The sequence below is a fragment of the Trachurus japonicus genome, chromosome 24, assembly GCF_045865225.1.
Source record: "Trachurus japonicus isolate A0001 chromosome 24, Traja_1.0".
In the NCBI taxonomy this organism is placed as follows: Eukaryota; Metazoa; Chordata; class Actinopteri; order Carangiformes; family Carangidae; genus Trachurus; species Trachurus japonicus.
In genome coordinates this window covers 12,196,192-12,484,549 of record NC_140930.1, presented here as the reverse complement: position 1 = coordinate 12,484,549, position 288,358 = coordinate 12,196,192, and the positions used below count along the sequence as shown (strand labels likewise).

At 42.9% G+C, this 288,358-nt stretch overlaps 10 protein-coding genes and 1 long non-coding RNA gene across 13 annotated transcripts; 6 read left to right on the top strand and 5 right to left on the bottom strand.

Annotated features, from left to right (window-relative positions):
- The first annotated feature begins 28,645 nt into the window (after positions 1 to 28,645).
- Positions 28,646 to 31,307, top strand: LOC146961440 (uncharacterized). Its single transcript, XM_085770799.1, has 9 exons — positions 28,646 to 28,678; positions 28,821 to 28,854; positions 28,958 to 29,005; positions 29,249 to 29,278; positions 29,384 to 29,410; positions 29,564 to 29,735; positions 30,127 to 30,236; positions 30,393 to 30,567; positions 31,170 to 31,307. Exons 1-9 carry the CDS (start codon positions 28,667 to 28,669, stop codon positions 31,288 to 31,290), a joined length of 729 nt encoding a protein of 242 aa, XP_085626925.1. The 5' UTR covers positions 28,646 to 28,666; the 3' UTR covers positions 31,291 to 31,307.
- Positions 31,308 to 42,811: 11,504 nt separating this feature from the next.
- On the top strand, positions 42,812 to 102,425 carry LOC146961439 (glutamate receptor ionotropic, kainate 2-like). Of its 2 annotated transcripts, none has more exons than XM_085770052.1 (16): positions 42,812 to 43,277; positions 61,075 to 61,242; positions 61,967 to 62,224; positions 64,772 to 64,953; positions 66,455 to 66,508; positions 68,009 to 68,182; positions 82,989 to 83,132; positions 83,985 to 84,092; positions 84,238 to 84,351; positions 84,460 to 84,666; positions 86,148 to 86,371; positions 90,111 to 90,229; positions 91,201 to 91,418; positions 92,067 to 92,292; positions 96,057 to 96,307; positions 99,188 to 102,425. In XM_085770052.1, the coding sequence occupies exons 1-16, from the start codon at positions 43,154 to 43,156 to the stop codon at positions 99,350 to 99,352; spliced, it is 2,736 nt and encodes a 911-aa protein (XP_085626178.1). In that variant the 5' UTR covers positions 42,812 to 43,153; the 3' UTR covers positions 99,353 to 102,425. The 2 variants fall into 2 exon arrangements, with proteins under 2 accessions (XP_085626178.1, XP_085626177.1); XM_085770051.1 differs by having other exon boundaries at positions 61,967 to 62,230.
- Positions 102,426 to 113,444: 11,019 nt separating this feature from the next.
- On the bottom strand, positions 113,445 to 131,482 carry lin28b (lin-28 homolog B (C. elegans)). Its single transcript, XM_085770916.1, has 4 exons — positions 131,161 to 131,482; positions 129,820 to 130,019; positions 118,394 to 118,581; positions 113,445 to 115,076 (listed from the first exon to the last, which is right to left on the bottom strand). The coding sequence occupies exons 1-4, from the start codon at positions 131,168 to 131,170 to the stop codon at positions 114,764 to 114,766; spliced, it is 711 nt and encodes a 236-aa protein (XP_085627042.1). The 5' UTR covers positions 131,171 to 131,482; the 3' UTR covers positions 113,445 to 114,763.
- A 10,428-nt stretch (positions 131,483 to 141,910) lies between these two features.
- Positions 141,911 to 159,119, bottom strand: prep (prolyl endopeptidase). Of its 2 annotated transcripts, XM_085771116.1 has the most exons (17): positions 158,906 to 159,119; positions 156,643 to 156,748; positions 155,856 to 155,935; positions 150,365 to 150,482; positions 149,950 to 150,024; positions 148,991 to 149,124; positions 148,675 to 148,805; positions 148,191 to 148,400; positions 147,845 to 147,966; positions 147,618 to 147,723; positions 146,978 to 147,169; positions 146,684 to 146,881; positions 146,194 to 146,297; positions 145,085 to 145,316; positions 144,642 to 144,773; positions 144,349 to 144,505; positions 141,911 to 142,979 (listed from the first exon to the last, which is right to left on the bottom strand). In XM_085771116.1, exons 2-17 carry the CDS (start codon positions 156,697 to 156,699, stop codon positions 142,685 to 142,687), a joined length of 2,343 nt encoding a protein of 780 aa, XP_085627242.1. In that variant the 5' UTR covers positions 156,700 to 156,748; positions 158,906 to 159,119; the 3' UTR covers positions 141,911 to 142,684. The 2 variants fall into 2 exon arrangements, with proteins under 2 accessions (XP_085627242.1, XP_085627243.1); XM_085771117.1 differs by lacking the exons at positions 155,856 to 155,935; positions 156,643 to 156,748; positions 158,906 to 159,119 and having other exon boundaries at positions 150,365 to 150,569.
- A 3,942-nt stretch (positions 159,120 to 163,061) lies between these two features.
- Positions 163,062 to 172,802, top strand: prdm1c (PR domain containing 1c, with ZNF domain). The gene is made up of 7 exons (XM_085771115.1): positions 163,062 to 163,318; positions 164,793 to 165,050; positions 166,466 to 166,585; positions 167,630 to 167,882; positions 170,048 to 171,051; positions 171,172 to 171,300; positions 171,816 to 172,802. Exons 1-7 carry the CDS (start codon positions 163,292 to 163,294, stop codon positions 172,371 to 172,373), a joined length of 2,349 nt encoding a protein of 782 aa, XP_085627241.1. The 5' UTR covers positions 163,062 to 163,291; the 3' UTR covers positions 172,374 to 172,802.
- On the bottom strand, positions 171,895 to 182,273 carry LOC146961434 (uncharacterized). Its single transcript, XR_015035239.1, has 3 exons — positions 180,826 to 182,273; positions 175,717 to 175,976; positions 171,895 to 172,101 (listed from the first exon to the last, which is right to left on the bottom strand). It is a non-coding gene; the product is annotated as an uncharacterized LOC146961434 (long non-coding RNA).
- On the top strand, positions 173,583 to 179,215 carry xkr5a (XK related 5a). The gene is made up of 7 exons (XM_085771118.1): positions 173,583 to 173,947; positions 175,043 to 175,226; positions 175,416 to 175,600; positions 175,723 to 175,935; positions 176,289 to 176,458; positions 176,646 to 176,757; positions 177,028 to 179,215. The coding sequence occupies exons 1-7, from the start codon at positions 173,815 to 173,817 to the stop codon at positions 177,972 to 177,974; spliced, it is 1,944 nt and encodes a 647-aa protein (XP_085627244.1). The 5' UTR covers positions 173,583 to 173,814; the 3' UTR covers positions 177,975 to 179,215.
- On the top strand, positions 180,038 to 187,630 carry tram2 (translocation associated membrane protein 2). The gene is made up of 11 exons (XM_085771119.1): positions 180,038 to 180,276; positions 182,481 to 182,544; positions 182,818 to 182,927; positions 184,007 to 184,123; positions 184,243 to 184,301; positions 184,906 to 184,990; positions 185,144 to 185,214; positions 185,469 to 185,573; positions 185,816 to 185,959; positions 186,394 to 186,551; positions 186,782 to 187,630. Exons 1-11 carry the CDS (start codon positions 180,157 to 180,159, stop codon positions 186,856 to 186,858), a joined length of 1,110 nt encoding a protein of 369 aa, XP_085627245.1. The 5' UTR covers positions 180,038 to 180,156; the 3' UTR covers positions 186,859 to 187,630.
- A 704-nt stretch (positions 187,631 to 188,334) lies between these two features.
- efhc1 (EF-hand domain (C-terminal) containing 1) lies at positions 188,335 to 191,716 on the bottom strand. The gene is made up of 10 exons (XM_085771113.1): positions 191,511 to 191,716; positions 190,951 to 191,169; positions 190,578 to 190,865; positions 190,320 to 190,469; positions 189,959 to 190,145; positions 189,616 to 189,842; positions 189,352 to 189,492; positions 188,969 to 189,182; positions 188,591 to 188,731; positions 188,335 to 188,431 (listed from the first exon to the last, which is right to left on the bottom strand). Exons 1-10 carry the CDS (start codon positions 191,574 to 191,576, stop codon positions 188,403 to 188,405), a joined length of 1,662 nt encoding a protein of 553 aa, XP_085627239.1. The 5' UTR covers positions 191,577 to 191,716; the 3' UTR covers positions 188,335 to 188,402.
- Positions 191,717 to 192,311: 595 nt separating this feature from the next.
- eva1aa (eva-1 homolog A, regulator of programmed cell death a) lies at positions 192,312 to 264,418 on the bottom strand. Its single transcript, XM_085771348.1, has 8 exons — positions 264,080 to 264,418; positions 243,796 to 244,019; positions 241,935 to 242,058; positions 240,112 to 240,264; positions 231,508 to 231,651; positions 198,930 to 199,064; positions 195,851 to 196,060; positions 192,312 to 194,405 (listed from the first exon to the last, which is right to left on the bottom strand). Exons 1-8 carry the CDS (start codon positions 264,186 to 264,188, stop codon positions 194,026 to 194,028), a joined length of 1,479 nt encoding a protein of 492 aa, XP_085627474.1. The 5' UTR covers positions 264,189 to 264,418; the 3' UTR covers positions 192,312 to 194,025.
- Positions 264,419 to 265,589: 1,171 nt separating this feature from the next.
- On the top strand, positions 265,590 to 268,399 carry mrpl19 (mitochondrial ribosomal protein L19). Its single transcript, XM_085771352.1, has 6 exons — positions 265,590 to 265,723; positions 265,934 to 266,048; positions 266,144 to 266,262; positions 266,547 to 266,681; positions 267,106 to 267,287; positions 267,833 to 268,399. Exons 1-6 carry the CDS (start codon positions 265,645 to 265,647, stop codon positions 268,052 to 268,054), a joined length of 852 nt encoding a protein of 283 aa, XP_085627478.1. The 5' UTR covers positions 265,590 to 265,644; the 3' UTR covers positions 268,055 to 268,399.
- Positions 268,400 to 288,358: the final 19,959 nt, after the last annotated feature.

Sequence of the window (288,358 nt, the reverse complement as noted above, 5' to 3'; positions counted from 1 at the left end):
CCTCGTTCAACTGTGATGTGATGCAGCAACGTGTCTCTGCGTCAACACTACATGAAGATCTGCAATACATGTGTGCAGATTTTTTTTTTTTTCACCACTACTTGACATACTTGTGTTACTGTAGATGGCAGTTAGATCAATTTTCAGCCTGATAAATACTATTTTCATTCAGTGTGTTGACATGAAAAGGGGGTGGGAAAGAAAAACATCTCTGCGATGTGCTTTGGATAGTTTTGACAGCTTTATGTTCACTTAAAGCTTTTTAAATAATCACCACAAGCCATTTCTCATTCTCGTACGGATCTAAATGGCTGCATATTTCGCTTGATTGAATTTGTAAAAAATAAACCCAAGTAAAAGCAGGAGATCAAGACATGCAAGTGCTCAGTTAAGGAAGATAGAGATATTCCCTATTCTTCATTTGTTATTTCACAGCGGCTTCTCCTTCTTCTTTTTTCTCTCTGTTGGAGAGTGGAGAGAGATTAGGTTTTATTGTCCGTCTGACAGCCATGCAAATGTTAAAGCGCAGGAATGTTCCACAAACCGGAGCAGATGGACACAACCAGCCCATCCCTCTCACTCTCAAGGAACATGACATCACCACATATGGTCGCGGCGACTGATCTGTCGTCAGTGAGTGATGGCAGGCAGAGGGGAGGGGGAGTGGGGAAGTGGGGAAGGGATATGCACAAGAGCGGAGGCAAAGCACTGGCGTTATGTTTTCCATGGTGAAATAGGATGAACATGTCAGTGGCCAGACTGTTTTTAAATAGATTGCCTGTGAGTTTGTATGTGTGTGTCTGTGTGTATGTCTTCAGTTCTTTTATATTCTACTTCCCATGAAGATTTTTTTTTAACATGCATTTCTCTTTGCATGTTTTGTTTCTCTTTCTCAGAGAAGACGTTGTTTGAACCCAGTTATCCTGCAGAGAACAAAACATAAAGAAGCCAAAAGGCATTTCACGCTATGTACTTGAACTCCAGTGTTAAATTATTTATGACTGGAATAAGTTTGTGGAAACAACTGAAATTGCTCCTCATTATGTCATAGAACAAACAACAGAGCTGCCTCTGCATCGAGCCTCACGGCGCAGACTGTACGGTACAGACAAGAAGCTGTCAGTCCTGCTGTGTTTACATTCAGCGTACTAAACAGATGACTGAGAGTGATATATAGTTAACACCTTTAAGCAGCAGAAAAAATAATTAGTCATGATTTAGACGTTGCCGCAGAGGCCAGCGTGTCACTGCAGTCATATATCAGACGTGGCGGCGACTCTCTAAAACCGTAAGATTAAAAAAGCAAAAAAGCAAAATGCAAATGCTGACTCAAAATAGGTGAGCTGCCGAGAGAGAGAGAGAAAGTGAGGGATGATGTTGGAGGGAGAAGAAATGGGATGGATACGCAGCTCCAGACACAGAACAGGAGCTGGGAGCTTGTCTTGTCCTGCTGTGTGTCTGGCAGATTGCTATGGAGCCTGTCATTGCAGCCAGTGGGGTGTCCAGCCACTACATGGCATTCAGCAGGAGAGCAGAATAAATCACTGGAACACACACACGCCACATACACACACAGCTTACTATTCGCTTGACAAAGCCAAGACTGCCCTCTAGTCACACCTATGCTTCGCACAGCTATGGTATGAGCATTATTCTGTTCATTCAACTGATTTTTTACAAAAAGGTGAGCAAGGTACAGTAGCAACCAAAAACAAAAGTGTGAGAATCAGCTATAATAAAAGCCCGACAGTAGACCATCACTCTCAATCTAATGGAAAAATAGAGATGACAGCACATTCGGCACTCTATTGTCCTTTTAGAGACACTTATACATTTATGTGTATAGGTTTCCTCAGCAGAGGCGACCGTCAGGGCTTTAGGACCAGGACTAGACAAAGTAGAAAGTTCAATGTGGCAATATGACTGATTGTTTTAATCAGTTCCTTAATCAATCTGGTAGATTCTGATGTAACATGTCAATTTCACAACACTTAAAATTGAGTTTTCTATAGATTTCATAACAGCAGCAGCTCCTCCAGTCACACAGCATAGATGAGGAATCAGCTGTAAACTTAAATGTCCTTTTAAATTCCTGTTGCTTTATACTTTGTAAGACATACTCTCCTTGTGTGATAGTAAAAATGGTGACAAACATAATATTTATGTCCCTTTGTCCTTGCAGAGCAATCTATGAGTCATTACCTGTGAAACGGCTTTGTTCCAGCTCATAAAGAATGAACTGTCCTGCAGATCAGGTGTCACCAATGTCCGTCAAGGTTAATGCAAAACTGACATCAACACTGTGAGAGTGGGACGACAAGTTTTTATGAGAAATTTTGAAATAATGAACCTATACAGTACATGGACTGTTTGGGGGATTTTGTTGTCATTTTAATTCTGGTATTAAGTCATAATAATGCCACTTTTTCATCAAGGCAGTGAGACAAGACTGTTTTCATCAAACAGCAGTTTTGCTTTCGTCCAATTGCACATGTTTCAATGAAAAATAAATAAATAAAAACAAAACATACTGTATATAATTTAAGTGACAGTCTCATCATCCACGTTAGCATTTAATTTCCATACCATATGCAGATCACAAGACAAATTATACCTCTGGGTGTTTTCAGCCTTTTTAGTGACGTTCGGTTTTAAAAGATCAAACTACCTTCTCCAAGGCACTTTTTAATAATATGTACTACATGGCAGAAGAACTAGTTAACAAGCCATGGAGATGTGTGGTCCCCGAGTTCACATGGTCTATTTTGCAGACAGTCTCAGAGTGCACAGAGATGTCAGTGTCACCTCGTTTCATCCTGGAATGCAGCACAGAAAGGCATGAAAACCCTACAATTGGGCCAGAAAATAACAGACTGCGCTCCTGGAAAGACGGGCTCATTGGTTTGGATTGAGGAAAAGTCATGATGAGGAAGAGGAGACAACCATGTATTTACATGAGACACCCACTCAGGCCTCCGTAATCAATCTTCCAATCTCTCAGGGTGAAGACTCAGCCAAGAATCAGTGCGTGGGATGGAAGTCGTAGTAAACAGCGTGAGCCTTCGCCAGCAGCCTATTTAAAACCTTTATTTATCCACAGAACTGCAAATCTTTTCCTGCAGTGTCACACTAAACATAAAGCTTATGCACATGCTGGCATTTTTGGAAAATATGTTTGCCATCTTACCCACAGGCAGATAACACAATTTCCATTTCATCTCAGTGTCCACACAGAGAAAATACATAGGTTCAGGGTGTGTTTAGCTTTTAGATTGGAGGCAGATACTCCCTATGAACAGCACCAAAAACAACTACAAATCCCCAAAACTGTCTTATTAAAATGATTTATTTTGTTAGTTAGCAAACTATGCGCCGACACCAACACATGCTCGAGGCTTTTCGACAGTGTTGTGTGTGCAGAACTGGCATCTTCACTGTGAGGAGGACTTCAGCAGACGCTGTTGTTGGACCAGCTGTTGTTGATCAGGAAACGGCTCCAGCGCGAAAACCATTTCCCAAAACCATAATGTCTCTTTTTCCATCCACACTCTTGGATGTTGGATGTGTCCTGGACATCTCTGCGCTGAAGTGAAGCTAATATTGATATTATCTCATTTATAATTCAGCAAATCAGCATATTTTTCAAATCATATAATAAAGGGTTCTTTAACACCTGAACCCTCAGCACAGCTTTGACAGCAAGACAGAGCTGATGATGTCTACAGTTTTGAGGGATTAGTTTGACATTTTGGCAAATCTGTTTCAATTTTGCATGAATCTAGCACAAAAACCAAAGTGAGGGAATGCAATTGGTGTGTTTTCAAGAGGGGTTTATATTGAGGACAATTTCTTGACCAGACAGTCTATTTTTTTTACGCCAAGCTAACTGGTTGTAGCTGTAGCCGCTTATTTTATGGGAGTTAGCCAGCAAGCTGAGCACTTATTGGTCTTCAACACTGTCGTCCCAGACATAAGTGATACAAGTCTTCTACTCTACCTTTAATTTAGCCCATGTGACTTTAGGTTAGTCAGTAGTGACAGGTGTAACTGAAGAAAGTGAGTCAATGGACGCTCACACATAAATGACAGAAACAATGGTTGTGGTATACCAACAGCACACTGTAATCTCATGCCAATTGTAGGGCATTTTCTGTTCTTCAAATAATTACACTTTTTGCTTGTTACTTAAAGCAGAAGTAAGCCATCCGGTCGTTTTGGCTAATGCTGCGTTCCATGCAGGCTTTTGAAACCGTAAATTACAGCTTCAAGTCACGACTTACGACTTTGTAGCGTTCCAGGCAACCCATTCGTGTTTTTCCGACCTGCTTTACCTGTGAAAGTCACTATAACGGCCACTCGTAACTTCCGACCCGAGAACTCGTACCAGATCGAACTGGTACGACTTCACAGGTCGGAAATACACGAGTTACGGGTTGCCTTGAACGCACCATAACGTCTTGTCAGCCGATGGAGTTAGCAGCCCCCGCCCTCGTCATGGTTCTATTGGTCCTCGTCCCTACGTCACCACATTCATGCGCATCCCTTGGCTGCACACACAGCCCTTCATGCTGTTCTCTCTCCTCATTGGATAAAACTTGTAGGATACGAGAAAGGTTTTCTCCTCGGCTTACAGCAGAGCAGAGTGACTGACAGACCCATGTTTCGGTCCAAACACTCTATGTAAGTGATTGCTGTCGGAAAATATAACTATTTAAGACTTATATTAACACAAAAATATCACTTACTTCTGCTTTAAGGTTAAGGGTCAGTTGCTAGAGAAATTACATGGCATGCAGAAAAGAAAGAAATAAACATAGTCAACCACTGTATTTAAAGATGGCCATAGCCTCTGTGACATCAACCAAATAAAAGGTTTCCGAGTGGGCCGCTGCACCGTTGCCATCTTGGCAGTGAGGTGGGCAAAGAGGTGGCTTTTGTTGAGCTGAGTCTCCAGTGGTTGTGGGTTTGTGGCAACGTACGTACGCTCTCATCCCTCAAATCCACATTCCATCAATCATCAAACAACTGGAAATCTTAATGCAATTCTAATTTTTTAAAAAAGAGAAGGAAACTGGCTGTACAGACCAACACTGTTTGTGTACCAGGTTGTAAAAGTGTTTATTTCTCCTGTGTTTATGTTTTTTATCAAGGCTCAAGTGGCCGCTCAGGAAACTACAATCTTTGTCATTCCCATGTTTTCAGCCCTGGAGGGAGCTGCTTGGTCATAATCCTCTCCATCTATTATTTTCCACAGATTCTCTCCTCTTTCACACTTGTTGAATGAGAGGAAAAACATGTTCTGTCATTTCATTAAAACCCTTATTTTTAACCTGTGCAAAAAAAAAAAAAAAATTAAAGCACTCTTGAGGATGTATCCATTGATTCTCCTGACATCTTGAAATAATCCTGAGGCTTGGTCAGAGATATAACTGGAGGGGGAGACAGCAGCCTGCCTCTTCACTCATCTCCATCTCTCTGACAGGCTGATGTAAACTCATCACTGCCGATGAAGAATAACAGGGATTCGCACGCTGCTGTGGAGCCACACTGTCAGAAACCAACTAAGTAGAGCACAATTAAGTAGTTGCAGTTATCGACTATCTTCCACCACCATCACTCATATCTGGGACATATAGAGAGAACAGGAACCAACACTATATCAAACTCGTCACCAAGCAAAGACCTCTACAAAGCAAAGGATTAAAGGATGGAGGAAAGGTGTGTGAGTCAGAGAAGGTAGTGGTCGTTTAAAAAGACCAGTCATGAACACTTAAGGGGGAATGAGTTCTCTGTTGCAATTACCAAGCAGATCTCAGTGTGACTCACCAGAGCTTAGCTTTGCTGGTGCAGTAATGGATAACATGAGGGAAAACATGAGTGCTCATGTGTAAAAACTGAGTGTTGTCCATGCGGATAAGGGAGGCTGATGGCTGAGGAAGTGGAATAGGTCGATGGAGTCACTAATAATTGCTTATTTCTTGGTTGTGGTTTATGCGGTTTCATTTTCTCTTCTCTTAATTTTCTGTGTCTCTGCTGTCACCCCCCCACCCACCCACTCTCACTCTCACTCTCCCCCCATGCCTCCTTCTTTCTTTCCCTAATTTCAGCTAGCGGCAGCTCAGTAGACCAGAGTGAGTGCATGTTTTTACATAATCTCAAAGCCTAAGCAACAGATCTGCTGGTTGATTCGGGGCGCTGCATGCCAAACAGTTACAGCCAAATTTATGACTTGGCACCATTAGCATAGCTGACAATCTGATACTTGTTGTCCAATACATCCAGCGTCCAAATCCTTTTCCCCCTTTCACAGTTGGCCAAATTGTTGTGAAAAATGCATTTACAGCTTGATTTGGCCGGTAGGGGACAGGGAGGTTGCCATATGAGCCCCAGTGAATTTCAATAACCTAAATGGAAGTATGTAAAGGTACGACCAAGAAATTATTCGCCAGCCTTCAGAAATCTGTCCCAGCTTAAACTAATGATGGTGGCTGATCCAGGCAAGCACAGCCAAATAACTTTGATGGTTGCATTTGGGTTTGGATTCTTATAAACTTGAGCAGAAATACTAGAAGTAGTGTTGCGTCTGGAGCATCAAAATCAAAATTTGGCATCTAAATCCTTGGTGAAATTCTTAGTCCCGTCTTTTCTTTTCCTAATTTGGATGATCATTTTGATAATTATACTCTTTATTTTGAGAAAAATCTCACAGCTCTGTTTTGAAGCCAAAATTAACTAGCTAGCTTATGACATTGCTCATGTTTCTTAAATGTATTTAAAGAACTTGCGTTGTTGCCTGCTGAAATTCAGTATTAGTGCCGGTATCAGAAATTCAAGGCAACACCAAGCTGCACCTGGAATTGACCATCCAGATGCATTGATGGAAATTAGGCCATTTGTTAAGTGATGCATACATGTTCTCATGAGTAAACATGAATCATAATATACGACAATTTGTGATTTTTTAAAAGCTGAGTTTACATCATGGATAAACATCAGGGTCATTTTTTTTAGTTTGAGCTTTAGAAGCGAACTTGTACTTTCTCTCTGTGCTTTGGCAGTTTCGTGACCTTTGCGTCTTTTCGCCTCATTTAGCATCATTTACACAAGGAAGTGATTATTGCCCATGAGCTGACACAGAAAAGGCCACCTCATGAATAAAATAAACTCAAGTTCGAGCCACTTGCTCAACTTTTCCAGCCTTTCCAGCCTAAAACTTCTGTTGTCTCATATTTTCTGGGAAGGTTACTTCTTTTTATGAGTCATTTTTACATTTTGAGATGCATACGAGTAGTTTGATTATAGGCTGCTTAAAGATATGCATTTTTCTTTGAGGAGAAATCACTTTATAAATACTCCTACATTTTCATGTTGGCTTATGTTTCTATACCACACACACAAGTAAAAGCTCAGTTGTTGAATCCAATATTTACTTTCATATTCCTAAAATTTCAAAGATTATTTAAATAATAATAATTTAAAAAATCACAATATTTTCTCAATTTGCCAAAGACTCATTTGTGTATGTCTACTTCATCACAAACATCAGCCCTCCTGGTCTGGTTCCAGATGGAGCGCCACCAGCCAAGAAAGGTGTTCGCTACAAACCCAGCTGTGTAAATTGTTAATTTTGAATCAGTAAACAAAAACCTGAGTCGTCCTCTGAGGCAAATATGATAATTGTTTGCGGATTATGGAGATCTGGCTGGCAACTCGGCGAAGGCTGTGAGTAAACGGGAAGAAAGCTCAGCTCAAACAAATGCAGTCACTCAGCCAATGGAGCAGTAAGGCTGATGGCACACACTGGCATGGTCCACAGGGGGATATCCAGCCTGTGAGCCTGGGAGGGTTGGTCCAATCATTAAAACACACATCAACATCTAGAAATAACTGCATCCTGTGTGCACACTAAAAGCTAAAAACAATTTGAAAGCATGTGATTAAAGTGCACACGTGATTTGTGTTTTCCATCAGACACAGGCAGTAGGCTATCTGTTGTGTTTTATATCCAATGACTGACCACAGAGGATTTATAACAAATGCCAAGTGCTAGGTCACACACTTAAGACAGTGTGTGAGGGGGAATGGATGCAAATTGCATGATTTTAGCAGCTAAAATAATTAGCACTGCATTGTATCTATCTAAAAGATAGCTTCATTATTTGTCTGCTTGGTTAGCATCATCAAACTAACCTATGTTGGGCTGGTAGTTCTAACAGCAAAAGCACCTGTGTCCACACTGACCACGGCTTCATTGAAAATACTGTATATTTAGGCTAGGCTAATACCTTAGCTGTTAGCATTAGTCAGTTTGAAATTAAATGGAGGGATGGAAATCCAAGCTTTTCTTTCCTCCCTATACCCATATCCCCCCCCTTTTTTTTAAAAAAAAAGGAGAAAAAAAGTGTAGGCCTACGATTGAACCCCTACTTGTATCGTTATAAGAGTAGGTTCAATCTTCTCACGTGACTTTCTGCAAATAGGGTTTCCAAAAATGAGAAACAAATATGTATTATTCAGATGCAAGATTTGAATTTAAATGATAATTTATTAACCTTGAGGAAAGTTTTGTGTTGGCTAGTTTTAAAGGGCTGTTTAGCATTTATGAAAACAGATGATAGCTGGCTGATTTGACTGAAGCAGGGCTGGTCACCTCCCTGTGACATCAGCCTGTGAGAAAGGTACAATTATATTAAAAAAATACCACAGGGAAAACTAAAATCAACAGAGAAAGCATCAGTCTGTTATTGGCCGCATTGATGCAGACTGTGTCATTTTCAGCATGACTAACATCTTCCAGCTCGGCACCTATTGACCTTTAAAGTGGTTGTCGTGAGTTGTTGCTCTTTACAGAATTGCCTATCAGATCCTTTTCTTTTCAACAATAGCGATAATTCTGTTCAGTGGTGAGATAATCTAATCTCTCCACCACGGAGAGCCACATATCCCTGCGAACCTTTACATCAAAGCCTGTCGGGGACTCCTCAACATGGTGTCCCTTGATCGCCTTTTCTCCCACAAAAACAAAATGCCCCCAAAGAGTGTGTGAACTGGCCACTCTGGGACAAATGGAAAAGAGACTTTAATGCCTTGAGCGATGCAAGTAGAGTTCCTTGACACTCTTGTCATTGATACACAGCCGCTTTTGCTGTCTTCGCTCTCTATGTGAGGCAGTGGTCTTCAAGGATGGGTGGTCCGTCTGGGGCTGAAATCGGACGTGTGTGTAGGGGTGTGTGAGCTCCCTTTGTGTCAGGGGAGAGGGGCCTTTGTTCTCTTAACCAGGGAGGTGGGACCAGCAGATTAAGCCTTTAGAAGTGCAACCGACCACCATGAGGGCACGCCACAAGGGAGAATGTGTTTGTATGTTGGTGGGAGTGTGTGTGTGTCTATATATATGTATATATATAATATATATGACGCAAGGTGCGTATGCCTGCACACATGCACAGTGTGTGTGTTGTGGAATATGAGTGAAAGTGTTAAAAAGAGAGAAGTGAGGGAAGAAATTGACTCGGAGACTGAGAGAAAAAGTCAGAGCGGGCATTTGTACCCATTTGCATGCGAATTAGCATGAGTTAGTGAGAATCTGATGCAGGTCAGCAGGTCAATAGTTCTTATCCATCTGTCCTTCTGATGGCATGCCTCCCAGGTCAGTTTGATTCCTCTGTGAGGGAGCTAATCTCACCCCAGTGCTCAGTGAGCCTCTACAGCGTCCTCTGATCTGCTCCTTCAAACCCCCACTGCTGCCCCCCCTGCATATATACACACACACACACACACACAACAAAATGGGTCTGAGCTGTGAAGAAGGGGGAGTCACACACACATACACACACACAAACAGATGGATCGTTGCCTTAAAGTACTAGTTTCTATCCAAATTATTCACATATAAAGCTTTAGAATGGAAAGACTAATTAAAAAATAAGTCAGACATTTTTCTATGTTACTATTTATTAAACAATATTGATTCACTTTGAAGACCAATATGATGATGGCCCCCAAATAAAGACAAGACCAAAAAAACTGCTGCTATTGGTGACAGGGAAGCAAACTTTTCCTCCGCCTCTTTCTTGTTGTCTTAATGATCGCTCATTCCTGTTGTTCTCTGTGGTGAATTTCATCTTTTACAGACACCAAGCAGGTTATAACATATGCTAAGAGTTATTTTTAAATACTGTCTGACCCATGTCTGCAGAGAGCAAAGCTTTTGGGAATAGGACAAGCGCACCATCTGTGATGTAGTCCTCCATCGGTCCTCTGTCTATCTCATGAACAGCCCTCCTCCTCCTTATCCACCTCCTCCACCTCCTCCTCTTCTTACTCTCCAGCTCTTGTTCCTTGTCTCTCTCCCGCTCTCTCCTTCTTCACTTCTCTTCCTTCCCAGCGTTTTCTCCGTCTGTCATGACGGCTGTCTGCACAAACAAACACACGAGGGTCCACGGCAAGCCAGACGGCGTGATGTGGGATTGTTTGCTTTGGTTGCTCCCGTGCGGGAGAAAGTTTTCTTAAGAGGCACACAGAGGTCTGGAGCAGAACAGAGAGACCACAAAACAAATATTTACCCTCCTGCCTCCAGTGCCTGGGCCCTTTCCTCCCTTCCTCGGGCTGAGGAACAAGAGGATGGGCCCACTTCTGGTTCTGAAGGAGAAGGAGGAAATTTGGCCCACAGATACTGAGAGACTTGACTCTCAACTTACTCACTGTGATTGGTTCTCAGATCACTAATTGATACCATTAATGCCAAACTCAGTGTGGAATAGCTGGCTCCAGCAATTGCACAATCCCTTGTATGTGAAAGACAAAACAACAGAGCTGTATCACTTTGGCTGCAGCCCATAACCCTTCGCTTCTCCCCTGGTGATTCCACTGACAACTCGGCCGGTCCTGCTCTTACAATCTCTCCTCTCTCTATGTCTCCCTTCTACGATCAAACACAAATCAACAGATATCACTGTCCCTCCAATGCAGCCATTAAGCTCAGCCTCTATCTGAATTTAAAGCGCCTCTCCCGTCGCTCCACTGCCTGTAAATATGCACATGTTTGACTGAGGGGTCAGCGAGGAAGACAGGAACTGGGCAGAAATGCGTACTTCCTGGAGGAGACGGCTCAGCGGCGCCTGGTTGTGGCGGTGATGGTTGTGGTGGTGGGGGTGTTTCTGTGCCAATCATGCGTCAGCACTGAGACATTCATCGGATGCACGCCGTCACACATCAGAGATGAACAATAAAGCAGGGGAGGTGAGCGAGAGGGCGCTCACAGGAAGTGGATGATTTCACTTGTTGAGGTGTGAGGCCTGTGATAGACAGATATGCAGGTGTTAATATCCTGCAGAAAGGAAATAGTTGCATGCTTTACTGACTTCCACTGAGCACGGGGCCGTCCTCAGGTTGGGATCTCAAGGAATGATATATAGTCTTTGCCTGGAATTCCTAATGCTCGCTTCTTCTTTTCTCTCTCTCACTACACAACTACACATTAGACAAAAACACTGGAGCAGTGACATGTAATTGTCAGTTGAAGTCTGAAATAAATATTTTATGCCGTGTGCATGCACAGAATCCCCCCACCAATACATCTGTTTAAACACTCCTTTGTTGATGTTTAACAATGTTCAGCACATGAGACGCTGAGAAACAGGAAGATCACCAGTGGAGCTGTAGCGCCCTCTGGTGGTACACACGTAATTATCTTTATTGCCATAACTCTCTGTGGACTGGCACACTGGAGGAAGATTTAATTCATAGTCTTAATGTAATTTTGGTTTTCCCACTTTGAATTCACTTTTGCAAACCAACATTTTATGAATGATGAACTGTCAATGGAAGAATAAGCTATGGATACAGTTACATATATACTCTGATATTGATATCAGGCTAAGTGATATTCAAAGCTGCATCTTATTTCCCTAACATATTCTTTTATGATATGATTCCTTTTTGAATGCTTGAAACTTTTACCCTGTCGATGTCCATGCTCTTTAGAAAATCCACTGATTCCATGTCATCTAACCAGCATGTGGGAAGAAAGAGCAAACCTGAGCACTTTGGGGACCCTCATATAAACATGAAAAAAACATGCAGAGGACTCTTAAGTCTAGAGGTAGTGTCCCTACGGCCTGTAGTGTTTTGAAGCTCATACGCTGTTAAAGCATTGTCTATGACTCAATTCCTGCAGGGGACCATTAATGTGAATCATCCTGCTCAATCTCTCATCACCTTTCTTTTTGTCTCTCTACTCTGAACTCTCAAATCTATATACAAAAAAAATCTTTAAACAAAATGGAGTTGTCCAGTCGGAATTGACATTGTCATAGTAATAGATAGAGGCAGTAGCTAATGTAACGTTGATTTCTACACCTTTACCTGAAATAACCTGAGTTGGATTCCTCTGGGCGCCATGGGGGCGTTTGATGCAGGAGTGGGAGGATTTGTCCCTCAAGCACAGAACCAGGTTCAGGTCTTTGCGTCCTCGGGCCCTGCTGCTGATTTGTCCTTTGATAAGACGCTGAATCCCTTTAGCTGTACAGGATGGGGTGGGGATAGGGGGGGCAGTCTGTTCTTTAATTAATCCTGACCTCTGATCACTCAGGAGGACGACAAACAAGAGGAGAACTTCCTGACGTCGATCAATAAAGAACCTTAAGGTAAAAGAGAGTAGTGCAGTGTGGGAGGTAGAAGCCATTTCTACCACTAGGTGTCAGCTCTGTTTTACTGTAAAACTGTAGCTGAACAGGCGAGGGTTGAGGTATTTCTGCTTTAGTAAAGAATAAAGATGCTTCACAATGTTGTAATACACCTTAAATTAAATAACAGGAATTTTAACTGTGCAGAAAATACAGCAAACAGTGGCAGTAAGAATGATCCTGTTAGAATGATCAGCATTTATAAAAGCTTCTTCAAATATGGTCAGAGCTTCATCTAAGTTACAATGATAAACAAACACAATATATTTAAAAAGAATAACACACAAATCCTTGTGTTGAGAAGTTAGCGAATGTTGGCACTACTAGACTGGAGGTGCAGGTTAGAGCTACTTTGACTTACAAAAACAAGAATGTGCTAATGTGAACCAGGCCTCGGTATAGAGAGGGGGAGAGATCTCATCTCAGAAGATCAAGAACTGTTGATTTGCATAAAGCTGAAGAGGTTACACAGTCAAAGAGTTTCTCAAAGAGTTTAGATATTGATCCGCTGCACATACAGTCGGACAAACTGTCTATATATGCAGATGATATAGTTCGCCGGATGCTCTCCCTCGAAGTGGGCGCCAAGTGAGGACGACTCCAACGGCTTAAAGGAACCATGGGAGCTGCAAAATCTCTTGACACCATGGAAGAATCTCCTGAAGAAGAAGAACCGGATGAAACAGTGGTTGGGTTGTCTGGGGTGAACATGCAGCATAATATAAGATGTAATAAGAAAGTTAGACATGAAAACATCAGCTCAAAGGTGGAGCACAGTTGATGGAGCACTGTGATTTGGGGATTTTCCACCTCCAACTCTACATCATCAAGGGGAAGATGGACCTCTAAGTTTAACAATGTGTCTTCCAGAGTAATATCAGTATGATTGCCTGCGTGCTCAGGCTCAGAAGAAGTTGGATAATGGTGCAGGACAATGACCCGAAACATCAAAGTGAATCTACCACAGACCGACTTCAAACAAAGAAAATCCACCTGTTGGAGTCGAGGCCCAGACCATAACCCCAGAGAGATGTTGATGAATGACCTCAAGAGAGGTTTTCACACCAGACGGCCTTAGAATAAGGCTGAACTTGTGCAGCGCTGTAAGAAAGAGCAGGCCAAAACTTCCTTCTGAACATTGTGCAGCACTGATCAGCATCTAATGGAAGAGTTTGTTTGAGGTTATTGAATCCACAGTTATTAAATCCAAGGGTTATACAGTAAGTCCATAACTTTTTTTTTCTTTTCCATTGGCTGTGTGAATTGCTGATGTGTTATTATCCTAACCACATTGTGTTTGCCTACACTTGTGACTCAGATGATGATTGATCGCGCCTTATGAATAATTTAAGAAAAACAAAACAACTAATACCAAAGGGTTTGTCTAATTTTTCTTGACAATTTACGTATATACTGTAGAAAAAATACAGGTTGTAGTCAGCAGCAGAAGAATTTCACTTTCCTTTAGTCAGTAATCATTTTCATTGAATAGACAGGTAATCAGTGCAGACAACACTTATTAAGAACTGATTAACAACACTGTCTATCAACCAACGGTTTCACAATCTCTCTCATATGAATAATGAAAAAAAATGCTGTTGTAAACATATTACATCCTCAATGTTATGAGGTGATGATAAGAGCAAGATAGAAGACAGGAATTAGGATAAACATAGTGGTACTCATCAAGGTTCTAATAAACGAACAGGTGGTGCCATTTTTATATCCATGTCGTGTTTTGTTTTTTTAATCAGAGCTCTTTCAAACGTTTCTGTCATGTTGACATTTGGTGGAGATAATATAATAAAAAGTGACATATATGTTGGATATGTGATGTCTGAGCAGCTTTTCCCTGTGAAACCGATTAATTATGCAGGCCTTTAACTGAGTACAACACAGAATGTGTTCAAATGCCACAATCACACTCTCATTCATTATTCAGGAAAAAAAGAAAAATGCCCTCATTTACTACATGCTTCCTGTTGTCGGGTACAAGACGTCTGGGTGTTCTGTCGTAGACTTCCCCCATCTCCCGGGGAGTCAGCGCCCGTCAGACCGTTTTTAGGCAAAGAGGCCGCTAAGGAAGGGCTGTCAGCGGAAATGGATGCTTCCAGAGCTCATTAAAGGCCTGTCTGCGGCACGCCAGGCTCTGGAAGACAGAGCCGGAGATAGAACGCAACATCACAAAGGAATTCCATCCATCATGTTCCTCCATGACATTAATATCTGTCACACACCTCTGACAATGCAATACTGCACCCCTGGAGTGAGACATCTTTCTATCATTGAGTTGCAGTGCATGCCAAGCAGGGTGCTCAAGTGTGCGTGCGGGTGTTGGTGTGCATGTGTCCCTGTGTACTTACACGTTTGTTTGAAGGAGAAAGGGAGGATTTATAGATGTATTACTTCTTCTGCCTTGTTCATATTATAAAACATTGACTGTGATATTGCTGCAAGTGTGTGTGCTTTTTCCCAGCAGAATAGTTTCAGTAGTATTCTGCACAAAGGCAGTGCTTTCAAAGCACAAACCACTCCAGGCTGTTGAACCAAATCTGGAATTTGGAGCACTACTCCAGGATATTTACAATGAAATGATTCATAATGCGCAATATCAGGGTGGAACAGCAATATTAAGGTGAAAGCCCTGCACTCAGCACATTATGGATTTAAATGTGAGTCCTTGCTGTAGGACGTGCCAACCCCATGTCCTGTCCCTTCACTCAGCTCTATGTGATGGAGCAGAAATGTCCCCAAAATCATTTTGTAAATTCTTTCTCACTGGCAGGCTCTTGATTCCCAGAGGAGAAATTCACTTCTGCGTGACTTTCCAACTCTGCTGCCTCCTCCTCTAACCGATTCTATGTCTTGCTCAAGGACACATCAACAGCAGAGATTTGAATCAGAGACAGAGGGCTCAGGGCTGCGCCGCCTCAGCTGTCGGGGCCCGACCCACGGCAGGACTGTGTTGGCCTAACATGCTGCTGCACCCCACTCCACTCACCTGTGTCTGGATGGTGATACAGGCGACAGACTGCTGCACAGCATGGACGATGTTCAGGTGAGTCAAAGGTCACAGCTTAGAATTACAAGGTTATACGGTGTGAGATGCCATTTTCTAGTTCCACATTTTTTTCAGCCTATTCAAAGATTTTGGGATCAGTTTATGAAGTAAAGGTTAAAGGGATAGTTCAACATTTTTGGCAAATTGGCCCATTGGCAGCTCACGGCTCGAACCTACTGCTATGACAATGGGCCAATTTGCCAAAATGTTGAACTATCCCTTTAAATCCTGAACCACCTATAAGTAAAGTCTGGATCTTGGGACCATTGAGCAAAAGGGAAAATATACCAGATATCACAATTCAAATATGTGAAAAATTAACAATTTCATACCAAGCATCCAGCTAAAACCAACAAACATGCAAAAACACTGACAACTTTTTCTCATTTAGACAGTAGTTAGAAAATGCAGTGAACACATCGCACTAAAATAGATCTGAAATAAAACTTGAAAAGAAAGAAACAGATTGGAAATTGCTGACAGTCCTCTTCATTGTCTCCTCGTGTTTCCCGCGCTGTTGGAGTTGAGGTCAGTGAACTCGGAGCGGCTCCCTCAGGGCTGGACTCCGAAGCAGCTGAAGCCTGAACGCAAATGGCCCACAGCTACGCAAACTGTCTTAGGAGACATGATTCCAGACATGTTCTTTGATGAGAAGCTGCTGATAAAAGGACTGCATGCACAAATGTTGCCTATGTCGACTGAAATCCCCCAGCCTAAAAAAAAAGGAATGCAAAAACATTTATGTCTTGGGGGGGATGCTGCAACGCTGCAAGTACATTAAATCTGCAGTCTGGATCATCAGTGTTAGTAGTGCCATGTGGCTTGCTCCGAGAGGTCAAAGGTTTTAAATTGGTCACAAGACATTTGACTATTAAAGTTACATGCAACTTTTTTCTTCTACCATTTCTGATTCATCACAGGTTAAGTTTCATGCTCTTTCCTGACAAGGTTTTTGAGTTTATATTGGGTGTATGTATTGCTTCTAACAAGCAGATGGGTGACATCATCACTGGAGTAGGAGAGGGTCAAAAATCGTCTGAAATCTTTCTCTTTAAATCAGCCTCCTGGCCACAAGGTGCAGTCAAGACACATGATTTTGTAGACAAACTTTTTGACATTCATATACTCATACCCAGCTGCCCTTTGCCTCCAATACAAAATGAAGAGGTTTTTCTTTCATTGAAGGAATGTGAGGGGTTAATAGAGCCCTTTCTCCCATACATGTGCATGTATTCCTATGTAACAGTAAAAACTCAGCAGGTAAAATCATCACCTGACTTAGTGTTACGGTGCAAAACATCAGCAGATAGTGAAATGTCGGCAGTTTGGCAATAATTCAGTTTTTGTAGTAAAAATCTTTGTAACTTTGTTTTGAAAAGTGCTATATAAATAAAATTAGTATTATATATTGTTGTTATGTTACACTGAAAAGTCCCACCAGCAAAAAGACACATGTACAGGATGCACAGCTGCAGCATGAAGGATGGCATCAGTAGGATGGCTGCTCTTGATCTTGTTGATTATCATTTTATAATTCTAAGTTTACCACTGAAACATGCGTCAGGCGTTGGTGTGTATGGTATATGACCTATAAAGACCTATATAGACCTTGGCACAGGCCTGCTCCACCACCCTGAGCAGGTCTGTAAGTTTCACTTTAACTTCATAGGTCACATACCAGACAAACCAGACACACAGGTACAGTACAGTATAGATGTCCTCACACACCTGACCTGTCCTATCTATCCAGCCATGTGTCTGTAAGGAGATGTATTATCATCAAATATGTACATCCTCTGGATATATGAAGATAATGGCGTCAAATTATCTGTATAAAGAAATAATTTAGGCCAAATGCTGGAAATTTGAGGTCTGCTTTTTGAAAAATTTCAAATCCCTTGTGAAAACACACCTTCAGTCATGAAAATGAACTGTTTTGGTGCTTGAAATAGGATATGAATACAGTAATAGATAAGTGTAGAAAACAAGTCTAAAATGAAATTTTGTAAGATTGCTTTTTGAGCACAAATGTTGTCATTCTGCCATTCTGTTTTCACCAAATGTCTCAAATGTGAGATAAAAGAAGCTGAATATTGACTTCACATTACATATAAAGCTCATAGAGTGCACATGCAGACCTCAGGATGTTTAAATGACTTGATGAACCCCGGTACCTTTCTGATCATGTGCCCCCCCACCTAACGGCTGTGGCCCTAAACAACCGCATAGAGTGTTTATGCCAGGGGCCGGCCCTGTGCATGGGTTTGATTCCCATGTTGACAGAGATCACTCCCCAGCAGCGTCCCCATGGCACTATTACTATAAACAATTTCTTCAGTTGGTACAGTTACATGGTTTTCTTTTTTCTTTTAAGATGAACATTCTTTTTTATTTATTATACGTGCCAAATTAACAAAGCAAGCTGCTAAAGAAAAAAAACGTTTTTAGCAGCATTTCATTCTTCTCTCATTCGCCCCTCAGGGCACAACCATCACAAATTGTTTGCCATTTAACCTGCACAATAGATTCTCATCTCTGGCTTACCCATATTTGTGCATTAATTAACCCCACATGAATTTTGTTTTACAAAGTACTTTTATGAGTGTGAAGCAGCCGTGCACCCGGCCTTCACTGTTCATCTTTTCTGTGAACATGAGAAAGTAGAGACAAGTAGCCAACTCGTACAAAAAGACTGGATTTCCTGTCCTGGTTTTTAGTAACCAGCTGCCACTTTAAAATAACTCAAATTTGTATTTAAATACGGTACCTGAGTGTTTTTATTCAACACACAGCCAATTTCTGAATGTAATAATTTAACTGCTGCTGATTTCAAGCTGCATTTTGTGCGTAGAAGGTGCCACCATTGACATTTCAATCTAACAACAGGTCAGTGAATTAAACATTGATTGTGGGCAAACAAATAGCCTGTGAAAGCCCTGCTTTCTTCCTGACAGTAGCATCTAATGTAGTATATGAGCCTCTTAGCCTTTAACTCTTCAGGTACTGTAATACTCCCCAGATCGAATTCAACCACTGGGGATGCATCTGAAATTCATATTATGGGATCATTAGATACTTTATTCCCCTGTGGCAAGCATCATGTCTCTTTCATGTCTGAACCCTTCCCTTCTCTCGTTCTCTCTCTCTCCCCCTCTCTCCCTCTCTGTATCATAACCAGACTCAGCAGTTTTGAGACGAATAATCAGCCAGTAAAACTGTAAATCAAGCTGCCATGGATGGCTTTTCAATTGCACACTGGTTAACCCCAAAGCAAGCCCACCATGAGTTATGGCACTAACTGATCACACTGTATCTTCTCCTCTTGTTGTAGTGCTGTATGTTGATTGCTTGCATCCATTAAGATTTCCATCCCTTTTTTCTTACAAATCATTTTCAGATACAGTATGTCTTGTGTCAACACCTTGTTGAAGGACATTTTCACATAGATTGATTGAATGCCTGTCTCAGAGGCTTAAGCGATGTTTTCACCTTTTTAAGAACTTGGGATATATGTTTTTTTTTATATACATTGTGGACACCTCCCTCTCTACCTCCCCATCTCTCACCCACCCTCCCCCCATAGCCCCTCAGATTGCTGCAGCATCACAGGGCTGACTGCCTCTGACAGGACTCTCCTTGGACCTCTCCTCCGGGCCATTTGTCAGCAGGCAATCCCCGCACAACGGAGTACAGATTGGCAGTTGACTGTAAAGCCGTTCAACGTGAACAAGCATAGGCACTGTAGGGGCTGCGAATGAGAAATAATACAGAGGCAAGCTGAATAAACATGATCCTCCAGCGTAATGACTCAGTTCAGAGCACTTCCTTGACAACAGAAGCCTGTCGGGTAAAAATGAAAACACATGCATAAATATTCTCCCTGGTTAATATTTTATCAGTTACATACCACGTGAAACATCACAAAGTGATGAACCAGCATCCATGCGAGCAGTGACCATATGTTGTTCCACATTTCTTTTTCACTGTCTGTGAGTTGAGAGTGAGGCGCAGCTTGTTTGTTACAAGTCTCTTCTTCCAAGGTGATTAATCATAATTTCAGACTTAACACTGAAGTGAAAAGAAAAAACACCTCAATTCTCCTGAGTGTTGTTTTGTTTGCTGTTCAGCACCCGTAAAACTCCTGCAGCAAAAGAGGGTTTCATTAAAACACCCATTTTGCAGCAGGATGCTGAAAATCACAGCTGGTGTAAAAGCAGAGGTGACTGGTGTTTTTAAAGGAGAATGGAGATACAGTGGTTCTAATTAGACCACTGGCTATCTCAGCGGACCTCCTGTCACTGTCTGTGCCCAAACCCTCTCTTTAATTACTCACAGAGAGAAGAGGATGTCAAGTGAAAATAGCAAGTAGGCTCCATGTAAGATATGCTGCATGATTTCTGCTGTGGGGCAGCAGAGATCCAGACTAAAGCACAGCACTGGGGAGGAGTCTCAGACACGCAATCCATCACTGAGAGCTGGATGCAACTTTGAAAGAATAATTATAGTGTTAGCATAAACATATTTTTGAAAACAAGTTAGTTTTATTGGAATTCATTTCATGTTTTACTTTTTTTTTTTTTTCCCCAACACTGCTCTGTACAATGCTGTCTGCTCAGCTGGTTCAGACATTCATTGTTCCCAGAGGATAAAACCTAATGATTTTTCTGATCCCTCTTCTGATTTTACCTCTTGCCCCCCCATGCGGCTGACATTTGTGCTTTTGAGTGAAATGTCTCAACAACTGTTGGATGGATCACTATGACATTTGGTTTAGATTCACGTCCGCCTCAGGATATATTGTTAAAACATCCCTGACTTTTTATCTAGTGGAATCATGAGGTTTTTTTTGTTTTGTTTTTAGGACAAAACCTGCAAATCCATCAATTATATTATGCTACATGCTAAATTTTAATGCATCTTATAGTTTATACTATGTAACGTAATTTCTATGTGGCTACATGGCTGTACAGTCTCAGTCTGTAACACAGATCAGCCATGGCTTCAGACTTACTCTACCTTATAATCACAGTTTTTAAAAGCTCACACACTCACATCTAATGTGTCTATACTCAGTCATCAATGAATTGCAGTTATTATTTTGCATCTCCGTGCTGCACAGCTCCATATGTGTGTGTTGCTGTGGCAGGTTCTGCAGCCTTTGCTGGATAACTAGCATGGAGATTTTCCAGGCTGACACCTGACTTGAGAAACCTTGAGTTCTGACACACCTGTGACACATCACGATTACCCACAAGCCCCAGAATTGTAGATATACGTGTGTCAGTGGTACATATTCCTCCACAGGGGGGTAAAAAAAAAAAAAAAACAGAAAGAAAGAAACCGAGAGAGACAGATGAACTAACACAAAGTTGATGTTTTCACAGTGGAAAAAAAACAAAACACTGCATTCTCCAGCTTGGTGGTGGGTCGCACACCTCCACAGTTACCATGGTAACAGTCATCCCCGTGGAGAAGGGTTCTGGCTCAATCCCGGAGGCCAGTGTTTGATTGAATGGTTGTCAGGATGCAAGACGAATGATGACGTATAAGAGCACTATACTGATAGACGCACTTCACACAGAGGCGCAGTTAAGAGCAATAAAAGCTTTGTGTGTGTAAGTGCAAGCGTGTGTGCATGCGTGTGTGTGTATACAGCATGTTTTAAAGAGCGGGTCACCGGGGGGTCTAGAAGGATTTTTTGCTGGCCTGAGAAAAATATCAATGAGTCCTCACACACTCTTCCACTCCTCATCCTGAAAATACACACATGCATATTTAATGGCATGAATTCTCCAGGAATATATGTGTGCATCAATAAAATGACCCACCACTATACCTACACGTAATAGATATTTACTGCTGTCTCCATTTGCATGTGCAGCGAACATAATGCATTTTAACAATAATGTGCAAAGGATTACAAAACACCATTCTCCAAATTGGAAAACGATTGCTGCCGTTTCTGCTAACAATCTGAATCAAACCCCCATCTTGCCGACCCCCTTGCTTGCACACGCTAATAAGCAACAGCAATAAATAAGCAACAACATATCAGCGGATGAACATTTTGTGCAACCTCAAGATGTGCCAGACACAGGGAGCTGCATTTAAAAGGCGCATTATCAAATTGTGTGCCTCATAAGTGCCCTGTCTTTCTTGCCTTTATGCAATGTGAAGTTCATTTCCAGTGATAATTAAACCCTTAGCACATTTTCATCTTCTTACCTCTACTTTACATAATTATCCTCGGGCCACTTTCTACTGCATGGAATTTTAACAGCTGGATAGTGAAGACAAAGCTTCTCTCAAAGGATGTAATGTGTATGCAAAGAAAATAGACTTACCAGTTCTTGGCTATCACCACTGGCACATCTGACCGGATATGGGCACGGGGATTTTTCATCACGCCACTTTGATCTTTAGCTTTAAATTCAATTTGCTGATTATAATAACATTTAAACATGATGCCGTGAATACGATGCAGCGTTCTCTCTCTCTTTCTTTAAAAATATCAGCTGTTATTAGGTCATGATGATTCTGGCTAACATCCAGGAACACTGTCACAAACAATTACAAGTGAAACCGCTCATGGGAAAACAAACCAGTTTAAATCAACACATATATACCAACCCTCATCACAAATGTACCCTTTGTGCTATCAGGAAGTGACTGCAGCAATAGTGGCCGCCAATTGCATAAGTGGTTCGCTAATGCTATGGTTAAGTTTATGACCCCTTAAACAACCCGTTTCATTAGAGGTGAGTGCCGAGCATGGAAAGGTCAAAGATGTGTTTTATAACATGTATCTCTTTGTGCATAGTGTGTGTAAGCAACATTTCATGTACAAGCTATTATGAATGGCCTTGTACCTCTCTGCTGCTTTTAGCAGGAAAGGCGCTACGATGTTCTGCAACAGATATAGATATATACTGAGGTGTGATGTGTATGTCTGTGTCTGCTTTTAGTTTTATTCTAATGGGGAGCTGACTGAGGTTTAGACCTCTGCAGTGAATACATTTGTCAAAGGGTGGCTGGGGCTGGTTAGTTTTCTAAGCAGTTAGTTCAGGGTTAGAAGTTGGGTTGACGCTTTAAATGAGAAATTTGAATAGGTAGATTGTACAGATTAAACGCAGCAGGTAAGGCACATGAAGCAGAAAGCGTTTATTACACAATTAGTCTATGACCTTACACCTTTTTATATTCCACACATGTATGGTGCATGCTGTATTACGGGGTTACAATGGAGTTGAGTGGAACTGTTGGTGTGTATAAATTACATTTAAAGCAGCTATAATCCTTATATTCACATAAATATGAAAGATGATGCTCAAAAGAAAAACACGTCTAATTCATACTCTGCAGTTTCCTTAAGCAAACTTTCAACTTAATGTTTTGGTTATTGACCCGCAACTTTAAAGGGGAACTATGCAAGTCCGGTCCTATGTCGCTGTTTTGGTCACTTCAGTTTTGGAGTACATACTTTCACTGTCATAAAAACTTGCCACTAATCACTAAGTTGGAAGCTGCTAGGTAAAAGGCAGAGAGCCTCCATTCTCCCAGTAACAAGTCATTTAACCATCACAATTACTTTGAAGCTGTTTTATTAAGGTGCAAATTTTGCATCGTTCCTCTTTAATGTTGTGGTGCTTTGCTCTTTTTAGCGCTTTTTTCTGCTGCAACAGGCAGCTATTTTCAGCAAAAAAAACTTAAAACCCATTGCTCGCTGCCTGCTCAGCACCAAGACAGAGTTAGCAACTGGCCAGGCATAGGGGAGCATTGAGCAGCTAAAGACCCAGATATTTCCCTCAGGAGTTGGTGGAAAGCAAAGCAGATCTGAAAGGAGGCTGAATGTTGGACTTGAATCCACTAGGTGACCTGAAGCACGACTGCAAATGAATGCTAATGTTGCCCCCATGTCTGCTGGATGTGTGAAAAGGCACCTTTTTACTAAGAAACTTGTCCCCTTAAAAAGAGTTAATGTTCTCAACTATGTCACAATTACTTGTTTTCACATTTAATCACGGTATTAAACGCCGCAATTAGTTATTTGTAAAGATTCCGACATACTGTCACTTTCCAAAAAAGATTATGTAGGAACCATATCGGCAGATGTGTGCCAAAGTAAAGGTAAATGCACAGATACTGGTCCATCTACCTAACATAACACTGAATTGGTAGGAATTTAAATGTTAGCGTGTCATTTGTAATTTAAAAAATGATTAAAATAAACTTTAACATTTGGTATAGATGACACTGCAACACTATAGGATTCTGGTGCAGTTGCAGTTGCTGTTGCCGGTACCGCTGGTCCCTTTGTCATTGCCGGTACTGGTGTCAACGCGACCCCTACTCAGGTTGCATTCATCCTTTAACCATCTTAATGAGTTTAGAAACATTATTTTAAGGTAGAATAATTACATAGTGTTGCTTTAATAGATACTTAAATAGCTTGTGTAAATAATTAGTGATGTAAGTATATATTTTACACAATCATAGTGTAGTGTGAAATTAATGAATGCATCGTGATAATCGTAACACCAAGATTATTTCTCTGACAATAATCGTACCAAGAAAATCTATAATCGTGACATCCCTATTCTCAACTCATCTCCACTTCCCCCAAGTGAATAAAGGAATAGACGTCAGTGAGTACAAGTTTGAATTTCAAGCATTTGTTTACAACTTATTTGTTTTCATCACCCATCTTTATCTGATTAATCTACAAACTTTTCTTTAAGAAAATTCATTCCAACTACTTGACAGCATGACAGTGGGCTCCCCATAGTGTGATATGACTGAACTAACCCCAACACTTCATTTATAAATGAACAACCTTTTAAACCATCAATACAGGCATCTGTATCAACTACCTGAATGAACAGCCTGATTGATTTAGTGACAATTAAGCATAGAAAGTGAGATTTTAGATTATCTAGTGAAGACTTACTTAAAAGCTACCGTAGGATGAACAAGTGGCAGAGTTTAACGCAGCCCACGCACTGCAGGCAAACACACATCGGGAAGAGAACAAAACCAAATGAGTTTCTTTTCCCTCAATTACTTACAATTATCTCAGTCATTAGGATCAAGATGAAGATTGTTTCTTGTCAATGCCCTTGTACAAATCAGTGTTGACTACTAAGGTATACACTCATTCATCACCCAACCTCCGCTGATCGCTACATCACGTTCACCATCACACTGCTCGGCCGCGTTACTGTAATTGGCCCCGAGCATCAAGAGTTGTATGATGATGGCGGAGGGCATCTACCTCTTTGTCTAGATGTATAAAATAAATACAGTGAGTGGAAAGTGAGTGTCGGGGGGCGCCACCCCAAAAAAAAGTGTTTTCCCAGAGCTCTCTGTGTGTAAATGGGGCTGATGGTCAACAGAGAGTCTGCAGTCAGCTCCCTCGCCACAGGAGGACGGAGGCTCCAGTGATTTCCATGGAGACAGAGACAGAGAGAGAGAGAGAGGGTGGAGAGAATAGGGGAAGAGGTGTGTGTATGTAGAGGGGAGGTGGGGGGATGATAAATGAGTCTACACCATGCTGTCATTTGTACTTTGGCATCCAGTCCAAAGCACAATTTAGTGTAAAATATTACGCCAGCCCCTTCAGATGACAAAGTTTAATGCTGATGTATGAACAGACAGAGACTATCCCCAGCTGCTATTGAACAGAAGGAGGTAGCCATTCTTCTCAAAGGGCAATTAATTAGCGCACACACGACCACTGCAGGCGATGGACACTGAAAAAAGGGGCAGCTCTATACTTGGCTCCTGTATGTGTAACAACAACAAGTCCATGTAGTGATCAGAGATGGGAAAAAAAAAACACAGGCGAGATGGTGGGAACATGAGGAGTTACTGTTTGACACGATGCATCACATAATAATCATGTTCATCCTTTTTTTTTTTTTTTTTAAATTATTATTATTTTACTTTGTTTTCTCAGTACTTTGACATGTGAAGCCTTTTAATTGATTTTGCACATTTCTTCCTCCTTTTACATTTTTTTTTTACAGCTGAACTTTTTGTTTGTTTTTACATTTAGAATACAGAAAACAAGATACTTTGACCTTTTCTGCAATGCCTACAGACATGTGTTGGTCATTTGCTATTTTTTTTGTGAGTGAGTTTTGTAGGGCAACATTTAAAAAACAAACAAACCCTGCACTAATCAGTATTTGTACAGGATATCAACAAGGGGATTAAATGAGCCACTTAAATGTGAAAGGTGACTCTCATCCACGAGGAATGATAACTTGATTATTCAGTTTCTCTTCAACTATGTGGAGTTTGATAGTGTCCAAAAATGACAGTTTGGCTTTTACATCTGCAGCAGATGTTTGATGTTTTGGTTGGCTATATCCATATTGAGACACTCAAGTTTGAAAACCCACTCTTTAACACCTGGTATTCACACTATTTCTTAAATGACCCAATACGGTAATGCCACACCTACAGCGCCACACATAATGGATCTCAGCTGTCATGGTTACCACAATAAACACAACAACTGTACAGCTGTACAAATCATCAACATGGCTTTGACATCATTACATTTTGGCACAAAAACTAGGCTACTTCATTAGGCTTAGGGGTGAAATTCCCTTTGGGGAGTGTACCTAACTCAGGCATATGGACTGTTTGCACTTTCACTTGGACCTGCTTCACTTCCCTGAGTAGATCTATTCAAAGTGTGAATTTCCTGGCATTGACCGTGTGACTATGTGTGTTTAGCATTTCTTTCTTTGTTATGGCATATTTTTGATTGTAGATTGTAGTAGATCTGATAGCGAGTGATGGACATCATGGCTGCCATTTTTTTTAAAGCAGATATCAGTGGAATGTTTTTGTTAATATAAGTCCTAAATAGTCCTATTTTCCGTCAGCAATCACTTACATGAAGTATTTCAGCCTAAACACGAGTCTCTCCGTCACTCTGCTCTGCTGTAACCCGAGGAGAAAATTTTCCTTGTGGGATACAAGTGTTATCCAATGAGGGGAGAGAACGGCATGAAGGGCTGTGTGTGCAGCCAAGGGATGCGCGTGAATGTGGTGACGTAGCACGAGGACCAATTGATGCCTGACAAGGGCGGGGGCTGCTAACTCATGGTGCGTTCCTTCCTGTGAAGTCATACCAGTTCGATCTGGTACGAGTTCACGGGTCGGAAGTTACGAGTGGCCGTTATAGGGAACTTTCACAGACAACAGGACGGTAAAAACACGAGCTACGGGTTACCTGGAACGCTACCAAGTCGTAGTTGTGACTTGAAGCTGTAACTTACGGTTTCAAAAGCCTGCCTTGAACACAGCATTAGCCGAAACGGCCGTGCCGATGATATCTGCTTTAAGTTACATAATACAAATAATGAATAATATCAAAAAGCTGCATGTATCCAATAATGTTGCTGAACAGTTATATAGTTGAATGGTTTTTGTAAAAGAAGGTATGAAGTATAATAAGTATCTTTATAAAGATACTGTAGTTAGAGGTGGAACCAGGAAGAGAACGTAAGAATTACTAGAAATCCTGAGGGTTAGGAAAAAAGGAGACCGCACACTAGTTAAGAGCTCCCGTGACAGTTTAATGTCACTCACATGTGACGTTTCAGGTGTTAGCCCTTCATCAGACATGAGGACAATAGTTAACACACCTACTTAAATATCCTATTACCTCGCTTTGAAATTCTTTTTCCTGGTATTGACGGTATGTTTCTTTCAGTCAAAGAGCTGGACTGACTGGTTTGAAATGAATCCGGGCTTGTCCATGGCCATTGTCAAGGTTCAGAAAGTAGAACGCAGATTGATCTTTGCAAAACAAATTCAGTTAACTACCTCAAACCAAAAAATTCTTCATGCACCCAAATGGGCATCAGAGTGTTCTGTTCGTACAGTGACAAATCATCCTCCTTATATAACAGCACAACACCTAAACAGCTTCTAAAATAATTACTGATGCAGAGTGCAGGTGCTATGTACTAACTCCTATCAGCCACTTGCACTCGGATCATCCTTTTATAATTGCACCGATAGCATGACAGATGCTTTTAACTGCCAAGAGGAAGCCAAATTTATGTCTGGATTATGGCATTCACTGCAGCTGTGCAGTTTCAGCTGTCACCCACCGTTCTGTAAAGGACAAGAAGGTGCTAACTGCTCCAGTTATAAACATTCATTATCATCATAGCTTCGGTTAAGGAGATGGAAATGTTCACCAAGTTTCAGTCTACGTCTGTCTATCTATCTGTCTATCTTGTTCAGAGACACCTTAACAGAAACATTTCTCAGAGTGTGAGGCCTCTAACCTACTTTTGCCATTTCATGGACATTTTCTACACGGCCACACCCTTTCTTGAGCTTGTTTTATGGTAAATGAGCTTAAATGTTGTAATTGGAGAATTTTGAAATAGACTCCTACCTCTTAAACTTATTGTTTACCAACACCCCCTTGGTGTGATAGAAGAATAGAGGAGGTCCATATCTTATCTCCATCAATTATCTACCTGTTAAAAACAATGAAGTTTAAGTTTCCTGACTCATTCTGTCCTTGAACTGCAGTTGATTTTGAATGGCAGATTGTGTTGTTGTTTGTCTGGGTGTGACAGTAACTGAATATCTTGGTTGTGTTATGGGATGGCTCTATATAAAGGGGAAGATAGAGCCTAGAAGAGGTTCACACAAGCAAAGTGTTCTTCTGAGAGCTTCTGTGGGTGAGTCTCTGACATTATGTCTCCTCCTCTGACCTTGATATTTCTCGACACTTATGTAAGAACACTTTTATTACACAATGTAATGTGCTCTGATATAATATAATTTATACTACAATTATGTACTGTATAGTTGCAGGAAATTGTATATTTAAATGTACTTTTTACGTTCATACACCCCTTTTTAGGTTCCACTTTTGTCTGCAAACATGATTAAATTGGTAACGTATGACCTTTTGTGTTATATTTTCAGTTTTTCACATAAATATGTGCATTTTGCTATTGTTTACATTCGTTAGGTCATGTGTGCAGGTGGTCATATTCTGCAGGCTCAATATTTGAAATTTCTATTTTCCTTTGTAGTTCACGGTTGCCCTCATTGCAGGACTGGCTTTTGGTAGGTTCATCTGCAATGTCCTCGATCATTTACATGATATTGATGACACTGCAATCTGTCAGCACTGTGCGCCATGTAACATTGTTGTGATTACCTCTACCAGAAAGCCACAGCCAGCCGGCCATCACTGGTAAATCATCTCTTGGACTGAGTAAGTGTCTTCACTGTGTTTGGATAAAAATGGATAGTGTGTTAAAATTCACACCCAGCATGTAGTATACATTACCATGTGTGTGGAAACATCAAGGAAACTGGTTTGCAGCAGGGCAGTTCTCAGACTGTTATGGAAACTAAATTAATGTTAATATTGAATCAGATCCTGTGGCACTTTAGCAGCTGTGTTTATTGAAGTTGCAACATGTTAGTAAAGTAAGAATTTCCATTTTTCACACAGAACCACTGCCATTCCTTCCAGTGAAGCCATGTAAGAGATTTCATCTCTGACATTTATAGTATTAACTAAGTTACACAGCGATTCACCTTGTGCAGGTCTAATTTTTCTCTCTTTTTCTTTTTTGACTCGATTCAGATTGGCCCTACTATCCCACCCACATTCGTAAGAAAATTACACTATTACTTTACTCTTTATTTTTGTACGTTTACAGTGACACTCATCCAGATGAAATTGTAACATGTGTAATTACAGAAAGGTTTTTACATACTGTATCCTGATGCCATAATTTATCTCTGTTTACATACCATGACCCAGAATGCTGGACAGAATGGTTTGACAGAGATAACCCAAGTGGGACTGGAGACTGGGAAGTCCTCTACAATCTTCGCAAAGAGAACCCGGGGAAAATCTGTCCTAAACCACAAGGTATTCAGGTTGAAACTACATCTGGGCTCAGTGTGGCTGCAGCAGGGGAAGTGATTTTTAAGTAAGTATTGTATAGATAGTTTGACTGTGTATTATGCAAATTCATACTGTACTCTAATGAATGTGTTGTATTAATGTTGTCACTGGTGAGACCCGAAAAGTCATATATATATATATATATATATATATATATATATATATATATATGCTGTTATCACTCAATAGTTTAAAAGTAGCCTACAGTATATGGCTGTTTATACTGTATATAGGTATATACATATAGTATATGTGTGTTTCATGTGTTTGCTAACATGCTCTCAGAAATCATGGTACCACGGTAAGTGTGGGGAAATTAAAATTTAAGGCATTTGACTCGAATCATAATCTGTAATAGATGCATTAAAGTGGTTACATCCATTAGACTAAGTATTCCCCTGTGTTTGTGTTGTCAGAAGTGACACAACTACGGGATTCGTCTGCAGAAACCAGGACCAACCTGACAAGATGTGTAATGATTACCGTGTTCGTTTCAGCTGCCATCCCCCTTTCTGTGGCGGAGGAGGTACTTTGTTAGCACATGCAGTGTTAAGCTGCTCATGCAAAGTGGATTTCCTCTTCTCTTTCATTGTCTCTGTGCACAAGCATTCATCTACAATCGTGCTTTTGCCACTGCAGTTTCCTCCAAGTAATACTGTCTCTCGTTTACTGCCTTCTGCAGTGTGCTGGACCGGCTGGTTTGACCGCGACAATCCCAGTGGAACAGGCGACTGGGAGACTTTGGCAGACCTGAAAAAGCAGTACCCCGGCAAAATCTGTGAAACCCCTCTGTACATCGAAGCTGTCACCACTGACACGATGACCCCAGCCATCGCAACAGGGGAGGACTTCCTTTCGTAAGTTCTCTTATAGATAAAGAACATGAAAGTTTACATGCAGCCATTTACCTTCCAATCAATCATGACTTCTCAACATTAATACTTCTTTTCCAAAGTTTCCAAGTCATCAAGATAAACTGCCCGGAGCTACTGCTTCAACAGAGAATGGGAACTTTGTAGATGCACATTTACATTAGATAAGATGAAATTTTAATGAGCCCCATGAGGAAACTGGGTAATAGGCACATAATGTCTGAAACTTTTAAACCTTGCTGTGCCTTACTTTATTCTGGTGCTAACTGTCTTTACTGAGAAAATACGGTCTGTGTGTTCCGAGGATGAAGAAACGAATGAATGCACCAACTTCTTGGTATTTCTTATTCGTGAGGAATTCTGTCCTATTTAATCAAGATTATTTTATCATCAAAATAATATTGGTATCCATAGGTTTCTCTTCAATCCAGCCTGGCAGTGCTAGCCTTTACAGACTAGATGATGACAATTAAATTATTTTTTGATAAAATACTGATTGTTTACTACAATGTGATCATTTTGAAACTAGAACAGATATGTTGGTGTATATATTTATGATTTATTAACCACTTAGAATAATTTTTCAGCTACAATCCAACTCAAGGATTTGTTTGCCGCAACAAAGACCAGAGCGACTACTATTGCCGTGACTACAAAGTTCGGTTTGGATGTCCGTGTGATTGTCTTCCGGAAAAGGAGAAGAGATAGAAAAGGACGAGAAGGAAGAGAAGAAGCCCTAATTCTTATCTTTTTGATTTTTTGTCTGATCTTTCTTCTCTTTTATTACTGCTCCTGATTAAATAAATAGGGTTGGGTTGTTTTTTTTACCTCGGAAATTTTGACTTGTCATAGTTGGAAAGTTACTTATAACAGCAACAACAGCTCTGTTGTATTCAAGTCCCCCAATGTCATACGCAAGGGTGACACCAGGACCCTGAAACTAAATCAGCTACATGCAAGCCATCGTTAATTCTATTATTTACATCTATGCTTCTCCTACCATGAAATGTCAAATTATCTGCAGTAGAAAAGGGTCTGTTGGGTTCTTTATCAGTTGATCTTTTCTTTCTAGTGATTATTGAAATCATTATCTTGTATGACGACTGTAGAAAACAAATCACCAGCATTAAAAATACTGATAAACAGCAAATCTCTTTTCTCATTATGTTCCACTCTACACAGCTTATTAGGACGGCACTAATGGGCTCACAGGCTTACATTAAGTTATGATTTGGTGTGAGTAATGCAGACATATGTCTTCTCAACAGATGGTGGGAAATGATACGATATACAGACAGTAGGAGGTGCTGGGTAGCAGCGCTGTTCAACAGCAATGCGGGAAATGTGGAAAAGTCAGTGAATCTCAAATTTGAGCCAAAAAAAAAAAGACATGCATGACAACACTAACAAGCAAAGGTATAGCAGGTGCAGTGTCTCATGCTTTGTCTCCACTTTCTCAACCAGCATTCTTCTTCTTTTTATAGCAGTGATAGCTTTGAGTGCAGGTCTGGTGTCCTTACAACCTCACTCACTTCTCTATGACCTAAATCGCGCCTCTGCCATGTTTCCCTCAAAGTCAAATGCTCCTGATGTGAGCCTGCACCCACACAATCTCCTGCAAACCCTTGAAATTACACACACATGCAGGCACACACAGTCACACACACACACACACACACACACACACACACACACACACACACACACACACACAGACATAGGGATGGGAGCAGGGAGATACAAGGTGATTCCTGCTGCACCTCAGCACCATCAACGTTTCCTCAGGAGATGAACACTTGTGATAGGTGCTGGAAAGAAACTGCAGTGCATTGCCCAGAATGTAGAATGAGGGGCGAAAGCTTTTCTTCTGTCTGTTTATGGGGAAAACCTTGTCCTCTTTCAGTGTTATCGCTAATGCTTGCACTGCATCATTTCCCTGCCCTTATGCCCATATACACTTTGCTGCTATTAAGCTTCCAATATGCATGTAACACTTTGTGGAAGTGGGCAAAATATGAAGAGACAGACGGGAAAGAGGGAGGGAGGGAGGGAGGGAGGGAGGAAGGGAGTTAACTGGATGCAATCTGCTAAACTTTCCCTCTTTACTTTTTTTTCATGATAAAACTGAAGAGGAGAAATTCTGCCAGTGGTGGTGAAGTAAAATGAAATCTGCACCACTGAAGTACAACAGAAGTGTTGAAGCTTCAGAGCATTATGGCGTTCCATTCTCTTCCATTAATCTCCCAATATTCCATGGCTGTGAAGGCCTATTTATAGACCAGGGGATGATTAAGTGGTGAGGCACTGTGCCACAAAGGGAACCAAGCTCATTTTCTTTTTCCCATCCTCTCTCTTCTTTACTCATGCTCTACCTACTTCTCTTTCTTTCTTTCTTTCTTTCTTTCCCTCCCTCCCTCCCTCCCTCCCTCGGCATCTTTATTTTCTTTTTCACTGTCCTCTCTCTCTCTCTCTCTCTCCCCCCGTCTCTCCCTTCTTTATAAGTATATACATTATATTATGTACTCAGCCCTCCCCTGCATAGTTTAGTTGTCAGTGGAATTATGTTGGACTCGAGGGGGTGAGGATAAGTCCCTCAATTTCATTTTTTTCTATTAAGTGTTTGACAAAAGGGTTTATGGAAGTGCTAATTGTTATGAGGCTGCAGAGGGAAGAGTGACAGCCTTAATAAGGGAGCATGAAGCCCCGTCGAGCATATTTTCATCACTAAATCAAGTTGGATCAAGATTGAGGGGTGTCCATTAGCTGTAAATAGAGGAGAAAAACAAGCATGAGATCCAACTTATACCTGCTATATAGTAAGATGTCCTTGTGTAGAAGTGGAGCACGGCACAAGAGGAAGGGTTAAGCTCATTTTCGTGTGTACAGACATGATTAATGGTGGAGGAGAGGAGAGGAGAGAAAAGGAAAGGAGACGAGAGGAAAGGAGTGGAGAGAGACTGACCTCGCTCGAGACCGTCCTCATTTCATCACCCACAGAAGACAGAGAGGGCATAAATGAGATCAAACTCTTCTTAATGTCTCCTCGCTGACGCTCTATCTGCTGGTTCACATCCATATTTTTCCCTGGGTTTTGACGGAGGCTTAGGTGGCAGCATTTTTCCCGCAAGGGTGGATTTTGTGCAGGGCTCAGCGCTGATGCCGAGCACCTCTATAACAAGTATTTGTCTATTAAAACCACCCTGGGGATTTGTGCAAGGAGGAGAAACAACAGCGAGTAATCTAAGACCTGACACTTGAATATGTCGAAGTGACCATTTTGTCAGTCAGAGAGGCAGAGAGGCGTCTGCATGTGTTTGTTGGTGAGATGCTCAGAATTCAGAATGCAGTAGTTTGTGTGTTACATAATGAATTCTGTTGTGTATAAGCAAAAAGAAAAGAGACGTATGTCTTTCTGTTACTGACATTAATAGTTAGGCGATGAAAGTCGCTACATTTCCTGCAATTGAACACATCTTGTGTGTCCTTAAATCTATCACAGTTTTTACGCAACCACATAACAACCAGAGCTTGTATTTAAAGACAAATTCGTCACACTTTTTAGCATTGCTGTTTATCTGTCCAATATATTTTGGTGCTGCTGCAGTCTTGGCAACCCATGAAAGCACTTGAGCTGTAGAAGGCACAGTCCATGTACCTTGAGTTATTTTTAATAAATCCCCAACCAGGCAATTTGATAATTCTCAAATCCATGCGTCAAATGCCATTTAATCTAAAGACACAAATTTATCACATTTATGATGGTATAAATTTGATTCATGCTGAATTACGTGTAAATGAATAGCTCAGCCTCCGTCACTACAGTGTCTGGATAGTGAAACACCAACTTTAAATCCCCCTTACCAAAGCAATATGAGCCTGAAAAGCTATTAGAGCATGACTCCTGAGAGATGAACAAGACAAAAGCGTTATGCCTGTACCTTTCCGGAAGGTGAGAACAATACCAGGCTATTTTCACTCTGAAAAGCCATATTAGTCGTGCCAGCTTTTGCCTGCCGGCAACTCCTGTGTGATAGCTGTCTGGGACATTTTGTTTCCAGTCACAGTAGCTGATCCCTTGATTGAAAACATTGAATGCTGAGAGGTTGTTATCCCTGTTTGGAGTTTCTGATCCTGGATGTCTGAGGCGACTGCCGGGCCCTCTCATCCCCAGCTGCAACAGTTGATCCCTGGATCTTCGTGGAAAGAGAGTGGATTGCATTACTAAGATGGAAGCCCAGAAATGTCAGGGATGTTTGCCTGTCACAACCCGTCACTGAGAGGAAAAAAATCAGGTGTATAACTGCATGTGAAGCAGATTTTTCTAATGGAAAAAAGTTGATACGTTCCCTCCCAAACTTCCCTGTTTTTGAGACTGTGATCGCAAGTCCTTGTAGTGGTACAGTGTATATTACACACCTGAAATGTTGCCCTGTGTTTTCCTGTTATCACTTACTGTGAAGGCCAAATTTTTACATTGTATGATGACATGTGATGGTGGCGGTCACTTTTACAGGTGGTTTCTGTGTCTTTTGTCACTGGTTTGAATGGTGAGAATTCACCAACACACTGATGAGTTATTGCTATAGGCAACCATTCACAAAGCCCCAGATGTAAACAAATCACCCATTCTTGTCCATTCTCTTATACGCTTCAATGTCTTTGTCCAAAAGGGCCTTCCTCCTACTCATATTCACGGACGCCAAAGATGGAGACGTCTTTGCAGGGAACAAAGTTTATTGGCAGCTATCCTGTAACAGTTTGTGAAGTCTTGTGAGCTCCTCTCTTGTTTTTCCAGTCTCCCTCTCTGCAGGCGAGTTCTTGACACTGACTATTCCAATGGGGAAAGTCACTTTTAGCAAGCACTGCCAAGATCTTTATTTGAGGGCCAAAATATGTAGGCAGACTGATGCATCTGTCCACATTCTGTCTACTCCTTTCTTTCAGACTTTCTCTGCGGCTTTCTCAGTCTCTCTCTGTCTCTATCTCTCTCTTTCACACGCACACACACACACACACACACACACACACACACACACACACACACACACACACACACACACACACACACACACACACTCGCATACATGCAAACACACACACACAGGGGGCTGTTTCTTCATCATTCACACTGAGAAATGCCCTGTAAGGATGTCCTTATCCTGCAAACCAGACTCTGCTGGATGCTCTGTAATAACAACTCCAGCCGTCCACCATCCAATCAGCCTCGCTCTCTGCTGTGTATGTATGAGCAAGTGTGAGTGTGTTTGTGTGCGTGTGTGTTTGTGTTGGTTGGTGTTTGTGAATATGTATGATTTGATCTGAAACCACAAAGCACAGAAGGCATTTATTTTCCTGACAAGAACAAAGAAATAAACAACTCATACAAAATAAATAAAGGAGGGAAAAAAACATTTATTTATTTATTTATGCTCACTTGTGTCTGATTGCAATTTGGGGTTATTCTTAGAAAATCTCAGCATTGTATGTTTCCCTTATAGATAATGCCACTGATACTGAGAAAATACAAATTTAAAAAAAAAATCATCTCTTTAAATTATTGACTATTTAGAACATAGTGGGCTTACAGAGGGGCAGAAGCTGCAGGAGAAGTTTGGGAAGTTTCTATGGACATTCAGACTTTTCCCAGGAAACTGGGTCAAATTTGACACATTTTGGAACAGTTGAGAATCCATTGTCACTACAGTATAGGGATTTCCTTTACAGTAGTGTTTAAATAATGACAGAGAAGGCATAATAATAAACACCATCATTTGTAAATGTTGGATACACAGTCTGTTGGCTTCTATTTTTGAACTTTTGTGCAGATGGATATGGGCCCTGTAGGACTACGAAACATTATGCTTTATTGCCCTGTTCATTCTTGTCTGAAATTATGATGCTATCTTTCACTAAAACTAATTAAAAATTATGGATCCAGAGAGTGAAAGAGATTTAATTTAAGATATATAGTGTGAGTAAAATCTGAACAGGAGCCAATTTAAAGGTCCCACAAAACCATGGTCGGTGCTCACAGGTGTTCCCCTCACTCTGCCTGATTAGACCCCATCTCATGCTACATGGGCGTGTAAAGAATGTGCCTGACACTTTTATTGGTTTGAGAGGTTTGGTGAGCTCCTGTAATTCCACCGTAGCTCCACCTATCTTCGACATGAGTAGAGCTCTAATCAGACAGAATAAGTGAAAACCTGTGTGGGCGTGCAGAGGTTTTACTCAATGGTGAATAGACGGCACACAGCAGACATTTTGACTTAGTCATGGCAGGAAAAGCACCAGGGGGAACTAATAGCATTAGCGATGGCTCAATTCCATCAAATGTCCCAGTAAGATATGACGGCAAACCAGCATGGACAGTAGCAGGGAACTGAAACTGCTGGTGCAAATGGAATACAGTTGTTATTGATTACAGGTGCACTTCTCCCACTGTGACGCACCAAAAATGTGTGCTGTGAAAAAGATCCATTCGGTATCATTAGAGACCTAAGTTACAAGTATCCAAGGGGGCGGAAGGGTCACAATTGTCAAGGTAATCACCAGTATTGATTTTGATTATCATGATACATTGCAACACAGATGCCCTAACATGATGCATTTATATCACAATAAAGATGCCCTTTGACACAGATGCCACACTGAATTTATGAATGTATGAAAACCAATGCATGATTCAAAACTTGACACGATGCAAGAAATGAGGCATATCAATCTGTGCTGAACAGCCCCACAAAATAGTCCTCCATTATCGAAAATTGTGGTTATTATTTCAATTTCAATCAAATCATTTCTGGCAGCGTTACATCATATCCTGTGATCAGCAGAAAGTGTGGCACTGCTGAATGGATCTTTGTAAAAGTGGTATATCTTGTAGTCTTTAAATGGGTCAGGCTAAATTTGTTTTTGTTTTTTTCAGGTACAATGGGGTCACATGTTCTGTTCACAGGTCATCAGAGATTATGACCTTCATTCTAATGAGCTTCTGTTGTTAGTAAGCTATGTAGGCTTCAGCAAGCGGCTCCTTGGAATAATTATTATTTTTCAAAACCTGAATAATGGTAATAACCAAATATACAAAGTAACATCCACACAAAAGCCTCCCCAGAATTATCTCGAGCATGACATGTACTGTATAAGTAGGCTACTTTTGGCCCTTTTGATTAAATGTTCCTCATTAATTAATGTGCTGTGTTGTTGTTCATGTTGATTTCATTATCGATAGGCTATATATCGTTCATATCCTCCATTTTCAACGTTTAAATAGTCTGAGTTGAGATGGAAAAAGGTTACAATCGTAACAAATCTTTGCCCCGCCTACCAGTGATCTGATTGGACAATGCTCCGGGATACCTGTCCTCATCGGCCTGCCCTACCCACACTTCCTATATACTCCATCCGAAACGTAAACATGTAGGCAGCCACCGGCAGCCACGGACCTGAGTTGGACCCTGGTTGAACCTACGTCACTGCAGTGCACAACGGTGGTATCGGTGAGCAACCTTTTGGACCGATGGTCCATTCATATCTTGATGGGATAATTTGTTACAAAAGTCTTATTTATGTGCAAAGTGCTGTAGCATTAAAAATCCAAGAAAGCCTCATACGTCCCAACAAACAAAGCTAACCTAGCTAACGTCAAATGAACTAGCAAACATTTAGTGCATTAGACCGACCTTTTAGCTGAAACTGAACATATTTTCCCTGGTAAATATTCAAGTTTATTTCACATTATTTGTGCTGTGATGCCTTATTCTTGAAGCAATCATTGCATTGTGTTGCCTGTGTAAATTTAAACTGTAGGCTACACTGTCTCAGTTGCCAGATTAGGCTACTTGTTGCACCTTGTCACCTTGATAGCCTCCACTCCACTTATAGCTACTGTATCATATAAAGTTTATTTGCCATTTGTACATTTGTTAAGGTAGGCTACAGAGGAATTCTTGTGCAGAGGACAAGCATAAAAGAGTAATGATAACTTTAACAAGTGCACACAATTATAGATGAAAACAGTAAAGAGTAAAGACAATAAAAACAGTAAATAAAAATAACTATAAAACAGATACTTTACAGTGCACCTACAGTAAGGATATTGCACATTTCCCATTCTTATTGTCCATGAACAGAGGTAGGTAGGTCAAGAGGACTAATGGTATTTTGCTTTTGCCATTAGTGTCACTATTGCAGGAAAGAAATTGTTGTAAAAGTGTGCCTTACGTGTGATGATAAAACATGCTTTTACAACAGTTTCTTCCCTTTTGTATGATTTTCAACTCATAATGAGCAGGTGTGCATTTTGTTTGATAATAATGCACAGTATTAGTTTTTCTGTAATGCTAACTATGGGACTTCTGTACTACCGTAACAAGGCAAATTGGTTGTTACTGTAATGATGTTGCACGGTATCTTGGTGCTGCCGTGGTAATTGGGGATGTGGTCACAGTTAAAGTTGATGCATGAACACAGGACTGGTACTGTAGAATCTACCGTAGTACTCAACCATCATGGGACTGACTAAATTGCCATGCCATTTTTGGAAAAGTATTACCGTGGTAGATAGTAGTTACAGATGGCTGTCACATTACAAAGTCAGAGTGCTGCACCAGAAGTAAATCTGCCTGACTGCAGTTGCTGGAGGGGGGGTTGGGGGGGCTTTGCGGGCATCCGTCAGCACTAACTGGAAGTGACAGTGTGCAGAGAGGTCCTAATTACTGTCTCACTTGACTAATTGTCGTCTCTGAAGAATGTATTCCCACTTAGGTCCTAGGGATCTCATTGATAGCACAGCTCAAGTCATATAGGCCAATGCTGACTTCGGCATGCTGTTATGTTCAAAGGCACTGCTGAAGCAGAGCCCTAAGTGGGAAATGTAAATACACTGAACTCAAAACTGCCATGATTGCAGGCTCAAGTGAGGCACACGGTATGGTGCATTTGCAGGAATGAATGCTGTGAAACTGCAGCTTGGGTAGAGGAATGGGTTTATGCTCCTGTACCCCATATATATGTATATTGCATATTCTCTGTGTATTTTATTTTGTAGAGGTTCCTCTTCAACTTCCCAAAGTGTTAAGACATCCTCAGCTGCAGTCATCCTGACATAATAGGCAGATGAAGTGAGAACATTGTTGACTTTCTGGAGCCAAGCGTGTTAAAATAAACTTGTAGCATTCAGAATAATGCGGTGGAGATGAGCCTTTAGTACAGGGCGACTGAAGTGAATGAATGTCTTCTTTTTCAGGGTCTTACCATTCAAAGTGCATCAGCTTCTCGTTTCCATGGTTTCCTTCCCTGTGCCAATGCTATCTTTCCACCAGTCTGCCTGTGCGAGAGAGTGTGTGAGGGAGGGAGGGGTGAGAGAAAGAGAGAGAGAGAGGGAGAGAGAGAATGACAGAAGGCTTTTAGCAGTGGTTATCTCTCCTTTGCATAAAGTCCCCTTTGCATTACCCAGTGCATGAATGGCATCTGAATAAACACACCAGCCAGCTCATATGGAAGCCTCCATGGGTTACAAGCGAGTGGGTGTGTATAAACTCATCTAATTTGTGGTCTCCTTCAAAAAACGACACGGTTTGATCAGGGATGAAAAGAGAGAGAGGGAGAGAGAGAGAGTACATCTCCCAAATGGCACAGGGGTATTTTCCCCATTAGCCACGACAAGCTAAAGGAGCAGGAGTCACTTTAACACCATAATGAGGCAATTTGCCATACCCATCGCTCCCTGTTTTCTAACTGGTTTACACACACCATTATCCCATCCTGACTGGCTTAATACTGGGAAGTGAAAAGTTTGTTAAACACTGTGGCTTCTTATTGGCAATCAATGTATTAACATGTAAAACAATTAACCAGGTCTAATTTCAAAGTTAATTCTCACACATAGGCGACAATTTTATTTAGATTTATATTAGAAAATCAAGTCTGAATCATTTGTGGCAGCCTTAATTCTATTTAGCTAATTCAATCCTGAGTGCATTGGGTGTAGTAGGAGCACCTGACTGCTCACCACACAGTGCAGTGCCTCAACACCGGGCCAGAGGGCGCTGTGACTTTAAGAGGGGGGGAAAAAAGCAACGTGCAGTGCGAGTTTGGTGTCTTCTCCCTGAGCTCAATAAGCATTCCTTTCAAGCTGTGTGAAGCTCTGCTGACTTCTACGGAAACCCTGAATTTCTCCATAATTATGCTAATGGTCCAGATGGTAGCATGATGAGTGCCATTCTCTTTGATATTCTCACACTGCAGAGTGCTGGTGTGCAGACCCACGCAAACGTGACACACGCTCAAAGTCAACGTTCACACCACCTACTTGATCCCATGGTGATTGAGTCTTTCTTTAGCCGATACAAGCGCACCCTCTTCACTATTAAATGCATTAGCTTTTATTTGTGAAGGGGATTTGACAGATCCGGTTGTGTATAATGGAGTAGCACTCCATGGAAATATAGGTGGGTGAGAGTGTCAGTATCTTCATGCTTATCCACACATTCGCCTATAATTTCTCTATTCTGCAGTATAATAGCTATATAAAAAGCAATGCCACAGATAATAAAATACTAACCACGGCAATGTCACCTTAAGGATACATTTTATATACACTAAAGTCCATACGTTGACTTTATTTTGGAGTACTTCAGCACCTCACGCCCATGCATACTACGCACACAGGCCAGCCATTCACACTTGAGTCACACAGTGACAGTGTTCATCCAAGCTCTGGATGCTGGTGGAGCCGATCAAAGAGCTCCTTTCACAGCCCCCGTTGGGATTACATAGCCCTGTACCTGCAGCTCCAGCTGATGCGCTGGCCCATGAAGAGCCTCACGATGGAGGCGGACTTTGATAAGATGCATGCACAGTGTTCAATCAATGGCATGTAGCCCCGTGCAAGAGCTGCAGATATCCATCTTCTCGGTGCCACACATCCTGTTAAGGGATATACCCTCATTGGAGCCTGTTAATCTGATAGAAACACGATAGTGGCCCTATACTTGACAATCTAGAGAGAGATACATTTCCTACGTCTTTCCCCCGTGAAGTTCAACCAGCATTGGGAGCCATCGCGTGTATGCAACACACACACACACACATACATACACACACACACCTTGGATGGCTCACACGCGAATAGTCGGTTGCTGGAAGGCTTTCAAGTCTAAAGTGGAGTTATTTGCATAGGTTAAATATTCGTGCCTTTCAGCAGCTCCTGTCGATATAGCCTAACGGATTTGCTGTTCTGCCAATTTTAATTCCTTTCATCCCACTCCTCCCACATTTCTGGAATGATGGTGTAAATTGTTGAAAGGTTGTGGCCTGAAATCTCGTAAAAAGAGGTTCAGAAAGGGAAGTTATGAATGGCAAAAACAGTGGACCTTCATATCATAGTCTGTTTGAGTGAAGTGATATCCTGCAGGCTTCAGTTTAGCCTATACATTACTTCCATGCAGAGGTTGGCCAGCTGTTTTTCTTTTCTTTTCTCTTCTTACACAGTGAGATTGTGAACAGTTTGATGGATATCACCTCAGAGCTGAGTCATGGATTGTGGGTGTGTTGATCTTTATGACATAAGATGATCACATCGGATCAATAAGTTTACAATAACCATTATTTTTGGACTGCTCAGACAGACTTGTGAATGTGCCAGGCAGCATACTGTATATTGGATTTACTGTAGTGCTCGGTTCGCCCTCAAGTTGCTGTTGATGTGAGTAAAAGATCTCATATTTACCGACACGATTTCAAATGCATGCTTTGAGCTCGGAGCCAATTGAGTTTGTAGAAGGAAGAGAAAAAAAACGCATTTTGAATAAGGTGGTAGCCTATGAAATAAACTTTCCCGTTCCTCCCTCCCCCTTTCTCCCCCTCCATCTCTCTTCCACCCCTCTCTCGATTCCACACCTCCCTCTTTTTTCCCCCCTCTTTCACCTCGTCCTCTCTCTCTCTACCTGTAACCCCCCTCCACACACCCCCCCTCTCTCTCTCTCCCCCCCCCCCCACCACCACTCGCTATCTCCCTGTCTCTCTCTGGTGCGCGTTCACAACACTAACCTTGGCTCGACGTCAGAGCCTGTGCAGCAGTGCAGTATAATGGGAGCGCAAGCAACCCAGAGCGCCTCATAGGGGGCTGCATATCGCTGCTGTATCCTCTGCTTGGCGCTCTCTAGCTCCTCTCCAAACCCCCTCTCTCTCTCCAGTACATCACCTATATCAGCCCATGCTCGGGCTCCCCCTCCTCCTCCTCCTCCTCCACCTCCTCCTCCTCCACCACCACCACCACCTCCTCCTCCCCACTGGATCCATACCCTTCGACATGGATGTCCCGCCGTCCCTCGACCCGGAGGATTGTTGTTTCTTGGCGCAGTGAAGGAGGAGAAGGAGAAGAGGAAGGAATCATGCCGGGACTGCTAATGGATTTAGGGAAAGCGCAAGTGACCATGCCGTGATCTTGCGCATCCAGGGCCGCCGTCACCCTGCCTTGCCCAACGACCGTAGAAGAATTACGGGGGGAATCGAACCCGCGCACCGGGGGGATTAAAACCACTGTGCATTTTTTTTTAAAAACAACATGAAGATTACCTCCCATCATCTGATGATAACCAGTCTCGTTTTCAGGTCCAACCTCAGGCTGATCCCGCTTCTGCTGCTGTTTCTTGGTTACACTCGCGGGATGCCACACGTTTTAAGATTTGGTAAGATTCTTCCTTGTTTATAGCACGATAACCATCTGTAAGCGACATCCAATCACACGGACTGCTTATTTAACAGTCCACAGTGAAATGACATTGACGGGATGCCAGATAATAATAATACAAAAAAAATACCCCGCTGTATCGAGACATTCGTGTCCCACTCTTGCCTCCTCTTGTACAGTTGGCGAAAGATTTTCACCTGCACTCTTTCAATCGCGGTTGTTTTTCAACAGTTAACAGTTGTAATCTCACCACACTTTGCTTTTTTGCCTTATGCATCGCATCGTGAGAGGGTTGGATGATGTTTTCCTACAGGCAGTGTTACAGTAACTTTTGCAAAAAAAGAAAACTGGAGCTAACTCGTAGATGATGAAGGCGTATTCCTATGCAACAGTTCACGGATATGTGCAGCTGATGAAACTGGAGGAAAAAAAAACCACACACACATCAGTGCTGGACTCACATCCCCACGGTCCTCTTGTATCTCCACGGCCTTTTAAACTGCTGACACCCCCAACATGTCCTCTGCAGTAAATGTTTACATGTAAACATTACTCCCCAGAGTGCAGATCAATCCCTCTGATCTATCACAAGGGGCCGATCAATACACTGGCCAGTACTTTTTTTTTTTTAAATCCTTAATCTCACTGATCTTCTCTCCAGCATGCATCCCTCTGTTTTATTTATATCGCTTGTTTATACAGTTATTGGCATTGATTAAAAGGATAGTTCCTGTTTTGAAGTGGTGATTGGCTGAGTCATGTTGAAAGCCAAATGTGACCACAGAACTGTTCAAAGCACCAACAGAGAATCATCAGTCATACTGATAAGTAGCCTGAAGTTGATTAGCCACTTCTCCTCAAGAACTAGGCGACAGAATATCGCTTGGCGGAAGATCTGTATAATTAATGTTGATAGCTCTTCAACAGTTGTCACTACAGCGCATTGTCGCTGATTCACAGCTTTAAAAACTGTGCTATTAATACAAACATTTGTCTGTCCTAAAAAAAAGAAAAAAGAAAGAAAGACTAAACCACGGCCTCCTGTGGTTTCATCTGTTGCTTAATCAGATCCGTGGCTGCGTTGTTGCATATCTCTGTTGCATGTGCACAGAGAGGCATCTTGGAGTGACAGGGCACGGGAGCCCCCCCCAGACCCCACCCCCCCTCCTGACAGCGGATGTCATCAAGTGTTGACAACACATCCTTATACAGTCCCCCCCTCCTAATTCCCCCGAGGGTCCTGTTTAAGAGTCAGGCCGCGTCCGCAAGAGCCGCCGCTATGGCAACGGGGATGTGCTTTTCTTCCTGCTGCATCCTTCTCAGCCCGATGAGAGATTTCCCGTCTCACACGTTGTCTGACAGACGCCGGGCGTCTATTCACTAATCCTAGGGGGGGGACGGCGACGTCCCAGCGTAATAGTATTTGACACCAAAGTTTCCAAGCCGGCAAATAATGACAAAATTCCTGGGAGCGAGAGAGAGAGAGTGTGTGGAGCAGTGATTGATAAAATATTTGAAGTTCGCCGTGTTTGACACCGTAGAGTGAAATCTGGCCGTGGATGTCACGCTGACTTGTGTATTTGTGTGTTATATTGGTGGGGAAAGGTGATGACAAAAATTGGCTTTTGTCGCCTGACACGTTGGATCAGCGCGGTAGACACACACACGCGAGATAAGAGCTGATTCGTGTCACTGAAATCTTTCGCTCCACTTGCCTTCTTCATAAAGTCTGTTGTGTGTTCTGGTGGCAGTGATAGACCGGAGTAGCTGAGAAGTCGAGTCGCTGTCCGTTGTGCTGATCCGGCTCCGTGTTCAGGACCACGGACAGCGACCTGGTCTCCTGGCGGCGCAGCCCGAGCCTGTTGCTTGACCCCCCCACTCAAAAAAAAAAAAAAAAAAAAAGGCTGATGTGTGTGTTAGAAAAGCTTAAATCCAAGGTTTTTGTGCAGCCTTATTTATTTGTCAGTCAAGCAGCATCCACTTCACATTTTCCTTTGTAAGACTTCCCCATGTCCTGCAGTGTAATTCATTCTCTTTAGAAAAGATGACATACTTATCTGTCTGTTTGTAAAGCTTGTAACGGGGCTGAGTTTCAAAAAGACAGAGATAGATTTTTTTATCAAGAAAGTAAGATGTAGCTGTGTCAGTGTGTGTGTGCATGTGCTTTTTGAGACTGGAGAAAAAGCAAAATTGCCCTGAGAAGTCACTGGAGCCCATTGGTCCTTCCCCCCGGTGCATTTCCTGTCCTGCAGGATGTGCTTGTTCAGCAGATAATCCCAGCTGCTCCTGCAAGAGGCTGGCTAAATGAGGAGGTCAGCTCCCCTGGGTCTGTCTGTTCCTTTCCTGCCCCACTTCCATTCTGCCCAGACAAGCGGCTCACATTGTACAACCACTGTTCTCCTGTCAGACTGAGACCTTTACATGCACACACACGCACACTGTTACACCAAAGCATACTCAGCCCTTTGTATTCACAGCATTGGTCTCCCCATGTAGAGCGATAAGTGTCAGAGTAGTAAAAAAAAAGAAAAAAAGAGGAAAAACAATAAGTGCCCAAGCCACCAGCTGCAGGCAAACATACGGGGCTAATTCCCAGACTGAACTGAGTTATTGTATTCAGTGTTGCTCATTTATAAATCACACAGGTAATTCATTTACTTAGATACTGAAATGGAAGCCCTTACAAGGTGTAATAAAATACGCTTGGGAGAAGATCCTCTTTTTTATAACTAGTTCCCACATACCTCTTGAGAGTGTTTAATGAGACTTTGTAGCTAAGGGTCTCAGAGACCCATGACAAAGTGGGTACTATTTCAGATGCAATATAAGTTTTCTTTCCTCTTCCACCTGTACAGTATGTAGGCCGTAAAACATCCATTTCAACATGTAATGAAAACTTCTCTGGCATGAAAAAAATAACTAAAGGAGATATTGAATTTGCAAGTGAACATTTTTTTCTCTTAATATTGTAAGCTTCTGTTTTTATGAGGAAAATCTGAAGAGACTGTAGAAAAATCTGACCTTCTTGCCGAAATGATGTGAAATTTCAGCGCAGTAGCATTTAAAGGTGCTGCTGTTGTAAAAGTTGAACTTTCTCGGTGCCTGTGAGGTGGAAAATGCAGGGCTGTGTTAAAGTGGAGAGCATCACGTGACGGGTATAAGCTGAAAAATGAGAGGAGCTCATTTGACTGAAATTCCATGGAAATAGCGCCGTGTGCTCATGATCTGTTTCAGCCCTCCCCACAAACAAGCGTTCAGTCACTCAAGCAGTGAGTCATCACATCTGCCATTTCATTAGGAGCTGATAGACTTCTACTTAAAGACGCGTGTCTCACTCATAGATGGAGGAAATTAAAGAGAACCCAAATCAGCAAAGAAGTTGAGATAGTGCACAGTGTTTTATTCCTGATGTCCATGGTTGGTCTGCGGCTGTGAAGGTTGAGTGATAACGTTATCACCGCGCCATCTTCAAGCAACATTGGCAGTTGCAGTACGTCCCCGGGCTGTCAACTGCTGCTGAAAGCATTGTTGACTCAGATATGTGCTCATTTTGTTTATTTCCAGCTTATGTTTATATTTTCCCACTTCAGCCATGTTTGGGAATATTATGACTAAAGCACAACATTGTTTTTCATTTTGGAAAGGAGATCAAGTCTTTTTTCTTTTTTTTTTTTCCAGTCCTCTGGCAAAAGACACAATCCCCTCTGGTGGAAGCTAAGTTTATCTAGCTACTTCCACAATGCTGTGCCAGGATAAAGGTCCTTTATTGCGTTTCTAATATTTAACACTCTTTTTATCCCCTCAACTATTGTGGCGGAATTTCAAGGTTGTCAAGAACAAGCAAGGGTAGAGGGAGCAAATTCAGGGGGAGTTTGTAGCTAATTGACTTTATTTGCTTTTTGCTCTCCTCCAGGCTGAATTATCAGCATGCTGGAGTTTAGCTTGGGTTTGCAGGAATTATGGATAACACCCTGTGCCCTGGCCCACTGCCAGCATGTTCACGGCAAACACATTTAAATAGGCACAAAGCTGCTTAAAATATTCATGTGTCACTTGGCCCCACCATAGCTTATAGAAATATGAAACTATCTCTTCTCTGCTGGCAAATGATTTCCATGGTTTAAAAATACCCACCGTGGGTTTCAAGAACAAAGAGGAGATCTGTCGTACATTAGCATGCAGCACCACACATGGGCTTGAAGCAGGGAAATATCTAGATGGATTTCTAAAACATGTTTACAGTCCTGACTCTTTGAAGGTCTTGCTGTCATGCCTCAGTTACAAAAGGCTCAATGGTGATTAATTCAGGGTACAGATTTCTTGGCATTTCGAAATGGAAAATATCTGTGAGGTATGAAATTAGTTTTCCTGTTGTGTTTAGAATCGAGTCAATTTTTTGAGATTTCCCAGCTACTATTTGAGAAAGATTATTTACATTGACGCCGGCTTTACATGATTGACTTTGTACGCAGTGTAACCAGTACTTCATCTGACATATGGACTATTTTTTTTCTTTTCTTTTTTTTTTTACGACTCATACCAAAACACATCTGTCCTCTTTCTCCACTCCTGCCTTGCGGAGGGTTTGAGTTCAGTATTGGCTTTCATTATTCACAGGCTTTCACTCTTTGTCATTGTCACTCAGGGATTCCTTGGGCTCCAGGAGGGTTAGGGGTTATGTGTGCAATTGTTCTGAGAAACTGTCCCTTGAGAAGGACCCTGCTGCATGTCTAGCTGCCTGGTTGTCTGGCTCTGAGCTGACGGAAGGTCAGAGCTCAAACTGCTCGTAAGGAGTAGATATATTTATGTATGTGTATTTTTTTTGTGTGTGTGCATCTTTTAGCACATGTGGATCCGTCCTTCTCACAATCCCACCAGGGGAGATTGAGGAAAATTTGAAGCCACTGAGCAGTGTAAGAAAAACAAGAGTGTTTGTTAGAGAGAGGGGGAGAGGAGGAGGGAGGGGGGGTGAGTCTGTGTGAGGTGTGACTGAGAAGAAAAACAGTGAGTGTTGAAGCCAGCAGATACCGAGTAAAGATAGATTAGTTTGCCTCAGAGCAGTCCACTCTCAGCCCACTCTCAGTTGTGGTCTTTTATTACTGTTTTTGTGATGGCTTCTGTGAAGAGACTCAGGAAGGACAGTCGAGTACACCGTGGAAATGTAGTGGGAGTCCAGGAGTCATGCACTGCAGCTCCGAATAAATGTCAGCGGTATAGTGTTAGCATGCTGAAAATTTGCCCGGCTCTATAGATTTGCATGAAACAGCTCCTAGAGGAAAGAGAAATGGTTAAAAAAAACATGAGTAATACAAATATCCTTGTATGTTCCACTGGGAACTAAACCCAAATATGTATTTTTATTAGACTCTAATGAATCTATCTATTAGGCCGCATTACGTACTTGACTGTCTTCTCTTCCACTAGACCGTAAGATGGTGGGAATCAATAAGAATCAATATGTTTGTATTGCTAAGAGGAATTGTGAAAAAAAAGACAGAAACTGGCAGCATAGCAAGCAACCAGTGCCAAGTCCCAGATGCCCCAGTCTGTGTGTATCTATCACAGGTTACCATCTGTGAGAATGCAAACACGTATACAAAAGGAAAAAAAAGGAAAAACAACAAATGTGTACTATAAGACGGATGTGTGGGAGTGGATTAATCATGCGTGTCGCTGTGAATTAATGACGACTTAAAACAGCCACAGGCCGCAGCGACTTCTTCAGGATGTGCTTCTCAGACGTTATCACATTTCTTGTTTCTCCCTTTCGATTTGTCTGTCACATTTCCGAACTCGGCCGTACGTGTTCAATTACTCTCTGTGTGATATATGTATGTTGTTAACTGGCTGCGCTTTAAGTGGTTTGAAAAATCGACCTTCCGCTTTGCTGCAGTGTTTGCGCCACGCTCTGCGTTGTACGTGGGAGTTACATGTGAGAGACCTTTAACTTTGCAGGAGCTCAACTGTGGTAATTACCTGATTGGTTAATAGAGGCAAACAAACCTAGTTTGTCAGTGGTTTATTATGGAAGCTGCAGATGTAGCTGATTGGGAGCTAGAGTAAATGTTTAATGTGTGTTTTAATTTGTAGGAGGTCTGCTGATTGCCTTTTGTTGCATGCGTTTGTTGCTAAAGGGCTCAGTTGTAAATATGCATTCCTAATTCCCCCCCCATAGTTATATATGAATTTAAAACTGTGTCTTAATGTGCCCTATAAACCGAGGCAATTACATGTGAATTCCGAGCACGCAGACCAAGTAAACATATTTGAGGGCACATACACTGTAAGTGAAAGCATTGACGTCCAAACTACATGGGATTCAAAAGTCAATCGATTACAGAAAGCCCTCCGGCTGTGTTGGCTATGATGTGAGGCACCGATCAGGTTAGGATGTGGTGATTCACCTTCATCCCCATGCCAGTTGAATAAAGGAGTGAGAAGAGGAGGAGGAGGAGGAAAAGGAAAAGGAGGGGAGCGACTGGCTGAAAGAGAGGAAGCAGAATTCAGGCTCCCATTGACAGCACAGCCCGTCGGATGTAAAAACGTTTCTCTGTTTGAACCAAGGACACTTGGGGAAATGGGCTCTGGGGGAGGACGTATTGAGACAGGCTTACTTAAAATCATGTTCTTTGAATCAGCATGACACTCACATTTTCCACGATCCAGCAGGGCTATGCAAAACGTCCTCCTCCAATGTTGAATTTCATATTTCTATACTCCCCTTTTCTGTTTGCTCAGATGTTTTTCTTTTTTTTCCCTCAAAGTGATTGTGAGGCATTCTCTAATCGCCCTCTCAATCTTATTTATTTTCGAGATGCTCGCAAAAAAAAGGAGAGGTGAAAGTGTTGGAAAGAAGCTGGCGCATTTGTGTCTAAGGTGTGTTAAAGTGAGCAAAAGATAACAGATGGAAGATGCCATTAGTTAAAGAAATCAGAAAAAAAGATCTGCCTCCTTCTGGGAAACATTCAGACAAAAGCTTCAGTTGAAAAAAAAAAAAAAAAAAGCTACTTCTTTTTGGCTGCAGTAGCCTTGTCAGGGTGCTGTTGTTAAGTCGCCCACACTCAGAACGACACACTTCCCCCATTTGTTTGATATGACCCAGCAATCCTCCCTTTATACACACACTCTCTCTCACACAAACACACACACACACACACTCAAAGCATTACAGTGGACTGGAACAGACTTAGATTGATTTCCCATCTTGCACAATCTGTTTTAAGAATTTTAGGAGACATAATGAAGCCAATCGCCTCTTTTTTTCCCCTTGCATAGCTTCTGGTGAGATATAGCCCACAGCCGGCCAGTGCTTTTTGAACATGACAAAAGACTCTGCATTTCCTACTCAACAGGGTGTGAATGAATGTGAGAAATGGAGAAATAAACAGTCAAACTGCGGATCAGAGAGAAAGAGAGAGAGAGAGATTAAGACAGGGCTCTTGATTTCCTTTTCCACCGGTCTCTCTTCTTTTGTCTTTTTACATTAATCCTCAATAGATATTTTGTTATTTATAAGGGGAAAAAAATGAGCTTGCATATTTGAGGAACTTCATTATTCAGGGATTTTTTTTTATTTTTTATTTTTTAAATCATTATGCCTCTGGCTATTTTCCTCACTAAAGTCAGCGTGCAGGTCTTTTTTTTCCATTTCTCTCTCTCTCTCTGTCTCTGTTTCTCTGCTGCCATGCAATTGCTTGTGTGTGTGTGTGTGTGTGTGTGTGTGTGTTTGCCGAACAAGCAGGAAAAGAATGACACACCTTTGCAGCAAAGAGTAGCATATTGACTTGTACCTGTAGCTCTGATTATCCGCTAGCTTGTGTACAGCAGTGGCTCATGGGAGGCTGATGAACCCAAACCAGGAGCTGACATTTTCCTGCCCTGTGGCTGAGGGGAGGGGGGAGGGGGGAGGGGAGGGGAGGGGAGGGGGGGAGGAGGAGGATGCAGGTGTCCGTTCAGGTCTAATGGGCCATCCATTCAGTCGTTTAATTGAGTGTCTTTTATCTGCCTCCAGTGACCTCTTTTATTCTCCTTTTCTCCCTCTTCGTTTCCTTTGCTCATCTGTTTTTTTCATGCCCCACCCCTCCCTCTCCCTCTCTCTCTCTCTCTTCCTCTCACTCTTTCCTCTTCCTCCTCTCCTTCCCTCGCTCCCTCCTTCCACACGCTCCCCATTTTTCGGTCGCCCAACTGCACATCCGTCTGCCATCTGCGTAAATACCTACAGCTTACTGCGACTTTAGACATCATGCCCGTCACCTGTTGTTTTCTAAACACATCTGACGGGCTGTGAGGAGGCAGTGTGACGGCGAGGTGCACTTTCAGCATCGAATCAATACCCCCGAATCCAGAAAATAGAGTCCTCTGCCCATTTTTATTTCCTCCCTGTTCTCCATCTCCCACCACCACCCCCCCACACCCTCCTTTGTCCTTCTCTGTCCTTCGTCTCTGTGTCGTCTTTGTCTTCCTTTGGCTCTCAGCTTGTCTCCTGGACCTTCCCCTCTACTTTGTTCTCTCGCCCTATCATCAAGCCTTCACTTCCCCTCGTCCCATGGTCTCAGTGTCCGTGCACACAAAGGCACGATTCCTCATTTGACATACACATTCCAGGCCTCTGTTTCCTATTGTACCTTTGAATTTCAAAGCAGCGAACAACCTTTCAGTCTCAGATTTCCATTGAACTTCCCCCAGACTTTGGAATAGCGCACAGCACTGCAGCTATCAACATGACGTGCTTTATAACATATAGGGAGCAAGGCAGGGTCTGTACAATACCCATTTGTCTCAAGGCTTAAATCTGCTTCTTATATGCCCTCCTCTATAGTCTCCATATTCTTTTCATGGCAGGAAAAGGCTTTAATGAGACAATATAGACACTATATAGATGCTGCAGTGAAAGAACACGAGTTAAATGTCTTGCAAACCACTAGCAATGACTCTCCCAGTCACTGTAATTAAATTTTTGTGTGTTAGCACGTTATTGCCCAATCTAATATATAATTATAATTTACTGCATAGTTTCTTTTTTTGCATATTTAAGTCAGGGTTTACAGTACCATCTCGTCTGTCATTTCCTATGTGAAGATTAAAAATTATAATAATCAGATTAACAAAATCCAGTAGAATATCTCCCTCTCTCCCTCCCTCTCCCTCTCCCTCTCTCTCCCTCTCTCTTTCCATCACTGTGCAGAAAAAACCCAGCTGTGAACATTAAAGAGCCGCCTCCTGAATTAATTCTTGACCTTTGGCTCTGACAGGAGATAACATCTGCCCTTCTACAAGAAAGAAAGTCTAATTTTACAGCCATTTTGTCCAAACTTACAATGGGGAGAGTGTAATACAGGGCCATTTTGATGAGGAGGAGAACGGTGAGAATTAGAATGAGAGCAGAGGAGCGAGTAAAGAGGTCTCATATAATTTGCAGCGACCTAATTGCAACATTATAAATTGAACTTCTTTTTAGCTCGGCACCAAGGTCGGCCCCACATGATATATGTTAGAATACGTATGAGACGCTGTGCTGCGAGCTTATCCTGCTCTCGCTCTCTTTTCGGGGAAGGAGTGGTGGTTTCATGAAATGTAAATGTTGGGAGATGGCACGTCAGTGAGATGAAAGTCTTAGCATCCCACCTTTTGGCAAGTGTGATGAGAAATCCCACTGCTTAACTTCGAGCGAGTTTGTTTTAAGACTTGAAGATTACTGTTAGTCAAGTTCTCAGCCATGTTTATTTTGGTGAGCGATACAGCCGGAGGGCTGGAGAGTCCAGGGACGCTGCAGACACCCAGTCCATCCTGCCTCATAGTTCTCAGCTGCGGCGCCATAACTTGTAATAACGCCGATAAAACGCTTTTTATCACAATGGGGGGAAGTGATTATAAACCAGAAGATGCACATGCACAGCCGCAATGTTCTCAAGGCTGGACTCCTGCCTCTCTTAGCCTGCAGTGGATAATTAGCATCTCTCACACGTGCTTAGGCTTGATTAAAACTCAGTTTACAGTGAGCAGCGCTGTGAGGTCGCCATCTGTCACCTGCCGAGGCCACCATAGACGTACTCTAGTCACAGGGAGCGAGGAAGATGGTATGTGTGTGTGTGTGTAGGCTATGTGTGTGCATATCTGTGTGTGTGTGGCTGTTTGATAAAAGGGAGAAAAGATGGGGCATAGAAAGAGAAATGGCAGAGATGGGTGAGGCATGAAGCATTAGGAAGCGTTCTGTTCAGTAAGCGGTCCCTCTGCCTCCCTCAGGCCGCTATATCAGAGCTATATCACATCTTTTCTGTGCCGGCGGAAAAAGCTCGTGACTGCAGTTTTGGGATTTGTTTTATTTACTTGAACTTTATAACCTCATGATGGGAGTGTTGGGAATACTCATGTTTATACTTGGAAGTCAGATAGGAAGTGTGAGAGCCTCATAAAGCATGCAGTGTAGGAAAGGCACTATATTACCACCCCTCCCCCCAAAAAATGCATTTGCATCAATCAAATGATAAGGTACTCTTCACCCAAAATGTGATGTTTCATGCCACAGCTGCAGAGCAGACGTCATGACGGTGAACTTCAGTGATGCATTTCACTGGGGACATTTATAGCACAGAGGAATTAGCATTCCCATTGTAGCAATCATTATAACATTGACAGTTCAGTGCTAATAGGCATGTTTGCACTGCAATTTAAAGAATATTTTTATTTGTACAAATGAGTCATTGCATTTGGTGATATACTAGATATTACATGTCAGACCAGGTGAGGAGGGTGCATTATAATAGTCTCTTATAATAAACTCCATTATTATCAGCTTTGCCAACTGTAACAGTGGGAACGGGACTGTCAGAGTGACCCACAGAGAACCAACATGAAGACAATTGAGCGGTCTTTGCTTGGAAAGACTGAAAAGATTTATTGAAGCTTGACTGCTCCTCCTCGGGCATCGTTCAGCGCCGACTGAGGAAGAGCTCAAAACGCGTCGCCACCTCTCTGCATGTTATATTACAGCCACTATAATGGCTGCCTTCTGCTCCGTGCGCCTCTGTTGATTTGTGCACATCAGAGGCTTCAATAAATATTGTTACTCTTTCGCCAAGCGAGGGGCTTTCTACGGTTTTCTTCATGTCAGAGCTCTATACCTGGGAAATGGTTGGCAGTAACATTAAGTGCATGTGATTTGTACCGACCGGGCTATAGCATGAATAATAACTATGAGCTTATCAAACGTCAGGATTTGCTTCCTTCCTCTGTTTCTATTGCTGTAAACCTGAATCCCATGGTTTTCATGTGTCACCTCCGCAAATAAGAGCATGTGATTGATGAATAGCATCCTATTTTTCCTTCATGTCACGCCAGATGTCTTCCTTTTTTAATTATTAAGCATTAAGAAACGATCAAACAATTAATCAGTCAACTTAAGAAGAATAGCTGCCCCCAAAAAACACGGTAAAAATAATCATAGCTTGCAGCCCTAAATAGAATTGTTTGTGTTTGTGTGAAGTATTGATTGACAATTTTGATGTAATGAAATACTTTGCGTACTTGACAATTAGGAGGAAAAACAAGCTTCTCCCTGTGAGTGGGAATATGTGTGCGTCTGTGTGTGTGGGGGGCGCACACTGCCTCTGCAACAACATGCACTTGGCTTCTCACTGTGTCTCTGTTTGTCTAAGCAGGTAATTGAAACTCAAGACTGGGACTATATTCATTTTGTAAATATAGTCATAAGATATGTAGGTGTGTTTATGCCTCGTGATGATGGGGAAATATTTCAGCAGAATGGTGCATTTTAATATAACACATCATCATAGTAAACAGTAGTTATGACCTCATGTTTGCGTAAGTAGCTTTTTAAATCTGAGGAACAGGCCATTATTCCTCTGTAGTGTGTGTGTGTATATGTGCATTTAATGATACTACAAAACTGCCACAGCAATTGACTCTAGGTTTGTTCCTGTGTTTCTTAAAGGAGCTTGTCTGTTCTCAAGAGCAGGCACATATTTCTATGAAATGTGAGTGTGTGACTGTGCGCGTGTGTGTGTGTGACTGTGCTCGTGTGCATGCGGGGCGAGCGTGTGCACTAAGTGCTTATACATCATATTTTCACAGTAGTTGGTATTTCTTTTCAGTTTGCAGTCGCAATTTGAGAGCGGTGGAGAGGCTGGAAACTGCGAGCAGAGAGAAGTCATTTGGGACTTGAGCAATTCAAGGCCTGTGGAAGTGTACTCACAGTTTGGCACAATTAGTACCAAAAGGGGTCCCTGCTTGACAAATTAGCACACAAAATGTCAGCCGGTAGTTTAGCACATCCACAATGAGCCCTTGCAAATTAGCACATATTTTGAGGAGGGAGCTGGCACATTATTATGAATAGAGAGAGCCTAGCAAATTAGCACATCTGTTGCCAGCGCTCAGAATTAATACATGTTATATGATCACTGGTTTCCCACTCAGAGTTGGGTCAGAGATGAGCATGGTGGCACACATATCCGATTGGAGACTGTGTGTGTATGCGTGTGCGTGCGTGTGCTCATTATAAGAGATTGATGAGATTGATCTTTTGGCAAAAGGTAGAGCTAATTATTACCCCGAGTGCAACTGAACCGAGGTGTCTTTGAATGCCGCAGGCGTCGGTTTTAAATTCTCACATCAGTCACATTTTCCCCAGACTCAGTTGTTTCTTACCTGACAGGTTTGTTTAGGCTCAATCTTGGAAGGTGCGTGATTGTGTGTGTTTCTACACGTGTATGTTTGAATGTGTGAGTCAGCCTTGAGGCTTAGCGTCCAGCGGTGGCAGGTGACAGTCCAGGCCTGTGTCAGGAGGCTTTAGGGTGACACAAGTGATTCCATTGTGGAGTAAAATACCAACAAGCCAAACAAGTCGGATAACAACAGCTAAACTGTTGTTCACATAAGCTGCTTTCTACTGGTCTCATGTTCAGTTTCCATTACTCTAACGGGATGGTTGATTAAGTTATTGATTTATTGCTGAGTCACAGGATTGATTCGCTTTTTTTGTGTTCATATGAAGTGTTTTGAACTGGATTTTCCAGTTGATGGATCCTTTTTATGTTTTTATTGCTTGGTCTAGGGAGAGGGATTTTAAATCTATTCTATTCTATTCCATTCCATTCTATTCCATTTCACTCCATTCTATTCTATTCCATGTCATTCTATTCTATTCCATTTCATTTTATTCTATTCAATTCAATTCTATTCCATTCCATTCCATTCCACTCCATTCTATTCTATTCTATTCTATTCTATTCCATTCTATTCTATTCCATTCCATTCTATTCTATTCTATTCTATTCTATTGATTTATTTTTATTAAACCTTAGTTTACTAGATTCAGCAAACAATGATCTGAGTGTCTTCATAGAAAAAAAGGAACTCTATTAACCAAGTTTAGTGCTTTTCTTATCTTGCTCTTACAAAACCAATTCTCTGTGAGATACTATCTCCGAGCCAAAGCCTGAGGAGATGTAGCTGTATTGTCAAAAAATTTACTGTGTTGTGTATCACCTCTGTTACAAACGGTATACGAGCAGCATTTGTCTCTGGCCTTACATGTGGAATAAGATAGAAGAGAACGTCACTCCATCAGCAAACAGTGAAGCCATGTGTAAGACGAATGAAGTCATAACATGCGTCTCTCCAGATATCATCCTGGTGAATTTCATACCGGCTACATTGATGATGGCTTGTTTGTGCGATATCATAGCTCTGGCAAGCGCCTTGCACAGTTGATGTATCCCGTGCCCTGGTCAGCTTTCCGGGGATCTTCGGGGAGCGTTGGAATTGGCCCTTGTGCAGCGTAGGAAGGTCAGTCTACCGCAAGGGGAGCTTCAGATTAATGACCAGGGGCGGCGACTCTCTGCAGGCCTTCATGCATCATGTCCCATTCACCGCCAAACATGTCAGGGAGCGCTCCCACTGGGAATTTCTGGGATATTTACGGAGCATTTCCATCACTTTTGCCTCCTGCCTTTTGGCTCGTGGCAGCGATCCTCACGGGCTGAAAGACGCAGGGAGACAGAAAGAGGCCGGGGGGGCTGGGCTGTGGTGGGCGGAGGTCCTACAGCCTAACAGAGTGACTTCATGTGCATACCTGAGCCACTTGCCCTGGCGACAAGTTTGCTCATCGGTTGCCATGGCAGCCACCCAACAGCACCACCGCCATCCAGCAGCTGCGCTTCTGGTCATTAGTCACAGAGACAGGCCGTCCGCACTATCACAACGCCCTTCCTCCACCAATCAGCTGTTCAGGTTCCAAAACTGCAGATGCCTCTCAGCCATATAGATGCATTAGTCACCATGGCAACATATCTGACTCCCGTCTCCCATTGTACAAGAGCATCCTTGAGTAGAGAGCATAGTGTAGTTTCATTCAGAGTTGTTTTAGTAGTAAAAGTAAATTGCCCTTGATATTATTTACTATATTTACTGAAGTCGCAGAAATACGATCTTAGTTTTAATCTCTGTTCAGAGCAGCAGAATGTGTTTTACCAAAATACCAACACGGTTGTTTTGTGTCCTTCAGGAGGAGAAAGGTTGCTGCTGACTGAGATTATAATTTCAAATAAAATTTACATCTGTATGAAACCAAGTTACTGTTTTTCTGTACAGTCCAAAATACACTTGATTAATACTGAACAAACATTAAAAGAGAATAAAATTTACATAGAGGAGACACCCTCCCACACTGCACTTTCATTTCCACTTCTGCTCAGTCGTTCTCTCCCTCAAACACACACACACACACACACACACACACACTGAGACACTCAGATCAGCAAGCCTGTTTTTTCGTCAGGGTGATTATCCAGCTCATAACTCACTCAGAGCTTTCATTTGCACCATAATTCACTCCAGTCCCAATGATGGCGGCTCCATAATTCACACACACACACACACACACACACACACACACACACACACACACACACACACACACACACACACACACACACTGATTATCCCAGCTGTAACTCACACACCTGCAATCAGACGGACCAACAGCCAGTAGTGAGAGGAGGATGGATGGTACAAGACAGAGCTTTATTAGACTTTAAATATACATTACACCCTATAATAATGTGTGCAAGTCTTTCCCAAGATGCTGAAAGTCTATACCATGGGAGGAAATGTCACATTCACGATTCAGTGTAAACAAGACTAAAGGATCCGTTCTTTAAAGAAAACGCAAACCAAAGACTCGCGTAACGTTAGATTCCAAGGTTATTCCAAGGTAATGTAATATTTGACATCTCCTTTGAAGTACTTAATTTAATGTTTCTGCTCCTCTGTGTCCCCAGAGAGAGATAGTTTCTCTAAAAAACCAGCATGTCCGAGCCATACAGCGTGCCAAAGAAATCTGATGAACCTAACTTAATATCCTTATGCTCCTTTTCAGACTCGTTGAACAGGCCAGCGGAGCCTCATCTGCTCCCTCGGGGCAATAGTATAATAATTATCTATTAGGTCAGACTGACATGATTCCCATCATCTTTAATGCTGATTCTCGGGGATTCGTTCTTTTGAAGATTAATGTGCCATTGCAGTGAAATGAAATGCCGTGAATAGCAACATGTTCACATCACATCGGGCCCGTTGTACAGCAGGAGGACTAACACAAGAAAACCTCATTATTATGACTCACTCAGTGACACAAAACATGTACTTGAGCGCCTTTATAAGTTTGTGCCTTATCTTTTGACTGTGCAGTCTTTTAAAAACCCTGGTTCACTTTCTTCACTTCTCTATGGGTGGACATACATATGTAAAGAAAGCACAACACACTGTCTGGCTGTACTGTGGTGACAGTGATGGAGCTCACTTCCCTAAGTTAATGACATCCTCTTTGCCCTCCTGCACTCCTTTTCTATCATTCCCTGCTGTGGCCAGCTGCTATTTATAGCCTGCTGGGTCTATTAATGTAAAGCCCTCTCGCTCTTTCTCCACTCTTTTAAAAATGCGTCACTCCCCCTCTCTCTCTTTTTCTCTCCCTCTTTCAGTCCCACTTTTCCCTCGCTCTCTGTAATTGAATCAATGAACAGGCTTTAAACTTTTTTCTTTTTTTTTTCTCTCAGTTTGGATTTCATCAAACTGGCTCTCCGTCCTCGGAGAGGGTGGGAACCGTGGATGGACTCCTGAACTTTGCTCTTGTCTCAGAGAGCGTTTTCTCAGAGCGGCTCCCGCAAACCCTTCTTTCATCTCCCCTCGCTCCACCCAGTCCGCTCTCTTTTAAGTTTGATTTTCTGTAAAGCTTTTTCTCAGGATTTAGTCCATCCTCAAAGGTGCTCAAGCTGATGGAACGTAGCTTTGATTTATTTATTTATTTTTTATCATGTTTATTTTGAAAGTTGAAAATTGGTTGCTTGACTCTACAGCAGTTCCCGCTGTTTGACACAGTAATATTCTTTTTTTTTTACATATTAATATGTCAGTGTGCTACATGCTGTGGCATATTGCCTTTCCTTGTAATGGCTTTGCTTCGTTGTAATGATGGATGTGTGAAAAATACTCTGTTATCATTCTCACTGACCCCATTTACACCTGAAATTAGACATGTCCTGGGTGACTAGCTTGTAAATTAGATGGAACAAAAAAATGAATCTACTTTGCAACACTTTAAAAAAAAAATGAAAGAGAGAAGAACAGATCATGAAAATCTGACCGTGTAGGTTGGAATGAAATTGAATGATGTGTTTTTTTTAAATGATTTTCAGGTGTGAAGCAAGTTCAAGTAAATTCTATGGTGAAATAATCTTGAGATGATTAAAACGTTGGTTCAGGGTCAGTTCAAACATCATCGTCCTCCATACCATCTGGAGCTTTATAGAAATAACTGACGAGCCTGATGGGTGCTGTTTTTTAAAGGTGACAACACCTTACTTTGCCGCGGTAATTATACTGTCTGGCTCAGGTGGTGGGCGAAGCAGTGTGCATTGTTTGTTTTTTATGTTGCTGAGGCTTTTACTCTGTCAATTAATGAGCATCGCTAGGTGTGATTCTCATGTATCCAAAAGGTAACAAGATTTCTCAGGCAGGCTCAGCGTGGCGCTCCCTTCAGGATGCTCTCCCATTACAGTAAACACCAACCAAAGTAACAGTGAAATGTGAGGCAGAAATACGAATCTGAACCTTGGAGTCGACTTCTTTTTAACGAGTGTGTTCAAATATTTCCCGGCGTTTTTTATTTTTATGCCTTTCTGACTCGTCTGACCTTCTCCTTCACTGCCAGTCTCTCTGTTTCTATCTCTCTGTTTCTATACCACTTTTCTATACCTCCTCTTTCTGTATTTTCAGCCTAATCTCTTCGCTCCCTGCTCACTTGTTTTTCTTTGCTCTCCTCTCATTTGAGAATCATTAAAATCAATGGGACAAAATTGAGGAGTGAACCTTTCTGTCAAGGCTGAGCGAGGGAGTTAAAGAAGGGCACCCACCCCTGAACTCACCTCCCTACAGAACTAATTGCCTATAATTACACTGACGACTGCCACCGAATGCAAATCAGCCGAGATCCAAACGCCTAATCCTCACTGTAGATCTGTTTCATGTCAGCGTGTGACTGAGCTCTGTGAAGCAGCGAACACAATGGCATCAATAATATGAGAGTACAAACACTGAAGTGTTAAAAATGATAGCACTACTTGAGCTGTAATTGCCTGCATCATATCGACCATTTACTTGAATGTCACTTGTGCTAAGGAATCTATTGCAATTACAGGAGAAGGAAGTGGCTATTCAGAGTTATTATTCTTTGCTTATTTTTCTTTGTTTTTTTTTGTTTTTTTTCTCTCGACCCACAGGTGGAATATTTGAATCCATAGAGAGTGGCCCCTCCGGAGCAGAGGAACTAGCCTTTAAATTTGCCTTGAACACAATCAACAGGAACCGCACCTTGCTCCCCAACACCACGCTGACCTATGACATCCAGAGAATAAACATCTTCGACAGCTTTGAGGCCTCCAGGAAAGGTGAGTCCGGCCGTATGAGGGAGACATTTAACAGCGCCTCAAGTGAATGTCGGTGAAATCTCATAGAAATAAAAATTGCCTTCCACATACGACAGCCATTTATTTCACAACTTTATGGTGGTAATGTAACAGGTTTTTGGAGAACTTTGCACAGAGTGTCCATCAATCCAAAAAATAAAAAAAATAATAATTTAAAATGTGTGTTTTTGCATGTCTGGTCCAGAACTATTGTGAGGTATACAAATCACTAATTAGCAGGGATTTTAGACGTCGCAGAAAAGACTCAGAGGTTAATTGAGTATTATTGTGTATGATCGTTTTTCCTCGTTGGCTTACTATTTTATCATGTACATATTCATTTATTATGCATATTGTGGAGCGTCCACCCAACTCAAGCTTCTCACAATGAACATCTTGAACATATACTACATGGGACAAGATCTAGATTTTCACTGAAAAAAAACAGCTGACTCAAATTGTACCCAGAAAGAGAAATACATTTTTTTGAGACTATTTTATACCATACTAATAGTTTAAACTTCCACAAAGGTTTTGTAAATTGTTTTTAAATGGTGAAAATAAGATACAAGTTGAGAGTAAGTTTCCCCAGAGTTGAATTAAATCAAATAAATCAATTTGGCCTCGGTCATTATCAAACAACTGTTATTTTTCAAACGGTAGATTGAGCAGAAACAATAAACCGACTCTCTTGCTCTCCCACCAGCATGTGACCAGCTTTCTCTCGGGGTGGCGGCCATTTTTGGCCCCTCGCACAGCTCGTCGGCCAATGCGGTCCAATCCATCTGCAACGCTCTGGGAGTGCCCCACATCCAGACCAAGTGGAAGCATCAAGTGTCAGACAACAGGGACTCGTACTATGTCAGCCTGTTCCCCGACTTCTCCTCCCTCAGCAGAGCCATCCTCGACCTGGTGCACTTCTTCAAGTGGAGAACGGTCACCGTGGTTTACGACGACAGCACAGGTACAGGTACAGTTGTTGTCCGTCTTCATCTTCCAGTGGTGCGCCTGTTTGTGTGTGTGTATGTGTGTGGTGATGAATGTGTCACTGTTTAAAAACCTGCAGCTCTCTTACAGTCTAAACTGTCCAGAAAAGCAAGAGGTACCAGGTGAGCTACAAAAAGCAGCACTGCTCCTCAGAGTTCAGAGAGTGCTTTGTAACCTGTCAAGTTAATTCAGAAATCAATAGCTTACTGTTCTGCCTCAGTCCTCCAGGTGCTGCCCGTGTCAGTCTTCCAGGAGAGTGAGCAGCAGCATTGGAAAAAAAAAAAAAAAAAAAAAAAAGTGGACCACATTACCCAGAATGACCCAATGTCTCTTCAGATTAATGCAATGCAGGACTGTAGTATGTGTGGGCCGACAACAGCCATTAATAACACACAGAGACACTTGATCTCTGAGGGTGGCTATCAAATGTGTCTTTGAGCCATTTTGTCTGTCCCGTGACTTTGTGGAGTGGCTCATAATGTGCGTTTTAAAAGACCAGTCATATTTTAGCTGGAGTGCAGTGATATTTTTATGAGGTAAAGTGTAACCGCTCCGGAGGAGATAACAATATTCAAATGCTTATTCGCAATTTACGAGCAATTTGGCACGATGTGGCTGACAACTTAATGTAAGTAAATTAGACAGAGTTGAGATGAGGTTTAAATTTTAGACAGGTTGCATAATGAATTCACTCCCCACTCTCAGGAAATGAATATTGTCTTGCGGGTTGACATCTTAAATTGTGCCTCTAAATAGATATTTAAACCCTTTTCTGCTCCTTTTTATCAACTAATGGTGTCTTGGAAATATTAGTTTTACTGCTGCTTTGTCTCCTCCAGTGTGTCTTTTACATCTGTTGCATACATCCTAGTAAACAGCCAGTCCTGCAGCGTCGCCGGCGCCTGTGCATTAACCTCGGATGATATCCCAATGACTCGTCCCACTTGCCACATTATTCTGACTCATCTCCTTGACCTCTCTTCATTCCTGCCTTGGAGCCCAGTATGTTAACACCCTCATTCTCCAGCAAACTGCCCCAGTGAGATGCCAAAAGGTGACCTCTCGCCTCTCTCTCCGTCAGATAGGAGTCGCTCGGGCCCGCTCTATGGAGCCAGTTCTGCTGTAACGCACCTGACGCCCCCCACCCCCCCTCCACTAAAAAGTGTGACAGCTGCATAGCCGCATTGCATCCCCCCACACTGCCGCTTCCACCCGGTCCCAGGCTGTAATCACACAGCTTCATGCTCCAGGGCCCCACGCTGCTGATTGGAGCCTATCTGACGGCTGGCAGGAAAAACTATCGGAGGGGATAAAATATTCACACACAGCCGTTAGAAGATCCAGGGGGAAAGTCTGAAGGCATTAGCCAGAGCCCACAAACATCTACGCTGACAGTGTTACCCAAACGTTGAGCTCCCTTGACAGATTTTTTTTTCCTTGCTTAACACCTCCCAAAGTGTCAGCATGAACAAAAACAGGAAGACGCAGACATGCCCTAGAGTAGGGATCTTTTGGGATTACCTGAGGAAAGCTCTAGGAGGTTCACTATTCCTCCCTACAATAGTACTTTTCACAACAAGACCTGCATGTTCCTATTTCACACCAATCTTTCTGTAGGCCTCGGGGAGACCCAACCCCACTCACAGTAACACCATTAAACTGCTCACACAGCACTTCATTTCAAAATAAAAAATAGGCTGAGCTATCTTAAAGTGATTCCATGAAGAAAAAAAAATCCTATCTCTCTCCAGTTCCCTCTCAAACTATCCTTGCTGCTCCAACCATTTTTATACCCATGACAAGTAATCATCTCTCCCATCAATCCTGCCTCTTTCATCCCTGGACTCTGAAGTTCTTTACTGAGGGAGAAACTCATTGTAATCTCATCACAGTATCTCCCGGAGAGCTTTCTACCTGAGCGTGTGGTCGAGAAATGAAAGGTGAAGATTGTAGCTCAATATGCGACGGCGGCGTCGGGCTCCCTGGGGGCAAGTACAAGGTGGGCAAACAGAGCCGCTCTCATCAGAGCACATTTGAAGTGTGTGCGAGAGAGACAGGAGAGACCGGATTGACCACGGCTTTCCATCAGGGTAAAATTGAACCTATTCCATGCTGCTGTACGGTATCATGGAAGACGAGAGCGATTCAACACTCGGGAGCCTTCTGTGGGATTGGAAGTTTCTGTAGGAGGCTGCAGATCGCGGTTCTTTCTATTTTGTGCTTTTGGTATAAAAGAGTGCAATGTGCTGGCTTGGTGTTAAATTCTCTTGATAGGTCTGTAGCAGTCTGTTTGCTTGCCAGGCATGAGTAGGAGGATCAATAGACTGTGGATTAGGAAGGCATGCATGCATATGAGCCTTTTTTTTTCTGCTGAGAAAACCTGAATCCAGCTGGGTTTTTTTTTTTTTTTTTTGTGGCCTCCTCGGCATCAGCGATACTTCAAAATGGCGGCAGATCAAACACACTATGTTGCTACATCTTTAAAATTCATTTTTCACGCTATATGTATCCTCTTTGTCTGCAGGTCTCATTCGACTGCAGGAGCTGATCAAGGCGCCGTCACGATACAACATTCGTTTGAAGATCCGACAGCTGCCCACAGAGACCAAGGATGCCAAGCCACTTCTGAAGGAGATGAAGAAAGCAAAGGAGTTCCATGTCATCTTTGATTGTGGACATGAGATGGCTGCCTGGATCCTAAAGCAGGTACGAGCCCACCTTAATGAGCCATTACAGATCGGCAGATAAAATCATTGCGAAACCAAACCTGAGGGACTGTACGTACGTGGCGCTCTGAACTGTACAGTACTTCTAGGTTTCCCACCGCCGATCGGAGCAAATTCAAGATGTGACGTTTGTGTCTGAGCCAATACAAATGGCATTTTTCTCCACTGTTTCCCTATTATTTATTTTATTTTTTTTTTTACATCTGTAGACTTAGTGATCAATCAAGAAAATAATTGGCAATGACACTGATCATTGGTTGCGGCCATATTCAGTGCTATTCACCGACAGTAATAACAGTTAGGTTGATGGAACAGTCTGCTACGTTTTGTGAAAAAGATGGGTAATTTTTATCATAGCGCTCCCTGAATTTAATTAAAAGTGAATTAGCTGCAGTCCCAAAATTTACATAATGTCCCCTTATAGAAACACGGGCTCAGTGCTCCATACGTAGACTCGCAGTTCACTCATTATACTAAAACAATAAGTTCATGTGCGTTCCCTTTATTATCCTCTCTCTTTAAGCACTGATGAAAATGTTTCTGATACCTACTTTCTGCTCCATGCAGCTTTAATCTCTCGGCAGAATATTAGATCTCTACTACTGACCCGTCATAATGGATGCTCTCCATTGCACAATAAAGGTTTTTTAATTAGAAAGCCTAATTCTGCTCACAGGCATGTTAAATTCATTTAACAGAGGCAGATTATTTATGAAAACTGCGGGGGTTCTTATTGAATTGAAGCCTTCTCACGAGTATATTGCACTGTTTGAATTCTTGATACAGCTGTGTGTCTATTGGAAGCAAGTAGAATGATTATTTATTGATGGTGAATACTTAGCTGGCACAAAAAATCGGAAAAATACTCCACGTCAACAGCTCAGCTCAATGACTTCAGCACTTTTCCTGAAAACCGTGGGCTTTAAGTTGGTGTGTACATTGCATTCCAACTATTCTTCTGTTTGCTGTGACCAAACACTGTGTTATCTGGACTGAAAAAAAACCCAGAGCTCACAGAGAATAACAAGAATTCTTGGAAGTCTTTTTTTTTCTTATCACATTGAGATGGAGTTGTGAAATAAACAACATCATATCAGGACAAACAACACATTTTGTGTGAAAAGTATCTAATTAAATAAAAAAAACAGGTAATGGAAATATAAATGTGTTGTTTGAATTTCGCACTCAGCGGCTGCTGGTCTGACGTTTAAACTTGTGTCTCAGTCTAAGTGTGATATTAATACAGCGAATCGATTAATCAACCATTAGCACCAAGTCAGACTGTTCTGGATATGCTCTTTAAATATAAATCTCCATCCTCAGTTAACTTCCTGCCCAGGCAGGTGGTGTCAACATTAGAGAGACTGTGCAGGTTAAGTAAAAGTTAAATGAATTAAGATGAACAGAGTAATAAGCACATTAAGCGATTAATCTTTGATTTTTGTCTCACTTACTTTTCACTTTCTCTTTCCTCCCTGTAGGCCCTGGCCATGGGTATGATGACAGAGTACTACCATTATATTTTTACTACCCTGGTAAGTACACTCGCACCACTTTTATTTGGGGAAAAAAGGCAATTATACACAATTTGTTTGTTCCATTTCTGTTGCGCGCCTGCCTGTGTGGAAATGTGCAGGGTTTGAATAGTTTGCTTTTCCTGGGTTATTGCAGTGCAAACACCTGCTTTTATTTATTGCAAGGTAACGTTTCTGATAGTAGTTTTTCTTCTCTGAGAAGAAAATTAAATATAACTCAACTAGAAAGCAGTCAAAGAAAACACATCCCATTATTCTGATTTGTGTAAAGTGTTTTGAACCTGAGCTACAACCCGTCTTTCTGGCGATGGAAATAGATTGGCCTTCTGAGGCAGACTCATTGTCATGTAGTTGATTATGAATAAATTATTTGCATTCAAAGTCTCAGATCCAAAAGTTTAACTTCTGTTTATTTTCTAAATTTTGCACCAGCCCTTTCACCCCACGTGGCTGTCCACAACCCTGAGTGTAGGAAACAAAAGCAGTTGGAAATATTTTATTCTGACTGCGATTGGCAGCGATTGAAGTTCTCCAAAGTTCTTTGATCTAGCCACTACAAAGATTGTTACGCTCCAGAGGAAAAGCAGCACATCTTCGCTGAGTACAGAGAAAAGAAGACAGAGAGCTCAGATAATAGCCCTGAGCAGATGAGACTGTCACCCATTTGGTCCATTATAGCTCTAACAAATAAATGGCATGGCTGTGTTGTTTGCAGCACAATTGCAAAAAAGGTGAGGGAAAGGTTGGAGAAAACTGACCTGAAAAAGACATTTACCAGTGAACAGGACACACAGCCATCCCTAGTGCATTCCCATAAGAACCAGGCTGGATGAAAGGGCAGAGGATGACAGCAGGTATGTCATTGGGAGAGGAGAGAGAATAGTGATTATAGGCGTGTTTCCGCGGCATGCCGCTGCCGCTGCTGCTGCTGCTGCTGCTGCTGCTTGTGTAGGTGGCAACATGCCTACTTTAACATCCGCCAGTGTTTGGCAGGTTGGAGGCCACTGTGCTAGCCAAAACTGTTGTATACTGGTACCAAGCCATCCATGCTGCTTTCAGAATAGGACAGCAAACATTGACCATGCCCCCCCCCCTCCACCTCACACCCCACACCCCACTCTAGCGTACATCACCTGCTGTTGCTCTGTCAACTGTGTTGTTGCGTCCCAGAGACATCTGCCTGGTGAGATGCCAGACATGCTGTATGCAGGACAATTGGGTTGTCCTTTCGCTTCCACATGATAGATGGCAGTCCACCAAAAAGCCTGCCTGTAACCTTGAAAGCCTCGCCTTAATCAAGGCTACTGCCTCTGCATGAGATCAAACAACTCCTGAAATACCTTCAACTGTACTCTGTGCGCTCACTTCTTTTGCTAAAGCTGCCACTCAAGTAGCCGTTGAATTATTAACAATGTTAAGAAAATAAGCGGCGCGCACACAACCCAAAGATGAGAAATTAATTGCTCCAACACATCCAGACTTTCCTCTTTATGCCTCCAGGACCTCTTTGCCCTGGACATGGAGCCGTATCGTTTCAGTGGAGTCAACATGACTGGGTTCCGCATCCTCAACACAGAAAACTCTCAGGTGTCATCAATCATTGAGAAGTGGTCAATGGAGCGGCTACAAGCCCCGCCCAAACCGGACTCAGGCCTGCTGGATGGATTCATGACGGTACGTTGAAAGGTTTTTTTATGCTGCTTATGTAATGCATGAGTTGTGCCGCGAATGTAAAATCCTGCTCATAGCTCCACATTACTCCTCTATCTCCGAGCGAACGCAATAATTGGAAGCCATTTGTAGTGTAACTGCACCTTTGGGGATATTATGCCGTTTGTATAATATGATCTTTATGAAGTTATACATGGCGTGGAGTAAATAAATCTTTGTTTTGAAAAATACAATAGAAGACAGAGTTGTCAATCACAAGCTGCATGGTTCAGGGCTCCTGGGGCGGGTACGGGAGCGGCACGAACGCCCACTGTGTGGAGCTTTTGGGCTGGTGCTCCTGGGTCTAAATGCTCAGTAATGAGCCGGTGTGAATGGTAATAGCCGTTTATCTGCCCTCCTGCCTCTCACAACTCTCCTCTGGGAGCGTGGCCAAAATATGACAATCTGTCAGTGTTCATGCAGAGAGAGGGAGCAAATTGGATGGAAATTATGGCCTTGGTTTTTTAGGATGCCATCCAAAAAAGCATTGGATAAGGTGATTTGAAAGTGAAAACGGGAATGGAGCTCGTCATGGACGTTCAAGGTCCCTCTCTGTGTCTCTTGTTGTAAACAGTCCATTTACCCCCCCTTCCCTCACGACACCTTCCTTGCAGACAAACACCTTTTTTCTGTTTTTTGGGGGGGTTTTTTCAATCTTTTAGCCGGGCTTTCTTTCTTCTTGGCAGATTAAAGATGTGCTACACAAAATCTGTGTAATGAAAGAAGTGTCTTTACATCAAAGACGTGAAGACAAGGCCCTCAGATTAGACACGGTGCATGATGCCTATTCATATATCAATCACTGCCTTCTGACATACATTCAGAAATGAAAACAAACACTCAGTCATGAAAATAAATGTCTTTGAAGTTCAATTTCCGAAATAAAAACCATGCAAATACATCACAGTTTACTATAATATCTTGTCAACATGCAGCTCACACTTCTGTAAATACAGAAATATCATATTTTATTTCCACACAAACACTATGTATGTGCACCCGAATGCAGATAAACAAGGAAACTAGTTATGTATGCAAAAAAAAAAAGATTAATGCAATACACAAAGAGGTTAAATCACTTGATTTTTTTTCCCCTTCACCGGAAATTAATGGATATTAGTGGAGAATGTTGAATTGATTAATTAGCATTGCATGAATCATTTTGTCAGATCCTATACTACATATTGACATATCTCACTGGACTAGAACCACCGTTAAATAATAAATAATACGTCCAAAGCCTCATGCAAGCTTGATAAAGTGCTTCATTAGAATGCCCTATTTATAAATCCCAGCTCTGATGTATTTTTTTTCTTTTAGTGATCCGACCCAAGAGGATTCTCTGTAGTGAGTGAATGAAGGGATGGAGAATACACACATTGTGATTTTGATGGTTTTACAAAGGCATAATTGCGAAGCAGTTTGGCGGATGTTTAATAAAATACCCCGTACCTACATTATAAATGCATGGGTTAGAATAATGTTTGGTTTCTCTGCAACGCAAATGTGTCTAATTAATTTGTGGATTTGCCCGACATTTGTGCCGCGGTGCTTCTGGGCAGAGAAGCCACCTTGAAGGGTATCATTAAATGAAAGTGTAGGAGGGCTGCGGCAGCCAGTGTGTGACCTTCCACCCGCGACCCTCCCTCCAGCCTTTTATTTCCCCCCTCTCTCTCTCTCTCTCTCTCCATCTCTCTCTCCATCTCTCTCTCTCTGTCTCATACCTTGTCATTCTCTGCAACACAGAAGCCTTGCTGGGCTCTGGGCTTGTTTGCTGCTCGGTGGCCAGGCAACAGTTGTGTAGCGGTGGTTACCAGGACAACGCCGCCCGTGTCACCTTGTGATTTCATGAAGGATTGATTGACTGAGATGGGAGGAGGAGGAGGAGGAGGTGGAGGAGGAGGAAGGTGCAGTAGGTGAAATGGTGGCAGCAGGATTGGAGGGGGTGGAGTATGGTGGTGGTGGTGGTGGTGGGGGTGGGGGGGGTATTGTTGATGATGAACAGGAGGAGTAGGAGAACGGGCAGGAGAGACGGCGGTGGGGGGATGTTCCGAGCGTTGAGAGAGAGAGAGGTGCATGTGATGTTTTCTCACACCACTAGGCTCGCATTAATGCAGGCGAGTGTATAATCACAGTGACACTCTGCGCCTTGGGTGAGGCCGAGTGTTGTCTCAGGGAAGAATGCATAATGAGAAGTCCCTCTTCGGCCAAACTAGACTCAGCGCAGACACAAACACACTCGGCCTCGGCCTCTCAACTCTGTTTGTCAGAAGCATTTCTGACACAGAGCGATGCATAATAAGTCTTGGGGATGCTAATTAGTCCAGGACGTCTGCGTGCTGCGGACGCGCGAGTTACAGATGATATCGTCGGCTTCATCATCTGACGACTCTTTAACCACGTCCCCGGAGTCATTTGTAACTCCAATTGTTGTAACTCGTGCGAATTAACAGCAGTTAGAGACCGAAAACCTGTGCACAGATAGATAGATAGATACACAGATTAGATATTTTCACATCTAATCTGATCGTTATTTTGTCCCATCTGTGTATAATTATTGCCTGCAGCTAATGAGATATTTGGTTTTAACGCTTTGTTGTAATTTGAATTCTTTTAAATCCCCCTTTCACCAAACTAACTTGGATTTAATTGAGGGGAAGGAAAAAAAACACAGTTCCCCAGCCGTACGCCTCGCTGAAGCTTTAGGCCCAGATATTTTTTTTTATTATTTTTTTTTACATCTGCATCATTTCATTTATGTCTACATTTCATTGAGCTATAATTACCACAACAGAGGACTGGATGTTCTCCAGTGTCCTCGGCACAATTGAAAATTCTGGTGTAATAGCTCCTAATAATGACTCTGTTATTAATAGAGAGCAGTTGTTTGGGTAATCTGAGCGGCATGATGGGGCTGCTTCTACGGTTCACATGGGGCAGCATTAAAAAGCATGAAAACACAAGCGAAATGAAGATACTTAACACGTTTCCAAGCCACCGTGATGATGATGTTTTCTTCCTTTCTGTCAGCAGCTATTGCAAAACGTATCCTCGGGCAGGAAACTTAAACTTCGATTCAGCACAGAAAACATGCACGCTCAGCAAACTTTCCTAGGATACTGTAAATAATTGCTAATGACGATGATTAAAAAATACAACACTGCATTTGCTCCTAGCGTAGGACTGTATATATTGCCTTTTCACTTAAATAGCTGTGTTTGGCTGCACACAGGGAAAGTTAGCTGGGGTGACATACAGATGATGAAGTGAAAGCGACACATTCTCTGTGCGTAATCTCACACGGTTTTCATTATACAGTGTTTATATCATGCTACTCATGCTGGTGTTTCTTCAGCAATATCTACTCATGCTGGTGTTTGCATTGTGTCAGTATCCCTACGTTGTTAATGGCAGTCCGCCTTTTTCCCCCCACGGGATACAAATTGCATACCCACGCACACGGGATTCAATGATGCATGCTGGGATTGGGTTCCATTTCACCAAATTTGCAGCATGAAAGCTGTTGTTTGCAACATGAAATAACTGCCTCACCACTACCACTACCACTACCAGCATCCCCCACCCCCTTTTTCCCACGTTACTGTACCTGCGACCCCGTGCCTGTGCGTTTTGAGAGCTGCTGTCGAAAAAACTCACACATTTATCCGTAATTTCTGACAGTGACAGTCATTTGTGAGACGTGAGGCCGCCACCATTTGCAGCCCCCCAAAGCAAAATTGCTTTATGTGAAACAGGGGCCCCTGAAATTTTTATTCTGAAAACCAAATCCAAATCGTGCATGTGTTTCATAGAAAACCAAACCATAAGTTCGGTTGCGTTTCTTCATTAGACTTCTAAAAAGTGACATGATGAATCCTCTCATCCCTGCTTGGTTACACTGTAAACACACATGGGGGTTTCTCCTCCTCTTTTGCTTTTGTAACAGAGCTGTCATTCAAGGCGCGTTCTCTTCCCCACGGCTGTTGATTAACGTGTGTATCGTTGTAATACACTTGTGGTATTCCGGTTTTCTACACAACGCCGTGACTTTTTGATGCGCTGACCCATTTGTTTACATCTGTATTGCAAATTGCACCTTTAAAATATTTACAGCACAGTGTGTCGCAGCAGAAGAATACTCACTAAGAACTCCAGTTAGAGTTGAGTAAACTTCATTTCTATTCCGGCATGAATTAGGGATACTGTGAGCTGAGAATGAAAAAGAAAGGCAGAGCGGGAGGAAGCAGGTTTTTGCTGAGAAATACACAAGGGGAGGGGGGAGAACAGACACCTTGCTGCATTAACAAGGACTGCTGGGAGTAGAGTGGGAGCCACCCACACACTGAGAGCAGGATGGAGGAACCTGCAAGCTGATTAGAGCTCGTTTTATTGTGCATGTTTACATACAAGTGTGTGTTTATACTGTACCGTATGCAAGTGTGAAACACGCTGCGCACAACACAACACTCTAGTTTGTCTTCTACGGTTCTGCATGTTTAGCGGCTCCTCTGCAGAGAGGTGGAGGAGGAGGAGGAGGAGGAGGAGAAGGAGGAGGGGGTGGTGGGGCACTTGGCTCTCGTTTGGCCCCCGTCGGTGGGTTTGTTTGTAGGGTAGCACATGGCTGCCTGACAATAGGAGGAGAATACCCACACATGGATCCCTCTCCCTGCGAGCTGCATTCAGCATTACGACCGAAGCGAGGGTCCTCGGTTACGGGTGTCGAGCCAAATTCAGAGCTCCCCAGTCAATATGATATCGAATACAGGAGGACACATACTGTAATTTTGCCTGATATGAATCACAGCACAAATAAACTTCACTGGAAATTGGATTCAGCATTTGGGGGAATCCTTTTATTTGTTCAAAACTGATTTCAGTCTTTTACCCTGCAGCTTAAACAAATTCTACAGTGCACAGGAGGCGCTCTCTACTAAATATCCACACATAGAAGTTGTGCACAGCAGATTCTGTTGGGTTCAGCAGCCAAACAGATGCATCGGCATGACTTGATGCGGCCAGTTTGAGCTTATCTCAGATATATATTGACATATGGTATATACCAACCAATTAGCTACAAGGAGTCGAGGCACAGAAATGCAGAGGAAAGGGTTTAGAAAATCCTGTCGGCTTTCTAGAGAGCATAGGCAAAAAAAAGTCCAACTTCAAAAGATCCCCCCTGAAGGGCTGCTCGTCAAAAAATGTTAATTTATTGTGTCTGTATGTTTAAAGAACAAATATCTGCCCATGTATTATTGATTATTCTTATCAAATATGCTGTATATATTTGTGTTTGTTAGCCTCTAATTAGGTGTCATTTTAAGCTCCTGTCCAATGATTTTTTTAGTATGCCGTTGTTTTGGATGTTGTATTTGATATGGGGAACGGACAGAGCTAACAGAGAGAGCTCCACACAGATTCACAGGTTGGTTGCGTCCATTACAGCAATGTGATCTCACTCCCTCTGATCCCAGTTGGCAGAGGAGAGAGCCTTTTAAAGACAGCGACTGTGGAGAGCAGACACTCGATGCCCTGTGCCGGGCACCACCAGCTGGGCTTGGCACAGCATCAACATTATTAGCACCAGTGCTCCCTTGGTCCATAGAAGCCTTTTGTGAGCGGGAATAGGCAGAGGGAGAGGAGGAATTTAAAAGGAGGGATGTATTATCTGCTTTTTCCTTTGATTTTCCTCCCTCTGACACGTTTTACTTTAATGTCTCTTTTATTTATTGTCTTAACATGTTAATAAATGAAGCTCTAAAAGGGGGGAGAAAAACGATTTAATACCATGCAAATAGGTTAAGACAACAAACAGATTCCCAAACAATATCTCCCCCTGTAAGTCACATACCGCGCACGCATGCATGCACACATGCACGCGCACGGTGGACACGACAGACAGAATAATGCAAGGGGGCGCCTGCTGATGTTATATAGGACAATAAAAGCCTTTGCAATCAGGCACTACAACCATCATCAGATCACTATCATACAATCAGCCCCTGGAGGCTGATGCAGCCAGCGGGAGCCGTGTGTGTCATGGTCACACTCGTGCTCAGGGATATTGGCTGGCCTTGGCAAACTATCATCCTTGGAGAGGCTGGTCCTCCCACCTCCACACACACACACACACACACACACACACACACACACACACACACACACATAATGAGTGTATAGGGAAAAGAACATCCAGTACACGAAATAAGGTGGGGGAAAAGAAGTACTTTTTACTCTACAACGTTTATTTGTGCAGTTATTGTTAGTAGTTAGTTAATATTAAGATAAAAATGAGTATGATAAAAGATGATGTGTTGTTATGCAGTGAATTACCCAACAGCATATAAAATATTTAGATTTAGCTCCACTACAACCAGCCACAACATTAAAAGGCCACTTACACATTATTGCATCAGTATTAATGATCCAATAATATAATAATAGGACCCAGTGAAAGGAGCCTTTCCGATCCAAGACTTTCACTTGAATTAATAGAGCATTTCTACAGTGTGGTATTACCACTTATCTACTCTATAATATGAGGGACTTGAATGCTTTTTTCTTTCACCGTAAACTCACTATACGTACATTCATGAACACTGTCATGTGCACAAAAGAAATGACTAATTCATCTGTAGAGACATGCGGGCAGAAAGAATGTCTCTTGTATGCACACGTGGAGAACAATGGGGAATTCATGCTGCACTGTTGCACCATTATTGCAATTTAAAAATAACAAGTCAGTGCATATTCTTATTAAATATCAGCATGCGAAAAAACAACAACAAAATGCTCCTGGACATGTTGAAATTGATAGCATCATTCTACCTGGGTAGTCTGGAGAGACCCCTGTAAAATGCCCACTGTTTAGCAGCAACCCAGATGTAATTAACACTGCCTGTGTTGTTTACACTATAAATCAAGTGTGGACTCCCTCCATACTGCCTGCATCCTCTCCACCAGATGGTAGCGAAATGCGAAGGACTGTTGAGCCCTCCAACAAACTCTCCTCTCCTCCTCCAGCTCTGTAGAGTCCAGCTCTATCTGGTTGTTGTTGCAGATGAAGCCGAGTTCGTAAGTGTCTCGCCATTTAATCACAACCCATGTCTTGGCCTGTTTTCAAGGGGTTTGAATAGTAAAAGCTTTGTCACTGTGGAGATTTTTTGGACCGAGTAACTGATGAAGTAAGAGGGAGGAAAAAAAAGCCGTGGAGTAGGGCACCTACCAGCCTCTTTAGTTAAATTTGGCTGGAGGCTGATTAAATATGAAGAAAGGCCATCATGTTAAACAGCCACTTAATCAGATGTAGGTTAGGCAGCGTGGTGCTAATTAGGGTGGACTCTGAAGTGGACAGTGCTGCCAACAGCATGCTGTTGCCTGAAGGGTCTGGTGGGACACCACTGCTCCGAGGATTCACAGCCTGCAGTTTGGCACATGCCATATTGTTTTCTCTCTTCACTTACTGTAACAATCTGTGACATTTTTAGCCACACTAGCGGCGTGGCTCGAGGGATGGCAGCGTCAGTTTGTCAGACGCTCAGTCAGTCCACCGCTTTGGTCCAGACTTAAATAACTCAACTACTGGACAGTTTGACCCTAAACTTTCATCCAAATATTCGTGGTCTCAGGGGGCCTTTGATTATCCCCATGTCTTTTCAATAACATGACCACATTTTGGTTTTGAGTGAATCCCTTAAACAGCTATTGAATGCATTGTCATGAGATGTGGCGCATACGAATGTTCGCCTCAGGGTGAGTTGATCCCCTGAATTTATTTTTCTTGTAACAGGTCAGATTTTATATTTATCCAGTACTTTTCTTTCTGACCAGAGCTAATCACATTTCCACCAGTGTTTAGTGCTAATTAGTGAATGTTAGCATGCTAAAATGTTAAATCAAGATGGTGAATATGGTAAATATTATGCTACAAATCAATGTGTTAGTATTTTTACTTTGGGGGCATGTTATTTCAAAGCTCCACAGGTCCTAAATACATCCTCACAGAGCTGCCAGCATGGATGCACACTGTTCATCTCATGTACAAAATACTTTTGCTTTAACACAATATCTGACATCTTTATGGAGGGAAATCTGGTATGCAAGAGTGTGTTTCTGGCAGCAGCACCAGTGGTTTGTTTGGAACAAACAGAGGAATGAACTAGATAGCTAGCATGAGCAGTCTGTGCATGTTTGAACTGCTTTACCCATTTAGCTAAGTAAACAAATGGTTGGTTTTCAAAGTTTCATGAGGTCACTAAGTGTCTGTTCCTTTCTGACTTTATCTCACCGAGCTCTAAAATGTCATTCACACATTACAGGGGAGTGCTTTAAGGTCACAGGGGTGTGAAATGTTCTTTTTTGAAACAAAGAGATTATTTGACAAAAGTACAATGTTAGGTCAGAGTTGAGGCTTTTCCACATTAAAGCACCTGTCAGTATTTGATAAAAATGTGCACACTTTCATAACATAATATCAATTCTGAGTAAATATATATAGACATACATCAAACAGAGTTCTGCTGCCTCTCTCATCACTCCCACAGGACCCTCTCTTTTAAACCAAAATTCTCTGCAGTGTAGTTCTTTATCCCCCTTTAAAGTGCACTTAAATCTACAATAAAGCCATGAATGTGCTTTCACATAAATCCATAAATCAATGGATCCGATACCCAGGGGTCCTCGTCGGAGGAAGCCAGTCTTACTTCCCTGTGACAAAAACCGCATTAAGAAAAAAAAAATGCAACAAGGCTGCTCTGTTGCCTCAGCATGTGGAAATGCAATGTGAGAAAGGGATTAAACCTCCAACGCACAAAAGAAAAAGAGGAAAAATGACAGTGACGGCACTGGCAAAGCCACCCCGTATACCCACACTGTGAGTGAGCAACGTGCACGCATGGCTCAGTGAAATACTGGAGAGAGCAGCTGGATAAGACGGTGAAAGAAACACAAAGGGGGATGAAGGGAGGGAGAGATAGAAGAGAACGGAGGGCGCGAGGAGGGACTGGGGCAGAACATAGGCGGTCAGAGAGAAAGAACCAGAGAGAGAGAGAGAGAGAGGGAGGAAAAGTTATGGACAGCGGCTGGGAGATGACACTACAGTGAGCCTCAGTCACCTGAGGGCTTTTTTTCCCCAGCAAAATTATCTGACACAGCCTGGTCTCCCTTCTCCGCTAGGAAGCCTGAAACAGCCATAATATAGCCCATAAATCACACGTGTCACATTTCAGGGTTTTTCAACTCTCGTCATTTCATTTTCTTTTTGCACTAAAGTGAAACTTCTCAACGCAGTGACTCAGTTTCCTCACCCGAGATCTCATATAACGCATCAGTGCCAGAAACACATGGTTACATCTTGAATTACATTTCAGTTAATACAAAAGGAAAAGCTTGATCTTAAATTACTGAATATCTGTAAACATTGGACTGCTTAGGAGTAGTTTAGCATTTTGAGAAGTATGCATACAGCCCATATTTGTTTTCACAATATGAAACTGGAACCAGGAGGTGTTAGGAAACAGTTGTCTCTGGGGACTGGCTATTTATTTCCCCCGTTATGCTAAGCTAAGCTAAGCTAAGCTAAGCTAACTGTCTGCCGGCTCCAGCCTGGTATGGAACAGACGGATAAGACGGCGCTACTGCTCTTCTCATCTAATTCTCAGAAAGAGAGTGGACAAGCGTCTCAGGGAGGCTTTTTGCTGGAGTTAAAATCCTCCACTAATTACATACAGCCATTTCCCACCAGTGTCCACGTCCCTCATGAGAATTTTCATCTTGGCAGATTAAACAAATACAGTAAGTCACTCAGTGGGGGTGGTATCTCTTTGATACAAGTAGAAATTATAATTTAGTGTCGTGTGTGTTTTTTTTTTTCTTCTTACAAAAGACTCTGCTCGTCTCCTGAAGATTTAATAGCTAAAAATCATAAAGTTTAGAAAAGCAGCAATTTATCTGACAGAAGAATTTGTGGCTGTGATACTTGCACCGACTGTGCAGTGAAGCGGCACAAATACATATAAACTATGGAATGAAATGAATAATTACCCCCGTCTTCTATCAAATCATCAAACCCCATGGGTCTGTCTGTGATCTGAGGGCAGAGTGACTTCAGCTCCCAGAAAACAATGAGCTTCTCTCTCTCCCGCTGACATTGTGACTCTGACGCTGATGGCAATACTGCCAGTATATGTGTGTGTGTGTGTGTGTGAGAAAGAGAGAGTGCATATGTATGAGATAGAATGTGTGTGTGTTGTTGCTCTGTGCCTGGCAGCTGCAACCCAGCGATGCATGGTGAATAACAGGTCAGTGCTAATCTCATTAGGGCTAATCAGATGTATATGATATGTATAAACAGTGGAGTTCCACTGTACACAAGCAGCCGCAGTACACGTCCATCACTGGGTGGATAGCAGCGCGTGTGTGTGTATATAGTATATGTGTGTGTGTGTGGTAAGAGCAATGCTGGTGGGAGAAAAAAAACAAAAAACAGGATGAGTGATTGAGAGGAGGTGAGAAGAGAAAGAGAGATGTCGTTTTTCAGGGTGCTACATTATCAGAGGCATTATGGAATTATGCGCAGGTGGAGAGCTGGTGTGAATACTGATGCAGTGAAAATGAATATATTTGTGTAAACACACATCGACACACACACACACACACACACGCACAGCAGCCGGCTCAGTGGAGTTTGCAGTTCACCTGCTCTAAATGAGGAAACCGCATGCAACTACGACAAATGAGGCATCTGCCTCTGGGAAGCCTGCGAGTTGAGGTTTGTCACTGTGCCTGAGTGTGTTCCTGTTTTTGTGTATGTGGTGTACACACACGTACCCACACGTATACACACACACACACGCTCGCACGACCCGGTCCCTCCATGTTTGTTAATATTTGAATGTTCCTCACGTATCGTATTTGTGAGAGAGAGAAAATGCAAAGATGAACTAAGACATCAAGGGGCTGGAGAAGTAGATGTAAGGTGTGGAAAAATGTCATTAAACGGAGGAGAGGGGGTCTAGATGACGACGTTTCTTGAAGGAGAGGGGGGTGTAGTGTGTGATTTCAGATGGTTCTGTGAGTGTTTGAATGGGAGAGAGAGAGAGAGACGTGAGAAAGACAGGGCAACAGAGGTTTTTGGGCATCTTGTTCGAACCCCCCCGCCCCCCACCACCACCACTACCACACCACCACTCCACCGCCCCCTCCTCTCTGTCTGAGTGTCCCAAGGGTTCGAGATTGGTTTCACTTAAAACACTTAAAACACCCCACAGGACCTGTGCTGGCTCTGAAATAAATATCAAGATCACTCTTGGATTGTTTTTAAATTGAATGCAATCTGCCAGAGCTGTGAGCCATCATCTCACCCCCACCCCTCCCACCCACCCACCCTGCTTGATCTCTCCTTCCACTTGATGCCAGCCTCTTTTTGTTTCCATCACAAAGGGATTTTCAGGAATTGTTCTGCTCGAGAGGAAAGTAAAGAGGGGGGGGGGGGGGGGGGGATCTTTGCCATATAAATAATTTGAGCCGTGCAATATTTGATATATCACGGCGTTGGAAAGTTAAAAGATTGCGTTGGGTGGGTGGGTGGGCTGTGGGAGGGGTGGGGGGTGTTTCCAGGAATGGTTGTTAAGTCAGAGGAGAAGCTAACAGAATGACATAAATGATTCATTCAAACAAAAAGGCCGATGGAGGGGGGTGGAGGGGAGTGTGTGTGTACGTGTGTGTGTGTGTGTGTGGGGGGGGGGGGGGGGGTATTGTGTCCTCGGACTGCAAACACAGTAGAGTACACAAATGTGTTTATACTGCACAACATCTAATAAACTCCCAAATAAACTGTATCCTGGAGCCAAATCGATCTTTATGCTACAATAAATAAATTCCTGTCTCTAATGTTGCCCGGCTAAAAAAAAAAAAAAAAAAACCCACTCCATACACTGCTGCTGATGAAGCATGAATATATTGTTATCACTATAAAACTGTCAATGAGCAATGTTATAAGGCTTTTTCAAAGTCAGGATACAGCATGCATACTGTATATGATTCGTCATAAAGCGGTCTCTCTCATTTTCAAATTCATTTTAGCATATTAAATCCATATTATGTGCTTATCACTTATCCAGAGCCGCTCAATCTGTTTTTGTGAGTTTATTCAAGGGAGAGCGGCGGCGCTGAAATGTCCGCGTTTTTAGCAGTTAATTCAATCTCACATTTATTCATAAAATCTTCTTTTTTTCTTCCTCCTCTTCCCTCAAACCATGTGAAATATCTGCTGAGGATGAGGATGAGATAATCCCACTCATTTCCAGTGATGCCATAAGAGGGTTTAATTTTCTGCAAAGCATTAATATCTTAAAACAAAACAAACAGAAAATATATTCATGGAAAACAAATGAAACTCTCACCTCAGGCTGCTTGTGTTGTATTTTGATGCAAAATCTAACTTAATAAGAAGTGGAATAAACAATTGGATATGGATAGTCTTTGTGGCGCATATATTTAGTGGGGAAAAAAGGGGGAGCATTCGACACCCTGCATTTCTTGGAGACAAATATACCACGTAACATCTGTTAAGCTTTTATGAAATGAATTATCAGCTTTCTGTCACACATCAAGGTTTGCCCTAAAATATCCCGGCTGGATTTGATATCAGGGCGTAATTCAGTATGAAAAGGAAAGGTAAAAATAAACTTCCAAGGCGGTCTTTAGGACTTTGTCTGTTTTTAGCAAACAAGTTGTCAGATAGTTTCTTTCCTGAAGTCTTTTTCACAGAGTGTATTTATAGCAAGTCATTTATTGGAAAAATGCAGTGCATACTGTACTTTGGACCAAACGAATAAAGTCATGAAGTCATAAAGTCATAGAGCTAGAAGAATAAGAATGTAATATTGATTGAATATGGATGAATAAAAGTCAAGGTTGTCGGAGGAAAAGTGAAAAGGTCACAAGCAAAACTGAAGTGCAGAGATATTCATGAAGATCAGTTGAGGGAGGCAAGGTTTTTTTAAATTTTATTTTATTTTTTTCTGAATTGCATGAATTCAACCATGCCACAGCCAAACTGAAATCAATCATGAAATGAATTTGTTGAATAAATGAGTTCAAAAATATATCATGTACTTTTGAAATGGAAAGCACTGGACTGAAACTGAATGTGATTGTTGCAACTTTTTCTGAATTCAAGCCAAGATGCTTTTTTTTTTTTTTTTTTTTGTAAATGCATCCGTGAGAGGAAAAAAAAAAGCTTGATTCAATCCTGCAGCATGTCTTTGTACATAATGTAGCTGGTAACACAATAATTGGATGATTGGACATGATGAACTTTCCCTTCAGTGGAGAAAATAGTGTTTGGATATTGGCTGTGTATAAAAAAAAAAATCCTCTTCTCTATTCTCTCTATTCAAGAAATAGATTAGTGGAATGGCAGACTCTTTTCCTAATCAGCATTTGCCATGAACACCACTACACACACACACACACATAATGCACACACGCTCACACACACTGCCGGCACTGGGAGAGCAGATATGGCACTAGCTGTTCCCTTTCCCAGGGAAGCAGTGGGGATGAAAGAGTGCAGAGATTGCTCTCCCATCCTCTGATCTGCTGCTGCCTTTGACATCAGCAGCCACCAACTCCAAAAGCACAGGAGAACTGGGGAGGGTGGGGCGTAAAAGCCACCGCATCCACACACACACACAAACTCCACTTCTTTCTCCATCTTGAATTCCCTCCCTCCTCTCCTGTTGGATGTGAGATTTATTTCTTTAATTGGCCTGCCACCGTAAGTAAGGTTTGAATAAATTGTACATGAAGCGTGGTTTATGCCGCTTCCAGTCTGCTCCTCTTCTTCTCCCACGTGGACGGCATCGACGCTTCGCTGCACCTATAGAGACAAACATAGGGAACTGATACGGGGCTAAGCGGCGGTCTGCGGTCAGTCGGGCTCCTCGCTTCGTGCCGCGGCACGGCTCATTCCCTCCGACAGCCGGCACATCCACAAAGACCCTATAGCTGCAGATACTTTGTGGTCTCAGAGTCATTTTTCATACTCCCTTGCAGGTTGGTCATCCAGGACTTGTCAAATAAGATCACCGCAGTGTATTTCAGCCTGTGTGGGGACCATGAAAAGAGGATCTGAGCTGAGCTGTAATGTGTTGATCTGAGTAAATGTGGATAAGGAAATCGTGTGTGCCAAGTGTGGTGGAGTGCTAAAGATAAATCTCAGCCTGTCAGCGTGTGAACTCTGAGCTTGAGCATTTACTCCTTTTGATGACTTATTACTAGGGTTATATGGATGACCACCCACCATGTATCCCAGCTAGGCTCTCTGTGTGTGTTGTGTGTTTAGCATGTTACACCAAGTGTGCCAGTCAGAGTTGTCCCGTCCACACTGGTGCCTGCTTTGCATTCCCCTTTTCTCTGGGGAACAGGCACACCCATCAGGAACCATTAGTCTTCACACTGACAGGTCGGCCTTCCTCTGTGAGTCTCTCCCTGGCGGAGCTTTCGCCTCGCCTCAGACGCCGGTCGGGTATTTTTTTACTAACAGGCTGAGACACGGTGCCATTTGTGCAGGGCATTTACTGCTGGCGTTACTTATAATTTATGTTCTCTTGTCCCAACCAAAGTGTAAAGCAAGTCACCCGAGACTTCACACACTTTTTCTTATGTCCCTCTCCGCAGGTGAGCTAATGGGCGGATTAAAGGTCAGGTGGTGAAATGTATCGACAGGTGTTATAAAAACGTCTAATAATATCACCTTCCTGTTTTGCAGACGGATGCGGCGCTGATGTATGACGCCGTGCATGTGGTGGCGGTGGCGGTGCAGCAGTCGCAGCAGATCACTGTCAGCTCTCTGCAGTGTAATCGCCACAAGCCGTGGCGATTCGGAGGTCGTTTCATCAGCCTCATCAAAGAGGTACATCACCGCTGTCAGAGTGCACTCTGTCTTGACCTTTGACCTGTATAATCTGCTGGACGCTCGAGCTCTGTTGTGTTATATTGATCCGTGCAATCAGGCGTTTGCAAGCATTCCCTTTTTTAAATCACCGAAATGCTTTCATGGAACTTTATTGCACATTATGAGTCTAGTTTTCAGTGCAAGCATCTCTGCTCTTGTGGAAAACTGTGCTCCTGATAAAACTCATATAAACATCCCAAACAAGTACACTGTCCAATTTAAACACTCACAAATCTTCATTAAATTATAATCTAAATAACCGCTGCATTATCCACAGTAACTCTGTGTTTGTTGTGATCTTTCATTCTCTTCCTCCTGCTTTTTCTCCACGAATATCTCCACTCGTGTTTATATCAAAGCCACTGTGTGTCTCCTTAACTCTAGTCAGGGTCAGCTATTTGCTTTGTTCTACAAAGCTCTCTGGATGGTATCATTGCAGGTAATTTTCAGAATGAGCCATTGTAGTAGCTGGCGCTTCCTCCCCCTCCTGTGTCTGCTGTCGCTCTCCATGCCCGTCTGTTCCTCCAATGGCTTTGAAGTGAAACTTCAAGCACAATGAACCACATGCATAATGAAGTCTTACCTGTCAAACTTGCGTCTATTCTCGCCCGCTTTATTGTTTCTTGTTATGTTGTTGAGATAGACAGTGAGGAGAGAGCCAGCCGGAATTCATAATTGGGACAGAAAAAAAGTTTTATGGTTAGAGGTTGGACTGATATTGTTGAGAAAGACGATACCTTAAGGTTAATGGAATGACTGTGCTGAGAGCCGAGGGTTTTAGTTTATTATGCTGTATATTACTGTCTGCAGGCTCACTGGGATGGTTTGACAGGGCGTGTTCTCTTCAACAAGAGCAATGGACTGAGAACAGATTTCGACCTGGATGTCATCAGTCTGAAGGAAGAGGGGCTGGAAAAGGTGCGTCACGCTGGTGTCGTTGATGCTGTGGCATCTGATCCTTAAAGAGAAAAATTGTTGGAGGTCTTGGTGCTTTAAAGCATTTTATTTCCTCTGTGCAGACAAGACAAGGTGATATAAACTTGACGCTGAATTGTTTCTACAGATTGGAACATGGGATCCTCCCAGCGGTCTGAATATGACAGAAACTCACAAAAGCAAGACATCCAACATCACCGACTCTCTGGCTAACAAATCCCTGCGTGTATCAACCATACTGGTAGACTTCATAAAATTAAAACACAAGCAGCATACACACTGATTTTTTAACATCTAATACCAAACACAGACTTTTCCACTTTTACTCCAATTTATTTTCCCTTCACAGGAGGAGCCATATGTGATGTTTAAGAAGTCAGATAAGCCTCTGTATGGGAACGACCGATTCGAAGGCTACTGTATTGACCTGCTGAGGGAGCTCTCGGCCATCCTGGGTTTCCGCTATGAGGTTAGATTAGTAGAAGATGGGAAGTACGGAGCGCTGGATGAGGGCACCGGCCAGTGGAACGGCATGGTCCGGGAGCTCATGGACCACGTGAGTCAATAAATACAAAAGCAAAGTAAAATGTGTTTTGATGAATGAAAACTGTGCCAGTGCTGTGGTGATGTTTAAACTTGTTTCCAAAGCTAAAAGTATTTTCTAAACTCCTGCCTCACCTACCTATTCTTTCTTGTTTGCAGATACTGAAAGCATTTATTTCAAACAGGTTGAAATATTCTTAATACACAGGTCTTTAAACTTATCTTTAAAATAAGTTTAAGATGTTTTAGAATGAGGCCACACAATATTTAAAAGAAAAATATACCTTTCCTCATAGAAATTGAAAGCTGACAAACTTTTGGCCGGTTGTACCAAATGCTAATGGTGACTAATGTTAACATTTTGCAAACTTTATCTAGATACTGCTGACAGTAAGTCTCCTGGTTTATTATAAGTTTAAGCATTCAGCTTGTCTCCACAACTGTCACCTATGGCCACAAATGCTGTTTAACTAAAGGTGCAAAGGGTCACTTTGTAGGATCTGTAAATTGTGCTATCGCTATATATTAGCATTAACATCTGTTTACTTACCAATCCAGAAGAAACATTGTGAGTTCAGCATCGAATGTCATTCTTTTACTCTCCAAAAGTTGTCTCTATCGTTGAAAAGAAACAAAATGTACACCTCGGCCAATGTCACCACTTTCTGATTGTGACTCACTGCAGCCTCCAATGTGCCATGAAAATGTGCCAGTGCTCAGACAGCGTATAACAACCTCTTGTATTATAAAGACAACAATAGCTGAAGCCGTTGTTAGAGGGGAATCACCACCACCCGCTACCACATACAGCGATAGAGAAACCATGTAAATAGCCTAATAACTCAAGATAATAAGCTTAATAAACTCAAATATATATCAAAAAAAAGACTTGATAACATGAGAATTTATGCAGTAAAAAGCCTTAAAGCACATCGTAAATTATGTGTTTTTTCCCCCCGCGACAATGAATGGTTGTTAAGATAAACAGCAAGAGCCAGCAGACAAAGAGACAGAAAATGAAGAGTGCTATCTACAGAATCTCAAACATCCTCCACCGAACGTGTTTGGGGGAAAAATTGCACTGCAACCGCAGACGGTGGATGAAGAAGTTATGTCTCGAAGGAGTTATGCAAAACTCCTTCAGAGTGAACACTCAGCAGCATAGAAGGCTAATCTCACGTTCAAGGGGACAGAGGGTTAATTCGTCGCAGATTAATCTAATCCCAAGATTGTTGCCTCAGTGACTCACCTTTGACACCACATAAGAAGGATTAGACGTATAACCTGCAATTTCCCGAAAACCTCCTCAGCCTCCCACCTGCTAATCTAGCTGAACTAATGACCCTGGCCATTTTCTCTGCTCTGTCATGCCTCTCCCTCCCTGTACATATTGATCACACCAGCTGCTGACAGAAATCAGATGTTAATTCGATTGTTGTTGTTTTGGTGTTGTTTTTTTGTCTTTTATCATCTGTGTTTGTTATCTCATTGCAGAAAGCAGACCTGGCAGTGGCTCCTCTGGCCATCACCTATGTGAGAGAGAAGGTCATCGACTTCTCCAAGCCCTTCATGACGCTGGGGATAAGTATCCTGTACCGCAAGCCCAACGGGACCAACCCCGGGGTCTTTTCCTTCCTCAACCCCCTCTCACCCGATATCTGGATGTATATTCTGCTGGCTTGCTTGGGTGTCAGTTGTGTGCTGTTTGTCATAGCCAGGTAACATGTCAACCCTCCCTCTCCCTCTCCTCCTTACCTTCCTCTGCTTCCTTCTTTACCTACCTGTTTTCTTTGCTTTCACTAACATACAGTAGCAGTTGCTCCCTCCGGGCCTAAAGAGGGTAATACATTCACTGAAAATCATCAAGCTCTGACTGGTGGAAAAGAAAACACTCTCGCACAACACTCTGAACACCTCTTTATTCTTAGGTGGTTTCAGTAGATTTAGATATGGTCCATCGCAAAACAAAATCAAATCTGCAGTACATATGTCACCATGAAGGACCATACTAGCGTTTTACTTACTGTTGATCGTTTACCAAAATACACCACACTTTCTTTTTGTCATTCTCTTAAAAATACAAATGTTTTAGCTTCACTTTTGTGCAATGAGACAGTCGTTTTGAGAGAAAGAAAACCGGGAAATGAGCTAAAGCAATTAAAGAAAAACACTGGTATGAGTTGTGACTCCTCACACTGTCCCAGGTGTATTCACACAGGCATCGGCAACTGTAAAAAAACAACCTCCCTGTTATCTCTTAACCCGCTGTAAGAAATGTCAATGTAACAACAATGGCCACGTTGTACAGGTACAATTCTTACACAATCTTGATCAAACCCCCCCACCCCTCACCCAACCCAACCCACCCGCCTGTCCACCCTCCTCCCCCCCCTTAAACCACAGATGCATGAACAATGTCGAAAAAGATGTGTGTTAACCCCAGGGCTCCTCTTCTCCTCCTTTGATCCTGAGAGGTTTGGGTTTAATGCACATTTCATCAAAAAATGTTACCGGCACAATGATCACATGAGAGGAATGCAGCAACTGTCACCTAAGTTAGCTCAGAATATGCAAATTATACCCATAGCCCTTTTTGTTTCCACGGTTTGTCGCGGTAAGTGATTAGCATGCAGTTCTATTGATATTCCTCTGATTGTAATGAAATGGCCTGGGTACCTCTTTATTAAATTATAATGCTCTTGTCTGCGTGCATGCTCGGTGCCTTTCTGCACACCACGGCAATAAATAGTGCTTGTCCTCACAACACTTGTGTGTGGCCAAAACTGTTCAGCAAAGTTTAAAATCTGAAGAGCAATGTTTCCCCGCAGTTCACTGAGCTGGTTCTTTCATAATTGTAGTATTGATTGCACGACCAGCGATTGATTGGTCAATTCCCCGAATGCAGAGTATATTATTTTCTTTAATCCCCGACAAATAGAGTGGAATGGAGTGAGCTTATGAAGTCTCGGTTTTGCGCAATAAAACACTAAACACCTCAATCTCACCAGGGATTCGTAACGTCTTTGAACCACTTCCCACACACATATACACACGTTTTTTTTCTCTCTCTCTCTCTCTCTGACTCTCTGGCTAAATAAGCGATCTAATTTCAAACTCCAGAAAAATACATTGCCCTCACTGGTTCTTTCCAGCTCTTGCGTGTGGATGAATTGATTCCTCTCTTTATTAACAAAACAAATGGCATTCTTTCACATCATGGAAACTTTTTTCTTTCTAGAGTGTAGAGAATAACTACCTGCCTAGAAGAGAAGGTGATTATAAATTGCAGTATAACATTTTTACATGTAGTTACAGGCTGTTGCAGGTTTGTGGTCCATGTCCTGGACGCCTGTGATTTTAACACACACACACACACACACACACACACACACACTGCCCAGACGCAGCCTCTTCTCTTGGCCTGAGAGAAGAAAGGCAACAGATCTATAAAGCCAGTGAGAGTAATTGAATCCAACAGACAGTTAATGGAGGGAGCGCGTTGTATTATTGTGGCCGGGGACGTGCGAAGGGGGGAAGAGGAGCAGGAGAGAAAGAGAGAGAGATAGGGGTGAAGAGTCTTTTTAGAATTCTGTGTGCAATTCGACATGTCCCTCGTGCTCGGTGTGAGGAGGTGACCTTACGTCTGCATGTTCCACATCCCCTTCTTCCTGGTGATCAGTGTGCAGTACACGGCCCGCAGGAATACGGTACCGGCTCCAGGCAAAGGTCATACAGAGGAGCTGTCGGGTCTGGTGCATGCAGAATACACATGTAGACAGACAACACCGAGAGAAACCAACACCATCCGTTAGCCACAAGTGTGCGTCGTATAGGTGTATAGGTTTAAACCCCTTTTGTGATACCAGCGGCGCAGGTCGCCTTGGGCAACAGCTAAACATTATATGTAACATCTGTGAACAGCAACATGAATAAATCAAGCCAGAAAATATTTGACTTTGAGATTTGATTGAGCCAATGCAAATACAGTCGCTACCAGAGAGAAATACACTCCCACACACAGCTCGAGCAGGGGGTGGGGGTTGGGGTGGGGGGTTGGGGAGGGGGGGCAGACGCATGCTCAAACGCTCGTGCGCCAGAGGCTCGATACACACAGGCATGAAAAACGTACACACATGCGGACACATGCGAGTGCACACACTGCATTATGCACAGCTCCACAAGGCCATTGTGCCATTTCAGTTGCCTGTGGTTCCAAGGAGACAGAGCTCATTGACATTCCAGTAAATCAGGCATCCTGATGGAGTTGACAGGAAGAATTATAGTGTGTCATCACAGCCATGACCACGAAGATGATTCTCAAGGGGACGGCGTAGAAAATAGCTGTAAAGCAAGAGCAATCTGACAAAAATGTTGCCGCATTCACGACGCTTGTAAAATCAGACCGTTAATTAGGCTGCGGCAACAACACGGCGGAGTGATCACGTGACGTATCTGTATGTAGCTCTACAAGACCGGCCATCGTGTAATATGTGCGTCTCTAAAGGCCGGAGCTGACAAATAGCATCGCACAAACTCTTAAGACCTGGCTTATTAGCATGCAGCATGTTGGGGGGTGGAGGGGGAGGTGGTGGTGGTGGTGGTGGCTCCTAACCAGCCTTATGTGATGGGCCCCTCAACTCTGCATAAGCAGCGTTCCTCCTATCAACCACTTCAGCACAAACTCAATCAGTTCCTGATGCTTAACGCTAACCCAATCACCCCCACGCTAATGCCATGCCACTTTTGCTTAGGATAATAAATGAGAAATGTCCACAACTGACCTGAAGACGGGGACAATAAGCTGAGGCAGGCAGCGGGAGGATGGAGGGGGGGGAGTGCTGGGCGGCGGGGCGGCGGGGGGGTGAAAGAGGGAGGTTCATAGGGGAGGAAAGGTAATCTGGGAGAAAAAATGAGGTGTAGGTTGTTGGGGTGGGAATGGTGCAGGGTAGGGAACAGAGATTAAGGTGTGAAGGGAATGTAAGAAAAGGCAGTTAGGGAGGTGAAGAACAGAGGTAGGTTGCCGGGAAACGAGAAGGAGGAAAAAAAAAAAGGATATGGCGTCCACAAAGTAATGGTGATTGCAGTTGCTGGGGGGAAACACATAACGGCTCCTGAGTCAGTGAATCCAAATGAGCTCCAAAGATCATCACGTACTTGGACATTATCACCAGTGACAGTGTTATTCCAGCCTATTGATCTGTTCTCACAATAAACTGATGGCATTTGAATATGCCAATAAGTTGATCTCAGCAAAAGCTTGAATGATTTGCTTTGGTCTCAGCAGAAGCTCTGACCCTGAGGCCACAACACAGGATTCCTACACATTTACATTCCCTTTGTTCCTGCTCACTGTGTTTTAAAATGAATGTTTTATCTGCCGTTTAATCTGCACCAGGGAACACACTGTTCTTTGCTTTTGTGCTGACATATCTGTCTCTGTGCTCTCTCCCTTTATAGGTTTAGCCCTTATGAGTGGTACAACCCGCATCCATGCAACCCCGACTCAGATGTAGTGGAAAACAATTTTACGCTGCTCAATAGTTTCTGGTTTGGAGTTGGGGCTCTCATGCAGCAAGGTAGTTGCCTCAGCCTGTGGCTGCTGTTGCTCTGTGGAGCTGGAGCTCTCTATATCCCACTGTCTCTGAGGAATTGGTTGTTTTATACAAGCCAGCGGCAACGGAGAGACCTCTGGGGGTCCAGACAGAACTTAGAGTAAATGTGCATGTAATGGCTTTTTAATTAAATCAGCTGAGCTTATAGGAACATAGAATAAACCACAGTATATGAGTATATTAGACATATGTGTAGGAGGGATGGATTTGAACAGCCCTCGCATCGCTTGAGTAAAATCAATCTTCATGACCCGGAGATTAGAATTCAAACAAATACATACATCAGTGTTTTTTATCTGCAGCTGCTCAAACAGCATCAGTTTCTGAGGTGTTTTAAAATAATATACAGCCCATAAATCAGCTCTTTATCACAGCGATGATAGCTCGATAATACCCAGTGTCCTCTCCTCTTGCCCTTGGCCCATCAGCACCTAGAGATCAGTGGGGTGTGGAGTCAGGATGTGAGGTTACCTTGGGTACATGACTCTCTGGCCCAAACAGCCCGTCACTTCTCCACACTGTTGTGAATGATCAATATTGAATGTGTTTATTTGATTGTATTGATTTTATGCAAACCTCTTCGTCCTCGGGGGACATTTTAAATAGCACTTTTCTGTGTCTCCTGCATTATTTAAAGCACTCACTTGTGACTCAGACAAGATAATTTCGCTTGTTTGAAATCCAACAATCATCTTGTTTTGAGAGCTCTCTCGAGTGATTTCATCTTGTAGTGAGTGCTGCACCTGCCTCAGCTGAAAACTTGAAGAGAGTTCTTGAAGCAAGATTTTTTTTTTTTTTTTTTGTAGTTGTTAAGTACCCGATCTCATCTTGTTTTTGACATTATCAGAATAAAATGAATCAGAATTAGAAGCTTAATGCTGAGATGAATTAATTCTGCAGTGTAACGCTCACCCCTGCCACCTCCCTCACACCAGGCTCAGAGCTCATGCCCAAGGCGCTGTCGACTCGAATAGTGGGAGGCATCTGGTGGTTCTTCACCCTCATCATCATCTCCTCGTACACGGCCAACCTGGCCGCCTTCCTCACCGTGGAGAGGATGGAGTCGCCTATAGACTCGGCCGACGACCTGGCCAAACAAACTAAAATCCTGTACGGGGTGGTGGAGGACGGCGCCACCATGACCTTCTTCAAGGTAAAGGGTGTCTGGGTTCGTTACAGTCAGGGAGAGGTGTAGAGAGGGAAGAGCCTCCCCCCCTGTCACTTCCGTTGTTTACAGTGCGAGCCAGACAAAGTCGTGTTGTTTTAATCAAGGAATCAGTCAACAGTAATTGTTACTGCAGTCTGATTTCACTCTGCACACTGTGCGAGTGGTTTTTTAACACAAAAGCGCCCCACTGAGTTTTGGAGTTGATTACCTTGCAGAGGAGAGGAGTTGGAGTCGTGTGCGTCTCTTGGATTCTCATCTAACAACTCAAGTGTTGCTGCTCCTCTTGTTGCTCTAACCCCTGCAATGTTTTAAACACATACCGTTGTCAGATAAAGATTAAAATGGCCGTGTCTTGTTTTTGTAGATGCATTTTAAAAAATTAAATTGCATTAATTTCACGATAAAAGTCACCCTGTTCAACACTTAAAAGCATGAAATAGCAGCAGCGGGAAATGCTCAGTTTGCACTTGCAGTAATTGCCGTCGCTGAGAAAACGCCAAATAAAAATGGCAACAGAAACTAAACTTGATTACATGAGTATAACTTTGACTTCCTCACTATTTCATACAAATATAAATAATCTCTAACGCTGCTCTCAGACTTATTTTTCCTTTTCTTCTGGTGACTTTGCAGAAGACAAAAATCTCCACCTATGACAAGATGTGGGAGTTCATGAACAGCAGGAGGCAATCTGTGATGGTGAAGAACGTGGAGGAGGGCATCCAGCGCGTGCTCACCTCGGACTACGCCTTCCTCATGGAGTCCACCACCATCGAGTTCTCCACCCAGCGCAACTGCAACCTCACGCAGATCGGGGGCCTCATAGACTCCAAGGCCTACGGAGTGGGAACACCAATGGGTAAACGACCTCGAAAACCTCCGCAGCCCTACCGTGGCGCCGCCTGCGTGTGAATACTAGCTGTAGGTCAGAGAGAGACACTGCAGATACTATACGTGACAGATAAAGGTATATAGTACAGATGATGGATAAGCTCCGAGAATGGAAAATTTGACCTTTATTGATGGGGTCGTGGGTGTAATGGTTCGACAGAGTGAGGTGTAAAAGGTTTAGCTTAATGAAAAGCGAACGGCTGAAGAGGTTGAATTTATGGATAAGGTGAAAATGTGCCCAGGGCTCAAAAAACAGGCACCGTTCAAGATCTTTCCCCCTTTTTTTCTTTTTTTTTCTAGTCATAATGATTTTCTCCAAGGATTATTTACAGAGTAGAGAAGAAACCCTGGGTTAAACAGTGTTCACAAACACTTTTAATGGCGTGTTCCAGCCAACTTTGGGGCCATGCGAGGAGAGATCATAAGTGCAAGACAGTGAAACAATCGCAGAAAAGCAACCCGAAAGTCAATTTAGTGCAATTCCCTGTGAGTTACTTGACACCATCTGAATTGTGTCTGAGCATTAAGCCACAACAACAAAGCACTTGAGAAAGTATAAAACGAGCACTGAGAACTGTTTTAAACTGCTTGTTTGACCCAGCACCTGTCAGAAAGTATTGTTCTGACATTTTAAAGGCCCATTACCCCGTGATGAAGCAGATGAGTTAAAACCATCAGCCGCCGCTGTTTTGCTTTTATTTGACATTTTGGGAAATGATATCATGAATCAAATATTTTTCCACCATCGCATTTTGTTACGTTTAAAGCATATGTCAGGGTTAATACACGCGCGGCTCGCAACCCTGGCACTCCCGGGGAGCCTTTAGATGAAAGAGCATGGCGATGGGTTGCAGCCCCCCAGTGCCGTGGAGGTTAGAGTGGTCATGACGAGGCCAGGGAGAGCAGCGCGACCCGATATAATGGCCACATCTATCACCGGTGATAGGAAGGCCATCAAAATACGGAGGATTAATTTCTGCCCATCCACATCTGGACCCGGCCGCTGCTGATGGGTATGAGGCAGTTATAGATCTGCAGGGATGCCGTGATTGCCGCGGCCGTAACAAAGCTGAGATGATGCTGTGAAATATAGTCCCACTGTGGCTCCATAAGTGCACGAGTACTTACACTGATGCCCTTGAGATGGACACACAGTCCTCGAACACGGATCAGTCCTCGTTCTCATTCATGTGCCAACATAGTGTATCAAATATATGACTCCAAAATATAGCCCAGATCATTTTAATTCAGTGATAAGTGGTTTAAATGCATGATTTAAAATGTCCGCTTTCAAAGTTATTACTGCCCACTTACTCATTTCAATCTCTAATCCTGATGTTCATTGCTCAGTATTTCAGAAATAAAGCTGATTATAGCCTGTAAAATGTTTCTTCTCTGATAGAAGAGGTCTGGAGATAATTACTTTATTAGTTCAAAGTGAGCTCTGTTTTCATGCCAGCAGTCCTCGTCGAAACGGAGGAACATTTTCTTCTTTTTTTTTTCTTCTTCTCATTTTCATTTTCTAGATTGTTGCTTTCTCCCCGTGTCCTTGTCCCCGAACCCTGTGAAGACCTCTCAGGCTGTAACTTTTGCCCCACTGAGCACTGTTTAGCGGCTTGTTCCCTGTGGGGCTGTTACGGTAATAAACCAGAGCAAGTCGTATAATAAGTCTTAACCTTTTAGCGCTTGTCGGTTTTCACACGTCCTTTTCCCAAAACGCAAATGCGTCATCTACAGCCATCGACTTAAACTGTGATCACATTAATACTAGAAGCCAGACAGTGCGGGAGTGATGGATGTCCTCTGGTGTTGAACATCTGTCAGGTAGTTGTGTATGCACACTGTGTCAAGCACAGTGCTTTTCCATTCGCCTAGGCCCCGCTCTCCATATCCTCCTCTCGAAGGACCCATCCTATTAGCATTTATCCAAGGCCTGCTTTGTTAGGCCATCATTAATCATTTGAAATATGAGGGGAGCCAGAATCAGGGGACTCGGGATACTTGATAGATCTCTCATCTTCAAATGAAGCAAGCATATGCTTTTCACATGCATGTGCACACATGCATATATATATGTATATATATATATATATATAATGCATGACATGTGTTGTGTGCTTTACGTTATCACCTCAAACCATGCTCATTGCACATCATAAAGAAAAGAAAAAGAAAAAAACATAAAATCACGCACACACAAGTATACTCGCAAAAGAACAAGGCTTTTTTTTCTAGTGAACGCTGATATGCTGTTCAAAAATCAGTGGCTTTCTATGTATTTTTCAGTTTTTTTGTATTAATGTCCCCTTTGTCAGTCTAAATACACAGAGACTCTGAGATGAAAGGATGATGGATGGCAACAGATAAATGATAGATGAGACAGAGAGGGAATCAACTACAGGGGCTGACAGCCAAAACTGTATGAGAGCAGCAGACAAAGTGATGCTACCTGCTACCTGGAGCCAGATTCACTTCTTTAGCACAGAATGTTCCCATGTTTGTTACGAGGGAAAAAAAAAGGATTTCTATTATGCCAGCATTATAAAATTTTCATATTTTACTGCTGTTTCATCTCTTTTTCAGTCACTCTGAGTAGCCAAAATACCTTAAATAGAAATTGAAATGTACAACCAGGCTTCATTACGTATGATTTCTGTAATCACATAAATACACTAACAAGCTTTCAAAGCAGTTTATAAATGAAACATGAACGCTCACAGTAAGTATTAATCTTTCTCGGTTGGGGCAGTGTGTGTATGTGTGTGTGTGTGTGTGTGTGTGTGTGTGTGCACGCACTGCGCCTCGATCGGTCCGTGTGTTGTGTCAAACACGCTGCAGAAGGGAGAGGAACACGACCCCACTCGGGTACTCTGCAACGATTACTCCTCCTTTGATCACGGCATCACCCACTGCGCCTTAATGCCTTGTCGCTAATTCTGGCGCCTTCCCACTGTCTCTGGATTTGGGTTCTTTTTACTCGCCATGAAATCAACATGCAAAAGAAAAAAATAACACCCTGATAGAGAAACCCTATCTCCAACATACACATATAATCCCAAACACATATGTCCCCATGTAACGTACACCCCACTGGGCTGCTGCTGCCGTGTTCTCTGCCTGTTTATGTGCTCCATTTATGGCGTGCGGAAACATGCGCCGCAAACAGCAGCTAATTCGTCAGAATCAACAGCAGCTCGGCTACACAAAGCCAAGTGTTTGCTGCCAGCTCCCTGCGCGTTACAATTCACACTCTGCCGAGATGAGTGAGAATTCTGGACTCACTCTGTGAATATAGGGATTAGTGGGATTTGAAGAAGGACTTACAAAAAAACTCCCTCTAAGCAGCCAACAATAACATGACAGGTTATATGATCACATGCAGCATGTTTCATACGCCCACCACCAGCGCTTATATATATATATACACACATGATAATATCATGATGTTAGGACGTTAGGCCTCGTGGATAAGTTCATCTGCTTCCCAACAGTCTTAACTTCTTCTAACTCCCTGCACTCGTATTTGAGTCTAACTCGTTTGCCAAAACGCATAAACAAAGTTTTTTTTCTTCAAATGTTTCTACAGAGATCATTATTGTGAAATCTCATAACCATAGAGTGAAAATCTGACATCACACCACAGCCCTCCTGAGCATAATCTCTTTTTTTTCCTTCATATTTTGCTGTTATCCCTGTCCACCGGTCTCATGTGGTGTTTTTTTGTCCCCACAGGCTCTCCATACAGAGATAAGATCACAATAGCCATTCTGCAGCTGCAGGAGGAAGGGAAGCTGCACATGATGAAGGAGAAGTGGTGGCGAGGGAACGGCTGTCCCGAGGAGGAGAGCAAAGAGGCCAGCGCTCTGGGGGTGCAGAACATCGGGGGGATCTTCATCGTGCTGGCTGCAGGACTGGTGCTGTCGGTGTTCGTGGCCGTTGGCGAGGTCCTTTACAAGTCTAAACAGAACGCACAGCTGGAAAAGGTACTGGAGCCTTTTCCATTACAGTTAAGGGATTAAAGACCCTGCTGTGTTTCATTCAAACTGTGTTACATTTGAGATTTGACACCTCATACACTGCTCATCCTTATCAATGGGTGATTTTCTTGCATTACTTTATTTCTAAGGGGAATTCAAGCAGTTAAACAAAACAATATACAGTACATATGGTTTAGTTATTCTAATTATAAGTTAAAGAATTTAAAGGATAAGTTCACATGTTTTTAATGACTGCCTTAAACAATACTCATGCTCATATTTACATTGAAGTTGTTTTTGATCGCTCTAATTGTTCCTCCTACCCTGAAGACATTCATCTGTTCTTCTTTGCTTTGCTTGTTTTAGAACTACATCCTATACTGTACATAGAGTGTCTTCACGGCCAGCGCCAACAGACAAAACAATTAACAGCAGCTATTTCAGTTTATGTATGGCCGACCGTGTGAGCGTTGTTTTAAAAAGTACAAAAAAAAAAGCGTGAGCTCATCCTTTAATTGTATGATTTGTGTGAATGCAAATCCATGTGCAGCTTTTTCCTCCTCCCTCTGGTTATATTTCTTTAAAGCAGGAGACTGAATACATCTCAGGCTGTTCTATCTGTGGTCTATTTTAGTACTGAGTGCTCATGATTCATCACACAGTGCGGAGTATGTATTTTAGTGCACTTTAACTTGTGCAATGATGTTTCCAGATAATTGTGAAAGTCCGTCTGATAACGTATTTTAATTATTTACATCTACAGAATTATCACAGCGCAGTGGTGTGTTACTTTATTGGGATAGTAATTAGTTTTTTTCTTCTTTTTTTTTAAACGGGCTGCATATGTTTCAGAGCACATCTTAGATATCATTAATCAAGAGCCGCAAGACTGGGTCACAGTATTCAGATAATTTGCAAATGCCACAGTCTCTAGGCTGCCAAGGTGCTTGTAATTTACATGCTGACAACAAGCCTCTCCTTCTCTATTTCCTCGCCCCGCCAACCCCCCTCCACCCAAACATCACCAGCTTTTTTTCTTCTTTTTTTCCCCCATTTTTCCCCCCTCACCTCCCCACCCTCTTGTTCTCCATCTTTTCCCCCCCCATCACTCTAATCCATATCTCTCCTCTTTGCTTTTCACCATTTCTTTTCCCCTCACCCTTCCTGCCCCTCTCTACTTCTGTAATCACTCATCTTCCCAAGTTCGCACAATCTTTCATTCATACGCCAGACAAATATATGTAAAAAATGGGCGAGAAAAAAAAAAACAAAGCAAAAAATACCTGGTGCATAAGCCACCCACAGATATCCATCTCACACACCTACACACATACACAAACAGAAAAATAGCAGCTGCATACTTTAATGCTCTCCCTCCTCCTTTATATATCCTCTCCTCCTACCCCCTCCAAGAATTTGAATTAGATTTTGCATAATCAGAAAGTGGATATATGGGAATTTGTCTTGGCAACGTTGGTGCACAGGCATATTGACATTTTATAGGATTTCACACCACGGGCATTATGCAGGGACAACAGAAGCTCATATTACAGAAGTTACATAACGCACGTCACTCTGTGAGGGGGTGATTGATGTTCTAAAAGAACCTACCAATATTTTGGGGATTTAATCTGCTGAAGTGGATGTTTTTGTCCTTTGTTCGATATCTTTACGTTTCCCTCTTGCGTGCCATGAGGTAGAAGTGTTGAATGTTGCGCTCGGGATTTAGTTCTTGGCAGGACGCAAAACGCTGGGAAAAGGCATTCAGACCTTTGTGTGGCAGTGAAGCTGTAAAGGGGGAAAACTGGGACATGTCAGACCTTAAACTAAAGCCCCATTTTTAAAAAAAAAAATCTATATTGTGTTGCAAGTACACTATAGAGTGTGACCCAATTTATTATCCATACTGAAACCCAACTTGTATCCTGAGTTTCACATTAAGATTCAAGTTGGTTTGATTGAAATAATTTTATAAGGGCACTGCTAATGGAGCAGTTCACCAGTTTCACATCTAAAGATTGGTTTTAATCATTATGAAGTGCAGCACTTAGATTATAAAGACAGTCGTGTGTTGTCCTCTGTGGCTCTGCTGGAGCCTTCTGAAGTCTAGGAAATGTTTTGGGAATTTTCTTTTTTTTTGATTGGATTTAAAATTAAATTCTTTTAAGAGTAAAACCTGTGTTGCACACTGGGCATTTGAAGTTTTGAAAAAAGCAGGCAGGTAAATAGTCTCTTGAGATCAAAATCTATTATTTTACTGATCAAAAGGGCACCGGCATAATTACACAACATGAAACCATCACAGTGCAAAAAAAAAAACGAAGAAGAAAAAAGAACATCAAAGCACCTAAAAAAGTGCTGTTTCCATATGTTTGCTCGATGAATCATTAGTGCTGATTTAACGTGAAGGTGAACTGAGGTTTGAAGATTGTTGATCAATTCCAATGTCGATGCCCCCTAGTGGTAAAAACATAGACACTGAAGCAGATGTCAGTGTCTGCCACTGTGCCCACAGATCTGACTCATGAACACTGAGGTGTTAACAGCTCAGAAAATAGACTGTTCCCAATTTTCTTTGGTATTGTTGGAATTTTTCATCATAAAAAAACAAGCCATTAGAAGAGTTGGAAGATCACATACAAATTCTTTTAATAATAGACAGTCCAGACTGTTAGCAGTATACAGATAGATTTTCATCACAATTTCTAGACAGTTATTTAGCCTTGGAGAAACCTCCAGCAGAATGTCTTGCCAATAGTGTGTATTGAATAAAATGTCAGTATTATCTATATTCAAGACGGCCCAGTTGCACAGGTTTGAGTAATGTGGCAGACACCGTGATGCCGGCCATAACTTTTCCCTCCCTGCTCTCTCGCCCCTCCGCAGCGATCGTTCTGCAGTGCCATGATGGACGAGCTGCGCGTGTCTCTGAAGTGCCAACGCCGCCTCAAACAGAAGCCTCAGCCGCCCGTCATCGTCAAGACGGAGGAGGTCATTAACATGCACACGTTCAACGACAGGAGACTCCCAGGAAAGGAAACCATGGCATGAGCTCCGCTGAACGTAAACCACCACCGATACCACCACCACCGCAACCAACCACCACCCCCTCCTGAGCGCAACCACCCCCCCCCCCTCGGTAAACAAACGTGGAAGAAGAAGGGGGAGGAGGAGGGGGACGGGGTCAAATTGATGCTGACTTTTAACCGCGGACTGAGGTTAGCAGTCGAAACAGGATTCCTTTTTGAACCCACTTGCTTATGTAGACAGATGTTTCCTGTGGAAATATATAGATACCTGAGCAGTGTCACCTCACTGTGACATTCACGTCTTGAAGGGAGCTGGAAAAAAGGAAGGAAAGGACTTTGTTTGTGTTTGTGTTGATAAAAGTATGTAAATTGAACACGATCCAAGCTGGTTTGGGACAAAAACATAAGTATGGTCCACACTAGGAGTGGATTTAAACACACACATATACACATACACACACAGTACAAACACATATATCTGCACACATACACACACACCATTGTGACAGTAAACACCAGATGTAGTTTTTCTGTTGATGTCAATGCCCTTTTGTCTTACCACCATGTGTGTGTGACCCCCATCAGCCTCTCCCTTCAGTGGCTTGAGTTAATTTCAGATGATTTGGATGAAAACACTAATCTCACACCAACAAAGGGAACAGTAGAGCCAAACGGTTTGCTATGAACTGATGTATAAAAAAAAGAAGAAAAAGAAGTGATATTTAGTTTGAAATCATCTATGCTGACCTTGTTGAATACTCATTGTTTTCTTCTGTAACGCCTTTCTCGTGCCAAAGTTCTGCCATTGTAAAGAACTTTCTACCATGCCTACTATTATGTTTCAAAGCCTCTACAAGCAACGTATACTGTCAAAGTCCTCCTCCATGTCCGTCGTTACGCGACCTGCAGTTTTCACTCTGTATCAGTTGTTGTTTAAAATGCAGTATTTCTACAAAAATGTTTGTTTTTGTACAAGAACAAGAAGTTTTGTAGTACTTTGTATCATGGTAGCCCCTCCTGTGGACAAAATATGTAGCAGATAATAACTCAGCCCTCAAACTCTTCGACAACCGGTGGCTGTGGGGCTTCAAACTCTGCTGTGTAGGGTTCATCTCTCTCTCATCACTCAGAGATTTCCATCTTTTTTTTTTCTTTCTTTCTTTCTTTCTTTCTTTCTGTCCGTCTCGTGGGGCCTGCTGTACATAGTGTCTGGGGACAATGTGGTGGATTTCGGTTGGGTAAGGACAAAGAAACTGTAAAAGAAAGTGGTGACTCATTGTAGAAACTGCACCTGTCAGCAGAAGTGCACTGACGCGTGGTTAACCAACAGTGGTCAGTGTGTGAGTCACTGTTAAAAGACGTAACAGGCTTATATGGAAGTGTTGCTTGTGTGAAAGATGAACCTGAACTGTAGATACCGGGCTACAATGTTGTTATCGCGCTACATTTTAGCCTTAGGAAACTGTAAAAAAAAAAAAAAAAAATTAAAAAAATCAAATTTTATCATGAGATTTTTGACAAATAAAGTCTTAAAGTCTTACTTTTTTAAACTAGTGAAAATAATTATAAAATAATACTATATATTATAACTAATACTGGCTTTTTGAGGCCCATGCTGATAATGTTATACTGGCCAATAGCTTAACATAAAACATAAACCATTTTTATATGGATGCATACGAGGTGGGACTGATGGCAGTAAAGGTGGATAAAATTACTAAATGACCTTATGCCTACTTTGGCATTTCTCTACTGCAATTTCTTGTTACTTAGCAGCTGACACATACATCCATGTCTGTGTATCTGTTCTAAGCTAATATCAGCCTGTGATTTCGAGGTCTGGCTGCAGAAATAATCAGTCGGTGCATTGAGGCTGTCCGGTTCAGTTACGCTGCCAGTGCCTAAGGATTTCACTAAGGCTGTCATATTTTCTATACAAATCCAGTTTTCTCTAGAATTTATTGCACATTTGTGTCACAGGGACAGGAAGCTGCACCTGGATCAAGAGAAAATTGTTGATTTGTGCTTGAAATGAGTTGAAGTCATCTCATACCACTGGCAGGGTGTTTATTTCAGAGGATATAAGCTTTAGGACGCAATAACGGGCAGAGATAACTTGATAATATGTCAAGACATCAAAGGGCCATTTAGCAGTTGTTCTGGAGATTTCAGATGGTCTTCATCAGCAGGTGAACTTTACCCAGTCACCATTGTCTGTTTCAGTTTCTATGTGAATGAGAAAACAAGAAATCTCACCATCTACACTCCCAACACTTATCTGCCGATGAATTTCATGTAGAGTGATCGAGAGCTCCAGTTCGGCTGCTAACTGGGGCCTCGTGGCCGTGATGATCTTTCAGCTGCTGACTCCAAGAGTGAGCTTCTTTAGATGTGGCCACTTGTGAATGTATGATGAAACGAGTGAAGTGGGAATAAACAGCAGCCTTTTTCAAGGCTCTCGTCCGTACGTCACCATAGCAAACATCTCACCTTGGCTCGTACGCCGAGGCGCCACTTCGCTCCCGTCGCCTCAAAGCCTTGACGGCTCTGGGAAGTGAAGTTGATGATAGCTTATGGGCAGAGAAGATGATTTATCCACTAATTGTCTCCAAATGCGTTTTTCTCTCCACCGAGTGACTGACACGATCGCATCTGGCCCCACGACACCTCTTGTCTGTTAGCTCTGTTCCATGTTGTGAAATGACAAGCATACTCGGTAGGTCACCACATCACTGCCCCTGTCTCCCCACTCTACCCAGTTAATCATCTGATCTGTTATTCCAGGGATTTTAAAGACAAAAAAAAAAGATAAAAGATAAAACCAACACCCACACAAGGGCCAACGCCGGTGGTGACACCACTGCTGTACATGAATGGATATAGTTAACGACTTATTTAACAACCACATATGATATATATTATGAAAACTGACAGGGAAGAGACGTAATCCTGAAGCTACCAGTGTTGCTTGTCATTTTCCACCCTGCTGAATCTATTGGCGCGAGCTGAAGTGATTGAATACCTGGAAACCGTTGATTAGGGACGAACTCCGAAGGCTTCGCTGTCCTGTCGAAAACAAGTATGAGCTCATGGAATTTGACATTGATGCAAGGTTTTACAAATAATGTCATTAAAAAAAATGTCATCATTGTAGTTTGGCCTTATATTATTCATGCAACCTTTTCACATCCTCTTGGGAACAAATGAGCTGAAGACAGGATCTCTGTTGGTGTCTCATTTAAGAGTGCATCGATGCCATCAAGTATAATGATGAGCATTATCTCTTGAAGTATTCTGCAATGTCAGGCTCGTCTAATTGATAAGATGCCCAAAGACTTGATTTGTATTATCTAACTGAATACATTAGGTAATTGCTAAGATTGTTAATCAAATCAGGAACGTAAGCATGTTTAGGCGGCTGTTTTCCTGACCTGGCTTTGTGCCGGCTTCTCTCTCTGACCACACTCTTTCTGAAACAACCCCCCCGCCCTGCGATCGCAGAAATCCAGATAACTGTAGTATATATATGGTGTTCACATTGATACACAGGAGACTGCTCGGGTTGACAAACAGGCCCCGAGAAGGTTCCACGCCTTGTGCTTTTTTTTCCTTCTTTTTCTTCATTGTTTATTGTTATTTCTCCTCCCACAGGCGGCAGCGACGGCGTGCAGTCGGACAACTAACAGGTTTTTTTTTTTTTTTTTTCTGGGAGTAATGATGAAAATTGTTTCTGCAGGCCCGACCTCTGCCGCCACAACATAAATGGCCACCCTGTCTGCCCTCCAGTTTGACAGGGAAGGTCAGAGCATGCGTCAGTGCGTTCAGCAGGGACCGCTTAGTCTGTCACACTTATTTCCATCATATTAAATCCTCTTCCTCCTTTTCCTAAGTGGTCATTGGAAAGGTATCCTTGGATAACATCTTGTTCATTAGGCAATTAATGGCCGAGATTGCGTTGTGGACAGAAAATTGCTTTCTGAATGTGACTTTGGTTTGTCACACAGATATTATAGGCTAATAGCACCTGCCAAGAAAGGTTTTGTGAAGGCGGAAATGTATTCCTGTGCTCATTTCCCACCGAGTTTAATAATTCAGGATTCCAGATTAAGACTCATGTAAGCTCACTTTGATTTTTTTTTTCTTCTGTTGAACAAGTAGCAGTAGTACATGTACTTCAAAAGCCATTATGCACATGAGGGGCGGGACATACAATTCATCACACAGAGAGAGAGAATTTACCAGTGGTATCTGTTCCCTTGGTATATTATGACAGTTATGGGAAACAGTGGGAATAAATGGAAATGCTTAATGGTAAAAGTGGGGTTTTATATTATTTATGCAGCAATTTGTTGAAGAACCTTGATTTTTTCCATTTTCTTGACAAACAGTTCTTATTAGCAGAATGACTGTATGTTGATCAGTCCACTAAATGTGTTATCACCTCATCTGCATCCTTATCTCCTTATTGGATGGATAGAAAATCCATGCTCCCTAGTAGGTTGATATTTGTGTGTTTTTCATTTCAACAAACACTGGGCAGATTTCCATGACATTTGGTATCAGATCTTCATCAGAATCATAACAACTTTTATTGCCAAGTAGTAATTACACCTACAAGGACTTCGACCTCATGTATAGTGCAAAACACAAGAAACAGTGATAGTTGAATATACACAAATACAAAAATACAACTAGCTACATATGATGTAACCACTGTAACGACTTCTCACTTTTAATTGGTCCACTGGTTCAGGATCAAATACATACTAAGCTAATCACATTCCCAATAGCACTTAAGCCTTAGCAAAAGGTAAGCATGCTGTGTTACGCATTTACCTCAAAGCAAATCTGCTGTTCTACAGTGCACTCTTGGAGCTGCTAGCATGACTGTCAAGTCTTGTTTACTCACTTTTCCACAAAATGCACAATACAATACAGTAATATGATATTGCTTGTACTGGAAGAGGATTTTATCCATATCGCTCACCCCTAGTGTACACTTGTCACAGCTGAAATAAGACTAGACTGTATGAATATTCACATCACAGTGTCTCGTGCAGACTGATGCTTGAAAATATCACTCATCTAAACGCTTATAATAGGTTTCATTTGAACTCCCAACCACCACAGCAAATTATGTTAAAAACTAAGCTAATTTTAACATGCAGAGCGTTTTATTTACATATTTATTGTGCTAAATATGACAACAATATAGAGCCAAAAACCCAATAATTTCACATCTTTTTTTTTTTAATTCACCCTCCCTCTGTGTAAAGCAATCACTGATTCCTGGCATGCTCTGTGTAAATAATTTGATGATATAGCATGCAGCTCATATCAACAAAGCTATAGTAGCAATCTTTGGTGCAATATTCAGCCTGCGGTTGATGATTCTCCCTCTGTAGACATTTCAGGCCTCCTTTTTGTGAAGTTCAGCACATATAATATGAAATCCTGGGGAAATGCAATAAAAAGGGGGGAATTGCAGGAGCTGGCTGAGCTGGGCCGACGTTGTTTGGTTGAAAAAGTGATGATTTGGTACGCACAAGGATCTTGCCCAGCAGTGGCATGTGTCTGCCCAGAGATAGCGTGGGGGGGGTGGGGAAGGAGAGTATTGGAAAAACCATTGGCCACACACAAAGACATCTAATGGTTTTACTGGATCTAAGTGTATTATCTGTGTAAGCAAGTGTTGTGTTTGCATGTTAGAGTCTCCACCATTTGCCACCTGTATACGTGGGTTTTTCTATGTGTGCCCAGGGGGGACAAACCCCCGTTTCGGCAGCAAATGAATTTCAATTTGAAGAAGTGATCTTTTGTGTCATGTAGCAATTCGTTTGGATGTGGTTTTCTATCGGAGTGTTTTTTTTCCCAGTGGCAGATGTGTTGTGGTGGGTGGCAGCTGCAGAATGGAGGAGCACAGCTTGCTAAGTGATTCACCCTGCTCCTGGCGTCTCCGTTACCCCATGAGTCTTTTCACTGACAATGTTTTCATTTCTATTTGCTTTATGTGTAACTAGGGTGGTTGGCTGGATGCTTTGACAGCTCTGTCAGAAAAAATGACAGTGCTGGTTGTCTGTCAGAGTAAGGGTGAGAGAAACTAATGGGGCGTTTGGAGGCTATTTCATTCCCATGACGTATTCCACGGCTTGTTCTGAGAAAAAGGTAAGAAGAATGTTGCGCTCAATCACGTTTTAGATGAACATGATGACGGTGCTCAATCTGATGAAAATCGCCCAGATTGATAGCGTGAATGAGCTTGCTATCTAATGACATCTGCTGCCTTTTCTTTTCTTTTTTTTCTTCTTTTTTTTAATGCACACACCGGAAATAACAGTGCTTAGTGGAGAACCAGTCACATCTCCTGACAGGGGAATCGCTGTTTTGTTCACTGCTGTCAAATAGCACTCTCTTTCCCCACCAAAATCCCCCATTAGGTTCTCTCAAACAAATGTTCTCCTTCTCCCCACCTCTCTCTGCCTTTGAGTCATTCATACTGTTGATTCCACCTCTGGAGGAATACATCAGGCATAAGGCCTTTTTCTTTCATCAAGGCAGCAGCTTTAAAGTAATTTTCCTCCTCTCATAGGGGGCCAAATGGAGATGAGAAGATGTCGATTCTCTCATCTCTTTGTCTGTCCCCTTTGATCTCTTTCAACATGAATTCCCAATGCACGGAAAGTAAATGGGATTTTTTTTTTCTGTCTATCTCTGGAGCATGGTTGATCATACAAAATTGACCAGAAATGACTCCTAATGACCCCTGTTTTACTCACACACAAAAAGAAGACCCCAAAACACACTCCTGCCTGTCATTACTCATAATGCATTTTAATGAAGGATGAATAATTCAGGTTGCACTTGTAGATGTAATAGCCAGCAGTGCTGATGCTGGGAACATCTTTATGGAGGCCTGGCCATCTACAAGCTTATATGTGTAAGTATGTTTGTGTGTGTGTGTGTGTGTTTTTGGGGGGTAAAAGGAGGGTTTTGTGAGAAAGTACAGAGGTTTCCACAGCGTCTGTATGCCGGTGTGTGTTGTTGTCTGTCGCATTAACAGACAGCACTTGTGATTTATCTTGTATTCCCAGTGCAGGGGCCCCCTTTCTCTCACTGGAAAGGTTAAAGCATACAGCCTGGAGGCGGTACTACAAAGGTCAACATGCAGTTTAGGAATGAGGAATAGGACGATAGAGAGAAAGACCAGGAAGAAATGTACTCCCCTCATCTCCTCGGCCTCTGTGCTGTCTTTGACATCCTGAAAACACAACCCCTGCGCCGTTTGCAGCAAAGGCCCAGCAGTATTTATCCTTCAGTTCTCGGTATCCATTCTCTCCTGTCCTCTTCTTCTACTTCTTCTTCCTCTTATCACCAACTCCCCATGATACCTCCAATATCACAAGCTGTAAAAATAGCTGACCTTGACAATGCCATCTCCAGAGATGGTGCGTGAAAAACAAAAAATAAAAAAAACAAAAAAAGATGGGGGGGGGGGGGGGGGGGGCTGTATAGGGACATGATGGTGGGTAACAAAGGGAAACTGTAAACAAAGACCGTGCATTTAATGGACCCCCTCAAGCCTGGATGTGCTTAGGAGGAAGACGGTGAGAGAGACAGCTGGTTATAAAAAGCGAGGCGCTGGGCCATTAAAGAGGAGCAGGAGAATAGAGAGAGATGGCTGTGAAGAAACACCAGCGTCTTTGGTGAGTCAGATGTGTTGAGGTGATTAATCTGCTTTGGCTGTGTCCTTCACAGGCCTGAGGGGGGGAAACAACCATACGGTGGCACCAGGTTTCCCCCTAGTGACCACAACTGAGAACTAACAGAATAAAGAAAACCCATTTTTGTGCACCATGAGCTATGTCTGCCATCATTTATTCTGAGGCACAGTGACATGTCTGTGCTGTGATTGATGCATATTACTGTTTCTGTTATCAGATAATAGAAGAACCATAAAGAATGAACTTGATTCAAGGTCGAAACCGCAAAGTTGACAAGGATTGAATGAGAAAAACAAGCGGCGCAGAAATTGTCCTCAGATGATGTTCAAATTTAGACAGATATTGTCGTCACCAAATAATCTGGTGGTTATTTTCTTTATATTTCTGATAGTTTCATTTATAAAGTGTAAAAGAGAAACAACCTTGGAGTCTAACAAGCGTGCCAAATGTGCTTGATCAAAGATGTTTCAAGTCATCCGTTCCGTCTCACTTTGTCTCTCTCCAAGTTTCCACTCACTGGACACGATCCATAAAATTTACAATAATATAAAACAGTCCATGAACCACTCAGTTAAGTGAGGAACGGTTTCAACTGGATGTTATTTGCAATCATGAGCAGGGAATACAATGAAATGGGTATTTATACATCTTCAGTGTTGGTCTTGACTTCATTGATTTGGCTTTGACTTTCATGCTTTTTTTAGTGCCCTGTATTTATTTATTCTTTTTCTGTAGAACCTATGAATACCACGATCATGGTAGACACTATAAGATCTGGTTAAATAAGAGCTCAGTGTTGTGTTGAGTTGCAACATTAAGATAATTGTGGTCATTCTCAGTGATCACGCCAAACATGCCAACGCTGCACTCAGCGCCTCAGAGATTCAGGAAGCACAACTCTTGCAACATGAGAACGTGGTGCAAGCTTTTCAATTACCCTGAAATTCAACATAAATACTTTTAGACACCATGTCTATGTTGAAGAAATAAGAGATCCATCAAAATTAGGTTGAAAGATACCCACTTTTGAAAAGAATTGTTAAATTGCAGATTTTTAGTCCTTAATGATGAAGGTTTAGCTTAAAGAAATGCTGCAACCCGTGCTTCTTATGATGCAACCCCCCTTCCCTGATAAACACCCATGTCCTTTCAACTCCACACACCCTGATCGAATGCATGAATATTTTACATTCTCCAAAACAAGTCCGAGTTAATCATTCATGTTATCTAATTAGACTTCATATAGGATAACAAGTACCTCTGATGAATTATAAACCAATCTTCATGTGTAAAACTGGAGGAATTCCCCTTCAACTGAAATATACTTTTTGTAACAATAAACAAAGTGTGTTTGCAAAATGTGTGTGAGGGTTGAAAACAAAAAAAAAACAAGCAAGCATTAAACCACTTCAATAGTCTAGTAGGAAATTATACATACTTTAATGCCAATATAATATGTTTATTTTCCAATCAAGTAAAACATTTAAGACATATTTAAAAATCCAATCCAAGATTCACAGAAATAAAAAAGGCAGTACACTTATATTGGGGCTAAAATAATGAGTGATATGCACATAGAAGAACATTTTTCCCCATTCAGAAGCAATCAGTGCTTGGCTCTAGACGTACTCCAGAGAAAGAGAGGTCAGAAGACTCCCTCTGGCCATGATGTAGAGAGTAAAAACACAAACGAACATGAGAAATGTGAGGTTATTCGTCAATACAAGGAGGTATCTGCACTTTAAACTGCCTTGGTTGGATTTATAGGTCCTTTAGAGGTCCAATGTTCCAGTATGATTTCACGTGCTAAACACAATATGAATCCAACATGATACAGTTCAGTTAAAAAAATAAACATCATAAATGATCATCCCCTACAACACATTGTTTCTCCAGTCAAGGCAAAGCACAGAGCAGCTGACAAAGGCAGCAGTTGAGGTATGTGAACTTCTGCAGTCATCTCCTACACAACCACACGAGGGAGCAGTGAGACCGCCTGCGTCCCTCAGTTAGGCCTGATGGCATAGTACATCCTGTCTGTCTCCAAAGGCTTCTGATACATTACTAAGGGTCATTTAGGTTTCCGTTGTTTGAGGGTATATTTCATATAATTCTTGGGTTTTGTTGTAGTCTTTGGACCAGGTGTGCATGGTTTTACTGACGCTATTTTGCGTCTCTTAAGCCTCTGAAAAATGTAGACACTGATAACACACTTTTCCTTCAATACAATATATTAATTGATATTATTATAATTCCATTGGCGTTATAAGTTGCTGCCCTATGAAACCCCAGTATTTCCAGATTTTGTGATTTTGAACTGAACTACTAGCATTTGTGAAAAGGTTGTTGTTGTTTTTTAAATGCCTAACTCAAGGCTTAAGCAAAGAAAATGACATTTTGCTTTAATTTTACGCTAGGATCTGGGTATATTAACAAAGACTGGACTCCAGAATGAAAAGAAATCTAACCAGGCTCTGTCTAGTCCTAAATTTGTGCTTTTAATATATTGGCTAGCGTACCCTGGAGTAGCAGAGGTGATTTAGCTTGTTAGTTTAGCACAAAGACTGAAACCAGTCCTGTCCAGCCCCAGTTTCCTACTTCTTGTGTAGTAGCTAGCATACGCTAGACAAGCAGTAGGCTACTTCAGCTATTTATCTTAGCAAAATGACTGAAACCTGGGTAAAACCTGAAGCCTGGCTCTGACTAACCAGACGTTGTACCTTTAACGCACTAGCTCTCAAGGAGCAGAAGTAGTTTTGCTAGTTTGCGTAGTTGAGCACAAAGACAGAGAGGTGGGGGAGACCACCTGGCTCTGTCTACCTCGCTTTGTACCTCGTATAAGCTGGCATAATAAGATGTAACAGTGTTTGTAGTTTAACAATATAAAACATGTTCACAAGTTGTTGAGGTGCTGGTAGGTTGTGTGGATGTGTGTTTTTCTTTCTTTTTTTTGCCAAGCTAAACAACAATTTGACTCTGGTGAGAGTGGTAGGCCTTAAGGTCTTCTCTCTGAAACCAAGGACAGGACTGATTCCGCAGAGTGCCAAACTATTCCTTTAAAACAAGGCTCTTTTTCTTAACATTTGGAGGTACACGGTTTTCACAAGACAGCAACAAAATCTGCCCACTTTTAAATACTGAATCATGAGACCACAAAGACATAAAGCATGGATTACCCTTTGAAACACACAACTCTACGCCAATCCTTATTTCAGGAACTTAAAGGTTTACGCAGTTTTACAAAAAAAAAAAAATCAGATTTATCGCCATTTCTCAACAAATATCACAATCTTTGTTTACAGGGTGTTGAACGATACAATCTTCTCTTCGATGCCTTTTAAGTACAGCATAATGCCACATAGCAGCCGTTTACCTCTTCATCTGACACTTCATGTCTGTATTACCACCACTCAGGTGCAGAAACGCACCAGCGTCGACTCTCAGATTGGTGTAAATTTCAAATTCAATTTTGACTCGATTGGCTTTAACACACTCTATTTCCTTGATTTTATTCCTCATTATATTCTGTGACCGCAAATCCAAGATCTGAGACGCCATGTTCCCTTTTCAAGGTCTGAGACTCAAGCTGAGCTCTCTGCTGAGATACAACGGGTACATTCGAGATCAGAAATGTTTGATCTTGGGCAAAACCTTATGCAACATTATGCAACCTTAATGCACTCCTTGCTTTGTGTTGTCTCATGTTTGCATGATTCAGAAGTAAAGACACGTGGGAAAATATTAACAACACGATTCCATCAATTTGTTATCCTACATGCAGCCTTGACGAACCATTTGATTATTTCTACCTTATGGGGATAATTTGAGAGGGTTTCTTGGCTATGTCGAATACTGAACAGGACAATAAACAAGAGATCAATCAGTAGTTACATTGATTGGAAGGAAATATAAAGCTACTAACAACAATAATATTACTATATCTTACTGTGGCCGTGTATTTTGTTCATAACTGGCATAACTCCATATGTAGGCCCACTGCAACATAGCGATTCTCTCAGCTGAGTGTGAACTGTAATACTACGGTCATATGCAAAATCAATCTTTAATCTCATGAGTTAGTTTTTAAAAAGTAATGATAACAATATTCATCTTAATAAACATTTGTTTAGAATGACGTCTATGCAATGTCACCATCACTACAAAAATCTACTGATTTCATGTTAAATGTTAACAATGCCGCTCTAAACTACAAATGTAGTTTGCAACAAGAAGGGGCATCGTCTCCAAACCACATCGCGTCTGATTATCTGAGGCTGTAAAAACGGCTGACGAATGCCATTACCATGGAGCCCAAAAAGAAGAAAATATCCATTTGGTAATAGGGTCAGACAAACAAAACATAGAGATAGGCACTCCTTGTGCGAAGTAAAATCCAATTTTTTCTCCATCTTAAGCCCATCATATCAAGTGGTTACAAAAACGGTTATGATAAAATACTTACAAACTAAAAACAACAGTCCATGTCTTTTCAAAAATGTGTTCACACGGAAATGTAAAATATTTCATATTTAACATGTCTATAGCTAGGCCAACAAACTGAGGAAAACTCACTGGCTGTCTGCAGCTAGCTACGTGATGAGTGTATATACTGACAGTATAACACCAAGCTGGCAGAAAAACTTCACCCTGGATGTGTGAGACAAACTTGCCCCTTCTGAAAATGTGTATTAAATCCTCAAGAAGGGGCTTTGATTGTAAGATATATTTGGAGTCACAAGTTGATGAGCCATTTCAGGGCTGATTTGTTGAAAATGCCGTGTGACTCTAGTGCGACAAGTGGCAATTTAATTAAAAGAAGAAGAAAAAAACAACTGCATGGAGGAGGTAAAGGGGGCTGGGAGGAGGTAAGGAGTTTGTGGAGGAACACCGCATATGAGGTAGGCTTTTGCTGTAAACCAAAAAAAAAAAAAAAAAGAAACAAAAAAACGGAGGTTTGCAGTTAAAGGAAAAAAAAGTAACTCATCAAATCTGGAAAAAGGAAGACCAGGGAGTCTGTGGCAACACTAGGGAACTTCTCACACAACACCTCAGTACAATAGAGACCTACAGTTAATCATACAAGCTCATCAAAAAATATACAAAACAAAAAAAGAAATGCACAACTATGTATAACTCAAGAGGTAGTTGCTAATATCAGTACATGAATCGATTACATACGTCTCTTTACCATTGCTTAACAGAGTTTGTTGAGTCAGTCAGTGGATGATTCCCAAAAGAATACAATACATTTTTTTGGTTAATTCCCTGAGAACAGTTCATCATCCTGAGAGGAATTGTGTGTAAAAATGTAAAAATACATCATACAAAAAGATGTTGTTTCCATAGAGATTTGAGCATGGCCTGTGCTCCTTCTGTGGTTTGGTCATTCACTTTTTTTTCTGTCATGCTGCATTGTTGAGATTTGATTTTTAAACGCACGCACACATTCAAAAAGCTGTACATTAAAATAAAAATAAAAAAACAAAACAAAAAAAACAAACAGAAAGGAAAAAAATTACAACCGCAGTATTGCACTTTCAGCAATAAGTCTGTCTTATTCTGAAAGAGCGAGGATAGCAAGCACGTCAGCAAGTCTTAACTTTTAAATGCCTTCAAAAAAAAATCAAAACAATAAAGCCAAACTCTTTGGTATAAGAAATATACCAAAAAAAGTTGGTTGTCTACTTAGGCTAGAGCTTTTAAAAACACACAAGCTAGTTTGATATCATCATACAAAGTTATTTGATTTGTCAGAACATTAAGATACAACTCCAAAGCGACCCGAGGTCGACTTTGTGAGGAGTCGACTTCAGATAAGCTCTTTTCACATTCAATATGGTCAGAGAAGAGTTGTTAGGTCACAAATAAGTGCCACTAAAGCCATGCTTGGGATTCAAGTTATACCAAAAGCAGCACTCTCTCTCTCTCTCTCTATCTTTCTTTCTCTTTATCTCTCTCTCTCTCTCTCTCTCTCTCTCTCTTCAGTGAGTCTGAAGCAGCGGCAGCAGCGGCAGCAGCAGTGACGGCGTCTCATCCCGAAAGAGGAGTGAGCTTCACCCCGGCTGGTGCTTCACTTTAACAAAAATGGTTGTAGGCACAGATGGAAGAGGAACCAGGCGAGGTTCCATCTTACTGGTTAACACAGCTGGGAGAGCAAAAAACAACAGCTTGACGTTCTGTGACATTCATTTTCATAAAAAGAGGAAGAATTGGTGAGGTATTACGTAAGTTAAAGTTAAGAGCAGCTGTGATGACACCGTGAATGGCCTGATACTAACTCCCGTGATAAAACGAGGCGAGTCTTTTGTGCTGTGTCAGGTGATTGCTGACTGTTTTTGAAGTGAGGAATAAGGCGGTGTGGAGTTAATTTCTTTAAAAAAAAGGATCCGTTTGTTTTGTCGTGGATGAAAACAGGTAAATAGAGAGAGAGCTATAAGTTTTCACACAACAACAAAGTATCCCATGCAATATACAGGGCTATTCACCTACGTACGTCAGAGCTAATTCCTTATATATGCATTAAAGTTAAGAGAATTTCAATCATATCTTGTGGCTTAACATATATATTAATGACTTATACTATGATTTTATAAACTGTAATGTTATTTTCAACTAATTATACAACAATCAAAATGGAGGTCTAACGATCGACTCATTAGCTTTGAATCTAAACTATGATCTAGATTAATTATATGATGTCTTCTCTAAGGCGTGACTATCTATTGTAGTAGGAGGCTGAAAGGTTAATAGTGTTGACCCCGCACCTGAGGAAGAGGTGCTCCAGTCACACATGCACAACACACACACACACACACACACACACACAGACTTTCACTCTCTCTCTCAGTCGTGCACACACAAACACACATGCTCACCCTCTGACAATCACTTGGTCCAGTCTATTTCATGTAAAGAGAGAGGTATGTATGTAGTGAGTGTTTTCAAGAGCAGCAGCTCACACTTGTTTTGTTTTGTTGTTTTTTTTTCTTTTTTCTTTTTTTTTGAAATTCCCTCTGGAATCCATAAAGTTTCCCTCGAGATCTTTCTAAGCCAAGCTAACAATCCTTTGGGTCTGGATTATCGCTTAGAGGGTCTTAGAGCTTTTAAAAGTCGTCTTTAATCCTTCTTAAAATGAGCTACCATGTGTGCTAAGAGGATGCATCATGATTTTTCGGAATGATTAGGCCTACAGGATATAAATCTGCCGCTTTAAAATCGACAAGGAAAAAGCATTCAAAATCGCCAACACTTAGGTCCGAGGTGGTGGAGGAGGAGTGGAGGAGTGGGGGGAGAAAAAAAATCATCAAACCAAGATTCATACCATGTTGTTTCACTCTTGAGCTGCACTGATTGAAACAAGAAAAACAGTCATTCCCTGCAGTCACCATTTCCAGCGGTGGTTGCCATAGCTGCACCAGATGACTGCAAGTCAGTCAGTCAGTCACACACATTCATGCACGTCCGTACCCCATTGATCGTTGCCATAGCTGCACTGGTTAGAAGGGAAACAAAAGAAGAAAAAAAAGAAGAAAAAAAAACAAATAAAATTAAAGTAAAGAAATTAAGACCTCCCATTTTTTTCACAGGTGTGAGGTAGATGAAGGGGGCGGGGCTTCAGGTATCCTTTGATTGAGGGGGGGAGACATGAGGGGGTTGGGGGGTTGGGGTTGTGGGGGGGTGAGCGGTGAAAGGTTCACCTCTGTGGGTCGTTTTCAGGATTTCCTCCACCTCTGGGTCCGGAGGCCGCGGGTAGTGTGGGGCTCCTCGGGGGAGGAGGAGGAGCCCTCCAGGGGAGACGAGCCGGAGCGCTCCTCCTCCTCCTGGGGGCAGAGGTAGGGCCCGGTCCCCGGGCTGGAGGCCGAGGTAGACGCATGTTGGTCCTGAGAGCCTGAGGCGGGCGCCAGCGCCTTGTGGGGACACTGAGCCACCATGTGCGTGATGCTCTGGCAGTAGTGGCATTTCTTTGGCTGGGGGGGCAGGCCACACTCCTTGGCATGGTGATCCAGACCTCCACAGTTATAACAGCTGCAGAAGGGGGTGGAGCAAAGAGACACAAACACATTTAATGATGACAAAGCTATTCAAGAATCATCAAACAGAAGAAAAACCCTCCTTAGATTCATTAATTAAAGTAGAAGTAAGCGATCCGGTCGTTTTGGCTAACTTCCTGTCAGCCGATGGAGTTAGCAGTCCCCGCCCTCGTCCCTACGTCACCACATTCATGCGTCCCTTGGCTGCACACACAGAGAGGACCGCCCCTTTATGCCGTTCTCTCTCCTCATTGGATAAAGGTTGTAGGATACAAGGAAAGTTTTCTCCTCAGCTTACAGCAGAGCAGAGTGACTGACAGACCCGTGTTTCAGACCAAACACTCTATATAAGTGATTGCTGTCGGAAGATATAAATTTAAGACTTACATTAACACAAACATTCTGCTTACTTATGCTTTAAATAAAAGCAGTGCATTTATTGTTGATTTTTACCAAAATAAAAGCACAAGCTGTCCCTATACTCTCCTACAGCACCAGTACTGCTGAGCTGAAACACCCGCTCCACTGTGGATTCACCACTAGATGGGAGTATGACACATGAAATAGCTCAGTCTGGATGAAGCGTGAGTGGCACTCTGTGGCGTGCCAAGCTACACCATGTTATTAAATTTGACAGGAAGCACAAGAGCGCTGAAAGAGCAGCAATGAAAACTGTAGAGGCGAAGGTGACCGAGATTCCAGCCTGTCAAGATGCCACCAGTCATTCTGGCACCACGTCCAATCAAACGGACATTTAGGCCATTTTTGCCTATTTAGGCGTCAGATGCTCTTATTTAAAGCTTAATGCCCCAAACATGTCAGCGTTCAGGGTTCAATGCCTTTCTTATTGTTCAGTGCTTAATACCTCGTAAGCAATTAAATCTAGAGCACGTGACATATTCACTGGTTTTTACACATCACTGTGTTTTATGGTGGATTTTAATTCACAATAAGCCAAAACAAAGTCACGCCACTACAGAAGCTCCGCCATCATGAGACAGTGGCCGAGTTTAAGGATTTAAAGATGTGTCAGATATTTTGACAACCAATTAAAGAAACAAGCAAAGACACAGTAAACCAGGGTGTCAGCAAATTGCTTCTGCTGCACAAGAAAGAAAGAGAGAAAAAAAAACATCAAATCACGTTTTGCCACGAAAGTCTATTTCAACCTTTGCTGCTTCTGAAAAGAGTCTGAATTATCTCTAGGGAGCATATTTATTCAACATTTATAAAAATACTCTACATCCAATTTAAAAAAAAAACACCCCATGCAGGAAGTTGAACTATAGAGACAAAAAAAGAGTGAAATCCAAAATATATGTTCAAACAAAAAGGCAGGTTGTCTTCACATCATACTTTCATTTATGATCTTTTAATTAATTTATGCTGCTTTTTTAAAAGAGCTATAACTAAAGACCAATTATATTCATGTTCTAATTGTATTTCAAATCCAGAGGCAGCAATAAAAACACATTAATCTATTGTAGATTTCAGGTCGTTTTAAGGTTTGTTATATAAAAAATAATAAAATCTAATCAGAATCACACTCAAAATGTAACTTTATATTCCTTCTTATATTATGAAGAGGATGTGGAGGACAAACTGTTTAATCACTTAACTTGATTCAAAATATTTAAACTAAACATTAACATGTACTTAGACAATTTAGTCAGAAATTAATTTTAATTCATAGCAACGAGCACTAATACAATATGCTCAGAAGCAGAAAAGCTTATTGATCCTGCCGGGAAACTGATCAACACTGTGTAGTTTTGCTCTTTAGCGATACACAAGTTGAGTCTAAAGCAGTTTTATTTCTCAGTTCATCATAATAATAATAATTTGTATTTATAGTGACTTATGTAAGCAATATGACCAACTGATGAACTACATCAAATATGAAGAAGGAAACAACATAAAACAGCTGTTGTGTCCTTTACATTTCGTTTTGTACAAGATATTTTCTCTAAAAAGCGACTAAACAGTCACGGACGAGCACTTGAACTACGCACTGACTCCAGAGCAGAACATTTCTTCTCAACAGCCACCTAGAAAGCCTCCTGCTTCGTGCCCTTGTGTTTTCCCACATGTATCACTTTCATAACGTCTTCAATTTTTAATTTTTTTTCATTTTCATTTTTCTCAGGAGAGAGCTGTGGTGTGAGGAGCAGTGGGGTGTGAAGACAACACAGCAGCCAGTGGCCAGCAGGGGTCAGAGCAGCGTCAACTGCCACAGTCGCCGCTCACGCTCACAAAGACCCGATGACATCACAGACCCATCTACCTGCCATATCTGAATCCAATACCGGCCCTGCTACCACCTTAACAGAAGGTAGAGACACTTGACCTAACACTGGATCAATTATCCCAAATAAACTGAATTATTCAGCCTGTGTAAAACAATCAGGGAGCTCTCTCTCTTTCTCTCTCCCTCCCTCCCAGATACTGTTTCCTCCTTTCTGACAAAAGCTTCTCTTTTCACACCTTAAGAAAGAAAAAAAAAAAAAAAGCTGGATGGCAGGAGCAGCTGTGTTGCAGCGATGTAAAGAGTGAGTGGCATCTAGAAGCCGGACCGACTTTCGAATGTAAATGCAGCCTCGCAGTCGTGCGGTGCCTTCCTACGACAGACAGAGAGCACATACTTGGCTCTTGGCTGGCAGGATTTTTTTTTTTTTTAAGCTATACATCAAATGAAGGCGTTCTCTGTCAGCAGGGAGGACAGGGAACACAGCCGCCTCCTCTGCTTAAACCACAGGGCATTTTCAAGGAGCTCCATATGGCTCCGTCTGACAGATTTTAAGCAAAAGCACCCTTCAGGATTTTACTGAGGACAAAACAATTGATTGAGCTACTGCCGCATTGAGATGCATATAAGCCCAATCCATCCCTCTGCTAAAGCCGCCTCTAATGTAAAAGCTGGCAAATTGATTTAAAATAGCAGCAATGGCAGGCAAAGTGCCCTATTCAATTCCTTATTATGGTGCACAATAACCATAGCAACAGGCATGTACTCGGGCAGATTGAATAGATTTTATCTATAATCTTAGCCCACTCAGAAATAGCTCACTGCGGCGAGATGTACATATAGCATGTCTGCCTCTACTATAGCACTGCCCTGCTTTGTGAATGCAGCTCCCAGCGCTCACGTACATTCAGCGGTTTTTTTTATTTTTTATTTCTGAGATGAAGCCCAGACAGACGAGTCGTGCAGGCGTACACGTGAATGACTGCATACCTGCAGAGCGCATTAAAAAATAAAATAAAAAATCATTCCAGGGTTTTCATCTTCAAAATGTTCTCCATCACACTCACCGGTCTCCCTTTGGTTTGCGTTTCTGGAGTGGGACCTTCCCCTTGGGTCTCCTTTCGCTGCCTGCGCAGGGTCCCCCACCAGGTCCGGTCACCCGCAGGGACTCCAGGCCCTTCGAGGACTTCTTATAGGTGAACTCCACCTGCTCACCCTCCTTTAAGCTGCGGAAGCCCTCCATCACCAGTTTGCTCTGCGGGGAAAAGAAAAAGCAATTATCTACTGTATGTAACAGTGGCTGATTTTTTTTTTTTTTGTTCTGTCTCTTAATGCTTAATAGCTACAACACAGATGACATGAGTGATTGTGTTTCTGACTTACACATATGAACACAATTCAGCGTTATCACAGCGATAAGGACATCAGGCTCATCTCAATTAGCTTAGACATCGCACGTCCTTGAATAATGACGGATGATTCCAGAAACCAAAACGATGGCGATTCAAATATCTCACACACATCATTTTTTAAAGGCTTGGATGTGTTTCACCTTGACTGGTATTTTTCTAACCTCCACTGATGAATGTAACTTACAAAGATCATATAGCCTTTGCACACCAAGAGGCGTATGGAGCAGAGGAGGTCTTTTTTTCTTTTTTTTTTCGATGAAAGACACAATTTAAAGCCTGGGTTCTACTTCCTGTCTGCACAACATAAAGCTCTGTGGTAATTTTATGTGCGTCCACGCCCACCAGTTGGAATTTAACATAGACACTGAACAAAACAGTTGCCAGAGATATTATCAGGTATGTGAGTGAAGTGAACAAACAGCTGTCCATTCAAACCCTCTGTTCCTCTATCTCCAAATAACCGCCGCCGAGGAATCTAAACTTACAAACACGTGCGAGGCTCAATGTGCTGTGGCGGTGAACACACAGCCGAGACGTCGTTTCAAACATGGTGGATCGACCGTGTGTGTGTGTGTGTGTGTGGTTTGCACCAACTGTCATTGACGGCGTGCGCACAGAAGGGACTTGCTGTTCTCCCTTTATCTACTTTTCGCAGAGGAACCACTTCCTATTCTTTCTGCAGGGAGAAAAAGACAAGAGCGTCGTCGCACACCCATGCAATCATTTTCTCTCAGCACATCCACCATCCATCTTATCTACATGATCGGAGTTATTGATTTAGTTACTATATAACCACTGGACAATGATTTATGCCTTGCTGATGGCACAGAACGGACTGCTGATAGGCGCTGTATCCATGACCTTCATGAATCGCAGCAGGCCCTGCAGATCTCGGCATAGGTAAACACACACCCACATGAGCATGCAGTGTGCAGAGCAAACCTACTACCTACTATACATCTAGTCCTATAAATAACACACGGGGCTATCTGTAAATGCAGCGCCTGCTCTAGAGACAGATGTGTAGGAGATAGAGGGAAAGAGAGTGAAATGATCAGAGGGAATCAAATGTGAAACCATACAGGAAGAAGCAAAAAATGCACAGAGCTGCATTTATTTCTTTCCTTTTCTTTTTTTCCCCATAAGACCCGAGTCAATGACTGCAGCTCCAGGAAGCTGAAGGTGATCTATAGGTGGTCTATTTGTGGATATAAATGAACATGCAAGAGATTTTTATTTCAAAAAGTGGGGAATGTATAAAACAGTGAGAAGTGAGGAATGGGAAATAATTACAAACTAAGAATAGAGCTTGAACTCGCTGTACCGCATTAGATATATTATGACTGAACATTAAAATATGCATTAAAGAGATGATTAGGACAAAACTGGTTTTACATAACAACGTGAACATAGGATAAAGGTACTTTCTGTTTTATGCTTTTGAAAAACAAGTCTGTTGAGAATAACTTTAATGAAATGATTTTTTTGTACCCTAAAAGCTTCTTGTTTTCTAAACCTAATTTATTAGAAAAGAATTAAGTAGGTAATAGCATGTTACCAAAATAAGAGACTTCCATCTTTCCATCTATTGACAGACTACACCTTTTAAAACTCAGCTGACAGATGGTTGGACATCACATCACAACACTGAGTTTAGTTTATTTAAGTAACTCTCAACACACATTTTCTCCAAACTATTTTGACATTTACTGAATAAATCAGAGCTGTGTAGATAAGATTTTTTTTTTTTGAATGCACAGAGCTACCTACATTTTATTTCTCAAGTCTCTATGAATTTTTGGTTGTCTCAAAGTTTCATTTGTATCCTTTAAAACCCTTTTTTTAAATTTAGTTAGATGGTTTTTCATAATAGACTTTTTTTTCTTTCTTTCTTTCTCTTTCTTTTTTTATTTTATTTATTTATTTATTTTTACCAAACTTTAATTTAACATCTACACGCTTTTAGATTGAAACATAAACTCAATACATAAAACCAAAAAAATATGAAATGAATAAGTTAAAACTATTTCTTCTTACTGCTCCTGTGTGAAGAAGATTTTAAAAACTAAAAAGGTTTATTAGAGGCTGAGAAATTTACAGAGCAATGATAGAATTTTAAAGTCCTTCAAACTTTAAAACACAGAGACATGAACATATTTTTGTTTTATTTCAATTCATTTTAAATGTATACCTGGCTTTATTCAAATAAATATTTATTTAAGAACATTAACATTTCTCTTAATTCCTTTTAATATGAGAAGTAGAATTGAGTCAAATTCAAAAAGGCAAAGAGCGAATGAAGTATAATAATAACGATAAATAATATGTTCATTCACTTGTACACACACAGGTTCCTTTTGCTTTAATAAAAAACAATCCCCTCTCCTTGTTTACACCTTCATATCTCCACAATTTAGAAGAAAGGAAAAGCATTACTGTTGAAATATTCAACACAACTATTTTGCCATAAATTCATTAATTCCTTTCTCTCTCTCAGAAACCTTCTCCCGTCTCTCCCTGCGGTTACTGAGGGTTCGAGCCAAGGCCACTGTGCTTCTGGTGGACGACCCGTTCGCGTTTCGCACTCAGGTATTGGATTTGGCTTTGAGGAGAGGACGAGGATCCGGAGAATGAGAATGAAAATGAGAAAACGCAAAGATTTTACACAACAGATGTAAGAAAGCGAGAGGGGGAGAAAACAGGAGGGATGAGGAGGTGACTCACGAACCGAGCCTGTAGCTCCCTGCAACCACGAAGAATCGACCTCACGTGTCTCTGCCACTGAACCAACGATTTACAGATCAATTATTTATCAATATATCAACCAAAACTGTAAGAACAGCATTCGTCGCTTTCTATTTTATTTTTATTTCTATTTTTTTTCAAAGAGCAATAAACAGCAGCCTCAAGCTGCTTGAACATTCAAATTAAAGCACCAGTTGATTTTATGATTACCATCATTAGACCATCCTGGTGACTGCGCGGCCTTCCTGCAGCGTAATTTGGTTTAAAAAAAAGAAAGAAAAAAAGGCAAATAGAAAATTGCACCCATCCCCCTACACACACACACACAACACAACACCATGGATTCAGAATAATGATGTATAATCATCGACTGGGAGACGGAGCGGCACATGAGCCCTTCCTCTTCCTCTCCTGTCTTCAGTCCACAGGCAGCTTGTCTCTCCAGGTCAAAGTTGAGTGGTTTGTCCCAGCACCCCACCACCCCCACCCCGCTGCAACCCCCTCAATGCCCACAATGCACCAGTGAGGAAACCACACAACCTCTTTTGTTCTGCAGAAATGCAGGAAAACACACACACACACACACACAAACGTATACACAGATCTGCTCCATATAGGACGTGGTAGCTCACTCATGTCCTCAGAGTTTAATGTCTGCAGCGTGCAACAGCTCCGTTTCCTTGATTATGTAATAAAAGGCAGCATGTGGATTTAAGTGTGTGTGTTGGTGTGTGTGTGAACTGGTGTGTATGGTCATGTGAATGTGTGTGTGTGTGTGTGTCGGGGGGAAAAAACAAAACAAAAACAAAACAAAAAAAAATTTCCCCGAATCAGAACCTGCAACCCGAGTCTCCTCCTCTCGGGTGACCTGGCGGGTGTCCTGACCCGTTTCAGTTTACGCACACAGGTCAGGAAAGGGCACGGGGCTGAGGGAGGGGCTGTGGGGGTGGGGAGGGAACGTCAGGGAAAGAGAGAGAGAGAGAGAGAGGGAGAGGGAGAGGGAGAACACACAAAATGGAGGAGTGGCCTGGAGCAGGGGTGCTGGATTGGGTGGTGGTGGGTGGAGGGTAGTGGGTGTGTGTGTGTGTGTGTGTGTGTGTGTGTGTGTGTGAGGTGGGTATAGGGGGGGTGGGGAGGGGGTTTGGTTGTTCATGGAAATGCCTCAAGCGCATTCTGTTCAGCTCCAATGGAGGAGCAACTCCTGATCAGTGGCTGGACGACCCTCCCCCCTCCCCCTCCCCACCTGCCCCCTCCACCACCACCACCATTTGATCAGGAGCCCCACAGGTCAGCGTCAGAAATCCGGGGGGTCAGCGGTGTAACTACCCCCCCCACACCCCACCCCACCAGCCCACCAGCCCCCCACCCCCACCTTGCCCCGGCGGAGGAGACCACACCGGCAGCAGCAGCGACTGTCACATCCTGACACGACCCAACGACGACACTGATCCAACAAAATGGACACCGACCGACCGACTGGCAGCTTCTGCAACGGCTTGATTATGCTTACAAGCTTCCTTATATGTAATAAATATCTTCCTATGGCCTTACATGTGTGTGTGTGTGTGTGTGTGTGTAGGAAGGAGCTAGCGATCAATACAGACTCCAACATCCTGGATAGAAATAGCCCGCTCCTTTTCATTGGCCGGGACCTCGTCATCACCAGGCCCAGCAATCGATACAGGAAGCTGGAGAGAGAGAGAGAAAGAGAGAGAGAGACCCTCGCTCTCTCACTCTCACTCACTCACTCTCTCCCCCACTCTCTCTCTCTCCGTGGTGACCACCAGCTATGGAATGGCTAATTATGGGATGCTTTAAATCTGAGGTGGCCCACGCGGAGGAGCCTGCACGCCGGCCGGATCGTGCTCGCGTTAAGAGAGGGGGAGAGAGGGGGGAGGTGGGGGAGGGAGGGAGGGAGGGGAGGTGGATGGGTGAAGGGGGTGTGTAAGGGGTGAGCGTCAGGGAGATGGCGGTCACCATGTGGTGTGGTGCCATTAAGTAGCTTTTTACACACAGGAAATGCTAAGTGGACAAAGCTGGGCCAGATCAGCTCAGATGGACATAACCCAACAGGATGCATATAAACCAAAAGAAGAAAGAGGGGAGAGGGAGAAGGAGAAAGAGGGAGAGAGAGAGAGAGAGAGAGAGAGAAAAAAACCCACTCCCAAACACGGCGCTGAAAACCACCAACAGAGCCGCTCTTATGACGCTGACACCCCCAGCCCTCCTCTACACGTTGTCATTAGTGGCCCTGACCCTTGAACCCCGCCCAACCCCCCATCAAACACTTAAAAGCCTTCATGTTTCCCCTGCCTCAAATTAACAACATCCAACACCCCTGATTATGACTGGGGCAAATATTTGATCTGGGGGAGGAAGCACTAGATCATCTTGCTACGTTTATCAGCATGAGAGGGGGAAATGAACCTCGCTGAGGTGACTGGTGATAAAACACACGGACGGCTAATAGAAGAGAAGCCGCCGCCGCCGCACACAGGAGCAGCAGCACAGCCCACAGACTCTTATTGTTGTAGCAGATATTCAACATGGACCAGACACCCAGCAAACAGTCAATCTATACAATCTGACTGACATCAAAACATTATATGAAGACATTTCCTTGAACTGCCGCTTTTCTTTCAGCTTTACAACAGAAAAATGCTTCGCTGATGTATTTCAAACACTTTGAATAATTTACTTTACTTTACTTTACTTGTTTATTTGAATGGGACAGTGCACATTAATGGACATAAAAACATGTAAATGTGCCGAAATTATTAGCAAAGTGCTAATTTCCATCCGGAGTCCCATAAACATAAAAACAGTTCAATGACAGTACACATAATAATACATAATAATACATTTTCACACATGCTTTGCCATGTCCAATACATATAATTAGCTAATCTTTTAAAGTATGTCTTCTAAAGATAGTTTGTTGATTTGAATTAAATCAAAAAGCTAATTTAGTTTTAGTTTGAAGGCTGCATGGTTTTTAAACAGCATCATTGACATTACATGGGCAGATGTTGTCATTTCAGTTTGAATGGTGATTTTTGCTTTTTATTTTCACTTTGAAAAATATAAAATTTAATCGTGGTTTTTGTTGGGTCAAACATGTCCCTTTATGTCTCCAGAATATAATTTGTTATTCAGTTTGTTGCTATAACAACAACACAAGACGAATGAATAACAACGATCTAACAATGTTTTTCACTTTTATCAAAATAGAAGGAGAAAGACTGCAGCTCCTGCTATTTGGGTACTGCACTTACTTTGCCATTTCAATAACATTGCAATTAATTGTGCAGCTCTATGAGGCATTCTTTGAAAATCTATGTTTTAGAGATTGATTGTCGATTTACTAAAAACTAGTCAACAACCTCTTAGTTTGTCATTTTTCAAGCTAAAACAACAAAACGCATGATGTTTTGCTTTCTCATGTATTAAAGTAAATTAAATACATTTTTTTCACATATTTTAAAGACAAAAATAATAATCCAGAAATTGACAAATAACAATGACAATGCATTGCAGCTCTTTAATCTTTGTTACTATGCAAAAAGTTTCAAATCTAAAGTAAAGAAAAAAGCTTCTTTTAAAGACATATTTACTGAGTCATGTTTATATTTAGTAAATTAAACATTTCAGTCTGTTTGATAGATTTTTTTCAAACAAAACCAAAGGTAAAAAAAAAAGATGCAAACCAGCCCAACAATCAACTTTTAGCCACACGAGCGTCTGAGTTTGTTTTTCAGGTGAACTGCGACTTGTTTTGAGCCCCCGCTCTGCTCTGCTCTCTCACTCCGCCACCTTCCCAATTACCAATCACTCCGCTGTATGTGGCCAGCTCCTCAAAAGGAAGTCACGTGACTGCTCTTTCTTCTTCTCTTGCCTTTTTTTTGATGTGCAGAAGAGAAGAGAGGGGTGGGTTGGTGGAGGAGGAGGAGAGGGAGGAGGAGGAGGAGGAGGAGGAGGAGGAGGAGGAGGGTGGGCGGGGGGATAGTGTGGCTGCAGGAGAGACAAAGCCTGATACTGGCTATCTGGAGGCAGAGATGGGTGGGGCCTGCATGCCAAACGGTGACACGGACCAGAGGTTAATCTCACTAGGGGCCCACTTTAACCTCGCTGCACAAAACACACACACACACTCTCTCCCCGCGCGCACTCGTACACACACACACATACACACACACACACACACGAAAACCTAAAAACTTCTTACAACGGTTCACATGTCGACATCAACAACCTGGTGGTGGAGAGTTGAAAGTAGGAACCGAACACACACACACACACACACACACGAACACACACACACACACACACTTACTTACAGGGGGCTCCATAAATTGAACCCACACTCTAGAGGTTTCAGGAGAATAACAGCAGCAGCAGCAGCAAACTGTTCAACATTTCAAACTGATTACCGACAAAGGGCAAGCAGCCCCCCACCTCACCGCCACACACCCCTTCACCCCACCCAACCCTCCTGCCTTTTTGTCTTTAAAGAAATTCCTCTTTTTAAAGAATGCCCGAGGAGAGAGAGAGAGCACCCCCCCCACACACACACACACACACACACACACACACCACCTCCAACCCCCCCCCACCCCCATGTCCCAGCAGGAACTCACACACATGCACACTTTACACACAGAAAAACACTGGGCGCAGGTATAGAGGAGGGTGGGGGGGTGAGGGGGGGGTGGTTGACAAACAAAGATAATGAAATGGTTTGTGTGGAGAATCAGTGAGCAGAGAGGCTTCATTACTACACACACACACACACACACACACACACTCACACACACACGCTCTCACACACTCTCACACACCTTCCAAAAAGGAAGTGATCAGATAGGAGCCTGATGAAGAGGCCTCCCAGGAAGAGAACTCGTGGTCGGGCGGGGACCCTCTCACTGACTCCCCCCACCCCCACCCCCTCTTTTACCTCCTGCTCTTCCACTCACTCCTCTTTTTCCAACCTCTCTCTCTCTCTCTCTCTCTCTCTCTCTCTCTCTCTCTCTCTCTCTCTCTCATGTTTTCCTCCTCGGCTACCACTAGCACACCCCCCATCCCCATCCCCACCCCCTCACCCACATTTATTTTTCCCACATCCCCCCTCCTCCTCCTCCTCCTCCTCCTACTACTACTCCTCTCTCTCCTGTCCTCATGCTCCCTCTTCCACTCCTCCTCTCCCCCCTCTTTCTCTCTCCCTCTCTCTCTCTCGTACATATAGGGGTCAATGTTGTACAGGAATAAATATGCAGACTTTCCACTTCTTCTCCTTCTTCAGTTTTTTTTTTTTTTGTTCCTTTAGCACTAACTGACTCCTAACCTTGTATCATAAATGCTGAAAACATTGTGTGACCTTTGTGGCAAGCCAAACTCTCTTTCAACAGCTCCTCTAATAAAAGCCTTCATGGTTTATGCAGCTCTGCCTGTTCGCATGGCACCGAGTCACAACGCTGCCTTCACTGCAATTATACCTGCATGTGCAGCTGCAACAATTAGTCAATTAATTGATTAGCTGATCGGCGGATAATTACACGGCGGCCACTCCTTTCAGCCATTTTTCATTTGCTGCTTCTCAAACATTAAGTATTAGACACTTTTATTTTGTTAAGCACGACAGAAAAATGAATATCATTTACAGATTAGCTATATTTACACCCTGACCAAGGTTTTCTGCTACTTTTTTCTGCTACTTTTCATGCGGCGAAGCCCTGTGTGTCTGAAATCTCAACATTTCATAAACATAAATATCATCAATATGTCCGAGAGAGTTCGAGCTGTCAGTGGAGACAGAGAGGGAGGAACAGTCGGACAAAAGCAGTGACTGGTTTAATGAGAGCGTATAGATGAATGCCAATGTTCGCAAAAGGAACGGGGTGTTTTGTATTCAATATGGCAGCGTGTTCAAGAATGCATATTGTCTGCTCTTTGTGCTGAACGACACTTGTATTATTGAAAACACATAGCTGGAAACGCTGAGGGGGAAATGCACCAGTATAAACACGTGCTTCATTGTGTGCTAGTAGACAATATTAGGGTTTTTCTGGACTATTTGCATGATTTAAACATTTAAAAACCCAACAAGCTGCAGACAGTTAGTCAGAAAGTCACTGTACAGAGCAGAGACTGACTGCTACCGTTTTCATCTCTACACCTTCATGAGGAAAACACCTCGACTCAGCCTGTCAAACCTCCCATCATGCATTTGTAAAAAAAAATAAAAAATCTTACAAAACCCTCCTCCATGGCACCAGGCTGTCCTGCCCCATAAGGCAACACAAGGCTGAGACAGACAAGTGTTTATTTGACTTGTGCTCAGCTCTTTAGGCTGTTTCCCAGACTAGACCCTCATTCCCTCTCTCGCTGCCCCTGAAAACATCCTCCAGCCAGCAGGGAAACCAAGAAGCAGCCCGGAGCATGTATAGATACAGACGCAGCTCATACAGTCCACACACACACACAGCCGCAATAAGAAGGTATAAATCGAAAACCGATCACGCCGACGACGCTGCAACACACTGGTGCTCTTCTTCCCGGAGTCTCTCTCTCTCTCACAGACTCCCAGCATTGCTTTGCATATCAGAAACTGTACACACACACACACATACACATGAAGTCTGACAGAAAATGAAACACGCATTACTTGAAATAAGCATGATGATACACGTCCATACTGTTCAGCATAACTCACCCACAATCATCCACACCGCTGCAGGATAGCTAAATCTAGGTTCATCATTTTAATCTGCAGAATATCTGAGTGATGATAAATAAATGTATCATCGTCAAGATTAATAGCACATTCATGCTGGAGCTCTGATGGGGCCTATTAAATCACAATATATTAAATAAATAAATAAATATATATATATATATATTTTTTTTTTTTTTTAACTTGAGAGCAACATTATTACAGATGCAGTTTCATCACAGCAAATTGTCCCACTGGTGTAAAACTGAAAAATACAACAAAATAGGCTGAAAAAGCACAATAGTGCGATTTCTATCTGAAACCAGCATGCAAAAAATAAATTCATATAAATAAATAAATAAATAAAAACATTCACACACGCACACATGATCACAGTTATTGAAGCCCCACAGAGAGGGCTGATAAGGAAAATAAATGAATGCCTATGAAGAGGCAGTCATTTACACTTCTCCTATTGCGCCTGATAATGATCAGAGGAGCCATCTTTCTTTTATTCACCACTACATCACCGCTGACATCTGACCCCTGATGTGACCCCTACCCCCCCCCTACACCCTCCTCCGAGTTCCCACCAGCTCCAGCACAAGATCTCCGGGAGCCCCCAATAAAGACACCTCCAGGAAGAGGGGTGTCATATGAAATGGTTTAAAAATGCCTCTCCTCATCCTCTGCCGTTCCTCCCCGACTATTTTAAAGCCACTTTATGGGACCGTAAAAAGGACGATTTAACAGAGAGGGAGAAAGATAGAGAGAGCGAAGGGAAAGGGGAGGTAGGGGTGGGTGGAGGGGGGTCTCCTTTTTGCTCTTTGTTTGCTGCAGTCAGAATAAGTAGAAAACAAGAAACAAGGCCTCTGACATGAACTCCACGCACAATAAATCAGCAGCAGCACACGCAGTGAAAAAGCCAAGCAAAAAATGCAAACAAGGTGGATGTTGTGTTTGGGTTTACAACTGGATGTTCACATTTCAAATCAACCAACAGCGAGGAGCGTCCCTGAACGTCACCCCAGTGTGTGTGTGTGTGTGTGTGTGTGTGTGTGTGTGTGTGTGCACTCTGACTTTTTTTTGTTTTGTTTTGGGGTTTTTTTCCCAACATGCTATCCGACATGTTGGGCTGCTGGCTGGAGATCAGGCTGCTGTCCATTAGGGGCCAAGTGTGAAACTAACCGTGTCACAGCCACACGACATTTCTTCCCTTCCCCTCCACAATGCAGAGGGAAGCAAGGGGGCGAAGGGGAGGGTGTGTGTATATGTGTGTGTGTGTGTTAGTGAATGTGTGTGGTGGGCTGCTGTGGCTTAAAGAGGAAACTTAACATGTGTGTGTGTGTGTGTTTTTTTTTTCAAGCCAGCAGACAACATGTGATTACTCAGTTCCATGTTGGGCAATGGTAGGAGCTACAGTGTAACCAGTGAGGGGATCATTTATGTAAATAATAAATATACATTTATATAAAGCGGGTGGGATTGTGGTATTTAGATTGATTTTGCAGTGAGAGTGAAATTAATGCAAAAGAAAAACAATGTTTGTTTCTGAAAACCAGAATGACACAAATGTTCCATCACAATATCGCTACAGTGTGTATCTTTTCTTTCTTTTTTAACTTACTTGGTGGACGAAAACATCCAGAGGGGGGTCGACGGGGCTCCCTTCGCTGCTGGTCATTGAGATAAATCCAAAGCCCATCCGGACGTTGAACCACTTGCAGAAGCCCAGTCCCGACAGGATCTGAGGTCGAGTCCGGTCCTCCTGCTGCTGCTCCTCCGTGGACTTGGCGGGGTCTTCTCCGCCACCTTTACCCGGCCCTCCTGGAAACAAGAGGAGGTGGAGGGGTTGAGGGGAGTGAGGGGGTGGTGGGTGGACACAAGGAGCAAGTTAGGACATTTCACATGCTTCTAGCAGCAGAGATGCGCCACCATTGATGGGGTGGCTATAAGCTTCGGCCATGGAGGCTCGTGCCGGTGTCTATCAGTTGAATGGGGGCTCTGCTGCCTCTATAGCAGCAGCAGCGGCGGCGGCGTGGGGGGAATCCCCTCCACTTGCACATGCAAGCTATGAGAAGTTCACGGCCGGTAGAAATTTCCTAAACTATTCTGTTTTTTTTGTGCAAGTGGTGAAGAGTGGGCGCGTGGTGTTATGATCTGGTGTGCAACCCCGAAACACACACATACACACACACACATATATATATATAATCATATATATGCAAAGGTTATAGGCTATATATATATCACACACACTCCACAAAAAAAAAGTTGTTTGTTACTCCATGACAGATGATCGCCCCTGCTTCTTGCACAGGCATGCTCGCTCGACGTGAACTTGTGGAGGGTTTTTCTCTCGTGCTGCTACAGTTGTAGAGTTGTAACAGACTACAGAGTATCCAGAGAAAGAGAAAGAGGAAAGGAAGAGAAAGGAAGGGAGGAAGGACGGAAGGAAGGAGGGGAGGAAGAAAGAAGAAAAAAAGAGAAAGAAAGGCAGGTGTACACATGGTTCCTCGAGCTCGAGCTCTTACTAGTGGGCAGAGCACGAGCACAATGCACACAGCCTATACATACATTCATGCAGCGCGAGCCCGTGGCTGCCTGCCTATATGGAGCTCGGCGCGCGGTCGCTTTCTCTCTTTTATCTTCATTTTTTTTTTTTAATCTTTATTTTTTTCCTAAAAGCTTTGCTACAATAATCACGTTGCACCTTGCCCCCCCTCCCCTCCTCCTCCCCTTACCTCCACACCACACACACACACACACACACACACACCCTCCTCCTCCTCCCCTCTCCTCACTCCCTCCCTCCCTCCCCCTCGCTCTCCCTCTCCTCGCGCGAGCCACACTGGGAAACGAGGGGGGAGAGACAGAGAGGGAGAGAGAGAGGAAAAGAGGAGGAAAAAAAACTGAAAGTAAGAAAAGCTAGAAAATATAAAGAAAAAATAATAATTGCAAGAATAACCTTCGGCCATGTTTCCCCGCGGACCCTCTGCGCCCAAGTTGCGATAGAGAAGCTTCCTCTGCGAAAACGGGCTGCGGTAGTCACCATTAATCCGACATCCTCGATCCCATCGGTCACCAGTTTAGCTCGCATGGTACGGCGTGCTTTCTGCCTTTTGATATTTTTGTCATGTCTCTTCTCTCTCTTCCCTTCAATCCCTCTCTCCTCACTCTCGCCACCTCTGTACTGCTCTCCCTCCCTCTCTCTCTCTGCTTCTCTCTCTCTCTTGCTCTCTCTCTCTCTCTATCTCTCCTTCGCTCTCATTCGCTCGCGAGCTGGCTGTGCCCGTTCCCGTAGTGAGAACACGTGACTTTGTCAATTACATGCTTCTTTCGACTAAATTTCTGGAGCCTGCTAAAAAAAAAAAAGAGGGAGAGAGAGGGAGAGAGAGCAGGGAATCGGACCAGCAACCGACACCACGGTTGTGCGATCTTGGGGAAAAAAACGCAACAAACAACAACAATGATGTAGCTACTATAACATAACGCATATGAGTAGTATAGGCTACAACGTGCACTGTGTTGTGCTGGGAGTAAATAGCTACTACTGTATCATTCTGTACAGTGCACGCAGCTGCACGAGGCTGTCCTGCACTGAGATTGAAATACATTTTTAATGAAGTTTGTAGAAAAAAAAAAACACTAAATACTGAGTGGAGCCACGAGGACAAATAAAGCAAACAATTTAAACATATGAACGTGTAGCATCTCTATAGTGACTGACTTTCTGGTCTGGATTCATTTTATGGATGAACATGGTTATGAAGTTCTGTGCTCTTCATAGAAGTACAGTTAACATGTGAAAAGTGATATAAATGTGCATATTAAACTAGTTTGTGGGTCAGTTTACAGCAAAAAGAAAATATGGACATAAGTTACAGATGCACATAAAGAGAGTAGATTGCAAAAAGAAAACTTTGTTATGATAAATAGGAATCTGATGCTGTTTTTTTTTTTATTGAAATCATTAGCCATAAACCCCTCTTCCTATGTGTGTGATAATGTGTTTTATGTTTTTGTTGTTGTGTGTTCTGTCCGTCCTGGGTGAGGGATCCTTCCTCTGTCGCTCACCCTGAGGTTTCTCCAATTTTTTCCCTGTTTAAAGGGTTTTCCATGGAGTTTTTCCTCAGTGGATGTGAGGGTCTAAGGGCAGAGGATGTTGTTGTGATGCCATGTAAAGCCCTTTGAGACAAACTGTTTGTAAAAACTGGCTATACAAATAAAATTGCCTTGCCTTGGTGGTGTACATGGTGTGTATATTGTTGTGTATTGTGACTCATATATGACAGACTGTGAGAAAAAAAAATCCCCTTTGGGACAATAAAGGTATCTATCTATATGTCTCAGAACCAGATGTGTTCAATTGAAATAAAACACTATAGAGATTAGGAAGATAGGTTAATTTGCTTTGTGTTGATCTTCTTCTAACACCTGAGCTGCTAGAGTAGTGGTTTAAAATCCTGTTGCATAAACATGTTATAGAAATAACAACCGACTCTGCACACAGAGAGAGACAGAACAACCCGGAAACAGCACAGAATAAGATTTCCAATGTGCTCAACTCCCTGCATGGACATGTTGTTTTCTGAGCTCATGTTGCTTCTAACATATGACCAGTTACCTCCCAGCATCATATAGTGGGCACCGGAGGAGAGGCTGAACTCACAGCTTTGGAATGTGACTGGAAAACCCAGAAAAACAAACCTGAAAAACTGAAGTGTTCGCTCCTGTGATCTCCGCTTGTCACTGGGAAATCAATCGCAGGAGGTTTTTTATGATGCTCACAGCGGTAAACAGAGAGGAGGGCATCAGCTAAGAAACCCTGAGCGTTTGTGCTTGTTTTTCTTCTGCATGAAAGAAGAATAAAGACACAGCAGCTTGTGAGGAAAATGTGTAAACCAGAGGTTAATAACACACAAAAACTAAAGTTACCACTGTCTTTGTATAGCTACACAGTTATCAGTATATATGACTTTACTGAAGCTTATTTCTTCGACAGTTTCTCTGAAGATGTGCAACAAAACTCTCACAGATTCTTCAGGTTTTACATGACGTCCACCATCATGCACACACACACACTCCAGAGGAGGATATGTAGTATGTCTGAGCTGCAGTCACTCAAGACCACACAGCAGATCGATAACAAACACACGCCTGAAAAATAGTACGTTCATTGAGAAACTTCCCATCTTTATCTCACACATCTACCCTGGTGGGGACATTTCTCAAGGGGTTATTCCCGGGTATGAGGAGAGAGGAAAAACACGTTGGAAGGAATGAAACAACAACAAGCCCATCTCCACCCACCAGGGCTGAAGAGCCCACCCTCCGGAATTCACGAGCTTTACCCCTACCCCCAATCCATCCATCCCCAGCCCCCGCGCGCAAAAAAAAAAAAAAAAGGCCTGTTTTTGAAGATGCTTGTAGAGGAGGAGGCCTCCGCAGTGGCCATAGAATTACTGTTTGGGTCACAGGGTTGGATACCAGTGTCAGATGTTATCCACTCACTCATATCCTGACAGGACCTTTCTGATTAGGACAAGTCAGGGGAAATCACCGTAGTGCAGCTCACTGACATGTGTGCAAGCTAATGACAAGGGAGAGTGGAGATATGGGTGGCTTTGGATGTGCCTGTTTGTCACAGGAAACAACTGAAACACCAAAACCCTTAAGAGATTAGAGGCTTTCAGACACCTACACGCAATATGGATGGGTTTTTTTTTAAGCCTGTAAAAACTTTGCAAGGAAAATTTCTCAAAGTTATGTCACTAACAAAGAGAGGCTGCTAAAAAAAAATACCTTTATTTATGAATGAAAACATGTTTTCTTTACATTAGCTCTACCACTGATACTTCTGTGTTTGCCTTTAAATTGTTTTAAAACTTATTTTACCGACATGTGTGAGTTTTCAACCACAAAGACTAAAAAAAGAACAGCTTTTTTGGAAGAAGTTTGCATAAAGAATTTGAAGAAAATAAAAAAGTTAAAGGGGAACAACTTTCTTCACGTTGTTTTTCTTAGAATCAACTTCAACCAGATGTTGCACACATCAGCCACTGTTTTATTTGCTTTAATGCTAAAGGACGAGATTGTTTTATTAAAACTGTTCCAACCTTACATCACTCACAGGAAAAATGTTAGTTTTATGTAAAGTTTTGGGGGGTAAAAATAAAATAAAAACACATAACTCACATAGAGGCCAAGATAACCTGGCCAGAGTGTAAAAATGTGTGGCAATGTGTTGTAATTTGTGTGTGTTTGTATGTGTCTGGTGAAACAAAATGTAAATGGTCATGTGAAAAAGAATTTCCCTAGAGGGACAATAAATGTCTAAAGTCTATAACTGTGTTTTAAAGCAGTAGTGAAAATGTAACTTTCTTTATTTGTGTTGTTGTTTTCTAACCAACACTAATACCCGTTAATTTTTTTACCGTGATGCTACATGACAGGATTGTTGTCAGACTTGGTTTCACCCAGCAGAAGCAATGAGGGGGAAAAAAAAATAGGATTTTGCAAAAACCTAAAGAATTCATATTTGTAACATAAACATGAATTGGTCTATTTTACATATTTTACAGTTGGTTTCTCTTGAAATCAGCACCAACCAGAACTTCTGTACCCGTTCAAGCTACAGGATGAGATTATTTACAAACCTGTTTTGAAACTTATTTACACTTTTGTATTTGTTGTGAGAACTTGGGGGGTAAAAGAAAAACAACAACAGAAACTCAGTTGATTATGATTTGTCCTATTTTTACTGTTTTTCATTTATCTAAATGTTTGTCCCCTTATAATAAACAACCACATGAGCCTCCCTTTTTACTCAGTGAGGTTGTTTTCAAACTTTTTTTAAAAACTTCAAATCTTTTAATCTTTTAACCGTATTTTCTTTTTAGGACTTTCCCTATTTTTTTTTTTCAATACAGAGTTCTACAAAAAGTTGAATTGGCTCATATTTGTTGCATAACCAAGAAGTGCTTTTGTTTGTTTTGTTTGTTGCTACATTGTTTTCATCTTGCCTACATCAGTCTCTTTCTCTTTCTTTAATTTGTTTTTAACAACTATATTGAAAAAACATTTTCACCAGAAGTTTTGCATGTCAGATTTGTGACTCAGCTATGAACTGGCCCATCTCCACACAGGTGTGATTAAACTATTCTGATAACTCCAATCCTGCCTCACATGGATAATAAGAGATAGTAGACAATAATGATAATAGTACATTTAGATTATATTACCGTGTAGAATTTGTTTTGTCTCATCCATTACAGTTGATGTCAGGACTCTGCCTGTATGAAACGTCCACTCTGTAATAATGTAAATAAAGGTGGATTCATTGTAACTATGATCAGAAATTTGCCCTGAGAGCAGACTCACAGGGTACAGGGATCTTTGTCAAACCTGTATGAAATTTAGATTGACAGTCTGTCTGTTTTCTTTGGTTTGGTTCAGTGGAGACATCTGAATAGATTTATATAATTCAACATATATGATGGCTACTTGATAAAGGCAAAAATATAGCCTATATATACACTACACTTATTTTTTCCTCTGCTATGATTTAACGTGTGTTTGCCTGATGAGGAAATGTTACCTTATAACTTTAAAAAATAATAACAATAATTCAAAATAGCATCCCATGAAACTATTTCATGAGCAGAAAGTGAACATCAACTAGAAATCATTCTAGGTAACAAACATCTAGATTTATCTTAACTGAAGACTTATAAACCTGCAGCTCACACTTGTATTGACTTCACTTCATGAATTCTTCAGGAGGTAAAAAAAAAAAAAAAATCTCTGCAATGCTGCAAACTGAATTTAGTCCCATTTAAAGGCACAAAAACAGACCTTTCTGATCATTTAGTCTCAGAAGCTCATGCAGATTCCTGAGCTGTTGGAATACCAACTTTTCTGCTGCAGACTCTGGACTCCCTCACCCCAGCTAACCCCACCCAACCCCCACTCCTCACCCTGTAGGCTCCCAGAGGAAATTTGCCTTTACCCTGCGTTTGCTGTCAATGCAGTTCAAAGGGTTCATTGAGTTCGTCTCTCTCTCTTTTCTCCTTTCTTTCTTTCATTCTTTTTTTTTTTTTTTGGATGAGGGGGGTTGTTATTTGTCGTTTACTTCATGCATTCCAGTCACCAATCCTTCACTTTTTATATCCTCCACCAGGGAGAGTAAACACTGTTGGCACAGCAGAGCCTCTGCACTCACACATATTTTTTTTAAGACTATATGAACATATGAAATGTTTCCATGATTATTTCCTTAATCATTTCATCCTTATTTTAAATTCCCACCTCAGCTCACATTTACTGTACTCACTGTGAATCCACATTCTTTCAGATCCCTGCTTCTGCCTCATGGTGAAAGAAGACAAAAACAATCTTTTTTGACATTTTATCCAACTGCTTCCTTTGATATAAGCGCAGATTTCGTTAAGAAATATTTTGAATCAACGAAAAAATGTTTGCACAAGTGCCACCAAACCTCACACGTGGCATTTGCTCCATACATCCAACCTCCCTAAAGAAACAGGGACTATTTTCTCCCATGTGTCGCTTCATTTCTCCAAAAAAAACACCATAAAATCATTCATTCAAAATCATATTAAATATCCGAGTGAGCGCTATAAATGTTTTTACCAAGCACTTTGAACCCGACACTTTTTCAAGAGGCTGTGGACTCTTTTTTTCTTTTAAAACCACTTCATGATCACAAGACTCCCCTCTGCACTTTTTTTTGGTGTAAAGGGAACAAAAATCACAAGAATAAAATATTTTTTTATCTGCTAGACCACGTGTTTGTCGCTGTTTTTCCAGCCCGACAGTCCCGTGCATCAGGAGTAAACAGGGTGGAAAAATCTGAATGAAATATCGGTGACGTCAGAGAGAGAGGGGGGAGAGAGAAAAAGACAGGGAGGCAGGGAGAGGGGTGAAGGAGGGAGAAGAAGCGCCTCTTTAGCCTGTGCGTAAAAAAATAGAGCAAAAATGTGAATTTTACGCACAAATGGGACCAAATATGAGCTCGTTGCTCATTTTCTATTTATTTTTTATTTAATCTTATTTTATGGGACTCGAAAGGTCAGTGCGTCTTCCTACTACAATCTGCTTCTCCTCAACTTTTCAAAGTTTCCCACCATTTGTTGCTCAGGAAACATCACATCACATTATCCATTTTATATCCATCCAGCTTCCATTTGCCCAAAAGTTCATTTTCATTTTTTATTCTACTTCTTCTTATCATTATTATTATTTCCAAATAAGGACTTGAATGTATTTACACTGATGTAACTTCCTTCCAAAATTATGAGCTTCAGTTTGGGCGCATGTGTAACTTCATATAACCGGTTTGAACAGGAGCCGATCAATCACTTTGGTGAGGGTGCTGGTGTTGTTCAACGCCGGTCATCTGAGGTCAGTGCAGAGCAGGTTCTGCAGCTCCACATAGGTGGGATTTTTGCAACTAAACAGCGCGTGCAGTGTTTGTTAAGAGGAGGAAGAGGAGGGTCTCAGAGAGTTTGTAGAAAAGCAAAGTTTCAAAGGAAGAAAAAAAATGGAAAAAGAAGCGACTCACCTGTGGGAGAGGGAGCGGACATCCTCCTTTCTCTAACCGGGAATGACTCGAGGTGGCACGGACAGAGCAGGAGTCGGACGCAGCTTCTTTTTTTTTTTTTTTCTCACGGTTTCCAACCTCAGATGGAGCAGAAACGTGGAGGTAGGTAGAAGCTGAAGCCTGCCGACGCTCTTAAGTTTGAATGACCGTACATGTTTGAGCTGACTTTAACCTGCGTGGAAGCCAAGTGAGCGACTGCAATCAAAGAGATTTTCCATGGATGAATATTTTATAGTGACACTGTAACACAAGCTGCTGCTGAGAGGAGGAGGAGGAGGAGGAGGGAGAGGGGCAGATTTGTTTTTAAATGAAGCATCAGATTTGGAAAAAAAAAAAAAAAAAGAAAAAAAGCCAGAGTCAGTTGTCACTTGAGTTCCTCAGTGACTCTGAGCTCAAAAATCCTCTCATACATCCATCAGTGATCCATCTTCAGAGGATCTGAGAGTCTCTTCAGTTACTGAGGATGTTTTATCTGCAGTTTTTTTTTTCTTCCAGTATCCAAAACAATGGTGGATTCAAAGCCAGTCCTCTGCAGGTCTTATCACTGCTCTTCAAACCATGTGGCATCCACAGCCTCCCCCGTCATGCTTCCAGCCTTCCCCCACCTCCCTCTCTCTTTCTTTCCCTCTCTCTCTCTTGTTGATAAAGATCCATACCTCACATCCCCCACCCCTCTCTCCCTCTCTCTCTATCCCCCCCTCTCTCTCTCTCAAACCTCTATTCAAAACCAGTAGAAACTAGACTTTTCCCCAGGAAGGACACAGCACACTGCTCTCTGCTCACACAGGAGAAAATAAGTCACAAATAAGGCCTTCGCTCTGTGTCTCAGTGTTATAAATCCTACAAATGATCTTCTTCAGCAGCCCTCCACCCAGACTTTCTCTCTACACTGACCTTATTGAGTAGAGCTGAACTGGCCCCAGATCAGTGATTGGGAGCTGATAGGAGCAAACAACAACAGAGAGGCTATCCCTATTGGTTCACCACTGAATCCAGTCATTCTGCAGACCATCCTGAGGAGAGGGGAGAGAAAAAAAAAGAGAAAGTTCCCATGAGACCTTGATGGTTTCTTCTCTCAACAGGCTGTGTGAGATGTTTTGGGAAGACATCTTGATTCAGCAGAGACAGGAAAACAACACAAAGAAGAGAGAGAGAGAGAGAGAGAGAGAGAGAGAGAGAGAGAGAGAGAGAGAGAGAGAGGGAGAGAGAGATACTCTGATATATGAGTGATCTTTCAACTAAACAGGAATCAAAATTTCCTCAAAAAACACTGACACATTATTCAAACACCTAACAACCAGGGGGATGTTGAATGACTTAAGCCAATGTTATTATTGGCTCAGCTATCAGAGCATATGAGGGATTTTCTGCTTGTTTAACAGAGCTTGGTCTACACAAAATTTGATTATCCTAAATAATTAATTAATTTAAAAAAAGTTTGATACTGTTGAAGATCTGCCTCTGTCAGGATGTAGAAAACAAACATTAGGCTACTTACTGAACAAATCGCTATTGAAGCAATTATATGATGTAGTGGGAAATGATTAAGTAGGCTAATACTCGTCCGCCGAGAAATATAGTCCCTCCGCACAGTGGTTGAGCAGCGATTTCCGGTTGGCGCATGGATATTGTAGTTTGGTCACAGGTGTGTGCTCATTGGATATTTTAGACCATCTTCAAATGTGTCAGCCAATCAGAAATTAGGACCAAGGGCCTCTGAGTTTTGGCGATAGGCTACAGATGAGGACACAAGTTAATAAGAATATAGACTTAGGCCTATGTAAGGTAATATTTAAAGTAATCTCCGTCTAAATCTCTGTAATCAATCAATTTATCAATAATCTAGAGAGTCACGTGAGTCACGATTGAGCCGCAGAGATGTTCTAAAGTTTGTTTCTGGACCAGTGGTGTGTGAGGGCCGCTGCAGGGACTCACTGAGCTGCCAAGCGCCACCTGCTGGACCACTGCCCTCTTTCCTATGTGCGCGTGCACGTGCATGCTATACCCTGCTACATATAGTATAGGCCTACATGTGCATTACATGGGTAACATGTTTATGTCAGATTATTAGACGGATCAAACTAATCTGAGTTTCTCCTAATCTGTGTTGTTGGAGGAAGTGATTAAAGTGCAGTGTTTGTGTTCTGTATTGATTAAGCCTTCAACCATTTGTTTTGAAATCCTATCAACTCTGATTCATTTGGCATCTCCAGGCTTCATAGTGCCTGTTTGTTGGCTGGGAAATTAATTTCTTTTAACTAAATTTGAGTCTAATCAAATTTTCCTTTTTTTTTTTTCTTTTACAACCTAAAGTCTGTTTTTATTAGCCTGTTTATTTGTTTTAATTGTAGATTGTTGTATTTATTTACCCTGAAAGTTGTTTACATGTGATCCAGTGATTTAAGTGGGTATAGAAGTGGATAAATGTCCAGATGGAGCCTAAAAGTTGAAGAGCATAATTTAGATTTTACACAGCTAGATGTCTTTTGTCCGGCATTTTATAATCAGTGAAATGTTTTAATCTGTAAAACCAGGACAAGTTGATTAAAAATGAAAGGGGATTTCATTTGTACAATTTAAGAGTTTACTTATGTGCCTGTTTCTGACTTTAGGACTTTTTAGCTTCTCCTACAAAACAAACTTGATCACTGGTAAGAAACAAGTTTTAGTTTACAAATGTGTTTTGCCTCAACATTTTACAAATAGATTGAGTTTCATTTTGTGGAGCTTGAAAGACTAAAAAGTTTTATATTAAAAAAATTAAAATGCCAATATGAATATGTGTAACAGTGTGTATGTGTAACGTGCAGTATCAGGCTTTTCAATGGGGAAATGGAACATGTGTAACTTTATTTGTTATATTTATTTACCAGTTTCCGTAGAAATACAAAAAGATTTATATGCATAAATATTTTCTAGGACTGAAATGAATAAGACTTCGCTACCTCATCCAATTGTTAAAAGTATTGTGTTATTATTTATATGAATTTGTTGTTTTACTGACAGAAATTTGAAGTTTCTATCCTGTAATGTCAAACTTGTATTCAAATGAAAGCAGAGCAGTCTATGTGTATTTCTATATGAGCTTTTGATGCTTTTAAACATAAGAAATGTGACAAAGAAATATTATGATCCAAAAAAAGAGATGGTTTTATCCTGCCAAACCTACAAAGTTGTTCACTGACGTCTCGGCCCAACAGCTTGTTCTCAAATGGCTTCTAGTGGTGGAAATACTGGATTTGAAGAAAAAAATAACATCTGGATTAAAACACAGAAATGAGAATGCAAACATGACAAATGAAGAGAAATCAAAGCTTACTGTTTTGTAACTTTTTCTATTTGCAAATGTTTTAAATTTCAGCTTTATCTTTTACAGGGAGGTGTTTTTTTTAATTGTCTTTGCTCATGTATGCTTTAAAATCAAAGTGAGAGTTGTGTATTCAATATGAAAAATAATAATAAAAGAAAACAACTGGATAAAACATCTGTGAAAAAGAAATATCCTTTTCTTTATTTAATTCCCATCCGGAAAAGATTTTTTTTTTAAACTTCGACTAGTTGAGTGTAGGATGTCATTTCTGAGTAGACTCTCTTTAAACTCACTCTATAATTTCCCCCATAAACACAGAAGTGAGACATCAGAGAATACGAAACATGTATGTTGAGTAGCCCACATGGGGCCCACTGTCAGACCACCCTCATTTTCTGCTGCTGCTGCACGTGTTGCTCATTTTCAGGGTGACTGCCCCCTGCTGGACGACCACACACCTACACAGCTACAACAACAACATCTGTAGCACTGGATGTTCCCATTCTTAAACTTTCCCAGTCTCCTCTGAACACAAGCACCTGTTGAAGAGTAATAACTTGAAAAATGAAAATTAAATTCATTGTCTTTTTTTTTACTAATCCAAGAAGCACCAAAGGAACTGGTTTGTCTTTGAAGAATATGTTGAAATAAATATGGATCTGTCAGAAAAAAACCCATCTTGTTTTACAGTAAATTCATTAATATACAGTTTAATTTCCTGACTGTATGTGACACAAAAACACAAGTTACTTCTCTTAAAAAAAATGAACGGACTAGGATAAATCGCTGATTAAAAAGTTGTTTATTGTAGCTGTGGCATTGTGTTTTGTTCCCTTTCAAAGGTAAACAATCAGCACATGTCAAGAGGTAGAAATCATTCTCAGTCTGAAAGTAAATGTGGGGACTGATATTTGAACACACGCACTCTCACACACACGCTTGCACACACACACACACACACACACGCATAAAATGCTTAGTTTTTCGTAAGTTTCCGCTCTCGCGTCCGCAGCAACACCCGTCAGCTATAGCAGAATCGTCGCTTGCACAACACTGGTCTGGTTCAGAAATGTACGAGATGAGATCATTCAACATCCGCCAGCCTTTCCATCCTCCGCACAGACAAAATACAAATAAATAATGTGCATCGTGTTGGAGCACCCGGAGGACGCAGAAACGATCTCCAAATTAACCCCTTTGTCGCTTTGACCTCATGACTGTTAACGGCTGATTGGCTGATTCCCGATAATCGTGGCGGTAACCCCGCCTCCCTCTCCACACCCATCAGTGACGACGCAGTCGCTCAGGACTACAATCATGGCCGACAGGAGAGGGGTTCGTTAGCTGTTAAGTGCTGTACGTTGGCTTCTAAGTGTAGTGTAAAGTGCAGCCAGAGAGCTCCTGATGGGTGTGGTGGTGGCGGCTGGGTTGTTGATGTAACGTTTAAAGACCATGGGAACAGTTGGTATGAACAGTATAATCCAAAGATGTTTTGTGTAACTGAAGAAAACATAACAAATACAAAGAAACAAAACAAAAAAAACACATGCAGACTGGTTATTTGACCCAGGAGATGTTGAGACAGCGAGCGATGAAGGCGTAGGTGTCGGCCACCTCCTGGATGACCTTGCTGGTGGGCTTGCCGGCGCCGTGGCCCGACTTTGTGTCCACGAGGATGAAGAGGGGGTTCGTCTGCTTGGGGCTGCGGCCGACGATGTGCTGCAGCGTGGCGATGTATTTGAGGGAGTGGAGCGGCACCACCCGGTCGTCGTGGTCGCCCGTCAGCAGCAGCACCGCGGGGTACTGGACCCCGTTGCCCTCTGGGATGCGGATGTTGTGGAGCGGGGAGTATCTGGGACACGGGAGAAGTGGGAAGTGAGAGCTGGCTCCACATCAGCTTAAAGAACAAACAACCTGAATGATGCTGCTGATAAAAAACGCTGTTATTATCATTCAACCTGCCTTTTAATTAGTTTATCGTTTTCTTTCATTGCCATGAAAAGGTTTGTTATCATTTCCCCAAACTTCCATCATTGATCATCACACATCTCATATAATAAAACTGCATTTTTTAAAAACCATGTTGAAAAACCAACAGAAAAAAGTTTAATTGATTATCAAAATTGCTGCCAGTCGATTTTCTGTTGATAAATTCAATTAATAACTTTTTAGGCTAAAATGTTGATTTTTCCTCTCACAAAACTCAATAACTAGCTGCGTTTACACGGGTCCAAAAATACAATTTATAATCAGATTAATAGGTCAATCAGATTTAAAATGCCTCATGTAAACACCTTAGTGGATCCAATTCACCTGGATCTCAGCTGGGGCCATGTATACACAGATTGAATGTGGATCGCTTTATTTAGCGTTCTTGTATACAGATCGAATAAGATTCATTTAATCTGACAATCAGATTGAGGAAAACACTGCATGTAAACGCAGCTACTGTCTCAGCTTCATTGATGCATCTGGTCTGAAGTTTTCCTGGACATGTCTCTGCCTCAGCTCTAATGTCACAGTTAATTAATGGCTCTTAATTTGATCATCAAAATGAGGTTATATGGACAGATGCTAGAATTAGAAATGTGATAAATTTTCTATTGGGTAGTCAGGGGTCACTCAGGCCACGTCGGAGGCTGTTTGGTTAACAAGATCCTGATTATATTTAAAGGGATAGTTCAACATTTTGGCAAATTGGTCCATTGCCATAATCCCTATAGTTATAGCAGTAGGTTCGTTACCTTTATTTGTCTGTGCAATGTGTTTTTAGAACGGCGGAGCAGAGCTGCGAGCTGCTCAGAGCTACGCTGCGGAGGCTAATGGGATTTCTTGGTTTCCCTCATCAAACTCATCAAATACACAATTCAACAACTCCAAAACGCTCTGGTGGACAAGTTGTGACCTGCACATTCACCACGCTATGAGATAATAACAGAACGTTACGAGACAGAGTTGTTTTAGAGGTAAATTCATGCAAAACCACAGATGCGCGTTCCTGTCGGGGGCAGTTTTTCAGCAAGCAGTCTCTGCACTTACCTTGTGTTGATCTTTCTTTATTATTTTGTTATTATTGCTCATGTGTTGCGTTTTATGTTATTTAATTTTTCTCATGTTCAAAATTTTAAAAAATCATATCATTCAATCAATAAACAGCACATCACCAGGCATTTAAAGATGAATGCTTCATGTCGTATGAATTCAGCCGCTCAGCCACCTACTTCATGAGCCAGTCAAACTGCTCTTTGTCCTCTGAGCAGCCGAAGTCTGTGGTCCAGGCGTGGCCGATGGTGAACTTGTGGAATTTCAGCATGTCCATGACGCCGACCTGAGCGACGGCGCAGCCAAACAGCTCGGGCCGCTGGTTCACACAGGCCGCTGAGAGAGGAAACACACACACACACACACTGTCACATCACAGACCGACGACGGAGCAGCACATGCTCCGACTGCTGGAGGTTGTGTTTACTTTGTTTACTTGTTACCGCTGAGCTTCACCCAGCGGCGCACGTACCTACGAGCAGGCCGCCGTTGGAGCCTCCGTTGATAGTCAGTTTGGAGGAAGAGGTGTAACCCTCCTTGATGAGATATTCAGCCGCACACTGGAAGTCTGTGAAGCAGTTCTGCTTGTTGGCCAACATGCCAGCTGGGAGAGAGGAGACACAGAGGCGGTCAGCGAGAGGTTTGTGCTGCTTTTACAACAAACAAGATGATTTGATTGAGCATGAGACAAGAGGATGATGATGATGATGATAATGATGATTATGATGAACTCTTTTGTTTCTGACATTCTTCCAGAAGCCTACACAGCAGCTACAGCGAACAGTCATAAGAAACCTGCAACAGCATCTCTCAGTTCATCCTGTTTATCCTCTCACGCGGTTGAATGATAAAACCACAGTAAGTTTGGTTTATGTACGTACATGTTCAGACGTACAACAACGTGACTTGTCTCACCTTTGTGCCAGGTCTCCCCGTACTCTCCTCCCCCTCTGATGTTGGCGACGGCCAGGACTCCGCCCAAGTGTCTGACGAAGATGAGTCGGGAGACGCTGTAGCTCGGGGTGATGGAGATGTTGAAGCCTCCGTAGCCGTAGAGGAAACCCGGATGGGAGCCGTCCAGTTTGATGCCCTTCTTGTGAACGATGAACATGGGGATTTGAGTGCCGTCCTTTGAGGGATAGAAGATCTGGGGGAGAAAAGAAAAAGAAAAAAACAAAAAAAGACCCAGAGACGGAGACATTAGGACTGAAAACTGAGCCAAGAATCGTTCAAGGACGAATGAGGCTGTTTTGGGATTTTCATCCGTCCTTGTGTCTGAATCAGAGGAGAGTAGAAAGAAAATCTTGTCCTTTTTTCTGCGGTGACTGTCCCCGCTAGAAGTAAAATAAAATAGATTCTGAGAAAGTGTGTTTCCAGAACTGCAGCGTTTACTGGTCTTTTATAAATAAAATTATAAAATGTCGCAATGAAAATGGCTCCAGTCACGCTTCAACAGACCGAGAAAGGTTTGTCCAAGTCGCAGCAAACATCTCAGCTGGAGGTTTTTTCCCCTCTTCTTCCTGACAATTTGATTAATACCCATCATACACTGGGTTAGTGCTTTAAGAAACTCAGTCAATACGGCTTTCATGGACAAGTTGATGAAAATGTTTTTCCCAGGAGAGATGAAGAGTGCTTTACATACATCAGAAACAGAAAAGACGGCAAGGATGTCTTGCTGAAAATGGAGGGAATACAACCAAGTGTTAAAGGAATAGTTCACCAAAAAATGAAATTCAGTCATTATTGACTGTTTAGGCTGTAAAAATGTCCTAAATGACATCGTTTCGAGTAAACTCTGGACTATATCCCTTCAAGACACTTGGATTGCAGTGGACAAGCAGTATGGAGGAAAATTACAAGGTTTTTGTGTAGTTTTTTAAGGACTCTTTTGTGTCGGGCGCTATTGACTCATATAAAGATTTCGTTGGACTATGAACCGGCCCCCCGGGTCTCCAGATGCACTGAATTTCAATTTTTGGTGAACTATTCCTTTAAAGTAAGTATCCAATGATCTAAGTTACCTGGGTGGTCTGATAGTCGGAGGGGTTGAAGCCTTTGACCGTGACCTCTCTGAAGATGTGGGGCTGCAGCGGCTCCTTGGTCAGGTCACAGTGGTAAATGATGGCTGGGTGGAAGAGAAGAAAACCATGACTTCATTTAGTCCTTGTATTTCTGAAATGCGATCATTTCTGCAATACATTTCTTTCATCCTCAGTCAGGGAACAATTCAGCTCTGAATTCATAATAATATAATATGCAGCAAAGAAATTAAACTGAATGTTCCGAGCACTGCAGCAATAATATCAATGTCAAAGCAAATCATATGAGCTTTATTGCTTCACGTGGTGACTCTTAAAATCATATTTCTTAGAAGATGCTATCACAGTAGCAGCTTTTTATCACAGTGTCCTTGAATATTTTACATCTGCAATCTGCACATTTTGCAAAAACCTTATGTCAAAGCTTTTTAACAGTCTTATAAAAGTCACCATGTGTTTATTGAGCTGATACCTGGAGAGAGGAAAGAGGTGAAATAGTAGAAGATCTCAGAGTCCCGCTTCCGCCCGGTGAAGCCCACCACGGAGCCGACGTCCAGAGGGAAGGTCCTCAGCTCCTCCCCCGAGCTCAGACGGTACATCTTCAACACATTCTTCACGTCGTGGAGGAAACACACAAACAGGAAGCTGGAGTATGTGCAGGTGGCGAACACTGTGGATAACAAGGCAAGGTAGCGGGTTACATTTCAATCTGAACTGATGTTTACTCCGCATCATTGAGTGTTTGTGTGACGTAGCAGCAGCTGACCGATGACGTCCTTGTCGTGTTGAGGGATGAGCTCCTCCCAGTTGCTCTGAGCGGGAGAGGCAAAGTCGATGTTGATGAGGCGATAGCGCGGGGCGTCAAGGTTGGTCTTGAACGTGAACAGCGTGCCCTCGTTGGTCACGTACTCGTACTCGGCGTCAAAGTTGTCGATCAGCTTCACCCACGGCAAAAGTCCTTCACACAAGGAGGCACGTATTTTAATCTTAGGAAGGAGCTGAACGTGGATAATAACTAGAGCCCAAACAACTTATCGATTATTAAATTAATCGTCAACTATTTTGATAATCGAATAATCAGTTTGGGTAGTTCTCTGATTTCAGCTTCTTAAATATGAATATTTCTGGTTTCTTTGTTCCTTTATGACAATAAACTGAATATCTCTTTGGTTTGTGGACAAAACAAGACATTTGAGGACGTCATCTTGTGGTTTGGGAAACACTGATTGACATTTTTCAACATTTTATTGACCAAACAACTAATCAATGAATCGTTTAAATAATCAACAGATTAATCGATAATGAAAATAATCGTTAGTTGCAGCCCTAATAATAACACATAAACCAACACTATATGTGCAGCTTAAAAACGTCATAGATAAATAATAATAAAGATGCAAACATACCTGTGATACCCTGAGGAGTGGTCTCAAGGTCACAGTACCACAGTCTGTTGACTGGGTCACAACCTTCCCTGATGGACAGCAGCACGTATCGCCCATCGTCTGACACCTGCAGGGCAAAGTCAGTCTCTTAAATGTAGCCAAAAGAGCTAAAACAAATCAAACAACACGTGAGGTCTTTGATGATTTATCTTTTTTTTTTAAACCAAGAAAAAACCTTCCAGACGAACCTCAGCTCCACTCATCCATTTGGAGTGGTCGGGGAACTCGGCGCAAAGCACGTCCTCCGACTGCGGAGTCCCCAGCACGTGGAAATACAGCTTCTGATACAGGTTGGTGGATGTTTCAGTGCCTGACAGAGACGACAAGGTTTAATTTTCAACACTGCCCCCTAGTGGTGGCCAGATGTGAGAGTTCAGGAGACGTGAAGTGGGCGTAGATTTCAGAAACAACAGTGATAAATCTAAGCTGCGAGGGCAGAGGGTGACAACAAAGCTATGACACCTAAAAGCAACATTTTTTTTAAAATTATACTCTGAGGGATGGTTTAGATTTGAGACACCATCATGACCTCACCGTCGCTCTTGCCCTCTTGGTCGGGGTAGGAATTGTAGAAAAGCCCCTTCCCATCGTGGGTCCAGGACATGCAGCTAAACTTGACTCGCTCCAGACGATCCTCTAGCGGCTCGGCCCCCTCAACCCGCAGGAACCTGATCTCCACCCAGTCTGAGCCGCTGGCGCTGGTGCCGTACGCCAGGTACTCCCCGTCCTCAGAGAAAGCATAACCTGACAGAAGAGGAGCAGAGAGACAGGATATTAGAAGAGACAACAAGGAAGTTAACAGTCTTAATGTAGCTGGAGGAAGCTATAAATAGCAGAGTACTTTTATACACCACAGACTTAAAATTCAGCTTTTAACCACATTTCTTGCATCCATGACAATTCACCAAAGCTGTAAAAATAAAAGCGCATGCATAATGTTTGTTCCTCATCGTGCAATATAACATTGACTATCAGGTGATTAAAAAAAATCAAATACAATTCATTTTTAGTCTTTTACCTCGCAGGGCAACTGTCCCATCATCAGAAAATGTGTTTGGGTCTAAGAAGACTGTCGGCTCAGCATCCAGGCTCTCCTGCACGTACATCACACTCTGGTTCTGGAGACCTGTGTTGTAGAAGTGAAAGTACCTAAAAATAGAGAGGGGAAATTATTCAGGTGAAAAAGATCTTCAAAGATCTGAGAAACTACATTCAGTCATGTGAGCTCAAGAAGAACGAAAACCAGGATTCTCAGTATTACTTTGCCGTGAAATCCCACAGACAGTGTTTCTGTTGCCCTCAGATGTCAACTAAACCTGACTGCGTCGTCTCACCTGCTCCCCCTTTTGAATGGACAGCTGTACTTGGGGTAGTCGTACAGCTCTGTCATGCGCTCCTTGAACAGGTCTCGCACATCACAGCGCTCCAGAAACGGCAACGTCAGCTGGTTCTGGGCGCTGACGAAGGCCTGGCAGGTTGAAGACACAGTAAGTTACAACACACACACCGAGAGCGGCGGCCTTTACTCATTTTCACACCAGACTGGATGCGGTCAGTTCCCAGAAACCTGATGTAGCCGATTTATCTGAGTACCTCCGCTGAGTAAATCCGGAATAAGTGTTTTAGTTGTTCACATTTCAGACCAAAGGGAGGTTTTGTGTTTTACTCAGCAGAGTTATCCAGATCAGTCAGTGAGCCGGCTTCTTGGAACATGCACCCGGTGATAGCATCAAAACATTAGGCTTGGTGGTGGATCGTCATGTCGTCTGCCTAATCTTTATTAGAAGGGCACAACGCAACCAAAAACAACATTTTGAAAACACAATGCAGGACTCCAGACTAACTTTTAGTAATAGTACTTTTTTTTTTACTTGGAGCACATTGGGCCCTGACTTAAAATTTTAGTAGTGCAAGCAGAAAATGTAGGGGCATACACTGTAAATCCACTTGCAAAGCAAATATTCACATTTCCTTTTCATTCATGATCCTCGCACACACTGGCCTTCCACCTGTGATGACAGCTATCGGATTCTTTGAGTCCCCCTTACACATTTCACCAGTATTAAAATAAAACAAAACAGCAAATTTACTGGTTGCTTATGTAGAAGTAGATGATAAATTTACTTGCATGGTCTCAAATTTATGTAGGAACAGCCTGGAGGCCTGCAATGGCAAGCTACTTGAGCTCTATTACAATTATAAAATAACTGTACACGTCTATTACAAGTATTATCAAGTGCTATGCTTAGTTACGTAATGGGAGTGATTTCAAGGCTGGTTAAGATGTAGTTACCTGTGTCTTCTCACTGTCCGGGTCCTCCAGCCAGCTGTATGGGTCTGGCACTTTGCAGCCATGGTACTTATCCATCTAAGACAGGTGAGACAGGTGTTGAAATGTGAACCATGTTGGGTGTGGCAGCCAAAAAAAAACATGCACACACATATGCACAGACATCCAAGCCAGTAACCAAAAATAGCCAGAAAATGTTAGCCAGTTAGCTCAATTTGGGATTCACAGTGAGTTTCTCAGTCAAACCGGCAAAGGCCGCCTCAGCATTTGTCAACACAAATCAAGTCTTGGGTGCTGGCTAAGCTAACTAGCACGCTAACAAAGCAGGCGCTCGTTTCAATGAATGAAAAAGCGTGATGATTAAGCATCCCGGCTTATTAGCACGCTAGGCTAAGTCAGCTAGCCTTGATTTACTTACAACTGCCTCGTCGCGGTAAGCCTGAGGATACTGAAAGGCCATTCTGGAGGTCAGTTTTCGGGCGTTGCGTAAGGAAAGGAGCTGCCTCAGAGGGTGAAACGTCGGCTTTGAAATGACTCTGTGGAGCCAGAAAAGCATCAAGTTTAAGGCGCTGCAGCTTTTTGGCCGAGGAGCTGACCTGCTTACACACAGTCAACGAGCACAGCGAAGAGGGAGCAGCGCTGACCGCTGCTGCTGCCACAGCGCCCCCCGCCGACGGCGGAGGAGAGCACAGCATGGTAAACATACTGGACAAGGACAATGTAATGTGTAAATATGACCTAGGAAAAACTTACTTAACTATTTAGGCAAGTCAAATCTGGGCAACTTCCTTTTTGTTTGTTTTTTTATTTGTTTTTTAAATTTCTTTTTCTTTTTCTTTCATGCATATCATATATACACATACACACACAAAAGAAAAACAAAACATACCCTCTCATGCATACATATACTGATTAATACAATAGTAAATGATGTTACTAGTCATCGAATCAGTAATAATAACATAACACAAGTATCAAGTGAGTAATGGAAATGAAAAATAAAATGTTTGTTTGTTTTTTTTAAATGAAAATTTCTATTTGATTAGAATGTAATTATTTATTTTAGCCTGCTTCTATTTTTATTGTTGTTTGCCTTTTATGTTGACCTTGTTGTGAAGCACTTAGAAAAGTGCTGTATAAATAATAATAATACTCAAGATTTCAATGCACATAATTACAATTTGTATACAATGCAACAAGGAAATTAATTAAACATTGCTTCACTTTTAACCTTATTCAGTATTTTCCATGCATGGAGTAAAGCAGTTAAAGCAGAAGTAAGCGGAATGTTTGTGTTAATATAAGTCTTAAATAGTTACATCTTCCGACGGCAATCACTTACATAGAGTGTTTGGTCTGAAACACGGGTCTGTCAGTCACTCTGCTCTGCTGTAAGCCGAGGAGAAAACTTTCCTTGTATCCTACAACCTTTATCCAATGAGGAGAGAGAACGGCATAAAGGGGCGGTCCTCTCTGTGTGTGCAGCCAAGGGATGCGCGTGAATGTGGTGACGTAGGGACGAGGGCGGGGACTGCTAACTCCATCGGCTGACAAGGAGTTAGCCAAAACGACCAGATCGCTTACTTCTGCTTTAAATTATAATTTACCAAAGATTTTAGTTGTTTACAAATAAAGCGTCTATGATTAATTAACTTTCTGTTTAACATGTTCCTGTGCCTAATTCAGGTTAAGCTGCTTTGAATAAAGGCTTTGTATTGAAAACTGCTGCAGCAGATTTGAAAGTTTGGTTAACTGTGAAAGATGAGTTGATAAACTCACGAATGCATGCAGTAACACATGACTCAACATGATCCAGCATAAACAGTGTGTCTATGAACAATTAAATGACTTTTATTTTTGGGGGATGGTTCCTGTTAGAAAAGTTCAAGATGCAGTCCAAAGATGAATCATATCCAACAAACCAGGCTGATGTAACTGACTTAGAAAGTGCTGATAGTTTTACAGAAATATGAATAAAACTTAAAGTATCTACGGCACTGTGGTTTTACCATTTCAAAGGGGAAAAAAAGACAGTTTTGCCATCAATAGTAAGGTTGTAAATAGTGATGTTGCAGGTATAGTCAAAGGTTATCAGAGTCCACCGGGAATCTCTATCACCAGCCCCTTATCTATATGTGACAGAAAAGGAGAGAGGTCAACCCCTCAGTCTTATTTCTCTCTCCTTGTCATCCTCCTCTGCTTCCTGCCTCTTTCACTTTAATCAATCAGTCCTGAGTTGACCATCATTATCATGGCACCTATATGCTTACACAATGACTGATAGCAGGAGATAACACACACTGAGGTAGCACATACGTCGGTGAGTCGCTCAACTGAAGTGAGTGATTCATTTGAGCTTCTCCCAAAAAAAAAAAAAAAAAGGATATCTGTGATTTTGGACTTTAGCTCTGAGTTTCTCTAAATGTAGAAATACGTGTTTCCATCAGTCGTTTATGTTATCAAATGGTTATTTACTGACGCTATCTTGTCGCATGTGCAGTTGCTGTGTTGCTCTACTACAGCTATGCAGATAAGAGCTTTGAAACAGGTTTAATTACACAGCAAGCGCGTCTGCTGAAAAGGAAACACATTGTTTGGATACCGCAGCTGATCAGACAGTCAGATGTCTTCCAGGAGATTCCACAGTGTTGTTACTTTCTGATTTGGCCCCAAGCGTGACAAGAGCTGCCACGCCACTGAGCCGGATTTGAACCACTGGCATCCTCTCATGTGTGAATGCAGAGTGAGTGAAAGTGGAGAAAGAGAGGATCTGAGTGCAGGTGGAAGGAAAAACAAGAAATGCTTCGTCCGTGTTGTGAAAAAAGGAAAAGAAAAGAAAAAAAAAAGTGTTGGACATGTTTGTAGAAGGTGGAAGTTTTAGGGTCAAAGGATGCTCCCCCCTCCCCCCAACTCCATTCTTCTGCTCTTCCTTACGTCGGGCGCAGGAATACCCCTCCATGCAAGGGAGATCTCTTCCTGTTTGCCTGCTATGTCAGGCTCAGATATGGGTCACAGAACCATTGTCCTCCGACGCCTCTGTTTCCCTAAAAAAAGGGGGGTGGGAGGGCGAGGAGGAGGAGGTGGGGGGGCACTGACAGTTTTTGAACGTGTTTGTGCTTGTATTGAAATATGGAGTTTCTTATGCTCACAGAGTGGGTGGGTTCATGCAGTTGAGAGTTTGACATAACCCAGGGCTGGGCCGGAAGTGTCCATGCGTGAATTAGACCCCCCCTCCCCTCCCCCTCCTGTTTTCCTCCATTTGTCCAGAGCCAACAGTGATCTGCCCCCCCCCACACACACACACACCCCCACCCCTCATGGTCGGAAGCACCTGTCTCTGCTGCTGCGAACAAAGAAGGATGACCACCTGCTGTGTCTCACTACACAAGGTTACTACGAGGTTAACTCATTGATAAATCTCCACCACGGCTTCGCTCCTGTGAAGCTACGCACTTTTTTTTGTTGTTGTTGTTGTGTTGTTTTCATTTTTCCACCTCTTAAAAGTAATTGAGCAGAAAGAAAGTTGCTGATCGCGCCAATCAGAGATGAGTAGACAAAACATTAAAATTCTTGTTTGACAGCTTGGTACATCAAGATGAAACACGGCACCGAGAAGTCCTTTCTTGTAAGCTGACACACGTTCGCATCAAACTGTGTGATCATATTTGGCCGAGGTTCAACAACCTGTTGCCCTCTTGTGCTTATTTAGATATGAATCAGAGTTTTGTAACATGGAAGTTTCTAAATACTTGAAGTCACTCACATGTGAGTCTGAGGTCAGCAACGACCAGCAGGCAGCAGCTTAACTTACTTTTGATTATTAATTCATTTAAAATGTGAAACATTAGTTGACTTTATTTAATTTCCTGTTGTATAATGCCTCTGCCCTGTATTTACACCTTCGCTCCTTTTGTTGCTTCTCATTCCTATAGACAGTCTGTCAGTCCAAACCTGAAATATCTCCACATGGATTGTCATGACATTTTTGATTCCCTATGATGATAGGATCCCTCACTTCTCAGTCCCTGACTTTAGGCAAAGAGTTGGTACTTCCTGGACAAGTCATTACTCACACATACAAGCTATATATATACATACACACATCTAGAAATGCTTACAATCACACTTGTAGTCAATTTGGAGTTGCCAGTTGCATGTCTTTAGACTATGGGTTGAAACCAACGTTGGCACAAGGAGAACATGGAAACTCCACACAGAACAGACCCAGACCCGGGGTTCGAACCCAGAGGCAGCGGCGCTAACCACTGCAGCGCTCAGCAGCAGCAGTGGACACGAGCCTCCTTACTCAGCAGTTTCACTTCTTACAGATAACAATGATGCATATTAAATTGCATTTACTGGACGTGACTGTTTTCACCAGCGTTACGTGCTGCCTGTCTGTTCTCCTGTTTTAACATCTCACCAAATTGTCTGAACTGTCACAGTCCAGTCACAGTCCTTTAACTTCATAATAGTACACCAGGGGGGAGGGGGATCCCAGTGTGACAAAACAATACACAGGGATGCTTTTAAATACAGAGATCACAGGGGACAGCTTCCTGCCTGTTTCTCTCATTCGGCTGTCATTAGCCAGGGTCTGGGTGGGATAACAGTCTCTGCTCTGTCCTGTCCCACGTGTGATGTGGCGGAGGGTCAGTCCAACCTGTCCCCCTCACATGTCCTCAGACAACAGGATGTTATTGAAGGATCCAGGCGAGGAAATTACAGCGCGCACAGAGGAAGGATGTGATTGGTGCACAAATTATAGGAAATGCTAAATGCATTTGTCATCATGCATCACGTACAACAGCGTGTTTGCTGTGAAGAGGTGAAGTCGGTTCATGTTAAGAGGCCGCGCGAAGCTTCACAGACGCCGAGACCGAGGCAAAATACAGTGACTAACATCACGTGTTGATTATTGACAAAAAAGAAAGCATTTATTTTTATTTGAGCTGAGGAAACAAGGCCAGTGTTGTCCACCGGTGACCTCACCGCTCTCTGTTTCTGCACGACAAGCCATGCAGCATCTAATGAGCTCCTGTCGCTATCTATTCAGACACCCAGTCACGATTCCTTTCAGCAGAAACAGACACATAATAAGAGCCATGATAAGGCCGAGTCAATCAGCCCTGAGGAGACGCAAAGTTTGTCATTGTTTGTGCTGATGATGTTGAAAAGGAAAAGAGAGCACTCAGGTTACCCAAAGCCGACCTGGTGAAAGATCCAGGAATAAAAGCACAGTTTTACCAAAACACAACTTTCAGGTGTGGAGGCTTTGATTGCTTGTGCACGGCACGCACTGTTGTTGTTGCATTTGCACCGACACTGCAAACCACAGGTAATTCAAAGTCGCTTCAGTGAAAAGAAAAGCTGATGTCATATTGACTGAAAATAGATTTTTATCTTCCTGTCAAAGCGATTTGTATCTCTCTGTCCTGGTACTGTGCGTTCCTCCTTGTTCAACTTGTCAGTGCACTGACTCTTCCCATTAGTCTCAAGTCTAACCACAGATTGACATCACTTTTGGGACACAGAGACACTCTTGGACACATAAGGATGTGCGTGTTTTTTTTTGTCTTAATTATTTCGGCCAAGTGGAAACAACTAAATTTGTTCCACACTGACTGGAGAAACCGGGCCGAAATAACACACGTTTCACCCTTGTCATTACACAAACACACACCACCAATGTGCGTCTGTCATCTCGTCCTTTTCTCTGTCTCGCCTTTGAACCTCACCTGCTTTGTTTTCTAGGTTTGTCCAAAAAAAAAAAAAAAAAAGGAGGAGGAGGAAGCCGGGGGAGAAAATAAACGTATCGCTTGCGTGCAGACGGATATTACCCTTTTAAAAGCAAAACAAATATGTGTACGTGCGTGCCCTGTAATTTTGCTGTTGACATGTGCACTTACAGTGGGGATCTGGGACCCTGGTAATGACTGGGGCAGGTAAGACTGGAGACAGGTGGAGGATAGTGCTGTCTGACTGGTCCCTGGAAGACAAGAGAGTGTGTGTGTGTGTGTGTCTCGTTGTGTCTGCATGTGAAGCGTCAGTGCAGACTGAAATGTGCAGACAGACACGGTGGCACCTGGTGATGTCATTGATGTTGTCACTGAGTGGCAGTAAAGTTGCTCTTCTATAGTGGACGCCATTCCTGAACAGTCAACCCCAAACCATCTAAAACACACTGCATTGTCTCCTTTTGTGTGCTTGCTCAATGAGGAAATTACAACACGCGGTCCAGGCACTTCACTGAAAATATCAAAATCTTCCTTTCCAAGTATTTTCAAAACTGTCGTATCTTCCTTCGTCATCATGATAGTTGCAGTCACCCTGCTCTGTTGAACATGCTTCACTTGATTCCTTTGTCCGATTAAGGTTTATCAAAAGCGGAAAAATCATATTTGTTGTACTTGTCGGTTAATGATTGAACAATTATCAAGGTGAGGTTTATGTCAGTATCGGTTACTGCGGTGTGAGAGACGGTGGAGAAAAGCACACTGTAAGGAATGTATTTATACATATGCGTGTGCATATTGCATCAGCTCCAGCAGGAGTGACAGTTGGTCTTCCTGTGCGTCTTTATTTGGGATATAAGGGAGGAAGTTGTGTGTGCATGTGTGTGTGTGTGTGTGTGTGTGTGTGAGAGAGAGAGAGAGGGAGAGATAGAAAGAAAGAGAGAGTTAGGGGAAACTTTACCCTGTGCCAAAGTGTGACAGCATGGATCGGGTTCACCTCTGTTTGTTCAGTAGCCATCCAGAAATATGGCAGGAATCTGAGAACGGCCGGGTGGATTGAGCTGCTCCTGAGAGACACACACAAGTGGAGAGTGACGCACACACACACACACACACACACACACACACACACACACACAGAGAAAGAAAGAAACGTGTTAAAAAAGTGTATCATGTTGCTCCTATTTGCAAAAATCATAAGCTCAAAAAGCTCCATTTTCTTTTTGCATATACGCTCTCCGACGGACATGTGAGGGAGAGTTGTGTGTTTGTTTGTGTGAGTGACTGTGTGTGTTTGTAAGTTTGTGTGCATCCTTCCCGGATGACGCGTCTCACTGTTGATCATTACTCCGGTCTGCCTCAGTAATCAGGAGGAAGACAAAACAATGTGAGCAGCTCTTTAATACAGTCAGGTGTGGCTCCTGGGGGTCGGACACTTCCTCTGCTGTGCAGCTGCCCACCTTTAGAAGTCACTCAACCCTGTGCTCAGTGGGAAAACACTACTTTTTAAACCTCAAGGCGTCAATTTTTAATGCTGCTCCGCCTTATTATTTAGAAGCGACAGTCAGAAAATACAGAGATTACACCAGCATCGGTAATCCATTGACTATCACTGATAGGTTTGATAGGACTGTGGGAAAAAAGGAAACACAAATGCCTGAAAAGGATGTTTTTTTTAAACAGTATAATGAAATCAAGGGTTTAACCACAGTGGGTCCAGTTCCCAGGGTCGGACGGGTGTTTGAATTAACAACCATAGGTTTACATTGAGCTGAACCATGAATGAGAATGGGCGGATTGGCAGCATGTGTATTATTGTTGATTTAATTATCAATGAATTCAATCAATTGAAAACCGCCTTGAGATACAGCCTCTGAGGATACATCCAAAACAGAACAGTAAAATCAAGTCAACATTGCTGCTGACAGTGGTGGTCGCTGGCATTTTATCCAAGGGGATTGGATAGAACATTTCTATTGAGAAAAGCCAGTGAAAATGATCCCAAAGTGGTACAATGTCACAGCACAGGTTGTCAGTGCTGACGTCCAAATATACTGAAAATAATATAAATAAAAGGTTGAAAACTCAAAACCTGTTAATTTCTGAGTTTGGCTGTTCACCTCAGCACTTTGAGTTTATCTAACATATTATGTAACAAAGGCCAATTATTTTTCACATTCAAACTCAATTTTACTTTGTTGTGTTCTCAACTTTGAGTCAGATCTGTATTCTATAACCACATCAAAGGTCCAGTTTATAAATGAGCATACATTTAAAAATAAATAAATAAATAAATATTAGCCAAGCTTTTACTTTATCCCTCATAGAAACCTTTGCTGCGCTGTTCCTAGTCATTTAAGCCCGGGAACATTCTTCCTCAGTATCACTAAAATGACTCAAGTGCTCCACACAAGAAGGGGGAATGTCTGAATCACAGACCGGTCTTCATCATAGTTTGCATTGTTTTGCGCCTGACAAAAGAAAAGGAGAAGGCTGTCTGACACCTCACAGACATCATAACAGACAGGAGACATGGCAGCCTCCTTGTCATTTTTCATTTTAGAAAACAAAGCGGGAATTTGAGGGAATGGATCAATCAGTCGATTCTATCATTATTACATTATTAGCTCTGTAAGTGATGAACAGGTCAAACTTGTATTTGATAAAGTCGGTAGTTGGCACTGGCACTTTTAATTTCCGCAATAAAGTGATGAACTGACAGTCAAGTTTCAGGACTCACTTGTTTTTGCTTCAGTTGTTGGCACAACTTCACCACATCAGCCGCCTCTAAGCATCATATCAAAACCAGTCACACCACCGACCGGGAAGGTTCAAAGTCATGAGTCAGTGTATGGCCAGAGAAGGAGGCCAAAAACAATATCTGTTGTGACTAGATTTGCTAACTTTGGCACATGACACGACAACTTTGCTCTCTTTGTAACAAGTGAAACAAAAAAAACTCTTGCGAGATGAAGACTCCAGAAACAAACTGCGGTTTCCAAGGCCACAAATGAAATCCACCTCCACTGCTTGTCATTATTTTGGATCGTAACGTCGTTGTGGACGTGTAGGTGAACAGCCGTAAACTGATCATGCATGTGGTTATTGTAAAAAGGAAGCTATTGCCTGCAAGAAATAATATTTACGTCAGATTATACAGAATATAGTACATTATATCTTCATGTAATCGTGTGTGTTCAACATAATCCATCATCACGACTCACGGACATTTATGCCGTGGGGGTCAGATGAGAACAGTGACAGAATTTGCGCCTCATCTCTGTGGGTGGTTTTGTCAGGATTTGAAAAGACATCTGTTGTGAAGCGCAGTAGCATTCCTCTTAGCCCCGAAACCATGATAATAACCCATGGCCTGTCAACAGGAGATCATCCACCAGCTGAGTCGAGGTGGTTGGTGGACTAAGTGGGTGGTGGCTGGTGGCTGCGGCGCTGACATTTATTCCCGTTCCACACCTGAAATGGAAAAGAGAGAGAGGGAAAGATGGAGAAAGACAGGCTACGTCACTGTTTTTCTGCTCAAAAACATATTCATTAAGTCCATAATGCCCCCGTCATGTCAGTAAAGCATAACAGACCTCAGCCGAGCTGTCAAAAAAAAACGGAAGAAATGCATGTGCCTTATGAGCAATTTCTCAACCACAACCCGAATAGTGTGCAGGGTTGTGCATGGTAAAGGAAATCACTTAAAGAAACATGAAATGGACGGGGAGGGTGACAGGGCTGACAGGCTGATAACACCGCGGGTCGGCGGGGGGAAAAAGTGAGTGTGACATGGGTGAGAGTATAAGGGGTGGGGGATGTGACAACAAGATGGTTGTGATAGAATGCGAAATATTTCTCCTTGAGTCGGCCATAAAACTTTTAACAAAGGTGGAGGTGGAGGCAGCGTCAAACATGTCAGTTGTAATGGGTTATAAAATGGGCTCAGTCTCGGCCATCTCTGCCTTAGATCATTGCCCGCATCCTCGGGGAGGTGACAGAGAAGGAGTGGTTGCCTTTAGTCCTGCTGCGAGAAATGACCCTAGGCAGGTACAGACTCCAGCGTGGAAATTACAGAGCTAAAGCCCACCTATGCCATTTAACAGAGGCCCCAGAGGCGGTCTAAGCTCTGTGTACAAGCTGTGTCTATAGCTAGCTGCGGACACTCACTCACTGATAACTACCTTTCAGGTTACTGTAAAATGCAAATTTTATTTACCCACTGTGAAGTTGGTCCCAGCGATAAAATTCTCTTATTTCTTTCTCTGTTGTTTCTAATGCAGGATTCAAAAGTTGCATTTAGAAAAATTTAAAGGGGACATATTATGCAAAACTCACTTTTTCATTGCTTTAGTATGTGTATTTGCGTATCCAGAGTGCCTCCTCACCCCTTAAACGTAAGTTTTGACAACTACGCAACATTTTGTAAACTGCCATAGTCAGAAAATGTGTCTCTTAACAAGCTGTTTTAATTTCACCCGGCTTATTACATCACAAGCCGGGTGATGTGAACATTCACGCCCTCGCTCCCATGGTTACCTCAGCTACCAAAGCGAAGGTTCTAAACCGACCGTTTAGAGCAGGGCTGTGAAACTGGCGTGTAGAAAACCCATCTATGCTCAATCTTTTGTTTTTTCTGACCAAAGCATGTTATTTACATTACTTTTAGACATCAAGGTACCATGTCAAGAAGCAGAAATTAGCATAATATGTCCCCTTTAAAGATTACAACTTTTTCAGGCGGGGGAAAAAAAAAATTGATCTGAATAATCCCAAGAGGCACTCTGTAGGGACTATTTTTTGTGAGAAAGTAGTTTCAACAAAGACCGTTCAGTGCAAGGACACTCAGTTCACCTTCCTTTTCTGGAGAAGGAAATCTCACAAAATCTGAACAAATAAGAATGAAAGTATATGGTGTGCACATCTTTTGAAAGGAGAAACAGCTGATGTGTTCTCTTACAAATTAAACGTTGCTATTCTTAGGCAATAAAACGAACCCTTGCTCAATTCAGTAGACTCCAGTGTTCTGTTGCTACAGCCTGGCCTCACCTCCTTGGTCTGTTACAGTGGGACTGTTAGCTTAAAAGGTAGTTAATGTGAACTAACTTTAGCTACAGTAGATGCTGTGGTGTAATTTACATAACTGACCAACAATAACTCATCTTGCTGCTCAGTGAAAGTTCACGTAAAGATAATTTTAGAGGCGGTGCATTATAGGAAGACGACTCAGGCAGGGACACATGAATTTGCAGAGGAAGGGTGCGAATCGATGCGTAAAAACATTTCTGCACTGCACAAGTCATAAGCGTACAGAAATGAGAGTGAAAGAGAGAGAGAGACGGTGGCAAAATAACAGAAAGAAACAGATTCTCGGGTGAGTAGTGAGTTCAGTCAGAGGCCGAGCTGAGCACAAACAGGAGGTGAATTCACACGGTTGGGAAAACTCTCAGAATTTACTGTGATATTGCGATTTCTTCACAGGTCTCGTTGCTTGCGTGGCCTCGGTTTTCGTTAAAGATAATATGCAAAAAAGCCAATTCCAGTGTCAATCATAAACATGTCTTTTATGGCTGTTTTGCTGAAGTGATTACATGAGCATGTTCATCATCCTGTCATTTAAAGAATGGCATGTCAAACACCATGCAGCACAACACAAATTCCAATCAAGCATGCTCACACTTTAAAAAAAAACAAACAAAAAAAACATCCAGCCACACATAACCAAAGTTCAGAGTTCAATCTCAGGCCCAGAGGCCTCAATGCCACTCATACGAAAAGTGCGTGCTGTGTTGTTAAAGTTGTGGATTAGTCACAACAGTGCGTACAGGTAATAGATGTAGTGGAGAGACAGCTCAGATAGAGAGGCATTAGAGGGGAAGAGGAGGAGGTGGAGGAGGAGAGGAGAGCGAAGGCTGAATGGAAGGTGATGAATGATATGACTGACGGCCAAGAGAGAGAGAGAAACAGTGAGAGAGAGAAGTGGATTTTAAATTATATGGTGACTCATGTCAGCAGCTGTAATTAGTAGCTTGGTCAGGTGTGGTGAGCGGGACAGGAAGCATGAAAAAGAACGGACATAACACCACAGGAGCTGCAGCAGCAGAGTCTGTGAGGAAGCGAATCAGCTTGACAGAGCAATATGAATTTCCCCAAAGCAGAGAAAGTGAAGGAGAAAGAGCGTGCGCTAAGCGGATAAGCAACGCGCGAGACACACACACACACAAAAGGCTGTTGTTCACAATATGTCGTGTGTCAAGCGTGCGGATGATGGATCTGGAAATTCAGACGGTTCTTGGCAGCCTGTCAAGTCAAATGTTGCCTTTAGAGGGAAGAACAAGGGGCGAGAGCAGAGCAGATAAACTTACAGCATGACACAAGTATCCACACACTCTGGATCTCAGCCCCGCTGTGCAGTACAGAAATCTCCTGAAAGAGAAAACACAGGGTGATAAAAAAAAAAAAAAAACTCCCTACATGCACCGGAAAGCACAACCCCTGAGCTATTCCCCTCATTTGGTGGTGGTTTGGTTTTGCTGGATTAGTTTCAGTTTGTTCAGATTTCACTGTATAAAGTCTCAATGTCATTGATAAAAAAAAATGTCAACACACACAACAGTATAAGAAAAAAGTATAAGAAAAAAAAGTGAGGCTCTGCTTCTTGGACTTCAAGTTGTTCTCATCTGTCGAGAGACTAATTCTTGATTACTTAATTTCTGTGGTAGATTAAATTGATCAAGTTCCGCAGTTGCAATTCTTGTGAGTTTCATGCAATTGTATCTCATCCTTTGGCTTCCTAGAGCTCAGAATCAACAAGTATCTGTATCGCTGCGTCGACACTAATGCACATAGTGGTAATATTTCAGTCTGCAGCTGTTGCAGTGATGAAGAGTTGGATATTAGATTTCTTAACATTCAAGTAGTGTCACTTTGCCAGCTGCATTCAAATCAATTTGTGAGAATGATGATTGTGTTGCTTTTAATCCTGTAAGCAACACATGATATACTGAAAGCTTAAACTGACATCTTTCAAAAAAAAAAAAAAAAATCTCACTTCACACATTTCACATGAACAAATATGACCTCATCTCCTCTGTGTTGTGTCTTTGGTGTCCAAACACAACACCAGGTTTGGCTTCTTCTCACCTAGAGTGGGTGACTGTCAGAAAATGAAGATGTATTTGTCTGATCCGGACATAGCTGTGTGACAGCCAGTGCACCCCCTCTGGAGAAAGCCCCACACCCCGGGGCAAGAGAGTGACTCACACACACACACACACACACATACAAACAATCTCCAAGGAGGAGTCATGGGGCAAAGGGGAGGAGGGGGGAGGGAGCATGAGAGGAAAAGGGAGTGTATCTCTCTCTCTCTCTCTCTCTCTCTCTCTCAAACACACACACACACACATGCACACGCACTCACAAACACCTTCCCTCCTCCCGTGTGAGACGCAAAAGAAAGAGTCACACACTCGAGGGCTCAGTTGCGCAGTCAGGTACACAGGATACTGAGGTTGGCTGAGAGATAGTGAGGGGGAAGAGAAGAACAACTGGTTGCTCATTGACACTCGCGCAGCTTTATTTCAAGGAGGGCACGGACAGCCTGCCCTATGTGTGGCTCCTCTCAAGGCTTCAAAGTAAGTGTGCAACATCTTTCTGAAACTTCATCTTTCTTTTGTGCTGGTTATTCCAGAAGATTTACCAGAGAGTGTGTGTGTGTGACTGTGTGTGTGTGTGAGAGAGAGAGAGAGAGATTTGACTCTTTCATTGATCAAACCCATCTCTTCGTTGCATCATGACACCGTCGCGTGAAAGGTGGCGTCAAACTAGGAGCGCTTTCGAGAGTCAGCCTGTTAGATGATGATGTCCTGCGAAGCCACAGCTGTGTGCCTTTGACTCATGTCTTGATTTTCAGAATATATTTTCTGCTGTGTCACTGGGTTTCATGGTTTCAGACTGACTTATAGCGCTTGTGACAGTCATACCGAGTCAGCTGTGGTGAAAAATAGGGTGAAACATCGTCCATAAATTTTAATCTCTCGCTTCTTTTATTTGCATTTTCCTCCCAAGGTCATGGAATAAACTGACCTGCTATGCTGTTGTTGTAAGCACTTGAGAAATCATTGCTTTGTGACTTTTAAAGGATTTAACACAACAGCACAAACATCAAGTCTGTTCCCTTTTTGTTTTTGCATAGATGTGCAAGGTTCATGTTTTTGAATTGAGTTTAGTCTGTCCTCATGAGGGAACATAAGTCACACCACTTGCTTACCAAATATTAGAGAAGTTATCTACCACTATCTCAGAGACTTATGCTGATGAGCCTTAAAAGGAAGAAGTTTCTCAGTCGGCATATCTGAGCATTGTCTTTTAATCACATGTCTTCTATCTTTCACTCTTTCACTATGTCACCCTATCTTGCTATCAGTCAAACCACTGATTTTGTCAAATTAAAAAAGGAAAAAGGAAAAAGAGTGCCCTGACAATAATCTTTCTGAGGAGGGGGGGGAGGGAGGGAGAGACAGTAAGAGACAGACAGAGAGAAAGAGAAAGACACTTTAGACCTGGCTGAGAGCCAAGACCTAGTCAGTCAGAGGAAGTCTGCTCGATTCACTGGGAGCGCTGGTTTCCTTGTGAAAGTGGTCCTGCTCCGGGGCAGACATGCACAGGAACCTCCCTTATAGCCCAGGGGTTGTGATTTGGAGAGTCACAGGATGTATGGGACAGTGGGGGCAATGGGGCAGCGAGCATGAAGGTTCCACTTTGAAGTTTGTTTGTCCGGTAGTGGCAATTGATGAGAAAATTACATTCTCCGCCGCTTCTCGTCCCCCCCTTAACATCCTCAACTTTGCCGCTGCCTCCTCCGTGTCAAACTTTACTCTCAGGGATCTAATTTTAGCTCTATTCAAAACTGGACTTCCTTTGATCCTTGAGTTGTTGTTGTTGTATTGTCTGTGTTTTTTCCTTTTAAAATGTGACATAAAAGCAAAAGTTGTGCGGTTAAATTTGAAGTCGCTCCCAAGGCCAGAATCATCTATTTATTTTAGAGATAAGGGATGATAGATATTTGACACATTTTCTCTTTTCTTTCTGTCTCTATCTTTTCAACAGGCCGCCTCCTCTCAGTGCACCACAGCCATGTTAACCTCAGAAAGATCACCACAAAGCACACTGGTTGTCACTGCGACGGTGACAGAGACGCAGGACGTCGACATGACGTCGTGGAGCGAGGCAGACTTTGAGGAGAAGTGCACTTATATTGTGAACGACCAACCTCTGGAACAAGAGTCTGAAAACCTGCAGAGGACCCGGGCTGAGAGATCCTTACCCAGAAATCTGGCCCTGAAGCGCTGCCACAACTCAGCAGAGGTATGCAGCAGAGCAGTAGGTGTAGGGGGTGGAGGAGAGTAGATTTATAAGAGAAAATGATGCAGAAAAAGATTCCTTATATATCTGAAGGAAATATATATCAAAGCGGGATGTAAGCATGGACCATAGGTGTTTTATGTTTTGTTACTGCCGACTCCTTGCGTCACTCCAACTTCCTTCCATGCCCTAATTCATCCTCAGGCGGGAAGTACTTGACATGTTGTTGTCTAATTTCAGCCTTCCCTCTCTGCTGTGTGGGCTATGTGTTGGGGGCAAAGACAGGGACAATAGCCGAGCCCCTGAGCACACCGCCTGAGGTCTTTTGTGATTAGTAGCTACTTCTGATTCCCAACTCCCTTTGTCCCCCCGGCACACAATCACACTGTAAAGTTAAAGCTAAAGGTGCTGGGAGTCCACCACCTCATGGACAACACTGGAAATGATCCTCTGGATTAAGTGTGTGGCTGTCAGAGGAAGTTTAACTGGATTGTCAAGGGATAGGTCACAGGTGAGGATGAGCGTGATAAATGAATGATAAAAGATTGAATAAAGTGCAGGCTATTGAAAAGGAAACTGTTTCCTTATGCGAGATTAAGACCGAGTCTCTGCATGAAAGATGGTAATCAGGTGAGTTCAGAAGAAGAAGAAGTCCGGGCGTCTGCGGCCGAATACCTGCACTAACACTTGACCCTCTGCTATAAGGTCTGAAAGAACAGGATAGGTTACTGTAACCTCTGACACAAGAGCCGTCAGACAAAGCCAATAAAAGCGAGGGTAAACCTAGTAGAATAAACTGTATGAGTAAGACTGATCCAGCAGACACATACACTATGCCAGGGTTGCTCAAAGATGAAAGAGAGAATACATTACCATTGCTTTAGGGAGGTTTGAACACAGAGCTCAAGGTGCAGTTGACTGGTCAGGGTGTGCCTGCGACACCTTATCCTCTCTTCCCCACCCTGGAGGCTCGAGAGACACAGGGGTGAGTTTCACACCTGCAGGTAGCGGAACAAGAGTAGTGGTGAAATTTTAATATGGTAGAGAAACTAAAGATAACCCGGGTGATTGGCTTATGAAATATTCAGCATGTGAAGGAGGGAACACATTCTGTCACAGCCCTGCAAAATTCCCCTTTTTTTTCCATGGAAGTTTTTTTTTTTTTTCTTTGTTTCCAGTTATTCAGAAAAGACAATTTTCTGCTGAATTGACCTCACCCCTTTCAGTTAATCACCAAAAAACAGGCGGACGGAGGGAGGGTCAGATAAGCAGAGCGATATTCCCAAGAATCTCATCCCTCTAATTATGTTTTTCACCTCGGCGTGCATCCGGCGCTGCTCGCTCAGGCCTCCAATTTGTGACCCGTAGGCCTACTCTGTCGTTTGATGACTGCATGCATGTCCTCCTTTGTTGAACAGGTGCTCGGTGTGACCAGTAAAGAGATGATTCCTAAGGGGACACGTTTTGGCCCACTGGTGGGAGAAAGCTACACCAAGGAAATACTGCTAACGGGCGCTGACAGGAAATACTTCTGGAGGGTGAGTTGCATGGGCTGCATGTGAGTGTCTGGATTTGCGTTCATGCATGTTTTGTGTTTCAAAACGGTTCACATCCTGTCATCTCTGTCTGGAGATGGGCTGCTGTGGCTGCGGCGTGGCATTAGCTAAGAGTTGTGGTCAGTGCATGACATCTTGTGAAAGTATGACTCTTTTCTGCCACTGCTTCCTATCTTTAGGCTACATGTCAGTCGATTAAAATGTTTAATTTTTTTTTTTTTTTTTTTTTTTTTTTTTACAAGTGCATGCAGTGTTTGCCAGTTGTGTGCACGGCTGTCTGAGGTCACACACACACACACACACAGCTGTTTGGTTTCAGTGACGCAGCGGTTCTCCTCTATCTCCGCTTTCTCTCGGCGGTGGTATCGCTGCCAGTAAACACACCATACATATGTCCGCACTTCTCCAGACTCACAAACTCTCACACTGACTAAGCAAGGAAGTGGCTTTGAGCCTGAGAACTGTTATGTTACGAATCAGCAGCATCGGGACATCTTCCATTACACACATACACACACACAGGCGCCTGGGTAAGTCTACAGTTTAGAGTCAGCAACCTTGAAATCATGCAACCCCAACCAAAAGTCGCAACAGTCATAACACAGACAATTTGTTAACATTACAGCCATGACTCAAGTGACAGCGCAGCTTCAAAGGGCAGTTTTTTTGGATACGAGAAGGAGGGATAACTCTTTAAATGAGCCGCATTGCTTTTGAAAAGGTCAGCAGTCAGTCGCTCAGATGCAGGGATGAGCGGTGAGAGTAATCGTGGGCGAATTGAGCACACCCGATACTACAATCCAGTAATACAGAGACATTCACGCTCGGTGTTGCTTTCATAAACTCTATGACTTGTGCACCAATCTCAGCTGAAAGCACACACGGCGCTTACCATAAAGGTATCGGGAAACCTGTGACATCATATGGTTTCACATTTGGCGCCATGTCACTGCAGTCAAATTTTCACCATCAACTGAAATTATGTCTCATCTCGTCTTCTCTCTGCGGTTCTCTCCACGACCGTAGGTCTTCTCGGAGGGGCGCCTGCACCACATATTGGACGGTTTGAACGAGGACCACAGCAACTGGATGCGCTACGTCAACCCGGCCTGTTCTGTGGAGGAGCAGAACCTGGTTGCGTGCCAGAGCGGTTTGAACATCTACTTCTACACCATCAAACCGCTTCAGCCGGGCCAGGAGCTGCTGGTGTGGTACTGTCCTGAACTTGCCCAGCGCTGCAACTACCCTCCTCTGGGCCAACTGGCCATTGACAGTCCTGGTAAGTGTTATGTGCGTATACGCAGGGCCGTTGCTAGGAATTCTGGGCCCCCTGAAAGAATACTAAAGTGGGCCCCTGCCCCCTGACTTGTCCACTTTTTTTTCCTTACACTGCAAAAACTCAAAAGTTTTCCAAGAATATTTTCTTGTTAAAATGTCTCATTTCTAGTCAAAACTAATTTCTTTCCACTTAAAATAAGACTCATCACCTAAAAATGTACTTGTTTTTAGATAATTTTCACTTGTTTCAAACCAATATTCACTTGAAATAAGTAGAATAATCTGCCAGTGAAAGCACGTTTTTGTGCTTGTAATAAGAAAGAAAAACTTGCTCCACTATCAGATTCTTCTTCTTGAAAGAAGTAAAAACTGTCTAGAAACAAGCTACTTTTTAAATATTATTTTAAGTATAATGAGATTTGTTTTGACTAGAAATGACATTTTGACTAGAAATAGGACAAATATTCTTGGTAATTATTTGAATTTTTGCAGTATAGACTACATTATGTATTATCATGTTTTATTAACTTTGTTTTGATGCTAATGCAGCATTACTATGAGTATTAGTCAGGGTCTTATGCAGAATAATCCAGCCATTAGACTACTGGGGGTTTTTGTGGGCCCTACTGGGCACTGGGCCCCTGGAATTATCATCACCTTTCTCCCCTATACAACGGCCCTGCGTATACGTAGTATTTATATCTGTGTAGGAAGGTGTAAAAACTGAGTGCGTCTGTCTCCAGTTAACAGAAAGTATGACTGAGCCCACGCTTTGAGACATATCTGGCGTGCATTGTCATTGTGGAGTAAGGCAAAGCGCCGGCCGACTGACAGAGCCTTTGTGCGGGTGTTTAAGAAGTTACTCAGTCACACCCACATCCCCTTTTGTCAAAGTTGAACACAAAGAGGGGGGGGGGGGCGGAGTCCTGAAAGCAGAGAGGACCTGTCTCCAGGTGTGTAGCCACAGTACCACAGTAAGATGAGACCGATTTCAGGACTTTAGCTAATGTTTCAGTTTCTCCCCCTTTTTTGTTTTTAACCCCACAGCTGGCAGCTCATTCACAAGCAAAACATGTGGCGTTCATTCACAAACACAAAGAGTGCACACGGTGGCAGAGGTCCATATGCACACATACACATACACATACACATACACAAACACATACACCAAAACACTCATTTACACACACGAGAGGCTGCCTGAGGTGCTGACAGCATTCTGGCACAAGTCCCCCTTATTTATTTGGCTCTTAAGGAGGAAGAGAGGTAGGAAGCGCTCCAGTGACTACTTGAACTTCCTGACAAGGCAAGCCGTTGACAGATTGATATCTCACTGAGTGGCGGCTATTTGTTTGCTGAGAGCTGGCCTCTTAGGAGAGAGAGGGAAGGGGGGAAGGGTAACACAAGGGAGCACACACAGTAGATAAGGGTTGCTCTGTTTTTGGTGGGTTGATGTTGATTGTGTCCAAGGGGAGGTAAGACCTATGTGGGTACTTACCTCTGTATTTTGTCTTCCTCTCTCTCTGTCTCTGCTCCTGCTCATTAAGTGGAAGAATTTGCTCATTTCAAAGAGAGATTTTAGATCTAGATTTCATAAACATGTCCTGCATATAGAATTGGGTGGGAAATAAATATTATGTATAGGTTAGTCGATGCGTTGCGACTGCTCTATTTTCCATTCCATTAAGCACCTCTTAGGATTATTTATGTCTGGGGGGAAACCTGCGGTTCATCAGTCACTTTCAAATGTGAAGTTGTTTCCCATCCTGTGTATATCCGGTCCTGCCTGACATAGAAAGCACACTTACAACTGACCAGCCCTCTAATGCACCGACTCCTGTCCTCCATGCTATCTATATCCTGATCAGACGCCTATTGTTTCACTTGTGGTGTCCCGTTTCATTGGGTGCCAGCCAGGAAGAAGTCTGGCAGACAGGCACACACACCTGATAAAAAAGCACATGTTTATCTGCTAATCTTTAAAGCATAAAGCAACAGGTTGGACCAGAGTAGGTATCTTTGAAAGTAAAGATGCATGGTGATTTCAGTGAGCGACATGCACGCATGATCACGTCAGTGTCATGGGTGTACGTGTCATTCAGTTCAAAGGCGATATCGTATCACCCGTCGCTGACGTAATTTCTCCATTTTTGATTTGTCTCACAGAACAGAGTCAAGCTCAGGAGAAGACAACAACGAAACGAGGACACAGCGTCTCGGAAATCCTTCGAGACGAACCCTCCAGACCCCCGATGACCGACCCCAGACGACTGGACAGCCCGGTTTTTCCTTTATGTCCCCCGGCTGTCTACCCAATCCAGCCCAACTCAGACTCTATCCATGGCCATAGATATGCACCTCTGCCGTCTCTCTCATCCTGTGACCCCCCAGCTGCCAAAAGGCCAGCTCTTAGTCGTCCCGTCCCTTCTGTTTTGCACTTCAACTTTCAGCACAGTCACAGCACAGTTACAGCCAAACCCTACCAGGAGCCGTCTGTGCCTGACCGACTTCATCCCGCCCTGAGGCACAGTCCCTATTATCTGCCTCACTACTCACTTGGCCTTAACACCATTCTACCTCATCCGTACCCTTTCTACGGTGATCGACTGAAACCCCACGTAACACTCTCATCTCATTTACTGCCTTTTGACAGCTATGCACACCTATTCCATCCTCTAGTCAACGGACGCAAAGACTTGACACTTGCACTATCCAGTACCAAACAAGACCTCAGTCTTTCACCAGCCAGCGAACACGACGATGACAAGGACCTCTCGTCCAAAAGGACTAACTACCTCAGGACCCCTTCAGATGACCTCAGAGATTTCAGACACTCTCCTCCCAGCAATGTCCACGCAGACCTCACTGTACCCGTCACATCCGGTGCCTCATCCATGGTCACCTTAGCCCGTGGAGGATTGCCCTCCCTAGCACCTGGAGGATGTTCACCACCAGTTGGCATGGCCGCCTCCTCAGACTGCGTCCCTTCTAGACCCACGTCTGCCAATCACAGCAATACCGAGGACGCAGTTGATCTCAGGAAGACCAAACGAGGTGCGCAGGTCATTGGCTACAAGACTCTGTCGTACCCGCTCACCAGGCAGAACGGAAAGATCCGGTATGACTGTAACGTCTGCGGAAAGGTCTTTGGGCAGCTGTCCAACCTCAAGGTTAGTTTTTCTTCATCAAATTAAAAGCAAAAAAAAAAAAGCCAAAATAAACCCCTCTCCATGGTTTCTTTACCTGATGTCAATAAATGTCAATACTCATCTCTGACATGCTTTCCTCAGGTCCATCTGCGAGTACACAGTGGAGAGCGTCCTTTCAGGTGTCAGACCTGCAACAAGAACTTCACTCAGCTGGCCCACCTGCAGAAACACTACCTGGTTCACACAGGAGAGAAACCACATGAATGCAAGGTAGAGCTACAACTCTAACCCTCAAAGTTAAAGGTCCAGTGTACAATATTTTGTTGTTTATTGGCAAAAATATGAATATACTACCAATGAATATATTTGTGTAAGTGTATAATCGCTATAAAATAAAATCTGTTTGGTTTTCATAGCGTTATAATTCTTCTTTTATATATATATATAGCAAGGGTGAGGGTCTTGCTTAGAGAGTGTCGCCATCTTGTGCCGCCATGTTTTTACGGAATAGAAAATCCAGCCAACCAGAGAGCACGTTTCAAGAGTTTCACATTCACAAATAAACAATAGAATTATTTAATAGATAAATAATAGAATTGGATTGCTAGATTTAACTGTTTTTCCCTCATTTTACACACTGGACCTTTAAGGCACCTTGTTAACTTAAGTGTTGAGGAATTTGATACAGATCTTTATTATATTACAGTATCAAGACCAGAAGAAATATGAAGGCCTAAAAGTAAAAAAAATGAAAATAATTTCCTTGCGTTTCTGTTTTGATACAGGTGTGCCATAAACGATTCAGTAGCACTAGTAACTTGAAGACCCACCAGAGGCTACACTCGGGTGAGAGGCCTTACCAGTGCAAACTCTGCCCAGCCCGCTTTACTCAGTTTGTCCACCTCAAGCTGCACAAACGCCTCCATACTGGGGAACGGCCTCACCGGTGTCCCAGCTGCCCTTGTGCCTATCTTCACTACTGCAGCCTCCAGGTGCACCTCCAAGGCTTCTGTCCTCTCTCCCCCTCGGCCTCCCAGAGACACTCGCCGGAGGAGCTACACCGAGTCAACTCTGAAATCGAGAGGTTTGACCTGAGCGAGGCAGCGGAGCAGCTGGAGGCCATGGCTGCAGAGGCCGACATGGACAAGGGGAATGTTACCGAGCTAATACAGAAGATGGAGACTCGCACCTTGGGCCACCAGGCCGGCATCGGAGGGGAGACTGAGCTGAGTGTCTGCAAGTCAGCAAAGGAGTGCTCTGGTGTTCAGCTGCGTCATGGCAGCCCTCTACCTCTGCATGCAACCAGCATCAAGCTGGAGTCAAGCTGCATATCAGAGCCCTAAGACAGCCTTGCTAATCCAGCCATATAATCCTTACAGGTCAACTCAGCAGCTGTCTGTTACTGCCCTATTTGAAGTAAAGCCTTATCTCAATCATGGATTGCCTAGCCTATACTCTACTGAGACTATAGCCTGTGAAGAATCAAAACTTTACCAGCATGGCCTGTGACTCATTGATTTAATGTACACACCTTTCTTAATTTATTCTGTCGCTAATATGAATCTGAAATGTATTAAAAAAATGCAGATTTGAGACATTTTCTTTACCGTAATTTGTTTTTATATCTCTAGGACATTCTCATGGAACAACTAAACTTGTGATTTACACATAAACAAAATTTGTTTTTATATGTGGTCTCACTGTGTGAAGACTGAGTGTTTCTGTTTCTGTATCTGTACGTATTTATGTTTACCAATTAAAGTGACGATTACTGCATAGGCATGACTATGTGGTGTAAATGAGCAAAGTGCTAAAGTAATCGCAAACAGGAAAGATTGTGCGTTTGTGTGGTGTGTGTGTGTATGTGCCTTGCCTTAGTGTGATGGCACTGATGTGGGGAGTTGGTGACGTAGATAAACATCCTGTTATGAGTCTTGGGATACTGAAGTGTCAACCCTTCACCCTGGAAAACTCACACAGCAGCACAAAGGACAAAATTATCTTCACTATCAATAATCTCCGGTTGCTAATTCTGTACACACACTTCCATGTTTTAGTTTCGGTATTAATCACTTGACAGACAGTACACCCACAGAGGATGACTCTACAGCTTATTCTGAAAACAATGATGTTATGCTCTGTGCCAGAAAGGACGAGGTAACTGTAAAGGGATAAAAACTGACACTCGCTTCCTGCGCCCCTAGCATTTCAGCAATCCTCACATTACACCTAAAGGGTGTCAGGTGGCTCAGGGGTTATCCACAGATGAGGCAACTTACAATACACAGCACACGCAAGATACACTCCTCCTGATCAGATCACAGGGTGCCTACCAGCTGCTCTGGAGCTGACCGTTTGAAAAAGAAACAGAAGGCCTACAAACCCAGCGTTGACCCTGACCTGTGTGACCTCTGAGTGTGGAAAGAAGAACTCAGATCAGTGTCGAGCATCTATCAATAGGAAAGAAGGAATGAAACATACGGGCTTTTAAGGATTTAAAGAAGCGGTCAGAGGTGGAGAAGAAGAGGTAACGTGAGGGGGGGGTGAGCTATGAGCTGTGTGGCAACAGGAAGCAACCGTGGCTGGGGACGGTCGGTCGGTAGGTCAGCGGAGTGATGGTGATGATGCCCCTTTAACGCCGCGCGGTGACGTCAGATATTTTTGACGGAGGGCAGGCAGCGGGAGAAGAAAGGAGCGGATGTACCCGGGGTGAGGAGGAGGAGGAGGAGGGAAGATGCCCAGAATAATGTCACCGGGTGTTTCTCTCTCCCGCCTGTTCGCATCATGATAAACGCTGCCGGGGCGGTTGCCCGCAGGATGCCGTCGGCGGTTCGGCGGAGCGGGTGCTGGATCGCGTGGTGCCAGGCGGCGCTGCTCGGCGCGTCGGCGCTGGTGATCGTGGCCGAACGGAGCGCACGTAAGTGGGCACAGAATTCCCAGCGCATCGCTTCGCACGCAGCGATAGGTTCGCTGCTGTAGCTGCGAGCCGCGACCGAATATCTCAATTTCAGAAAGCAGTATGAAAACATTAGATCGTTTTATAATATTGTGTTTGGCCTGTAATGAATTGAAATAAAATAAAAAAAAGAAAAGAAAAGGAAACGCTGTTGCTCAGCCATGATGCTTCGTGCTGGAGCTCTTCCAACAGCAGCCGTGGCTCAGGTTAACACAATTCAAATGGTGATGGCTCTAGCACAGCCTTTATTATTGAATCAGCAAACCTAGCACTTTTTCTGAAAAAAAAAAAAAAAAAAAAAAATGCATTGCATTGCATTGCATTGCATTGGTTTAGGCCAGCAGCAGGGTTTGCCAAACTGGGGCCCCAGAACCTCCAGGGGTCATACAGCAGGGTCACACAAATAATAAAAAAGATTAAATGTAACCATTAGGCCCTTCCTTATAGAAATAATGATCAACATTTAAATTTCTGTTGCACCTGAAGCCAATAAACATTATTAAAAATATTAGTTATTATTGATGATATTATAAGCATGACAATAAATGCACATCTGGAGTGTGAACGCACATGGCAGCACAGGATGACGAATCCCTGACTAAGCAGATCAATGGGGCAAGGACAGGACAGGAGAGATACGAGGTGACTGGATATGTACAGTGTCTGACTTTGTCCTCGGCAGAGACACTGTACTATTCGATAAAAATATCCACTGCTACCCTCAAATTAGCCTCTCACTGAAAAATATTGAGCGATAGTTAAAATGATCAGTGCAGTGATGCACCTTTTGGTTTATTATGAAATCTCATACTCTTGGTGGTGCTTGTGTCGTCTCCTTAGAACGGCTTCTTTTTAAATGAAAGGGCAATCCACTACTAGCAAAGCGTACATGCTCTCTAATTTCTCAAGGACTCTGCTGCTGGTGTCTGCAGAACCTCCACAAATCCTCACACGTGTGCTGGGTTTAATGTACTGTGTTTCCTGCATGATTACACGATAAGACTATATTTATGTCCTTCTGCTGTGTGTGTGTGTGTGTTCATATATGTGTGTTAGTGATCTACTGTATAGGGTTTTACCTTTGGAATGAAGAGACTGTGTGGGCGGGCCTCACTCTCGGCCTCTTTCTACCGGGGACAGCAGTTCAGCTGCTGAGTGTGAAATGGTACTACGATGATGGTGATGACAGGCGATGCTACCTCTCTGTCATACACATACTACACTTGGGCATCTTCAAAAGGTGAGCTCTCTCCCACTACATATTATGCACTCGATATAATGTGGTTTGCATATTTAGAATTTGCCTGTAGGATTTAATGCAGATATCGTTTTATGCCATGTAGGGGAAATGACATTTGCATTGTTCTGTCATTGAAACCTTCACCAGGAGGTTACTAAGGTGTCTGTCTCTGGCCCCCTCTTCTGGCAGGTTATGGGACTGTATGAGGTCTGTGCTGCGCATGCAGGGCTCGGTGGCTGAGCTGGGAGCCGCCGTCATGCAGCAGGCAGATGTTGCTGCCCTTTGGCTGCTGGAGGCCCTGGTCCTCACACTGCCTCAGAGCCTGCTCCAAGCATATGTGGTGGTGTCCACTGATGTGGGCATCATGTCACCAGGTACACTTACATTACATAAATGATATTAGCAATGCCAATTGTTCTACACAGTGTCTGAAATAGGAGATTATGTCTTTTTTCATACTCTCTCCCTCTGTTTTCTTTTTTTTTTTTACCTTCAGTGGCTTATTGCTGTGGCCTGTGTGTGCTGTCTATTTCCTGGGCCCTGGTGCTGTACAGCAGAGCGTGCTGTCTGATCCGACCAGGCCACCTGGCCATGCCTCCGGCAGCCCTGCTGTGCCAGCTGGTGTGGAGGGCAGGCATGCTGGGTGCCAGGGTGACTTGCCTCATGTTCTTTGCCAGGGTGTTTAACTGGTGGGTCTGTGGAGTAGCAGGTGAGCAGCCAGCAACCCCCAGGGACACTTAAGCCTGACACCTGTGAAGGAAGGAGGAGAAGTGCAATGTAATAATAGTGTAGTAACAAATGCAAATAAAAGTGCAAGAGCTTATTTTTAGTAATAGCTTAGCTGCTTTTGTTCCATATGTCACAGAATTTATAAATTAAAAAAACCAAACAGATTTTTTAATTTACATTTGGGCTAATGGATGATATAATTATCTTAAGAGTGATGCAGCATGTTCTCTTGATCCAGTTTCTCACTTGTTCCTCTGCATCCACTTGATAACACTGTATATGGATCCTCTATTGCGCTTGTGCCTTCTAGTCTATTTTTATGTTGACCTCCAGGTTTCCACTGGCTCACAGCCTCCTTCTGGCTGGTATCACAGCAACCAGACATCTGCACCGGCCCATGGTGTTGGCGCGCCTTTAATGGCATCATGGGTCTCGTCCACGTCTTCCTCTTCCTCAACGTCAAAGATGGACCCTCGCGCTTTCGCATGGGCAGTTTTTATGCAGTAAGGCATGACTTCAGATTACTCTTACTTTTAACTTGCTACATGTCTGATCACAGTGTCTGTTTTGTACACACACACACATAGGCAGGTAGTTTGCATTGTCATCCTGCCCCTTGGTGTCCTTGGCTTATTGTGACGTAAAGCTGTCTGCAGATGACTGATGGTGTGACCTTCTCTCCTCCCCCAGTTCATGCTCGTAGAGAACGCCACTCTGCTGCTGGCCGCCTCCGACTTCCTCAGCGAAGCATCATGGGACAACATGACCCTTCCCACCACTGTGCTGTGTAGCTTTCTCCTCGGTGAGTCACTGTTTCTGTGTCCGCGCTCCGTTCGTTTTATAACAGATTTGTGTCAGATGTTTTGACAGTCATTGCTCATAATTAGACTCTTATCAAAATAGTTTGTGTGCTATGTGAGTAATATAACCCTAATGGTGATTCAAATAGGTTAAAGGTACTTTTAAGTGGAACAACACAGACAAAAGACAAATATTTATCTGCTTGTGACAGCTTTAACAAAACATAACAACTGTACTAACATCAATCATTTCCTGTGTTTGTGCTTCGCAGGTGCTACCTCTCTCATCCTGTACTACCGGTTCCTCCATCCCAAGTCAACAGAGATCTCCCAGGGTACGCACCACAACCACATGGGCAGCACCTGTATAGAACAGGGGGAGTCCTCCTTCTCTCTCGGGGACAAGAGCCTACCAGCCCCTTCCATGCAAAACCACGGCAGCTTCTCCCTCTCCGGTGTGGCTGGCACTCTGCTGGAGCACCCAGGAATCTGCGGAGGCCGCCCCAACAGCTCCTGCCCTTGCTACCACCACCACTGGCTCTTGATCCGAATGGCTCTTAAAACAGGAGACCTGGGGAAGATCAACAGAGCGTACGGGGCCGGCGGAGCGGCGGCCATACTGGACATGGACGAGTACAACCAAGCGTGTAAGAGCAACGAGGGCATGACCATCACGGCAGAAGGCAGCTGTGAAGCGGTCTCCACCTCCGAGTCTCAGGGGAAAGGCCTGGCACCGCTGTCGGACTGCAAAGACGAGTTCCAGAGCGTGAGCGAGCCCTCGTCCACCGATCGACCTGAAGAGGAGGATGATAGTCTGGAGATGGAGAGCCCGCTGGAGTCCCCCGCATCAGATTTTAAACGCAGCTCACCGGAGGGCAAGTCTATGTTTGGAGACAGTCCAGAGCCATATTTCTGCCCCACAGAGTCTAGCTCAACCCTGTATTTCAGCGCCGACCCTCAGTCTCCCAGCAGTGCCAGTAACCCCCGTTTGGATAGGGACACGGGGAGTTTGGATCAGGGGGTTCGCCTCAACTCCATCCCTAGCGATCCAGCCCTTCACAGAGACGTCCGCGGGCTCATGGGCCGGGTCGGGCCGCGCTGCACTTCCACACCTAAACTGGACTCTGGAGTGCCGGACTCTCCGTCCAGTGTCCCTCATCTCACAGGTCCGAGGAGGCAGCTCATAATGTCCCGAAGAGACGAGGACGACAACTTTTAGCTTTCTAATGACAGAATCATCAGGGAAAGAGTTAACAGCAACTTATCTAAACGTTGAAGGAGTACACCAGCTTTTTTTGGAAGGCTGCTTTTTCATCTTCCTAGTGTTGTAGGATGAAACAGCTTAAAGCATAAATTTCAACCTTGTATGCCTATATATGTAGTACACTGTGGGCATAGTATATGCAAACATTTGAGAGAATGCTAAATAGCCTGCACTCTCCTCAAATCATAAGCTATTTTTTAAAAGCATTGCTTTGCCCAAATACCAGACACAGTGGTGAAGCCTTCAGCAGTGCTTTCATCTGAAAACAAGAAGAGCTAATTAGTGGTGTATGGAGCTCAGACACACCTTCTACCTGACGTTAAATATATATAGCCTATATATTTTTTTCATTCTTTTGGCAGCAGTGGACATCACATTGTGTAACCAAATGTACACATTGTACTTACATGCTAAGGAAGTAGCCATGAGTTATATAAATATAAGCATCATTAGAACTATGCAGCTGCTTTACCATCTCAGCTGATGATTTCTATATTCCACACAGAAACTGCTGTTATTCAGTTGCCAGCTGCTAAGAGAATAGAGAAATCAATCATACATCAAAAGGTGGCAGGACTATCTGACCTTTTAATATTAACCATCTCAGTGTGAGCCGGAGCTGTGTTGGCTTCTTAAAAGCACAAGTATCACCTGTATCATATTGCTGTGATTTTTTTTTGTTATTCCCAGAAGAAAAGTAAAGAAAACAAAATCCCAGTCCCTTCAGAGAATACTACACTGTATTTTTTGTATTTCCACGTCGACTGACATCGCTCTGAGCAGGGCTTGTGTGTCAACCTGGCAGAATTGTGTTTGATGTTTTATTTACATGTTGACCATGTATTTGCTGAAATGTTTTTTGGAGTTTACATTATGTTGGGAAAAAATGTCTCAGGCAGAGTGACTTTAAATTCAAATGTCTGTTGTGTAACAAAATGTAAAAAAAAAAATGCTTATAAAGTACTTGTAGTGACTTTTTTTTAATGTGCTTTCGATCGCTATTTCTAGGGACAGATGCATTTTTTTGCTCATTACTGTTCTGTAAAAGGGATGAAATTCACATAGCAGTGAAGTGATGCTGGGTTTTCTCTTGCAGCCATGTGACTGCCGTAACTGACATTTTGAACTGTGAAGTGCAAGGCCACTGGTGGCTTTAAATAAGCAATAAATAGCCCATGTATTGGGGTGAGTGGAATATAAGTGTGTGTGTTTAATTATTTGATCTGATTTTTATATATTTGTAAGTAAACATTTTAAATGTGCACAGCTCTGTCACTCTGACACCCATCAAACAACAATGGGAGAGGGAGTCAGAAACACAAATATCAGAGGAGACCTGGATGGGAATACGCGACTACTGCAAACTCAAGATCATTGGGAGAGTTCGCTGGAAGAATGTAGTGAGAATTTTTTTATAACTCCTAAAATAACAGCACTCTAAACAGGCCCATAAAGCCGAGGCTACTGTTGGAGATAGTGTGGAACCGCTATGGCTAATCATTTCCATGTCTTTTGGGCCTGTCCCTAAATCCAGTCATACTGGAGGGACTGGTGGCTATACCGAGATAAATAAAATAATGGGTGTAGGGTTAGATTAAATACCTGAAACAATCCAACACAGGGATAAATACTTATTGAAGAAGGGAAAGCACCCGAAAATGGCAACACCAGACACGTGGCGCGGGATCATGTAAGAAATCTATTGTATGGGAGAGACTTGAGTTGGAGAAATGTACTGAACGCTGGGAAAAATGGATTGTGTATGCACTTTGAATAGCTGACATACCATGATGTATGTGGAAAAATATATTCTGATTTTAAACTGTAACATTCATGATAACCTCATGTTTTTTGTTTGTAAATTTCCTGTAAGTAAATAAATAAATAAAAGTAAAAAAAAAAAAGAAAGAAAGAAAGAAAAAAAAAAACACTCACAGCTCTGTGATCACTCAGGTGGAAGTGGTCACGGTGGACTGAGCAGTCGTTTTGTGTAAATGGCCTCAAAGAAGGTATTTATGGCACTCGCCCTTTAAGACGACGCGCCTGCGCACAGCGGCCAGAAAGTTAACTCCTGAACTTCGTAGTCAGAAAAATTTCAGATTTATAAAATAGCAGGGGAAAACAGCGGTGAGTTGACATGGCATTTCGCCGAAGAAACAAGAGTTACCCTTTCTTCAGCCAGGAGTTCCTCATTCAGAACCATGCCGACATCGTCTTCAGTTTTGTGATTTTCATTTTGATTGGATTGATGTTTGAGGTGAGATGAACTCTTTTCTTCCCTCGTCTCACTCACTCAGCTGTTTTAAGATGGCAAGCCCGCTGCTGCTGCTGCTGCTGCTGCTGCTGCTTCACACTCAAAGATGTAACTCGGGGGGCTTGTAAGTTAAACGTTGTTGCGTTCAAATTGGCCTGTATTTTTTTTTGCTTTTGGAAATTATACTTCTTGCTTGGCTGCACCTCAGCCTTGTGTTTTCAGTCGCGCGGATATGGTGGCTGCTTGCTGCATTTTTTTTTTTTTTTTTTTTACAAGTTTACTGAACAATGAATGTTGCTCTGTTCGCAGCCAAAAGTAGCAACGTAAACTGTAAGACTAAACTTCACACACGCAGCTGGAAACACCAGGATGTACACTGCGACTTACAACATGTATTGCAAGTTTATACGGCACAAAGTTTTCGGTGTCTTGCTGCCAATAGTACTTAAATTCCTAAAGGAGTTTACCGGGGGATAGTTGGGAAAAACTCTTGTTGGCATGGTTACCACTCGAAAACGACACAAACTTATCCGTTTTTACTCTAAAATTCACCTGTTTAAACCTCTTGGCACTGTCTTGTTCCAAGTTTCCAGGAAAGACAATCCGGTGCAACATTTTGATTCCAACATGCATGTCAGAAACCACATACGTCCACATTTTGGTAGGAAGTAAATAGTTTTTAGCTTTCAAAGTAAAAGCCTCGCCGTCGCTCAGAGAGAGTTCTAGAACGAGTTCGACGTAGGGCGTTTTATTTTGAAAATCGAAAAGGGAAGCGGCTTGGCTTTTCGTCGCCAGCTCCACGTTAGTAGTTAACTGCCACGTCTCAATCTTTGAGCCGCTGCTGCAGCTCGCAGGCTGCCGTGGACTCAGCTGCTCCCGGAGGCTGCCCCGACCTGCAGGGGCTTCGCCGCTGACACACACACACCGACTGAATTAACCAGGTGTTTCATTCACTAGCAGTCTCTCATACGTGTAACACATTCAGAAGCAGGGCAGCCGCCGCTCGGACGTTTAGCATGGTTTCAGTCCGGAACCATGGTCGTGATCACACAGCTGGCTGAGTAAAAAAAAAAAAAATAAGCAGGGGATTTCCTTCATTTTTCTCGGTTCGAAAAACTAGAACAGCAGTGCTGGAGCTGATTTTGCATTTTAAGATTTTCGGTGTTGACAGGTCACCTGTGTGGCCCCGGCGCTCAAGGAATGACTGGTGACTTGTTGCACGGTGGTTTTAAAGCAACCAACAGGTTCCTTGAGATAGGCTATTAGAATATTTTGGGACCTGGGAGAAAATGTTCACATAGTTGTATTACTGTTTTTTTTTTTATTATTGTTATTAGTTTTATGACTTTGATGCAGTTGTTCCCAACCTGATGGCCCGTCTCTCTCCAGGGGGTTGAAGATGAGTGTGAGAAGGAAGTCACAAGTTGATGAAAGATCAGAAGCACAGACAGATATCAACACAAAGGAAAACAAAATAGGATGTATGGGTCCACTCTAAAGTTTGAGAATTTGCTGCTTTTACCTGTTTTTAAATTCAAGCTCAATTCATTAAGACATCACTTGGGGCTCTGGGAAATTGTGGTGGGCACTTCCTTTATCTATTTATTTTATAATTACAACCACCACATGATTTAACACAAAGACATTGAGGATTTAATCATTATTGAAAATGATGTCTTTGTCGGCTTCTCCCTGAAATCTCGGACGTCCCTGAAACAAAATGAGAAGTGAAAAATCCCACTTCACTCGAGCTACTCACACTTCAGTGACACATGCAACCCATGACGAGGGGCCACAGGTAGACGACAAGGTAGACCACAAACAAAACCGATGAGGGACTATATCCTTAAGGGAATGCTTGACATTGACAAAATGATTTGAAAGGCCTTGTTCAGCCTCAACATCCCAGGGCAACGCAACAAGCCTTATCATGCTGACGGATGTTTCAGCAGTACACCGGAGGAAAATTCACCTCCCAGCGGCTAATTACAATACCAGGGAGAGGGTTGACTGACAATACTGTAAACAGCATTATGTATTCTGAAAAGCTTTGATTCTTACTCTCTTTCCCCCTACACACACCTGTCACACACACACACACACAGATCCTTTGATGGCACCTGGATGACCAGATGCTTGAGGTTGCATTTGAACTTGTTCACTGAAATAGGCTGCTGATCATCATCATCATCTCATCTCATTTCCAGGCAACAGCCAAGACAGCCATACTGTTCATTCAGCCTCAGTACAATGTCACCACACTATCACCAGGTATGTAGCGCAGTTTAGGAATTATTCTAAATAAAATTATTGTTAAAGACTTGTTTCCTTTCACAGTGTAAGACCTGTTCACCTGTTTTGACTCGTACACATGCTCAGTTTCATTTCTGCTGTTGTTGTTCCTGCATATTGCATTATTGCTTTTACTGCCAGTGAAGTGTGATTACATTGCTCCAGGATGTTTAACACACCTCCGATTGCAATCATGTCACTTGTGTGTCTGTGTGTGTCTGTGTGTGTCTGACCGCTCCTATGTGTGCTCAGAGGGAGAGGTGACGTTGTACCATTATGGATGGAAGGACAGCGCCACCATCCTCTTCTATTTCTTCATCGCCATCATCCTCCACGCCGTAGTGCAGGAGTATCTTCTGGATGTAAGTAGACTAATTTAGTGTCAATTAATCACAGAGACATGGGAGAAGTCATAGAAAGCACTCAGTGATCCCTTGGCATTTTGTCAGCAATATACACTGATAATTTTTCTCTAATTTCCTGCAAGGCAAATTAAATTTGGTACAAATTTCCATGAAAGACTTGCCACCATTTAATCCCAAATAACCGTCATTCATCACTGATTTATTATTGGAACCAGGAGAGTGGAAACTCTCCTACATTATGCATGATTCAGTTTAAAATACATAAATGCAAGTGTACCAATTTAACCTGAAGTTCCAGGATAATTAGTGCAAAACGGTGTCGCTGTGTCTATGAAGCAGTTTCGTAATGATTAGGAAATTATTCAGAAAATTACAGACCAATAAAACAAAAATATTACAAAATACGTTATCAACAAATCTGGATCTTGATTTCTTAACTCCACTTGTTATTGCATGATAGAATAATTAGCTGTGTTGTGATAAACCTGAGAAATACCTGCTGTATGGTCTGTTTAATGTTCCCACAGCAGCCCAGGGGTGTGCTATTAATATATTCAAGGATATGAAGACACTGTATACTGAAACCAGGATATGAGCCGTTTCCCCCTCAGGTGTTTGCATACGGTTACACTTTGTCGCACATCAAGAAGAAAGGGTCAAAACCCACCACATCAAAAGCACAGGAGCAGCATGAGCCAGCGTGCTGACTGTCACCAGGACTAAATCACACTGAAAACAACAGGCTGACACGGCTACAGTGGTCTGGTTAGAGTTGTGGGTACAGGAAGAGAGAGGGTAGCACTTGATCCATCTGAAAGTACCAGGCCTTGTGTCATTGTTTAGAAATAGGGCAGCAACGAGGGATGAGGTTTTATTTTAGCTCCATCACCACGGTTTCCAAAGCGTCTTGAAAGGAATACCGCTTCAGCGTCAGCCATAAATAGTATCGGCTGTCTTTTCTTGTCCCAGTTATTTCTGTTAACTGTGACTCTTCCTTGTGCATGACAATGACATGCCGTCCACTCTGACTGGAACCAGCTGCGTTCACACCATCTACTGTGTTGTTCATGTTGCAGAAAGTGAACCGGCGCCTCCACCTCTCCAAGAGCAAGAACACCAAGTTTAATGAGTCGGGCCAACTGTGTGTATTTCACTTGGTTTCTAGCGTGTGGAGTCTTTACGTTCTCATAACAGTAAGTGAGATTTTACTACGATGACTCATATTTCATTTTCTTGAAGTGTATTTAACTTAAGCACATAATACACATGAGCAACAGTAATGAAGCAAGCACATGTCCCTCTCTCCACACAGGAAGGATATCTCCTACATCCCAGCAGCCTTTGGGAGAACTATCCCCATGTACACCTCAGGTATTACAGATGTTGCACTGTGTTTTATGTTGCACACATATCAACACAAGTAATGTTGGCAAAAACAAGAAGAAAGAATATGACATGGTTTGTAGATTATAAAGTTGTTTATCTCATTAGAAATACATAACAATAATCCATGTGTAGGTTCATTTTATCTATAAAACCACCAGTGCTTCAACCAATGCTCCTTTTTCTTTATCACTTAAACTGCAGGTCATTAGTAGTTTTTGGTATTAAAAAAAAAAACAAAAGCCCAAATCTAGATTTTTGTTTTGTATTCAGTTTCACATCACACAAGTTTAAAAAAACAAAACAGAAAAAAGTAACTGTGGGCTCCAATTTAGATAAACTACAAATGGCATAAAGACCATGCACAGCATGAGTTTTATCTACTGAAATATTAAAAGTATTGTATTAAAATGCAGGAGCTGTGTCAAGGCCAACTTGCAAGATATGACAATGTCATGTCTCCCGCATCCACACATTCCAGCTGGGGGCGGGGGATTAAAAATGACTAATTCAATGTTGATTACAGAGTGCTTCATCAGGATTCATAGTATTCACCCTTTCTCCTGCTTTCCTGTCTGTGTCTCTGTTCCAGGTTTCAGGTGAAGTTTTTCTACCTCACTCAGCTGGCTTACTGGCTCCATGCCCTACCGGAGCTCTACTTCCAGAAAGTACGCAAGGTCAGTAAGGAGGCCCTGGGAACTAGAAGAGCTGTGTGTGTATGTGTACTCTGCATGTATGTGCACTGGATGGAAAATAAAGAAGAACAAAAGGCTCCGGGGTTTTAAAATCCAGTACAATGTCTTTGCTAATAAAGGCTGTTTGTGTTTCAGGAGGAGATTTCTCGCCAGCTGCAGTACATCTGCCTGTATCTGCTGCACATCTCTGCAGCCTATTTGTTAAAGTAAGCATCTGACACCAGGACTCTTTTTAGTTTTATGATGCAAATTCAAAGTCCCATCAAGAATAATACGCATGAAAATTGACAAAAGAAAATAACAAACAACAAAGAAACTTAGCAAATTTCAAAGTAATGTGTTAATCCTGACTCAGCGTGTGACCTGGACCTTGTCACTTCCAGTTGTTCATCACTGTTGTTATTATTTCTCGTGCCACCTCTGTCTGACTGTCTCTGCCTGTCTTTGCTTCCCTGTGTAGTTTGAGTCGTGTGGGTTTGGTGCTCCTCTTCCTTCAGTATGTGTCAGAGCTGGGCTTCCACATTGCCAGACTCTTCTATTTCACTGATGAGAACCATCAGAAAATGTAAGTAACCACACAGGGTTTAATGCTTTTGGCTTATCAGAATATTTGACTCCACCAATAGTGTATTGATATACCGTAGTGTTTTGGCTCCATTCCACCTGGATATTCTCTTCCCCTCCCTAAGCTGCCGTATCACGTGTGTTTTCAGTGTTTTTCCCCTTTTACAGTTCATTTTATTGAAGGCCATTGGCTCAGCACTTTGTTTTTTATTGACCATAACCTCCCCGTCTGTTGTGCTTCAGGTTTGACCTGTGGGCGGTCAGCTTTGTGTTTACACGGATGGTCACTCTGACCCTGATGTTCCTGGCTGTGGGGTTTGGTTTGGCTCGCTCCGAGAACCAGGGGCTGGACTTGGAGATGGGCAATTTCAACACTGTACTGATTAGGTAAAGTCAAATCTGGGCTGAAAAAAACATTGTGTTTATTTCGTACATTTATGGATCATGATTAATTTTGTACTATGACTTTTACAGCTACCGGTACATTACACTTATTGTTTTACAACATAAATTCAGTGGATTTACTGAGGAATTTTGAAGTTTATTGACAGAGAAGCATTACAAAGTAAAACACATCTCCACAAATTGTAGTAAGTAGTATAATGTTATATTTCAGAATGAGAATATTCATTAAGGATACCTCTCAAACAGGAGTTACTAGAGCAATTCAAATCTGAGATGCGTTTCCAGGAGAAATGTAAGAAAAAGACAGCATATGCAAGGCCAGAAAGTAATTTCATAACTTCAGCGCGCACACAGTGTCAGGCTCATTTTCCAAAACATACACTTCCACTAATCGTCTTGCCTTGGGGCCCCCCCAGGATGACTGTTCTACTGCTGGTATGTTTGACCCAATCCTGGCTGCTCTGGAAGTTTATCCGCTTCCAGCTGAGGCGCTGGAGGGAGTTCAGACACGAACAGGCTGTTCGCAAGAAGGCAGCCCCAAAACAACCCCTACGGACACTGAAGAGAGACTCGCGTGAGTATAAACACCCCAGTCCAGCGTGTTTCATAACAGTGTTGACTCATCGCTTAAGTAACAGCTATAGAAGAGTAGAGAGGACAACAACACTTTCAGAATATCGCAGTTTTCAGGAATGTGACTTGTTATGGTTCCTTACTTAAAACAGCAGATCACACTTATGTCATGACATGTTTTGCATTAGCAGATGTTCCGACTTCTCATCTCTCGCTCTCTCTCTCTGCCAGTTGGTCACCATGAAAACGGAGTTCTTAAGGCTGAGAATGGAGCGTCTCCTCGGACCAAAAAACTCAAATCCACCTAAGATAACATACAGACTGGCCTGAACAGTGGCCTTAGCCCAGGCTAAGGTTTTCTCTACAGCGAAACAGGGAAGCTGGCGGCCAATGGCCAGCGGGCTTCTGGTTGGCTATGTCCTGAGATGTTACAGAGACTCAGTCGCCCCAGACTTAGGCTTGAATGCTGGAAAATGAAATCCAAGGAAATCTCTCGAGCCCAACAGACATTTACTCTTCTCATCATATCAGTATTTTTATACACCCACGCGGCCTGCTATCCCACCCTGAGGAACACCATTGTATGCAGAGTGACGATTAAAATGTAAAGTGAACAAGTGTGTGGCACACGGTACTGTGTGTCAGTGTTGAATGTGTTCAATGCATATCCTCATACATAAGTACTGTACTGGTTGTAGTTTTGTCTGATGTTGCAGCTGTTTGCAGCTCTTGCCATTGAGCCGGCTTTGCTTGTTTTCTGGTCTGATCCATTTGGAGCAGTGAAAATGTTACTGATGATATGCCATAATATGAGCTTACTGTATGCTGGCCCAACCGTGATCCCTTCCATGTCAGGGAAGGGACTTTGGCCAAAAAAAAGTAGACCTGGGCTCCTCCCAATGATTTATGTTTTGTCTAAAATCCTCCATTCATCACTGGTCACTTCACAGATATGCATCAAGTATGTATGTTGGATATTACCGCATGCCATTCCATGTTTTTTTTTTTTTTTTTCCTTTTTAAATTTTTTTTTTTTTTGTTAATTACTTTATAAATAAACAATGCAATTTTCTGAAATAAGATGTGGACTTTTTGTCTGTTGCGACTGAGGTACATGTTTCTCTGTATTTATCATATACACCTGAAACATCAATTTCCTGTTGTCACAATGTCTTCATAGAAAAATGCTGGCATCTATAACTACTCAAAAATATTCTTTCCACAGACCATGCACAGCTTTGCTTTTCAAATGGGCAAATCTCAATGGAATGGGGCTTAACAAAGCTAGCTTAATGCTACTGTAATAATAGGGTGCTAGAAGCATCCCTGTTTGGCCCTCACTGCCTGTTTATATGGCTGAGGGCCGGGGACATACTCATCTAGGCCTACATAAATTACACTACACTTCAATATACTAACTTACCAATCTAAAACATTCAGCAAGCATTCTTTCTTTTTCTTTTTTTGTGTGTGTGTTTTGTTTTTTATTCATACCCCTGACAGAATCATGAGACAGAAAGCACTGGGCTACTTCGGTTATTATATATATCCTCATATAGCCTCTGTCTTTCTTTTTATTACTTTGATTACTTAATGTAACAATGTCAGGTGCCCATTTTGTATGTAGCGTTTTTTTCTATTTTTTGTATATATATATATATATAAATATATATATAAATACCAGCAAGCAAAAAGTAATTGTATTTTGGTCATTTGCATAGGTTGTCATATTTCATTAGTCAGTGCATCCAGTATACTGTATATTAATTGTGTTAATAAACAGATTCATTCTCTTGTATACAGATTTATTGAGCAGAGCGCAACACTTGGAGTAATCTAGCCTTCCCTGGCATCACGGAGACGGCTCTTCTACTTCATCACCTGATAAAGAAAAAAAAAGAAAGAAGTTTGGGCTTAAATTGCTGTATATTATTAGTCCACAAGTTTTCTTTTTATTAAAGTGACACCTACTGGACTAAAAGTATTATTGACAGGTAATTCAACTGATCTGTTGAGCTGATTGTTTATCGTTTTGGTCACCTGGTTGGTTATTTGCAGTTCTTGCGCCCAGCTTCTGACGCAAAGAATCCAGTGTCTCAGAAGGGATGTCGCTTGAGTTTTCCTCCAGGTATGTAAGCACGTAGTGGTCAGCATCGGTCAATACAAAGCGGTGGCTAAAAACTGCAGCAACAAACATGAGAGAGAGGAGAGACGTGGTTAATATCAAATCAAAATTAAAACACTACAAGTTGAGGTTTTGTGTTTTGGTTTTGATCCCTGGAAAATGAAAATTTAATTATAATTCTGGATTACGCTTAATTTATGACAAATGTGGTACCATGATCTACAGGTTACTGCTTTTTGTTTCTTTGACAAAATATATGGTATCCAGATCCATGAAGCCATGGAGAACCTCACCCTTGATAGTGGCTCCAATAGCAAAGTCTGCAGGTGAGTAGAACTCAGGATTTTGCACAGTTGAGCCTGGCTTGGGAACACGCGTCTTCTCCAGGAATTTGCCAGCGAGGAGACCAGAGTTGCGAGTGGGCTTTTCAAAAATACTAATCATGTCGTTGGCCAGGAAGAAGGACAGAATAAAACGTCGGTCTTCGTCTTTGGGATTTTGTGAGACCTGGAATGTCAATAACAAAGTTAGCGGCTTTAAAATGTGTCAGGTCAATCAATAAATCGTGGGTTGCATCGTTGTGTTCTTCTAGGCTAGACCGTGGTTTTACGCTGTAGAATGACTTTTAACTACATAGGCAAAGAAGCAGCACAAACACCCTTTAATGCTGCCTCACCAGTCTGGCACTGTAGCGCAACACTTTGTGGTCGTTCTCCAACATCTTCACCAAGTTCTTTTTAGGAGCTTCAGGGATCAGGGACAAACAATTCTGGAGCGAATCTTCAAGGGAACCAAAGCCATTGTAGGGAGGAATCTCCTGTAAATATAGACAACATGGGTAATGGATTAGATCAAATAATTATTGATAATTCCTCCAAAAGTACACACATCAAATGCAGATTACACAGTTTTTACACAGATATGGAGTTTATTTAATCACCTTCTTTCTGTTCTGAACGGTGTCAGTCTTCTTTGGTACCTCAGTGGGTTTCAACACAATGTCAGGATGGTTCTTCTGGAAATACTCCTTAGTGTAGCTGTCACAGTCATGCAGCAAAAAACGGCGGCCTAACAGAATCATCGTTTGACCCACTTGGAAGTCTCTGGGTGAATAGTATTCATCCACTTCATCGTTTGAGACCTCCAGCACACAGCTGGGGAAGTTCTCTGGATAGAATTTAAGAAAATAATGGCCACACTTGATCATTGCGCCTCTAAAGATCTGCATTTCTCAAAAGGTATACAAAAAATGTATACAAAAGTGACCTGGCATTGCATTTTACCTGCTTTGATTTTCTTGGGCAGTCTGTGTCTTCGCATCAGGACAGGGAAAGGATCCCAACCGCTATTGGGTTCGTGGATCTCTCTGATCTCCACCGTGTCATCCACCAGGTAATAGTGAATGGCAACTGGCTTGGTTCCCCCGCACGGAGAGTCAGAATCATCCCATAAGGCAAAGAAACGGAGCACCTGCCCAAGAGGGGGAAAAAAGCCTGATAGTAAAACTGGAATGTAGCGTTATTTATAATTGTCGGTACAGTCATACTACAGGATATGGTTCTCCTGCTTCTCTGTTGATGGCTGTCCAGATTCTGGTTTGTAATGGTTACCCACTGAGTTAGGAATGGAGAAAATTTCCTTTACCTTGCGGTCCATAGTGAGAAACTGGTGCATGTTGTCGAATTCAGAGGGTGTTGTGAAACAAGGCTGGGGGAGGTTGCAGCGTTTGCTGTAAGGATCCACTGGTGTTGGCTCAGGGTCGTTTAAAGCAATGCCCTCACTTTCCATAAATGCCTGTATGTAGCGAATGAGCAGTGAAGACAGAAAAAGTATATTTTCAACAACTGACAGCTACATATCAGCAAAAAAAGGAGAAAGCCTTCACATAGGTGAGTGCTATACCTGTGTAAAAGCATCACACTGTGTGACGTGGTACTTGACTCCATACACCTCCAGGTCCACGCCAAGGTTAAGGTCTTTCCACTGGTAATATTCTCCATGTTCGTTTTTGGGCAGAAGCTGCCGTTTGATCCGTTTTCCCTGCGGTATCCCAGAATTTTCCACCGTGGGCTCGTAAATCAACATGCTGTCATCCTCTAGGTAGTAGTAAATGACCACAGGGCGCACACGGTATACCTCATCAGGAGAAAACAGGATGCCCTCCTCAAAGTATGCATAAAAGCGCAGCACCTATAAGACAAGTTGACCAAGTTGACCAAACAAAATCACAAAATAACAGTCAAACACTTCCAGGCAGTCCTACTATATACTGTACCTTCTTGTCAAGGGCCACATGGGCGGGGATGAACTCTTTGGAAAGGCTCTCATCAGACCCATAAGTCATGTCTGGTGTCTCAAAGGACAACTCGTTAATGTCCTGCTGGATCAACTGCTGTGACAAAAGAGGATCCTGTCCAATGCCAACAGTGGGGCGCCGGGGCAGAGCATAGCCGTTCTTGTAGCTCAGTGTCTGTGGCCGATGGAAGGCAGACTTCTGCAGAGGGAGATCAGTGAAGAGCATTTAAATGAAATACAGTATACAAGCTGTCAGAGTACATACAACACAACATAACACACTGCTAGACTACACTATTACTGCATGAGATATCACTACCTGATAATCCAATACATAATCAATCTCTCTTTCTGAATAATTTTTTAATGAAAATTAATTACAGCATGCAGGAATGACATGTCTACGACATACAACAGCAGCTTTTTATATAATAAATTTAACAAAACATTCATTACTGGTCAAACGTAAAATCCTTGCGCTATGTCATCTTAACAGAATTGGAGGAATTTAACGTAACTTTATAACGTTAACGACCTTACCGTCACATCCCGAAATGTGTTTCCCGGTAGAAATGGTAATCCATGGCTATTAAAATGCGAAGCCATTACTCCTAATTCCTCGGCTGCTCAAATAGTTGAATTTTACGCTGTTATATTCGTGCACTTGTTGGATTTAACCGTGTTTCTGTTGTGTCAAGGGACAGGCAGACCGTGGTAAGTTGATGGTATCCATGGCGACGCCACAACGGAACCCCCCCAAACAAAGTTTAATGAGAAAAAAAGTAAACAAACATTTCTGGAAACTAGCGAAACTTCAGAATAAAAGCCCAATGGAAAAAATCATAGCCTATATAATTTTTTACGAAATTAATACTGTCAAATAAATGCATTTATTATTATTATTATTATTTTTTTTTAAGTAAAAATATATTTCCTTTTTTGGTTGTAAAAAATAATTTACTGAGCCATTATTTGCCAAAATCAATCAAAGAAGATATGTTTTTAAATGATTTGTTTTATAAATGGTATATGTGACTTTTATCAGTACTATTCACACATATTGTATGTCCTGATTTTTACCACCAGGGGGCAAGCAACACCAATACATCTCTACTGGTCTAAACACACATGTGTATACTTTCCATATTTTCACATACATTCATAAAATAATGTTAATATAATAATGATGTGATAATGTAATATAATTGCAGTTGTTTTCCCTGAATGTCACAATACGCTGCAAGCATCAAGCATAGTTGGGTGATCACACAGTCTGCCCATTATACAGTGACATTTAAAATACAAAGCCTACAGAAAGGACTGTAAAGAAGAGTGGACAGGTTATTTCTGAAAACAGTTTATTCCAAGCACAGGAGTCATATTTTGGTCTCAATTTACCAGCTATTGGCACATTTGAATCCCACCAATCAAATTTAAACAAAAGAACTGTCATTATAAAAACTATATAGCGTGTCAGTCTTTATGTGGATGACCCTAATATGTCCTGTGTGCTCTCAATTAAAACTCTCAGTCTGGAAAATAACAAGCTTTTTATGAAAACTAAAATTGTTTCTATGCTTGAATCCAGGGCAGCACAAACAGAGCTAGATTGACAATAGCTTATATTGCAATGTGATTAAAAAGAGCCAATTTTGTTCAGGTGAATACATTTTGCAGTGCTTGTTCCTTCTTCAGATGGCCATGAGCAGTGATTACCACAAGCATCTGTTTAGCACTGGTGTCTTTGAAAATAGGGCAGACCTGAAATTCACAATTTTCTATGAGCGAGGACCAGAAAAAAAAAAGGTTCCTGACAAATTCACTTGTACAAAATTGGCACAATCTTATTACGTACATTTAAATCTGGTGAGATAGCAAGTGCAACTTTAAACAGAGACATTCAGGTTTTACACATGCCCCACTTCAGCAAAGCAACAGTAAAAGGTAAAATGAAACACAAATATAATGAGATAAATTTGATATTTCCAATTCATAAATCATTTGACCAGTTATTCAGTGATACGCCAGCTGCACTCCTGAAAACAGTGTCTTAATAGCTAGAAAAGGCACTGCACTGTGAATTAAACATATTGTATCAAAAATAAGGTTAAATCACAGAAACCTCTTTGAGGCTCTTTATATGATATTTCTAATTCTTTTTCTTTAGATGCTGACATAGCTGTTTAAATGGGCTGATCCCCTTCTTAGGAAGCAAATACATCAACCAAACACAGAAACACTAGGATTGCATCCCTGAGGTGCCAGACAACCTTCGCCAAGTATAAAAATAGCTCATAATAAACCATACTTGAGAACACAATTACACAACATCAATAAACTATTAAATATTATAAAATATATTTCATATGGGTTGAGATGAATTCCCCCAAAAATATCTTTTGGTTTTTTTTATAAAGTTCAAAAGGCAGCATGGTTATTCACTGTGGAAAGATTGTCTTACATTGTCCAGTACACTGGGCTCTGCTTTTATGCTGCCCCTCCGGGAAGTCCACACTTGAATACTGGAGGGTACTGAGCATGAAGCTCCAAGTGTCACAGTCTCTTGCAGCTGCCCCGCCCGCGCTCTGTATGAAACAGACCCATGTGAGGCCTTGGTCCTTTAGTCACTATATAGTCTCTGCAGGCCAGTGTGTGTCTAAAGAAGCTAACCCATAAATTCTCCACTTCAAAAAAAAAAAAAAGGCCTGCTGAGGTCACGGTCAAGGCGGTGTAGCCTTTCACCCCTCTCTCTTCCAGCAGAAAGAAGCAGCTAAGTGGCGTGCTTACCATGCAGTCAGCTTATTCTCTCACTAAATGGGGTATAGCTTATGATACCCAGAGGAATATGCCAACCACCAGAGAGGGAAGCTCTTCTTCCCAAGCCTGTAATACCTCCTACTTTTTTGAATCAGTGGGAGTCCACAGTTGCAGTTGTGTGCTTGCTTATAAAGCTTCATCGGGGCCTCATGTCTTGCCCCTTTCCAACCCAAGTGCATCCTCAAATGTGTTTAAGTCAAGTAAGCTTTCTACAAAAAAAAAAGCCTCTTAGCAGTGCTCAGTAATACCGGTTGAGGCTCCGTGTCCCGGGGATGTCCGGTTGCCCGTTCATCCAGATCTCTCGGATGATCCTCTCCCTCTCCTCCAGCCTCTGCGCTCGCTCTAGCTCCTCCGCCGACGTGAACACGTTCATGTTAAGCGTGCGTTCGAATCGCCGGTGCCTCCGCGCCGACAGGTCCGAGGTGGTGTCCCAGTCCGAGTCCGAGTCGCTGGAGTCGGAGGACGAGTCGGCGGGACGCGCTCGTTTCTTGGCGGCGGGTCGCTGGCGGGGCTGGCAGTCGGTGCGACAGGAGATCTGGACCACCAGGGCGAAGAGTGTGAGGAAGAGGCCCAAACACACGCCGCAGACGAAGAAGAGCGCTGCCCTCTCTGGGTGGTCTGTGATTAAGGGGAGAAAATGAGAGAATGTGAGATATTGAGATGAGGGGAATTTTTTTTTCCACTTTCCTGTGTCCTGTTCATCCTGCTGCGTCAGAGAATATCTCACTTGATGGCTCACTCACTTTAATGAGGACTGGCTGCAGACTCACAGCTCATATGACTCACTCGCCTGGCTTTGTCTGGTTCGGTTATGATGTCTGACAAATTATGCCAACGCAGCTCTGTGTTCTGTTCTGTTCTGTACTTCTCCTTCTCCGGGTCTTCAGAACAGCATCTCTGCATGTTGTTACACAGTTCAAGCTGAAGGTGGACGAGACTGAGCTGCTTCTGCTTCCCTGATCAATTCACAAGCATCTCTAACGAGGCCTTTGCTTTGAAGCCACTGCTCTGTCCTGCAGGATTGTAGGCCCACTTCTTTTCTTTCTTGGTTGCAACCACAAGGCAACAAGGGCTGTGCAATATCTGTGTAACCTGGTCTATGAATTGTACCTACTCAGGAGCGAATGGAAAAATGTGTTATGTCATTTAAACGCACTGTTATGTCTGTCTTGTGTCTTTATGGAATGCAGCTGTTGGTGGCATTGGATTGTCCAAGACAAATTTCCCTCCGGGGACAATAAAGTTCATATTGATTGATTGATTTCACTCTACAACAAAACTCAGGTCAGAGGTCAGACCTCTTGAATGAATCTCAGCTGCTCCTGTTGCAAGTTTTCCTTGGCTGGTTCCATGCATAAACACAAATTACACCCATATATCTCAACAAGTATCTATCTATCTATCTATCTATCTATCTATCTATCTATCTATCTATCTATCTATCTATCTATCTATCTATCTATCTATCTATCTATCTATCTATCTATCCTCAATATAACGTGTGCAAATGAATGCAGATCATAAAATGTTCTGGCAGCTTCTATGTGTGTGAAATCTTTTGAAGAGGTTCAAAAAGAGGCATATTCTCTTCAGTATACAGTGTTCGGCATATATGTTTATTTGACTGTATGTAATATATATTACATTGTGTAAACTGTTTATCTGAGTGACCGAGTGGGAGGTAATAAAACAGGAAATAATCCAAACTACTCAAGCATCTGGAAGCAGGTGACTGGCAGTGTGTAGTGTGTGTGTGTAGTCTCTATCTTGCTCAACATCTGCATTCCTCTGGCCCACATTTACCTACCTCTCAGTCGCAAGGAAAAAGGAAACGGGGGGATTTTGGTAGCGCACCACACACACACACACACGAGCGTACCACACATGAAACCATACACTGAAACACCAACACCACTGAATTCACCAGCCAAGAAGCAGAAACTGCTCCTGAGTCTGAGCATTTAGATCCAGGATAGTGGAGCTGTTCTCCACAGGAGCTTTCATTATTTTCTAGGTTGTTAGTTTCTTGGTTGCCTGACACAAGATTAAATCGGTGTTCCTACCTGACACATAGGTGTAGGCCGCCAGTGCATTACTGATGAGGGCCATGTTGGTGCTCGAGGTGTTGATGATGGGATTCATGCCTATGGGCCGAGTTGGACTTGCTCCACCTCCTCCTCCTCCTCCTCCTCCTCCTCCTCCTCCTCCTCCTTCTCTTTCAGCTTCTGAAGACTTCTCCTCGTTGGGGTTTGTCTCCCTAATCTTCTTCTTATCTGCAAAAGACATCAGCACAGGAAAGTCGAGTGTAAGAGCACAAAGCAGGACAGTGGGTAGGATTCTTTCTTTAGTTTTATGTGTAGATGAATAGACATCGAGATCAGAATCTGCGGCCCCACAATGAGTGTGTGCACGTACAGTCATACTATGACGGCGCTGCTTTGGTCATTTACAGTAAAAAGGGGAGAATTTATTGTCTCCTAAGTATTGTGACTACAGCGATCAGACCGCTGACTCAACTCAACAGTGGTTTTCGATTTTAGGAGATACGCTTCCTTTAAAAAAAAGATGTATCACACATAATGAAACACACATGTTCGCAGAGGAGTTGTGTGATTCAGAGGACAACACAAGCAAGCACCCGCTTCTGTTCAATTCATTCTGACTCAGGTCATTAAGAAACACAGAGCCACATGGGAAAAGTTTGTACATTGGCAACATCTCAAAAAGCTTCTCTCCCCCAAAAAATCTCAGAAACAGATCTATTTATAGATGGGAACAACAACTTCCTCCTGTGGATTTCTATCACAGCACGGCTCCTTTCAGTGTTTACGTGCCGACTTGTGTTGTGTATGAAGGACTTGAGAAGTCGGGCCGAGAGATTAAAGAGGCACAGAGTGATTCAATTACTTCGATTTGTAAAGAATGCCCATTTTTTTGAGTGACAAAGTTGTTTGGTTGGGATTGTGAAACCGCTGAGAAAAACAACCTTAATCTAAGAGACAAAAAAAAGAGAGTATGAGCTGTGTGAACAACATCGTCCTACTTCCACATTTGATTATTTTTGTCAGCGCAGGTAACCGAGCTCTGGTGAACTGTCGCACACGCCAGAAACCTCTAATTGCAGAGTGTGTCAAGGTGTGTCAGCCTCTTTTTATCTGATAAATGCAGTTTAAGGTGGAATTGCTCACTGAGGAGGTAAATGTTTCCACCTGGACCCACTGCTGCGGTGCAGACATCCACCAACACTCAACCACAATCCCTCTCCTTAACACACTTCACAATAGCCACAGGTTATCAACAGAAAACACTCACAGTGCTAGAAAATACAGTAGAAAATACTTCTTTTACACCTGGGTAAGATCCTTTTTAACCCTAGAACACTAACGTTAAAAATAGTAACATCATCACTAACGCCGGGTATTTTTTACCCAATATAATATACAAATAAAAAAAACAATTCTCATCAAAGTATATTAAAATACAACAATACATGGCAAATTGAAGTACACTTCCTTTATTTTCCACTATACAATGTTTCGCAAAATGAAAAAAAGATATCATGGAGGCCCTATAAAAAAATGTCCAAAATTTGTGATTTTTTTTTTTTTTTTTTTTTTAACAAAAACTTCCTTTAAAAAAAAACTATTGGACTTGTCCTTCAGACCACCCATTTGTGGGACATTTGAGCCTTATTTTGTGGAGTAAAAAGAAAAAAAAATTTTTTCAGCATCACCAGAAATGGTCGCCAGATTTAGAATACATTAACACTAACGTCGGGTGAAATCCACCCTAACATGTGCCTGCTGAAAAAACTAGGGATGGGAGCAGGGTAACATGCCTACCTTCAATGACCTCAGTGAGCAGTATGATGCTACCCAGGGACCCATGAAACTCAGACAACAGCAACATAATGAAAATTATGAAACAATAATTTCAAAAAATGAAATGAAATGAAATGAAAATCACCCGACGTTAGTGTTCTAGGGTCATTAGACCTATATCACTTATTCCTTACTTGAAATGATAGTCATTTTTGGGACATTTAAGCAATAGTGAATTTGTGTTGAAATGCTTTATCAGGAAAAAAAGACTACTTTCCTCATTTGAAATAAAACACAGTATTTCATGTTTTCAGCAAAGTAACACTGACACACGAACTACACTGCACACACCCCAGTTGGCACACACACACCTTTTGGGGACGCCACATGGATCAGCCCATATGGGGCCCTTGAAGGCTTCCTGTGGGCAACTAAAACAACTTGGCAAATATAAAAAAAGAAAAAAAGTTTGGTATGAAATTGTTACACATTCATTTCCTACACTCAACTTGGGGCCCCAGCTGTACCCCGCATGTCACGGTGGTAATGGGGCCCACAGTGGCCCCACACGGGCCCTAAACGGACATGTTCGCTGGGACATCCCGTTCCGCCTTCATCTCCCTTCTCCGCATGTTTCATCCCATATCGCTACATCAGGAGATCCAAACAGGTTTTTCCGGATGATCTGGAGTTTTTTTGAAACCGGTGCAAGGAAGCGAAGTCATTCATGCATTGTTTTTTTTTTTGGGAGCTGTCAGCACTGCAGCACACATCTCCTGTCCACTCCCTCTCTTAACTCCTCATTCATTCGTTTATCCTCCTAATCAGTACAGTGCCGGTGGCTCAGCGGAGTAATTAGTGTGCTGGACGCAGGCCACCATCCCTCATGAATAAATCTTTGTTTAACTTTCCTTCCTTGCTGGAATCTCTTCCTTTTTTTTCACTCTTTCATTTCATTGTTCTCGCTCTGTCTTCTCCCTCTTTCTCTCTGTGGGAGTTTGACATTATAACAGACTGATTTAGACTGTGGTCACATGTAAGTGCAATCATTGGTTCTTGGAAAGCAGTATATTTTTAAGACCTATGATCATAAATGGTCCAAACCAATGGCTCTGCTTGGGTACATATGGAAGCAGTTGAACTTGTGTGACATTAAATATACATACATTTATGCCCTGACTTGGAACCTGACCCTCCTGTTCCTCTTGAAGCCTGGGAGGCCTCGTTACTGTTTATTGTTAACTGCTCTCCGCGGGAAGTCGCGGGAGTGTGTGTGTCTATGTGCGAGTGAATAAGCTAATGCGTTTGTCGTTTTGCTCACCTGGAACAGTGTCAGGGCTTTTGACTGAGCTCCCCTCTGGAGGGCCGTCTCCTACGATGTTGGGGTCATGGGCGCTGGGCGGCGGGGAGAACACCGGAGGTCTGGGGCCCTGCTCCTGGAGCAACTTCTTTGGGACTTCAAAGAGAAAAAAAATAGGGGAGGGGAGTTATGAAAAGAGGGAATGAAAGAAAAGATAAAGAACAATTAGACAGAGGTATATAACAGTCCTTTCAGTTACAGTTCTGCACAAGATATGCAGGTATTGAAAACAAAAATGGGCTGAGAGAAAACACATAAAGTGTAATGATCCTCTGAGGCTTTATCACTAGTACAGGAGCCCCTTTTTATTATAGGTCTTATTGCCATGCTCCTTCTGGCAGGGGGACTGCCAGAAGGAGCAGAAAGAGACTGAAATTAGCCTTTTGGCTATAATTGGGTGCATTTACATTTTATCTTTTTTTAAATGTTCATTAATGTACACTGTCCCTCTCGAACAAATACAGGAAAAACTAAACTAAACTTTCACATACGTAGTCATGTGATCCATTGTTAACATACACAACCTTAAAACAAATAACGTTTTAACCAAGTGACTGGCTGTTGCCTTTCTCATTGAGAATAACTCAAAATCATTTGGTTTGTTTTGACTCTTAATTTGTAGTTTGAATTATTTTCCACAGCTTCATGGCTTGACTCCAATATTATGGCTGATCGGTGTAGAGATATTGGTCGCAATTACTATAAAAACGTAAATATCCAAAAGATTCTTGGCAAAATTATACTTGTATATGTGAGCCAGGCTGTTTTGATGGATATTGATAGTGACAAAAATACTGACAAATGCCTTTTCATTTTTCTTCAGAGCCAAAGTCGACAGAATCAAATATGTTGGTCCGAAAACAAACAGCAATCATTCACTTTGAGAAGGTGGCACAAATGTCAATTAGTTGGGGACACGATACACATGACAGTGGCATTCAACATTTCAACATTTTTTACATAGCTCAGGCTCACAGCTGGGACCAGAGTCTGTGTTGTGGCTGATTAAGAGTCATGTTAAAGGCTAAAACGAAAGCAAAACATGCTTCAACGTGGGAGTATATTATGACACAAGAGGAAGGAGCGATGAATTAGACAGATGTGGTCAGCATCACGCCGGTGATTCACACACTCCCCCTGACCTTGCACTCTAATTCCCGAAAGTTAAGCAGCCCCCACCCCCCACCCCACCCCCAGCCTCACAGTGTCCTGTGAGTCAGGGAGTCTGCAATCTTTCCCCCAGTCGCAAACCCACAATGCAGTGGGCTATACATTCCTGCCCGCTCACATGTGGTTTTGGAGGCCGGGCCACGCTCCGGTCACTATGTTTGTCTGCCCCCCCCCCACCCGTTAGATGGGGTGGTGATTTATGACCCAGCAGATGACAGTCTGTCCAGCTGTCCGTCTGTCTGCCGTTCCAGCATTTTCACTGCTGTGCACAAACAAATAAGCCGTGGAAAAAAAAAAAAAATCTGCTGCCTGGTTTTCGCTGACATCAGTAGCACTAATAGCGAAATTGTGACATGTGATTTGAGGTAGAAGTGGACCATTTGTTTAAAGGCCGATGAAAACACACGCTGATCAAATTTCCAGAGACGGACCCTGGCAGTGGTCCAAGAGCCAATCAAAGTGCAGGAAGCAGCAGAGCAGACCTCACAAAGCTCCCCAGCCTCCACTGGATACTACTTATACCTTGGATGCATTACAAGATTTTTCCAGTTGTGAGCAATGATGAAAAGATTTATCAGGAGCATTTGATATCTGACATTTACAGGTTTACAACCTCAACCAAGCTCTTACTTCTCTGTCATTTGTGCCTTTATTAGACAGGAGGAGATGGTTCAGATTGACGAGTGATAAACAACAGAGTGTCGGTTCCTCTATAAAAATGGCAATGTTGCAGTTTCATGATGTGTGTGTACACAACACCAGAAACCAACACACAACACTGTGCTGTCGTGGTGGAGACATAACAAGCTGTCTTTTAAAAGCATGTACCTGAAGATGAAGAATTGATGGCTGCCACTTAGGACACACCTGCACCTGCACTTTGCATTGTTATACAAATGCAAACATGGAAGTCATACAGCATATCTCAACCTGTAGTGGTTGCAAGTTTTGCTGTGACACACACACACACACACACAAAGAGAAAAGAAATGCATAAATTGTGGTAGAGATGTGAAGAGACCTGAGCTTCAACAGTCTGGATAGATTTTCAGATTAGACTAATGTAAATGCAGTTGAAGTTTTACATCTGCACTCACACACTCTCACAAAACTTACATCAAACTCAATACCTATTTTTTAAGCCAATAAAAACTTCACAAAATCTGAAGATCTCAGCAAGAAGTTTCACTATGGAAACTTCCTGTTCGGGTTTGAGTATTATGAAAGATTACAGATTACAGAGGGACTGGTCCCAAAGTACAACGTGTTGTATTTCATTGTGACCTTGCCAACTTTGGATTGCATGAAAGAGATTTGAAAGCTTCACTAACGCAAGTCAGGTTTAGAGAACGACTGGAGCTGCAGTTCCAGTGTGGAGTGTGCAACTGAGACCGACTCACTTGTGAGAAAGAGCCAGCGACACACATGTAAGAGGAGAATTTCTGATGCTATCTTACTGCGGAGACAATCAACAAAGCTAAGTTCAAAGAGCTCTGGTTGCCACGAGCGACCAGAGCAGGAGGTGGATGCCTGACTAGGAGATGTAGTAAATGATTTCCCGGTCTTTATTTCGATCTGCTGGTTCACCTTCCTGCACTGAGGGAATCTATGGAAATACCTTTCTGTGATACATCATCTCATGTGGCAAACCGCACCAATCTGTCACCTAACTAAACCAAGAGCCTGGTTTTTTTTAATCCAGGTGTGGCTGGCACAAACTAAATAAACACAGCCCCCCATGTGGCTTCGGCCTGGCAGCCCCCACCACTGTCCTTCCTCATCAGTCTGACACAATAATCGTGGGTCTTAAAAAACTCCCCCGCTGCCATGCTGCCACCATCCCCACGCCACGCCCTGATTACAGCCTTCTGATTGGCTCTAATTGACTGCACATGTGGCCCAGGGGTCACAGCTGAGAGACGCCATGATGTGACACACAATCTCGCGCATTTTTGCACAGCTACAGGACATTTAATACAACTGAGATGCTTTACAGCACATTACCTGGTGTCACTATAGCACATAGGACCTCCATTCAAATATTTCACATATCTTATATTTTTCTATGTGCTTATTTTGTCCGCATCCGTCGGTACAGTGTCGTAAAAACGACTGCTACTTGTCTAAAAATAATTGTCAAAAAAGCGAAAGCCTCTCGAAAGCAAAAAAAAAAAACTGCCACAAACCACACTTAGCGAGCCAAGCAGTAAAAACTGAACCAGAGAGAGAGGAGTGCGAGGGAGAGAAACCGAGCACATAAATCACACTCTGCAGTCTGCATTATAATGACACGGTCACATAAACACAAGGCAAATGAGTCCTCGCAAAATTCTTAATATAACTCCACTAACGTGGGACCTGTGCCAAGCGCTGTACCTCTCGGTGTAGCCCCCGCATCGCCATGGGGCGCGAAGATATGAGGCGGGAAAAAGAGTGCCCATAACAATGGCCTGTGTTTACACTGGCAGAGCCCGGCTTTGTTTTCACTGGGCTCTGCAGGACCAGAGTGTGTGTGCATGCCTGTGTGTGTGTGTCTGTATTTGTGGGCCATGTGCTGACCCATGCAGAACGCAGTTGTGACAAATCCCCGTAAGCCAGAGGGGATATAATGAAATATTAAACCACGCTAAATCTAAAATGAGATCAGACCGAGGCCAATAATTTGAACATACTTCAGCCTTTATGAGTGCACACAGGGGGCTGCAAAAGACTAAATATTTAGGGTATTGTTTTAGGGCACTTTTTAAAGCCTGGTCTGCTTTGTCTCTCTGAGGTTTTGGCCATTAAACAGACAGCTTAATCCACAGTATGACTACTCTGAGATGTGGTGACCCCTCGTCTAAATTATACACTACTCAGGGTGCAATTTGAACCATTTGAGATGTGCAACGTATTCATTGAACTGCGAAAGACAAGACAGGGAGAATGTGTGAGATTAGGTGCAAAAAAATGTGCACAAAGGACACAGGAGATGCAGTTCATTTGCAGCTGTGTGGAAAAAAATATGGAGAGTTTTACTCTAAATCAGATATCCACCGCTTGGAAAAATAGCATGAATCTTGAAATAGTTACACAGCGGATAACACAGGTGCTTATATGATAAAATGTGTAACACTTTGGGCAGTCATTTCCTGACAGGGATATATAGCATCTGAAAAAAAGGTGCATTGAAACAATGTGCTGCAAAAAAAAAAAAAAGTCCACACGTCTGGTTCCAATCAGCACACAGTGCCTACTTTATCTACAACATTAAAGTGCTGTCTAAAGCCCAGCATTCACTCCGCAAACACACACACACGCACGAACGCGCACACACACAAATACAAAGGTACTGCCTCAATGTTTATGGACACACTTCCACTCAAAAATGCTTTTTTTATTCCCTTTAAGCTCTTTCTCCTGCTTCCCACACACAGACAGGCTTGCAGACATCTGCGCGCTCACATTCACAAGCCCGTCCACCCTCCCACACACACACACACACGCACACACAACCATTTTTCACTTAGCTAATGGCATTCCTGCAGAACAACATGCAAGGTGAATAGGGCAGGAGCCGAAGGTGTTGAAATTGCATTCCTCCTCTCCTCTCCTCTCCTCTCCTCTCCTCTCCTCTCCTCTCCTCTCCTATCCTCCTTCTCAACCTTCTTCTTCTCTTCAGCCCCCACCATAACACTATATCATATGCAGCTGACAGCAGCTGATTGGGCTTGAGTGTCTATGTGTGTGCAATATACAGACTAGACAGAGTTTTGTTTAGATTTTTTAGATGGGCACAGTGTGGGGACATGTGTGTGTATGTGTGAGTAGTTGCTGCAGCATTAGTGTCATGTTTATCTTCCTGCTGATTAATGCTCTCCCTCTACCTCACACTGAGAAAATTAATGGTTGCACACGTCTACATATGAAAGCTATACATACGTGTGTTTGTGACTCTGTGTGTGTCAGAGGACGTGATTAACACGCTCATTCTTGTCTTGTGTACACAAAGCAGAGCAGGTTTAGGTCTGGTAATGTGAACTCTGTCAGGGGACCGGTGGTCTGAGCTGAGGGCTTTTCCTGGTTCTGCTCCATTTTTTTATCGTCAGTTTGGGGCAATCCAACCTACTCCAGTTCTTTATTAGGTTTAGCCGTGTGAGACAATGTGTGTGTGCGTTTAAGAGTTACAATACACTCTGGGGCTGTGGTAAAGGAGCCTTAAAGCAGCACATTGGTGGTTTCGTGAGTTTTCGCCAATTAACTTTGACCTGTCTCTAATTTACACGACTGTTGACGATTTCCCACAGCATGCTACGTGTTTCAAGTTTAATTCCCACCTTCAAGGCAACCGCTGATTTACATTCAGTCCTCTAAACAGAGCAGAAGACAGACTCGGGAGTTTTGGTTTGGTGTAATTGTGGAACCATAAAAAATGCGGCGTCTCGACTCTCGGCTGCAGCGTCTTCAAGCGTTTGGTACGAGCAGCAGATACAGAACGTCACTGGGCGACGCCGTCACAGACAAACTGAGGAGATCAGACATAAGAAAACTGCGCAGTCAGCGAGTTGCCTCTCCTAACACACAAACAATGAATTTGAGCTGGGAACGTTACCAGTTGGCGACGCGCTCCCCTCCTGAACAACTGCCATCAAAGTGTCTTTTCCGCAAAGGCTTTTTAATCCACTCCCCCCCAAAAAAAACTCTTCTGGAGCTAATCTGGTGGAAAACTGGCCATGCCGGGACTTCCACTGCTTGTAAGTGTGTAAATAAGAAGCAGGCACAGCTCGAGTGAGAACCTCTACAGAAAAGCCATGACAACCCAGCCTCCAAATCCAGGAGATCCAGGAAAAATTCAGCTTTGTGTCTTTTTGGCTCAGATGCTCGAACGGTTAATCAAATCAGCGGTCTCGGTTTATCCAGATTGTGCAGGGCAGACAAGCCTGTAGAAGTTGGCAGGAGGCTCTCTGTGCTGACGAGGGGCTGTATTTTTAAACTCAATACAGGTACTACGCTGCACGACGTCCGCGCAAATGAAGACGTAGTTTGACGGGGGACACGGACCCTGGTGAGGTCGGTGAAGGGGCTGGGAGAGAAATTCCAGGATGGAGAGAGTGGAACGGCTCAACCCCCTCAAACCCCCTGACTCAAAACAGCAGAGCATACAATTTCTTTTTCTTTTTTTCTTCTTCTTCCATTTACTTTAATGGATAACACACATCCCTGCGCTGTGAGACACACACATACACATACACATACACATACACATACACATACACAGATGCCACAGCGTGGGCTCTGAACGTGATCACTCTCACTTCGCCGCAGCCATCAGTTACCCCCCAAACCCCATCCCATTCCACACACCCCAACCCCCCCCAAAAAATCCCAGCTGTTTTGGCTATTTAAACCCCTCACTCGTACGCCGCACATGTGTGTTGGTGTCATTAATGCAGGCGCAGAGACAGAAATAGACGCTCTGTTGACAGTGTGGGGTCATAACAATCAATGGGAAAATCGCTCCGTTGTGCAGCCCCCACTCGGACCCCCCACACACACATACGCAAGGATTAATGTCTTCAATACATACATATGATAATCCACAACCTTGAAAGAGGAGGCTCTGAGAGTGAGAACCACATTATGTCCAAAATCTATTGGCATTTTCATTGTGACTGTAAGTTTGCATTTAATTTGATTGGGTGTGGTTTTGTTCGGCACTATTCTCAAATGTAAACTCATGTAATCTGGGCCCAACAGATCAGAGAGAACTGTCACATTTTATTTAATGAATATAAACACATAAAAAAGAAAAAGCAATCTGGTTTACAGCTTTAAATTAACTGTGAACCCTTCTGAGCTGTGTTAGCACTAAAAGGACCTTGTGTATTGTAAACTACCGCTGCTCTGCTTTGTCTCTCTGAGGTTCTGGCCATTAAATAGACAGCTTAATCCACAGTATGACTACTCTGTGATGCACACTCTTTATGTGGTGACCCCTCGTCTAAATTATACACTACTCAGGCTGCAATTTGAACCAGGTCTGGTTTCGGGATGTGCAACATATTCATAAACTGCAAAAGACAAGACAGGGGAGAGTGTGAGATAAATTGTAAAATTATGTGCACAATGGAAAATTTTGACAGGAGAAGGAGTTCATTTGCAGCGGCGTGAAAAAATATGGAGAGTTTAACTCCAAATCAGATATCCACCGCTTGGAAATAAGCATGAACAGTGAAAAACACAGGTGCTTGCTTGTATGATAAAATATGCAATACTTTAGGCAGTCATTTCCTGACAGGAGGAACCTGTGTGTTATTTTGTGAAGATCAGTAAAGCGATAACACTAAAACATTCCTTACTGTAGAGTAATTGCTTACGGTCTAGTTTGACCTCTGACCCTGCCGCCTAACGAAGCGCTGCCCACTAAAAGCTCTCGTTGTTTGTGTTTCCACGTCTTCGTGGGCCGCATGTGGGAGAAGCGGGTTTCTCTGTGGACGTCAGCGCGGCCTCATCATTATCTGATGCTGGGTGCGCTGGGTCAACAAGGATGTGACCAACGCTGAATCATCAAGCCGCGCCGCCCGCCTAAACTCACTCCTTCATATCAGAGTCATGAGGTAATGGGACGCAGGGGGTTTTGATTGGGTCGGAGAGCTGCTGAGGTCGTCAAGTGACACTATCTTGTGAAAACAGTCCAAGAACCGAGATTGTCATTCGTCGCTGACATGGAACAGTGAGAGAGAGAGAGAAAGGGGGATAGCGGCAGGACTTGTCTAGACAATCACGACAGAAAATAAAAGGCAGCGACAACATTCAACAAGGAGATTCCAGCGCATGTCAAGGCCGATCTAAACAATGGCGCTATCTTTAGCTGAAGGCAGCAACTGGTCGGACACGGCAGTTAATAAAAATCAACACATGGCAACATTGAAGTCTGCTGGGGCCCGAGGAATGACGGGTGGTTTGGTGAAAGATGAACTGTGATCAGCTGAATTTAACCTCGTTGTTTTCTTAACAGTGCCTCTCGATGCACAAAATGGGTCTGTATTTAACTTTGTTTGTTATGGCCCGACAGTTACAGTCACAGGGGTTGAGATGAACGTTGGTCGCTCATGTTCTTTCATCCTCTCTCTTGTCTCTTAGATGGTTTCATCAAAAAGGCTTTTGATCCGACTTTCAGGCAGCAGTGACAGATCAGTGATGAAGCCCTGATGTTATAATAATTCATTCCAACCTCTGGTACTGTGATCAAATCATAGTTTCCTGTCATTAAGACTCATGATAGATGTGTAGTATCCAACAGAGGCAGCATCCTGAAGCATCCACAGACGCTGAAATTTATTTTGAGGGCCAAACTTTCTGTAATCTGTCACATGGATTTGGAGACATTACAGTATATAATGTTCTGGAGCTTGTTTCAGAATAAAAGCACTCCTATGCTTAAAATCATTATTTAAAATCCTTATTGTTTGGGAATATATGTATGTGAAAACAGAGGAAACTATGAGATGATAGTACATTACTAACCTGGATGGTAGCCACTTTCATTCCTAAAAAGAATGTGAGATTGTGGCTCTGATGATAGATAGTAAGATAAAAATGAAAAAATATAAAATTATGGTGTCCAAAGCAGCTGGGTCACATGAACATGACACAGGAGGAGATATAATATATAATAGGTGGGCTTACATGGAGCCTAATATTCTTTCTCTCCATCCTACGACAGAGAGCTCTCCGAGGTTCATCGGGGTCAGCACCTAACCTGCTGAATGGGTCTCTTTCATGCCACAAACTATATTAAAGACGGTAATTGAGGAGCGGGGACAAAGATAGAATGGTTGTGGCATTACAGCATACTTCACTGGTGCATTTAATATGTCCCTGTAGCTCTGCGCTTTACCCAGGTGAATGTCAGAATTGAACCTCATGCTAACTAATGAAATATTTATCTAAGTCAATAAAAGGATCTGTGTGACCTCACACACAGCTCATACTGTAGAGTGGGCCCACTGAGTTCTAGCTAAATTGGAAAATCCAGAAAATCCAACAAATTGGTAAATACATAAAACAAAAACAAGATGCTGCTATAGAATATGAAGTCCAAGGCACATGCAGCGTGTAAAGCTCCTTCTATAACACGCTGGCTTTTCAGTAAACACCAGAAACGACTGGATTAGATTACAAGCCGTCATCCCAAATAACTAGGGATATAACTATAACAAAAGACAGAAGACACCAGAGCAGAGTGTGTTTCAGCATCTGTGTGTCATTACGTGCTCTATGATTTGATCGCACTTGGTCGCTCCTTCTTTATCATTTTGGTAAAAAAACACTCCCACCTGCCTCATATAGCGCTCGTCTGTCATAGGTGGCTCTGCGCCCTGTCATTGTCAGGTAATTAGACAAGCCCTACAGTAAGTGAGAGTGAATCACACACAGTAGTGTTCAGACTTTAAGTGATAGCTCTGTATCTGTGCCACAGACAACAGAACCGGTGATGATTCGAGCATCTCCATCTCCACGCTGAAGGGGAGTCAGAGTGTATAAGAGAGGGAGGCATGTTTTGCTCCATGTGTTGACAGAGTGCTGGGCTGTATTAGCGGTCAGACCTGGACAGAGATAATGACTGCGAGGTCAGCACGAGTCTGTCATCGGTCTTATCGCCACAAGTATACACATAGCGCACACACACACATACACATGAACATTATCATCCACTTCTTGTTTAGTCTAGCACTATGAGCCTTTCTGTTGATAAATATAAGCATGTTTCTCAGATCAAAGATGGACGGAGCCTCCAAGACGTCACCCGTTGGGTTTTTGGAGAGCGGTTTTGAAGCCGAGAGCAGGATGTTCGGATTTCACCATTGTGCCAGTGCTTATGACTCCACCAAACTCCTGGCTAGTTCAAAAAAGCCAAGTTTAAGCCAGGACCTCAGTGCACGGCGGCTTGTGGCGAGCATACGCTCACCCACTTGTCACTTAATTATACAGAACTTTAAGCCGGAGTTATATAATAGTTTCCCCATACAGTCGTCAAGGAGATGGAAAGTAGCTGTGGAGACGGAAACCTTTTTTGTATCAGGCTGGTATTTGTAAAGTTCACCATGGGAATTCAAGGATTCACTCACTATTAGAGCCAGACTCTTGCAGCCATTCAAATTTGTGCAGTTTATTCATGCTTCCATATTGGCTTCATTTCTTTCAGCTTTGGAGGTTGCTGCTTGATTTTGATGGAGCAGTTCTGGACGCATTTTGGGATATAGCCTACCAAAAATAAAGTGCTGCAGTTTGACACCCAGCCCGACAGTGGACTGGACCTGTCATATCTGAACAGACTTTTGACAATACTCTACTACGGGCTATTATTAGATCCAACTCTGAAAATAGATTTTAGTAGGCGGGTGCTATCACAGACTGCACCGAGCAGCTGTTTGTGATCAAGAGAGAAGAGGAAGGAGGACAGATGAGAGACGAAAAGAACCTCTTTAAACATTTCCTTTCATTTCTCTCCTTGCAGTTCTGGTTTCACTGAATACATATATTGTTCTTTACTTGGTTTCATGTACGCACACGTTACAAACTTACAATTATCTCCACACAAATAGCAGCAGGCTCACAAAGTCCACAGCTGTCCTATGTGGACTCACGGCTTCAGCATTTCCATCCTCGCTGCAGAGGCCTCCTGAGAACAACTGCTTATCTGTTTGTCTTTCTGTCTGTGTTTCCTGTTACATCCAATCTGTGTCTTGTCTTTTTCCTTCTTCTTTCTTTTTCTTCCTTGACCCCTGTCAACTCAGCCAGAGTCTTAAAACAGCTTGAGCCGCAGCAGACGCAGATGCAAGTCCTCGGGGTTAAGAGTGGAGAGAGAAAGAGCACGAGAGACTCAACAGAGAGAGGAGTGATAGACGCAGGGGCTGCCAGAGACACTTTTACAACAGTCTTTAAAATAAACACCTGCTGCAGCGGCCCAAGTGCCTGGGGGACATCAGAGATCCTGCAGTCTGTAACGTTACGGCTGCGAATTGATAATGAAACTGAGCTAACACAGTTACAACGGTGCAAACTATCTCTTACGTCCCCAAGTCACAATTAGATATCCTGCACAAGCGCGAGGAGACACACAACTCCGAACGTGCACCAGCGATGCAGCAGAGGGAGGACGGCCGTAAAACACAGTTTGCCCACTTCTCAGATGCTGAAGTAGCAGCACCCCTGAGCATTTACGCACAGTTTACGCCTGTTGGTGCCTTCAAAACTCTTGCAGTGTCTTTTGAAAATTCAAGGATAGCTCAGGTTTTCTCTCTGCTCCACTGGACCAATAAATCCATAGTCTTGACTCAGGGAGAAGTGCGTTTTCAAATTTATAGTTCACTCGACGCGTTTTCTCCTTGGCTATCCAAAAATTCACATGAACCGAAAAGCATCGCTGAAAACTCCCACAAGAACTTTCACCACTCTCTTTGGTCTCACAGGAAGAAGGTCCTACAGTATCTGTCCAGACTTCAGGAAGCAAACTCAGAGCTTCATTTGTCCTCTATCAAGCTGCTGGCCTGACCACATCCGAGCATGAATAGGAAGAGTCCAATTCAACAGGACAATGAGCAACAGAAGCACAAACATTTGCTGCTCCATAATGTGACAGATCAAATAATAAGTTATTAACAACTACCACAGTCCGTCATTGGACTGGTATGTTTCTATTATAGATAGATATGTTTCAATCTGATACAGTTATCATCCCAGTAGCTCTAGTTATTATGCTTAGTTGAAACACCTCCGGACACATAGGTATAAGGTTTGGTTGTGTCCCATTGTCGCCCATAATGGGGAAAGAAGTCATAAAGAGTTCACATTGCATTTACATTTATACTTAGTCATTTGACAGACGCTTTAATCCAAAGTGACTTACAAGTGAGGGACAACACTAAAGCTGACAGTGCTGTAGGAGACCTTATTGAATAGAGCACTGCATCCATTAAATAAGTACGAGGAGATTGTGTAAAGAAGTGTATAACAAGCATTAAGGGTTATTTCACTTCACAGTTTCTCTACAGGAACCAAACCTTTGTCACAGCTGAGCTCTCAGTCCTGAGCCCGGGCTGCAGTATTTTCTTTCCAGCTGTGCTATAAATCTTTCCGGTATATCAAACAGCCGTAGAAAACCTCCGACAGAAGGCCAACTGTGGCTTATAGAGTTAGAAAATGCAATTTGATCTGCAATGGTTGAGTCTTTTTTCACATTGCATTGCTGCAGGGGGGTTTTGGTGCAGATTTGACACAAGACAGACTCACACAAGCACACACTGACACATGGGTCAGCACTTGACACTTAAAATCACACACACACACACATTACACAGAACACCTTTCTAGCACATATATTCGAGCCTGAGACAGAAGAGGACAGGAATGGGAATGGATGGGAGGGATGTAAAGAGAAAGGGGAAGGGAGAAAATGATGGTGCTCCCTCGAGGGCGATGAAGACAGATAAACATTCACCAAACAATCCAAGATATTTGTATGTCCACAAATTGTCCATATGGTACCAGTAAAACTGGTATTCACAGGTTACAGGCAGGTGCTTGCAGATGGATTTTGTTTCCTCTGGTCAGACCTATGCTAGCAGTTTTGCCTTGTTTCCAGTCTTTATGCTACGCTAAGCTAAACTAGAATCACCGAACTGCTGCAAACTTTACTCATGTCAATTTGTTCCTTTGAGTTTATTTGACTCAACACGTTGCTTTACTTGCACAATGACTTCACTGCAGTGTTTCCTGCATTTTTACAGTTCTACACACTGTGATATGGCTGCAGCAGGGTGAAGGATGTGCAAAAGATAAGTGGTGCTGCGAGGTAGGGGGTAGGGGACCACCCATGAGTTCATCATCACTGACCTTGATAGGGCAACTGTCATATTAGCACTGGCAGAGAGTTTATTAAGCAAATGAAACCTCGTGATTGAAAAACATATAACATGTGGTCGTCTGTATCACTTCTAAAGGGGCTCTGTGGGCCCTTAAAAATTCTTGAAAAAGTCTTTGTACTTTTATCATGCAAGAAATCACAAGCTGTTATTGCAACCTTTGTTCTGACATGCCTACTGTTGCTCTATATGTGGCTTTTTTTCTTTTTTTTTGCAGAATTGTTGACTGTTTCTTCCATAACCAGCAGCTTTTCTATGCCAGCAGAGCTGTGTTGGTCATTGGCTTTGACAAGAAGGGCTAAGCAAACTCTCCCTAAATGCATGTTATTTACAGAACAAAATGCTAACTTACTCTGAAAAAGCTGGACAATCAACTGGAAATCAGCTATTTTCCCTCCCTGCATGTCGGACTTACTTCACCCTGTGTTTCCAAGTGGCCTTCTCTGAACTACAGTCAATCTGGCACTGGTGGCAGCGAGTGTTTGCTTCCATCAGCAGGCTACCAAAATCATGGATTGCATAAAAGTAGCATCCCAAAATTTCGTCTCGGTTTGGCCAAGGCTATAACCAGACCTACGGAGGCCTGGATCCACTGTGGCCTCGCTAAGCAAACACAACTTGGAGGTCTGGCTTCGCTTTAGCTGACGGACGTCATTATGCACGTCGATTAAAAACAAACACACTGGCAGAGAGACATGTCCAGCTTTTCAGTGTGGGCCTACGGGTGGAAAATCCCCAGCAGTGAGCGGGTTAGGCAGGGGAAAGGAGAGCGAAGAAGTGTGGGAGGCGGAGTTCAGTGGCTACTTTTGGGTGATTGACAGGCCGGTCAAGATTTTTCTCATTTCTTTTTGGCCTTTTTATTTGTTGTATGCTGTCAAAAGACGTTGAGTCACCACTTAAAACTGCTCCTGGATAGACAGGAAAGCCAAATGTTCAACAGAGTTTTGCTTTTCTTTTTTTAATTATCATAAAAAAAAGAAAGTGAAAGAGGAGAGAGGGGCTTACCCAGGCACATTCAGCCAGCTCTATACTGTTATTAGTGGAGAGAGGCCAACATCAAAACAGAGACTACCCCCCTTGAGCCTACATACGAATTAATGGTGGCCAAACTGACAAAATGGCCACTATTACCCTGCTTTTTATCAGCTCAACAACTTCATATATGTTTTTCCTCCTATGTGCATTGCATACACAGCTATTCAGTATTTTATTCTATACGTAAGCAGCATTATCTCATTTTTATACCAAGTGTAAAAAACAATAGAGCTGCATATCTGCATGACTTAAGTGAGGCTGACAGAAAAAATAATGCATGACCACATCACATCGGCCACTAAGCACATTCAGTATGAATCGATGATACACAAGTCAGTGGTTCCCACACACTGTGGCTGAAGCATGTCTTCCAAAGCACACTTGTATCACATGAGATCACATGGGCCAATTTGTACCAACATAAATGACTTGGTGTATTAGTATAGCAGCTAGTCATAGACCCTAAAAGACTCCACACACATACACAAATACACATGCACGCACCCACACACACACCTCAGGAGTAGCAGACTCAATCGGGCACTGGTGTCATGTTGCAGACAGGAAACAGATGGCCTGCTGGGAAAAGAAGGAGAAAAAAGGCATGCCAAAGAAGGCCAGAGAGAACGCTTCCCTCCTTCATTTTTTGCTCCTTCCTTCCTTCCCTCCATCCCTCCCTCCTTCCACCATCCCTTCATCCACAGTTGGAAGAGAGGGGAAGAGCGCGGCTGTGGCCGTGTTTGGAGGGTAGATCAGTGGGCTCTGGCTCGAGATCAGAGTGATGGAGTTCTCTTTTTAAATAACAGCCCAGCAAGGCTCTACTGTACTGGGCTATGCTGGGACACGGAGCCTGCAGGCTGTTTAACACAGACCGGAGGACACATCCCAATAGGGGAGAATATATTTTAAGCCTTCGGGGAATCATATTTCTATCAACTGCTATGTTTAACATTAACACAACAAATGTAAGTGGCAAATTTAGACTATATGTGAGACAGTATATTTGACTGGGGTCATTATTAACAAATAATTGGATAAGATGGCAGCCCACATGTCAATGCCTACTCCCCATAAGACAAGCCAATAAACTAGAAATAACCTTTAATAATCCTTTATAAAACTTCTTTTTATACTCCCCCCTATAAAAAAAAACAGATAGTGATCCCTGAGACACATTGAACAGATGACCTGTGAAATTTACTTCCTCCAGAGAACGACCTCCTGACCTTTGCCTGGTACACAAGGACTGACCCATCAGCTGCTGATGCCTAGATAACCTTTGACCCTGAAGACAGCAATCAGAGATCAATATTGTCTTGAGCAAGGCCGCCCTCCACAGAGGACGCATTGATAAGTAGACTGCCCCTGACTGTTTGAGGTCGTGATCCATCACGTGCCTACATGAGCTCTGTGTCCTGGGTTTTCCAAATCTCCAAACTCAGATCTTTATCGCAGCCGAGCGCTCAAGCCTGGGACAATGTCAGGTGATCAGACTTTCCTGTAAGGGACTCTCAAACATACCATAATGTGGAAGCAGGTCACCAGACTGATGTTAAAATCCTCCGCTGGGTGTTCAGTGCAATGCAACTTAAGGAAACACGTGCAAGACAAAGATTTGCTACAACTTTAGATAATCAATCATCAGTCATCAATTTGGCAACGCATGAGCTGCAAACACTCACAACACAATGGAAGTGTTTCTGAGGACACACAAAAAAGTTTCATTCAATGCTTCTTGACTTGAGACGTTCTGAAGATGGCCACCTGTTAGTGCTGAGTTTGTTTGGTTTATTTCAACGTCAATATCACATATTGTCGCAAATACGTACCGTTAGCCTAACCTTAGGCCTAGTCCGTCCCTTTTATGTGTCCCCTGAAATGCTTCTGTTGTGAGTTTTTGCAGCATGCATTTACAGCCGTTGTGAGTTTTTGCAGTCCATGTGTCCATGTGTTGTCAAACTGATGAAGACATTCTCTGAATTTGTCGCATGTGTTTTCTTGAGCTGCAGTGCATTGAGCTCTCAGGGCCACCGTAGTTTGACCATATGATGCAACTAAAAGCAAAGTTAAGGATTTCAATATAAGACAGTCTTATCATATCAGCCCAATAACAACATGCACTAATGCAATATAAACATCTGAACTTTCCCATAAAGGCTGTGCATTTTATTAGATCAAATGTTAAAAGAGAAATGAGTTGAAGTTCAGACTGAACACATGGAATGTTGAAAAACCCTTGCAGACATATGTCAAATATTATTACTCACTTGTATGTGACCAAGGCTTTCATCTACACCACGTGTACTTCAAAGTTTACTTCCAGCCAATGTCTTGTTTCAGTAGAACACCTTGAAACTCTGTCTCTACTTCAGCATCAGCAGCTATTAGTTGCATATAAATACTAGTTATTGGCAACAGAATGAGATTCAGAGCTCACAGCTTTACATCGGAGCAGATGTTCTCCCTCCAACCGGCAGACGTCTGAAAACCTGCTTAGCATCTGCAGCTTCTCATTTAATGCTTCATTCAAAAACCCCGGGCTGTAAAATCTACAGACATCATTAAGCATGTCTGCTAATTCCTAAAACCTGAAATAAAGCAGCGATAAAAAAAAAATTACAGAGGCAACACGATGCGAAACACATGTTTTACTGTATATTGAGGAGCGTGGCGACTTCAGATAGAAACCTCCTCCCTGTGTCTCTGAGTCGTCATTAAATTTGCACCCTGTAATCCCATTGCAAAACATCTCAACCTTTATTGGAAGTCTCGGGGGATTGTTGAGGAGTGTTTGGGCTTTTTGAAAATCTCCAGGCTTCTAATAAGGATCCAACCGAGCCAAAACATAAAAACCTTGCTGAGCTAAAAAACGAGTCCGTCTGTCTTTGTCCGTTTTTTTTTTTCGCGTCTCTTTCTCAATTCACTTTGGTCGTAAAAAGCACGTCGTTGGCGTGCTTTCCAAAGCATTCCAACCACAGGTCATACAATCAAACAATATTTTGATGCTTAACTTCTTAAAAATGTACGTTATAAACGTCCCTTTCTCTTTAAGTCAACAGTTTGGCAGCCTTTTCTGCCCGTGCAGCACATGTTTCTGGGCTCACAGCGATCCTCGCTCCTCAGAACAAATTGAGTTTAATGGGGGTGAGGCAGGGTGAGCTGGTGGGGGAGGAGGAGGAGGAGAGGGGAAGCCAAAGAGAGGGCTGTAAAAACACAGCACATGCTACTCCACGCTATAGTCCCCTTGAAGAGGACAGCAGCATTACTACTTTTACCCCACGACACTATACTTCTTACCCCAAAACCAACAGTAACATGGGGCTGGCATGGCTTGGACAGAAACACACACTGAGACAGGCAGAAATACATCTGAGCGTCTCCTTTAATGACGGATCTAAATGTTATTTTGTGGTGTCACTGCTTATTCTACGCAACCATGTTTGGATTTATGTGTAGAAAAAAAGGAGGAAAGAATATTCCACTATGATTCTGGACTGACTTTTGCTTCCTAGTATGAATGAAGATGTCAAACTGGCGAGTTACTGGCAGATACCAGTTGACCCGGTTGACAGGGAAGTAAGCAAACATACACACCTTTGGCTAAAACGCTGAGGTGAAGTCACACAGCTGGTATGCACCTCAACACTGGTCTTGTTCTGCTCGCGTCCATGGTGAAACGCTCTCGTCCGACTAACCTGACTGGGTTCGTCTGAGGCCAGTTCATCCAGGAAAACACACATGTCCACTTGTGCTCTCTATCTGACAAGAGGTGCAGCGTCCTTCACCTTGACCGAGGCGCCTTGGAAAGAAATTTAATTTTGCTCGGGGAGCCTGGCTCGCTAAAGGGCAAGTCAAAAGGCAGAAACGCTGCTGAATAAAGCCATTCAAAGAGCTTCTCTGGCATGCTGTCCACATGTCAACATCTTCCAGAGCGGAGCATGAGTCGGACACACACACATCTTTCTGGATAGCAACACTGCAGTGACCAATCTGCACAGCCTTCACATTCTTTCCATTGCAACATCAGACAAGACTGACAAAGATCTACTATAGTATATAAGCTTCATGTTAAAGATCTCCTCAAGATATGTTGATACGAAGATATTCTGATCTAAAAAAAATGTCTGTCTCTTAAGGATTCTACATAGTGTCTCCAACTTCACAGAAAAGTTGATTTCTAATGCCTGTTTCACACTTTTCTAGGTTGCACATTCAACCATAACTGATCTCTTGACTCGTTGTGATGTCACAAAATCCTGCTCATACATGCACACTTCTTGAACTGCTTTGTAAAGTGCTCAGGGAAACTTTCCCCTCCTCAGTTAAAACAGTCTTTCAGTTTCAGACTCATTCTGCACAGTGAAGCTCAAACATCCAAGTCAAGTCACAATAAATAGATTTTTTGTTGGAGGAAGGGGGGAAATCCAATAAACACGAGTGTTAGTTGTGAATAAACAACTCTGGCATGAATGCCTTTCTAATGCATCTTGATTTGTGCATTAGCAAACAGTAAAGTCCTCACAGCTGCACAAAAATGATTATTCACATGTGTCTGTGTGTGTTTTGGATCCTCAGGTGTTAAGCTCTGTTCACCCTCACATGCCATGTTTTTTTTTTTTCCTCTGCTCTCCCACCTCGATGACCTTTAAAATCTACCAGGATCCAGGGGACTTACCCCCACGGTCTCATTGGGAGATAAATAACTCCTTCCCACAGCTATAAGGCTCCTCAAATCCCTCCATCCAGGAGCGGTCCGAGCAATAACACAGACATCAGAGGAGCGATAAAACACTGCTCCTCCAGGAGAGGACTGTCTGTTAAATCTTCCATTTGTTTCAAAGAACTGGCCCAGGAGGAAAGGAAAAGCTACGGCCCTGCGGATGAACTATAAAGAGAGGGGGCTCTACTGTTTGGAAGCAGAAAAGACGGTGGTGTATCGTGACTTACGGGGAATAGACTAATGATAAAAGGGCTCCAGTCATTGCTGATGCCAGGGATACTGCAGGCATTGGGGTAAAGCTGTATAGAGGTATGAGGATGCATAGATAGGAGGGGTATAGGGTGGAGTAGGAGAACACCCCCTGCAAACAGCTGCATGTTGGTGCTGAAGAATGCCAGGAAGTTTTTTTTTTTTTTTTTTGTGGTCAGGGGGGGGATCACATCTGCTTTGGCTATCAGGAGACCAGCTCACCCTCCCGCTTCAAAAAATGACTTTAAGAGAAGGAAAGAGACAGGGAGGAAAGCAAGCAAGGAAGGAAGTAAGGGCAGTTGTAGGAAGGAAGGAAAAAAAGAGAAAACACCCCTCTAGAGGAGTTGAAGCCATTAAGAATGCATGCTGGGTTTCAAAAACAGAGAACAGGGAAGAAAAAAGGATAAAAATCAAATCAAGAGGGTAGAGAGGGAAAAAAAGGAGAGGGGTGAGGGGTGGGCAGGGGGTGGTGGGGGGCTTGGACAGGAAAGAGGGCTTTGCTTTTTCTGTGAGAGAACCAGGCCAAAGCTTAGTACAGCGCCAGGTTCCATTCAGACTAGACAAAGTAAATAAAACCAGTTGATGAAAAAGAGAAAGAGCAAAAGGAAGCGAATGGATGGCAGGGCCGAGCGCGCCAAACAGGAGGGAGGTGTGTGTGTGTGTGTGTGTGTGTACGTGGAGCTATGCGTCGCGATGAAGATGAAGGGAGAGAGAACAAGAAGCTCTGGCTGTGTGTTTTTACAACAGAGCAGTCAGCCCTATCTGATGGCCGGACACAGATTTACACAGATTATCACGGCATTGTCAAACATGAAGTCACATCTCTTTGTGCGCAAGTGTGTGTGTATGTGTGTGAGTGTGTGTGTGTGAGTGTGTGGTGGGCGGGAAAAAGGCTGCACAAGATAGAAAAGCTCATTCATCCCTCTCGTTAATCATATCTTACTGTCACCTCAATCTGGGCCTCCATCTCCAGAGGACATCCAGACTGCTAATATGGAATAATAAACAAAAGCGGCCAAAAAAAAAAGGCAGACTGGACTTATTCCTGTTCCTGTTCCTGTGCCGTCGTCAGTCCCTGGCCTGCGCTCCTTTCTCGTAACCCAAACCACACACTAATTCATAAATTACAAACAAAGAGTCCCTTGTGGTTTGGGAGGGACCTTGCCGGCACTGCAAGACCGGCGCTAGAGGGGAACAGCGAGGCGTCAATTAGAGGGAAACCTGGCTGACGGGGGGGGAGAGGTAGGTGTGGAAGGCAGCGTGCACTCACAAACAGGCTGCTGCATTTACAGTCTCGCAAACAGGGTCTGCAGGAGCACATCAGGCCTACTGTATACACATGTCCACAACACACAGGAAAACACACACACACACACACACACACACACACACCATTTGGAAACCATCTAAACAATTTTGTCATTTCGGAGCCCAGGAACTGACTGCGCCATTGTCTGGTGTGAGCAGCTTGTTGGGTTTCTCGGTGCTGTTTATGAGGGGTGACGTATGTTTGGGATGTTGAGTGTGTGTGTGTGTGTGTGTGTGTGCAGCTCTGGGAGTTACGCCTGTGGCTGTGGCTGTATAGCTGTGCTGAGCTCCAGGCAAGTTTCTTCTTTGATAAAACACATGTTAAATTGCAGGAAGGGGTCGCCTCCAATTGAGCGTGTGGATTAAACACTAAACATCTCAGGGCTCGGAGTCGGATACAAGTAGAAACAGGGGAATGGTGAAGCCTGACCCCGTTGAGCCATAATAATATTCCTACGAGGCAATGAGACCAAATAGTTTTTCTCATTCATTTTCAATATTACAGTATTTTAACCTGAATCCCATATAATTATACAGCTGTGTTTAGTAGTGTTTCTGACGTCTAACTGGACCACCAATCATGAGCCTATGGGTCAAGTCTAGACATACAGTATAAGAGCACATACTGTATAGCAATACATTTAAAATGTATAATGTAAGTAAGAGTTTTTTTATGAGCCAAAAATAATCATTTCCTACTGTTGACTCAATATCAATAACATGACAACAAAAAGTCTATTTTTACCTTATTACCATATTAATCAATAAAATAATCATATGATAGAAATAATCATTCAGCTGGTTAGAGTCACATAGTCACAGTCATCATAGACATCATAGACATATAGTTTCATAAGGATGCAGTGTATATTTTTTCTTACAGTACTTTTCTGTGTTGTATTGCTCTTCTATGCCCTTATGTATATCTGCACTACTGGATACTTGAATTTCCTTTGGGATCAATAAAGTCTCTCCAAGTCTATAGGTCTAAGTCTTTAAAAAAAATATCACCCTTTTAAAGCAGAGGCTGTCATTGAGTTTCAAGAGAGTCAAAGTGACATATTTACAGTGAGCGTGGAGCTGCTCGCTCTGACTCAGCAGCAGCGTGAACAGCTTGTTGCCCCCATTGGATTTGACTGTATTATGCACCATGCAGTTAATTATAGTGGAGTCAAACGCTGCCAACATGACTTGTTCTGATCAGTAGCTACTACCAGCAGCTCATTAGAAACACACACACATACACACACACAGAGGGACACATTAAATAAAAAAAACAAAGACAGACTGTTGTGACAGGGCGTTGTCAGGTATCGGTGCAGTCGCGCGCGTATTCCTGTATTGTTGTGCGTATGATTATGTGTATCTAAGTAATCTCATCTGTTCACATGTGAGTTCCCTGACAGAGTCAGATCCAGTCAGTCAACCTGGCCAATCTCCTTCTCAGCTCCTGAACACTTGTTTCCTCATGTTCCACAGGAATTCAAAGGCACACATACACACATATACACATACACAACAACACAGACACACACACACCGGTGCCCAAATAATTAGCTCACATACTCATCAGCACTCATATGTTCGCACATCCTCAACAGCGAGAGGCAAAACAAGGGAGAACATTCCTGAAGTGCAAGACAAGGTGAGGGATTTAAACTTTACAACAAGTAGAGTAAATCTGAAAATAATGACTCCTAAACATCTAAAGTTTAAAGCAGGATGGTCAGACTCCTCAAAAAACAAAACAAAGTCTTACAACTTGAGCTCAGAAACCAACAAGAACAAGTTTCCCGACGACAGCAGCAGAGATTTAAAAGCGTGCTCAGACAGAAGACAAGGTGACACTTACACACATATCGTGGAATGGAAAATCCTCCGGGATCCAGGCAGTAACTTTCTCTCACAGCGTGTGTGTGTTTATGTGTGTGTGTGTGTGCGTGTGCGGCTGTCTGTCTTGTCAAACACTCCCCCCTCCTCCTCCTCTTCCTCCTCCTCCTCCTCCTCCTCCTCCTGTCGGTCCCACCAGGAGAGCTAGGACCAGCTTTCTGCCGTAAAAACAAGCGCTCACGTGAATAGTCCACCGGGGTCTGGGGTCTGACCAGAATGAGAGAGCACGGCCCAAAAAAGGAAAAGAAAGAAGGAGGGAGGGAGAGAGTAAAGGAAAAAAAATGGATAGCCCCTTTAAGAAGGTATGCTCCTTTATGGTGACTCCCCCTTTTTAAGCCAAATGGAGTATGAAGAGAGTTTCCTCTTCTTTTCTTCTTCTCATCCGGAGAGAGTAACCAGCGGAGGCTTTTCTGCTGCTTCTCTTCTTTTTGGTTTTCCCCCCTTCTTTCCTCCTCTCTCGGGGAGAGAGAAAGTTAAACCCGGCTTTAGACAACTGGAATGTGACAGCGGGAGAGAGAGAGAGAGAGAGAGGGTGAGGGAGGGAGGGAACGATACAGAGAGAGAGAGAGAGAGAGAGAGCGGGACATGTAGTGTCCACCTACACAGCCCACTGCTGTGTGTGAGTGAGCAGTCAAAGAGAGGGGTGGGTGAGTGGAGGGAAGGAGCAGGCAGGAGGGGGAGGAGGGGGCTGTGAGTGTGTGTGTGTGTGTGTGTGTGTGTGAGTGAAAGAGAGAGAGAGAGGGAGAGAGAGAGAGAGATGAAAAAAAGTCAATGTGCAGCTCCAGGAAATGACCTGAGAGTTTCATTCAACTCAGATTGGATATGTGGGCATGTGGTGTGTGAGAACAATACAACAATACAAACCACCAAATAACACCAATAAAGGTTTTTCTTTCTTTCATATGATTTATGACATAATATCTTTTATTCCTTTAATGTTGGAGTTCGGCCACTGTGGCTAATGCAAATCAAAATACTTCTTAGACTGCTTTATGGCCACATTGGATTTTTAATATAAGAATCCCTTCATTTCTCAGGTATTTTAATATTTCTATATTCAGTAATCTGACATATCCCGCTCTCTCAGACATGTTTGAGCAGCTGCAGCTTCTTTTCAGTTCTTTTATCAATTTTGGCCACAACGTGAGTTTTTCCTATAGTTTAAGGCCTGGTTGAGATTTGGAGCTTTCATTCATTCTGCTTTTGTTTTCATTCAGGAATTTTACAGAGAGACATTCATAACTGTGGTTTTAAGACATGTTTTTCAGAACATGCTTTTAAGCTTTCTACATTTATAAATAGTCCAAAGTGAATCCAAAACAAAAATCCCTACAGTTACCTACAACATCTGTCTTTACATAGATCTGCGGAGACATTTAAATGTGTCTTCCCATAACACACAGAGCTATAATTCCATCTTAAGACGTCCTGGGAATTTCTCCCTGTGACTCCCAGCCCCTGACTGTCCCTCCACACACACACACACACACACACTAATTCTCCCCTCTCCGTCTCTCTCCATCCGCGTCCACCGCAGGAGGGAAACTGAAACCAGCCACAGACTGGAAAGCATTAGTACCAAACCCCCCCACCCCCCCTCCTCCTCTTCTTCTTGATTCAACACACTCTACATACAAACGAAAACAGGAACGCTCGGTCACACACAAAAAGCCCAGAGCTCAGCCATGAGCACAGTGACACCAAAAACAGTAGTGTGTGCGCACAGTTTACGAGTTTGCGAAGCCGACAAAGTTGGCAGCGAGTTCCAGTCCGGAGCTTTGCTTATTTTGCAGTTTCCAGCCCGACAAAGACGCAGTCATTTTCATTTGGGGGGAAAACAGACCAAGCACACACACAAACAACCACAACAACAACAACAACAACAACAACAACAACAACAACAACAACAACAACAACAACAACAACAACACAGGATAGGGGGAAATGTTTGTGTGTTTGTGCACCCAGCTTGTCCATAGACTTCTGCATGTCAGTGAGTTATGTTGCATGTGTGCAAACGTACGACAGGCTGAGTGCGACTGTTGACTTCAGTGCTTGTTTCTATTATCCAGCATTTCTAAAGCAGACAAACAGCCCAGAGCCAAATGCAGAACATTCCTTTGCTCTGGAAAGTGCTTCCCATGTATGTTGGGGGCTGGAGTGGATACAGAGACGCAAGTGGCAGAGCGACAACAAGACCCCAAAATGATCATCCACCCTGACCCACGGCCCTATGGTACGTATGGTAACATGTGGCAGAGCCCAGGTGTACTGTAGGACTGAGCAGTCAGTACTGAATCAGCAAGACAAACACGAGGGAAGATAGACAGATAGACAGTGATTATCCAGCATGTCATGAGACTGTCTGCATGGAGAAGATAAAGGAGGGGGGGAAGCAGGAAAGACACCTATCAAGCAAGAATTACTGCAAATTTTAGAAAATGCTGAGTGATTTAGACAGAAAATCAAATAATCAATAGTTAGCTAACGACGCTGATAACACACTTAGGCAGCGGATGCATCCATCAGCGTACCTCTGGATCCTATACAATGCTAACAAACACTACACAGACACATCAGATTAGGACTGTGTGGTTAATCTTGTGTTTTGGTTTGCAGAGGATGATGCACATTTACACGTTGGCCTCAAAGGTCAGAACCGAGTTAATCACCCTCGCTGTGTTAAGTTGGCCCTCGTCCTATCATTGCTTATCCAGACACCTGGGTTATCAGCGCCGGCCTCTGTGATGTTCCTTCCCCGTCGGGTGTTTACTAACTGTAGAAAATCAGAGCGTCTGGCTGCCGTGCAGTCTGGTCTCTGCCAAAAACTCTATTTTCATTTAAGGGGACTTTTTCAAGGGTTTGATACCATGACACCGCTGAATACCGATGGGTATAAAACAATGAACCACTAGCTCAGAGGAAGAGGAGACGCTGACTCACATTAGTCACAGATATTGTGGTGAGATACAAAACTTTGCCTTTTTTTTTTTTTTTTTTACTGGAGTTAAGCATCTCTGTGGTGATAATCAGCCGTTTAGCTTTGTTTGAGAGCGTTTTACCTGAAGGACATTTATAAGTCTTACACAAATGCATCAGAAACTGCTCTGAGTTTAAGTCATTAACTTTTCTTTGAGGACATTTTGAGGCATCTACCCAAAATAAGATTCTACTCTAATCAAATGCAGCTTTTTGCACAAAAATGGGATGTTTCCACAAGGCATTTTGGAAATATTGTTGACAGGAACAAATTAGTCTCATAGGCGAAATTCACATTTCCTTAGATACAGTACAGGGACGTGAGCCAGTCGACTTTCAGCTCTGACCTCTGGGCTATCGGTCTGCGCAGTAGGAAACAGTGGACTGAGTGGAGACAGAAAGAAAACAAGGAAGAGAGATGAGATGAAAGCAAGAGGGTTACAGATTGTGCATCTACTGTAACATATACAAGAAAAAGAGGAATATTGAGGACGACTATAAAAAAAGAACTAGAAACTGGGTTACATGATAGGAGAAGGTGAGCAAAACATATGAGAGGAGAGAGGGAGGAAAAAGAGGGAAAGTCTGAGAAGCTGTGAACTTAAAAGGGAATATAACACCTTGTTTTTTTCAAATCCACTTTGTTCAGAATTCATTTTAATCTGATTAAAGTTCTTACAAACCCTCCCCGAGGGCCAGTGATCACATCAGCGGGGCGTTTAACGAGATTTGTAATGTATGAACTCAACACGTATAGCTGAAGACGTATGTGTTTGAAGGAGGGAGTGTGATTTAACCTGTTTCTATTTATGTACGTGTGTCTGTGTGTGTGTGTGTATGTGTGTAGATACCAAACAGCCAGCAGATACCCAGTGATGTAAGTGGATGAGACACGGTGCAGGGTGCAGACATCAGCTGACTGAACATGCTGGCAAAGCACAAATCCAATAACCCCTAGCATCAGCAAATCACCATGGTGACTGTGTGTTCCCGCCAAGAAGCTCCCTCCATGTGTCTCATCCACTTCCAGAGACCACACCCTGACCGGGTTCATGAACTTTCAGCCAGTTGCTCTTCCACATCGGCCCCGTTACTTTGCCAAACATCAGTCGATCTCCTACCCCCCCACTCCAAAAAAAAAAAAAAACGTTTCAAAGCAGCAGACAAGATCGTCGTGGTACCAACCACAATCGATGCCATTTATGGGCATTGGCCTGAACCGTCAACAACCAAAGTTAACGCAGCACACACCGACGTGCGCAGGTCAGCCGAGGTCACGTGCCGTGTGTTTTCTCGCAGCGGTGTTCCTGGGAGTGAGTGCCAGCTGGGGCTGTTATTCCAGGGTTTCTGCAGAGTCAGGCTTGCATGTGTTACGAGGCTCGGGGAGCGTTCGCAGGGGCCATTTCATTCCTTTCTGCTTCCCTCTCCGCTCGCTGAAGTCAGACACAGCACGGATCACGTATGGGTCAAAGACTCTTTCTCAAAACACCAGGTTCTGCCAGGTTCTCGGTTTGTTTTTACCCTAATAAAATACCTAATTGGTGGGTTCACTGCCCTTAGCTGTATAATGAGTAGTAAGAGCCAGAACACTATGACGCAACCACCAAAGTACTTGAAGGTTAAATTAGGCCGTTTTCTTGTGATTGACCCAGAACTCGACCTGGTGAAATCAACTAAACCCAATCTGTCTATAAAACATATCAAAATACTGCAAAGCCTTAAGTTTGCTGTAACTGATCTTGTCAAATGTGTGAGTTCAAAAAGGTCAATTAAGCAGCAGTTAAAACAAACATGTGTAATATCTGTTATTATAATAACACAAAATCTGTGTGATTAGTTATTTCCTGACAAACTGAGACCTCCATAGTCCCTCCTATAAAGGGTGCCTCTTTATCATTGTTCTCCGCAATTGGCTTTTAGCAGTTTCCATGTTTCAGCGCTGCTAAATCATGTTTACATGTTCACTTGCCAGCTGCAACGTCTGTAAAATATGGAAAAATATCTTTGTGTCGTTTAATTTGTGAAGGGGCTCAAGTTGTGTTGAGGATTTTTGTTGTTTGCTTCTTGCTGTACGATGCCACAAATAACCAAAGATAGCCTCCAGAAGAAGTGAGTAGGCTTCATCATCACAACACAGCTCAGATAATACTAGCCTCCACTGGTTGAACGAGCTTCACTTTTAAGAAATGGAGGTCACAAAAGCTCGGAAAATAAGTCTATAAGAAGTGAACCCATGAGTTACCTGAGTTTGGCAGAAGTAAACAGCTTTGGCAACATAAAGTAAAATGTTGTTTTGAAGGCAGAAAGATGATCACAGGTTCCTAGCATATTATTTATCCACCTATTTGTTGCCAGTAAATTCCTCAGTGTTCATGGGCTGGATCGAAGTAGAACCAACCAACAAGAAACAGTGGAAAAGCATGAATCAATATGAGGTACGTACCATGCTGCTGGCCAAATACAGTCTGGATGGGTTGAACAAATAAGGAGACTTGATTAAAGAGCTAACAGACTGGCTGTGGTTTAGTTAAAGATTAGAGATTCAAACTCTCATACTTGCTGAGAAAACCAAGCAGCGTGACACTGCTGGAGAACTGAAAACTGTGTGACTAAGCCTGCGAATGTGTGTTCAAACAATATAGTGTACATGTGTGTGTTTTTGGGTGCACGTCCTGTGGTCCTGCAGCTATAGGATGAGCTACTATGGTGAACGGAGGGGCCCCGCAGCAGCAGCTACTGCCTGCCTGCCTGCCTGCTTGGCTGGACTGTAGCTCCACACTGTGACTGTGCCAAGATAAACATCTTCCCCACAGTCTCCTCTGCTGACATGACATGAATGTGCGCAGCGGTCACATGTGCACCTCAAATATCTTTGTGCATGTATGTATTCTTGTGTATTGTGTCCATGTGTGTACCATGTCTGCATAACCAATTGGGACGATTCAAACCCTGCAGGCTTCTGAATTACATCTTTATCTTCCTCCATTTTCCCCTGTTACATCTAAATCAGCCCCCCCCCTCTGAGCCATGCGTAGGCAGCCACAGTCTCCACTACTCGGACCGTGTCCATTATAAACAGCAGCAGCACAGACCAGTGACCACACCTCTGTCAAAGCCTACAGTTTAGTCTGTACAGTGGAGCCTTCACCAAAATTAACCAAATCGCCTCTGTCCCTATATGACACTTGAGGTAAGAGGAAATTAAATAACCTTAAGACAGTTACAGTAAGATTCTTTTACGCTGCTTGATATTAATACTTAGCATGTCTGAGTTAATTTTCTTCTCCAAGCAGCCACCATATGTCCGTAAGAGCTAGAACTTTATGTTAATGGGTTTCTTAATATACCATAATATCCTCTTTAAAATTATATAGCCTGAGTATGTTTTTCATATGAAACTCCTGGGAAACGTTCTGTTGTCTACATTTGGCAGATTACTTGCAGAAATAAAATAAAAAAAATACTTTAAACAAACAAAATGACCCAGAAACACATACTACAGCACATTGCCCGCAGCTGTTTTCCTAAAATTAAAACAGAGGAAAATCACACGGCCAAGAATTGTTAAAAATGTCTTTTAAACTGTAGTTGTAGGTTTCATAGACTGAATTTTGGGGGAAAATCTGCATAAAACTATACATAAGTTTCATGCAGTTTATTCATTTCTCATTCCAGGGTAAAGCATGAACTTTTTAAACTCCACATTTAACGGTTAATTATACTTAAAGGGCTCAGAAAAAAGTGAATTTACATTTTCTTGATGGCTGGGCAAATTCCATCTGCTAATTAAGACTGTGTGACATGGTTGAAAGCTCAGGAATCAGCTACTAAATGGACCACAAGGTGAGACTGTTCAGTCAAAAGGGGCTTTCCGTTTTATATAAAGACCGGCAAAAGCTTGTAAGTGGAAAATCAGTCCAACAGCGTAGCGGCTGTATTCCTATATGAGAACACATATAGTATATTAATGGACTCATTATACTTTCATTAGGGTTTTTTTAAGGATCATATTCCCATTTTGAGGTTTCAACCCCAGGGTTAGAAATGCCTGAGTTGCCTATTCCATCGAGCCCCCACCTCCTCCAACCCCACATCCCATGTTAACCAGCTAAGTGCCACAATTAATCCATTTCCTCCTCAGCAATTAGACCTGTTCGTTAGGCTTTTCATGACCTTTTATCCCCCCCCCACCCCACACACTCCACCTCAAAAGAGTCTGCTCTGCATGGTTCAAAGGAGGCTGTGTGGCTCACTCAGGGTGATACATTAGCCAGCAGTGAACACTCTGGAGGGGAAGTTTAGCAGAGAGGCCTCCTCATCTCCAGTCTGAGGCTTTAATACTTCTCAGGGGTGGAAGAGAGCAGTGTGAGGAGGAGGAGGAGGTCTCGACGTGGGACTGAGGAGGGAAAGAAGGATTTTTCCGGACATGATTTGATCACTGTATCACATTTTGTTAACTCTAGTTCCTTTGTGGTTCCAAAGCACACACATGGAGAAGCAGGATGCCCTCAGGCTGTATCTCTTTACTCACATGGCAGAGGAAGGATGTTAGCATATAGGAAGAATGATGCTGTGGGGCTGCAGGACAGGCCCCAGATGTATGAATGGAAGCCTTTCTACAGCTGTTGTACCAGCATATGTGCACAAATGCATGCACATGCACACATCATTTGTAACAAAGACACAGGTTTATACATTTTGCACAGAGGCAGAGTTTTTCATCCAAGCTTCAGAAGACAGATGTCAAAGTCCCTGACAAAGAAACCAACATTATAAGAAAGAAACTTCAAAGGGCTCACGCTGGAGCTTTGCTTTTTGAAGAAAGCGCCCTGAGCAGGCTCATTCATCAATCTCCAGCAGTTACACTGGGGGTGGTAAATCTTTCCATGTTTATGAATAATCTGCAAGTGTATCTTATAGCTCCGTTTTCTTTAAATACTGAGATGTCAGATATTTAGGGCTGTTATTATTTGCAATGAGACTCCTGAAGTTTCTTTCTTTTTTCTGTTTTTTTGGACAAGTAAACAAACCATTGGGATTTCCTCCTGGGGGGAGTGGATATAAATGAAGCCTGACAGTGGCGGTTGTGCAGAGTGTGTGTGTGTGTGTGTGTGTGTGTGTGTGTGTGTGTGTGTGTGTGTGTGTGTGATCTTCTGGGAGACTGATGGCAGGTTCTGGGCCATTTGCTGCTGTGTTATTGCTAAGAAGTGAGTCCACCCCTGGGGCTGTGTGAGGAAGAAGCTGGAGCTTGGAGGGCTGACGGCTTTATAAATCACCGGCGCAGCCAGAGGGGCCGATAGCAGGTCAATACTGTGAATCAAACGCACTCATGCCTGCGAGAATATGTGCATATGCGCAAATGTGTGTACATCCAAAATCTCAACATATATAAACATTAAAACACATACTCATTCAGATATATAGACATATAGTTTCCTTGATTATTTTATTCTTGGCAGGACACAATATCCTCTAAAATAGCACTCAGGTCATCATGGGACAGTAAAAATGTTAAGTGGGTTAACACCTCTCTATAAGGCAAGGTCACATACACACACTCACACACACACAGAGATAGGGAGTTTAACATCTCGGAATATCATAAAAAAGATATCACCCATCAATTACCTATAGTTATTATTCAATATTGATCATAATGTGCTGTCAGGTTTAGAGGTTTTCTGCCATCAATCACTTTGTGTAAGTAGATGCCACTTTTTTTTCCAGCTGGAACCAAAAATTGTACAGACCACCACCGGACACACACACACACACACACACACACACATGCACGCAAATGCTACCAATCATGTTCAGACAGACATCCTCCGTCCCCCACGCCGACACAAATGGGGTCAATCCTCCACACACTCGACCACCAATGAAAGAGGATCCCCCCAAATTACCACTTTGCTGGAGCCTGGAGCTACCAGTGACTTCATGTCTACAGCAACTAGACTGATTTACTCACGTTCATCCCTCTCCGCTCCGACCACAGCCCAGAAAACCTACGTCCTCCTGACCCCCCCTCCCCTCCTCTACACCCAACACAGCACGCTCCCCACTCCCCTCCTCCTGCCTCCTATCTATCTGTTCAACATTTACACCACTGCCACATCCTTCCACCTTTCTCCTCTGCCCCCTTCCTCAATAACAAAACAAAACAAAACAAAAACTCACACATTCGCCGGCTCAACTCCGCACCAGAGCTGTTGGGAGACTACCTCGTGTTATCAGCGACAGATAAGGGAGGTCAGACAGAGATTCAAGCCAAACGACTCCATAAACACAGCTTAACAGCCTGTGTGTGTTCTTGTCTGCACTGTCCGGTTGCTGCTGAGATAAAGGATGTAATGGACGGATTGTTGGAGAACTATCTGACAATAACACAGTGTTTAAAGAGACAAAAGACCCAGCAGGGAGCACACACGTAAAGCTCGGAGAGAAACTGTAGATGCATGATTTTCAATCCTCTGAAAAAACACACTGATTTCTCAGCAGAAAGGAAATATCTGATAAAATCCAATCCCTTTAATCAGAACTCAGAAATCACACTAAATGCCAAGTGTAACAGTCATTTCAGTCTGGATCTGGACTTCTGGTGGGTTTGAAAGGCTCCAGGCCATGGTGCTACTAGATAGCATGTGTGTGTGAGTGTGTGTGAGAGTGTGTATGCCCTCAAGCATGAGGTTAATGAATTACAGCCTTGACAGTTCAGGATTAGCCCGAGGGTGTGGAGAAGATAAAAAGGAAGACCATCATTCTCCCTCATCCGCTCAGACATAAAGTCAAAACAAAAGATACAATGCAAGGATTTTTCCTTCCAACTACATTCTGGGGATGGAAAACAAGTTTTATGCTTTGAACTTCTTGCATGACATTCCTTGCTGCCTCTAAAAAAGCCAAAAATAAACACAGAATTCCTTTAGAAACCATTTAAAGCCTCAAACGTGATTGTAAAAAGTGTGTCCTTAGGGGGGAAAGCTTGAATTCATTTCAAAGAAAAATGAAAAACCCATAAACTAATCAATGATGATAGCCGGGACACACTGTTTCCCCTGGGGCTAGTGTAGTAGAAAGAGCCCTAAATGAAACTCTAATGTCCACTTGTGAACCTGAAAGCATCATCATCACCATCATTATCATCATCATCCCTTGAAAAGACATTTAATTGCACTCTGTCCCTTTTAAAGCCAAAGTCAAGCTGATAAGAAGGCGAACAGCGCCCCCAGGTGGCTGGAACATGAAGCCCTCAGTGAAGGTGTGTTGTGTTGGGACTCACCACAGGTGTAGATGACACTGAGGTACTTCCTGGTGCCGGCGTAACAGGGATCTCCAAAGTCTCTGCTGGAGGCTCGGATGAGGCAGCTCTTCTTGCCCTGACAGCGAGCGGTGAGAACCTGCAGAGCCACGGACGACTGGCAGTCTGACAGAGAGACAGAGAGGGGAGACATTAACAGTTATACAGTTTACCTAACTACAGTATATGAGTAAATAATTCATAAGGAGAGAGGAGGTCCCTGTCTGGCAAAAGTGAAATTTAGCTGTGACTCATTTCCTTGGAAGATCCCAAAAAAACTCTAATTTTGGTATGAATTTAAAGGAAAATGGAGGTGATGTTGTAATTGGTTGATAAATTAACCAGGTGGCAAAAAATCTTTCTGCGCTTTGTGCAGAAATCCACTTGTTTCACTTCTTTAAAATGTGAATATTTGTTTCAGACATGTTCAATGTTTGAGTTACAAATGAGTCTCTTGCTTCTTGTTGGATGTTTGATGGACAAGCAGCACTTCAGGCACAAAGGGACGACATGAGTCCCTGTCAGCTACGACACACACACATATACCAGAACACCCATATTCACTCAGACATCTCTCTCACACGCACACACGCACACGCACACGCACACGCACACACACACACACCTTCCCATGAAGCCTTTCTCAGCTCCCATGGTGGAGACTCCGTCCACATCAGACCCTCACAGAGAAAACCTTACTGGGGCCTCACATTGTCTAAAGAGATACCTGATCCATCATGTGTGTGTGTGTGTGGGTGTGTGGGTGTGTGAGTGTTTGTGTACGGAGACCAGACAGAGTAATGGATGGGGCCCTCATACATCATCACTAAGCACCCAGGAGTTCACCAGAGCCTCTCCTCTGCAGCCTCTGTGGAGCGTGGACGGACACACGGAGCCCTTCTTCTCCTTTTCCGTTTCCACTCCGACTTCCTTTCCCTCTCACATTTGTAAAGAAGATGATACTCAACCTGCTGTGCCGGCACACTTCAGACGAACTTTACTGAGCCCATAGAGCACATTTTACATGTCTATATATTTTAAGCAGTCTGCCGATTGGTGCCTGGATAAATTAGTTGGTCTAGAAATTATTAGAAAACATTGGAGATAAAGTCACAAGCTCCCATCTTCAGATTGTTGTGTTGTCCAAACTACAGCCACAAACTCACTTTAATGAGTACAACGCGTACAACAAAGAAAAGCAGCAAATCTAGAAGTAATTTCCTTGCATTTCCGCTTATAAATGATTCAAACAGTTGATCTAGTATCAACATTTCTTAAATTATTAGATTAACTGAGCCATCATGTCAGCTGCTTTATTATATTTATTACTTATAGCTGACAGTGTTTTAATATGTATTGATAAAATGCCTTGTTTGAACAGCAGATAATTGTAGAGGTGGTCTAACACTAAAACATCCAACAGAAAAATAAACTACTCATTAATTATGCGAGAATGAAGTAAAAATATAAAATACATTAGTGGATGTTCAGATTATTATGGATTATGGAAGGGAAAGTTGCACATATCAAAATGTAGAATCACTATTCTGTGTTCCACCTCATGAACTTCAGTGACGCTGCATAAACGGAGGTGTGAGGAGTGCTAATGAAGTTAGAAGAACCTCCCGCTGAGTTCTGCAGGAATGTGAACGGACCTTGGTTCCACACGGATGACTCCCAGGCCCCTACGGTTCATCTAACTCCTAAAAAACAACACAAGGAGATGAGCCCTTTGAAAGTGGACACTGGGGTCTCGCACTGTCTGCCTCAGTGGGCCCCCTGAGAGACCCGGGGAGATCAGAAAAAAAGGTAAAGAGAACAGGAGGGTTAAGGCCTGGCTCACATGTCAACGGGCCACAACAAATTATGGCACAGGTCAAAGGGTAAATGTCCCAGTCAGGAAGTGAAAGACAGCAATCTAGTGATCATGGACAGTGTCAACAGTGGGAATTCTTTGAGCGGTTCATGATGGTGTGATGCTGCATAAGAAGGAAGACTCTCCTTATCCCAAACAAGGAAATCTAGAAAACAAAGCTTGAATCAAAGCAGACGCATCACGGCGAGAAAATGTGAACCCAAACTAAAGTCTCGGTTCGGATACGAAGGGGCAATCAAACCCCTAACCCCCCAGCTGGAGACAAGAGACTGGAATTCACTGGTGATGAGGAGGAGGCCTGTGGGAACCAGTGAGTGTAACTGATAACTAGTCAGACACCTCAAAGGTTCAACACTTCCCACTGTCATATTAAACACATACCATCTGCTAAATCTGGATTTTAACAGTTCTGGAAATTATTTGCAAATTTATGAGTTCTGTCTAATTATTCTAACAATATATTTCTTTTTTTGTGATGATTCTGCCCATTCAATATCTGTAATATGTCAGAAATGGAAAAAAAAACACCAAGTCAACTGCCTGACTGACCAAACTAATTTTGGCAGCTTTTTTTTTTGAATGCCAAAAACAGATTCAGCATCTCACATCTCTTCTTGTTGCTTGTTTAGTGCAGTAAAAAAAAAGTCTGATATGATGTAACAAAGTTCTGTTAGTGAGAATCAATGAATGTTTGTGCGTTCTTGTGTGGATGAGGAATAGCTGCTTAAGTGCCAACACGTAGATTAACAGGCTGACACACACACACACACACACACACTCACAAATAACTTAACAGAGCAGCCCTTGCATCACATGCTTGGCTGCATCCTGAAGACAGGACTAAAGAAGCAGCTTTGTACAACCTGAGCCGATGAGGGCGTGAATATGAGGGATTATTATGATTTCTATCAGCTGATCATCCACTCACAGACACTCTGTGCAAAATAATAAAATATCAGCGTCCACTGTCGGCCTTTCATACTTTAACACACAGACATGTAGGTGCAACTGCCCATTAAAAATACATAGAAATGAACTTGACTGCTAAAAATACTTCAGCTATTTTACAAAAACATGCAGCTACTTGTTAAAGTGTAGTGACACTTTCCCAGACTATGTGCCTGTATGGATCTGTGGGGAGCGCAGTGGCCTCCTGGACCCCCGTGATGTGCTTTAATTTGTTCTCCCTCTCTCTTTTCCTTCCCAGAGGGCTCGTTGGAGTCGGCATGCCACGCAAGAAAACCTTCCTGCCCGACAAGGCCATCTACTGACAGACAGGCCCCCATTAGCTGCTGCTTTGATTCCTGGCCGGGTGATTAGTTGGAGCAAGGGGGGTGAGGGGAGGGGGGCATAGAGGGACGGGTGGGGCTGGGGCGGTGTGGAGACAGATAGAGACTTCTAGAGAAAAGAGGATGGAGAGACACACATTTATTCTTTGTTCGCTGGCTTTCCGTGCTTAAACGTTCACGCAAACCACACACGCAGCATTTGTTATGTGGTTTAAAGGAGCATTCCTGAGGATCTGACCTCCTCTGGCTCTCATTAGCGGCTTTAACGCAGACAGGCAAGCATAGCACAGTCCTTTCTCTCTCTCACACACACATACAAATACAGAGGGGAATAGGCATGAATAACCCCAGTTACCTCTAACCTTTACCCCCCCTCTCAACCACACACACCCAACAAGGGAAGACCCTATGACTCAGAAAGAGAAAACCCACAGTCAAGAGAAGCAGCGACTGAGGGAAGGGAGGAGTTTCCTGGATGAGCAAACACACACTTATTCTCACTTTCATACACAAATAGATACAGAGGTCAGATATAGTTGAATTAAAAAAAATACAGGTGACATTATGTCTTATTAAAATGAGCCTTTAGCTAATCACCCACATTGTCAGTCTAAGTGTTGGACGTCTTTCAAGTGTGTGTTGATACGCTGCCCTGTACCAGCAGCGCCTCTATATGGCTCAGCAACGTTTGTCACATCAGTCATCCGTCGTGCATCTAACTTTCTGCCTGCTTGAGCCGGCATCAGCCTCCAGCCAGTCGCCAGTTAACTGAACATAATGTCATAAATCAACAGAACGTAACGCAACAGTAATATGTGAAATAGTAGCTCTTGTATGTTGTGATGGCTGCTGTTACGTTTCACTCATCACATCACAGAGCCCTTATGTTAAGACCAACACGGGGAGGGAGGAGGGGGGTGGTGCAGAACATGCTGGTGTTGTGCACACATATAGACACAGCTCTTGTGTGTTTGCCCGTTAACATAAAAAAAAAAACACACCTCTGAGCGTGTGCACAGCAAGATAAACAAACCCACACACACACACACACAAGCAAGTATATCCAGAGCAACCTTTCCCAGAGAGCTCTCCATAACAGCCTTCCCGGTTTTCCACCCACGCACACCTTCCCTGGAATTTCCGAGACAATGGGCGGACAAAAACTTGTCAAGAGCTCTCTCATCTCCTCCTCTGCTCTGACTCACCTGCGATACGTATACATATAATTTGATAGGGACGCTTAAGCCATTGTTGTGGGATTAGAAGTCTGTGTAAAATAGAGAAGTGAGTTACTCTCCGACGCTGTGAAGGGCCTGCACACGCCAAGCACTTTCTGTGAATGACGTTAATGAATTTGACACTCTCTCCTACGCACACATTTTTACTGTAAATGGTGTATTCCCCACAGTGGGATTAGTGATTACTGTAACACTATTGGCTGATGCATTTCAGTGCATTTCATTGCATTTCGAGTCATTTCAGTGCATTTCATTGCATTTCGAGTCATTTCAGTGCATTTCAAGTCATTTCCAGAGGTGAAAAGTGCAGCAGAACTCACAGCACACGTGCACAGATAAATATAAATGTACACACAAGTGTGCATGAGCGTGCAGAGACCTTTCCTCAGCTGTGTTTGTAAGTTGATAGCAGGTTATTCCCAGAGTCAGGGCCGCTCGGTACGAAAACAGTCAACACTAGTACGCACACACGTGTTATCACGTTAACGCCACATCTTAATTCGAAATCAGAGGTAACCCCTTTGACCTAAACTTTGCATGAACCTGTTATGATGGAAAACAAGCAGTGTGAAGTTCCTGGTGGCTGGAATACAAACATGAAGCCGTGGTATAATCTAAAGTCCAAAACAAGACAGACATCCTGCTGTCCATCTCTCTCTGTGTGCATCAAAGTCGAGGACACATGCAGATTGAGTTACAGCCAAGCAGCTTGGACCCTAACAACTGGAACAGGCCTCCAAAAGCCAAGTGTTAAATTTGAACTGCAGCTGTGCATGTTCAGCTTTTTAAAGTCGCTGTGATCATCCAAACAGCCCGAACATACAGTTTGAAACATCTTACTGTCGGCCTTGTCTGAAGCACATGCTCTAAAGTGAAAGCACAGAAGGCTTCAAAAGAAGGAGAAGAAGAAGAAGAGGTAAAAAGAGAGAGCCAGCATGCCAAGCATGGGGGGCTATTTAGATGTCAAGAGGTGTGTGTGATGGTAATGGGGCAGATGAGAGAGGAGGGCCGAACAGGCCCCTTCGCTTTGAGGATCCTCCATCACCGCTGAGACCTGTCCAACTACACCGATCCCCACCCCAGCCCCAAAAAACCAAGGAGCAGACGAGATCAAAGAGGTCCTGACTTTTTGTATGCACATGCCTGTGTGTGTGTGTGTGTACTTGTTTTTTTGTCTGCTCCACTTTTCCGGCAGCCTCTGAATTCAACAAGCAAACATGACAGTAAATAGACTGCGAGCTGGAATGTGATTTATAGTCTGGAGAAGTACCTCAAAAGAGAGGGTGGATATCTTGGTCATTGGGTGAAACAGAAGCTGCAACATGTGAGATCATCCTTTGTTCTTTGTCAGGGTGATATAGTGCACAAGCAGACATCAGCTGCTGTGAGAGTAATATCTCTCCACCTAATTCAATATAGTACATCACCTGGGCAGGTGCAGCAAGTTGTACGAGTTCAGGAGTTGATCTCACACCTCGGGCTGTGAGGAGCTTGCCAGGGCAGTGTGGTGTAGGAGATTACTATAACCTACATGTTGGCACAGTCAAACGCATCTTTAAAGAGACATCAAATCAAAACAGGAGCAAAACAAACTTGAGAATGATAAAAATGCCAAGCCCAAGGTTATTCAGACCAAAAACCACAAGTATGCACAGACACAACTGCAGTGTGTGTGCGACACACTAACATGGACAGGAGGGCAAAAAGAAGGGCTAAAGGGCGGCCGTGGTGGTCGTGGTGGTGGGGAGGACATTTAAAAATAATTAACGGTGTGTGTCGGAGCTGTCACTCAAGACACCCTCACTTCCTGCTCCTGGTGACATGGGAGCCACATCAAAGACGGAGCTGACAGGGGAAATCCCACCAGGGCACCGCGAGACAGTCTGGGACAGCCTGAGGAGGTGTTGGTGGGAGGTTGGAGTGTGTTCAACGTGTGTGTGTGTGTGTGTCTGTGTGATCATGTCTGTGTGATAGAGAGACATGCTGCAGAACGGGTGGACAGGAAGAACAAGGCGTTTGTGTATGTCTGAGTGTACACTACACAGAGTCAACATGTGATTTGACGCTAAACAGAGCTTCTCCCTGGCTCCAGTCTGGCCTTTATATAACTGTAACAGTAGAGTCGCTCCTCCATCAATGCGGAGGGAAGCTCAGCTACTGTATTTAATCCCGACTCTGAAACCAGATATCGGGCCAGTCCTGTCTCACCCGCTACACCTACCTGTCGCACATTCCTGGTCCACCTGCACAACATACGTAGAACCAGGCAGCAGCCTATATCTGTATCTATATGTGTCTCTGATTACCCGGTGACTGACGCCTGTGTCATTATTTTGACCCCCTCTGTCATAAAGAGGGCAACAAACACAGACGCACACACTCTTGAGGGCATATCACAACATTTATCCTCCATTTACAGCTTCGCACAAGTTGTTTCTAACACAGCAGTTAACATACACCGGCTCTGGCTGCTTATTTACAAACCTCAGTGTCCGTTTCCTTCTGTACATTAACGAAACAAAGGCGGCGCAGACTGAAGTGAATTAAATGAGCTGTCTGGCAAAAGAGGACAAGGGTCACCTGCACAGTAGCTATAAGACAACCTGTCATGTATCCAAGCTTAGAGTCATTAACATTCTCCTAAACAAGAGCTAGAGTACATCTGGATATCCCGTGCACTCACACATACACGTACACACACATAAGTACTTGGAGGGAACTCAATACTGTCCCTTTTCTACAGGCCAAACTCTGCGCTTTGGATGACAGAGACATCTGATCTACATTCCACCCCAATTCCCCAGACAATGTGTGTGTGTCTGTGTGTGTGTGTGTGTGTGTGTGTGTGTGTGTTTGTGTGTGTGTCTCGATCCAAGCTTGAGTTGTGGTTTTATACAGAATACCGCGTCATTTCAGAGCAAAGATAAAGGATTAAATGCGGCACGGTTACATTTTTCTGAAAGTTAAATCATCGCTTTATTTGAACAGCTGACGTCAGGTGTGGGTGCAGCAGTCGACCACCAAAACCCCAACAACTTCTCCAGGCAAATATCACCCAAGTTGGAAAAAAAAATTAATAAATAAGAGATCCAGCTGTGAGTAATGAGCCTGCCAGTGTCTTGTTCGAGCCCTGACATGCGAGACTCATCAATAAAACCTTTTAATTTTCACCATCCGGTGAATGACGTCTTGTTTTCTTTTCTTTTTTTATTGCAAAAACGTCTTGAGAGAAAGAATTAAATCAAAACCCGAAATGACCTGATGTTCCACTCTCTCAGCTTCATTAATATGTATAACAACATCAGCAGGAGAGAGAGACTCACTTTCAACATCATGCAAACACAGGCAGGACCTGATTTACATCCCCAGCTTGAGTTGTCATGCAAGAGATCTCATTCCTCACCCGACTGACCCCAGAACTGACGCTATGAATAAAGTGAACAATAATAAAGTCAAACAGTATAAATATTAATGCCATTATCACCTTTGGCAACCTTTGAAAGAGGTTTATCAGTGAGTAAAACTGCCATAAAAGAGCAATTTAACATCTAACAACACAGCATTTTCAAACAACATATTAGTAGCTGGCATGTTTGTGTAAGAAAATACTTGTGCTAGCAAATCAAAGTGTCACTGTAGCATCACTAGCTGTAACATTATTGAGAAAAATTAATTTAATACAGTTTCTAATAAGTAGTAGTATCTGATTAGCTGTAGCCTACCGATGCTGCTATCCTGACACCAGAATAATAATTTGGTATTTTTGACCTAATTGTGTGAGTTTAGTGAGACAACATTTTGAAATCATCCAGTTTACAACTTAACACATGTTAAGTCAATAACATTTACTTATTTTAGCAACTTCTATTACTGTTAAAACGAAACAGGAGGTCATACCGGTCATACTATCAGCAAGCTAATATTAGCTATGTCAGTTGGCCATGTTATCTTGGTAACAGTTGTTCCTGGCAGTTTGTATTTAGTCAACTACTCTCTATGTCAGAACTACAGTAGCTTCATGGTGATTATTACCATTAATGAATTCAGTGGTGCTATTTTATCTTATTTGAAATTGAAAATGAATAAATGAATGGAAAAAGTTGTGTAATGCAGCTTCCTTAGCTACTCAACTGTCTTTTAACCTGAAACAAGGGAGTAGCTACTGTATGAGGAGGGGTCTCACCTACTGACGGGGCCCTCCGGTGATGAAGGGGACACTCCAGGGTGCCTTGTTGAGTTCGGCCAAACATGGCGGAGTAGACGGCGATCTGCATGCCCCGTTTGCAGCTCAGCCTCATCCTCTCCTCCTCACAAACCACCTTGCTCTTATACTCGTCTGCAGACACAGAAAGAGAAGATACAAACTGTAAAAAAACAGCAAATTAAATGTGAAATTTTATTGCTATAACAGAAAATAACGCATTGCCTTGTTCACAGAATTAAACATCTAATAAACGGTTGGTTGTCTTAATCAATTTGTTTCTATTTTCCATGTTTTTATTTTTATTAAAGATCTCCTTTTTTAGTGTGCACAGAACACAGACACAGAGTGTAAAGAGGCAGAAGCAGAGGTAGAGTTGCTCGGTGGACATGTAGAGCCATGCAGAGGCATTCCTCACACACATCCAGCCACAGTGACCTGTGACAGCCAGAGCAGCTCCACTGGCCAACAAATAAAAACACAAAACAGCGGCCGCCTCTCCATCCATGTGGGGAGTGGAACAGGAATGCAGAAAGAGGAGAAGGTAGAAAGAAAAAAGGGGTCGGACTCGGACTGGTTAGTTATATCTTTTGGTGACGGATTCACTCTTCTTCTCTCTTACTGCCTCCCTTTCTCCTTCGCTTCCTCCGTCCTCCATCCACCTCTCCTTTCAGAGGCAGTGACACCTGCCCGTTGCACCTCACTAACGCCCCATGCGGCCTTTCTCTCTCACCCTGAGAAGTCATTGGTTAAGTGACAGTGAACAAAGAGCTGTTGATTGGCCCCGGGGTCCGGTAGAGAAAGAAAAAGTGGGGAGGGCAGAGGGATCAGTGGATTAATGCCCACTTCTGGTCACTCTAGTGTGAACTGCTGCACAGCTCAGTGCGGCTCGGCTCAGCACAGCACTGAGCCATGAATGGAGACTAGAATCTGGGTGGGATTACTGCACTGTTGTGGCTCCCCTCTGGAGTGATACTCTTAGCTTCCTGGCTCACAGGGGAGAGGGAAGGGGAAGGATAAAGGAGGAGACACGCAATGCATTTTCTTTCAGGAAGCAGGAAAGACACAGGAGACAATGTGACACTTCATTCAGTGGAGACTTTAAAATCAAATTAGATGATTCAATAAATTAAATTCAAGTGAGAGGTAAACCAAAATACCCATGTCAAGTTTAAAAGATTGAGCTGGCAATAAGCTGTAAATAGGTCTGTAAGCTGTAAATAAGTCCCATGCAAATATTAGATGCTAGTGAACTGATTCAAGTCAAAAGCACTGTAGAGTTTGATATATAGTGAATATTGCTAAATTTATCTTTGAATAGCATAGCGTAATTAACTCATAAATACAGAACAAAAAATCTATTTCAAGTCAGCATTCAATGCTGCACTACCTGACACTTTTTTTGCATGTTTTTTCTCTTAAAATCTACAAATGACCTGCTTTCTGTGCACTTCAAAGCTAAAAAGAAAAAAAAAATCAATTAAAATATGCCTGCACCTTCACTTTCCGTGTCAGTGGACAAGCACAGTGCAGAAAAGATATCCATGTGATGATTATTGGTTGAAATGAGGATCATCTAATAAGAATAATAATCAGATACTTTATACTTAGTTGCTAAGGTTGATGAATACACTATTGTTAATGTTGTAATTGGGTTTGTCCCTGGTGCAAATGAAATGACCCCACCCCTTGCTCTATTTTGGACTAAATGTGGAGGTGTGTGAGAGCAGAGAAAGAATGGCCCAAACACAGTCTGGGACAAATGTGTGTGTCGCTGTCAGGATCCAAGGTGACGAGGGACTTACTAGGTCTGCATTTGTACCAGACAATGAGGTATTTACTGCTGCCAGGACACTGGTCTGTCCCAAACACGCGGCTGTTGACAAGGACTTGACAGCTCCTTCTGTCTTGGCACTCGTCCAGCATTTTCTAAAGAAGGAAAAGAGTGACAGAGACCAAAGACAGGTTTAGAGGAAGAACAATAAGCCAACGATGGTGAGACCAGCAGCAGGCAAACCTAAAACCACTTCAAACAGGCTGCTTATAGCCATGGGAATACGGAGGCAGGTAAAGAAAAAAAACGAGAACAAGAGAGAGAGAGAAAACTCTGGAAAGCTCCATTCCACTCATTTCCTGGCGTCCTCCTGCTTCTCTGGTTTCATCATCTTTTAGCCTGCTGTTGCCCAGGTGAGCACATTCCAACACACCACATTCCCCTGCACTGAAATCCCACTCGCTGGAGGAATGACAAGAGGGGATTCTGACTTTCCCCAGAATTTAACTTTAAAAGAGGAGCATTAGTTACAACACATCATGGAATGCAGCCCTGGGAATTGTGGTTGGTGCGATTCAAAGAGGTGAAATAAAGGACGCAATCTGTGGATTTACCCTGTAACAGAATAAAAACCCCACATGTACTAAAGGTCTATTCAATCGTTGACATTGACTGATTAATTTAAGTTATTGCAAATAGTCAATAATGTGCTATGTTCGTTTGCATACCATGGCTATCTTTGGTTTTTATGAACTAAGCTACCAATGCACCTCAATAAATGTTCATTACATTATGTATTTGTAAGATTTTCTTGATGTCCAGTGAATGAGTTATACCTCAAAATCTGAATTTCTTTGAGAATATAACTAGTCACTTTCCCTTCAGCCTCACCTGCACATTTTTAGTTTGGTGTTAATGACCAAATGTTAGCAGACTAACACACATGATAAACATTATAACACTCTCTCTTTGCACTATTTGAGTATTAAGTCACACAGCAGCTTTTCTTCTCTTTACATCCATATGCAGCACCACATAGCGCCCACCAAAATGAATTGAATAGATAGGATTATAAATCAAACTTTTTTTTTTTTTTTTAAGAATAGAATAGAATGTATACAAAAATCTGTGTATTAGCCTACTCTACACTATGAAAACTATAATTAGTTGCAGTCGTAGCTGGGACACCCACCCATAAACTTTACATGGGGAATTTATGCGGCAATAGTAACAGAACAAGGGTCAAGAACAGGTGGTACAATGAGATTCTTCAGGGTTGTAGTAATGTGGGTGGCGCAGCAGTCAGTAATTCTCTCACTTCAGCACAATGCGCTCTCTGTGTCTGTGCATTCATGGCTGTCCTGTCTATTATGGAAACGGAGGGTGTTTAACACTAGAAGGCAGAGGGACTAAGAATAAACAAAACAAGTGGATGAATGCTGAACAGGATGTGTTTGTGTGTGTTTGTGTTGGTGCTGCAAAGCGGGGCTTCTTGTCCAGCCGCATCCCAATTTAGGAGAGGATGCTAAGGCAAAGACCCCATGAAATCGCTTTGTGTCATGGGAACATACAAGCCCTCTTCCCCTTTACAGAGTGTAATTTGCCGGAAAACCTCCTCACAAAGCGTTACATAATCAGCTGTGCTCCGAAATGTAACCCTTGGCCAATTTGACCACTTTACAGGACACTTTCTCTCAGGAGGATTTGCAGCCCAAAAAGGTGTCTATGTGTGTGAAGGGTGAACTAACAAAGGGAGGAACAAAATGAGAGCCAAGTCTCAGACACATGGGAACCTCTTTGGATATTCACTCCTGAAACAATTACGGTAATACTAGCTTGGACTTTCTGATACAAAACTCTTGTATCTTGAATATGTGCACTGTGTTAATTACCTGTAGTGCAGTGGATACAGAACAATATCGATCATCCTCCCGGGCGCTGTAAGAACCTAGGAGGCCCTGGTAGGACTGAGGGCACTGCTGGAAGTCGGAGGCCCCTCTCCTTCCGTAGAAAGCGGACTGGACGGTGATGGTGGTGCGCGGTGGGCAGCGGACAGCCAGGAAGTCTCCGTCACAGGCCTGCTCGGTGTAGTTCCTCAACACTTTGGACAGGTAACCTATAAGACGGCGAGAAAGCAGCTATTACCTTTGACCATAAACTTCGACCATAGCTGAATGCATACATTTCCTGACCCTGAGATTAACACTATCCCCATCATTTTTGTGTAGCACAAGCATTCCTGTGCGAACAAAACCAGAAAAAACAAAATTCTCTTAATACTGCGTCATTACAAAGCCTATTATTGCAGTGGGACCAACATGCTACTGCCATTTGGGCTAAATCACCACTTTATCGCCTCATTTCATGTGACTATCGTATGCAAAAAAATTGATAACAGCATGTTACAATCTCTTAAACAATCTTCTCAATTCCATTAGATAATGTTTCCATGGACATTTGTTGATGCTGCAGATCAGCGAGCCCCGACAGATAACTACTTACATCTAAAAGACGCCTCCAGGCCAAGAATACCACAACAACAGAAAGAGAGAGAGAGAGTGTGCAGCTTTAGCTTATCTAGCTGGTAGTAGCGTCAGCCCTGCAGTCATGGCTGGAGTGTTTTATACAAAAAAACTGCCAAGGATAATTTCAGTATAAATAACAGAAACAGTACATACATGCCAGCTGGATGTTCCCTAGAGATTTACAACTGAACTGGTAGCATAATGAGGCATTTTGAGCTCTGTAAAAATGCTAGGAGGCAATATGATGGTCTCCTTATTTCTATATCAAAGAGAAATTTCAGAGTAATGTGAGTCTGGCAGGTCCCAGATTATATAAATGTACATTTCCATGTTTTGTTTGATTATAAAGCAGGTGGAGGTGTTATGTATTCTGAGTCAGTAAGTGTCAAACCGCTAAGTGCATGCACATGGCCCATATTCAAAAACAATGCATTAAAACTGTCAGACTGTTGGAATCATTACTGACTTTTGTTCAGACGTTGCATAGTGCTTTTTTTATACGCCTTGCCTGTTATTAAATTTATTAATTGTAAAGCAAATTCTTTTTTAATATGACTGTTATGTCTATGTGCGGAAATGTACGGAAATGACTGCGGAACTTGTGCAACACATATTTCCGTGCAAACCGACAATAAAGGTTTATCTCTTATCTTATCTTATTTGGTTTCTCTGAGTGTTTACATACAGTCTGACCTATATTTATTTGATCAATCAGAAAACCGTCAGATCAGAAGAGAGGCTCAGAGTTTCTGTTGTCACGGAGCTCCAGAGAAACCTGATAAAAGAGAAAATATAAATCAAAAATAAATCAAAACTTCAAATAAAACACTGGAAAAGTGTAGGATATGGTACGTTTAAAGTTCTGAATTGCGGAGGCTGTGTACCGCCTTTCAGGCTCGATTTCTGCGATGCTATTATGCTTGCCAGTACCCATGTTTACTTGCACCAGACAACCAGCTGGTATCAGCGACTATGAATAGAAACATTATATAAACCATTTAATAGAACAAGCACTAAGTGAACTTTCATTTAACCTCAGAGCGCTGCTTGAAATCAAATAAAAGCTCTCATTCTTTTAAAACACTGACGTCTCTCAGCTAACTCTGCTTTCCCATTAGGAGTCTTTGAGAGCTGCCAGTCGGCCTGTCAGTCACTCAGGAGAGCCGAGCCCATCACAAAGCCACCATTAACATTCCAGCCTGTGAGAAGGAAAATGCAGATAAAGGAGAGAGCTGATCCCCTGGCCACCGTCATATAATGTCTTTCTGGACTTATCTGGCTCATTTATGAGTTGGCTGCTGCAGAGAGGAAGCAAACACTTCAGAATGAGCTTCTCCTGTTTCAATACATTGCTGGAATTGCAAAATTTCAATACCTAAATTAATCAAACTTATCTCCTTGTCGCCTGTTCTACAAGGTGCATCGTCTGCAATTAAACTAATACTGAGGGTTTTTGTTAAATCACGTAGATCTACTTTTCAACAACTTAAAAACAACTTACAAAACAAGCTCCAGCTTCCCGGCTAAGTGCTCTGCAAACACATTTACACAGAGTCAACACACACTCGCGCTCGCACGCACGCACCCACAGAGTGGACACACTGTGATTCAATTACCTTTATTTGGTTAGTGTTTGTTAGGGAAGAGGAAATCACACAGAAACAGTGTCCTCTAACTCACACACAAGCACACATACACACATACACAAAAACACACACACATTGTCCCCTTATCACCATGGCCACAGTTAAAAGGAGGAAGGGAAACAAGAGACATTCCCAGTTTTTCGAAAGGTCAGCCTCTCTTTAAATAGAGATGGTTATTAAACCACCATTGCTCATATTAACAGGTTTACACCTGTGGCTGGGTTGTGAAAACAAAGGACAGGTGTACATGCAATCCTATTTTAAGTTTATTTAGAGAGGTTATTTGAATGCCTCTAAACAAATGATCAGGAATGTGAATCCATCCAATGCAGCTGCTCTTATGTAACAGCTTACGTTTAACAAAACATACAACCTACAAATATCTATTTATTTCTTTGACATTTCCTTGGTACCAGGTTGTGGAGTTGCATTACAAATCATAACAAATAACTTTAAAATGATAGTAGGTGTTTTGGCTTTGAGTGGTGTAAGATTTATTGTAACAGGAAATAAAATTATGTTGATTTGAGTTTGTATGATTTAGAAACTACACTTACAACATTGCTGTAGCAACTTTAATTGTATCGGCTTATCAAGTTTCTCCCCCTGCGCAGTAATATCCAGTTCACACACACACACACACACACACACAGGTCTGCTTTGCGTGACACATTCCACACAGGGTGAGAGGGAACTTGGCATTCCCCTGGCAGCAAGACCACACACACACACACGCATACAAAACGTCAACACAAACAACGTGGTAGGAACAAGCCTTGTCGCTGGGCTCTCGGAGCCAGGGTGTGTGGTGGTGTTGGTGTAACAGTATCACATTATTAGGGCTGGCTCTTGGCAGAGCGCCAATGCCATGAGAGACCACGAGTTTAGTGCAGCAGCCCTCCAGTTAACCGGAGCCTTGGGTACGGCGGCGTCACCATGGAAACGGCCGAGGTTATGAACCGGGGTGAGGCAGAGAGGACTGAAGATAGGTGATTTAAAGTTTGCACGGGCCACTTGGAGGAGGAGGAGGAGAAAGAGGAGGAGGAAGAGGAGGAGGAGGAAGAAGAGGAGGAGGAGGAGGAGGAGGAGGAAGAAGAGGAGGAGGAGGAGGAGGAGGAAGAGGAGGAGGAGTTTCTTAAGAGAGCGATCCTTGAGCAACGATTTGAACACAACAAACACAGCGATACACCTCCCTCCACCCTCCACAGTGAAGAAAAAGGCAAACAGATTATCTCACACAAACCCTCAGGTGCTTTCACAAGAATCCGTTTCTCCTTTTTTCGCCATCCCACCCTCCTCCTCCCACTCTCTCTCTCTCTCTTCCTCAGGATCGTCACTATTGTTCCCTCCACTCTACCTGCTGACTGAAGTCTCCTTTCAAGGCCGACAAATCAGGCTGGGTTAAGACACCTGTGTAAACCGCCCCAGCCAATGACAGGTGTCCCTCAGAGGCAGAAGGCCGAACAATGCTGGAGGAACACCCAGGCGTCTCTCCGCCTCCCTGTTTCTTTTCATGTGGGGCCAGACTCCTTCCTTAACTAGCTCTCTGCCCTTTCCCTTGACAAAAGCCCTGCACTATTATGTCTGCCGGTTTGTTTATTCGGCCATTAAAAGACAGGAGGTTGCGGTCGTGATGCCGTTCGTGTACAAACAGGTCGCTCTTGTCGTGCGCGGGATTGAAAGACCTCTGAGCTCCAGTTTAATCTCTGCACAAGCAGCACAGGGATTTGTCATGAACACAGTCAGACACGGGAACCTGCACCTGCCTTTTGTATCTATCATTCGACACAGATTCAGGGATTCAGTGAGTCATGTGATGCCACTTCACCTGTCAGTGGGCAAGAAGAACGTTCACTTTTCAGCTTCTTATCGAAATGTTAAGCCCTTGTTATTGTTGTCAACTCATTTTTGGTCATGTGGGGACCCTGATGTCGGACCCAGTGATGGAGAAGGTCAGGAGATTAGTGATCAGCCAATGTGTTGTGTCAACATGACACCAAAAGAAGCCTGTTGGAGCGGGATTTACTCCCTGAGAATCACCGATTACCGGTAGTCCCAAGTTCCCAACCAACATACCAGTGCAAACTTATAATAATATTCATTAATTCATTAGAAGACACTTATATAAGGTGTCCTCCTCCAGCTGCAACCCTACCTACCTCTCCTTTCAGGTCAGACTGGGAGGAAGCTCTATGACTAATTCTCCTCACAGTCCACTAAGCTCAGGTGTTCAGTGTCGGCTAAGAATGAGTGCAGCAGGTATTTCTGACATGAAGTGAGGGGCAGGTGGGGAGGAGGAGACGGGACAGTGGAGACTCCTGAGAGGCAGTACAGGTGGAGACTGTCTGTTACTCACGCTCAGGGCTTCCCCCCTTGCTTTTGAAAGATGCCGTCTCCTCCTATTGGCCGGGGGAGAGCGAACAATGCACTACAGCATGATGTATTACTAATGTATTATAAGACTATAGCCTTAATGCTGCTTACTATTCAGCTGCTTACTGCTTTAACTTGTAGTTGGGTGTGGGGGGATGTTTGTAGAGCCTCTAGCGTTGGGCAAGAATTTACATTATTGCAGCATATTAGAAGATTATAGCTTATCTTAATGCCAACAAAGTGCCTGTTTACATAGTAGTTTTGAGATAATCAACCAGCTGTATAAACTGCAATCTCTTTAAAAATGTATGATCATGATAAATCTGCAACAATACCTCAAGATCTATTCTGTTGTAACCAGGAGGTTCTTGAAAGGTACGAAATCAAAAGGCTGTATCGTGTTTCATCTTGGTACATTAGGTATTTAGGCATTTACAGCTTCATGACTTTATTGGTGTTATTTTAAGCAAATTATAGCCATCAAACCATCAAATGTTCAAAGATGAGAGCTGCGGGCCTGCTGCTGGAGAAGGAATTCCCCTTTAAGTGGTGATTAGTGGGAAATGCAGAGGTTTCCCCTCAAAAGACGCAGGCCATGCTCTGGCAACACTCAAGAGAAGGCTGGTGGCCATGAGGAGGGGAGGAAGAGGATGGTGAAAAGCAAGAGAAGAGGATGAGTGACAGAGAAGGAAAGTAGTAGATAAAGACATACTGGAATATAAAAGGACACCTGTTAAATAATCAAGTGTTGATTTCAAATCTGAAAAGAGGGTGATAGGTCTTCATGGTCATGAGAAAAAGAGAGAGATCTTTTGAAAAGTAAAGCCAATGCTTTCAGGATGTGGTGGCAGAGGTCTAAAGGCCAGAGCGTGGTGGCTTTAGGCGCTGTTGTAATTACTCTTACCCACAAACCACAGAGGCGGCACAAGGGCCTGAAGCACGGCATGGCATACGGATAAAACAACCACCGGTCCTAAATTATATGTGGTCAAAACTCTGCATTCACCTCTTAAGTCCAGAGCTTCAGCCTAACACATGATGCATGAGCTGAATGGGACAGGTTGATGAGGTGTGCTGACATTAAATGAGACCTCAAACATGTGAGTGAAAAAAAGAGCACAAGTTCACATGGATGCCACAAAGGGCGCGCTGCTGCACAATGGACAATATATCAAAGGAAAGCTACAAGCTACTGCTGCTGTAAACAAGCCAAGTACAATCCTCCCTGCAAAAGCCATTAAGATTTGGGGCTAAAAAAGAACACATTCCTAAAATACACTGCATTCCTCCACTTACAATACATTAGTCCTGCTGCTATTGTCACGTTTTGGATTAGCCTACTTTCTTGCTAATCGTGCTATAGGGGCCAGAAAAAGAGCAAAGAGATATTTTGCTACAGCCTAAGCAGTTGAAGTTGACATTAGTCACAGAAGAATAACTTTTTTAACTAGGAAGTAAATGTGCAGCTCAATGAAAGTTCTGTAGTTCATGTCGAGTAGCTAGCCTACCTAAAACCACTTAAGATTTTATTCATGAATCGAAAGAGCAATAGAGCAGCTTGGTATTTTGGTACAAAACTTGCAAAAATGTCATGAACTAACGATTTGACAATGGAAAGTGTACTAAAAATACGTTAGAAGACAACTTGTTTTTTTGAATCAGGGTGTTTTCTTCTTGTTTTGATGGAGGCAGGGCTCTATAGTGGCTAAAGATGATGTTACAGAAACCTATCAGGATTAAAGAGATACTTCACCCAAAATCAATAGTTCACCAGTTTTCTACTCACTGTCATGCCAAGGGTTTGGAGAACTTTCAGAGTCATCAAAACGCTTGGAGTTCCAGGCGGGGTCCGGCTGGCAACGAATTTTCATATAATGGCGGCGGATAGAGTTCACTTTTGAATCATCCAAAACACACACTATGAAACATCCAAATACCTCCATACAGCTCGTCCGCACTGACCCAAGAGTCCTGATGCTGCGTCATGAAAAAGTTGTTTGGAAAAAATTTATTTGATCTCTGTTTTTAGCCTTGTGGTAGTAGTAGCTCCCAGTGGCTCTGTTGATGTTTGTGCGCATGTTCGAGATTTGCTGCGAGATGTTCTTCCGTGTTTACATCAGATACATCCAATGGTTTACAACGACAAACGAACATCTCGCAACATGTCGTGGCTGCAGGACACTTGGGTCAGTACGGACGAGCAGTATGGAGGTATTTGGATGTTTGAAATTCAAAAGTGAGCACTATCCGCCACCATTATATGAAAATCCATTGCCAGCCGGACCCCCCCTGGAACTCCAAAGGTGTTTTGATGACTCTGAAAGAAGTGTCCCTTTAACACTAGTTTATGTAGCAATAGCAAATATAGCTTCTGTAGCCTAATGTTTAAAGTAGCTGTGTCCCAATTCAGCATCTGCATCCTTCAGTGAAACATTTGAAGGCTGATTATGTCCCAAATCGAAGGCTCCTCTAAATGTGGCTGAAAAATCAGGCCTTCCTTTGCCTGTTCTAGGAGGACATCAGAAGGATCCAGCCCCTGAATTGAAAGACACAGCTAATGACAAATAACAAACTTCTCAAACTGGCAAATATTGTCCTTGTGGTCCTTTTTGCTTTTGAGTCAGAGATAACATGGTGGGCTCAAAGTGTCAAACTATGTAGAAGCTGGGGCAGGTTTGTATGGTCAGTGGTCACGGGCAGCACGTGACGGTTGTTGAACTGAGTGAGGTGCAGTCAGACATCCTTGAAAACTTACTGAACATGTTAACAGACACATACTGTACACAGTTAGGCTACTGAATGGGTGGGGGGTGTCAGCTGAGGGGGCTTACTCACATGAGGTTGGCCCCCTGGATTTAACCCCAGCATTGGTTTTGCTCTTTGACTTAAAAACCGGAATGACCTTAGAAACAGAAGTTTAAATCCCATCTCGGAGTACAGGCCTATCCACCTCAGACCCCGGCGTGTGCTTCGCTTGGCGATCTGTTAATTCAATGTTAATGCACTGATCAAACAGCATCTAATGGGAATGGGAAGTGTAGAAATCAAGGAGAAATCTGAGGAGAGTGGGGAGGAACAACATGATCAGAGGCAGAGTAAATAGAGTTACTAGCACATGGGGACACTGAGACTGAAGCGTGACATTCATTCATGTCTAGATTTGGTTCATTGATGTTCTACAGTTATGTGGTTTGGAAGCCAGAGACAGGAGCCGAGTGTGTGCTGACATGTTTGGTCCTTTTCTTTCTTTCTTTTTTTTTATCACCAGGTGATGATGGTCTCCTTCATTTCAATAGTGTGTTTCTAACTCACCCTCCACTCCCTCCCTCCTCCTCCTCTTCTTCCTCCTCCCGCAACAGACAGAGACCTGAGCTCGAGCAGCTGAAGTCATTAAAACCGGAGACACAAACACAAACACTCTGCTTGCCCGCTCTTCCCTCCTCCCTGAGATGGCTTATCTTTCTAACACCTACACACACAAACAACACACACACACACACATATGCAGGCAGTCATATACTCTCACACACACACACACACCTACAATGGCACGCTGAGGCAATGTCAACATATTCAACATGAATAACAAACTTCTACACCCAACCGCAGCCTCCAGCTTTCCTGAATGAATGTTTTATTTATTTGTTCACACCACAGTGTCAAATAGCACCACTTTTGGAGGCGTTTGAAAGGCTTATGGCCAAAGAGTTTTCAATAGAGCGAAAAGTTAAAAACACATTTCAGGAGAGAAGACACGGGTTGCTGGAATCTGTAACATCTGTACGGATATTAGGACACCATTGCTATAAATGGGTGAGCCTTTAAATCACCTTCAGTGCATCAGAATATAGATTTGCACAACTATAATTTAAGGTTAATATGATTGATGATGGGAAATTTCTGGCCCAGGAATAAAAGGTGTGCACATCAAATGCTGGAATTTGCATGTTAAAGCTGTATTTGATCACTGATAACACACAGCTTGCTTTCCATCAGCCAAATAAGACAAGACAAAGGGATTAAATAGAAGGAACTGCAGGGATGTCACATGCTCAGTCAGACAAACATCAGGCGGGACGAGGAATTCATGCTCTGGAGGAGAACACGGACAACAACAGCTCCTCTGGCTTGTTCACAGCCGCACGAAACCAAGACTGCAAATCCACACTAAACGGCCCGGCTTAAAGAAAACCACAAGAGAAGTGAACTCGGTCAGGTTGGGTTTGTTCTTCAGGTTACCGGCGTTAGAGAGCGAGGGGACGTCCACCTGTGGGTCAGTTGTCTAAGCTCATCCTCGGGGGGTGACGGTGTATTATTAAACATCTGCCAGCTCGGAGATGACCTCACGGTTGGACAGTGGCCGCTAAGTCTCCCCCCGGGGGTGGTGGGTGGGTGGGGGGTGTCCCCGAAAACCAAACACTGGTCCCACCCGTGGGCCCTCCCATGACCTCTGTTAGCACGTGCCTCTCCTTACGACCCCTGGGGGTCAAAGGGCACTAGGCGAGAGGACGCTTTTACTCAGAGTCTCTTAGCATTTGTGTTGTGCGTTTCTTATCATTGGCGGGACGGTGGATGGACTGGCGGGGGTGACGGGTCAGAGAGGCTCCGTGAACCTCCTCCCACACACAGAGAGAGAGAGAAAGTGTGTGACAGAAAGAAAGACATGAACGGATGGGGAGAAAGGACCAGAGGAAGAGAGATCTATCATTTTAATGGTCACTTTTACGGCCCTGGGAGAGTTGGGTGGCAGCCAGCCAGACTCCCCCATTACTGACCACAGTCCAGCAGACACCAGACAGATGTATCAGTGTGTGTGTGAGCTTTATTGTCACTAAGTGAACGACAGATGTATCCTCCTTTGGTCACTCTCACCGCAGCGGATTTGGATAGAACTTGGAAGTGATTGTTGGGTGTGGCCTCAGCATAGCCTGAGGCTTGGAGACGAGAGGTCATCTAGGGAAGGATTTCCTTTCACACGTTTTCTCTGCTGTTGTGCAGCTCATTTGGTGACAAGTCGAGGACCTGACCGTCTTTAATAAATTGTTGCAGAGTGAGACGGAAAAGCCCGTGCACATGGAGAGAGGGAGGGAGTTCCTGAAGAATCTGAATCCTATTCTCCTGGAGAGCGGCCAGTCTTGACGATGCAGAAAATAAAGTTGACATTAACAACAACGCCCAGACACTGAAAATAACTCTAATCACTTAGCAGCTACTTTCATTACACCCTGTCTGCTTCCTGTCAGGCATCACTGTGATCCAGTAACCTCCCACCTGCTCCACCACTTTCCACACAACTCTAATTTTGCCAAAGAAAAAAAAAAAGTTTTCGAAGCAACTACAGCAAGAGAGTGTACCGCTGTGAAGGACAGAGAGGTATTTTCTTAAAAAAGAATAAGGTGGGAGTGGGTGGGCACTGGAGGGCTGGGCTTTTGGGGGAATTAACAAGCTTATCTGGGGGACTGTTGTGTGAAAACAAGCAATAGAACAACTCCTGAGGAGCTGAGGGAGTGAAAAGCCATCTGCAGCATGTCCAATGGGACTTAGCAGCCAGATCCCTTTCCTTTTACAACAAACCCAGACAGAGCTGCAGGAACGACCCGACTAAAAGCGAGAGCTTACCTTTGCTCTGGTCGTCCAGAGTTTCCCGGGGAGGTTTGTTTTTGTTGCTACCAAGTAACCGGGGTCTCGTTCGATTGTGGTGAAATCAGATTTCTACTTTCCTCTTGTGGACCCGGCATGTACATTTACTTAACTATATTGTTCTGACACTGGTGATGCTTATTTGATAGCTACTTAACATTTTTTTGCACATCATTTGTTTAGCTCTTATCCCCTCTTTCTGAATCTACAACAACACATTGCTTTATATTGAAAATACTTTACATTACACATAGCTAAACATGCAAACCCAGGACATAATGACTCTTATAGATGAAAATAAACATCTATAAACTAAGTAAGCTCAAGGTCCAAGCTCTTAAACTGAGCCAATTATCACATTTAATTATCATACTTACTGCCCAGCTATAATATCATTTATTATTATGACCATGCTCTGCTGCCAATGGAAAAAATGCAGTCAAAGTTTGCCTGGTGATAATGATTTTTGGCATGTACGGGGAAAAACAAGGGACAATCTCTCCCCCACTCTCTCTCGCTCCCTCCCCCCTTACCTGAGCGAGCCAGAGGGGCCAGTAAGCAACAGATTAGCAGTGCTTTGGGGAGCAGGCTGCTGTAGCGTGCTGTAATGCAGACTGTCAGTCCGTCACAGTTGGGGGGCTACACAATGCCTCCTTGTTCAGACTGGCCCTTCTGCGCCCCACCTCTCTACCTCTCCATCTCCCCCTCTCTCTCTTTCTCTCTCTCTCCCTTTTCTTTCTCTTTCCCTCTAGGGGTTTAATCAAGCCATAAAAACTAATGGTGTTCAAAAATGTTCTCCCTCTCTCTTATGAAGAGAAAACAAGGTATAGAAAATGAGGTAAGGACGGAAGAGAGGACTGAAGGATGGAGGAAGAATAAAAAAAAAAAGGGAAGGCGGACATGTAGACTCCTAAACCGAACATAAATCAGCTCCCAGGAAGAGACAGACAGACAAAAAGAGACAGAAGGAGGAGGGAGGAGGGGCATCAAAGCATGGCTGACATTCTCCAAGATGCAAGAGCAGAGAAAGGTGTGTGTGTTCCTGTATGTGTGTGTGAAGGTGTTGCGGCTATTCCATGTGTATGTGTGTTGCAATGTGGGAGTTGATCGAGAGTATAATTCTACAGCCGGCCCATAAGTGGGGTGGACATGATGAGATAATTGTCGGTGCACACACCCACCAGTCTCTTTCTCAACACTTGTCTGTGTTTATCTACAGCTCAGTTTCATCCTCAAACTGGATGGTGCCAAACCTCTGTACCTGCAGCAGCAGGTATACAACCTCTTCAAATTTGATTGTGGGCGAGTTTTCAGAGCACATCATCTCTTTCTGAAAACTGCTGTAGTGTCTGAGGCGTTTAAGATGACAAATGAGAGTGCATTCCTAATTAATTGCACAATTGTTGCCTAAACAGGGATAGAGAGCAGCTTGTGAAGTGCAGCTGCATGAGGCAACACCAGGGTGTCACTGAAGAATCCTCTTCACACATTTCACTGTGTTTTCTTTGGGGTTTCTTACACCCCCCTCCCATACTAGAGAGGGCAAGTGCAAACACACACCTGCAATGTCTACATATACGTCTTTGCAGATAAACGGTCTGGGAATTAGACCCTCCCCAATAACAGTTATTACTAGTATAGAACCATCCAGCTCAACATCTGATTGGGCTATTTGGGTTTTAGAGACTGACAGAAATTCTGTACAAAATAATGATTATCGTATTAAAGTCTGGCTGGTTGAGCAGTTTTTCTGCTGATTATGAGATTTGATTCAGCCCCTTCTCACAGCTGGTAGTTAGGCCTGTTGGTAATTTGAAATGCTGTCTGGGTTTAATTTAGGAGTTTCGCCCCAAAATCAAGTTTGAGACAGACACTGTTTGAAAGAGCGACACCTACTCTCACTGGAATTACAGTTATAACAGTTGTATGGCATTACACCAACACACTGACATGCTATATTACTGAGACACTCAGGCTGCATTCACACCTGTAGTTTGGTTCATTCACCTCAGATCCTTGTCACATTTTGTGAACAAAAGCCTTTAAAGGGATAGTTCAACATTTTGGCAAATTGGCCCATTGCCAGAATCCCTATAGTCATGGCAGTAGGTTTGTTACCTTTATTTGTCAGTGAGAGCTATTTTTAGAACGGCCGCTATTTTTAGAAGAGCTGCTCAGAGCTACGCTACGGAGGCTAATGGGATTTCTTGATTTTCCTCATTAAACTCATCAAATACACAATCCAATGTGGACAAAAACTGCCCCCGACGGGAACGCACATCAGTGGTTTTGCATGAATTTACCTCGAAAACAATTCCTCGTTACGTTCTGTTATTATTTCATAGCTTGGTGAATGTGCAGGTAACAACTTGTCCACCAGAGCCTTTTGGAGTTGTTGGATTGTGTATTTGATGAGTTTGATGAGGGAAACCAAGAAATCCCATTAGCCTCCGTAGCGTAGCTCTGAGCAGCTTGTGGCTCTGCTCCGCCGTTCTAAAAATAGCTTGCACCGACAAATAAAGGTAACGAACCTACTCCTAAGACTATAGGGATGATGGCAATGGACCAGTTTGCCAAAATGTTGAACTATCCCATTTAGCACTGAAGTACACCGGTAGTAACTGCCATACTGCATCATTATCACTATATGAACCTGCACATAGGCTACTGTAACTATGACCACTATTATTTGTTAAGCGGTTTTCATGCCTGTTGAGGGTGCGGTACCAAACAAACTCTTGGGCGATTCAGTTTAGAAGTGAAAGACTTCTGACCCCCATTAGCAGGTGAGTTAGCCAGTTCCCATGACCTTCTTCCTGTGTTTACTTTCCTGTCCCAGCCAGACAATCTGGCCAATAAGCAGAAAATTGTCACATGGTTTGGAGGGATTCATTTTGATTCACTTGCATTTAAAAACAGACCAAACCAAGGGGAAAGTGAGGTTACAAACTCATTGAGAGACCTGGACTAGACCAAACAAACCTTAGGTGTGCAAACACCCTTAGACTGCAACATGCTCAGAATAAAAACAAAAAAGGTTCAAATTATAGGAGGCAGTAGTTACTGTGAGGTCACACACACACACACAAGCAACACACCTCTTTCAGCCAGCCAGCCTCAGACAGGTTGTTTGGTTGACAGCTTTCACACCAGCACCACAGTTCATCAAACCAGACAGGAGTCAAAGCACCCTATTCATGTCTTTCCAGCATGGTACAGACTGAAAGTGACTTGACTCTTGCTTCAGCTAGCAGGTACATCTTTTTCCACTGCAGACAGCACCCCCCTCATTGCAGCACTGAGCTATTGTGACAAATGGAAGATATTGAAGGGATAACAAACCAACACTGATACTTGGCCGTTAACAACGTCCCACCTTGCACGACAATGATACTGCAGTAAAGACACTTTGTGACAAATTAGCAGTCTGCAGGGTTTTCATGTCACCCTTTGATATCGTATCAAATCACTTGGGACCTCCGCAAAAAGCCTAAGTACCAGGTACTATCCGTAATTTTAGCTCTATAGAAACCCATTAAGGTGGGTAGAGTTGAGTCTATGGAACCTGTATACCATACAGTGGGAAACAACAGCAGTTCTCTTTAGTGTGATACTGTGACTAGTGTCAGATTTAACAGTAAAACTCCCTTTGCACAGAAATAATGAAATGTGACTTAAACATACTCCTGTTCTTTGTGCTAGACAGTCAAGACTGCCTGAACCGAGACCAAGACACTACCAAGACCAGGGAGTATCAAGACCAAGACCAAGACCAAGACCAAGACCAAGACCAAGACCAAGTCAAGACTGACCAGTTGAGCTCAAGACAAAAAACAAACAAACTGTTACACCATATTTTACTGTTCCGCAAGAGTTGTAGAACGCGAGAGGACGAGTGCCGTCTGTGTCACAAAATGCATGTGATTGGTACCACTTGAAGGGGGTGCATAAATAATGATATCCAAAAATAAAGCACGTCTGTCTGGATATTGTAGGCTACAAATCCCTTCGAGATCGTTCTGCCAGTTCAAGACATTGCAAGACTGAGAGACCCGCGAGACAAGACCGAGACCAAACACTGTCGAGACCGAGACAAGACCAAGACCACAAAAAAGTCTCAAGAACTACAAGTCTAGATATCAGGGGCTTTCTAACAAAATGCCACTGCACTTTACTGCAGTATTGCCACAGCAGCAGCCAAATTACTTCATAAACATCACCTCAGTCAGGATGTGCCGTCTTTCCACACATATTTTGGCAACGGGACAAAAGCTGATTTTGATTGGTCCATGTTAATGTGGCCTAGAAGCCAGGACTTGAATCCGTTGACACAAAGCTCGCTTTTGAGACCACGTCTGCTTTGAACACATTCACATTAATCATGTCAACACATTTTGCATTCGATGCCTCGTCCTTTCATTCGGGGGATTTCCGTCAGCGCATTGTGGTTCTAGTAAAAACACAGGTAAGAACCGTGACTTATTTTTAGAACGCCACCCCGACGATTCCCTTTTCAATCACTCACACTAGCGCAGATATGATTTTAAAGCCCGCCTGCTTGTTGCAGTGTGATGTGGGATAATTCAATTTCCTCACACGGTGCTTAAAATTGAGCGTTGGGGAAGAGTTGTTTCCCGTTATAAACACCCATCTGTCATCGCCAACACCACTTTGTTGTTCCCCAACATGATGTCAGACTGTGCTTTATGTCTGTGTTTGTTTACGTGCTCATTGTATCCAGGTGGAGAGACTTACACAGCAGGTCGTGTCTTTCATCGCTATCATGTTGTGCCAAGCCAGACTTCCACTTTAAATTATACACACACACAAACACATCATATACTGCGCCATAAATACACATCCAGAGGTTAGCAACTGCTGCCTGCATCCAAAGGCTCCTCAGGTTCACATCTCTCCTTGTCTTGTTAGAAACAGGCTTGTAAAGATGGGACTGACACTGCTATATACGACCAGCACCACTCACCCGCAACTACAAAACTGGATATGGTATGGGTGTTTCAAATGCCAGCAGTAAATTCTCAGCATGCTAAGTGCACACACTGCAGCTAATGTGGAGCACAAACCTCTGTCTCAGTTACCTCTGGGTTTCAAATGACCTTTTATTTGTTGGTTGATGACTGGGTCCATTACAAATCCAGCTCTCATCTGGTAAAATTACCCAAGTCAATTGATTCACATTCGCAAACTTCTTATTTACTGTATCTTGTTCATTGGTAAAGAGCAAAGTTCAAAGGTTTTGTGGTGTAGCCCTTAAAAAAATAAAGTTTTCTACAACTAAAATTTCATGAAAGTAAAGGTGAACAGGATTCAAAGGGACTTGGGCTGATAAGCAGAAACACATTCAGACTTGATATTTGATCAAAGCTGAACCATATCCCTCTGCAATCTGTCTCCTCTCAGCGTTCGGGTGGTTTTAACCATGAAATCAAGAAGGGATTTCAGTTTAAACCTAAACTGCGATGTTGTAAGCCTCCTCTTTGACACAACAGCTCTTTATGTTTTGATAACATCAAGCAACGGATCAAAATCCTTGACAGCTCATTCCTTTGCTAACCTCATTCATAGAAACTATTCTTTGAAGAGAAGCACACTCCCTCCCTCTCTATTCACTTCAAGAGAAAAGCAGCCTTATGCCAGGGCCCTCGCTGTCCGCCCAGCCGCCTGCCTCCACTGCACTAGACAAAACAAGCGGGAGGCAGGATTTGTTTAGACAGAGCTCACCTGGCGCTCACGCAGACACAGAAATAGTGATCAGGCAAACCCTGGGGAGGAGCGGAGGCAGCAATGAGGCAAGGGAGCTGAGGTGTATATATGTGTGTGTGTGTGTGTGTGAGTGGGGGAAGGGACGGGAGCAAGAGGGGAGAGCATGGGGCTCAGTGCGCTGCCCTTATCCAGGGCCACTCAAAAAATCAGAGCGGATTAAGATTTGAGGGGCCTCGAGTGGCGCTCAGCGATAGGTGGAGGGGTGTGTTTGTGTGTGTGTGTATGTGTGTGGGGGTGGGTGGGCAGTCAGAGGTAGCCTAATCCAGGACTTGCACACTGGGTAAGAGCAGAAGAGGATTTGTATGTGTTGGCTGCAGTGTCATGAAGTTTACTCATAGAGGCAATCAGCTGATCTGAGCTCCCCAATCATCAGCATCAGCATCAGATGGCTACAGAACTTTGATATTGTTTTTTTTTTTTATTATGGCTAAAGCTAATGTAAAGTTATGTAAATGTAAAGTTATTTTCATTGTCAATCAATCTGACAAATATTTTCCCATTAAGTGATTGATTGTTTAGTCTGTAGAGATCAGAGCATAGTTAAGAATCATAACCCAAGTTTATTTTGTTCACTTCGATTTAATAAATGATCACATATTGATTGATCAGTTATCAAAATACTGCTGAAAGATAATCAGCTGTAAAGAAATGCTGCTTTTAAATTGATGAACTAAAAGTTGCTGTATAATGTATACAACAGATCATATAATTTCACTTTGGGTCTCAGAAAATCTGATTAAATTGTATTAATTTTGCCATTTCCTGACACTTTACACCAAACGTTTAAACTAACAAAGAAAAATAATTAGCAGATTAACTAACAGTGAAATAAATGGCAGTTGCAGCCTTAATTGAAATAGTTGTGGATGATTTACTGTTTGTCAATACTGTACCAGAAAATTTGTTTCAGCTCTACAGTAATTGACTCATCATTTTTTCTTCCCATTAGGTTTTAACACAAACCTAAATCTGGGGTTTGCTTTTCCAAATAATTTGTAATTCCAAAATTACAGTTTCATCGGGAGCATCAGATATTTTGTTTGAGATGAGATGTGCAAAACATACTCACATAGCTCTAAACGCTAAACACCAACACTACCAATCAAAACAAATCAATGGTAGTATATTCAAACACACGATCCCTTATTCCAGGCCTTCCCTTATACTGTGCAGCCGTACTGTGATGTTAACCAAACATCTTCTCCTTCATCCTCTTTTGAACTAACTTCAAATTCATGACCTGAAGAAAAGCTGTTGACTTTCTTTCTACCTTTCCCGACTGTGGTCAACATGTGTGATGAGCTTCGACAGCAGGGAACAAAGAGTGAGATGGATGATAACTCCCCCTAACCACACACTCGCAGTTACTATGGGTTGACCTCAGTTGACCCCTTAGCCCCTCAACAGCCTCACGTCCCATTCACTGGGGTTAAATAGGGTTTTTGCCTGCAGGATTTTATGACATGGAAAGAGAAGGAACGTCTCTTCACTGTAGCCCTATGTGGCAGGGTCATAGAGTTTGCCTGGTGGCAACTGGTTTCAGTGAGTAACTCTCACTCAGATCCAGAGAAAAAATGATTTCTGATGTTGTTTTGAACTTTTTTCTAAACAGTCAAGCATGCATCGCTTCTTTGTACCTTTGCAACTAATATATGTGGTGACAAATATCTCCCACATATATTTGTGGTGGATATGAGCAGCAGAAGTAATAGGCAGTGCTCATTAAAGGTAGACATACCTAAAGGCACTCACAGCAAATCAGCTGTACAGTTTTATATAAATTTAATGCTAGGCAACAACTGAAAATACACATAAATTAATATACTGTACTAATCAGATCACCTCTATTTTCGTAATGTTGTGCACTATATGTGATGTAGAGGGGTCCATATTTGAACAACAAAGTGAAGCAGTATGACGTACATTTGTGGTAATGGATGGTTTGAGGCTGGCTCGGCTAGCTGTCCGATAAAGAGGAGTTATGGTACAGACTGAGTGCTCGTCACACGAGTAAACCGAATCACAAAGCATTAGAGAGAGAGAGAACACCATAAGGATTAATATTCAGCTCTATGAATTTTCAATAAAGAAAAGTGGTAAACCTTGTAAAATAATGGCTATTAATTAGCTTTGCTGCTACCTCTGTTAGCCTAGGGGCTCTTAAGTGTTGCTTGGCTCACTCCACACCTCTAATTAGCCGTTCAGGAAGCTGTATAATAGCGGATGATAACAGGGAGAGAGACAGAATTAAATTACCCTCTAACATAGTTTGTTTCCATTTCAGCAGTGAGTTGAAAGCTGCTGACGAAACATGAAACTGCCATTACTCCTGGTCGTCGACAAATGATCCCAATGCAAGAAACACAGATTGAGACAGCTGATCTAAAAAAAAAGAAGCCCATGATAAAGTCCAATCAACTTTTATGACCAATGGAGGTCAAACAGTTGGCTCCACAGGTTTAATCCGCCTCAGTGATCTAGGTCCATTGATGAGACCAGCGTGTCCACCGTCATCATCAATTGAACTGACAGAGGCCTGAGTGACAGATGTTAGATCTGAATCTACCACTTCTGTCACCCTGAAGCCCGGCAGCACCTGTCAATCAAGGAGCTCCCCTTGGTCTCTGAGGAGACTCCAGCTGGTCAAGAATGTGAAGACTGAAGGATTTCTTTGTCCCTGAGGTATTCCGAGGAAGTCCCCTTTCTCATTTCATTCACACGGATGCTTGGTCAGCATTGCGCTGCCTGGCATCTCTGATGAAGCAACAAAATTGCATCTGGGGATTTGACGTCAGTGTAACAGGCCTGATAACCGGCCTAAAGGAAACACCCAACAGGACAAAGAAATACTGCACCAGAGCTGAAACTTCAACAAATTAACTTCTCCCTATGACATAATATTTGCATAATCATGTCTAAGCCGGGGTATTGGTGACGGTGCTCCAAGCAGCGGAAATCTGGACTCAGATGGTTTTATGGTTTTCCCTTTCTTGCTTAATTAACCACCATTTGAGCTCCTTGGTTGTGTCATTTATGGCAACAAACCACTCACAGGAGCAATGGCAATTACAGAAATGAAACCTTGTTAACAGCCTTCACTACAAGTAATCTTAAGCAGCTCATTAGGAAGCAACATGGACTCATGCACATAGGGAGTCCTGCAACAGGCGAGCAATGTTAACATATACATCTGCTCTTTAGCACCTTTCTCCCCACAGTGTTTTAGGCTGCTCGTTTCCAACCATTAGACCCATTAGGGGCCAATTAACACCGACACAAAGCTCCCTTCCTGTTTTATGGCACTGTAAACAAAACCTGCAGGCTTGCCTTGGGCTCAGCGCGGCTCAGCAGCCTATAATGCGACGCAGAATAACTCATTAGTTTACTAATATGCAAGGCCTTTCTTGGAAGACATGAAAGCCTACACAGATTCCGTCACAGCAGATTGCATATAAACCTCGAGTAATTGGCAGGACCCAGCCTTGTATTGACTTTGACGTTTCCAACTGATTGTGTAGGTATATGAAACGCAGAAAATCATAAAAGTCGGCTTTGGGCTTTCTTCTCCGAGCTGTAAATCTGTAGTAAAGGACAGCACTTGATCCAGACAATAGTTCCCATCGAGTAACACATTAACCACATTATCCCATTTATCTCAATTGCATCAATGGGATATGTGTTGCCGAGCTATGCCGGAGTGATAAACCAGCACTTAATCCCAATAGCGGGATGGCTTTACAAAAAAAAAAAAAAAAAAGAGGGAACCTATCGTTTGAAGTGGCCTATGTGGGTCACTCTCCGCAAACTGTGTCAGAATTGGCCCCGAAAGATAAAGCGCAATGCGGGTGTTTTCCGCATGTTTAAGTTGTGTTCCTGTCGGTTTATGAAGCAAACATTTAGAGTGAGCATGCTGCAGCACGCCAGAGGCACGGGTCGTCCTGAGAGGACAAGTAGAAATCACTGCTCAGAGTTGTTTTGGGGGAAGAGGGGAGGGGGGGAGAGAGTCGCTGATCAACAGTTTAGAAACATGCGTAATGACTTAACCTGTGTTTCCACCTCCTATAGGCTGCAAATAGACGCAAATACTCCTCAATGGAATAAAGCACATGCGCGGAATGAAACAAGTGCAGGACATGCTGCTGATCGCCGCTTGTTATAGTCTGGAAAATAAGTTTGTGGACAAAAAAAAAAAAACGATTATTCCCAACCTGAAAAATCTGAGGAGCCCTTGGTGAAGTCGCAGAGGACGATCAGGCACGTTATTCCCAATAGGAGCGCATTACTGACGGCTGAGAGAGTCCCATCTGAGAAGAACATCCTTGAAGCCTCAGAAGTTTTGGGTCTCTCCGTAGCATTAGAAAGTCCAGAAACAAGAGCAACAGCAGCGGCATTGAGTTTGGTTGAGTTTCAGGTTCTGTGTCGCAGGCAGGAGATGAGCGGTCCCATCATGTCTCTGTAGTCTTCCCTCATCCTCCCACCACACTGCTGTGACACTGGGCTCGAGGTTCCTCTGGGCTGGAGCAGTGCAAAGCTCTCTCTCTCTCTCTCTCTCTCTCTCTCTCTCTCTCTCTCTCTCTCTCTCTCTCTCTCTCTCTCTCTCTCTCTCTCCCCCTCCCTCCCTCCCTCCCTGCCTCTCCCTCCCTCCCTCTCTCTCTCAGTGCATTTCTAACTGCGTGCTGTGTTGTGTGGTGCAGTGGAGGAGGCAGCCCACCTGGAGGACCAACGCTCCCTTGCACGGCTTCAAAACCCTAGAGTTCCCTGTCACATAGCTACAGGCTGAGGCAAAAAAAAAAAATCTTTCTGTATTTCTGTGTTTGACCTCTAGGAAATGATTTACAACACGGAACTTTTTTTTTCTTGTTTAACTCAAAGAATCTAAGTGTTGGAATCAATAGGCCATAATCAATCAAACCAAGTTATATAGGCTAATCATACTTGAGTATTTTGACTTTACTATTTCAGAGGCAAAAATTTGATTAAAATCATCTAATGAAATTATGCGTTGTCATTGATTACACTGCTGAAAACGTATAGTGTCAGGGGCCAATCTTGATACTTAATACACATTTTCTGCCAGCACTTTTGTATTTATAGGCTAAATAAACTGGTAGATGCAGGCTTTTTCCTGATGGAATAATTGAGTTTTATTACTATCTTTAAATAGGAAACGTTTGATGTTGATGACTGAATTAATCTCTATTTATTTTTAGAAAAAATTCCACTCTGCATTGCGGATAACATAGAGGCTCCATTATGAACGCAATACGTGTAAATATATAATATAGGCCTCAGTAGGGGTAGGGAGGTGTTTATGAACAAATATGGGAACACAGACTCTCTTTGCTATTGACAAAATAAAACAACTGCTTAAGTTGCCATTTTCAACAGTAATAACATCATCTCAGCAGTGGCTCTCTCTGCTCCCCTTTTTGCATATTAGGCCTAATTAAATCAACATCATGGTGAAGGCAATTACAGGCCATAGTGGACAGGTTTTTCTATGGCTGTCATTTTTGCATCTTAATACGATTAAATTACTTTTCCATTAATTCAATTTGCTTTAATTACATTTTTCTATTTGGTTTCATGTTGGTTGCTGCTGCCCACAGGTGTCAACCAACTGGACATGGACCAAAACTACACCGGTGGAACAGCTGCGCCATCGTGTGCACAACTCGTGAAACAACAGATTCAGACAAATCGCGTTTCGGACAACGTTTGCCCTGCACGGCTTCCGTACAGCTTCACATGCTGCTACAACAGAAGGTCAGACATGGCAGCCTGCGTGAAGGGGCTCGACAAGTTTATCCTTTCCTTGAGGGTTTTACGAAACCTCCAGCTCCAAAATGAACGTAAGTAAACAGGATAAACTCCTCTCTCTCTCTCCATTACACGCCACAGGCCGCTGGCAGGTTGTGAAAACGTGTAGAAGTTGTCATGGACATATGAGCTAAGAAGCTAACGGTGGCTATCACTTCAGAGCTCAGTAATGAAATGTTTTACCTTATCTGTGCAAATGTGAGCGATGCACGTCCATTAAAATGTATCTTGTTGCCTTACAGGGTTTTTGTCCACCTCCTTGTGTCGTCCTGCATCCGGGGGGGAGCCACCCAAATTCACTCCTCCACCTAAACCTGTCATCGTGGATAAAACACAAACTCAGGCCTCTCTGCGAAAGTATGTCATAGAATAGTCTCTTGACTGACACTAGTACCTTGTTTGCATCGTGGCGGGGCTTTTAATGTGTTGTCCCGGTCGTCTCTGCCCCGCAGGTTCCTGAGCCCAGAGTTTATCCCTCCGCGACAAAGAACAGACCCTTTCAAGTTTTCCATTGAGCGGAAGGACATGATCCGCAGGAGGAAAGTGCTCAACATCCCTGAGTTCTACGTAGGTAAGAAACTGAAGTATGCTACAGGTGAAGGACATTGATTGAAGATAACCCGAACAGATTGAATACTCTCATCTGGAGAACATCATTTATACTTTAACCCACTTTGTAAACTTAAAAGGCCAACAACAAACTATTAGAGAAGAGGCCACATTATGATAGCCGTTGCCACTATTGTTATGCTACTAACTTATATTTACAAAGAACATAGAAAAAAAGGGTGTTACAAATGTTGTATCATTATCTGTATCATCATTTCAAATGTGCAATTTATTTATTGTCTCAAGGGAGCATCCTGGCGGTGACCATGGCTGATCCTAACGCCAGTGGGAAAACAAACCGCTTCGTTGGGATCTGTATCCAGAGAGGTGGGAAAGGATTGGGAGCCACATTTATACTAAGGAACATCATTGAGTACCAAGGTGAGCTGTATTTAATGTCTCTAAGAACTAGTTGAACAAATGCCTTCTGAAACACAGACTCTTGCATCATGTCTCCATGGCTTGAGTCAGACAAAAAGGAATATGTGGTTCAAACAATCAAAATCTCCTTGTTCTATTATAAATTTAAAAAAATTAATTACTGCTCAGGTCTGTCTGTTCCTCTGCTGACATACTTGTGTCTGATTTTAGCTACTTTTTCTAAGACATAATAATATAAGACATCTCCCTTACTATTTAATGCAAGTGCAAAACAGATGTTATTTAGATGCACATGGGGATTGTAGATATAATTTCTCCATGCACTAAAGAAAATCAAGAAACATCTTTGCAGCACTAATACAACAGTTATTTCTATACATGTTGTGATACATGTTTTAATTGTATATCTCTTTGTGTGGCCCAGGTGTGGAAATTTGCTATGAGATGTACAGCCCTCGTATCCAGAGCATTGAGGTGTTGAAGCTGGAAAAAAGGCTGGATGACAACCTGATGTATCTGAGAGATGCTCTGCCTGAGTACAGCACCGTGGACCCGGAAATGAAGCCTGTTCCCTTCTCTGTTACTGGAGAGGTGCCCGTCAACGAGGTACGACAGCTTCAACACCAACTCGGATTATGTATTTTCAAAAGGAAAGAGCTGAGTCACTGTTAATGCTATTTGAATTATTGAAATCACTAATATTACTGATGTACAAACGTTTTTTTGTTTTTTTTTTAAATATATTTTTAATATTTATAGTTGACAGTAGATACAAACAAAAGACAAACAGAACAAACCACACAGCGACAATAACAACAACAAAACAGTGACATACTTCACAACAATATCACATAGAGGGGGTATGTACAGTGCATGCTACTGATTTCAAAACAAGACATCAAAAAAATGACAATAGGCACCTCAGCACCTGTTTCCAAACATCCCCGGTCCTGAACCCAGTGTCGTTCAGCACATCTGCATGTACAAAAGTTTGAGTTTTGAATGCAAGGCTTGATGCACAGTTTTCTTTGGTTAAAGGGACAATGAGGAGTTTGTATTTGGTTATAAAAAAGTATCATATTGTACAATTTTCTTATGTGATGGAAATGAAGCATGTTGAGAGTAACTGGGCATCTCTGTTCATTTCTCAGACCAAAGTAAAGATGCGCCCCAAACCGTGGTCAAAACGCTGGGAACGACCCAAGTACAACGTCAAGGGCATCCGTTTCGAGCTGAGCCTAAGCCCGAGGAGGATGGAGATCGCCCAGAAGTGGGCGATGCCCTGGTTGGAGTACGACATGCTGAAGGAGTACGACACGTCCAAGCTGGAGGAGCAGATCTTCGGTGAGGTCGAGCGGGAGATGAGAAAGTGAGAAACAGCCTCTGAAAAATCACATGCAACGTTTCTTCAGTGGAACCATCACGACCAGAACACAAGAAGACTGGAATATTAGATTTTCACGGACATGGAGCGCTCTGCTGGAAGTTCATCCAGATGTTAACCACAGCCACACGAGTGTATATAAGGACGGGCCAGTATGGAAACTGGTGTATACTGAGGAGTCGCGCCTTGAACTTCTTGTCTTATCCATCAGTCTGCTGTACAGAGTGAGTGCTTCCATTAGTCATCAGCCTTAGATGTGATGTTCGCCATTTTGCAGATATTAAGTTTCTATAATAAAATATATTAAATTAAATCTCCCAACTGTGGAATCACATCATGTTGTTCTCTTGTGCTTCTCTGGACTTGCTTTTTGGCTGCAGTCTTACCACTAGGTGGCACTATTCCTCTATATGTGGACCATCCATCAGCAGTTGCATAACATCCTTTGTTGTGTTGTGTGTTTCAGTGTTATGAGGGAAATTCCTGCCATGCTGAATAAACAGAGAGACGTATTATTTCAGCAAGACAAATGATAGGAGGCCTGTTATCAACAAGCAGGTTAACTGATTTTTAAGGTTTAAACTTTGTTTGTTTTTTTCACCCATTAGCACATGTTCTAGATTTGAGATGCTTCTGGATTCAAGTTAGTAAAGATTTCCATATAAATCAGCAAACCTGTTTTTTTGGAACAGACTTGATTGCACCGTTCTTTAAAGAAACAAACAAAAAATAAGGACCAAGGACACCCGGTAAAGTTTTACTGTTGTGGATGGAAAATTGTGGTGTTGAGATGGTATGTTAGAGCGTCAGTTGGGTAGTATAAAAACACTTGGACTCCTTATGTTATGTCTGCTCTCTGTGAATGTGTGTGTGTGTGTGTGTGTATAAACACGCCGAATGAGCCCCTGCACTCTAATTTCTCCATATTACAGGATGAGACGTGGAGAAAATGGTCTCTAATACAGGGGTAGCAGATGTTTACTGAGCTCATTACGGACCACACAGAGTCCCAGCGTGGAGATACGCTGGAATAAAAAAAGCACCATTATCGCTGTTACTTTAAGGCCATGAAGTGGAAGAAAGCTCTAAACACCAATATGCAGCAATTGTCAGGTTATTGGTTGGAGCTAATGGATATCTAATTTTTTATTTTTTTTTATTTTTTGGCAAAATCATCTGCACCTGTTGAACCAGTCTGACTCGGTGTCTGCGTCGCATCCAGTACTTTTAGTCCCGTTGTTGACTTTCCACCTAATTTACTCCCTGCCCAATCAGACCTGACCTGCAGCAACGAAAAACCAACTCCAGCTGCTCCTGTGTACAGTAGACCGAGAGCCCCGTCATTACACTGCCCACTGAACCAGCTGGCCCTTTCACCTTTTCATTTTTCACTCTCAGTATTTCTGTGCGGCGACTGATTGATGTTTCACATGCGGAGGCGGCGACAGAAATGTTTATCCTGCAGCACGTTCGTCGAGTCTTTTAGAGGCATTCCACGGTGACACCACTGAACTGGTAAACGAGTTTAAACCGCAAAGTTACTCCGGGTTACTGCTTTAAGGAAACTTCCTGCCTCTGTATGTGTGTGTGTGTCAAGTACTTCATGGTTGTGATCTCCACTGTATGTGTCTCCCATGCCCTCAGGTTGACTTCTCTGCACCTGGAATAGAGTTAAAGCCCCTTGGCTGAGAGAGGAGATCAAACACCAGGTGTCTCTCTCCATCCCTCTCTCTCTCTCTCTTTCTCCCAGACACACACACACACACACACACTCAGACAGGCTATCATATCAGCATTTCACAGACAGACACCTCAAACAGTGCCAACTGTAAACGTCTGGGACCAGCCTGTCTGTCAATCCTCATGTGAAACTAGATACGCTCCATTCACGGTTGCCGTGGAATCAGGGGGGAGGGACATGCAGGTTCCCTGAGCCCATAATCCCCCCCCACCCCTCCATAACAACCAACTGTAAAGCATGGTGGGCCGATGATAGCTACAGTGCCACACTACTACGAAGGTCAGCGCAAGAATGTAGGGAGGGACACACTCCTCTCATCCGTCCTCCTCTCCTTCACTGGTGCTCCCATGACCTTCATCTCTCTCTCTCTCTCTCCAAGAGGAGGAGGAGGTGGGTGGAAGGGGGTAACGCCGACTTTGAAAGGAGGCCAGGCTGATGAATTGGAGAGGATGTGATACAGGGTGTACAGCAACTCCCACAGGTTGAGATTTTGGGGGTGAGGTCCGCTCTCACCGGGCCGGTTGACTAAACGCAGCTCGGGTCCTCCGCCTCTCGGTGTGCGGTTCTCCAACATCTCTGTCATTGTGTGATTTCTTACTCTCCTGTCTGCGGGCCTGGGGAAATTAGTTTCACTCTCTCTCTGTCTCTGTCAGGGAGTGTGAACTGTGTTTGAGCTGTCAGTGTGTGTATGACAAGTGCAACGGGATACTGGGCCACCCATAGGCCCCAGGTAAATTACACCCTGTCACTGTGTGTGTATGTGTGCGTACATGTGTGCTTGTGCATGCGTGTACGCGCTACTCGGGGGCCACCCGTAGTCCTTGGTAAATTACACACTTGAGTTTCACCATATGTTTCCAGTGAAAAGACACGACCGTCTGCTCCTCTCCGACTGTCCCATGGGCCCGACAGGGACTCCTGCTGCCATCACTCTCTCTTTGTTACACACTCATGCAGACAACCTGACAGTGTGACAGCTGTTAGGAAACATTACATTGCAAAGCAGCTGATGCCTGCAGTTGAAAAGGCGCATATCACAGTCATTTTTTAATAATGGGATCCTGTGTGGAGCTGGGTCTGGCATCGCTGCCAGGGTCAAGGGTTCATTTCCAGTTGGGGCCAGGCATCTTAAAAATGTACAGATAAACGTGTCCATCAAATGGCACATGTTCAGTACAATGATTTCAGTACATTTCCATTAATGTCAACTTGAGCGAGAACGACCCTACGAGACAGGCCTGGCATCACTTAGGAGACTATTTGGGAAATTTAAGATGCTTCATGAAAACTGTCTGTCAAGAGGGTTGTAGAGCCCCCTCCATCCACCCCACGCCTAAACTGTGAGGGGGGTCTGAAAATGACAAACCTTTCACATTCACACCCATTTCATGTTGTGACTGCCCAAGATGCGTAGAGGTGAGAACAGATCCAGAGATTTGTCTCTCAAGCTCTCTTTCTACCCTGCTGAGCATCACGTGACTCTGACTGCTGCCCGTCCACAAAGATGAGCCACTTTTGAGAGAGAGAGAGAGAGTGAAACAAATGTATGACTTAAAACCTTTACGATTTTCCAAGTGTATTTGTTTTATTTGAAGGAATCTAAAAAAAAAAAAAAAAAAGACCTCCCCCTCCTCCTCCTGGTGAAACAACTCCCAGGATCTCTTATTCTCTTATTCCTCTGGCATAGACTTTAATTGAAAACCTATAAAAGAGAACATAAGTGGACCCCGACATCTTCCTTTGTTACCATGAACATGGCCCTTGTAGTTAATTTTGAAATAAATCTTTCATTCATGCCTCTTGCTGCTGGATCCCTGCTGGTCACTGGAGCACCTAATGTGCATCAATCTGCATCCGAAACTAGTCCCCGACACTATTTATTATTCCTGTTTAAGTAGTGTTTACTGAAAGCTACAGCCTCCAGCTGTTTGAGGAATGAGAGGCGGATTTGTTGACAAAAACAAAGATATGTAATATGCCTGTTATACTTTATCACTGCTGGTGTCTTTGACAGGATGGATGATGGTCTGTTTAAGGACGCCATTACTTTGCACCATTACCGCTGTGTGGGCTGCAGTAGTAAAAACAGAGACGGGTTTAACAGCTCCGGGCCTTGTTAAATAGCAAGCCAGAGTGGCCCCTTAGTCATATGATCAGAGGAACACTGTGACCAGACCTGAGGTGGAAATAATTCCTAAACCTTTTGTTTGAAGGTAATCCAGTCAGATGTCAGATAATCACAGGGACTATTTAAATTTTTAATTTCTCCCCGCGGACATGTACTCTACTGTACAGCAGGTAGGATGGAATATTAAATCAGTAACTTACATAACGCCTTCAGAACAAATGGCACGTCAGTCGCTCTATACATTGGGCTGCTATAAGCGCGGGGATGAAAGTGAAAGCAAATCAAACAAGCAGCAGTAACAGTGTATTTCAAAGACAATTTCTTTCAAGTTGTCATGTATCAACACAGCGCTGCATAATATTTCTGCCAAGCCCAAACAGCATTCCTGCACGACTAGTCGTCACAGCTGTCTGAATCTGTCCTTTAAACATATGTGTTCCCTTCATTCCTACTTTGGAGTATTTACTTCTTTCAGGATGTCCCTGTCCACATGCTGTCCAAGATAAGAGCATCCAAGGCTGTTTGATGCATTCTTCAAATTTCCTTCGTATCACTTCTTGTTTGTGCCACAGCCATCATATGTGTGTGTGTGTGTGTGTGTGTGTGTGTGTGTGTGTGTTTGATTTCATATTCAGGACATGGAGGCCAGGTCATAACATTGCATTATTCGCTGTGACGGGTTGTTATTGCTGTTTGGTCATGATGACCCTGCCCGGTACTTTTGAAAAAAAAACAAAAAAAACACATCAACAACATGTGGTCTGAAAGTTGGCCTCTGCTTTGATGTGAGGGAGAAATATTATGGTGGAAATATGAGCAGTTTTGCTCCCTGGCCTCTGAGGGGCGCCGTCATCTTTTGTCTACCCACTGCTAGCGGTGCAAAAAGCTCCCAATTCCTCTGCACAGCTGGTCTCCTTCTCTCTTGAGCTGTAATTGCAGCTCTGTCCTGGGAAATCGGGAGAGGAAATCCCAGAGCTTTCGCCCTGCAACAATGACAATAAAAAAGAGGTGAAGAAAAGAAGAAGAAAGCGTTTCAGCTGAGATGAAAGAGGGGAGGGAGGCTTAGGAGTGGAAGGGAGGTGGAGGAGTGCTGGGCTCAGGAGTGCAAGACAGAGGTGGAGGTATAGAAAAAGAGAGAGGGAGATGAAGGAGAAAGCAGGAGGAGGAGGAGGAGGGATAGTGTTGGTGATGGTAGTAAACGCTAGAGTTTATTAACCTCATTTAGTGGAGGGGCTGAGAACGAAGGGGAAGGGGAGGAGTGGTGTGTTCATACTGTGAACGCAGGGCTGGAGTTTACTAATGAGGGCTGCAAATGCACGCACACACACACACATACACACACTCACACTTTCCTTAGTTCATTCCCTCAGTCATACCAGATTCACCTTGATCTGATGCCAAGTATGCAGGCTGAACACACACTCACAGGGCCAGGTACCGCTAGCCTCATCTTACTGCCTCCTCTCATTTCAAGCAGCAGCTGAGAGGCCATTTTAGTGAAATTTCTATTGATACACTCCACAGAGGGAGCAGGCCAAGAAGAATGGAAAGCGCGCACAGTTAGTTGACTCGCAGCCAAACCGCACAGCTTTACATTGTCTGACAGTCTGGACCTTATGATTTCTCGTGGCTTGCCAGCACAGATTACATACAACACAGACTGAAAGTCGTTTGCATTTATGGGAAATTTAGAGAACTCAATGTCTTTTTGACTCGGTGGGATGGTGGGATGGTGGCGGGGGGGCAGTTAAAGGGGAAACCCAGAAAAACTCTATACACCACAAGGCCCTGGGGGGTCACAAAGGTCAACAAACAACTAAGTGAATCAAACAAGGTCTTGTGAGGTAACACGGTTAAGTCTGTTTGCCACGGTTATGGTGGACTTAAAGGTCCCATTCAGGGATAAGAAAAAAAAAAGTACTAATGTGTTTGATACGTTTCTATTTTTGGACACATGTGAATTTCTCTCTCTTTTTCTTATTAAATAACCCAAAAAGAACAAGGTTGTTATCACTTTGCCTCTCGTCTTGTTTCTTTGTTCATGTAACAGTTGGAAATGTGAATTAGGTATGCCTAATTCACATAAAATGAAATCACAGAGTAAATCGTGAACTCCAAAAAAAAAAAAAAAAAAATCTTAAGTTCAAAAGTTAAACTTTTAGTTTAAGTTAAACTCTCTAAATCTATGAAGATGTAAATATTGTTTGTATCAGAGCCGAACTATCAAACACAGGATGACACAGGGTTTACTAAAAAAAAAAGAAGCTGCGCATATGACGTCATAAAAAAATCCTGCTCCCAAACAAATGTCTCTAACTCAGATTTAAAGGTGAGCACACACACTTTTCACCTTCAGAAAAGGTGAGTGTGAAAACTGCACACATATATCTAAATTTGCACAGCGAAGGTCAAACATCCAAGGTATGTTAATTCTTAGATTTCTGCAAATTTGTACTGAACACTCAGCCCGGGGTCCTTGTCGAGCGTCACATGTCTTGTCACTGATAACATCTGATCACTGATATGATCATTCATTGATAAACACATAAAACATAAAACTAGAACATCGTATGTGATCGTGTTTTCCCGTCTTTGTCATGCTGATGTTTTCTATTCAAGTGACATATGAAAAAGGTGTTTTAACACAATCGCATGAAGTTGTCTTATCTGCCTCAGACAAGAGAGACCCCTTCACTTTATCCTGATAGCCACCCACCCCATTCATCCATTATACACGCTGACCACTAATGACCTGAAATGAACACAAAGAATGCACACTTAAGACGCTCGCTGAAGACGAATGAGTGAAGATGCACTCTGAACTATTGACAAATGGCCTGAAACACACACACACGCACACACACACTGTGGACACACACTTAGAATGCACAGTGAAGATGGATGACACAGTGAAGATGCTCCCTGAACTGAACTGTAGGTGACAAATGATCAGAAACCTCAGTGGGTGTACTGACCCCCCGCTGTGGCTGACCAAGGGTGGGTTATTCTGTGATTTGACAAAGGTTAAGTGACCATTTCTTCACCTTCATTCTCCTGCTGATTGGTAGATCCACAGATAAAGCAAAAACGCTGAACTCCTTTATTATATGCTATCACTTCTTCTGGGTGAAAACTTGATTTAAACATCCCCCAAAATCAATCACATATTTGCATCAGAGGGCTTGACTCCGATGTTTCTTCTCCTTAGACCCTGGATTTGGAGGGAAAAAAACAGATATACTGGTAAAGGTAAATTAAAAAAAAGACTGACTGCACTTTAATGAACATCATATGGCAAAAACAGCCACTGTGAAAAGTTATCCACCATCTATTTGCTATGAATATACACGCAACTAAACTCCAAGTGAATAAACATATGGGCTCGCCCTCTCTTCCCAAAACATAGCACCGTGAAACAGTATTTGCAAGTTATTCCTTGATTAAACTATTTGGAGAACCAGATGGGTGGGTGAACACGGAAAAGTATAACGTCAACTTACAACTCTGTGACTGACATCTTACCAAACACTCTTTAAAAACATTCTGATGTGGTAAAAAAAGAAAATACACCCACCCATCTGGAACTTCAAGCAGGTTAAAACAAAACAAGTAGAAATAAAAAATGTTCAAATATTTGACCCAAGTCTGATATAAAAACAAATCCTACAGCAGCCCCCCGGCAGACTCCATGTGGGTCTGCTCAACGCTCTTTTTGAGCCCAGGTCTGGATGGATGGTCCAGAACCTAATCTGACCCTTTGGTCCAGTAAAGAGCTGTGACTGGCCTTTCAAGGCAGCTCCGAACCGTTTGTCTACGTGTCAATTACACTGCCCATTCGCCTTGTTTCACACACACACCATCATTAAACTTTTGACCCCGCTTCGTCTGTCACTATTTGACAAAACCCTTGCTCTTTTGAGTTCTGCGCCTACTGTCGATGTAGTAGTGGTCAGCTCTGTCACTCTGAGTTTACTTGTCTTGTCTTCATTGTTTGGCTGCCATTATCACTCTCCGGCCCACACACACCTGATGATTTAAGTCGGCCGCAGTTCGTAGTGAGTGTACAATAAATCCTTTCCAGCGTACACGGTTAAGCCATGTACTGCCTTGACTCCGCTATCTGACCTGCCATCTCCAAATTACACACCATTACTCTGCAATCGCCCACTCTACCAAATTGCTAAGATCTACTTCACAGCTCATTACCAGCCAATAATATAAAACAGTTTAATTGTTTTATCGTCGGCATTGCTTGACCTTCAAAGAAACCAAACGGCATTAACCGTGGGTACAGAAATATCATACATCCTGGGAGATTCTCAGCCGGTGGGTCGATACCATATGTTGTTATAGCATGTGGGTGTGGAGCTGCTGGTTTCTGTGGCTTTTTTACTACAGCTTAGCCAGCTGATAGCCCCGATAACAACGCAGTATCCATTACTCGATGCTCCATCCAGCCACCATTACGAATTACCTGGAGGTCACGACCTCTGAGCCATTCAGCTTCCTCGCCGCCACCCCCCCCCACCTCCAGCCAACCGCTGGCCAGTACCACTCAATACCCCAGGTCCAGTTTCCCCATCGGTATCAACCCCCACTCTCCTGTTCCCCACCACAGTCCCCATAGTAGTGTCTGGATCGGGGGGTGTTGGCGCCTAACCAGCAGCAGATGTGGCTCCGCAGAGAACACCGGCCCTCATTAACTTCAATGGATTTCCTAATGCGACAGCTACCATATTTCATTTACCGCGCACCCAGACCCCAGCGGACCTGACGGGGGCCAACTGATACTTCCACTCTCTTGCATCGCGGAGAGTGAGTAGTGGTGGTGGCGGCGGCGGCGGCGGCGGCAGCAACAGCAGTGGTGGTGGTGGTGGGATTGTAGGGTAAGGGGTTGGAGTGAGAGCGAGGGGGGGCGAGGAAGGACGCTGGAGTGGGAGAAGGGGGAGTAAGGGATGTCGGAAACCAGAACAGAAGACGTGACCCCTCTTACTGAGAGGAAATCAATTAATTCAAGCTTCTTCTTTTTTCTTTTTCTTTTTTTTTTTTTTACGGCGCAGTGTCTCCAGCCAAGTCAGCAATCTGAGGCAGACGTCAGACAGGAGGTAATAGCCAAGGCCTGTATCATTGCATTATATCAAATAGGGAAAAGGAGAGAGAGCAGATAGAGAAGGTTGGTGGATGGGGCAGGGGATGGGGGGGGGGAGAGAATTGTTTGGGTGTGGAGGACAGACGGAAAAAGGACTGAGGAAAAGGAGATAAAAAGAGACCAACATGGACACTAAGGGAGATTGATGCAGAGGGAGAGAGGGAGTGAGGGAATTTATGGTCCCGGGTCTTATTGTTCCTGTACACGTGAGAGTGCACAGCTGGGGGAAAAGAGGGAAATGGGGTACAGATGTACTGTATCAAACACAGAGGCCTGAACTTCAATAGATACATTACGATGCGCTCCCCTGCTGCACTCCCCCTTTCCAAACATCAAAACCTCCCTCTACCTTTCTCACCCTTCTAGCTACCGCACCTCCTCCTCCTCTTCCTTACAACACATATTTACCTGATAGCCCCTTCCTTGCACTAATATGTGTGTGTGTGTGTGTGTGTGTTTTTTTCACCCTCTGCGGCTGCATTCATTTCACTTTACTCACTTCATCCTCCCGTCTTTACGGGCGCAGCAGGTATCAGGCTTTGCCAGCAAACTGTGGCCTCCTTTGAACTGTGACTAGTTTGTTTTAAAACCTACCTGAACACACATACGCATATACACATGTTAGCAATGTCCACTCCTAATGACATGGGTATATTATCATGCCCCAGACGACAATACATCACAGCTGTTCACACTTGCCCCCACCCCCCCTCCCTTCACTACTCCATTTCTCCTTCCACATCCCTTTTAACACACATAAACACACACACACACACAAATCATTATGAGAGGATGTATGGAAGAAGACGGGAAAAGCAGGGGAGGGTGAGAGAGGTTGATGCCCTCTGAATCTCCTGGATTTGCCCCCTCTGCAGGACTGTGGGGTGGGTGGGTGGGTGGTTGGGGGGGGGGTGGAACAGGGGTATCAGTGGAAGTGGAACTGGCCGTGACCCTGTCCTCCTCCTCCTCCTCTTCCCTGCTGACTAAAGGGAGAGAAAGAGGGAGAGAGAGGTTCCCCAAGGAGCAGAGAGCTGAGACGTTGGATAATTCCCGGTGCTTTCCCGGTGCCTATAGAGGAAGGGGCCCCTCTGGATTTGTCAGTTGTGGCTGCAGCTGTCTCCGGGCAAAATGGACCACAGTGGACCTGACACTTGATCTCTCTTCTCTTTCTCTGCCTCTCTTTCTTGTCCTTTTATCTCTCTCTCTCTCTCTCTCTCTGCACTAAGTCTTTGTCTGTCTTGCTCCATCATTCCTTTCACTGTCTCCAACGTTCTGCCTCCCTCTCTCTCTTCCTCCATCTGCAAGAGTGTGTCCTCACTAAGCCCAAACAAAAAAGTCATAGTCATTTTTTTTGTCCTATACAAGACAAAAACCAAAATCTAAAATCAGAGGTTTAAGGAACCTCTCTACGCTCTCTGGAACGAGAGGAATCTGAAAATGTCAGTCTTTTGTTTCAGAGAGGATGGAGCAATATAAAATGAGGCGCTGCAGTAGCAGTCACATTTAGAGGTTCAGCTTTCCATCCTACCTGATTTTAAAATCAATTAAGATCACCACATTACATGTAATCATCAGTATTAATGTTTATTTTGCTGGGTATTTTTTTCTGCAACATTTTGAGCTACAATTAAATAATTGATAGGAAAAGAACAATAACTAAATCACGAATGTGTTTTGTGATAGACAAATGTGAAAATTAATAATTTTGCAGACAACATGATTCAGACTGGATATAATTTTCCTGTTGTTTAAGCTTTTAACTGTAGACCAGGATCAACTAATACAGGACACATACATTTTATAATCACATTTTCTCTCTACCCCTTGAGCTCTACTGTATCTGTAAATCTCTCTCTCTCTATCTTTTTTTATGCACTTGCATCTTTTCAGCTCCACTTCCCTCACGTTGCCTTTCCCTTTATCCCTATCTCTGTTTCTCTTGACCCAGGCAGCCCTTTAAACACATACCTCCCTGCTAACGGGTGTGTGGGATAAACAGAAACTCTCTCGCGTTATCTGATTGCAGGCACAGTGGTGACGTAGGACCGGATGGAGCTGGTCCGTTCAGTTTCTCTTCACAGCTGCTGCCATTACCTTCATCATCGTGACCATGTTGTCACTCATCATCATCATCATCATCATCATCACCATCAACTAAGAGGAACATTTAAAGCATCTTTTATACGAATTATACATTTTTATAGAGTTTATGAATGTGATATTTTTAGAAAAGTAATTTCACAGTATTGTCTTGTTTTCTCACAGTCCATAATAACCAAACCTACTTATTTCTCTAAACTGATAAGCACACTGGATGTTTTTAGCGTCTGATGACCTGAGGCTACAGTTGGGAATAGAAGAGACTACAAATGAAGGAAAATCACTTTTTTTTAGCTATTTGAGCTTTATAAATTAACTTAAAGTAAGCTGAATGTGAACCTGCAAAACATTCACTGTCAATTTATTCAATTTCTTTCCCTCAAAACACTGGTTAGGGTATGAATAAGCTCAGCTTTTCCAATCTAACAAAAACCTCCAAGTCTAAACCATAACAACACATCCTGCACTTTATACACCCAAACCATCTAACCTGACCTCCTCCCTATGATTCACAGTAAAGGATTGCAATCCTACCAACACACACAAAGCAGAACCTTAGATATATTTTGTATGAGACAGGCTTTCAATTTTTTCAGGTTAGTTCTCTGCTTTGCTTTGAGTTAAATTTAATAGACGTATCAGTGCCTATACCTGAGAAAAAGCATCCTGAGCTCTTTCCATCTCAAGTAATTGGCTTACTTTGTCCATATAACACATCTGGCTCCCAGAGCCGCACAAGCAGGGCCCACAGTCTCTATAAAGTGAAACACCATCCATAAAATCTCCATTAGAGCAGGGCTGCCTGGAGGTCGCCGTGAGGAGAATCAAGGGGTCACTGCTCCACTGTAATGCCTTCACACATGGGGTTAGAGGTGAGTGCTGTTGACATTCCTCCCATGACTGTCTGATATCAGCGTGATTGATCTGTCGGAGCGAGGCTCTGGGAGGTACACTCCCCACTCAGCTCCTGAACTTAAACATTTATACTTGATCCTGCGTCTTTCAATTTATCTGCCTATCTCTCTCCTTCTCCTCTCCTTCTTCTTCTTCTGCAGCCTGCAAGTCTTTTTCTTCCTACTTTTCGCCTTAAAATGTCTGGTAGGTCTCCGAGCCATGGGCTTTAGTGTCACACAGGGATTGACCTTGAAGAAACGGTACCAGAGAGTGTTTATCTGGCTTTCCCCTTATAGCTAAACCAGATAAAAGAAGAGAGTCGTGATTGATCGCCCACTCTTCGCCCGAGCCTTCATAGGTTTTCTGTTAGCAGCTCCATGTGAGCTACAGTAGAGGGTTGTGAGTTATTGCCTTGTCAAATTCCACACCTTCTGAGTGCTCTTGGCCTTGGAGGGGCGGTAAAGGCGTCTACCTGTGTACAAGTGTATGAGTGGTACATTTCTCCTCCCTTTGATATATGCTAAAGTTTTACTGCCCCTTTGGACACGGTGTAAAAAGTGATGGCAAAAGAGACATGGGGAGGGGATGGATCCTCCTACTCAATTAGACCATGTGAGAACAGGATCCTGGTGGTGACACATTTGCAAATGGAGATAAGTATCTATGATGACTTCCAAACAGAGCTCTTAGCAAATACCTGCCAATAGCTCGGGGTGAGACCTTGTGTCGTTACTGGGCGCAGCGCCTCACTCAGCATGTAGGTAGACCGCCACCGGGGGTTGGAAAAAAGAAAACAGCACAGAGAGTAGGCTAACTTTTCTTCCTCCACTTTCATCTAGGTTTTTAGTAAAATAAGGACACAATTATGACACACTTGTGATTTACAGTAAGGAGACAATTGAATGAAGCACACCCAGCTTTCCCGTAGGCTGCTCAGTCATTAGAGCCCACTCACAGTCCGGCTTATCTCCCCCAATCAAACACACCAGCCCCATAATACCCCAGGATGGACTAAATCACATGTAATTGGAGGTTCTTTATTTTTTCCAACTCCTTTCAGCCCGAGCTCTGTGAAGATAAACCTCCACGCTGCTCTGGTCTCTGGTGTCTTTCAGCAAACAAACAAACAAACAAAGTTGGAAACAGACGGTCAGCGGCTGGGCGGGCTGGTCAGGGTTCAGTCACCGGGGCAACGGGATCCTGGCTAGTTTGTTTTCCCCCTGGGAGGTGAGGCTGGTGAGATCAGGGAAGCGGGGGGGTAGCTTGTTGTTTATTACTATAATTTGTTTGAGTGACTCTGGAGAGATTTCAGGGCTCTTTGAAGCGGGGCTGGATGAAGCCTGGAGCGTGGCGTGTTGTCCCGGGCTTTGGGCCCAATTTCCAATTCAGCAACCCATCCTCCTCCCGACAGCCCCCCCCGCCCCCCTCCCCTCCCCTCCACGCCTCTAAACGACCTACCCCGTTTCTGTAATCTAACATCCCAATCCTTTATCCTGAGCCGCGTCATCTCAGATCCTCCAGGATCTTAAGGGCCACACACAAATTGAGGACTTTTCTCAAAAGTCAATCCCAAACATATGTTTTTACAGGCTCTTCAAGTGCCACATGTTTAAGTCTATTCACATATACTGGAAGAATGACATAATGCTGTGATATATTAGCCTACATTAATAACCAAAAGGTTAATGAAAAATCCATAATAATTTGAAGTTACATCAGATCTTGGTGAGCTTTCAAAGGTGTAAAAACCAGAAACAAGAATTTAAAATTTTGTATTATACAGTTGGTACGAAATCTTGTTAACCTAATGTTTTGACAATCTGGTCATTTTCCATTAACCAGAGCTGGACAGCTAACGCTACCTAAACCAGGACAACTTCCTTACTGTAATGTGGGACTGACACAACATTGATCTTTGATCTACAGTTTGCATCGCTTCAGTTCTGTTCAAAGATTTATGAAATGCAGTTCATTCACTTTTTATCTTTAAGCAATCACATCTCTGTTCAAATCACTTCCAACACCTAAGTGAACATGTCACCATTCAAATGCACTGCAGCACAACGGCAAGTGAAAGCATCGCAACATTCCCAGCTCTCTAGTCACCTACATGTATATCCAGTGGGACTGACAGACTGAGCTGCCAATGACTCAGCAGTGTGAGTCGCTTTAGTTGTGTTAAAAGAGTTGTGGTCACTGATATGTGGCTCATTTACTTCTTATCTAAGCAATCACATCTCACTTCAGTACTTCCAACAGTAAGTGAACATGTCACCAATCAAATGCACTGGCCACAGCTTTCTTAGCTCACCAGTTGCATATTTACTGTGGTTCTTCTTATCAACGGAAAACTGGTCAGTTAATTTTGAAGATTTGCTCGCACATATATTGCACACGTCACCTCGCCGTCAAAATAAGAAGAATGAAAAGTAATGCAGAGCGGGAACCACTGCATTAGCTGTACATTTAATGTATATTACAATAAACGTTGAATTGAACTTAGTGAGCCAGGCTAATTAGCTTCTGCATTCTGAGCTGCTATTGGTTAGCCTAGCCTTTTAATTTTTAACATTGTGTGCAAGATAAAATTAGACTTATTCATTGGTATATACACACACACACACACACACATACATATAAAATATTTAAAAAGGTCTGTGGAGAGGGATAAGATGCTGTTTCAATAAAATAAAGGAAATAAAATAGAATAATAATAGTGCCTGTGCAAGTCTTAAATTGTGTGTGTAGCTATGTGGCTGTTTGTGTGTGTCAGCGTGTCCATGTGTACATTGTATTCCCACACAGGAAGTCCTCTCACCCAGCTCTCAGCCATCATGTGCATGTGCTGTCTGTCTGCTGTGTCCTGGGGAAGGGGGGCCAGTCAGTCCTAGAGCAGGTTTAATTGGTGTCAAGCAGGCCTCGCTGAAAAGCCATCAGAGACTAGGGACGCTCAGCGAGACAGGAAACCTTTTATTCGGGGACTTCCTCCAACTGCAGGACTCTGTGTGTCCCTGTCTGTCCTATTGTCTCTCCCCATATCCCTCCCTCTTAAAATCTCTCATCACCGCTCAGTTTCCATCTGCTCTCTTCCTCTCCCACTTACTCTCCGCCGGCTTCAAACATTTACTGCTTATCACTCGTACTCCCCACCCTCGGTGCTCGCTCTCCCTCGGTGGTATTGTTTTTAATGTCTGATGTCTGTCCTTGAGTGAGCGAGGGAGTTTGTCTCTGGGGGAATCCGGTGACCACAGAGGCACACCAAGCCAGCCGGCCTAATGATGAGAGCATTTCCTGACGGCCAGCAGACACACACACACATCATACACACTGTATACACACACACAACTAAACACAGCACGAGACAGATACACATCTACACACAGGTTGTTGTTGGTTTTTTTTTACTTACGAATGGCCAATTATGACTGTCATAATTGACCATTGATTGCTCTATTGTGTTATGAGATGATGTCAGATAACATGTTGGAGAAAGTTTCCTATGTTTTGACATAGTGTCTTAAGGCACCATAGGCTTGGCGTCATTTAGTAAAGGTGCAACACCAAAATATCAGTTCATTCATTCATTCATTCATTCATTCAATAAAATAAGGGTTAGTAAAGGAGGTAAGTTTGCATTTTCTTGTTTTTATGATCGCTGTCAAATTTGAAAACAAATGTCTGAATACATTAAAAAAGGTTAATGTAATGGAAGAGATAACCTTGAAATTTGCCCTTTGACTAATACTGGCACTTATACAGTGTTGCTGACCAGTTATCAGTTATTAAACTGATACATTAAAAAAGTAATAACATAAAACTTTGCTATACCTGTGTCCATTTCATTCATGTAAGATAAAAGCCTCCATATGATGCACCATATCTTAAAGAGTAAAAGTGCAGATGGGACCCTTCATTAATAAACAATTCATGTTTTTATGATCATATCTTATGTGTCAAACAGTAATAAAATTCTATGATGTAATTCAATTAATCATTTCATTCTGACACATCCTCTTGCATGTTTGTGCAGATGGAAAACGAAGCTGTCATGCGAAAAACACATCCGCTATTCTAGCTGATGGAAACTGTTTAATTAAAACAACTGACACCTCTTCCTTCTTATCTTTCCTTATCTTTTCTTTTTTGTTAAAGCAAACACACACGCACCCACACACCCTCACATTTGCATACATGTACACAAACCCACTCACACTCTGTACATAAAGATAAAGGAGCAGCTGCATTTCTCAAGTACCTGTTGTGTTTTGTCAGCAAGTTGAACTGCAACCGTTACTGTAACCGTAATTACTCTTGCACAAGAGCAACCGCAGAAAGAAAACACACACACACACACGTATCTGCAGCGTAGACACTCGTTCGGGGCAAACAGACACATACACAAACGTGCACATGCACACACAGGTACACAGGCACACCTGCCATTCAGGTAACTGGAGAATCAATAAAACCAATACTCATGTGCGGAAGTTCTGAAAGAATTTTTCTTTTTTCCACTTCACAGCTTTGACACTTTGGTTGTTGAGCCGTTGTGTCAGGAGTGGGTGTGTTTGACACATGGCAAATATCTCTAAATTCCTCTTTATCTTCTTATTTATTTCTCCAATAGGAACGGTGCCAAATGTGCTATAGGTGAGCTTCTCCAGCACGTTTTCAGGCATGACTGGAGCACACCTATGAGCACACACGCTGCTATGTGAGAACATGGCATTCTGTACCGGTTTGTGGACGTCACAGTACACTTGAGTGTTAGAGAAAGAGAGAGAGAGAGAAAAAAAACATCTTTGTAACAGGAACCAGGAAACGAGAACAAGCAGAGACTCATCCTGACATCTAAGCTCCAACCGTGGACGCCTAACTGCCATTGTTACGAAAGTCTGCACAAAGTTCGTTTTTTCCTCGTTTCATGACGAGACAAGCTCGCTGGCTCTTCCAGAGAAGCTATCTGGACCATCTCCGTGTACCTGCAGGACAGGAGGTGTCTCTAAAAACAACCCAACTGATTTGGGCCGTGTTTCCATGACAACTGCTGGTAGAAAAAGAAAGAAAGAAAAGAAACAGAAAGAAAGAAAGAAAGAAAGAAAGAAAGCATCCCACCATTTATCTTACAACTGGCCACTCTGCAATCAGCCCTCCTGCCAATCTGTCCTTCTCTTCCCCTCTTTTTCCTCCTTTGTTCCCTTTCTCTGCTTTCTTTCTCCAAACTCTTCTTTTCTTCTCTTTCAACCTCTTCTCCTCCTCTCCACCTCTCTTTTACTCCCTCTGAACTCCCCCTCTCCTCCCCCTTTTCTCTTTCTCCCTCTTTCATTTCATTTATTCCTGAATGCCACCCTTTTCTCTCAGCAGCCCCCCCACTACAACCCCTCTTTTTTTTCTCTTTCTGCCTCTCCCCCCTCCCTCCACTTCTTCTCCACCCTTCTCTTGTTCGATCCCTGACTCAACTTTCACATTCCTGGAGCATTCCTGTAGGATTAGCCTTTAGCATTCTCAGGCTATGCAGAGGCCACGGCCCCCCCACTGTGACGGTGGCAGGCACTAACGGACGACACAGAAAAGTGTGTGTGTGTGTGTGTGTTATCCTCTCACTCTCTTTCATCACCACCCTTCTCCTCCTCCTCCTCCTCCTCCTCGCTGCCTGCTGCCCCAGATCCATCGCGCTCAGCTTCCATCACAGTCAGCAACCTCCAGTCCTCACCCCCCGGTGTCCTGGCACTGAGAGCTACTCTGCATGTCCCAGCAGATGCACTGGGACACACACAGACGTAAGCAACTAATTATCAAATTTATTATCCAACATTAAAATAACGATGGCAGGTATTGTTATTTCAAATACCTTCAATGAAGTTGAATGCTCTCTCCTTTTTCTTATGAGCTCAATCATAAAAGCATGATGAGTCACACTAGATTTATTATGCAGCTTTTTTTTTTCTCACAGCCGGAAAATTACAGATGTTGCAAACGGCATGAAAGATGACACTGGTCTATTTAAGTGTCCCAGTAAGTTATGACAGTGCACATTTTTAACCCTTTCTTTAAATATAACCCAAGGGGCACTTTGGCCTCGGTGGCTGGCTACTTCAGTCTTCAAAAAAAAAAAAAAAAAAAAATTGAAAGCTAACCCTCCTGACTGTATCTGTGGAAAACATTTTAGGATCCCTCTGAACAGAATCGGTTCACACTTCTAACCATGACTCCATAGAGTCGTCTTTCAGAGCAGGCCTGTTTCTAAAAGGGCCGAGGAGCATTAAGAGTTTTATTTTTGCCCTGTGTGTGAAAGGCCTGTTGCTGCGTTCACATCCTAGTGCTCAGACCGACAATTTGAGTTCGTCTCTCGTTACGTTTTGACATCATGTTTAATACTGTGACCATGGCACTGGTGCTATTTCATGAGATAGACATAACTGGTTCATCTAAAAGCGTTGTATAGATTAGAAGACATGATGATGTTTCTCAAATTAGAAAAATCTAATTTGCCATTCATAGGTCAGACCAGGAAGTTTATTCTACCAGGTAACACATCTGATCTACTTGTGCTTCCCCAGTCATTAAGGTCATAGGTCATGTTATAGGCTTCAATTGTAATTGAATTCTGTGCACCTATTACATTACTATCTAAATAAAATCCTACATTATAATTAATACAAAGAATTCGACTCATTTGTTTGCATCTTGGTTTTCTTGTGAATGAACAAATACCAGTATGTGATACAATAAAAGCAGCTAATTTAGACTGTTTGAAGAGACAGATTAATGCATGAACACAGTCCCATCTTCCCTTTCTGCCATAGCTGCACCCTGCGATGTTTGAATCCCAAGTGATCTCTGGGAAACAACATGGCTGCAGGCTCATCTCTAAATTTAAACTGAAAACTGCATTTTTGTTTCTTTTACACTGAATTTTAAGTGCTGCATTATGTAGTCAAGAAAATCCAACAAAAAAGAAAAAGTGAATAGCTCATCTATCTTCCCTCTCTCTTTCTCTGTCTCTCTGACGGAGCGTACGGGCGACCGCAGCTCCCAGCGGCACCGTCGACACACAGAGTAGATTAATGTTTATTTCACTCGCACTAATGATCCTCTGCACCACGGGTGGGAGCTTGTATTGACCCATCCCAATTACTGTCAAACTGACCTGCCCGGTAGTTTCACAGAGAAAGATGAGACCGAGCAGAAGTAAATGAACGACCAAAAAAGAAAAAACACGACTAGATGAGGTATAAAATAATGAATCAAATGGATGTAAATTACAGGGCGGCCCATGATTAAGACACGCAGAGAAACAAATCAATCTCAGTGCTCCTCCTGTCTGCCTCTCTTCCTTTGCTTTTTTTCATTCAGACCGTTCAGTTTTAAGTCAAGCACTATGAGGTAATCATGGCTTTTTTTCCCTGTTTGCTCTTCTGTCTCTATAAGGGGGCTTTGTGTCAAGTCTGTGCTACAAGCCAAACTAGTAGCACCGGCCTACCACATGTGGAAACACTCACATCACCTCCGAGGACAGACAAAAAAAAAAAAAAACTTGGCAGGGGCAGGCGGGAGGCGGGGTGAGGGGCGAGAGAGGAATAGAGAATTAGTGTGTGTGGGTGAGAGACCACTTTTGCTCCTGAGTATCACCTTACTTCAGCCAAAATAAAAGTGCGATCAGAGCCAAAGACGCACCTCAAAACCCTCTCAGCTGTTTCCCCCTTCTCTCCTGCCAACATGACTCGTTTTTATTCGCGCCATCCCCCCCATTCCCCCTCCCTTCCTTTCCTCCCCTACTTTTTGTCATATACCCACAGTCTCGCTCAGTTGCCTATCCAAGAATCCTTAGTGCGGATCTTAACACCGGAAGGCTCCAGCTTTTAAAAGAGCATTGTTTCTGAAAATATTTATCTCCTCCGCATCCACTTTCACTGCTCCTTAGATCAACTCTTTCACCACTGTGTACTTCAACTGTTTTCACTTTCTCCTCTACTAATTTCCCCCCTTATCCATCCCTATATCTAAATCCCTCTCCCCTGGCTCATGTTGCAGCGCTCTCTGTGAATGTACAGTACAGTATTCTCTTCCTCCACATCAAGCTGATTGCTTTCTGTCAGGCTGTACTGCTGTAGGGGCCCCATGGGGGACCCCGGTCCCTCACATCTAAACATCTGTCCATCCCATTACTGTAGCTGCTGCTGAACCCGAGCCCCTTTTACTCATGCTGACAGCAACGCTGGCGAGAGAGGGAATGATATCCAAGGGAATGCCGACGTTCCCGGGCGTATCCTCAAAGCTC

Excerpts from the sequence above, each read along its gene's own strand:
- tram2 (XM_085771119.1), top strand. The coding sequence starts at position 180,157 with ATGGCATTTCGCCGAAGAAACAAGAGTTACCCTTTCTTCAGCCAGGAG. Across the intron at positions 182,545-182,817 it reads TGTCACCACACTATCACCAG|AGGGAGAGGTGACGTTGTAC; the intron begins GTATGTAGCGCA and ends ATGTGTGCTCAG. Across the intron at positions 185,960-186,393 it reads TTCAACACTGTACTGATTAG|GATGACTGTTCTACTGCTGG; the intron begins GTAAAGTCAAAT and ends GGGCCCCCCCAG.
- LOC146961439 (XM_085770051.1), top strand. The coding sequence starts at position 43,154 with ATGAAGATTACCTCCCATCATCTGATGATAACCAGTCTCGTTTTCAGG. Across the intron at positions 86,372-90,110 it reads GTGCTGTTTGTCATAGCCAG|GTTTAGCCCTTATGAGTGGT; the intron begins GTAACATGTCAA and ends CTCCCTTTATAG. Across the intron at positions 90,230-91,200 it reads TGGGGCTCTCATGCAGCAAG|GCTCAGAGCTCATGCCCAAG; the intron begins GTAGTTGCCTCA and ends CCCTCACACCAG.
- xkr5a (XM_085771118.1), top strand. The coding sequence starts at position 173,815 with ATGATAAACGCTGCCGGGGCGGTTGCCCGCAGGATGCCGTCGGCGGTT. Across the intron at positions 175,601-175,722 it reads TGTGGGCATCATGTCACCAG|TGGCTTATTGCTGTGGCCTG; the intron begins GTACACTTACAT and ends TTTTACCTTCAG. Across the intron at positions 176,758-177,027 it reads GCTGTGTAGCTTTCTCCTCG|GTGCTACCTCTCTCATCCTG; the intron begins GTGAGTCACTGT and ends TGTGCTTCGCAG.
- efhc1 (XM_085771113.1), bottom strand. The coding sequence starts at position 191,576 with ATGGCTTCGCATTTTAATAGCCATGGATTACCATTTCTACCGGGAAAC. Across the intron at positions 190,470-190,577 it reads AGTGTGATGCTTTTACACAG|GCATTTATGGAAAGTGAGGG; the intron begins GTATAGCACTCA and ends CGCTACATACAG. Across the intron at positions 188,432-188,590 it reads AACTGCAAATAACCAACCAG|GTGATGAAGTAGAAGAGCCG; the intron begins GTGACCAAAACG and ends TTTCTTTATCAG.
- prdm1c (XM_085771115.1), top strand. The coding sequence starts at position 163,292 with ATGTGTGGCTCCTCTCAAGGCTTCAAA. Across the intron at positions 171,052-171,171 it reads GGCAGCTGTCCAACCTCAAG|GTCCATCTGCGAGTACACAG; the intron begins GTTAGTTTTTCT and ends TGCTTTCCTCAG. Across the intron at positions 171,301-171,815 it reads AGAAACCACATGAATGCAAG|GTGTGCCATAAACGATTCAG; the intron begins GTAGAGCTACAA and ends GTTTTGATACAG.
- LOC146961440 (XM_085770799.1), top strand. Across the intron at positions 29,279-29,383 it reads ATTCCTTCCAGTGAAGCCAT|ATTGGCCCTACTATCCCACC; the intron begins GTAAGAGATTTC and ends GACTCGATTCAG. Across the intron at positions 29,736-30,126 it reads GCAGGGGAAGTGATTTTTAA|AAGTGACACAACTACGGGAT; the intron begins GTAAGTATTGTA and ends TTGTGTTGTCAG.
- prep (XM_085771116.1), bottom strand. The coding sequence starts at position 156,699 with ATGGCTACTGAACAAACAGAGGTGAACCCGATCCATGCTGTCACACTT. Across the intron at positions 150,025-150,364 it reads CTTACCGCGACGAGGCAGTT|ATGGATAAGTACCATGGCTG; the intron begins GTAAGTAAATCA and ends CACCTGTCTTAG. Across the intron at positions 146,298-146,683 it reads CACCTCTTTCCTCTCTCCAG|CCATCATTTACCACTGTGAC; the intron begins GTATCAGCTCAA and ends TCTTCCACCCAG.
- lin28b (XM_085770916.1), bottom strand. Across the intron at positions 118,582-129,819 it reads TGGATGTTTTCGTCCACCAA|AGCAAACTGGTGATGGAGGG; the intron begins GTAAGTTAAAAA and ends TTTTCCCCGCAG. Across the intron at positions 115,077-118,393 it reads CGCAAACCAAAGGGAGACCG|CTGTTATAACTGTGGAGGTC; the intron begins GTGAGTGTGATG and ends CCCCTTCTGCAG.
- eva1aa (XM_085771348.1), bottom strand. The coding sequence starts at position 264,188 with ATGTTCTTCTCAGATGGGACTCTCTCAGCCGTCAGTAATGCGCTCCTA. Across the intron at positions 231,652-240,111 it reads CCGGAGGGCCCCGTCAGTAG|ACTGCCAGTCGTCCGTGGCT; the intron begins GTGAGACCCCTC and ends TCTCTCTGTCAG. Across the intron at positions 196,061-198,929 it reads AAGCCCTGACACTGTTCCAG|ATAAGAAGAAGATTAGGGAG; the intron begins GTGAGCAAAACG and ends TGTCTTTTGCAG.
- mrpl19 (XM_085771352.1), top strand. The coding sequence starts at position 265,645 with ATGGCAGCCTGCGTGAAGGGGCTCGACAAGTTTATCCTTTCCTTGAGG. Across the intron at positions 265,724-265,933 it reads CCTCCAGCTCCAAAATGAAC|GGTTTTTGTCCACCTCCTTG; the intron begins GTAAGTAAACAG and ends GTTGCCTTACAG. Across the intron at positions 267,288-267,832 it reads GAGAGGTGCCCGTCAACGAG|ACCAAAGTAAAGATGCGCCC; the intron begins GTACGACAGCTT and ends TTCATTTCTCAG.